General features: G+C 60.6%; 21 protein-coding genes across 46 annotated transcripts; 11 read left to right on the top strand and 10 right to left on the bottom strand.

Annotated features, from left to right (window-relative positions):
• Positions 1-16,419: 16,419 nt before the first annotated feature.
• Positions 16,420-19,260, bottom strand: LOC140902270 (isochorismatase domain-containing protein 2). 3 transcript variants are annotated; one of them, XM_073322188.1, is made up of 6 exons: positions 19,243-19,260; positions 18,676-18,815; positions 17,744-17,956; positions 17,206-17,276; positions 16,786-16,903; positions 16,420-16,584 (listed from the first exon to the last, which is right to left on the bottom strand). In XM_073322188.1, exons 2-6 carry the CDS (start codon positions 18,805-18,807, stop codon positions 16,504-16,506), a joined length of 615 nt encoding a protein of 204 aa, XP_073178289.1. In that variant the 5' UTR covers positions 18,808-18,815; positions 19,243-19,260; the 3' UTR covers positions 16,420-16,503. The 3 variants fall into 3 exon arrangements, with proteins under 3 accessions (XP_073178289.1, XP_073178288.1, XP_073178287.1); XM_073322187.1 differs by lacking the exon at positions 19,243-19,260 and adding an exon at positions 19,174-19,212; XM_073322186.2 differs by lacking the exon at positions 19,243-19,260 and having other exon boundaries at positions 18,676-19,146.
• Positions 19,261-20,944: 1,684 nt separating this feature from the next.
• On the bottom strand, positions 20,945-41,687 carry LOC140902182 (C-Jun-amino-terminal kinase-interacting protein 4). Of its 4 annotated transcripts, XM_073321986.2 has the most exons (27): positions 40,441-41,687; positions 39,598-39,718; positions 38,792-38,862; positions 38,382-38,455; positions 37,975-38,050; positions 37,435-37,558; positions 37,138-37,219; positions 36,478-36,578; positions 36,085-36,136; positions 35,385-35,537; positions 33,745-33,796; positions 32,953-33,083; positions 32,294-32,347; positions 32,044-32,178; positions 31,763-31,892; positions 31,511-31,594; positions 28,262-28,312; positions 27,543-27,699; positions 26,658-26,823; positions 26,188-26,268; positions 25,247-25,314; positions 25,023-25,171; positions 23,984-24,155; positions 23,738-23,848; positions 23,315-23,461; positions 22,796-22,909; positions 20,946-22,440 (listed from the first exon to the last, which is right to left on the bottom strand). In XM_073321986.2, the coding sequence occupies exons 1-27, from the start codon at positions 40,732-40,734 to the stop codon at positions 22,340-22,342; spliced, it is 3,051 nt and encodes a 1,016-aa protein (XP_073178087.1). In that variant the 5' UTR covers positions 40,735-41,687; the 3' UTR covers positions 20,946-22,339. The 4 variants fall into 4 exon arrangements, with proteins under 4 accessions (XP_078706304.1, XP_073178087.1, XP_078706303.1 ...); XM_078850178.1 differs by lacking the exon at positions 35,385-35,537 and having other exon boundaries at positions 20,945-22,440; XM_078850177.1 differs by lacking the exon at positions 23,315-23,461.
• Positions 41,688-43,772: 2,085 nt separating this feature from the next.
• Positions 43,773-57,808, bottom strand: IL11 (interleukin 11). The gene is made up of 5 exons (XM_073322151.2): positions 56,869-57,808; positions 47,009-47,172; positions 46,647-46,733; positions 45,936-46,094; positions 43,773-45,489 (listed from the first exon to the last, which is right to left on the bottom strand). Exons 1-5 carry the CDS (start codon positions 56,873-56,875, stop codon positions 45,325-45,327), a joined length of 582 nt encoding a protein of 193 aa, XP_073178252.1. The 5' UTR covers positions 56,876-57,808; the 3' UTR covers positions 43,773-45,324.
• Positions 57,809-66,890: 9,082 nt separating this feature from the next.
• On the top strand, positions 66,891-85,213 carry LOC144929746 (uncharacterized). Of its 9 annotated transcripts, none has more exons than XR_013634943.1 (5): positions 66,891-66,966; positions 83,619-83,654; positions 83,973-84,098; positions 84,337-84,421; positions 84,973-85,213. XR_013634943.1 is itself a non-coding variant. In XM_078850213.1 (5 exons), exons 1-5 carry the CDS (start codon positions 67,060-67,062, stop codon positions 84,978-84,980), a joined length of 324 nt encoding a protein of 107 aa, XP_078706339.1. In that variant the 5' UTR covers positions 66,982-67,059; the 3' UTR covers positions 84,981-85,213. The 9 variants fall into 9 exon arrangements, 3 of the variants coding, with proteins under 3 accessions (XP_078706339.1, XP_078706338.1, XP_078706337.1); XM_078850213.1 differs by lacking the exon at positions 66,891-66,966 and adding an exon at positions 66,982-67,067 and having other exon boundaries at positions 84,912-85,213; XM_078850212.1 differs by lacking the exon at positions 66,891-66,966 and adding an exon at positions 66,985-67,067.
• On the bottom strand, positions 74,724-76,147 carry LOC144929738 (uncharacterized). Its single transcript, XM_078850200.1, has 2 exons — positions 75,947-76,147; positions 74,724-75,401 (listed from the first exon to the last, which is right to left on the bottom strand). The coding sequence occupies exons 1-2, from the start codon at positions 76,000-76,002 to the stop codon at positions 74,867-74,869; spliced, it is 591 nt and encodes a 196-aa protein (XP_078706326.1). The 5' UTR covers positions 76,003-76,147; the 3' UTR covers positions 74,724-74,866.
• A 353-nt stretch (positions 85,214-85,566) lies between the features above and the next one.
• On the bottom strand, positions 85,567-87,209 carry TMEM238 (transmembrane protein 238). Its single transcript, XM_073322197.1, has 2 exons — positions 86,598-87,209; positions 85,567-85,876 (listed from the first exon to the last, which is right to left on the bottom strand). The coding sequence occupies exon 1, from the start codon at positions 86,969-86,971 to the stop codon at positions 86,600-86,602; it is 372 nt and encodes a 123-aa protein (XP_073178298.1). The 5' UTR covers positions 86,972-87,209; the 3' UTR covers positions 85,567-85,876; positions 86,598-86,599.
• Positions 87,210-94,895: 7,686 nt separating this feature from the next.
• On the top strand, positions 94,896-99,896 carry LOC140902245 (uncharacterized). Its single transcript, XM_073322139.2, has 3 exons — positions 94,896-95,743; positions 99,431-99,480; positions 99,674-99,896. The coding sequence occupies exons 1-2, from the start codon at positions 94,935-94,937 to the stop codon at positions 99,471-99,473; spliced, it is 852 nt and encodes a 283-aa protein (XP_073178240.1). The 5' UTR covers positions 94,896-94,934; the 3' UTR covers positions 99,474-99,480; positions 99,674-99,896.
• A 2,844-nt stretch (positions 99,897-102,740) lies between these two features.
• Positions 102,741-103,639, top strand: COX6B2 (cytochrome c oxidase subunit 6B2). The gene is made up of 3 exons (XM_073322199.1): positions 102,741-102,876; positions 103,074-103,174; positions 103,496-103,639. Exons 1-3 carry the CDS (start codon positions 102,741-102,743, stop codon positions 103,547-103,549), a joined length of 291 nt encoding a protein of 96 aa, XP_073178300.1. The 3' UTR covers positions 103,550-103,639.
• Positions 103,640-104,597: 958 nt separating this feature from the next.
• RASIP1 (Ras interacting protein 1) lies at positions 104,598-115,452 on the top strand. 3 transcript variants are annotated; one of them, XM_073321991.2, is made up of 12 exons: positions 104,598-104,771; positions 107,072-107,226; positions 107,551-108,128; positions 108,727-109,097; positions 109,770-110,390; positions 110,956-110,993; positions 111,459-111,610; positions 111,815-111,930; positions 112,097-112,337; positions 113,722-113,894; positions 114,108-114,255; positions 115,016-115,452. In XM_073321991.2, the coding sequence occupies exons 2-12, from the start codon at positions 107,093-107,095 to the stop codon at positions 115,213-115,215; spliced, it is 2,772 nt and encodes a 923-aa protein (XP_073178092.2). In that variant the 5' UTR covers positions 104,598-104,771; positions 107,072-107,092; the 3' UTR covers positions 115,216-115,452. The 3 variants fall into 3 exon arrangements, with proteins under 3 accessions (XP_073178092.2, XP_073178091.2, XP_073178093.2); XM_073321990.2 differs by having other exon boundaries at positions 111,429-111,610; XM_073321992.2 differs by lacking the exon at positions 114,108-114,255 and having other exon boundaries at positions 111,429-111,610; positions 115,016-115,141.
• A 4,795-nt stretch (positions 115,453-120,247) lies between these two features.
• LOC140901865 (myocardin) lies at positions 120,248-129,989 on the top strand. The gene is made up of 14 exons (XM_078850364.1): positions 120,248-120,422; positions 121,523-121,576; positions 121,792-121,850; positions 122,362-122,437; positions 122,694-122,843; positions 123,266-123,423; positions 123,743-123,856; positions 124,134-124,465; positions 125,582-125,663; positions 126,121-126,156; positions 126,674-127,036; positions 127,446-127,574; positions 127,677-127,731; positions 128,088-129,989. Exons 1-14 carry the CDS (start codon positions 120,368-120,370, stop codon positions 128,501-128,503), a joined length of 2,079 nt encoding a protein of 692 aa, XP_078706490.1. The 5' UTR covers positions 120,248-120,367; the 3' UTR covers positions 128,504-129,989.
• Positions 129,990-130,871: 882 nt separating this feature from the next.
• Positions 130,872-134,940, bottom strand: IZUMO1 (izumo sperm-oocyte fusion 1). The gene is made up of 9 exons (XM_073322133.1): positions 134,706-134,940; positions 134,455-134,529; positions 133,494-133,580; positions 133,240-133,260; positions 132,558-132,638; positions 132,054-132,154; positions 131,453-131,603; positions 131,143-131,314; positions 130,872-130,947 (listed from the first exon to the last, which is right to left on the bottom strand). The coding sequence occupies exons 1-9, from the start codon at positions 134,938-134,940 to the stop codon at positions 130,872-130,874; spliced, it is 999 nt and encodes a 332-aa protein (XP_073178234.1).
• Positions 134,941-136,622: 1,682 nt separating this feature from the next.
• Positions 136,623-168,962, top strand: NTN5 (netrin 5). 2 transcript variants are annotated; one of them, XM_073322024.1, is made up of 7 exons: positions 136,623-136,680; positions 160,937-161,904; positions 162,263-162,451; positions 162,556-162,705; positions 164,208-164,261; positions 165,529-165,609; positions 168,224-168,962. In XM_073322024.1, exons 2-7 carry the CDS (start codon positions 160,968-160,970, stop codon positions 168,550-168,552), a joined length of 1,740 nt encoding a protein of 579 aa, XP_073178125.1. In that variant the 5' UTR covers positions 136,623-136,680; positions 160,937-160,967; the 3' UTR covers positions 168,553-168,962. The 2 variants fall into 2 exon arrangements, with proteins under 2 accessions (XP_073178125.1, XP_073178121.1); XM_073322020.1 differs by having other exon boundaries at positions 164,208-164,291.
• A 5,161-nt stretch (positions 168,963-174,123) lies between these two features.
• On the top strand, positions 174,124-181,242 carry LOC140902227 (sulfotransferase 2B1). 8 transcript variants are annotated; one of them, XR_012156024.1, is made up of 7 exons: positions 174,124-174,204; positions 174,917-175,073; positions 176,079-176,287; positions 176,406-176,532; positions 176,798-176,892; positions 177,531-177,757; positions 180,289-180,369. XR_012156024.1 is itself a non-coding variant. In XM_073322088.1 (7 exons), exons 2-7 carry the CDS (start codon positions 174,929-174,931, stop codon positions 180,300-180,302), a joined length of 771 nt encoding a protein of 256 aa, XP_073178189.1. In that variant the 5' UTR covers positions 174,124-174,204; positions 174,917-174,928; the 3' UTR covers positions 180,303-180,383. The 8 variants fall into 8 exon arrangements, 6 of the variants coding, with proteins under 6 accessions (XP_073178189.1, XP_073178188.1, XP_073178186.1 ...); XR_012156023.1 differs by lacking the exon at positions 180,289-180,369 and adding an exon at positions 177,865-177,947; XM_073322088.1 differs by having other exon boundaries at positions 177,577-177,757; positions 180,289-180,383.
• A 131-nt stretch (positions 181,243-181,373) lies between these two features.
• Positions 181,374-193,558, top strand: DBP (D-box binding PAR bZIP transcription factor). The gene is made up of 4 exons (XM_073322127.2): positions 181,374-182,535; positions 186,682-187,011; positions 189,231-189,451; positions 191,044-193,558. Exons 1-4 carry the CDS (start codon positions 182,373-182,375, stop codon positions 191,257-191,259), a joined length of 930 nt encoding a protein of 309 aa, XP_073178228.1. The 5' UTR covers positions 181,374-182,372; the 3' UTR covers positions 191,260-193,558.
• Positions 193,559-194,353: 795 nt separating this feature from the next.
• SPHK2 (sphingosine kinase 2) lies at positions 194,354-204,029 on the bottom strand. 2 transcript variants are annotated; one of them, XM_073322026.2, is made up of 5 exons: positions 202,857-204,029; positions 198,353-198,502; positions 197,947-198,041; positions 197,108-197,223; positions 194,354-196,732 (listed from the first exon to the last, which is right to left on the bottom strand). In XM_073322026.2, exons 1-5 carry the CDS (start codon positions 203,278-203,280, stop codon positions 195,754-195,756), a joined length of 1,764 nt encoding a protein of 587 aa, XP_073178127.1. In that variant the 5' UTR covers positions 203,281-204,029; the 3' UTR covers positions 194,354-195,753. The 2 variants fall into 2 exon arrangements, with proteins under 2 accessions (XP_073178127.1, XP_073178128.1); XM_073322027.2 differs by having other exon boundaries at positions 194,354-196,729.
• Positions 204,030-205,664: 1,635 nt separating this feature from the next.
• Positions 205,665-210,471, top strand: RPL18 (ribosomal protein L18). The gene is made up of 7 exons (XM_073322191.1): positions 205,665-205,771; positions 206,887-206,973; positions 207,287-207,394; positions 207,757-207,855; positions 207,997-208,120; positions 209,777-209,846; positions 210,347-210,471. The coding sequence occupies exons 1-7, from the start codon at positions 205,769-205,771 to the stop codon at positions 210,420-210,422; spliced, it is 567 nt and encodes a 188-aa protein (XP_073178292.1). The 5' UTR covers positions 205,665-205,768; the 3' UTR covers positions 210,423-210,471.
• A 1,966-nt stretch (positions 210,472-212,437) lies between these two features.
• On the bottom strand, positions 212,438-214,104 carry LOC144929739 (uncharacterized). The gene is made up of 3 exons (XM_078850201.1): positions 214,021-214,104; positions 213,613-213,878; positions 212,438-213,433 (listed from the first exon to the last, which is right to left on the bottom strand). Exons 2-3 carry the CDS (start codon positions 213,829-213,831, stop codon positions 213,083-213,085), a joined length of 570 nt encoding a protein of 189 aa, XP_078706327.1. The 5' UTR covers positions 213,832-213,878; positions 214,021-214,104; the 3' UTR covers positions 212,438-213,082.
• A 6,883-nt stretch (positions 214,105-220,987) lies between these two features.
• Positions 220,988-227,235, top strand: LOC140902235 (sulfotransferase 2B1). 2 transcript variants are annotated; one of them, XM_078850196.1, is made up of 7 exons: positions 220,988-223,415; positions 223,779-223,921; positions 224,122-224,330; positions 224,805-224,931; positions 225,010-225,104; positions 226,036-226,226; positions 226,566-227,235. In XM_078850196.1, exons 1-7 carry the CDS (start codon positions 223,372-223,374, stop codon positions 226,735-226,737), a joined length of 981 nt encoding a protein of 326 aa, XP_078706322.1. In that variant the 5' UTR covers positions 220,988-223,371; the 3' UTR covers positions 226,738-227,235. The 2 variants fall into 2 exon arrangements, with proteins under 2 accessions (XP_078706322.1, XP_073178216.2); XM_073322115.2 differs by having other exon boundaries at positions 220,991-223,415; positions 226,036-226,216; positions 226,566-226,684.
• A 1,466-nt stretch (positions 227,236-228,701) lies between these two features.
• On the bottom strand, positions 228,702-233,654 carry ZNF579 (zinc finger protein 579). The gene is given in 3 exon segments (XM_073322064.2): positions 228,702-228,980; positions 228,982-230,138; positions 233,617-233,654. Coding segments are annotated over 2 exon segments (1,332 nt in total). The 5' UTR covers positions 230,128-230,138; positions 233,617-233,654; the 3' UTR covers positions 228,702-228,794.
• Positions 233,655-243,584: 9,930 nt separating this feature from the next.
• FIZ1 (FLT3 interacting zinc finger 1) lies at positions 243,585-246,273 on the bottom strand. The gene is made up of 2 exons (XM_073322056.1): positions 246,136-246,273; positions 243,585-245,350 (listed from the first exon to the last, which is right to left on the bottom strand). The coding sequence occupies exon 2, from the start codon at positions 245,324-245,326 to the stop codon at positions 243,908-243,910; it is 1,419 nt and encodes a 472-aa protein (XP_073178157.1). The 5' UTR covers positions 245,327-245,350; positions 246,136-246,273; the 3' UTR covers positions 243,585-243,907.
• A 5,333-nt stretch (positions 246,274-251,606) lies between these two features.
• On the top strand, positions 251,607-255,822 carry LOC140902222 (uncharacterized). The gene is made up of 2 exons (XM_073322076.1): positions 251,607-251,917; positions 254,355-255,822. The coding sequence occupies exons 1-2, from the start codon at positions 251,717-251,719 to the stop codon at positions 255,357-255,359; spliced, it is 1,206 nt and encodes a 401-aa protein (XP_073178177.1). The 5' UTR covers positions 251,607-251,716; the 3' UTR covers positions 255,360-255,822.
• The last annotated feature ends 3,772 nt before the right edge of the window (positions 255,823-259,594 follow it).

The raw sequence follows: 259,594 nt of genomic DNA, 5'->3' as shown, positions 1-259,594 counted from the left end.
ACACACAAACTCACTCTCCTGCTGGTAATAGCTTATCAAAAGTGACCACTCTCCCTACAATGTGCATGATAATCAAGGTGGGACATTTCCAGCACAAATCCAGGTTTTCTCACCCCCCCCCCACCCCCATACACACACAAACTCACTCTCCTGCTGGTAATAGCCCATCCAAAGTGACCACTCTCTTCACAATGTGTATGATAATCAAGGTGGGCCATTTCCTGCACAAATCCAGGTTTTCTCACCCCCACACACACACAAACTCACTCTCCTGTTGGTAATAGCTTATCAAAAGTGACCACTCTCCCTACAATGTGCATGATAATCAAGGTGGGACATTTCCAGCACAAATCCAGGTTTTCTCACCCCCCCACCCCCATACACACACAAACTCACTCTCCTGCTGGTAATAGCCCATCCAAAGTGACCACTCTCTTCACAATGTGTATGATAATCAAGGTGGGCCATTTCCTGCACAAATCCAGGTTTTCTCACCCCCACCCCCACCCCCATACACACACAAACTCACTCTCCTGTTGGTAATAGCTTATCCAAAGTGACCACTCTCCCTACAATGTGCAAGGTAATCAAGGTGGGTCATTTCCAACACAGATCCAGGCTTTCTCACTCCCCCCCCCCCGGGGACACACACACACACACATAAACTCACTCTCCTGCTGGCAATAGCTCATCCAAACTGACCACTCTCCAAGTTTAAATCCAAGTTTAACCAGAACGTCTGAGGGGGGGGGGTAGGAAAAAGCAAGGGGAAATAGACTACCTTGCATAATGACTTAGCCACTCCCAGTCTCTATTTAAGCCTAAATTAATAGTATCCAATTTGCAAATGAATTCCAATTCAGCAGTTTCTCGCTGGAGTCTGGATTTGAAGTTTTTTTGTTGTAAGATAGTGACTTTCATGTCGGTGATTGCGTGACCAGAGAGATTGAAGTGTTCTCCGACTGGTTTATGAATGTTATAATTCTTGACATCTGATTTGTGTCCATTTATTCTTTTACGTAGAGACTGTCCAGTTTGACCAATGTAAATGGCAGAGGGGCATTGCTGGCACATGATGGCATATATCACATTGGTGGATGTGCAGGTGAACGAGCCTCTGATAGTGTGGCTGATGTTATTAGGCCCTGTGATGGTGTCCCCTGAATAGATATGTGGGCACAGTTGGCAATGGGCTTTGTTGCAAGGATAGGTTCCTGGGCTAGTGGTTCTGTTGTGTGGTATGTGGTTGTTGGTGAGTATTTGCTTCAGGTTGTGGGGCTGTCTGTAGGCAAGGACTGGCCTGTCTCCCGAGAGATACAAAACCAGCAGCCATATCTCCACCACTACAATGATCAACAGCTTTCAAGAGCCAAGGGTCTTGCACACGCCAGTCACAAAACGTGGTGTCCCCCATCCAGTGGACCAAATGCCCCAGTCACAGCAATGTGGGTGAAGCCAGGCAATCCGATGCTTCACGCAAAATTTGCCTTGGCAAGGAATTGATACCGATGATCTTAAGTGAAGATGGCTAATAGACTAACCTGTCAAAGAAGGACACCCCAACATCACTAGGGTGAGTAAATTAGAGATGGGCATTTGTATGAATATCCGCAGCACCCATCCGGCCCAGGTCAACAAGTAAGGGGGAGATCCAGACCATCAGACTCGTCTGCCATGCCAGGGACGGAGTAGGATGCCCATCTGTTTTGCTACCACCAGCCCCCCAAGAAAGGGTGTGAGTCTATCTAAGGAAAGGTACCAAACAGCAGCGTAATAGTCCATGGCTGCAACATTTTACTGGACAGGGCCGTTGCAGCCACGTTGGTCCCAGGATATTTGAGAGACAAGGCAGGTCTGGCCATATAGTTCACCAGACCAACTTCTGACAGGGAGAGAGATGTGCTTTCACGCTGCCCAGAGCTCTTCTCCGGGTCCAGGAAAGGCCTAGCAAAGTTCGGAAGGGATGCTCCCCAAGTCGCCTTGTGAACGCAGCGGCTGGGTTTCCGGGTAGGACTCAGAGTTGGGAGAAGGGTTCACCCCCAGGAGACATGTTTTTCTCCTAGAATAGCCCAACGTGGTATCGTTTCAGTGTTCCTGCAATTGGCCGGTATCATTTGGGACAGATGCCACCCCCCCCAAATGTTGTCAAGACCCCAAAACTCTGCGTCACCATTGGGCCCCTTATGCTAAGGCTCATAGGCCTCAAACTTGACCATAAAGACTCAAACCACGGGCCTGGGGAGTCCTTGAGTTACCGTTAAATGAAAAGCTAAGTTAGGTCTCTGAGCTACAGTCCCTAGGTACCCCCAGATCTGAGACACCCCTGCATCCCTCTGCTGTATCACAGCCCCTGGGTACCCCCAGATCTCAGACACCCCTGAATCCCCTCCGCTTCATCACAGGCCCTGGTTACACCCAGATCTGAGACACCCCTGCCTGCCCTCTACTGTATCACAGCCCCCAGGTACCCCCAGACCTGAGACACCCCTGCGTCCTCTCTGTTGTATCACATCCCCCACATACCCCCAAACCTGAGACACCCGTGCCTCCCGTCTGCTTTATCAAGCCTCCGGGTGTCCCCAGATGTGAGACACCCCTGCCTCCCCTCTGCTGTATCACAGCACCCGAGTACACCCAGATTTGAGACAGCCCTGTGTCCCCTCTGCTGTATCAAACTCCCCAGGTATCCCCAGACGTGAGACACCCCTGTCTCCCTCTGCTGTATCACAGCTCCTGGAAACCCCCAGATGTGAGAACCCTGGTATTCCTTCTGCTATACCACAGCACCCGGGTACACTGAGATCTGAGACTCCCCTGCCTCCCTCTGCTGTATCACTGCCCCCCAGAACTCCTAGACCTGAGACACCCCTGCATCCCCTCTGCTGTATCACAGCTCCCAGGTATCCCCAGATGTGAGTGTGACGATGTGGGGGGTTTTCTTGGTTTTTCCTTGATTTCCAATGGTTTGCATGCAGAGGGGGTGGGACTCAGTTTCCCTGGGTTTTACTGGTTTAACGGGGTGATGGGAGAGGGAGTTTGTTGTTACAGGGGACCCGCTCGGGAACTTGGGACCCCAGGCAATGGCCTGGAGAATGGAGACCCCAGTGACTGGTGACCGGGAGGCCCAGCTCAGGAGTCACAGCCGGTCCCGCCAGTGGGAGGACAATGGGCTGTGAAGAGAGAACCCTGGTGAATTCCAGCCAGAGGGGGGCCAGCCAGAGGGCAGAAGGGGGGAGAGGGGGCCCAGGTGACCCTGTTTACCTGGAGAGAAGACAATGGACAGAGGCGGGGCTTGGGGCCGGTGAGATCAGATGCCCAGCTGGGAAGGGGGGGGGCGGGGGGCACTCTGGGCTGGAGAGAGGGAGTAGGCAGAGCCCACCTGGATGCAGGGGACACTTGGATGAGCTCTGCTGATGGAGGCCAGGCCTGAGGCCCTGAGAGTGACGCTCAATAAACCCTCCTGTTTTACGCTGGCTGAGAGTCGCTCCGGGCTAGAGATCGGGAGGCATTATTCTATCTGGGAGTGGGGGCCCCGGGGGTCCAGAGTGAGTGGCCTCCCTGAGGGGGCCCACAGCAGAGACAGGTGTGCTAAGGCTCAGAGAGGTGCGGTTCCAGGAGGTGGAGGGGCCTAACCCCCGAGAGAGAGTGGACCCCCGAGAAGGGCTGTCGCACTGAAGGGGGTTCCCCCCAGGGACCGTACGGGCCAAGAGTAGGCACAACCTCGGAGTCCGTGACAATATGAGACACCCTGCCTCCCCTCTGCTGCATCACAACTCCTAGGAACCCCAAAATCTGAGAACCCCTGTGTCCACTCTGCTTTATCATTGCTCCCAAGCAATGTTCCCTCTAATTTTTGACAGGCCGTGGGCGCAAAAAATTTCTTCTGTGCAAATGTTTGTGCGTGCAATGTTTCGCCGTGTGCGCGGGGTTTAGGACGCACGCACACAGCTTAGAGGGAACAGTGCTCCCATGTACTCCCAGATCTGAGATACCCCTGCGTCCCCTCTGCTGTATCACAGCCCCTGGGAACCCCGAGATCTGAGACATCCCATCTCCCTCTGCTGTATCACAGCCCCCAGGAACCCCGAGATTTGAGATACCCCATCTTCCTCTGCTGTATCACAGCCCCCAGGAACCCCCAGATCTGAGACACCCCATCTTCCTCTGCTGTATCACAGCCCCCGGGAACCCCCAGATTTGAGACACCCCATCTTCCTCTGCTGTATCACAGCCCCCAGGAACCCCCAGATCTGAGACACCCCATCTTCCTCTGCTGTATCACAGCCCCCGGGAACCCCCAGATCTGAGACACCCCATCTTCCTCTGCTGTATCACAGCCCCCAGGAACCCCGAGATCTGAGATACCCCATCTTCCTCTGCTGTATCACAGCCCCCGGGAACCCCCAGATCTGAGACACCCCATCTTCCTCTGCTGTATCACAGCCCCCAGGAACCCCGAGATCTGAGATACCCCATCTTCCTCTGCTGTATCACAGCCCCCAGGAACCCCCAGATCTGAGACACCCCATCTTCCTCTGCTGTATCACAGCCCCCGGGAACCCCCAGATCTGAGACACCCCATCTTCCTCTGCTGTATCACAGCCCCCAGGAACCCCGAGATCTGAGATACCCCATCTTCCTCTGCTGTATCACAGCCCCCGGGAACCCCCAGATCTGAGACACCCCATCTTCCTCTGCTGTATCACAGCCCCCAGGAACCCCGATATCTGAGATACCCCATCTTCCTCTGCTGTATTACAGTCCCTGAGTACCCCCAGATCTGAGACACCCCTGCATCCCCTCTGCTGCATCACAAATCCTAGGAACCCCAAGATATGAGACACCCCTGTGTCCCCTCTATCATAGCCCCTAGGAACCCCCAGATCTGAGATACTCCTGCCTCCACTCTGTTGTATCACAGCCCCCAAGAACCCGCATATCTGAGACACCCCTGTGTTCCCTCTGCTGTATCACAGCCCCCGGGTGCCCCCAGATCTGAGACTCCCCTTTGTCCCCTCTGCTGCATCACAACTCCTGGGAACCCCAAGATCTGAAACACCCCTGTCTTCCTCTGCTGTATCATAGACCTCAGGTACCCACAGATCTGAGACACCCCTTTGTCCCTCTCCTGCATCACAGCTCCTGGGAAACCCAAGATCTGAGAAATCGCAGCATCCCCTCTGCTGTATCACAGCCCCCAGGAACCCCCAGATCTGAGACACCTCTGTCTTCCTGTGCTGTATCACAGTCGCTGGGTACCCCTAGATCTGAGACACCCCTGTGTCCCCTCTGCTGTATCACGGCTTCCAGGAACCCCCGGATCTGAGACACCCGTCTCCCCTCTGCTGTATCACATTCCTGGGAACCCCCAGATCTCAGACTCCCCTGTGTTCCCTCCCTGCCCAGTTTGTGACTGTTAGTGGATGTGTGAATCCACAGCAGGGTGTTAGTGAGGGGTGTGTATGTGTGTTCTTGTGTTTGCGTGGCTGGGGCAGTGCATGGGGGGTCGCTAGGTGTGTTTGTGTGTCACTGAGTTTGTGGACCTCTCACCCTGTTGTCAGCACTCACCTTCAGGACATGTGGAGAAGCTCTGAGGGTGAGCGGGAGGGTTATGGAAGCACTGCTGGCTTGGGCCCCCTTTCACTGGCACAAGCAGGGCCCCACTGCAGGGGGGGCCCAGCCACGGCTGCAACACGAGCACCTCAGCTATCCCACAATGCACAGCCACCCATTGGCCATTTACCCATAATCCTCAGCTCCCCTTGCTCCCACAATGCCCCTGCATTGGCCAATTACCCACAAGCCCCCATTGCTCCTGATTCCTGACAGAGCCACTGAGAAAGCGGAGATCCCTGGGAGGGGCAATTACCCACAATCCCCTGCTCCTGGCAGCGTGGCTATGGGACAGGCATTCCCAGAATGCCTCTTGCAGGGGCAATTACCCACAATCCCCTGCTCCTGGCAGCGTGGCTATGGGACAGGCATTCCCAGAATGCCTCTTGCAGGGGCAATTACCCACAATCCCCTGCTCCTGGCAGCGTGGCTATGGGACAGGCATTCCCAGAATGCCCCTCGGAGGAGCAATTGCCCACAATGCCCTGCTCCTGGCAGCGTGGCTATGGGGCAGGCATTTCCAGAATGCCTCTTGCAGGGGCAATTACCCACAATCCCCTGCTCCTGGCAGCGTGGCTATGGGGCAGGCATTCCCAGAATGCCCCTCGGAGGAGCAATTGCCCACAATGCCCTGCTCCCGGCAGCGTGGCTATGGGGCAGGCATTCCCAGAATGCCCCTCGGCGGGGCAATGACCCACAATCCCCTGCTCCTGGCCAGTAGAGGAGGACGGGGCTGGGCGAGAGGAGATGCCCCCCAGCCTAGCTGCTCCAATCGCCCCATGGCTAACTCAGCACAGGGGGCCCTGCTTGTGGCAATGAAAGGGGGCCCAAGCCAGCAGCGCCCGGGCTGCTGCACCCCGGAAACCAGACAGGGTCTGGGGCTCACCGAGCCAGTCGCCCAAGCCCAGGATGCAAAAGCACAGGGGGTGGGTCCTAGATATGTGGGACATGCCCACACCCAAACCACCGTGCAGCTCCCCATGGGTTCTCCATGCCCAGACGGGTTCCCCGGCGCGGCTACCTCGGGAAAGATACGGCACTGGGAAAACCTGGGCAGGTGGTGACCCTCATCCCTGCTCCCCTGTCAGAGCTGGAGAAAGAACCCAGGAGTCCTGGCTCCAAGCCCCCTCCCCCCACACCGCTCTCTAACCATTAGACCCCAGTACCCTCCCAGAGCCAGGGATAGAACCCAGGAGTCCTAGCTCCCAGCCCTCCTTCCCCCCAACCACTAGACCGACCCCTGCCCTCTCAGTATTAGGGAGAGAACCCAGGAGTCCTGAGATGGGCTCCTTGGCCAGGTTGTTCTGTGTGGGTCCCCACTGACACACACATCCCCACACCCAGCAGTGGGGGTGTTCCCTGGGGCCTGCAGATCCCTGAGGATCCTGCCATGGAAACCCCCCCCCCATTCCTCATTCATCCGACAGCTTCCCAAAGCCCAAAGGATCCAGGCAGCCTGTGCTGTTTCCATGGCGACAGCTCCATGGAAACTGCAGGCCCATCCCCCACCTTGTCTCTTCCCCCCCCCATCCCCTTTCCCCCTTCAGAGAGCGTGGGCGTGGGGGGTACACACCCCAGCCCTGCCAAAGCCCCACTGGAGCTAATGGGCTTTCACAGGGCCGTGGCGGGGGGTGATGGGGCTTCAGCAGGGCCCATCAGCCCCACAAGCAGGGGTCCGAGCCAGCTCCTGAGCCCCACAAGTCTGTCAAAAAGAAAAGGAGTACTTGTGGCACTCCTTTTCTTCTTGTGAATACACAGTAACACGGCTGTTACTCTGAAACAAGTCTGTCAGTCCATCCTCCATCCCCACACCTCTGTCTGTGTATCCATCCATCCCCCACCCCACGTCTGTCTGTCTGTCCATCCATCCATTTGGCCATCCATCCCCACCCCCCTCCATCCATCTCTCCGTCTCACCCATGCCCCACACCGGGAGCGATTCCACCCCCCAGGGAAGTCGCCCCCAGCATGTGCGCCATCCCTGGCCCAACTGCCTGGGCGTTAACTAGTCAGCTGCAGGGGGGCAAACACCCATTGACAGCAACAGCGGGACTCGTCCCTGAAGGAGAATTAAGGAGGCTGCAGACTTCCAATACCCGAAGTATGTACACACCTGCACACACACCCTCCCATGCCCGGCCCCACACAACCATTCACGCACACACACCTGTACACACACACCGGTGCACTCACACACGGGCCCACACATGTGTTCCCCAGCACTCCCGGGTGCCTTAACGGACCACATGCAGCCCTCACACATGCACAATCATTGACACACACATGCACACAGACACTCCGCCATGCACAATCATGGACAAATGCACACGACCTCTCGGCCATGCACCATCATTCACACACGCACAGACACACCACCGTGCAGAACCATTGACGCACGCACACACAGCTGCTCAGCCGTGCAGTCCTGGACGCACGGACACTCCGCCATGCGCAATCACGGACACACGCACGCTCAGCCGTGCACACCGGTCCCAATCTCCGACAAGGACTCTGCAACTGACAGTAAGGAGATCACAGGGGAGGCGGGATGACTGTACCCCTCCCTCGGCCCTACACTTCAGCCCTGTATCTCGCCGCCTAAACTTATAACTGGTGCGCAAAGCCACCCATGGCCTACATCTTGGCAGCAGCAGGCCAAAGGATAACAATTCCCTAAACCAGCCGAAGACATTCTTTGTTTGCACATCCTCGGACAGAGATCCCACGTATGGCTCAGCAAGTGTCGCCTATTGTACCGACTCCGTGGCTAAACAACAACTGGCTCACCCGTGTGTTTGGCCTTGTGTTCCCTCCAGGCCCCCTGGAACATGTCCTGGTTCGTACGCAACGGCTGGGTTACCGCTAGCTAAAGGAACTGGTTGACGGCTAAAGGTAACCGTTCTGGAAGCTGTCAGCTGCGTGTGTGTGTAACAACCCATTTAGGGCGTGTTACTGGGAGACTAACTCACACCCTAACAACGTGGGTAGCTGTCACCACCGACAACAGGCCAAAGAAAGCCCCAGTGAGCGAGCATCCCAGGATCCTTTGCAGTTAAGCTAACTTTAAGGAGCAGCATTTTACTGAGCCTTGTGCAGATTTCACCATGGCGGCAAAGCGATGTTATAATGCTAGAATGCAAAGGGGGTGACGGATAACAGCCCCCCTAAAAGGGGGCTAAACATTGAGGTGTTGAGGCTGTTGGACACAAGGCAACGGGAGAATGTTGAAATCAACCAAAGTGCAGATGGAGCCTGCACCAAAAGAAGGAAATGCTATCGTTCCAGGCCTGATCTAAAGAGGAACGAGGATATTTAATACCCTCGGCCGGGATGCAGGCTGGCAGAGAACGACCATCGTCCAGGACTGTCGGTGCAACTCTCTTTGCCAACCGGCAATCAATAAATCCAATCCAGGTGGATTTATCGAACGAATCCCACCTCTAAGCCTAGTGAAATGCCCGGTTATCAATGAATTGGTTATTGATTATCGGCAAGTGACCGATCGTTGATGAGTCGCTCTTAACAGTCGTTGACACACAATACACGTGCATGGGCGCACACCCGGCCACCGGTGTACGTTTCTAGGCACATACACACGGCACCTGTTTCCTTAAAGAGGAATAAACATGTCAAAAGCCCGGAAGATGCGGCAATGAGGGGTTGTTGTTTTTTAAATGGCTCATCAGCTTCGTATGCTCCAGCCAGGAAAATACCAAAGAAGTCATCTCGCATCAGTTTGACTCAGGGTATGTGAGAGAGAGAGAGCATTAGATGGTGAGTGCGCGTTTGTGTCTGTGATAGAAAATGCAAATAGATCCTGCATGGTGTATTTCCTGGAGGTCTTAAGCCAAGAATTACAAAGAGAAAAGCTGGATATATTCAGATGCTTTGGATTCATATTAAAAATAACCATAACACATACACGCAATATGGGACACACACACATCACTTCAGCAATGTCCACATAAATTGTCTCACACACACACACAAAGCGGAAGCCACACACAACACACAACACCCCCACAAAGCACAAATGCTGTGTGTCTCACACGCTGACACAAACTGGAGTGCACACATGGCCACCAGCCATGACACACATGCCCCAAGAGTCATCACAATCACATCACACGCATGCACACGCACACCAGGTCATGCACACAAAAACTAACAGCAGCAGCACACGCGCACCACCCCAAACCTTGACACACAATCAACACAAACTTTCCATGCACACAAGCACAGACAAACCAAAAGCAGTACACACACACACAAACACACACATAGTTAACACAAACCTTGACATATCCCCAACTCACACACACAATCAATAGCAGCACACACAATCAACATAAAGATTGACACACAACTGAACCCTCTCTCATACACACACACTCAGCACAAACCATGCCACACTACTCTCTCTCAATCAACACATCCCTTGACACAAACCCAACTCACACACACAATCAACACAAACCTTCACACACACAACCAGCACAAAGACTGACACACAACTGAACTGTCTCACACACATTCAGCACAACCTTTGACACACATGCACACACACACAAACCAACACAAACTTTGACACACCCAAACACACACACAGACACAACCCAACCCCCAGCTCATACATACAATCAGCACAAACATTGACACACACTGGCTCTCTCTCACACACACACACTCAACAAAACCCTCAGGTTTCAGAGTACGCATCCGATGAAGTGAGCTGTAGCTCACGAAAGCTCATGCTCAAATAAATTGGTTAGTCTCTAAGGTGCCACAAGTCCTCCTTTTCTTTTAACACAACCCTCGACACCCACCCACCAACTCTCTCACACACAGCCCTTGACACACACAACTCACACAAGTGCACAACCCTTGACACACAGCCCAACTCGGTCACAAACACTCAACACAACCCTTGACACCTCCCCCCCCCCCCCAGCTCTCACACAATCAGCACAAACCGTGATGCACACAACGGCATTAGCGCACACACACACAAGCCCCAGTGCTCATGCCAGCCTGCAATCAACGAGAGACTCACACAAACACAAGGCACCCATCCTGTATGACACCCGTCTCTTAGCGGGCCCCCCCTCTTTGCCCGAGAACGGCACCCAAGAACTAAGCCCCCAGAGGCATCAGCTGCTCTGAGAAAACACACACACACACACAGAGAGAGTTACAGCCTCCCTCCGTGCTTAATTTGTAACGAAAGAGGTGCCGGGGCGAGGAACTGCCGAGCCCAGAGGTGCCAGGGCATTGCCCACCATCCCTCCCCTCGCCGTGCCCTCTGGGCTGTGGCTCATGCCGCCCGAACGCGCCCCTCCGCACCCGGCTTCCCTGGAGAAAGGCGCCCAAGTGGGGGGCCAGGCCGTAACCAGCACAGGTGGCAAATGGGGTGGGGTGGTGCCTTGGCGCGGGGGCTCGCTCTTACCTCGACCCGCCAGTAGAAAACCAGCTCCCGTTTACAAAACCCCAAGTGCCTTTACTTCGGCTTGAAAAATATCGCAGTGGCAGATGCAAAAAAAGATTTTTTTTTAAAGATGCGGAGGGGGGGAGGAGGACCAAAGAGCCGGTGCCCAGCGCCCCCACTTCATGCCCGGTGCCCCCTCGTCTAGCCCCGGCTTGGACGGAGGCCAGTGCCCCACCCCTCCCACCCCTCCTTTTCCCTACCCAAAAAAAAAAATAAAATCTTTCCGCACTTTCTATTGACACCCCCCTCCCCCTCCACAAATCCTTGGCTGGGGAGGGGAAGCCAGCGGGTGAATTAGACATTCTGCTGGGGCCATGCCATTGGCTGGCCAGCCGTGGGATAGGGAGGAGGGAGAGGTTTTCCATTGGTTGAGGCCGCCCAATGGGGGGGTAATTACAGCCCCCCCTTTTTCCGAATCCCTGGAAATCCCCCCCACCCTCCGCTCTGCTCTCCACTCCCTCTACCCTAGGAAGGGGGGGAGGGAAGGTTTCATTAACAAAAAGGGTGAACTCCCAGCTTCTGATTGGCTGAGGAGTGGGATGCAGGAGAGCCTGATTGGCCGGGGCGGGTTGTCCGTCTCCATCCTTTTTGCAGCGTTCAGTTAGGAAGGGAGGATTGGGGGGCTGGTGGCTGGTTTAGCTTAAAGGGGTGGGGTTGATCGGGGGGCAGAGAGAGAGAAGGAAACTAGGGTGGGGCTCAATAGGAGAGAGAAGCAAGCAAGCAAGCAAATGGGGATGAAGAGATAGCAAGCCAGTCAGCCAGCCATGACCCTGTAACTTTTGGTGCATCTTGCTAACTCCCCTCCTAAGGCCCTGATGGGACGCCTCACCTGCAGGAGGTGCAGGAGGGCTGGCTCCTCCTCACAAATTAACCCTGGGCCCAAGATTAAAGAAAAAGAAGCCGAGTCACGGCATGCAGAGAAGGGGCCGGACCCCCGAGCCATGGCCGGCCAGCATGGTGGAAAGGGCGTGGGGTGGGGGGCTGAAACTCAGGAGAGCTCGTCAAACTCACTCACTAGCTATTTTGGGGAGATGCCGAGTTTGGCCCATGAAGGCACGACATTTTGATGAAAAGAAAAAAAACCCTAGCCTGCTTGAAAATTACCATGGCCCATGCTCCGTGGACTAAAAACTGGCTAACTGATAGATCTCAGAATATAGCTGCAAACAGGGAATTGTCATGAAGCGGGATGGTTTCCGGGGGGGGGGTCCCTCAAGGCTCAGCCCTGGGCCCTCCACTATTCAACATTTTCATCAATGGCCTGGAAGAAAACGTACGCTCACCACTGATGAGCTTTGCAAAACGATTGGGGAAAATAAACCAATGCAGCGGGTGGGTCGGCAATTCAGAGCGACCGGGCACAAGTAAACAACGGGTGTTTTAATATAGGTAAAGTCCAACATGTCCACCTAGAAGCAAAGGACACCAGTCATGCTTACGGGCTGGGGGACTCGCTCCTGGGCAGGAGCGAATCTGAGAAACATTTGGACACCAATCATCTGACCCTGAACTCCCCACGTGTTGCTGAGGCCACAGGGCTAACACAATCCGGGGATGTGCAAACAGGGGCATCTAGAGTGGGCACAGACAGGCTATTGGGCCTCTGGATTTGGCCTGGGTGTGCCCAGTTCTAGTGCCAACCATTCAAGAAAGATGCTGATAAATTGGAGAGGGTTCACAGAAGAGCGACGAGAACGATTGGAGCGACAGATTTCAGGAGCCCAAGCTAGAGAAGGTTAAGGGGTGACTCGATCCCCATCTTCATGGGGAACAAATATTGAATAATGGGCTCTTCGTCTAGCAGAGTTGGAGTTGAAGCTAGACCACCTGCGCTTGGAAATCAGGTGTAAATGTTGAGCCATGTGAGTAATTAACCATGGGGATACTTTCCCAAGGACTGTGGTGGATTCTCCAGCACAGGGCCATTTTTAAATCAAGATGGGCTGTTTTTCTAAATGCTCTGTGCTGGGAATTATTAGGGGCTGGTCTCTGGCCTGGACACTCCAGGGGGTCGGGATAGTCACAGCAGGTCCCCCATGAAGGAGAAACTGAGGCACAGAGAAAGGAAGCAACTTGCTCAAGGTCACCCAATGGAGAAGTGGGAATAAAACCCAGTGTCTGGAGTGCCAGCCCAGGGCTCTACCTGCTAGCCCACACTGCCTGTAGCCCGAGAAGAACCAGACTTCTTAGGTGCACCCCAGAGATGGGCGCATTTGCCACACAATTTTAACAGCGAAAGGAACACCACGGAAACCTGCGAAAGGACTTGAAAGGGGATCCCCAGCAGGCTGCTGAGTCCCCCAGGAGTTCTTCCTCTTAGAAGGATGACAATCTACTATTGTGAGCCACTCACAGAGTCACTACTTTCCCTCAAGTGAGCAAGATGGCTCTTGTCAGTGCTGGAGGTCCCTGGTTCAAATCCCCCAGGGCCAGGAGATGCTGTAGCCAGAGAGGCCGAGGATAAAAAGGGATTGGAGGGCAAGCTAGGGAGGGGGTGGGGAATCAGAGCTAAGGGGGGGCATTAGGGATTCAGGAAAGGGGGGTCTGGATCTCAGCTCCAGCCAGGCTCCTTATACCTCCTGCAGCCCCCCACAACTCACGCCAGGCCCCCTTCCCTGCCCCAACAGGCCCTTGTTCACACCACCAGATGGGAGGCGTGGACCCCTTCTATTACTGAGCCCAGCTAGGCAGCATCTCCCTGCCCCCGCCCAGCTGCTCCCTGTTCTCATCTCTCTACCCATCCCCAGGCCTGGCACTGGTGCCCCTGGGTTTGCTTACGCTCCCAGCTGGCACTGGGCACCGGGCTGTTGGAGACAGGACATGCTGCTGGCTTGCCCGGGAACGTGACAACATCCAGGGGTGGAGAATGGAGGGATGCACCCTCTAGCCCCAGGCTGGGGAGATGGGGTGCTGGGGGGGGGACAGGATGGGATCAGGTTCCCCCACAAATCCAGCATCCCCCCAACGCTGACACTGACCCAGGCTTCCCTCCATGCAGCTTGGCAAGCTTCTGTGCCCGCCAGGCCTGGATAACCTTTACAGCCCAGCCTACAACGCCTGCGCCCACTCCAGCCCCCAAGGCTGCGTTGGCATAAACAGGCCAGGAGACGCACTTCATGCCAGCGACGCTGTTAACCCTGTGAGAGATCATCCTCACCAGGGCAACGGAACTGGATTCCCCATGGGTGGGAATGCACAGCAGGCTGGTTAGTCTGCATCAGAAACCCCTGCTTAATTCGGTTCAGTTTGTCTACACGGGGACACTTGGGAAGGTTAATCTGGATCAACTCCAGGTCTGAATTCAAAGTGAATTTGTTAAACCTTATTGAGCTCTGGCGTGAATGCGCCCATTCCAAATTCAAGTGTCCCGATTTTGCTTTATCTTCATGCCCTGAAACTGAACTAAACCTGTCCACACAGGGATAAAATGTGGTTTAACTCATCCAAATTAATTCTGAAAGTGGATTAACTGTCCTCGTGACCCCCTTCTTGACAAACTATTAACCCTTTATCACCTTTTTCAATGACTTAGTTGAGCCATTTTAAATCCATGGGCGGATGCACATTAGAATTAAAATGTCCTGAATTTTATTAATTTGAATTTAGTTTTATTCACTTCCAAAGTGAAGTGGCTGCAATGTGGTGCCAGGCAAGGGGTCTCTGTATAACAAGGCCAATGCCCTACCCCAGAGGTGCCGCGTCCTGGCGCCAGGCAAAGGGTCCCTGTATACCCAGCCCCCGTGCTCCACCCCAGAGAGGCCACATACCAGTGCCGGGTCCCCATATACCCAGCTCCCACACCTAACCCCAGAGGGGCCTTGTTCCGGCCCTGGACGAAGGGTCCCTGTATACGCAGCCCCCGTGCCCCACCCCAGAGGGGCCGCATCCAGGTGCGGGGGCTCCTGGGTTGCTCTCGGAGGCTGGGATGCTGGGGGGAGGGGAAGGGGCTGTCGCTGGAATCAGCAAAATGTTGCAATTTGCTCAATTAACCGATGTTCCCGGCGTGGAACATAATCCCGTTGCCCTGGAGACAGCAGCACCACGGTAACCGGCTGGGTCTTTGTTCCAGGCCTGCCCCTGTCGGAGGCTGGTACTAAGAGCAATAGGAGTGGGGGGGGGTGGACATTGGGGGGCTGAGCACAGCTGCCCCCCCCGCAGGGGAACGTGGGAGGGGGATCATAGGGGTGGGAACTGGGGGAGGGACACTGTCTGGGAATGGGAGCGCGCTGGGACTGGGGGCCTGCTGGGGGGCACAAGGCTTTGAGGGTCATAGAATATCAGGGTTGGAAAGGACCTCAGGAGGTCATCTAGTCCAACCCCCTGCTCAAAGCAGGACCAATCCCCAATTAAATCATCCCAGCCAGGGCTTTGTCAAGCCTGACCTTAAACATATCTAAGGAAGGAGATTCCACCACCTCCCTAGGTAACGCATTCCAGTGTTTCACCATCCTCCTCATGAAAAAGTTTTTCCCAATATCCAACCTAAACCTCCCCCACTGCAACTTGAGACCATTACTCCTTGTTCTGTCATCTGCTACCACTGAGAACAGTCTAGAGCCATCCTCTTTGGAACCCCCTTTCAGGGAGTTGAAAGCAACTATCAAATCCCCCCTCATTCTTCTCTTCTGCAGACTAAACATCCCCAGTTCCCTCAGCCTCTCCTCATAACTCATGTGTCCTAGTCCCCTGATCATTTTTGTTGCCCTCCGCTGGACGCTTTCCAATTTTTCCACATCCTTCTTGTAGTGTGGGGCCCAAAACTGGACACAGTACTCCAGATGAAGCCTCACCAGCGTTGAATAGAGGGGAACGATCATGTCCCTTGATCTGCTGGCAATGCCTCTACTTATACATCCCAAAATGCCATTGGCCTTCTTGGCAACAAGGGCACATTGTTGACTCATATCCAGCTTCTTGTCCACTGTAACCCCTAGGTGCTTTTCTGCAAAACTGCTGCCGAGCCGTTCGGTCCCTAGTCTGTCCCCTTCCTTGCTAAGTGCAGGACTCTGCACTTGTCCTTGTTGAACCTCATCAGATTTCTTTTGGCCCAATCCTCTAATTTGTCTAGGGCCCTACCCTCCAGCATATCTACCTCTCCTCCCAGTTTAGTGTCATCAGCAAACTTGCTGAGGGTGCAATCCACACCATCCTCCAGATCATTAATGAAGATATTGAACAAAAGGGTCGATCGACAGCAGACAGGCAAAGACACACACATGCCAGCAGGGGGCAGCATGTCGACACCCACACAGACACCAGCAGGGGGCAGCCCTTCTCTCACACACACACACACACACACACACACACACAGTGCCAGCTGATCACTGAATTGAAGGGTTTATTCCAGCCCTGCCCTGCTCCCATGTGCTTGGGGGGCTGGCCACGGGGTCTGGGGGCCAACAGGGTTAGCTGAAGACGGGGCTCTGTCCCGGGAACAGGGAGAGGAGGCCGCTGTCCGGGGCCGGGTCCTTAATGAACTTCTGGATCTGGAAGGACAGAACAGAGCATGAGACGCCAGACTGACGGACAGGCCCCGGGCCCCACATCCCGCCCTTGCCTCTGGGGTCGCCAACTCCCATCCAACCCCAGTGCAGAGACTGGCTGGCTCAGGGGGTGGGGAACGGGGCCTGGGGCCTCTCCCCTCTAGGGGGCGCCGGCTCCCATTCGGCCCCAGGGCAAGGGGGTACCTGTCGGAAGCGGGGGTCGGCAGCATCTCTGACCAGTTGCAGGATCAGCCCCTCGCTGGTGGTGATGAAGGCACCGCTCTGCCGTAGGCGGGACAGGGCCGCCAGCCGGTCCACTTGGCTGGGGGAGAGAGATGTCACGGTGGCCATGGGTGGGGGGGCAGGGGTCCCCCCTCGCTCCAGTTCCCCACCACAGCCACACTGCCTCCCCCGCATCCCCGCCAGCTAAGGTCCCCACCCCCCCAACTTCCCCCCAGTCCTGTCTGCTGGGAACCCCTGAAGCCAGGCTCATCTCAGCCCCCTCCAGCCCAGGCCGCCCCCAACTCCCACCAAGTCCCATCTGCCAGGAACTCCTCCCCGTGCCCCCAGTTCCTCTACCAGCCAGGACCCCTGTCTGCCACCATCTCAGCCCCACAGCCAGACCTTCTGGAGGAGCATGCATCGGCCACCACGTGAACATCCAGTCCCCGCTCCAGGGCGTCGAGCGCTGTGCTCTGGGGAGAGGGAGATGGGTCAGAGCCCTGGCCCAGCCAGCCTGGACCCCCCATCCCCTCATCACAGCCCTGGCCCAGCCAGCCTGGACCCCCCCTAGGACAGCCAAGGCCCAGCCAGCCTGGACCTCCACTCCCATCCCCCCATCACAGCCCTGGCCCAGCCAGCCCGGACCACCTCTCCCCTCCCGCATCATAGCCAAGGCCCAGCCAGCCCAGACCCCCCTCCTTCCACTCCCTCACCACAGCTCTGCCCCAGCCAGCCCAAACCTCTCCCCCCACCCCCATCACAGCCAAGGCCCAGCCAAGGCCCAGCCAGCCTGGACCCCCTGCCCTTCCCTGGCCCAGACAGTGTTTGTTGGGGGGTACAAGGCTGACTTGGACTCCTGGGTCCTATCCCCAGTGGGTAGCTTCTCACAAGAGCACTGACCCAGACTCCTGGGTCCCCTCCCAGCCCCCCCCCCAGCTACCATGATGCAGGCCTGGGTCTCAATGCCACACAGGAGCACAGAGCGCAGGTGGGGCAGTGCCCCCAGCTCCTGCTCCACCTCCGGGACCAGCATGCTGAAGCAGGTCTTGGGGAACTTCTTCAGCCCCTCAGCCCCCAGCTCAGGGACTGTGGGGCCCAGCCCCTGGGGGTACTGCTCCGTCACCACCACCGGGATCTCCAGCAGCCGTGCCACCTGGGGAGTGGGGGGGCTGGTTAGAGCGGGGGGGGCTGGGAGCCAGGACTCCTGGGTTCTCTTCCTGGGCTCTGGGAGAGGAGTGGGGTCTAGCAGTTAGAGATAAGCTTTATGGGAGGGGGTGAATGCTCAGCATTATCATGAAAGTCTGGTGATTTTTGGAAATGTGAAAAATTAAAAGCTCCCCCCCTACAGGCCCCACCCCTTCAGGGGCAGGTCCCAACACCTCCTAGACCTGCCCCAAAGGGCGGGTCCTGACCCAGGCTGGATAAAACGAAATAACATGGAATTCCCACCAACCCTTCCCGAACTATTATAAATAGTAGAAAATATTTCATGGGGTGCTAATGACCATCAATCCTCCAGGGTTAGGCCGCCATCCAGTGGCCCGCGTCTGCAACTGCCTAATAGTCCTTTGGCCCTTTCTGCCCTGTTTTCATCAGGACACCCAGAAAGCGCAACCTCCCCCCCCCCCCGGGGACATCAGCTGCCTCCTTGAGCGTCACATTTCCAAGGGCTGGACCCCTCACCCGGCGCTGAGACGCAGCCACCTCTGGGGTGGGATGGGCCCACTTTTTGACAGCTGCATAAAACACTGGGGCAACGGGACAGCACCCCTCAGTTGTGCACTGGGGCCAGCCCTGACTGCCAGGGCCCAGCACCCCCTTCTGACCCCCCCACCCAAAACCCAGCACCCCTATACCCCGGGGGCATTTCACCTGCAACATGCGCGCTGCCACGGCCACGATCTGGGGGAAGTGGGCGATGTTGGGCCGGAACTTCTCCTGCATGTCGCACAGGAAGAGGATGCTGGTTTTGGGAAACACCTTCCCGAGCCGGGCCAGCGCCATCTCTGCCCCTGCAGCCAGAAGAAGAGGGGACCGGACGGGGAGCGGATGCCCCCTGAACGGGAGTGGCCCCGGCCCCGTTCCCCGCCCCCCCGGCCGGCCAGTCCCCGCCCTGCGGGGGACTCTGATCTCTCCGGGCTCAGCAGCTCCCGCGGTTTGGGGGCCAGGCAGTGCGGGCTGGCGTGTCAGTGAAATAATTGCTTGTGCCCCAGTTAAGCGCTGGGGGGGGGGGACTCAGCCCGCCTGGTCCGTGGGGCGCGCTGGGCTGCCTGCGCCCCGGTTTCACAGGGTCCCCTGACCAGCCCATGCCCCTGCGGGTGGCTCCCCTGGGCGCCGGCGCCCCCGCCCCGCCCGCTCTGCCCCACTCACCTCTGCGCTTCCCCTAGAACACCCCCACCCCACCAGCTGCTCCCCAAGGTCCTAATTAGCTAAACCCACCCTCGACCAATCAGAGACGCCCAAGCAGGGTAGGCCACGCCCCCACCACCTCCCTCCCCCTCGACTCCCAGCCAATGGGAGCGCGCTGAGAGCTGCCCCAGCTGGCCAAACGGAACGTCCCAAAGACAACGCCCCCTCCTCCAGCCCCGCCATCCAATCAGGGAAGGGAAGGGGGTTGATGTTCGCAGAGGCTGGCCTGACAAAACTTTCCAAAGACCACGCCCCCCCTCCCACCCAATCAGGGAAGGGAAGGGGTATGATGTACACCGAGGCGGGCCTGACACAACGTTCCAAAGACCGCGCCTCCTCCCTTTCTCACCCAATCTGGGAGGAAAGGGAGGGGATGACATAATAAGTCCCGCCTTGCTGAAGGTTTCAAAGACCACGCCCCCGTTAGCTCCTATCCAATCACGCAGGGGAGAGAGGAAGGAGGGCTGACACAACGTTCCAAAGACCACGCCCCACCCAATCAGGGAGTGGGTGACGTTGGAGGTGGCTTCTGAAGGTGGGGGGGCTTTGGGGTTCCCTCATTGGGTGATGTTAGGGGCGTGGGGCTGCCCCATGGGGGTTTCCCAAGGGGCCCCCCAGCACCTGTCACTTTTAGGGGAGATGGGGGGTGCCTCCAGTCTCAGCTACCTGCGCCCCTTGTTTTTTCGGGGGGGTCCTCCAAAGCCGAAGTCCTGGACTGCCGCCCCTAGAGCCCCTGCGTGACTAGCCCTGGCTGTGGGACTCGCGGGGGCAGGGGCGCTGGGACCCCCATCCCCGAGCTCCGCCATGGTCAGACACCCCGGCCCTTCGTGACTAATCAAACCCATCTCAGAGAAACACCCACCTGGTGCCAGTTCAGACGGGAACAGCCTCCTGCAGCTGGGGAAACTGAGGCAGGCTGGGGGCAGAGCCGGGCACAGATCCTGGCGCACTGGGGTCCCTGCCCAGGGCTGTCCCACACCCACTAAGCCACCTGAACCAGGTCTGAGAGCCCCAGAGAGGTTCGGGGGCAGGGGACCAATCTGGCAGCCCAGAAGCACAAGAGCTGGAAGGAGGTAGCCCTGGAGCCAGGCTGGGAGGTACGGGGTGGGGTCTGGGAAAAGCAAGGCAGTGGGGCCTAGTGGGTAGATCACCAGCCAGGGCCTCAGGAAACCTGGGCCTTATTCCCAGTTGTGCCACTGGCCTGCCGGCAGACCCCCTCCCTGCACCTCAGTCTCCCCATCTGTGAAATGGAGACGAGAAGGAAAGCTCAGGGGTAAAAAGCGGGAGATTTTGGACCTTTTTCTCAGGCAGAAAATCCCGAAAGCTCGGGGGGGGGGGGGGCAGCACCAGTTCTTGAAGCTCCCTCCCCCTGCCCAGGCCTGATTTTGGCATGAGAAGGGGGCGCGAAGTGGCGACCCTGGCCCAGAGACGAAGGTCTTGGAACCCGACCCGTCAGCCTTTTGTGTTCGGAAAAGCATTTTGTCAAACCTCCCGCCGCCCCATGGCTCAGCACACCCCGATGTGGGGGGCTGGGGAAGAGCCAGGGGGGCTCCCTGCCCATCCCCCTCTCAGCCTACCACTCCCCCAGCCCCTCAATCCCTGCTACCCTGCACACCAGGGAGCTCCCCCCACTCTAGGGCCAGATTGGGTGCCTCATTCCCCACACCCCTGAGCCAGCCAGTTCCTCCCCTCCTCCCACCATCCAGGGCTGGATGGGAGCCAGTGCCCTGAACCAGCCAGACCCCTGCCCTCAGGCCAGATGGGAGCCCCCCCGGCTCACTGCGTACCACCCTAACAACATTTTAGCCCAGAAAAATAAAGCTTTATTAGAAATTGTCCCACAGAAAGATTCCCAGACACTGCCGGGGGTGGCGTGGCTCAGACAGACTCACAGATGGGACAGAGCCCAACCCTGAGCGTATAGCAGCAATGGGGCACCCCATGCCTGTGCCCCCCACGAGGCAGAGAAGCCCTGGGGAGGGGGCAGCTGGCATAACCCCAGTGAAGAGCTGTGGTAGGGGTAACTCAGTGCAGGGAAAAAGCCCCTTTAGCCTGCCCCCCCTGTGTCTCCAGTGCGGGGGGGCGGGTACAAGGAGACCCCCAACCCCCTGGCTTAAGGTCAGTATGGATTCCATTGGGTGGTTTCAGGGCCAGGCTCCAAGCCCTAAAGCCTCAAGGAAAGGGCCTGGGGATCCACTGCCCCAGTGCACAGAAGGGAAATTGAGGCACAGAGCAGGGGGAGGATCTAGCAGAGTCAGGGAGAGAACCCAAGGGCCAAGGACTCCACCCTACCCCACCCACTTTGCATGTAAAAGGACAAAAGAGGGAGGGGTTCTGAGATGTGGGTGAAGCCTGCCAGGAAGAGCGGAGTCTGTGCAGCCAGAGGGGAGGGATGTAAATTAGGTGGCAGCAGGGGGAGGGGCCCTGAGACATGTATGGGTCCTGGAAGGGAGGGCGGAGCTTGTAAACAATATTTGGCAGCTGCCATCTATACTCCTGAGTGTGACAGTGGCCCCGCCCCCCTTTAAAAGGCACAGAGGAGCTACAGTAGCCAGGCTTGGAGGTGGGGTCCCCCTGCTGCGAGGGAGGGCCAGAAGGTGGGACAGACAGAGCTGTGATGGGGGGGCTTTGTTGGGGGGGGGCATGTGGGGGACAGTCGGGGGGGGACATGGTGAGGAGGGGCTGGTCTAGCAGGGGCAGGGCAAGGTGGGAAGGGGAGTTTGGGAGGGGGTTGGGAAAGGGGGCAGGGCCAGGGGTTCTGGTGAGGTGTGGGGCAGGTGTCAGTGGGGGGCTCAGACTGGCAGGGAACGGGGGTGGGGGCAGCAGCTGCAAAGGGACATGGGGAAGATCCAGTAGATGGATGGGGTGGGGGGCTGGAGGGAGACAGGCCAATTATCCCCCCGCCCCAGCCCCCTCGGCAGCCACTGAACACCAGCAACTCGGGTCACAGCATCATCCTGACCCTGGGCAGCAGGCGGTTAACTCAGCCCCGGAGCTGGAAGATCTACCCCCCAAGCCCAGAGCTGGTATCTGAGTGTGATGGGGTGGACACAGTGGCTCCCCAGGGGGCAGACAGTGCCCCTCACAGGGCAGGCCGGGCCCAGCGCCTGTGACCATCACCCCAGCCTCAGGCCTGGACCTGCCACACAATGAGGTGGCTGCGCACCGAGCGGCGCAGATGGGGGTTGGCCACCAAGAGGTCCCCAAATTGATCGTCCGTGTCATCCCCTGTGAAGGGAGAGAGAGAGAGAAAAAGAGTCACAGCAGCCCCAGGGGCGCCCCACAACGAGCGCTGAGCGTGGCCACCTCTGGGGTGGGGCGTGGGTATACGGGGACCCCTTGCCCGATGCTGGGATGGTGTGCGGGGGCTGGGTATATGGGAACACCTCGCCCAGTGCTGGGACATGGCCACCTCTGAGCTGGGGCGTGGGGGCTGGGTATATGGGGACCCCTTGCCTGGCACTGGGCGTGGCCCCTCTGGGATGGGATGGGGTGGGGTGGGGTGCGGTGCGGTGGGGCGGGGGTTGGGTATCTGGAGACCCTCACAGAAGCGCTGTTTCCCACCACCCCACGAGGCACGTACCAATCCGGAGATTGATATACCCCTCTCCTCCGCTCAGCACCAAAGCTGTGGGCTGCTTCTGCCCAGCCCGCTCCTCCTGGCTATTGCTCCTGGCCAGCGAAGGGTTAAGGCAGCCTTGGGGGGGGGGGAGAAGGAAAGACAAGCTGTTACCCCAGAAACTACCTCTAGGGAGCGCTCCAGGGCTGCAGCTGAGTGAGGAGAGAACCCAGGAATCCTGGCTCCCAGCCCCCCCATCTCCACTAGACCACACTCCCCTCCCAGAGCCAGAGAGAGAACCCTGGCATCCAGGCTCCCAGCCCCGCTGCTTTAACCACTAAACCCCACTCCCCTCCCAGAGCCAGGGAGAGAACCCCGGCCTCCAGGCTCCCAGCCCCCCTGCTTTAACCACTAGACCCCCCCTCCCCTCCCAGAGCCAGGGAGAGAACCCAGGAGTCCTGGTTCCTAGCCCCCCTGCTCTAACAACTAGACCCCACTCCCCTCCCAGAGCCGGGGACAGAACCCAGGCATCCTGGCAGGTACCTGGGATGCAGACGAAGAACCGGACGGCATCACGGTGCCCGTGGTAGGAAGCCTGGGCGCTCTCCATCGCACAGTAGGGGGTGCTGGCAGGCGAGGGGCCTGGCTGGGACCCCGTGGCTGGGGGGGGCTCTGAGTGCCCTGAGAACTCTGAAGAGGGCAGGAGAGATGGGGAGGGTCAGAGCTTTGGGGGTGTGGCCTGCAGAGACCCTGCCCCCAGCAGGCTAACTGAGGACCCTCTTCCCCCCACGCCCCCATCCCAGTTGGGCAGGATACTGGCCCCCTCCTCCCCCCCACTGCCCATGGGATCCCGGAGAAACACACACACCCGCGCCCCTCTCCCCCCCTCACACCAGCAGGGCTGGGCTGGCCGTGGGATCTGAGCCATGCCTAGGAGACCCCCTTCCCCCAAGCACCCCAACTCACCCGGTGCGAAGGGCACGGTCAAGACAGTGCCGCTGGCTGTGCCGATCCACAGCCGCTGGGAGAAGCAGCCCAGGGCCGAGACGTGCAGGGAGAAACCCAGAGTGTTCGGGCCTAGAGAGAGAGTCGGGGGTGATGAGACCCCACCCTGAGCCAGCCAGTCCCTGCCCTGGGGCCGGATGGGAGCTGGCGCCCCCCACAGGGGAAATGCCCCACGCCCCATTCCCCCCACTTCCCCGAGCCACTCACCGAACATGCTGTGGACGAAGGGTGTCAGGTCGATCTCCTGCAGGGGCTGGCCCGTGGCTGCATGGAAGAGGCGCAGGGTGGGGTCCAGCCGCACCGAGACCCAGACTCCGTCGCCCGCCAACACCATGTGCCTCACCTGGCTCTCGGGGTGCCCGGTCACCTCAAAGTACCACTGGGGGGTGGGGGGGAGCAGAGCGAAGGGCTGGAGGCAGGGCTGGCAGATCCCTCACTCCCCTGAATCGGACCCATGAGGGCATGCCGAATCCATCCCCAGCCTAGTTGAGCCAATCGATCTCCCAAGATCCCATTGGAACCCCATGGCAGGAGTGGACCTGCAAGATCACCTGAGATGACCCCCCCATGCTCATCCAAGGGGATCCTACAAGATCCACCAACCTCACCTGAGTTGATCCCACAGGATCCCATGGTTCCCTGAACCCCACCTGAGTGGATCTCACCAGGTCTACTGATACCACCGGGGTTGATCCCATGCAACCCCGTGGATACCCTAATCTCACCGGAGTGGATCCCATGAGATCAGCACGTATATTTACTAATATCACAAGAGTCGATCCCACATGCTCCTGCCCGAGTACCCCACCCCACCAGAGTGGATGCCATGAGATCTACCAGTGTCACCTGAATTGACCCCACAGGACCCCATGGCTCCCCAACCCCATGAGTGGATCCCATAAGACCTACTTCCATCACGTGTCAATTCCCCCAAGATCCCATAGACCCCCCCCAACACAATCTGAGTGGATCCCAGGAGATGTACTGATATCACCCAAGTCGATCCCCGCCCCCCTGAAAGGGTCCCATGAGATCTCCATATAGATCTACTATCACCACAGGAGTTGATCCTGCCGGTGTGCCGCACCCCCACCTGAGTGGATCCCAGGAGATCCCCAGGATCTCCCACTATTTCTAAGTGGGTCCCATGAGATCACCTCTGGATTCCATGATCCCTCGCTCCCTTCTGAGTGAACCCCCCGACCCCCGGCTCCTCAACCTGGCTCCACCCCCCCCTGCACCTCACCTGGGCCCTGGCGCTGCGCGGCTCCACCACGTAGACCCGGTTGCGGTAGCCAACCCAGACCTGGCCCCCCACGGCCAGCGCGCAGCGGATGGACTGGTGGGGGCGCCCCAAGTCCAGCAGCCGGGGGCGCTGAAGGTCCCAGCAGCCAGCTGCAGGGGGCAAGGGAGAGGAGTGAGTGGGGTAGGGGGCTGCGGGGAGCTGGGGATGGGGGGTCTGGTACTTACTGGCGTCCCGGTGGAAGACGACAACGGTCCCGTTCCCCAGTGCAGCCACTGCACGGCCCTGGGCGTGGCTGTAAGAGAGAGAGAGCGCGTGCCAATCGGAGCGGGCGGCCAGGCCACTCACGCCAAGGGCCACACCCCAGCATGCCCTGGGGCGGCCCAAAGTTTGGTGAAGGCCCCCAGCCCGAGGGTACAGCACCTGCAATCACCCGACAGCCTGGCTCACAGCGGTCATGAGTGGCCACGGACCTCCGCCGGCCTGACATGGGGCGGGTCGCCCCGGCCCAACAGGGACCTGGGCCGCATAGGAACCCGTCGCCAGAGGGCTCCTGATGCCTGCCAGGAGCACCCTGCACTGGGCCCTGACAGACGCGAGGGCTGGCCCCACGGGCACGGAGACAAACGTGGCGGGCAATCGCAGGCGCACCCGACTTTTAAGCAGCTGGCAGGATTCCAGAGGCCAAGTCTGGCTAACGCGGCTGGGGAACTAATGAGGGTCCTCTTTGAGGCCATTTCCCGGGCGAGTTTGACGCCCGATGCTGACAAGTCAGGTCACGACCGGTGATCAAGCTGGACATTTCTCAACCTCGATAGAAGGAAATAGTCATCCGAGAGCTGGGTTGGGGGAGGCATTTGCTCGTGTCGGACCCACATCTCTTGATGGCCAATGCTCCCGGATCGTCCTGGAGTCTCCAGGAATTTCACACGAATCTTGAATTCAAGACTGTGTCATGGGATGAAACCTCGAGGAATACGGCCAACGCAACTGGGCCACCCTATTTGGGAAAGCTCCGGAGCGGGTCTCTCTCCCAACGGCAGCTGGCCCAAGACAGGATGTCACCACGCCTGGATTGGCTCTTGCCGACCCGGCCACTGACCCGGCCAATGCAAGAATCATTGGCCGACGCCCCCGTTGTCCCCCCCGGGCCCAGCCCCACACTCACATTACGCTGTGCACGGCGTCCTTCAGCTGCACGGTCCGCAGGCACCGGCGCCAGTCAGAACCAGCTGAATAGATGGAAATGCTGGAGGAAGAGCATGACAGCTTGGGACAGCGCTGAGATGCGGCCACCTCTGGGGTGGGGCAAGGGGGCTGGTTATACAGGGACTCGGCGCTGAGATGTGGCTCCTCCGGGGGTGGGGCGTGGGGGCTGGTTATACAGGGACTCGGCGCTGAGATGTGGCTCCTCCGGGGTGGGGCGCGGGGGCTGGGTACACGGGGACCTGACGCTGGGATGCGGCCCCTCTGGGCGGTGGGAGGGGGAGATGGTTATATAGGGATGCCGCACCCGGTGCTGAGAGGCAGCCACCTCTGGGGTGGGGCGCGGGGGCTGGTTATACAGGGACTCGGTGCTGAGATGCGGCCCCTCTGGGGTGGGGCGCGGGGGCTGGGTATACAGGGGTGTCTCCGTACCTGCCCTCCTGGGTGCCCAGCCAGACAGTGTCCGTGGTGCCAATACCATCACTGTCCGCGTCCAGGGTCCCCATCTCCTCCTCTAGCTCTGGGGGGTCGGGGGCCAGGGGGTCTTCCAGGATCTCGGGTTCCAGCTCCATGCTCTCGGCACTGGGTGGCCGGTGACCTAGGAGGGACAGCCAGGTCCGTGACATGGAAGCTAGGGCCGTATACAACCTGTATAACCTGCGCAGCACAGCATCCTTCTTCCAGGCCGTACAGCCCCCTCCAGCCATCAGTCCTGGAATATACAGCCCCCTCCAGCCACCCCAGTCCATACAGCCCCCATCCCGGTCCATACAGCCCCCTCCAGCCATCTGTCCCGGAATATACAGCCCCCTCCGTCCACCCCAGTCCATACAGCCCCCATCCTGGTCCATATAGCTCCCATCCCGGTCCATACAGCCCCCTCCAGCCATCGGTCCTGGAATATACAGCCCCCTCCAGCCACCCCAGTCCATACAGCCCCCATCCCGGTCCATACAGCCCCCTCCAGCCATCAGTCCTGGAATATACAGCCCCCTCCAGCCACCCCAGTCCATACAGCCCCCATCCCGGTCCATACAGCCCCCTCCAGCCATCTGTCCCGGAATATACAGCCCCCTCCGTCCACCCCAGTCCATACAGCCCCCATCCTGGTCCATATAGCTCCCATCCCAGGCCATACAGCCCCCTCCAGCCATCCGCCTCGGACTATACAGCCCCCTCCATCCACCCCAGTCCATACAGCCCCCATCCCGGTCCATATAGCTCCCTCCATCCACACCAGTCCATACAGCTCCCTCCACCCATTGTGGTCCATACAGCTGCCCCCCACCCCTCCCCAGCCCTATGCCCCACACTCACCGGGCAGCCAGGCGGCACACAGCACATGGGTGTTGGGTAGCACAAACTGGGCCAGGACGAGGTTGGCGCGGGCAGCATCCATCACTGTGACCTCACTGGCCGAGTGTGTCCCAGAGCAGACCCACACCAGGCTCGGTGGGGCAGGCTGGGGTGCCCCCTGGGGGAGACACACAGATGCTCGCACTCTGCAAGGCTGGCTCAGGGATCCAAAAGCCGGGCACCTATTGGGAGGGGGACCCCACACCTCCCCACACTGTCCCCTCCCCTCAGGGGGGCGGGGCTTAGCACTGATTGACAAAGGCTCCCCAAGACCCACTGAACCCCACTGAAAGTCCCCTGGGGATAAAAAGGGGAGGTGCCCTGAAGTACGGCATTAGCTCAAGGGGCAAGGTCTCCCCCTAGATTGAGAAGAAGAGGGCCAGGGCACGCCCCAAAATAGGCCCCCCTGTCTGTGCTCCACACTCAGAGAACAGTGGGGGTTTGGGGAGTCTCCTCTACTTTGGGGGGGACCATCCCAAAGCGAAGGGGCAGGAAGGGTCACCAAATAGGGTTGCCGTGGAGGGGGCAAGTGCCCCACATGCCACCCCCGCAACCAGGGAGACATGGGGTCTCTCCCACATGGGGGGGGAGGGAAGGGGTCCCCGGATCCATCCCTGGCATCAGGGAGCAAAGGAAGGGACCACTGCAGAGATGGGAGGGATTGCGCGCCCGACACTAACCGAGTCCCCGCCGTCTGTCCTAGGCACCCCCATCCCGACGGCACACCACAACTGGGAGGGAGGGAGAGAGCGGGGATGAGATGTCGGACCCAGCCCCACTGCTGGCCCCCCCAAACACTGAGATGCAGCCCCTCTGGGGTGGGGCGCAGGGGCTGGTTATACAGGGACCCCTCGCCCAGCACTGAGATGCAGCCACCTCTGGGGTGGGGCGCAGGGGCTGGTTATACAGGGATCCCTCGCCCAGCACTGAGATGCAGCCACCTCTGGGGTGGGGCGCAGGGGATGGTTACTCTGGTGTTTCAGTACCTGTAGACCTTTGCCAGCTTAGTGCCAGCTTGGGGCAACAGGACCAGCCCTGACCGCCAGGGGAGAGCGTCCCCTGCTGAGCCCCCACCCGCTCCCCGCAGCCCAGCGCCCCCCGCTGAGCCCCCACCCGCTCCCCGCAGCCCAGCGTCCCCCGCTGAGCCCCCACCCCGCTCCCCGCAGCCCAGCGCCCCCCGCTGAGCCCCCACCCCGCTCCCCGCAGCCCAGCGCCCCCCGCTGAGCCCCCACCCGCTCCCCGCAGCCCAGCGCCCCCCGCTGAGCCCCCACCCGCTCCCCGCAGCCCAGCGTCCCCCGCTGAGCCCCCACCCGCTCCCCGCAGCCCAGCGTCCCCCGCTGAGCCCCCACCCCGCTCCCCGCAGCCCAGCGCCCCCCGCTGAGCCCCCACCCGCTCCCTGCAGCCCCAGCGTCCCCCGCTGAGCCCCCACCCGCTCCCCGCAGCCCAGCGCCCCCCGCTGAGCCCCCACCCCGCTCCCCGCAGCCCAGCGCCCCCCGCTGAGCCCCCACCCGCTCCCCGCAGCCCCAGTGCCCCTGCTGAGCCCCCACCCCGCTCCCCGCAGCCCAGCGCCCCCCGCTGAGCCCCCACCCGCTCCCCGCAGCCCAGCGCCCCCCGCTGAGCCCCCACCCCGCTCCCCGCAGCCCAGCGCCCCCCGCTGAGCCCCCACCCGCTCCCCGCAGCCCAGCGCCCCCCGCTGAGCCCCCACCCGCTCCCCGCAGCCCAGCGCCCCCCGCTGAGCCCCCACCCGCTCCCCGCAGCCCAGCGCCCCCCGCTGAGCCCCCACCCGCTCCCCGCAGCCCAGCGCCCCCCGCTGAGCCCCCACCCCGCTCCCCGCAGCCCAGCGCCCCCCGCTGAGCCCCCACCCCGCTCCCCGCAGCCCAGCGCCCCCCGCTGAGCCCCCACCCGCTCCCTGCAGCCCCAGCGTCCCCCGCTGAGCCCCCACCCGCTCCCTGCAGCCCCAGCGTCCCCCGCTGAGCCCCCACCCCGCCCCCCGCTGAGCCCCCGCCCGCTCCCCGCAGCCCAGCGTCCCCCGCTGAGCCCCCGCCCGCTCCCCGCAGCCCAGCGCCCCCCGCTGAGCCCCCGCCCGCTCCCCGCAGCCCAGCGTCCCCTGCTGAGCCCCCGCCCGCTCCCCGCAGCCCAGCGCCCCCTGCTGAGCCCCCACCCCGCTCCCCACAGCACAACACACCCCACCAAGCCCCCCAGCCCCGCTCCCTGCAGCCCAGCATCCCCCGCTGAGCCCCCACCCGCTCCCTGCAGCCCAGCGCCCCCTGCTGAGCCCCCACCCGCTCCCTGCAGCCCAGCGCCCCCTGCTGAGCCCCCACCCGCTCCCTGCAGCCCAGCGCCCCCTGCTGAGCCCCCACCCGCTCCCTGCAGCCCAGCGCCCCCTGCTGAGCCCCCACCCCGCTCCCTGCAGCCCAGCGCCCCCTGCTGAGCCCCCACCCCGCTCCCTGCAGCCTAGCGCCCCTGCTGAGCCCCCCACCCCGCTCCCCACAGCACAACGCACCCCACCAAGCCCCCCAGCCCCACTCCCCGCAGCCCCAGTGCCCCTGCAGCCCCCCACCCCGCTCCCTGCAGCCCAGCGTCCCCTGCTGAGCCCCCACCCGCTCCCTGCAGCCCAGCGCCCCTGCTGAGCCCCCCACCCTGCTCCCCACAGCACAACGCACCCCACCAAGCCCCCCAGCCCCACTCCCCACAGCCCCAGTGCCCCTGCAGCCCCCCACCCCACCAAGCCCCCCGCCCCACTCCCTGCAGCCCCAGTGCCCCTGCAGCCCCCCACCCCACCAAGCCCCCCGCCCCACTCCCCACAGCCCCAGTGCCCCTGCAGCCCCCCACCCCGCTCCCTGCAGCCCAGCGCCCCCCACTGAGCCCCCCACCCCGCTCCCCACAGCACAACGCACCCCACCAAGCCCCCCAGCCCCACTCCCCGCAGCCCCAGTGCCCCTGCAGCCCCCCACCCCGCTCCCTGCAGCCCAGCGCCCCCCACTGAGCCCCCCATCCCGCTCCCCACAGCACAAGGCACCCCACCAAGCCCCCCAGCCCCACTCCCCGCAGCCCCAGTGCCCCTGCAGCCCAGCGCCCCCCACTGAGCCCCCCACCCCGCTCCCCACAGCACAACGCACCCCACCAAGCCCCCCAGCTCCACTCCCCGCAGCCCCAGTGCCCCTGCAGCCCCCCACCCCACCAAGCCCCCCGCCCCACTCCCTGCAGCCCCAGTGCCCCTGCAGCCCCCCGCCCCACAGCCCCAGTGCCCCTGCAGCCCCCCACCCCGCTCCCTGCAGCCCAGCGCCCCCCACTGAGCCCCCCACCCCGCTCCCCACAGCACAACGCACCCCACCAAGCCCCCCAGCCCCACTCCCTGCAGCCCCAGTGCCCCTGCAGCCCTCCACCCCCCGAAGCCCCCCGCCCCACTCCCCGCAGCCCCAGTGCCCCTGCAGCCCCCCACCCCGCTCCCTGCAGCCCAGCGCCCCCCACTGAGCCCCCCACCCCACTCCCCACAGCACAACGCACCCCACCAAGCCCCCCAACCCCACTCCCCGCAGCCCCAGTGCCCCTGCAGCCCCCCACCCCGCTCCCTGCAGCCCTCCACCCCGCCAAGCCCCCCACCCCACTCCCCGCAGCCCCAGTGCCCCTGCAGCCCCCCACCCCGCTCCCTGCAGCCCAGCGCCCCCCACTGAGCCCCCCACCCCGCTCCCCACAGCACAACGCACCCCACCAAGCCCCCCAGCCCCACTCCCCGCAGCCCCAGTGCCCCTGCAGCCCCCCACCCCGCCAAGCCCCCCGCCCCACTCCCCGCAGCCCCCCACCCCGCTCCCTGCAGCCCCCCACCCCGCCAAGCCCCCCGCCCCACTCCCCGCAGCCCCAGTGCCCCCAGCTGAGCCCCTGCCCCGCTCCTTGCAGCCCAGCGCCTCCTGCTGAGCCCCTCACCTCACCTTGGTGCTGGGATCTTTCTGGTCCAGCAGCCGCAGCTGCGCCAGCATGGGCAGGTCCTGGCCCTCAGCCTGCTCCGCCCGAACCTGCAATGAGAGAGGCCTGGGCTCAGCCGCGGGGCCCCTCCGCCCCCCCAAACCTCGTCCTGACCGTTCCATCCCTGGGGATTTAAAGGGACAGTGTGTCCCAATCACTGCCCCTCCTCCACCTCCACCCCCACCCCTCCAGCTCCCGGCACTCTGGGGGGCAATTACCTGGGGGACGGCCGGGGGGCTCCAGCCGTGAACCGGGGCCCGGCCGTGCTGCTTCCAGATGTGGGAGCGGATCTGGCGGTAAAGGTCCCGCTTCTGCTGCTGAGGGGAGAGATTGGGGGGCTCCCCTGTGCTGGGGACAGAGAGACACACAGACACTAGCGGGCATCGCCCTCCGTCTGCCCTCCTCCCGTCACTGCCCCATCTCCCCCGCCTCGCGCTAGGGGGTGCCGTCCTCCACCCCCTCCCCTGTCCGGCGCTTGGGGCCGCCCGTCCATACTCACTCTGTGGGGGAGGCGGGGAGGGGCAGGTACCTCACAGTGGAGGGCGCCCTGCCCCCGTTGCCCCTGTGCTCAGACACCGGGGGCGACACCGGGACCCGCTCAGGGGAGTCGCTGGGGCTGAAGAGCCGGTCGAAGCTACGCAGAGAAAACAAGCAGCTCAGAGACTTCGCGAAGAACGCGGCCCACGCCCAGCGGGGGGAATTGGGGGGGACGGGGGGGGCGGCAGTGGCTGGGGGGGTAATGGACATACAATTTCCAGAAGGACGATTTCTTCATCTGAGCCGCCTGGACCTCCCGAGATGCTCTGAAGGGAGGAAACAAAGTCGTGTGTCAGGGGCCCGCAGGGCCGTGCCAGGGGCTGGGCAGGCCACCGCCCCAGCCTGACATGAGCGGCTTACAAAGGAGTTTAAATAAGGATCCCCGAATACCCAGCTCCTGCCCCCCATCCCAGAGGGGCTGCATTCCGGCGCCGGGCGAGGGGTCCCCGGGTCCCCAGCCCCCGCCCCACCCCAGCAGAGGGGCCGCATCCTGGCGCTGGGCGTGGGGTCCCCGGGTCCCCAGCCCCACCCCAGCAGAGGGGCCGTGTCCCGGTGCCAGGCGAGGGGTCCCCGGGTCCCCGGCCCCACCCCAGCAGAGGGGCTGCGTCCTGGCGCCGGGCGAGGGGTCCCCGGGTCCCCAGCCCCACCCCAGCAGAGGGGCCGCATCCCGGCACCGGGCGTGGGGTCCCCGGGTCCCCAGCCCCACCCGAGCAGAGGAGCCGCGTCCCGGCGCCAGGCGAGGGGTCCCCGGGTCCCCAGCCCCCGCCCCACCCCAGCAGAGGGGCCGTGTCCCGGTGCCAGGCGAGGGGTCCCTGGGTCCCCAGCCCCCGCCCCACCCCAGCAGAGGGGCCCGTCTGTCAGGGTCTCCCACCGGAGCAGCTCCGTGCGCCTCACGGCGTCCTGCAGCTCCATCAGCCGCTCCTTGTAAAGGTTGCGCTCGGTCAGCACCCGCGCCATCTCTGCCCGCGTGAACCGCTTCCGCTGCGAGGCCGGGGCCTCCACCTGCCACAGGAGTCACTGATAACCCCCAGCCCCCCGCCCACCCCGCTGCTAGACCCCACCCCCCTCCCAGAGCCGGGGAGAGAACCCAGGAGTCCTGCCTCCCAGCCCCCCCCTGCTCTAACCACCAGGCCCCACTCCCCTCCCAGAGCCGGGGAGAGAACCCAGGCGTCCGGCTCCCAGCCTCCCCTCTGCTGGCCTGCTCTGACCCACATGCCTCCCAGGGGAGGGTCCCCTTTGCCCACTTTCTGCCTTCCCAGGCGCCCAGCGGGCGGCCGATGACTCTGTGTCTCTCCCTAGCCAGTGGGAGTCACTGGCGCCCCGATTTACAACCCTCCAGCCCCGTCTCCAGGCAGTCTCCCCCCCTGCCCCCGCCCGGCCCGTGGGTCAGCTGCTAGGCCAGAGCAATGGAGAAGTGAGAGGGGAGCTCACTGTTCTCCCCCATAGCTGCCCCCCCTGAGGGTTGCCGCCATGCCTGGGGTAGCAAGGGGATCCTATGCCCACTAGAACCATGGATAGAACCCAGGCATCCTGGCTCCCAGCTCCCCCCCCCACCAACCGCTAGACACGACTCTCCTCCCAGAGCTGGGGAGAGAACCCAGGAATCCTGGCTCCCAGCCCTCCCTGCTCTAACCACTAGACCCCACTCCCCTCCATCTCGTACCTCAGCGTCGTCACTGTTTTGCTTCTTGATTTCCTCCAGCTCCTGCCGAATCCTAAAACGAGGGGAAAGAACAATTTGGGGACAGAGCTGAGAGTGGGGAGCCCGGCGCTGCGGGTCGGGAGTGAGGGGCACCAGCAGAGCTGTGGGGAGCCCAGGGATGGGCTAGCCGGGGCTGCAGGTCAGGATTAAGGGGCAACGGCAGAGCTGGGGGGTGAGGAGCCCAGGGCCGATGTTGTCAAATCCTGGGTTGGGGGGAGGGTTAAGATTATTTTAGGGCCCCCAAACTGGCTTTGGACAATGGGACGAGATCTTGGGTCCTCAAAACCCACCTGTACCCATCACCCCTTTAATGGGGCTCAGACCTCCCCATCCTGGGTCAGGAGGGGTCAGACCCTGGTGTGTACCCCCTGCAGCCGGACGTTGGGGGACTCGGACAAGAGGGGGCCCCAATCCAGGCTGGGCTGGGGGTCCTAGGCCTGCGGGCTCTGGGACACAGAGGGACATGGAGGAAGGCGGTGTCATTGGGGGGGGCCCTGTGACACCCTGTACCCCAAAATGACACCCTGTGCCCACATATTCAGCAGTTCGCCGTGTGTGTCACTGAAATACGACGGGAGTCTGGGAGACGCCCAGACCGGGCTCGCTGGCGACAAAGGACCGATCTAGCCTGCTACGTGCTGATGGCCCACGATCCGCTCGCCCCACAGGCCTGCCCCACAGCATCTCAGCAGGGCCCAGCGACCCCGCGACCCCCGTCTGCGCCGGTACCTCTCTGCGCCCACGGATCGGGGCAGGGGCAGTCGAGAGGCTGCAGGACCAATCCGGACCCCCAGACGCCTTGGAGCCGACCCCAAAATCTTTTGCTTTACTTTTTATAATGACCCTGGGGAGCGGGTATAATAGGCCAGAGGAAGCCACGCCTCCCCGAACCCAGGCTGTGGCCCCGCCCACTCCGCCCCAAGGCCCCGCCCACTCCGCCCCAAGGCCCCGCCCTCGCTTCCCCTGTCCCCCGAAGGCTCGGGCTGTAGCCTGGAGCTCAGAGCCCGGCTGGCGGGCGGTTCAGGTTGGACCGGGGAGGCCAGCGGCCTGGGGCTCAGGGCAGGTGGGGTGAGCGGGCCAGTGCTCGGGGTTAGTTCTGCCTGGGGGCGCTCAGGACGCTGGCGGGTGAGGGGGGCCAGAAGGGACAGTGTCGGGGCGGGGCCTCAGGCAAAAGGGGTGGGGCTGGGGACTAGCCTCCCCAACTGGGGGTTCCCACCCCGCCCACGATAATGATAATTGCGATTGTTTTATTATTTTCTCCGGAATTTGGATTTGGACCAAGAAATTTGGCACCTTGACCACAAAACAATTGACTCCCCCTGGCCTGGGGGTATAAATTGGGGTCCGTGACATCAGCCCAGGGCCTCTCTCCTGCCCCACCCACCCTGAAGGCAACGAGAACACTGGGGGGGCCAAAGACGTTGAGTGGGGGGGGGGGAGGGTGTTCAGCCTGCGTGTGGCTCGTGAGTGGCTTAGCTGGGCGTGTCTCCGCGTGCCACGGAGCCGGGAGGGGTCACCTGCTTGGCACGGCAGGAAGAGAGCCAGCCGGGGGCACCCCACGGGGTCTGTGTCCCCCGGCCCCGCCCCCACCCCAGTCTCACCCGATCAGATCCTGCTCGGTCTCACGCAGACGCCCCTGGCAGCGGCTCAGGGCCTCGGCGGCCCTGTCCCGCTCCCCCCGCAGCGACTCCCGCTCGCCCGTCAGCTCCTCCACCCGGGCAATGAGGTGTCGGCGCGCAGTGTCCAGCACCAGCCTGCAGGGGGCGACAGTGAGCGCCGCCCGGGCCGTCCGCACCCCTTCCTCTCTAGGGGGCGCCAGCTCCCATCCGGCCCCAGGGCGGGGACTGGCTGGCTCAGGGGGGTGGGGAATGGGGCTCGGGGCCTTTGCCTCTCCCATCTGGCCCCAGGACGGGGACTGGCTGGCTCAGGGGGGTGGGGAATGGGGCTCGGGGCCTTTCCCTTCTAGGGGGCACCAGCTCCCATCCAGCCCCAGGGCGGGGTCTGGCTGGCTCAGGGGGGTGGGGAATGGGGCTCGGGGCCTTTGCCTCTCCCATCTGGCCCCAGGACGGGGACTGGCTGGCTCAGGGGGGTGGGGAATGGGGCTCGGGGCCTTTCCCTTCTAGGGGGCACCAGCTCCCATCTGGCCCCAGGGCCTTTCCCCACAACTGTGAATCAAGTTTGTTGGGTCTCCACTCAGATCCCCAGGGATGGGGCTTTCCTCGGGGTCCCCCACACAGTAAGAGCTGGGGAGGTGCGGAGGCTCTAACAGGGCTGGGGTGTGGTGGTTCAGGGGACTCTTACCTGGTATCCCGGAGCTCGGCGTTCTCCATCATCAGGGTCTGCACGGCGTCACCTGCAGACAGGGGGAGTCAATGTGGGGGGGCAGGTTTGACCACCCCAAACCCCCCAGTCCCTAGGGCCCAACGCCTCCCTTTGCTCTGCCACATGGGGGCACCAGGGCTGGATCCTGGGAGTGAGACCCGTGGCCTGGTGCTGCGGGCATGTGGGGGCCATATCCCAGCCTGGGAGTTGGGGACAGTGCCCAAAGGCTGGGCAGGGCAGGACCTGATGCCCAGCTGGGCAGGAAGCAGGTGAGAGAGAGACACTGGTGCAGGGATGGGGAGGGAAAGGGGTCGGGGAAGGGTGGGCACCAGGCCCAGGGTCGGCCCAGGCTGGGGGGGGCGTTGAGCTTACCCTGCAGATCGGCCCCCTCGTCCACGTCCCCCAGCAGCTCGAGGCTCAGGCCTGACACCTCAGCGAACAGCGACTCCATGTTGCGTTGGAGGGTTGGGGGGCTGCGGGGCAGAGACACCCCCAGTCAGAGCCGGGACACACACCCCCCAGATCCTCCCCCGCAGTGGAGACAGTGCGCTGGGGGCCGGATGGATTAGAACCAGAACATGGCAAGGGGAGGATATTTCCCCCAGCCTGTGCCTCAGTTTACCTGCCCGGCTGGGAGGTACGTCTGCGCTGGGGCTGGGGGGCTGGCCACGGGCTGTAAGAGCCGGCCACGCGAAGCCGGGAATCGGACACTGCTCATGCCAGATCCCAACTCCCAAACTCCCCAGACCCGCCCCAGGCTGGATCTTTCCCCTGCTTCACTGCAGCCCCACGAGCCCGATCTGGCTGCCTCCCGTGCTGGGGGGACAGGAGAGGGACAGGCACACACCGGATCGGAGCCATGGAGCGGAGACTGGCACTGGAAAGGGGTCGTGCCCGGAATGGGAGTACCATTGTGGGCATACAGGATGTTCTGGGAACTGGGGGCTCCCCCGGTGCCGGGCTCATGAAGAGAAACAGGGGCTGTGGGGGGGATGTTTCCGGGCCTGCCACAGGGCACATTGGCCCTCTTACCTGGCTGGCAGATCTGGAGTGCGGTCCAACTCCAGGGTGGAGCTCAAGATCTCGGCCAAGTCCTGGCACCTCTGCGGGAAGCCTAGAAACAGACAAGTCAAAACTGCTGGCTCCCCAATCTGCCAGCTACCCCCACACCCCCGAGACAGCCAGCCCCCCCCCCCCGCACCCCGCTGCCCCCGGAAAGGCCCCATTCCCTACCCCCCTGAGCCAGCCAGTCCCTGCCCTGCAGCTGGATGGGAGCCAGCGCCCCCTAGAGGGGAGAGGCCCTGGGCCCCACATACACACTCTCCGTACCGTCTCTGGTGGGCAGGGGCAGCTCCTGAGCCAGCGGGTGGCTGTTCCCGGTGGGGCCTGCCCCGTCCTGCAGGGGGTCAGGGGTCCCCTCCACCGGGGCTGGGCCTGGAACCTCCGCAGCGCCCTATACCCCCCAAAACAGACACAGACGGGGTGAGGAGCAGGCCGAGTCAGGGAGAAGGGACTCCCCTCACTGGATATTGGGGTGCCCCCTCCCCTTGCTCTGGGAGAAGGCCTGGAGCCAGGTCACCCTGGTGAAAGGTGTCAAGCCACCAGCCCCCCATGAACAATGAAGGAGCCCCTACCCACTACAGCAACCCCCTTCTGCCAAGGTACTCCCCAGGGGAACCCCCTAATCCAGGGCAACCCTCCTCCCCCCCCGCAAATGTATCCCCCCAGGAGAATCTCCCCCATAGCTCCCTTCTCTGAACTCCTCCGAGCTCCCCACTGCCCCATAGATACCCCCTCAGGGGGTAGAGGGGTCAGCCCAGCAGCCCATCTCGCCCTCAGCAACTCACTGCACAAATGCGGGGGACCCACCTTGGGGGGTCCGGGGCAGCCAGGGTCCGAGGTGCTGGGGAGAAACAGGGGAGGCCAGTGGGGGTCGGACGCAGCACTGGGGGGAGAAGTCAAAGGTCAGACATTCGCCACGGTACCCCCCCACTCCCTGCCTGAGCCCCCTCCCTGTGGGTCGAGCTGCCCTCCCTCCCTGGTGCCCACCCCCTGAGCTCCCAACACACCCTGGCACCCCCACCGAGCCTTCCCAGCTTCCCAGTCCCCCCCTCCAGAGCCCCCTCCCTATCACACACCGTCCCCCTCTCTCCCCGGCACAGCACTCCCCCCCAGACCCCTCCCGGCTCTCCGCAACCCAGCGCCCCCCTGCTGAGCCCCCCCTCCTCACAGCACAGTGCCCCCCCAGCCCCTTTGCCACCCCCTGTGACTAATACCTGCTGGGCTGGGGGGCCACAGGGGCAGGGGGTGGCATCGTCAGGGCCTTCAGCTCCTTGTAGCTCTGAACCATCTGCCAATGACAAGGGGGTGGGGGCTAGTGCCCCTCATGGACAACACGCTCGCCCTCCCCCCGACCCCACCCCTAACGTGACCCAGTCCTGCGGGGCGACATCCAGCCACAAGGGGGCACCAGGAGGGGCAGTGACGGGGGCGGCTGGGAGGGCCAGCAGGGGCAGGTGTGGGGATCCATGGGGGGCAGGGCTAGCATGGGGCAGCTGGGGGGGAGCAGCCAAGGGTGGGCCATGGGGCGTGGGGCCAGTAGGAGTCATGGGATCCCGGGACCAGCAGGGGGCAGCTGTGGGGATGGGGCCAGCAGGGGGTGGCCGTGGGGGCCGGGGGGTCTCACCTTGCCGTGGGTCTGGGCCAGGGCTGACAGCTCCTTGAGCAAGGCAATTTTCTGTTCCTCCAAGCTGGCCACTGCCGGGGGTGGGGGGGGAGAGAAGCGAGTGACCCCCCCATCCTGAGTCTGCAGGGAGCCAGCCCCCATTGCTGTCCCCTGCCCCAGCCAGCCCCCATGCTGCCACCAACCCTCTCAGAGTAAGGGGGTGGGGCCAGTGAGGGGGCAGGGCCTCACCCTGTGCCTCTTGGCACAGGAACCCCCCCTTTTCTGACACAGCCCACACCCACCCACCACCCCGGTCTTGGGGAGCCGGAAAAACCCGTCGGGGAGACGCCAGGGCCCAAGCTGCTGCTGTTTGATCTCATCTGGTCTCAGTTACCGAGGCTGCTTTGTTATTGTAGGGTCTCCGGGGATCCCCGCTTTGTTACTGTAGGGTTTCTAGGTTGATGCTTAGAGCCCTCCCAAGTTCACACCCACGACACATGCATCACAGACTGTGAAATCTGGTCCCCCTGCGTGAAATCTGGTCTTTTGTCTGCTTTCACCCACAAAATTTATTATTTTAAAAATCCTATGACTGTGAAATTGACCAAAATGGACCGTGAATTTGGTAGGGCCCTAACTATGCTGAGACACCAGTGGGGGGAGCCTCCCCCCAGAGTCCCCCTCCTGTTGACCCCACAGCCCCTTGGATGCCCCCCAGCCCTGGCACTGTCCCCCCCCGGGCTCCCTCACCACCCTCTGTTTCTTCCCTGACCCCCGCTCCAGCCCTGCGACCCCCCAGCGCCTCCGGCCCGCTCTCCGGCCCTCACACTGGTCTGCGTAGCTCCGGGCCTTGTCCTCCAGCCGCCGGCTCTGCCCGTCCAGCCGGCTCAGCGCGGCCCTGTGACCCTTGCGCTCCTGCTCCACCGCGTCCTCCAGCTCCATGTAGCGCTGCAGAGAACAGGCCACTGGCAGCGAACCCAAGAGTCCGGGCGCCAGACTGCATCCCCAGCACAGAGGGCTGCGGGTCGGGAACCAGGGGCGCCGTGCAGGGGCGGGCTGCGGGTCAAGATCCAAGGGCGCTGTACAGGAGGGGGCTGCGGGTCGGGATCCAGGGGTGCCGTGCGGGGGGGGGCTGTGGGTTGGGATCCAGGGGTGCCATGCGGGGGGGGCTGCGGGCCGGGATCCAGGGGTGCCGTGCGGGGGGGGGGCTGCGGGCCGGGATCCAGGGGTGCCGTGTGGGGGGGGACTGCGGGCCGGGATCCAGGGGTGCCGTGTGGGGGGGGACTGCGGGCCGGGATCCAGGGGTGCCGTGCGGGGGGGGGCTGCGGGCCGGGATTGAGGAGCTATGTGGGGGATGGGGTGGAGGGGCTGCAGGTCTGGATCGAGGGGCACCATGCGGGGGATGGGGTGGGGGGTTGTGGGTTGGGACTGGGGAGCACCACACAGGGGGGCTGCGGGTCAGGATTGAGGGGTGCTGGTCAGGAGACGGGGTGGGGGGCTGTGGGTCCAGATCAGGGGGCACCATGCTGTGGGTCAAGATTGAGGGGCGCCATGTGGTGGATGGGGTGGGGGGCTGCGGGTTGGGATCAGGGGGCTGCGGGTCGGGATTGGGGGACGCTGGGCAGGGGATGGGGTGGGGGGCTGTGGGTCCGGCTCAGGGGGCACCTCACCTCCTCGGCTCTCTTGCGCCCGGCCCGCTCCCGCTCGTACTGGCCCAGGAGCCCGAGCTGGTCCTCCCGCAGCAGCTCCAGCGCCTCATCCCGCTCCCGGATCTGCCCACCGGCTCGCTCCAGAGCCTCCAGCACTGAGACCAGCTGGGGCAGCAGCCCGGCCACTGCCCCCCGCCCGTAGGCCCCCACTAGCCGCTCCAGCTCTCCATACAGCCCCGCGGCCAGCCCCGAAACCAGCTCTTCGCAGAGCGCAGGGGAGGCCGACTCCCCTTCCTCCCCGAAAATCTCCTCCATGCCCTGCTCCCCTCCCCTGGAGCCCCCTTCCCCCGTCTTCCAAAGGCAGCCTGCCCTCTTGCACCCCAATCAGGGGATCCAGGCACCACCGCTCTAGCTCTGACCAACGGGGGACCCCTCTGTTTCCCAGGCTCTTAAACACCCCCCCACTGCCCCCAGAAGGGGCCAAAGCCAGAGGTGGGGCACCCGGGGGTGTGAGGGGAGTCCTGGGGTGGGGGGGGTGTGGAAGTGTGATGGGGGGGATCCTGGGGAATGCAGGGTATCTAGGGGAAAACGTTTTTTAAAAGTTTTCACACCCCCCCCAAATTGGGTTATTTTGGGAGGGCCAAAGTTTAAAAAAAAATCAGCGATTTTAAAAAATGAGGGGCAGCGAGGTGGGGGGGTCAGGTTCAGTTAACTGGATGGGGGGGTTCGTGAGAATCAAAGTCACTCACCAGACCTCTTTGAGGGAGCTCAATAGGGGGCAGAATTCCTGATTTCCAGAGGTCTGGGGTTGGGGGGTCCAGGGTGTGTGTGTGGGGGGGTCCCAACTGGATTTCTGAGTGGGAACGTAACGGGGGGGCCTAGCCGCTCCCTCCTGCTCCCTGCCCTCCCACACTTCCCCTTTTGATTCCCAATGCGGGGGAAGGGTTACAGTTGAACTCCCCCCCGCCGGACTGGACAAGGGGGGACGGGACACCCCGACTTTATAAATTCGGGAACCCCTCCACGTGACAACCCCGCCCCCGAAACACGGAAGTTTCCACCTCGGAGATCAGAAGGGGAGAAAAGTTTTCTCTCCCCGCCCCCTGGGAAATGGGGGGTGAATCTGAGGTGTGGGGGGTAGATCCCAGCCGGGGGGGCAGATCTGGGAGACAGTGGATCCCCCCACACCCTCCTCTGCCCCCCACACCCAGCCCCCCAAATGCCGGGGAGCTAAAGCAGATGGGGGTCGCTCCCCAACACAGGAAGAGGTTTAGGGTCAAGGATTCCCGCCCCCCAACCCCCTCCCCGGCGCCCCGCCCCCCCCAGCACCGGGCTCTGTCCGTCGCTCTGTCCAGGCGCCCCCGACCCACGTGGGGGAGCTGCCAACTACCCGGCTCCAGCTGGTCTCAGGGTTCTAGACCCGCCCCGCGGACTCTTGGGGGGTGAGAGGGCGGGGCCCAGAGGGCAACGGGCGTTAGGAGTGGCCAATGGGGATTGGAGGAAGCGCCCCGGAAGGCCAATGAGGAGGGACCAGCTCGGAGGCGGGGGGGGGGATTAACCTTGGATCATATGATGTGGGGATCACATGAGCCTGCGGCTGGGACAACTGGAGCTGCGGGGAGAAGTGGGGCTGGAAGGTCGAATGGGGGGATGGGCGGGGGCAGGTGGGAGGAGGCTCTGGGGGGATGGGCAGGGGGCAGGTGGGGGGCGGCTCTGGGGGATGGGCAAGGGGCAGGTGAGGGAGGCTCTGGGGGGGATGGGCAGGGGGCGGCTCTGGGGGATGGGCAGGGGGCAGGTGAGGGAGGCTCTGGGGGGATGGGCAGGGGGCAGGTGGGGGGCGGCTCTGGGGGGATGGGCAGGGGGCAGGTGGGGGGCGGCTCTGGGGGATGGGCAGGGGGCAGGTGGGGGGCGGCTCTGGGGGGATGGGCAGGGGGCAGGTGGGGGGAGGCTCTGGGGGGATGGGCAGGGGGCAGGTGGGGGGCGGCTCTGGGGGATGGGCAGGGGGCAGGTGGAGGGAGGCTCTGGGGGGATGGGCAGGGGGCAGGTGGGGGGAGGCTCTGGGGGGATGGGCAAGGGGCAGGTGGGGGAGCTGTGGAGGGATGGGCAGGGGGCAGGTGAGGGAGGCTCTGGGGGGATGGGCAGGGGGCAGGTGGGGGGAGGCTCTGGGGGGATGGGCAGGGGGCAGGTGGGGGGAGGCTCTGGGGGATGGGCAAGGGGCAGGTGGGGGAGCTGTGGAGGGATGAGCAGGGGGCAGGTGGAGGGAGGCTCTGGGGAGATGGGGAGGCTCTGGGGGGATGGGCAGGGGGCAGGTGGGGGGCGGCTCTGGGGGGATGGGCAGGGGGCAGGTGAGGGGCGGCTCTGGGGGATGGGCAGGGGGCAGGTGGAGGGAGGCTCTGGGGGGATGGGCAGGGGGCAGGTGGGGGGAGGCTCTGGGGGGATGGGCAAGGGGCAGGTGGGGGAGCTGTGGAGGGATGGGCAGGGGGCAGGTGAGGGAGGCTGTGGGGGGATGGGCAGGGGGCAGGTGAGGGAGGCTGTGGGGGGATGGGCAGGGGGCAGGTGGGGGGAGGCTCTGGGGGGATGGGCAGGGGGCAGGTGGGGGGAGGCTCTGGGGGATGGGCAAGGGGCAGGTGGGGGAGCTGTGGAGGGATGAGCAGGGGGCAGGTGGAGGGAGGCTCTGGGGAGATGGGGAGGCTCTGGGGGGATGGGCAGGGGGCAGGTGGGGGAGCTGTGGAGGGATGGGCAAGGGGCAGGTGAGGGAGGCTCTGGGGGGATGGGCAGGTTGGCGGAGGTCCTGGGGGGGATGGGCAGGGGACAGGTGAGGGAGGCTCTGGGGGGTTGGGTAGGTGGGGGGAGGTTCTGGGAGGATGGGTGGGGTGGGGTTGTGGTTTTTCTCCCTGTCTCCTAGCGGACCCCTCCCAGCTCAGTACCGGATCCGATCCTCCCCCCTGCAGGTCTGCAGACTTTCCAGCCCAGCTCTGGATTTCCCAGCTGTTCCCTGGCTCTGCAGTGGGTCAGAACCAGGCCCGCCCCAGCTCCGCCCTGCCCCACCCAGATCCCTGTCTGTATTCCAGGCCAGACCCAGAACTTCCCTGGCTGAAGCCCCCGATGCTCCGGCAACACCTGATCCCTCCCTATGTACCAGGCTGGAACCAGATCCCCAGGTCCAAAAACTCATTAGCCCGGCTCTAGACCGGGGGGGAGGGGTGTCCCTAGGGCTGCGGAGCAGGAGTCTGTGCCAGCGGTTGCCCCCCCAACCCCCACCCATGAAGATGCAAGAGCCCCCCTTCCCGCCCAATCAAGACACCGGCATTCCTTGTCCATCCGCTTAGGATTTTATTTCAAAACGGTATTTCTTTTCCACGTTCTTTTTCTTTTTAAAGCTTTTTAAAAAAGGAGTAAATCGCTGGCTCAATAAATAAGGTGAACGTGACCCAAATAATAACAATAATTAATAATTAGCCAAACAACCCAATCTTGGCATAGATAATAAATTAAATAATTTAAAACAGCAACGTCCAATGGATTTATAAATAGCGTGAGGGTGGAGTGACCCAAAGCAAGGGCATAAATACAGAGATGGGGGGTCAGTTATATGGAAATACGGCCCAGCTGCGGGATCCGGGATGGTAGGGGGTAAACATCTGTAGGGGAACTTTGTGTCTGGGCAGCGCCCTGGCCTGATGGGACCCTGATCTCAGTGACTTTGTGTCTGGGATCTCCCCTCCCAGAACCAGGGAGAGAACCCAGGAGTCCTGGCTCCCAGCACCCTGCTCTAACCACTGGACACCACTTCCCTCCCACAGCTGGGGAGAGAACCCAGGAGTCCTGGCTCTCTTCTGCTTTTTCGCCATTAACTCTGCAGGGCCAGCAGCATCTGTGACTGTGGTGAACTTCCGGAGCACAGTGCCGCAGGCTTCCCAGGGCCGGCTCAGGCATGAGAGCGGCTCTTGCGCCGTCCTCACCCCGGACAGCAATAAATTCCCCCCCCCCACCCGCCCCCCATCAGGAAATGAAGGATGGGCCGTCTGTAATTACATAGCCCGGGGGTTGCAGTTCAGCAGCACGGCCATTAGGAGTCACTGCTGCCCTAGGAGGAGAGAAAGAAAGGATGATGAAAGAAGAGAATATAGAAAGAAAGAGGGAAAGGATGGGAAAATCAGAGAAGAGAGAGAGAGAAGAAAGAAGGAACGAGTGAACAAAGGAACAAAAGAAGGAAGGCGCAAAAGAGCAAACGAAAGAAGGAGCAAAAAACAAAAGGAACGAAAGAAAGAACAAGCAAATGAAAGAGAGGAGAGAAAGAACAAAAGAGAGAATGAAAGACAGAAGGAGCGAAAGAAAGAAGGAGAGAAAGAACAAGTGAAAGAGAATGAGAAAGAAGGAAAGACAGGAGAGGGGGAAGATGGAAAGGGGGAGAAGCAAACAGAGGAGGGTCCCACAGAAGGAGGGGCTGGGACAGCCCCAGTGCGGTAGGGATAGGAGTGAAATGCGGGGGGGGGGGGATGAGACTCTCCTCCTCTAGCCCTACTTCTCCATTCCTTCGCTTGAAGGGCCTTGATAACCCCCCTCAGATTGAGGGGGGGAGGAGAATTGTAACAAGAAATGAATACAAAAAAAGGAAAAGGCTAACGAGCCCCCTTCCCCCCATCTCCTACTGTAAATAAATAAATAAATAGTGGGTTGCATAAATAAGAGTTTGCTACATCGGGGGGGCTAGCCAACAAGCACCCCCTATTGGTGTGGGGGGGCCCTATGGGTGCCATGGCTGGGGGCAGGGTCCCTGCACCCCCTATTGGTGTGGGGGGGCCCAGTGGGTGCCACAGCTGGGGGGCAGGACCCCTGTGCCCTGGAATGCTGGATGGGGGACCCCAGGTGTCCCCGGGGCAGGGCCCCCCACCGCGCCGGTCGTCACAGCTTGTTGCGGATCAGAACCAGGGCGCGGGCGGCCCAGTCCAGGTAGAGGTGCAGGCTGTGGAAGAGGGCGTGGCCGGCCTGCACCACCGCCCAGTGGGTGCCGTGCGAGGGCAGCACGGGCAGCGGGTCGCTGGGCCGGGGCAAGTTCAGCCTGGACATCTGTGGGGGGGAGGGAGAGAGAGAGAGAGTGGGTGTGTGTCCAGCCCTGCCCCCTGCTGGGGGGGGTGTGTGCATGCACCCAGCCCTGCCCTGCCCCCTGCTGGTGTGTGTGTGTGTGGGGGGTCCAGCCCTGCCCCCTGCTGAGGTGTGTGTGTGTGGGGCGGGGTGTCTAGCCCTGCCCCCTGCTGGGGTGTGTGTGTCCATCTGTCCAGCACTGGCTCCAGCCCTAGAGCCCCCCAGGCCCCGCCCCTTGCTCCCAGCCCTGCCCCCACCACTCAGGCTGGGTGTATTCAGGTGCTGCCCCACCCTGTACCCGCTGCCCCAGGCCCCGCCCCCCATGCTAGGTTTGTCTCCCCAGGCCCCACCCCTTCCCCCAGGCCCCGCCCTGCCCCAGGTACCACAGGCCCCATCCCCCAGGACAGGTGTGTGTCCCCCCCGCCCCGTACCAGGTGCTCCAGGCGCTTGACCAGGCGCTCCAGCCGGGCGTGCAGGGCTCCCAAGTCCTGCTCCAGGGGCCGCAGCACCGGCCCCGCCCGGCGCAGCCACTCCAGGTGCTTCTGGTAGTTCAGCAGGTCCGCGCTGAGCCGCGCCAGGCCCCCGGGCACCTGGGGCAACGAGGGGATGAGCCACGACCACGGAGCCCCCACACTGGGGAGCCCCCGGGGCCTGCCCCGAAGATCTGCCAGGATCCCTGCCCAGCACCTGCTGGGATCCCCCTAGACCTGAGCCTCCCCCCCCTGCCCCCCACACCGCCCCATTACACCCACCAGGATCTCCTACGATCAGTGGCTGAGGCCCCAGTGGGGGAGAGGGGGGTGAAATGCGCATGGCCACTGGGGGCACCGCAGCCCCACTACGTGGCCAAGCATCTTTCCCCCCCCCCCCGCCAGCCCTGGTGGGAGTAGGGCCGGAGAGGTGGGGGGGCCTCAGCCCCTCTATATATAGATGTAAAGGGACATAAGCTGAGGATAGAACCCAGGCGTTCTGGGTCCCAGCCCCCCAACCACTAGACCCGACTCACCTCCCAGATCTGAGGTAGAACCCAGGAGTCCAGGCTCCCAGCCCCCCCTCCCCTCGACCCCCCTCCCCACCTAGATCTGGGATAGAACGCGGGGGTCCAGGCTGCCAACCGCCCCCCACAGGGTGTACCCGCTCACCTGGATGTTGGCCAGTTCCACAGCGCTCATGGACAGCACGGGCAACGTGTCCATCTTGTGCTCCCCCTCGGCTGGGTACCGGGATTTCTGGAGAGAAAGGAGGGGATCGGATCTGGTCCAGGCCGTTCCACCCAGCCCCCTCCCCTGGGAACGGCTGTGGGGCTGGGAGAGCCCTGTGTATTCTCACCACACCAGTCCCTCCCAACACCAGTCCCATAGACTGAAAGGAGATGGCGGGGGCAATACCAGGGTAGATGGACCTGTGGCCTGGGGTGGAGGAGGGAGGCCAGGGTAGCTGTGCCCAGGGTCTGATCCGGGGGCGGGGGCAGGTCCCAGGGTGGCTGGGGGAGACCCGGACGTACAAAGTGGTGGAACAGGTGTTTGGTGTCACTCAGCAGGTTCTTGGCCAGGCTGATGATGGAGTCGAAGTCGGCCCGGGGGTCTGAGGGCTTCAGGCGCGGGGCAGGGAGCCCCCGCAGCCCTTCACACAGACTCAGCAGCGCCACCAGCAGCCGGCACACAATGCCTGTGGGGGGAGAGAGAGAGGGGCTAAGGGGGGGTCTGGGAGCCAGGACTCCTGGGTTCTCTCCCCAGCTGTAGGAAGGGAGTGGGGTCTAGTGGTTAGAGAAGTGGGGGGCTGGGAGCCAGGACTCCTGGGTTCTCTCCCCAGCTGTAGGAAGGGAGTGGGGTCTAGTGGTTAGAGAAGTGGGGGGCTGGGAGCCAGGACTCCTGGGTTCTCTCCCCAGCTGTAGGAAGGGAGTGGGGTCTAGTGGTTAGAGAAGTGGGGGGCTGGGAGCCCGGACTCCTGGGTTCTCTCCCCAGCTGTAGGAAGGGAGTGGGGTCTAGTGGTTAGAGAAGTGGGGGGCTGGGAGCCAGGACTCCTGGGTTCTCTCCCCAGCTGTAGGAAGGGAGTGGGGTCTAGTGGTTAGAGAAGTGGGGGGCTGGGAGCCCGGACTCCTGGGTTCTCTCCCTGGCCAGCTATTAGCACAGCTAATATATTTATGGTGGCTAACCCCCTGCCCCCCTCCACCACCCCAGACATGCGGGGTGTGCATGTCCAACAGGTTGCGCTGCCCCCTGCTGGCCCTGCACACTGGGCTCTGGGGTGGGGTGCTCCGCCGGACCCCACACAGTGCCCCCCCCCTTCCCGGGGGCCGCTGGTTCTCCTCCGGCGGGGGCCGGCCGCATTCCTGGGACCAGACGGGCCGGCCGGATTCCGCGCATTCCCGCCGGCCGGGACCAGCCCATCGCCCACGGCTTCCGGCCCTCGCCTCCCAGCCGGGCCCGCTCCCTCCGCCTCCGGCCTCCTCGCTCTGCCCCTTTCGCCGGGATCTCTCTCTGTCGCTGTTTCGCCGTCGCCCCTCTCGCTTCCTCGCGCTCACCCTCTGTCTCGCCCGAGCCCGGCCCCGGCCCCGGCCCCGGCCCCTTCCGCGGGAACGGGGTGGTGGGCTTGGCTGGATTTTTGTCCTCGCTTTCTGTGTGGACGGGGTCGTTTTGTCCCCTTTTTGTCCTCGCTTTCTGTGTGGACGGGGTCGTTTTGTCCCCGTCGGGCATCGTCTTTTATGGGATGTCAGAGGGATAAAGGTCACGGCTCTCGCTCGTCCTCTCCCTGTTTTCCCAGGACCCCTGCGCCCCGCCCTGCCCCGCGCTGGCTGGCTGGCTGGCTGGCTGGCGGGATTCTCTGGCCCTGACGCGCAGCTGGCAGGGGCTGCCGGAGAAGCCAGCTCAGCTGTGGCCGGAGAGCTGCCTTTATCTCTCGTCTATCTCCTGCCTCCTTCCCTGGCCGCTTCCTGTCTGCTGCTTCCCTCAGCCAGAAGGAATCTGGGCCCTTCCCTTGCGCTATGAAGCTGGGCACGGAGGAGAGGAGACCCTACAATAATCAATTGGCCTGCGCTTACGAAAGACCCTACAATAACCAACCCCACAACAAGAAACCAGCAGGCACTTGTGACAGACCCTGCAATAACAAACCAATCTGTGTGGACAGGAGACCCTACAATAACAAACCAGTCAGTGTTTACGGGAGACCCTACAGTAACAAACCAATCTATGTGGACAGGAGACCCTACAATAACAAACCAGTCAGTGTTTACGGGAGACCCTACAATAACAAACCAGTCAGTGTTTACGGGAGACCCTACAATAACAAACCAATCTATGTGGACAGGAGACCCTACAATAACAAACCAGTCAGTGTTTACGGGAGACCCTACAATAACAAACCAGTCAGTGTTTACGGGAGACCCTACAATAACAAACTGGTGTGCGCTTATGAGAGACCCATGATAACAAGCCGGTGCACCTTCATGAGAGACCCTACAATAACAAACCAGCACGCACAGCCCTGGAGTTCACCAGAGTCCCCCCCAGCCTCATCCATGCCAGTTTGTTATTGTAGGGTCTCTCTGGGAAGGGGCTGTTATGATAGGGTCTTTTGCCCAGTTAACTCGGGACTCCTCCACCAGTTCCAAACCCAATGTGGCTGCCTCCCCCTGCCCCCTCCCCGCCCTACATCCTGCTTGTTGTAACCAAGAGTCACTTGGGGGGGCCACCAGCCCAGAACTGGGTGTGTTTTCACAGAGGCCCTGACACTGGGAGGTGGGGGGGGCAGTCCTGGCCTGTAGAGGGGCAGAAGGGCCAGGAACAACCCTGGACCACCCTTCCTCGAACCCCCAGCTGCATGGAAGAGGCAAATCCCAGGTTCCCAATGGGGCACGAAGGGGTTAAAGTCCCCCGCAGCCATAACTGCCCCAGGCTGGGGTTATTGGCGGTAACCCCCTTGTGTGCCCCTCCTCTATGCAGACCACACAGCTGGGCCATTCTAGTCCCCTCCCTCCCCCCCTCAAACCCCCCTATGCTGGGATCCCCCTTCCCCCTCCAGGCAGTCCCTGCCATGGAGCCGGATGGGAGTCGGTGCCCCCTAGAGGGGAGACACCCCGGGCCCCATTCCCTGCCCCCCTGAGCCAGCCAGTCCCTGCGCTGGGGCCAGAGCAAGTCCGATCAGTGTCCCCTGCAGCCGAGCCCCCAGCTCTTCCCCCCCCCACTTCCCCCGCTATGGTGGGATCAAGTGTCCTGCCTGGAGCCTGGGGGGCTGGTTTAGGTCCCTGCTTTGCTCCTCCAGCTACTTCAACCCTCTGTCCCCACGGCCTCCGGAAAGCAGCTTCCAGGGTCCGAACCCCGCTATGCCTGGATGGGGGCAGGGGGAGGAGGAGGAGGAGGTGGGGGGTGGAGGCAGGGGGGAGGAGGAGGTGGTGGGAGATGGGGGCAGGGGGGATGGGGAGGGGGCAGGAGGTGGGGGATGGGGGCAGGGGGGAATGGGGAAGGGGAGGCGGCAGGGGGATGAGGAGGGTGGATGGGGGCAGGAGAAGGAGGAGGTGGGGGCAGGGGGGAATGGGGAAGGGGAGAGGCCGGCGGGGGGACAGGGAGAGTGCATGGGGACAGGAGGAGGAGGGATGGGGGCAGGGAGAGGATGTGGAGGGGGGATGGGGATAGCTAGAAGGATTTACCAGTACTATAAATGAGGGTGATCCGTCATCCACCCCCCCGTGCATCCCCCCTCCCCTGGCCCCACCCCCTGCCTGCCCAGCCACCCCTATCCATCCATCCATCCCCCCTCCACTGCTCCCCACCCCCTACCTGCCCAGCCACCCCCATCCATCCAGCCATCCCCCCTCCCCTGCCCCCCACCTGCCCAGCCACCTGCCCCCACCCCTGGGAAGCTGACCCAAGGGCCATGCCGGGCCTCACCCCAGCGCCTGCCGGGACCTGCTCCCCCTGAGTCACTGCAGAACACCTGGCCCAGCCCCGGAGGGAGGGAGGGGCAGGGTGGGGCAGGGCCTGCCCGTGGGCTGCAGGGTGGAGGGGGTGGGGCAGGTGGCTGCCCATGGGGTGCAGATGGGACATCAACCGGGGCAAAAGAGGAGCGGGGTGGGCGTAGGGGGAAGAAGGGGAGGGGGTGCAGGAGAGGGGAGGGGGGTAGATTGGGGCACGGGGTGCCTGTGGGATGCAGGGGTGGGCGGGGGAGGGGCATAGTTTGGGGGGAGCCTGGGGGGTGCCGGGGACAGGCGGGGTAGGTGAGTAGGGGTGGGAGGGTGTGGGTGGGGGCAGTAGGAGAAGGGTGGGGTGCCCCATGGGGCAAGATGGGGAGTGCGCAGAAGGGGGGAGGTTTGGGTCCTGGGGGTGAAATGCTCATGGGGTGCAGGGTCTGAGAGGAGACAAGTCAGGGAGTGCTGGACTGAACCCCAGTGCTGCCCCCTCCCGCTGCTTTTCATTGGCCAGAGAGGAGAAGGGAGAGGGAGATATTGTGAGATGGGGGGCTCCCAGCTTGGGTCTCACACCCCAGAGATTGCACCGGGGCGGGGGGGAACCCTCAGAGAAACCCAGGAAATGGGGGGAGGGAATGGAATGGAAAGGAAGGAAAGGCAGGGGGGGGCTGTTAGGGCCTGATGGGGACCCCTCCCGTCAGACTAAGACACCTGCCACCTAGCAACGCAAGTGTTAATGGCAAGGGGCTCCCGCTCCCCAACTTCCAGATACTCCCTCCCCCGTCCTGCGCAAACAACCCTGAATTCCCCCAATCCTGCCTGTATACCCCCGCCCCAACCCCCCTGTATCCCCAAATCCCACCCTGCATCCCCTACCCCCAGGAGCCACCCTGCATCCCAGACCCCCTGCACTCCTCCAGTCCCCCTGCACCTCCACGGTCCCCCTGTGTCCCCACATTTCCCCTGCACCCCCATAATCCCCCTGTGTCCCCACAGTCCCCCTGCACCTTCACAATCCCACTGCAACCCCACAGTCCCTCTGCACCCCCACAGTCCCCCTGCACCTGCACCATCCCCCTGCACCCCCATAGTCCCCCTGTGCTCCCACCATCTCCCTGCACCCCTATTATCCACCATCCTCCTTTACTTCCCAGCTGTCTCTGGTGGGTAACCAGCCCCCAGGCCCTCCGGCTGTGGGAACCCTGCACAGACCCCGCCACCTCCCCAGCATGTGGGGGCTGTTCGGGGCCCCCCACCCCACAGAGCCGGCAGCGCATGGGACCCCAGGCCTGGATCCTCCCGGCAGAGGGGCTTGGTCAGGGTCTGGATTGTAAAGGGATTTGTAGGGTCCACTGGCTGGGGGAGTGCCATGGGATAGGAAAGGGTTAAACACCCACACCCACACACCCACCCCATTTGTGTAAATCAGCACAGCTCCATTGACTTATAGCAACTGTCCCCTCCCCCCACAGGTCTACACACACACACTCACAGGTGTACACAAGACCACACACACAAAGCTCTACACACACTCACACAGATCCCAGATCTACACACAGAGATCCACACACACACTCACAGATCCCAGATCTACACACAGAGATCCACACACACACTCACAGATCCCAGACCTACACACAGAGATCCACACACACACACACAGATCCCAGATCTACACACAGAGATCCACACACACACTCACAGATCCCAGACCTACACACAGAGATCCACACACACACACACAGATCCCAGATCTACACACAGAGATCCACACACACACTCACAGATCTCAGATCTACACACAGAGATCCACACACACACACACAGATCCCAGATCTACACACAGAGATCCACACACACACTCACAGATCCCAGATCTACACACAGAGATCCACACACACACTCACAGATCTCAGATCTACACACAGAGATCCACACACACACACACAGATCCCAGATCTACACACAGAGATCCACACACACACTCACAGATCCCAGATCTACACACAGAGATCCACACACACACACACAGATCCCAGATCTACACACAGAGATCCACACACACACTCACAGATCCCAGATCTACACACAGAGATCCACACACACACTCACAGATCCCAGATCTACACACACCCAATCTAAACAAGAGCATGCAGAGATCTATACACAGACCTACATACTCAGATCTACACACAGAGATCCACACACACACTCACAGATCCCAGATCTACACGCAGAGATACACACACACACTCACAGATCCCAGATCTACACACACCCAATCTAAACAAGAGCATGCAGAGATCTATACACAGACCTACATACTCAGATCTACACACATCTCTAACACACACACGTCCCAAGTACCCATCAGCCCCCAGGCTCTCCCAGCACTGTGGGGGTTACACAAACTCACGCTGCCCCCCCACCCCCCCATCCTTCCCCTTTACGCCCCTCTCTCTTCTGCAGCCCCCCCCCCCGAGCACCCTGCCCCTGGAGGAGCCCAGGCCCTCACCCCCCGCATGTAACACCCCCTCCACCCACAGCTGAGACCCCTCCAAACTTCCTACACATGTCACAGCTATCTGGTGGGGTGGCCACTAGGGGGCACTGGGAGCAATCCGGCCTGGGTCAGCCCTGGGCAGGGGAGGAAATCCAGTCCAGGCAGGCCCTTACTAGCCCCTCCTAAGGCACATAAGGAGACAGAGGCCCCACTCCCCCGCCCCACCCCAAGTCTCCCTCTTCCCCCAGCGCAGGCCCAGAGCCTGGCCCGGCCAGAGGCTACAGATACACCTAGCACAGGGGTGGGCGAATTATGGCCCGTGGGCCGTACTGCCGTTTTAAGCGGGCCCGCGAGCTGCACCACGTGACTTGGCCCCACTCCGGCTCTTACGCGCTCCAACGGGAGCTGCAGGGGTGGTGCCTACGGACGGGGCAGCGCACAGAACCGCCCAGCCGTGCCTCCGCGTAAGAGCTGGAGAGGGGACACGTCACTGCTTCTGGGAGCCGCTTGAGGTAAGTGCCACTCAGAGCCTGCACCCCCTGAGCCTCTCCTGCACCCCAACCCCCTGCCCCAGCCCTGATCCCCCTCCTGCCCTCCGAGCTCCTCGGTCCCAGCCCAGAGCACCCTCCTACACCCTAAACTCCTCATCCCAAGCCCCACCCCAGAGCCCGCACACCCAACCAGAGCCCTCACCCCCTCCCACACCCCAACCCCAATTTCGTGAGCATTCATAGCCCGCCATATGATTTCTATTCCCCAGTGTGGCCCTCGGGCAAAAAGTTTGCCTACCCCTGGCCAAGCATGTCACTCTGGGCACGTCCACACTGCCGGACACAGCCTGCGGCTCCGAGTCGGAGAGCTGGGGGTGTCGGAGCTGGGGCCCCGGCCTGAGCCTGCCCATCTCCACTGCAATCCAGAGCCTGCGAGCCCTGATTCCTGATCTGGGCCAGCCGCAGGGCTTCCATCACAGCATCAAGCCACCTGCCCTGCAGGTTTGCCCCACATCCAAAACAGACAAGATTGTATGTGGTCAGTATGTGGTATCAGCCACACAGGGGCAGGGGGTGTGTGGGGATAGATAGATAGATAGAGAGGGTGGCTGGGGATAGGTAGATAGATAGAGGGGTGGATGGGGTGGGTAGATAGATAGAGAGGGTGGATGAGTACGGATAGGGGGGTGGATGGGGATAGATAGATAGATAGAGGGGGTGGATGGGGATAGATAGGGGGTTGCTGGGGATAGATAGAGGGGTGGCTGGGGATTAATAGATAGATAGATAGATAGATAGATAGATAGATAGATAGATAGATAGATAGATAGATGGGGTAGCTGGGGATAGAGAGAGAGAGAGGTGGCTGGGGATAGATAGATAGATAGATAGATAGATAGATAGATAGATAGATAGATAGATAGATAGATAGATGGGGTAGCTGGGGAGAGGGGGGCAGCTGGGGATAGATAGATAGATAGAGGGGGCAGCTGGGGAGAGAGGGGGGGTAGCTGGGGATAGATAGATAGATAGATAGATAGATAGATAGATAGATAGATAGATAGATAGATAGATGCCGACAGGCGTATGTGGGGACGGATAGATGGAGGAGGTGGCTGGGGATAGCTAGCTAGACGGGGGGTGTCAGGGGACAGATCGATCAATAGGGCTGCACGTATCACTCGAACACAAGCACCTAGTCAGCAAGAAACCCCTCCCCAGAGACAGACCGGGCCAGGTCCCCAGCCGGAGGCACTCGCCGTGGCTTCGTTGGCTCCCTCCGGCCGAGGGACTGGTCCGTTATCCATCCAGCTGTGAGCCGCGTATCTGCCCACCTTGGTACGGCCTGAGCGTTTCCCCAGCCTGCCCCACAGCGCGAGATATGGTCGCAGCAGGCTACTCCATCAACGCGCCACCTGGGGCGTCCAGGGCACAGACATGCCCCTCAGTGAGCCAGCCGCATCTATGGGGCAAGAAACTGACCCACTGCGCGTGACCCATAGATCAGGTCAGATATGTAGGGCATGGGCATGCAGACATACATATACGCAGCCGTCGATAAAGGAGAAGAATCTGTCTACGCATTAAACACACCCTGAACCGTTCAGAGGAACTAGAGACCCACCAGACCCACACAACATGCTGGCAGTAGCATTGCTATAGACCAGGGTGGGCCAACTTTTTGGCCCGAGGGCCACATCTGGGTATGGAAATTGTATGGCGGGCCATGAACGCTCACAGAATTGGGGGTTGGGGTGTGGAAGGGGGTGAGGGTTACAGCTTGGAGTAGGGGCTCTGAGGTGGGGCCAGAAATGAGGAGTTCAGGGTGCGGGAGGGGGCTCCGGGCTGGGGCAGTGAGGTGGGGTGCAGGTGGGGGGGTGAGGGCTCCAGCTGGGGGGTGCAGGAGGGTGGGACTGAGGGATTCGGAGGGCGGGACGGGGATCAGGGCTGGGGCAGGGTGTTGGGGTGCAGGAGCAGGTCAGGGGTGCCGGCTCTGGGTGGCGCTTACCTCATGCAGCTACCGGAAGCAGCGGCACATCCCCGCTCCGGGTCCTATGCAGAGGCGCAGCCAGGAGGCTCTGCGCCCTGCCCCATCCACAGGCACCACCCCTGCAGCTCCCATTGGCCTTGTTTTCTGGCCAACGGGAGCTGCAGGGGCGGTGCTTGGGCCGGGGGCAGCGTGCGGAGCCCCCTGGCTGTCCCTACACATAGGTGCTGGAGTGGGGACGTGCCGCTGCTTCCAGGAGCCGTGCGGAGCCACCCGTGACCCCGCTCCCCGGCAGGAGCTCGAGGGCCAGATTAAAACGTCTGTAGGGCTGGATGCAGCCCCCGGGCCGTAGTTCGCCCACCCCTGGACAGCTGCAACTCGCTGGGCACTGGATATGCACCTAAGTGCAAGCAATAGACGGATTGGAAATGATCAGTATCAGACAGACACAGTATGTAGGTGTCTCTGTAAATATACACGCACACAGAGCAGAGTAAGCTATCTGTACATGCAGTGTATATATACACACACACACTATTATGTGAGCAGCATCTATCTCTGCATTAAATATTCCTAGGCTTGGCAGCTTGCAATTTCTATTTTCATCGTTTCGACAGATAATTCAATGTTGAAGCTCCCCGCCCCCCTTAAATTTGCACGCTTGTGCACAGCAATGGGGCCTAAGCATCTTTTAAATCCGTTTCAATGCTCCCAATTCCCAGGTGGAGGAAACTCCAGGGGGAAGGAGACACTATAGACTTGAAAAGAGAGGCCTGTGGGATCTAAAAAGTGATCACGCAAATTGTCCAGAAAAATAGCCCCAGAAAATACCCTTACATCCAACTCTGATACGTTCCCCAGCCGCAGTTTGCCGACTTTGCTGTCCATTTCAATGGCTGCGAATGGGACCAGTTGTTTGTTAGTTTGTGCCTGGGCAGTGAAATCAACGGCTGGGGCATTTACTGATAACAATCTCATCCTTCCAAGTCTAGGCAGAGACAGACTGCAAATGTAAAGCAACAAACCACAAGGTCCACACATGTCCTGCCTTCAACATACACCGTATGCTGATAATCTGCATCTAGAGAGACAAAAGCATCCATCTGTGCATTAAATATCCACCTACACATTGCAAAGGATCAATACAGCGCCTGCCCCAGACACAGCCTGGGGGCATCAACACACACGCTTCTGCAGAAGCCACGACATCGAGCTGTACAGCAAGACAGAAAGCAACCGTAACCGATCCGCACAACACGTGAAACAGACAAAGTACATGCAGCGTGCAAGTTCTAAATCCACGTGTGCAGGTAACTCTCCATGCACACACAGGGTCCAGTCACACGGCGCGGGCTAGAAAGAAAGAGAATTGCAAAGGAAGAAATTACTTCACGAAGCAGGGGGAAAAAAGAGCAGTAACATTTTTGGAAATTTAGGCAAAAAGGAAAAAAAAAAAGAGCAAAAAATCAGAACTTACTTTTCATGGTTTTAGGGTTGGCCGGGGCTGAGTGGCTCTGAGGCCAAGGTAATTTTGTGGGGTCCCTGAGTTTTAACTCTTTCTTCTCCTGCAATATTTTGTCCTTTCTTCTGGTTTGGATTTTAAAGTTTGTGGGTTGCTTGGCTTGGCTTTTTTTTTTTTGGTCAGTTGCTTTTTGAGTTTGTTTGGACAGTCGGGTGATGGCTTTTTTTTCTCTCTCGCTCGCCCACTTTTGTTGGGTTTTGGGGGGCAAACGTATTTTCTTCGCGGCCACCTGCTTTCCAAAAATCCCTGGGCTTTTTTGGATTACTTTTTTGAGGTAGATGGGGGGCGGGGGGGAAAGTGATCGTTTCCCTAGGCTTTCTCTACCAACACACTCACACTCACACACACACAAAAATCAACACACGCACACTTCCCACCCCGCCCACCCCCCCCGCAGGTGAAAAAAAAAAAGTGCCACACAACCTCTTCACTGTACTTTGTGTGTGTGTGCGTGCATGTCACACCACTACAAATTGCTCTTTATATACCAGGCGCAGGGCCCTCTCTGTAAGTGTGTGAGTGTTTTTTCAAAGGATGACACATCTTGACTCATTCCTTTTCCATTCAGAAAAAAAAAAAGGCAGCGCAAGAGAGAGAGAGAGATCACCACTCGAAAATCTCTTCCTCTGACTTGCCGTGCACGTTTTGAAGTGGGTGGCGTGCAATAGGGCAAGAGATGACACACATCTCTAGAATGCATTGCCAGTCAGTGCGCTCTCCCTTTAAAATTTTCTTGGGGGGAGGGAAAGGGTGATGAAGTCATGCTCTAATCCCACCGCTGCCACCACCACTACCGCTGGTGTCTCTGGGAGAGGCCTCACCCCCCCGCCACACACTCACACACACACACACACACACACACACATACACACACACACACCGGTGACTTTCTTTTCTTCCCCTTCACGCACACACCTGAGAGGAGAGCTGGCTGCTGGGGAGACTTTGGGAAGGGTAAAGGGGTATGAAAAAAGAAGGTGGGGGGGAAAGGTTATTGAGAAGAAAGAAGAAAGAAAGAAAGAAAGAAAGAAAGAAAGAAAGAAAGAAAGAAAGAAAGAAAGAAAGAAAGAAAGAAAGAAAGAAAGAAAGAAAGAAAGATGCAGAGGACCCGCAAGAGAGATGGCTGTCGTGATAGATAGTGACTGACACAACGGAGATCTGGCTGCTCCCCGTTGTTTTAAATCCGGTCTAGTGGGTCCACAGTGGGGATCAGGCCCTGTATCTCTGGCACTCTGGGGAACCGACTGATCCAGTGCCGCTGGGCGCCCATTATTGGCTGGCTGGGAGACGTGCGATGTGCTGGGCTTGCCTGCGGGCATGCTGGGTGCGGTCACTGGAATGCAGTGAGGGTGGGGGGTGAGATAACCTTCCCCATAGCCCCAGAGGGACAGCAGTGAGATCCATGACCCGTGTCCTTGGGGCAGTTCTGCAGCAGGAGCCATCACCCCATCTCCACTGGCAGTGACTGGCCTGTCACTGGGGCACAGTGAGGTCCTTGTGCCGGGGCTCGCACTGCATCACTGGGGCAAAGGAGGATCCCCGTGCCTGGGCTCACACTGCGTCACGGCGGCACAGCGGGATCCCAGTGCTGGGGCTCACACTGCGTCACTGGGGCACAACGGTATCCCAGTGCCAGGGCTCGCACTGCGTCACTGGGGCACAGCGGGATCCCAGTGCTGGGGCTCACACTGCGTCACTGGGGCACAACGGTATCCCAGTGCCAGGGCTCGCACTGTATCACTGGGGCACAGCGGGATCCCCGTGCCTGGGCTCACACTGCGTCACAGCGGGATCCCAGTGCCAGGGCTCGCACTGCGTCACTGCGGCACAGCAGGATCCCAGTGCCAGGGCTCGCACTGTGTCACTGGGGCACAGCGGGATCCCCGTGCCTGGGCTCACACTGCGTCACTGGAGCACAGCGGGATCCCCGTGCCGGGGCTCGCACTGTGGCACAGCGGGATCCCAGTGCCTGGGCTCACACTGCATCACAGCGGGATCCCCATGCCGGGGCTCGCACTGCGTCACTGGGGCACAGCGGGATCCCAGTGCCAGGGCTCGCACTGCATCACTGCAGCACAGCGGGATCCCAGTGCCGGGGCTCGCACTATGTCACTAGGGCACAGCGGGGTCTCTGTGCCGGGGCTCGCACTGCATCACTGGGGCGTGGAAGGGTCCTCATACCGGGACTCGCACTGCATCACTGGGGTGCAGCAGGGTCCCCGTGCCGGGGCTCGCACTGTGTCACTAGGAACCGGAGTTACTTCTCCCCTGGGTCCAGCAGGGCGATTCTGGGGAAATCTCCTTCCTTGTTTGCCTCTTAAGCAAGAGCCAGGCCCAATCGGTCCTCCCACACGTTCGGCTTCCCCTCCCCCCCACCCCCACCCCCCCCGCCGATCTCCCCCCGCCCCCCCCACTCAGGGGATGAACGCAGGACAGCAGCCCGGGCCTGGGGGCACCAAAACGCTTCCGAAGGCTTAGGAGCAACCAATGCAGCCACCTGTGGGTTGGGGCACGGCGGCTGGTCATACAGGGACCCCTCGCTCGGTGCTGAGGTGCGGCCCCTCTGGGGGGGCTGTTTAGGATGCAGCAATGCACTGTGGCATGGGGGCCAGCACTGCCGGCTAGGGGAGAGCCCCTCCCTGCTGAGACCCCCCCCAGCACAGCACCCCCCCTGTAGAGCCACACTGGAAAAAGCACCCCAAGACCTGACTCCCAGCCCACTCTAACCACTAGTCCCCAGGGCCTTCATGGGGGGTCTAGACAATCGGGGGAAATCTCACCCCTAGAGCCCCAGGTGGGGTCACTGCGCTGAACTGAAAGTTGGGCTTTTCAGGGTTAAAAGGATTTTTTGGTTCCTTTGTTTCCCTCATTACATGTGGCAGTCTGGCCCCAAAGCCACCTCGGAAGGGGAGCCAGAACACCTGGGTTCTCCCCAGGTCTTGGAGGGGAGTGGGGTCTAGTGGTTACAGCGGGGAGGCTGGGCGCCAGGACATCTGGGTTCAGACTCAGCCCCACGTAAGAGCCTGAGTTGGGGGGCGCCCCCCAGGTCCCTCCCCAGTGCATTGTGGTCTGGTGGCCGGGAGATGAAAGCTTTGGCCTTCTGCTGGCTGGGGAGACGCTGACTGTGCGGCCCGGGGCCCTGGGTGGATTTCACAAGCCCCCCCCAGCCCAGGTGTGTCCCCCCGCCGGACTGAGAGCTGAGTCAAAGCCATGCTGGTCGGTTCAGAGTCACCCCTGGAGCCGCAGCTGCCGTCAAACTGGGCTTGACACGCTCCGGGCCCCCTGGCTTCCGGCTCCTCTGCGGCTGATGTGTCAGCCGGCCCTCCCCGCTCACAGGCACCATCGCCTGGGGCCCCGACTCAACCACCAGCCCCCACGCTCCTCCCAGAGCCGGGGAGAGAACCCAGGAGTCCTGGCTCCCAGCTACCGCCCCCCCCCCCGCCCCAACCACTAGACACGACTCCCCTTCCAGAGCCAGGGAGAGAACCCAGGCATCCTGGCTGCCACCTCACCCCCCCACCCCCAACCACTAGACCCCACTCCCCTCCCAGAGCTGGGGAGAGAACCCAGGAGTCCTGGCTCCCAGGGTCCTGCTCTAACCACCAGCCCCCACTCCCCTCCCAGAGCCGGGGAGAGAACCCAGGCGTCCGGCTCCCAGCCTCCCCTCTGCTGGCCTGCTCTGACCCACATGCCTCCCAGGGGAGGGTCCCCTTTGCCCACTTTCTGCCTTCCCAGGCGCCCAGCGGGCGGCCGATGACTCTGTGTCTCTCCCTAGCCAGTGGGTGTCACTGGTGCCCCGATTTACAACCCTCCAGCCCCGTCTCCAGGCGGTCTCCCCCCCTGCCCCCGCCCGGCCCGTGGGTCAGCGGCTAGGCCAGAGCAATGGAGAAGTGAGAGGGGCGCTCACTGTTCTCCCCCATAGCTGCCCCCCCTGAGGGTTGCCGCCATGCCTGGGGTAGCAAGGGGATCCTATGCCCACTAGAACCATAGATAGAACCCAGGCATCCTGGCTCCTCCCCGCCCCCAGAGCTGGGGAGATAACCCAGGAGTCCTGGCTCCCAGCCCCTCAGCTCTAACCATTAGACCCCACTCCCCTCCCAGAGCCAGGATTGAACCCAGGAGTCCTGGCTCCCAGCCCCTCAGCTCTAACCATTAGACCCCACTCCCCTCCCAGAGCCAGGATTGAACCCAGGAGTCCTGGCTCCCAGCCCCACCCCTAGCTGTACCCCCTAGACCCCACACTTCTCCCAGAGCCGGGGAGAGAACCCAGGCATCCTGGCTCCCAGCCCCCCGACTCTCTTCTCAGAGCTGGAGAGCGAACCCAGAAGTCCTGGCTCCCAGCCCCCCGACCCCACCCAGCTCTAACCACTAGACCCCACTCCCCTCCCAGAGCCAGACATCCAGCTGGCCAGGTCCGGCCCATCCATGACCCCGCTCTGTGGGAGCCAAGCTCCCAGCCCACAAGCCCCACTGACAACCCAGCAGTATAAGGGCCCCACTTCACAGCTGCTGGGAAGGGGCCCCCCTCGGCCTGCTGGGAAAGCCAGCCTGGGGCCAGGGGGGAATATAGGCCCCATTGTGTCTGGCCCTGACCTCATAGGTCCATGGCCCCCACAGGGCTATCAACTGTGTGTGTGTTTGTTGGGGGGGTGCTCCCGGGTATCCCAGCCCCTCCTTTCCCAGCAGGGGGCACTGTGGGGCACGGGGTGGGGGCTCCAGCTGGGGGGGAGGTTTCCTGGCTACCCCAGCAACTCCTTTCCCAGCAGGGGGTGCTGTGGGGAGTGGGGTGGCGGCACTGGCTGGTGGGGTCCTGGCTACCCCAGCCCCACCTCTGCCAGCAGGGGGCGCTGTGGGGCACAGGGTGGGGGCTCCAGCTGGGGGGTTCCTGGCTACCCCAGCATCTCCTTTCCCAGCAGGGGGTGCTGTGGGGAGTGGGGTGGAGGCGCTGGCTGGTGGGGTCCTGGCTACCCCAGCCTCACCTCTGCCAGCAGGGGGCGCTGTGTGAGCCTGGAGTAGCTGGGAACTGCCCCCCTGCCCCGCTCCCTCCAGCGCCCCCTGGTGGGACAGGCCACCCTTGCAGCTGCTCCGGGGCAGTGGGGGGGGGAATGAGCCTTTTCTGCGTTAAGCAGCAGCGTATCCGGCAGGCCCGCGGCCTGGCCGGCGTGTGAATGGGCCCAGTGTGCGCCGGGCTCGCTGCCAGGTCCCTCGCCATAGAAACCCCCGGCCGCAGCCGTAAACAGGCCATCAGATATTCCCCTCCCGTGCCCAGTGGCGGGGGGGGGGAGGCAGCGCGAGCCAGTGGAGGGAGCGGGGAGAACACGAGGGAGGGTGAGGAAAGGAGCTGCCGGGGGGGGGGCGGCACTGGAGGGGGCCGGGCTGATGGGGGTGGGAGGACGGGGAGATGCCCCCAGAAGCCAGCGACCAGGCTGAGGTTCAGCCTGCAATATCTCAGCCCAGCGCTAGGGGGCGCTGCCCTCCATTCCCTTCCCCCCCCCCCCCGGCCGTGCCCAGCCCCATGCCAGGGGACTGGGGGGGGCGGACATGCTGCTGCCCTCTGCAGGAGGCACTGAGAACTGCCCTGTCAACCCCTCTTTAGCTCTCCGACAAGGTTCCCCAAACCGTGAGGTGCAAAGGAGCGTTCGGGGGGTGGGACACGGCTGGGGCCCAGGCCAGCCCCCATCAGGGATGGGGAGGGAGCACCACCCAGCCCTACCCCCACCCTCAGTCCCTTTACCCCACCCGCGTCTCTCCCCCATGGCGCGGCAGCCCCACTCCCAAGCCCGGCTGCAGGGGGTGGCGGGGAACTCGGATAAGGGTAAGGGCGGGAGTGTGACCCTGAAGAGTCTGGGGACCACTGCGCTAAGAGCTGGGGAGAGATATAGAGAAAACTGTTTTACCAAAGACCGGGAAACTGAGGCACAGAGTAGGGAGGGTGATGGACTAAGGTCACACAGCAAATCAGAGGCAGAGCGACCCCAGGAGCTCCTACGCCCCTGCTCTAGCCACTAGACCCCACTCTCCTCCCAGAGCTGGGGAGAGAACCCAGGAGTCCTGGCTCCCAGCCCCCCACCCCTACATCAGTGTCTCTGGCACAATGGGGTCCCACGCTCACTTGGGGCCAGGAGCTTGTATCGTGATGCACTTCACACGGACATTTAATATCTCAGGAGTGAAAATCTCTCCTGATTACTTGTTTTTATTCTCTCTATTAACCTGGGAACGTTAACAGCAGGAAGGGGCAATATTCTTCTCTGGTATGGAGCCAAGGGCTAAACGACTGGGGTAGATGGGCCCAGGGGCTGATCATGGTGGGGATGGGATGAGGAAAGATACCGGGGTAGATGGGCCCGGGGGCTGATCACGGGGGAGGGATGGGATGAGGCAAGATACCGGGGTAGATGGGCCCGGGGGCTGATCATGGGCGGGGCGATGGGAGGAGGGGGATACCGGGATAGATGGGCCCAGGGGCTGATCACAGGGGAGATGGGAGGAGGCAGGATACCGGGGTAGATGGGCCCTGGGGCTGATCACGGGGGGTATGGGAGGAGGCAGGATAGCAGGGCAGATGGGCACAGGGGCTGATCACAGGGGGGATGGGAGGACAGGAGATACCGGGGTAGATGGGCCCAGGAGCTGGTCATGGGAGGGATGGGAGGAGGCGGGATACCGGGGTCGATGGGCCCGGGGGCTGATCACTGGGGGCGAGGATGGGAATGGGAGGATGGGGGATACCAGGTTAGATTGGCCCAGGGGCTGATCACGGGGATGGGATGGGAGGAGGCAGGATACTAGGGTAGATGGGCCTGGGGGCTGATCATGGGGGGGATGGGAGGATGGGGGACACCAGGGTAGATGGGTCTGGGGGCTGATCATGGGGTGGGGGGGGGCAGGATGGTAGGAGGCAGGATACCGGGGTAGATGGGCCCAGGGGCTGATCACAGGGGGGTTTGGAGGAGGCAGGATACCGGGGCAGATGGGCCTGGAGGCTGATCACAGGGGGAGATGGGAGGAGGCAGGATACCAGGGTAGATGGGCCCGGGACCTGATCATGGGGTCGGGGGGCATGGGGGGAAGTTTCTCAGCTGGTTCCCTGCCAGGGTGATGAAATTCTGTTATTTTCAGGGACAGCCTCTGCCGGTCAGTTCCTGTCCCGTCCCCCCCCCAACCGGTTTGCAAAACAAACACTTGGAAATCCTGACCCACGTCCAAGACAGGAAGGTCAAAGGGGGGGCTGCGGTGGGGGCGGGCTCGGGGCTGCGACTCACGTCAGCACCTCATTGTAATGGAAACCGAGCTGGGCCTGCAACCACCACAGACTACGGTGGAATAACATCCCCCCCCCCGGCCAGTGTCCCCCCCACAGCCACTGCTCCCCCTTCTGGCCTCCCAGCCAATGCCCCCTCCCCTGCCCCACAGTGCCCCCCCATCCCATGGCCAGCACCCCAACTCCATACCCTGGGGGAAAGGGCGGGGGGGTGCGTGTTCAGGGCTGGGATGTGTATCCCAGCTTGGGGGTACAGGGCTGGGGGGGCACGGCATGGGATGTGTTAACCCGCGGGGGAGGGCTGGGGGTGCAGGGCAGGGGAATGTGTATCCTGGCTGGGGGGTACAGGGCTGGGTGGGGGACAGGGCAGGGGATGTGTATCCTAGCTGGGGGGTATGGGGCAGGGCTGGAGGGGCAGGGCAGGGGATGTGTATCCCGGCTGGGGGGTACAGGGCTGGGGGGAGGCAGGGCAAGGCAGGGGGGTATGGGGCTGGGGGGGAAAGGCCGGGGGACGTGTATCTCAGCTGGAGGGTAGGGTTAGGGGGGCAGGGCAGGGGATGTGTATCCCGGCTAGGGGATACGGGGCTCGGGGGCTGAAGGCCGGGGGATGTGCATCCCAGCTGGGGGGGCAAAGCTGGGGGGGAAGGCCGGGGGACGTGGATCCCAGCTGGGGGGCAGGGCTGGGGGGCGAAGGCTGGGGGACATGGATCCCGGCTTGGGGGGCAGGGCTGGGGGGCGAAGGCTGGGGGATGTGTATCCCAGCTAGGGGGGCAGGTCTGGGGGGGAAGGCTGGGGAACATGGATCCTGGCTGGGGGGCAGGGCAGGCTGGGGGAAGGCCGGGGGACATGGATCCCGGCTGGGTGGGGCAGGGCAGGGAAGGGGGGTCTGGGGGGCAGGGCAGGCGGGGGGAAGGCCAGGGGACGTGTATCCCGGCTCGGGGGGTACAGGGCTGGGGGGCTGAAGGCCAGGGGACATGGATCCCGGCTGGGGGGCAGGGCTGTGGGGCGAAGGCTGGGGGACATGGATCCTGGCTGGGGGGCAGGGCAGGCTGGGGGAAGGCCGGGGGACATGGATCCCGGCTGGGTGGGGCAGGGCAGGGAAGGGGGGTCTGAGGCTGGGGGGGCAGGGCAGGGGATGTGGATCCCGTCTGGGGGGTATGGGGCTGGGGGGCTGAAGGGTGGGGGATGTGGATTCTGGCTGGGGGGGCAGGGCTTGGGGGGCTGAAGGGCGGGGGACGTGGATTCTGGCTGGGGGGGCAGGGCTTGGGGGGCTGAAGGGTGGGGGACGTGGATTCTGGCTGGGGGGGCAGGGCTTGGGGGGCTGAAGGGTGGGGGACGTGGATTCTGGCTGGGGGAGCAGGGCAGGGAAGAGGGGTCCGAGGCTGGGGGGGGGCAGGGCAGGGGACGTGGATCCCACCTGGGGGGGCAGGGCAGGGAAGGGGGGTCCGAGGCTGGGGGGGCAGGGCAGGGGACATGGATCCTGGCTGGGGGGCAGGGCAGGTGGGGGGAAGGCCGGGGGACGTGGATCCCGGCTGGGGGGGGCAGGGCAGGGAAGGGGGGTCTGAGGCTGGGGGGGCAGGGCAGGGGACATGGATCCCGGCTGGGGGGTATGGGACTGGGGGGCTGAAGGGTGGTGGACGTGGATCCTGGCTGGGGGGGCAGGGCTTGGGGGGCTGAAGGGTGGGGGACGTGGATTCTGGCTGGGGGGGCAGGGCTTGGGGGGCTGAAGGGCGGGGGACGTGGATTCTGGCTGGGGGGCAGGGCTTGGGGGGAAAGGCTGGGGGACGTGGATCCCAGCTGGGGGGGCAGGGCAGGGAAGGGGGGTCCGAGGCTGGGGGGGGCAGGGCAGGGAAGGGGGGTACAGGGCTGGGGGGGCAGGGCAGGGGACGTGGATCCCGGCTGGGGGGGCAGGGCAGGGAAGGGGGGTACAGGGCGGGGGGGGCAGGGCAGGGGACGTGGATCCCGGCTGGGGAGCAGGGCAGAGAAGGGGGGTACAGGGCTGGGGGGGCAGGGCAGGGGACGTGGATCCCAGCTGGGGGGCAGGGCAGGGAAGGGGGGTACAGGGCTGGGGGGGCAGGGCAGGGGACGTGGATCCCGGCTGGGGGGCAGGGCAGGGAAGGGGGGTACAGGGCTGGGGGGGCAGGGCAGGGGACGTGGATCCCGGCTGGGGGGGCAGGGCAGGGAAGGGGGGTACAGGGCTGGGGGGGCAGGGCAGGGAAGGGGGGTACAGGGCTGGGGGGGGCAGGGCAGGGAAGGGGGGTACAGGGCTGGGGGGGCAGGGCAGGGGACGTGGATCCCGGCTGGGGGGGCAGGGCAGGGAAGGGGGGTACAGGGCTGGGGGGGCAGGGCAGGGAAGGGGGGTACAGGGCTGGGGGGGCAGGGCAGGGGACGTGGATCCCGGCTGGGGGGGCAGGGCAGGGAAGGGGGGTACAGGGCTGGGGGGGCAGGGCAGGGGACGTGGATCCCGGCTGGGGGGGCAGGGCAGGGAAGGGGGGTACAGGGCTGGGGGGGCAGGGCAGGGGACGTGGATCCCGGCAGGGGGGTACAGGGCTGGGGGGGCAGGGCAGGGGACGTGGATCCCGGCTGGGGGGGCAGGGCAGGGAAGGGGGGTACAGGGCTGGGGGGGCAGGGCAGGGGACGTGGATCCCGGCTGGGGGGCAGGGCAGGCTGGGTGTGGTTGTGCTGCCAGAGCCAGGACTGTCCCTCCCTCCCCGTCCACACGCAGACAGACAGACGGACGGTTTCCCTGCGTGACTCAGGACAGACCGACTGTCTCAGCCCCCGCCAAGGTGTGTGGTGGGGGGAGGGGAAGAGGGAATCGGAACGTTGGGATCAGCTGTTCAGTCGTCCGTCCCCCCCCCTCCCCGGGGAGCTCTGAAATCATGGACGGGTCAGTGGAGAAACCCCCTGGCTGGCCTCTGAGGGGCGCTGCTGGTCACTGTCACCGGGCATGGGGACCAGAGGCCCCCGGTGTATCCCTGGGGGAGGGGGCCAGGGATCGGCTGAAGGCAGGGATTGGGGGTCCCCCGTGTATTCCAGGGTGGGGGCAGGGCTGGGTGGGGGGCGAGGATCAGGGTCCCCCTGTGTATCCCAGGTCAGGGCAGTGCTGGGGAGCCAGGGTTCAGGGCCCTCTGTGTATCGCAGGGCGGGGGCAGTCGGGGGGCAGGGATCAGGGCCCCCTGTGTATCCCAGGGTGGGGGCAGGGCTGGGGCGGGTGGGGATTGGGAGCTCCTGTTTATCCCAGGGCAGGGGCAGTTGCGGGGGCAGGGATCGGGTCCCCCTATGTATTGCAGGGTGGGGGCACTCAGGAGGCCAGGGATCGGGTCTCCCTGTGTACTGCAGGGCAGGGACAATCTGGGGGGCAGGGATCGCGTCCCCCTGTGCACCGGGGTTGCTGGGAGGCACCGGGGTGGGGCGGGGCGGGGGGGGCTGCCAGGCTGGGATCTGCCTGCGTGGACAAGTAAAGACAAAGCTGGGGAAGGAATGTGGGGCGGGGGGGTGGGGTGGGGGGGCCTGCGGGTGCCAAGGAAAACAGCCGTTGGAAGGGTAAATATTTAGCTCCAAGGTGACGGGGGAAGCGGCTGGGCCCTGGCTCCCCGCCCGAGGCCCTGTGCAGCCTCACCTGACACCAGGCTGGGGAAGGTGGGAGCATAGCAGCGCCAGGCGGTTCCCCTGCCCCCCAGCGCCCCGGGGCCGACCGCACGCCTGCAGCTGCCCCCGGGCGGGCGGGCAGGGCTGGAGCGGGCAGGGCCTGGAGACTGGGGCACCGGGGACAGGGACGCACGGCTCGGGGGGCTCGCTGAGCAGTTGTGCACCCTGTGCAGTGAAGACGTACACTGCACGGCTGCACACACGGCATAGATGCACTGTAGGGCTACACACACCGCACGCGGCTATAAACACTGCACAGATGCACTGCATCATTTTGCATACTGCATTGTTACATTGCAGGGCTATACATAATGCACACTGCAGGGCTCCGTGCTCCACATAGATACACTGTAGGGCTACACACTGCATAGATACACTACAAGGCTCTGTACACTGCATAGACACACTGCAAGACTAGACACACACCACACACTGCAAGGCTATACACACTGCATAGATTCACTGCAAGGCTACACACACACCATACACTGCAAGGCTATACACACTGCATAGATACACTGCAAGGCTATACACACACCACACACTGCAGAGCTATACACACTGCATAGACACACTGCAAGGCTAAACACACACCACACACTGCAGAGCTATACACACTGCATAGATTCACTGCAAGGTTATACACACCACACACTGCAGAGCTATACACACTGCATAGATACACTGCAAGGCTACACACACACCACACACTGCAAGGCTATACACACTGCATAGATTCACTGCAAGGCTCTGTACACTGCATAGGCACACTGCAAGGCTGTACACACACCACACACTGCAAGGCTATACACACTGCATAGATTCACTGCAAGGCTACACACACACCATACACTGCAGAGCTATACACACTGCATAGATACACTGCAAGGCTACACACACACCACACACTGCAAGGCTATACACACTGCATAGATTCACTGCAAGGCTACACACACACCATACACTGCAAGGCTATACATACTGCATAGATACACTGCAAGGCTACACACACACCATACACTGCAAGGCTATACATACTGCATAGATACACTGCAAGGCTATACACACACCACACACTGCAGAGCTATACACACTGCATAGACACACTGCAAGGCTAAACACACACCACACACTGCAGAGCTATACACACTGCATAGATACACTGCAAGGCTACACACACACCACACACTGCAAGGCTATACACACTGCATAGATTCACTGCAAGGCTCTGTACACTGCATAGGCACACTGCAAGGCTGTACACACACCACACATTGCAAGGCTATACACACTGCATAGATTCACTGCAAGGCTACACACACACCACACACTGCAGAGCTATACACACTGCATAGACACACTGCAAGGCTATACACACACCAGACACTGCAGAGCTATACACACTGCATAGACACACTGCAAGGCTATACACACACCAGACACTGCAGAGCTATACACACTGCATAGACACACTGCAAGGCTACACACACACCACACACTGCAGAGCTATACACACTGCATAGACACACTGCAAGGCTATACACACCACACACTGCAGAGCTATACACTCTGAATAGATATGCTGCAGGGCTATACACACTGCATAAATACACTGCAAGGGTATACATGCCTCACACTGCAGGGCTATACACACTGCACACTTCAGGGTTTTACAAATTGCAAAGATACGCTGCAGGGCTTCGCCCACTGTCACTGCACGGCTCCGCACCCTGCACGGCTCCGCACACTGCACGGCTCCGCACACTGCACATTGCATGGCTCTCTGCACTGCGTAGCTGTGCCGCACACACTGTCCCTGCACATGGCCGGGCTATAGCCCCTGCCCAGTTAACCACACTGCGTATGTGCACTGCACACACTGCCCAGCCCTGCGCACGGCCCGTAGAGACCCTGCTCACTGCCCCCCGCCCCGCACACTGCATGGCTCTGCAGGCTGCTCACTGCAAGGCAGTGGGCAGTGTGTTACCAGGACGTGGTGCACACACACTGCCCACCGCACGGCCTTGCCCGCTGCACCCTGGGGTTCAGTCCGCCTTGGGGTCCTGCCCCAGCAGCGGTCACCTTGTCGGAGGCCACCAAGCTCTTGTCCTCTGGCCCGTCTGCACCAGGGAGCATGAGCCAAATGGCTTGGGATGGGCCGACACAGGGAGGGTGGCTTCCCAGGGAGCCTGTTCAGTGGCGGGGGGGGGTGTGTGTGTGTGTCCTGACACCCTCTGCTGGAGGGGCTGGGCCCTGCTGTGTGTGTGTGTGTGTGTGTGTGTGTCCATGCCGCCCTCTGCTGGTGGGGATGGGAACTGCTGTGTGTGTTTGTGTGTGTGTGTGTCCCTGCTGCCCCCTGCTGGAGGGGCTGGGCCCTGCTGTGTGTGTGTATGTGTGTGTGTGTGTGAGTGTGTGAGTGTGTGTGTGTGTGTCCTGACTCTGCTGGAGGGGATGGGCCCTGCGGTCTGTGTGTGTGTGAGTGTGTGTGTGTGTGTGTCCGTGTCCCTGCCGCCCTCTGCTGGAGGGGATGGGCCCTGCTGTGTGTGTGTGTGTGTGTGTGTGTGTGTGTGTGTGTGTGTGTGTGTAGGCCAGCAGAGGCCGCTCGATTCGTCTGTCCTCCTGTCTTGCACAGGCTGTTACATTTCACCCGCACACGCCTCTGGTGAGTCCAACAGGTGTTTCACTAATGCATCTTCCAGAAAAGCGTCCATCTCCTGGGGCTGTGTATGTGTGTGTGTGTGTGGCTGCATTGCGTGTGTGTGTTGTGTATTATTGTGTGAGTGTAGATGTGTTGTGCATTCTGTTGTGTTGCATGCGTGTTGTGCATGTGTGTATGTGGTGTGAGTTATGATGTGTGTAGCTGGGCTGTGTCTGGTTTGGGTGTATAGGCTGGGTTGTGTGTGTTGCGTGTTGTGTGCCTATTGTGTTGTTGTGTCTGTGTGTAGTTGGGTTGTTGTGTGAGCGTAGCTGGGTTTTGTGTGTGTTGGGTGCGTGGTATTGTGTGTTACGTGCCTATTGTTTTTGGTTGTGTCTGGGTGTAGCTGGTTGCAGGATTGTGTTGGGTGAGTGTTGTATGCCTATTATTGTGTTGTGTCTGTTCGTAGTTGGGTTGTTGTGTGAGTGTAGCAGGGTTGTGTGTGTTGGGTGTGTGTTGTTGCATGTTAGGTGCCTATTGGTGTGTTGTTGTGTCTGTGTATACCTGGGTTGTTGCGTGAGTGTAGCAACAGGGTTGTGTGTGTTGCACACCTGTTGTTGTGTGGTTGTCTGTGTGTAGCTGAGTTGTTGTGTGAGTGTAGCAGGTTGTGTGTGTTGCATGTTGTGTGCCTATTGTGTTTTTGTGTCTGTGTGTAGCTGGATTGTTGTGTGAATGTAGGAGGGCTGTGTTTGTTGTGTGTTGTGTGAGTGTAGCAAGGCTGTGTCTGTTGTTGTGTGTTGTGTGAGTGTAGCAAGGCTGTGTGTGTTATTGGGTTGTTGTGTGAGTGTAGCAGGGCTGTGTGTGTTATTGGGTTGTTGTGTGAGTGTAGCAGGGCTGTGTCTGTTGTTGTGTGTTGTTGAGTTGTGTTCTGTGCTTACTGCCCCCCACCCCAGCTCTGGTATTTTGCCCTCCGGGCCCCTGGTTTTCACAGCACCGGCTGTTTCCTTAGTGACTCCCCCCCCCCCCCCGCCAGCAGCGCCGGGGCTGGGGGGGGCGGGATGATGCTGGGCGGGGGGCAGGGGGGTTGACGCCTTGCAGGAAGCGTGCCCAGCTCTGCCGGCGCCCCTCACTCCCGACCCGCAGCCCCCTGCTCGCCCAGCCCCGGGCTCCCCCCAGCTCTCCCGGTGCCCCTCACGCCCGAGGGGGGCGAGCTGGGGGGTGGCACTTCGCCCCCAGTCCAACCTCGGTGCCATTCGCAACTTGCTGGACAGAGGCACAGACAGAGCCTTTGGGTCAGGGGCTCCCGGGGGGCAGCGTCAGCCTTGGGGCTCTCCCTCCCTCCCCCCCAGCCACACTGCCGGGGGCGCCATCTGCCCCCACCCCGTGTCTCCTGCTCTGCCCCAGAGCAGCTTTCTAACCACCCCAGCCCCCTCCCCAGTGAAGTCTAGAGGGAAACTGAGGCATGCTGCGGCATTACAGGCTTCTGGGTGGGCGTAGGGGGGTGAGGTTGGGGGGAAGTGAGGGAGGGGATGTTGGAGGGTATTGGGGGGAGGGTTATTCAAAGCACAATCAGTTCAGGGTGCTCGTCTCCCCCCTCCCCCACCCCCCCAGCTGACAGAGGCCCCATATGCTTCCACCGGGGCAGGCCAGTGGCGTCCACAACGCCGAGACAAGCCCCCCCCCCCCCCCCCGCCACGGCTCCCTGGGGCGAATCTGGCCCTGTGGGAGGCTGGCCCAGGGCCCGGCTCCAGGATCCGGCCGGCCTCAGGCTGGCACAGTTTGGCTGAGACCACGTCATGGGCCAGGGCACTAGCCAGCCACGTGGCCACAGCCCCCAGCTGCGACTCCATCTCCTGGCCCCCCCCGGGAACAGCCCTTATCCCACCCCTCCCCACCAGCCCCTTTGGGGCTCCGGCCCCAGTCCAGTCCCTGCTCCCAGCGCCCCTCGCTCAGCCCTTCGGGGGACTCCCCGGATCCGTCGCCCGGGGGCTGTTTATTTGCCCGGCGGATTTGAGCTCCTCTCGCTCTGACAAGGCTGCGGAGAATAAGGACCCCTGGCGCTGGTGCCCGCCGGAGACTCGACCTTTCCCGACGGCTCCCCCTTCGCCCCCAAGGCTCCCTGGGCATTTCTCCCAGGGCTTTGAGGCCCCCTCCCCGTTGGTTCTCCATCCCGTTGGCGCCCCCCAGCAGCGGGGCATGGCGGTGATTTCCCGGGGTGCCTCTCTGCCGAGGCATTAGGCCGACACTTCTTTCCTCCACACCTGGGCCCCCCCTCTGCTCTCACCCTCCTGGCTTTACAATCCCCCCTGCAGTGGGGCGCCTTCTGCAGCTGTCCCGCCCTGGGACTGTAACTGGCCTCCCAGCCCCACCTGGACCCCTCCAGGGCCTGTGTGAGTCACCCCGCCCCCCGTCACAGCCAGTTATTCCCCCCAAGCAGCAGGGTGACCCCCCACACCCACCATGTCCCCTGGACAGCTCCAGGAGCAGCGTTCAAGCCTTTGGCACCCACCGGGGAGCCGTGAAAGTGCAGAGGGAAACCGAGGCAAGCACCGGCGCCATCAAAATAGTACAGAAAACTCCCCCTATGTTACAACCCCCCCAGCACCACCCTGGGGCATCAGGGCTGGGACTGACAGCCCAGGAGAGTGCCCCCTGCTGAGCCCCTGCCCCGCTCCTTGCAGCCCAGTGCCCCACTCTGAGCCCCCGCCCTGCTCCCCACAGCCCAGCGGCCCCTGCTGAGCCCCTGCCCCGCTCCTTGCAGCCCAGCGCCCCCCTCTGAGCCCCCCGGCCCGCTCCCCGCGGCCCAGTGCCCCCCGCTGAGCCCCCCGGCCCGCTCCCCGCAGCCCAGTGCCCCCCGCTGAGCCCCCCACCCCACTCCCCACAGCCCAGCGCCCCCCGCTGAGCCCCCCGCCCCACTCCCCGCAGCCCAGTGCCCCCCGAGCCCCCCGCCCCGCTCCCCGCAGCCCAGTGCCCCCCACTGAGCCCCCCGCCCCACTCCCCGCAGCCCAGTGCCCCCCGCTGAGCCCCCCGCCCCGCTCCCTGCAGCCCAGTGCCCCCCACTGAGCCCCCCGCCCCACTCCCCACAGCCCAGTGCCCCCCGCTGAGCCCCCCGCCCCGCTCCCTGCAGCCCAGTACCCCTCTCTGAGCCCCCGCCCCTTCCCTGCAGCCCAGCATATCCCAGTGCCAGCTGAAGGGTTTTTCCCTCTGGAAATTCACGTATGTCGCAAAGGGTTTCTTAATAATCTTTGTTGGCTGAGAAGCCCCAGCTGGGCTCATTGTGCAAGGCAGTGAAAACCAAGCCGAGCTCACAACTGAATCCTGCCAACACAACCAAGTGCAACCGGACGCAAGGCAAGACAAGGGAACCAGGTGCCCCAGAATATCCAGCACCGCTCGGCAACGCCACCCGGCACAGGGCCGCCGACCACAGCAAGAGCAGGACGTGAAACGCCCCGAGACAGGGCAATGGTGCCCGGCGCGACGGGGCGAGACAACCCGCTGCAATCCAATGGGAGAGAGAAACCATGCGATAACACACCACGATACCGAGCAACAACACCCGTGCCCCGCAGCGCCCCAGAGAATCACGTCAAATGCGGCGTCCTATTCCGGACGAGCCCAGGCCGGGAGGGAGTCGGCGGTGCAATGCTGCACCAGGAAAGGACGCGGCCCACTTCTCATGCAACGCAAGCGAAAGTCACGCAATAAAACGTGCGAGAAAACACGACAGTATAAAGCACTATCAGGCGGTAACGCAATGAACCACACGTCGCCGTAGCGCGGGGCAGAACGCACCGTAAGGAAACGCAGGTCGAATCAGGCCACAGATCAGCGCGGAAGAGAGAGGAACGCAAGGAAAAGCAACGCCACCCCAGGCCGTAATGCCACACAATCCAGGGCCGCCCAGAGGATTCAGGGGGCCTGGGGTCTTCGGCGGCGGGGGTCCTTCCGCTCCGGGTCTTCGCCCAAGACCCGGAGCGGAAGAAGCTGCGGCGGGTCCTTCACGCCAGGTGTGTTCAGCGGCACTGAAGGACCCGCTGCCGAAGAGCCGCCAAAAACTCTCCTGGGGCAAATTGCCCCATTTGCCCCCCCTCTGGGAGGCCCTGGCACAATCTAATGCAGGGGTTCTCAAACTGGGGGTTGGGACCCCTCAGGGGGTGACGAGGTTATTACATGGGGGGTCGCGAGCTGTCAGCCTCCACCCCAAACCCCGCTTTGCCTCTAGCATTTATAATGGAGTTACATATAAACAAAGGGGGTTTTAATGTACCGGGGGGTCGCACTCAAAGGCTGGCTGTGTGAAAGGGGTTGCCAGGACAAACGTTTGAGAACCAGTGAAATGCCACAGAATATAATGCGAGCAACAACAAGACAATCAAATGTCACGGAACAGAATCCGCCATCTATAAAACTCCCAAAACGAGAGTGAAATACAGTGGGAGAGAAGCCACTGCCGAGCCGGAGAACGGGATCTGGTAGGACGCCGTGCGGTAGAAGCCGCTGCCCCGGAGAACGGGATCCGGTAGGACGCCGTGCAGTAGAACCTGCTGCCGGTCCGGAGAACGGGATCCGGTAGGACGCCGTGCGGTAGAAGCCGCTGCCCCGGAGAACGGGATCCGGTAGGACGCCGTGCGGTAGAAGCCGCTGTCCCGGAGAACGGGATCCGGTAGGACGCCGTGCGGTAGAAGCCGCTGCCCCGGAGAACGGGATCCGGTAGGACGCCGTGCGGTAGAAGCCGCTGCCCCGGAGAACGGGATCCGGTAGGACGCCGTGCGGTAGAAGCCGCTGCCCCGGAGAACGGGATCCGGTAGGACGCCGTGCGGTAGAAGCCGCTGCCCCGGAGAACGGGATCCGGTAGGACGCCGTGCGGTAGAAGCCTCTGCCCCGGAGAACGGGATCCGGTAGGACGCCGTGCGGTAGAAGCAGTTGAATAAAGTGCTGCGCGATGCAACACAACGTCACCCAGGGCAATAATGCAGGAGAACACAACGCAATCCCACCACACAATACAGGCCACAATGCAGCCGAATGGGATGCTGTACAAGGCACCAACACAATATTATCACTACAATACACCCCACCCTGCCCCAGTGACATCACCCCTGCCGCACGGGAACCTTGCACGGGCCGTGCACAAGCCCCCTGGACTCAGGTTCCCCCGCCGCACAAATCCAGGACCCTCCCACACGGTGCAGGGCCCAAGATTTCACGCACACCAAGAGAGCAGGGCCCAGCCCCTCCAGCAGGGGGCGGCAGGGACCCCCCCCCCCCGCACCCTCCCAACCCCCCCCCACACACATATGGGTCGGGGCTGCAAGGACCCGGTCCCCGGCTATGCTGGGTTGGGGGAGGCTGCTCCTCGCCCGGGATGCGGGGGGGGGGCGGGCTGGCTCCGCTGATGCAAGGGATGAAATGCAGGAGTCCCAGGCCGGCTTGTGGTGGGGGGGGTTCAGTCTTGCACCACCCCCCAGGGGGACAATTACCAGGAAGCGGCTGCAGGTGCAGGCGACTGGCCCAGCCGGGTCTGGCTTAGAGGCATGAGTCAGACGGGCCTCTGGCAGGCAACCCAACCCCTCACTCCCGACCCCCAGCCCCGGCTAGCCCGGCCCTGGGCTCCCCCCCACAGCTCTGCCTGTGCCCCTCACTCCCGACCCGTAGCCCCCTACTAGCCCGGTCCTGGGCTCCCCCCCACAGCTCTGCCCGTGCCCCTCACTCCCGACCCGTAGCCCCCTACTAGCCCGGCCCTGGGCTCCCCCCCACAGCTCTGCCTGTGCCCCTCACTCCCGACCCGCAGCCCCCTACTAGCCCAGCCCTGGGCTCCCCCCCGCCCCCCACAGCTCTGCCGGTGCCCCTCACTCCTGACCCCCAGCCCTGGCTAGCCCGGCCCTGGGCTACCCCAACAGCTCTGCCCGTGCCCCTCACTCCTGACCCCCAGCCCCCGGCTAGCCCAGCCCTGCACCCCCAGCTCTGCCAGTGCCCCCTCACTCCCGACCCACAGCCCCTGCTAGCCCGGCCTTGGGCTCCCCCCACCCAGCTCTGCCGGTGCCCCTCACTCCCGACCCGCAGCCCCTGCTAGCCCGGCCCCCCCAACCGCCCCCAGCTCAAATGACAAAGGAGTCGGGTCTGCCCTGACACACAGATTCCTGGGACAGCTGCAGGCCTGCGCTGGGGCTTAGACAAACACATGGCTCATATCCTCACCCCCCGCCCGTCTGCACCCGCTCGCACCCCCCACATACCCCCCCCCCCGCTGAGTACACAGGAAGCCGGGGTCCCCCTGCGTGGGGCCAGCCTGTGACGCAAACGTCCCGTGTCACGGCAGGCCCAGGCGGCCGCAGTGCGGTGGGGCTGGCACCGGGCCCGGGCCGCGGTCTGGCCGGGTGCACGGGCAGCCGGAGAGGGGGGGGGCGGGGGGGGAGTGCGTCCGCACAGACAGAGGGGGCAGTGATCCACACGGAGACACTGACACACACACGCAGCACGGCAGCCTGGGAGCCAGGGGCACAGATACACGCCACGTGTGTGTGTGTGTGTGTCCCTGCTGCCTCCTACTGGAGGGGCTGGGCCAGGGGTGGGCACAACATGGCTCGGCCCCCCTCCGGCTCCTACGCGCTCCAGTGGCCACCTCTGGTGCTCCAATGGGAGCTTTGGGGGGGGGTACCTGCGGACGGGGCAGGGTGCAGAGACGCCTGGCCGCGCCTCCGCCTAGGAGCCGGAGGAGGGACATGTCGCTGCTTCCGGGAGCTGCTTGAGGTAAGCGCTGCTCAGAGCCTGCACCCCTCAGCCTAACCCCACGCCCCAACCCCCTGCCCCAGCCCTGATCCCTCCCTCCCTCCAAACCCCTCAGTCCCAGCCCAGAGCACCCTCCTGGACCCCCAAACAGAGCACTCACTGCTTCCCCACCCCAACCCCAATTTTGGGAGCATTCATGGCCCGCCGTACAATTTCTATTCCCTGATGTGGCCCTCAGGCCAAAAAGTTTGCCCACCCCTGGGCTGGGCCCTGTTCTGTGTGTGTGTGTGTGTGTGTGTCCCTGCTGGAGGGGCTGGGCCCTGCCCTGTGTGTCAGTCACATGGGTCCTGTGCCCTAGTGGGCCAAGCACCGGCCTGGGCCTCAGGACACCTGGGTTCTGTCCCAGCTCCAGTTGGTGACCTTGGCCAGGTCCCTTCCTTGCTGGGTGCCTCAGTTTCCCCACATGTGTGCAAGGGGGATGGTGCCCAAACCCCTCCCTTTGGCGAGCCTGGCGAGCTGTCGGGCAGTGAGCGCCAGGGATTGTGGGCATTGGAGGGGTTGAGGGGAACCCTAGGGCAGATCCCAGCGGGGGGATCCCCGAAACAGACGGGGGCCCAGGCAGCTTCTCTTTTTTCAACCACTGCATCAGCGAACCCTGCCTCAGCTTGGCATCTGTCTGGCAGGGGTCATGGGTCATGGGGAGGGCAGGGGTCACGTACATCTGCACTATAGGCTCAGGGACATAATGGGGGGTTGGGGGAGTCACTATGGGGGTCAGAGTTCACAATGGGGCCTATCCACTTACTGCTATAGGCCCAGAGGTAGGGGTCACAGTGAGGGGTCAGGGGACACTATGGGGTCAGGGTTCATGGTATAGGTTAAAGGTCATGTGGAAGTCAAGGGTCATGCACTCTAGGCCCAAAGTCTGGGGGTCACTGGGGGGGTCAGAGGTCACTGTTCTCTAGTGGAGGACTCCTCCCAGAATCCTTTGCAAGAAGTGGCCAAGGCCTTTCCTTGCAGGGGCTTCTGCAAAGGATTCTGGGTGATGGGCTTGATCCGCCTCCCTCCACACCCCCATTGCTTTGGGGTCACCTCGTACTGAGCAGCACCCCATAGATCCCGGCTGCTGGGCCCCATCCCTGCCCAGCACAAGCCAGCTTGGGTCGGGGGGGGGGGAGGGGAATGACTGGAACTGCCCCAGCCACCCCCCAGACAAAGCAGATTCGGGGCTTGGGTGCAGTGGTGGGTAAAAGGGGGCAGTGGGGGGAGGGGGAGGGAATACCCCGATCGCACGGCCACTGAGCCAGACGGCTAGGGATCCCCCAGCCCTGGGGTGCCCTGTTTCCCTGTGACACCCCCAAGCGCCGCGTCTGATCTCCCCCCCCCCCGCCCCTCAACTCCTGCCTTGGGACTGGGGGCAGGACAGCAGGATCGATTGGAGGCCATAAAGTGAGAGAGAGAGAGAAGGGTGGGTGTAGATGGATCGATGGATGGGGTGGGGGTTGCGTGGGGATGGCTGGCGGGGCAGTTGTCTATGAAAGGGGGCTGTACGGGGTGGGAGCTATATAGGGTGGGGTCTGTACGGGGTGGGGTGATGGGGCAGGGGGCTGAATGGGTTGGGGGTTGTATGGGGTGGGGTGATGGGATGGGGGCTATATGGGGTGGGGGCTGTACAGGGAGGGGGGTGCCCAGGGGGCGGTTGGTCGCTCCGGGCGGGGGTGCCTGGCACACGAGGCAGCAAGCCGGGGCAAGGCTGGGGATCGGGCCCCCGTGGCAGCCCCAGGCCCCCGTGGCTCCAGCCCCGGCCGGGGCCGGGGGATCCCAGACAGGCTGGGGGAAGCCGGCAGCAGCTGGCAGGCAGGGGCAGGGGCAGGGCGGGCGCTGCCCTCCTGGCTCCGATGACTCGTTCTGGCTGCGCTGGGTCATTTCACGCTGGGATCTGTTGGCTGGGAAAGATTGGACGCAGGTGGGGAAACTGAGCAGATAGCCAGGGAGAGAACCCAGGAGTCCTGCCCCATCCTGGACCTGCAGGAGTGTGGAAACGCGGCTGAACTGTACCCGACAACTCCCCCCGCCCGCCCCCACCGTCCCACAGCGCCCCCTGCTGGGAGAGGTGGGGCTGTGGGAGCCAGGAGCCCCCCCCCCCCCCTCCAGCCAGCCGGCCCCCCCCCCACCCGCCGGCTGACCCTGCCAGGGCTTTGTGGCTGCCTCTCCCCCCTTGGTGGCCCTGGCTGCCCTGCCCTGGCGGGTTTGTGGCCAGCCTGAGACATGACGCCGAGGCCACCCCAAAGCCCTGGGCTCCCCCCGCCAGCCCCACGCTGCCCCACCGCAGGGAGGGCCGGATGCCAGATGAGCTCAGAGCCTGGGGAGCAAGGGGGGATCTGGGGCATTTGGATCCTCAGCCCCCCCATCCCAAAATACACTGGGGGGATCCCAGACACTGAATCAGCTCTGGGGGTGCCCCCCCACTCCAACCCCCCCCAGACTCCTGGGATCCATATGAGCCCAGAGACCCCAAGTGGCCCCGATTACCCTGGGGGGCTGTTCGGCCATGGGGGGCATGGAGGTCACGTGCTCCTGACTGGCGGGGGCTGAGTCACCCCCCTAGGCTATGTCCCCCCTTTCTGGGGCTCAGCTTCCCCTGGGGTTGGGGATCCCGCATAGCACCCTCCACAGGCCTCTTGGGGCCAGTGCCCCCCCCCACAGAAAGGCTCCCCCCCATTTCACTGCTGGAACCATTCTGAGGTTCAGAGAGGAGCTGGGGGGGGCGCTGGGCAGAGCTACAGACACACAATGCAACACAACACAGCGCTGCATGCAACACAATGCAACACAATGCTGCATGGAACACAATGCAACACAACACAATGCTGCATGGAACACAGTGCGACTCAATACAGCGCTGCACAGTGAGAAACAACACAGCACAGCAACGCAATGCAACACAATTCAACACAACGCTGCACAATGCAACACATCACAGCACTGCACAGTGAGAAACAACACAACACAGCGCTGCATGCAATGAAACATAATGCACCAGAACACAGCGCTGCACAATGCAACACAACACAACACAGCACAGAACAGACCATAATGCAACTCAACACAGCACTGCCCACTGGGAAACAACACAATCCAATGTCACATAACACAGGGTAGGAGAAGACCACATACTGTCCCACAACCAAATGTGCCACACTGAAATACAGTGTAACGTGGTGTGATACAAGGGAACCCAAGACACAACACAACAGCTCAGTGGAACACAAAACAATGCTGCCCAGTACACACAGTACAGCCAGTGTTATGAAAGGTTACACAACTCAGCACAATGGCATTCAACACACTGCAGCAACACAATGCAACACAACGCAGGACAACATACAGATGCAACACAACCCAGAGGCATAACACAAAGCAAGACAACAACACATGGATGTAACTGCAATGCAACAGAATACAATAGAGGGTGCAACACAAAGCAAGACAACACAACATCATGCACAATGCAAGACAACCCAGCCAGCACCACACACAATACAACAGAAGGTGATACAGGACGTCTCAACACAACAACAGCGCAACCCGGGACCGATGCAAGCCACCGTACCCCTGGTGAAGAGGCCGCTCACCAGCCACACAGCACCACATGGGACAACTTCAGGTCAAACACAACACCAACCACAAGACAACACAACTCGGCTTGGGGTCAGGGCTTTCCACCCACGCACAGCGCTTTAGCAGGGATCCAGACAACACAACACAACACAAATTGGTGTTGTGCAGGCTCTTCCCTGCTCACTGACCCTCCCCTTCCAAAATACCCTTCACAAACTGCACACAACACAACTCAACACAACAGGGCTTGGTCTACGGTCCCGCCCTGAGAAGCGAGCCGGGCTGGATCGCGGATTGCAAAGGAGACGGCTTTCGCCCCCTGGGGGTGCAGAAGGTGGGTGTTGTGTTGTGTTGTGTTGTGTTGTGTTGTCTGCTTCGGCCGCGGAGCTGCTGGGAAAAAGGAGCAAGCGGCGCCCTCTGGTGGCTGCAACCTGGAGCCGCAGCCCGCGCGAGAGGACCGGGGGCTGGTTCGGGGTTGGTTTCTTGGGGCGCGGGGGGGGGGGGGGGGGGCGAGGCGGCAGCGTCCGTGCTGGGGAGGGACGGACGGATAGACAGACAGCCGGGACACGCGTTTGGTTTGTTAGCGTAGGGCCCCAGGTAAACCCCTGGAAAGAGGCCAAAATATCCCGGTCTGTGAGTGGTGTGGGGAGGCCAGGCTGGGCTAGCAGGGGGCTGCCGGGGGGGAGTGAGAGGCACCAGCAGGGCTGCGGGGGTGCCGGGGGGCTGGAGGATCTGGGTCAGGAGTGAGGGGCGCCAGCGGGGCTGGGGGGGGTGCCAGAGGGGCTGCGGGCAGGGGGATGGGAGTGAGGGGCACTGCGGGGCTGGAGGGCACCGGAGGGTGGCTGGGGGTCAGGAGTGAGGGGCACCAGCGGGGCTGGGGGGGTGCCAGAGGGGCTGGAGGATCTGGGTCAGGAGTGAGGGGCGCCAGCGGGGCTGGGGGGGGGTGCCGGGGGGCTGGAGGATCTGGGTCAGGAGTGTGGGGCGCCAGCGGGGCTGGGGGGGTGCCAGAGGGGCTGCGGGCAGGGGGATGGGAGTGAGGGGCACTGCGGGGCTGGAGGGCGCCGGAGGGTGGCTGGGGGTCAGGAGTGAGGGGCACCAGCAGAGCTGGGGGGGGTGCCAGGGGGGTTGGGAGTGAGGGGCGCTGGGGGGGGGTGCCAGGGGGCTGTGGGTCAGGAGTGAGGCACACTGGCGGGGCTGGGGGGGTGCCAGGGGGGCTGGAGGCTCTGGGTCAGGAGTGAGGGGCACCAGCGGGGCTGGGGGGGTGCCAGGGGGGCTGGAGGCTCTGGGTCAGGAGTGAGGGGTACCAGCGGGGCTGGGAGGGGTGCCAGGGGGGCTGGAGGATCTGGGTCAGGAGTGAGGGGCACCAGCGGGGCTGGGGGGGTGCCAGAGGGGCTGGGGGCAGGGGTATGGGAGTGAGGGGCACTGCGGGGCTAGGGGGGGCTGGGGGTCAGGATTGAGGGCACCAGCAGGGCGAGGGGGGTGCCAGGGGGGTTGGGAGTTAGGGGCGCTGGGGGGGGTGCCAGGGGGCCTGAGGGTCATGAGTGAAGCGCACTGCCAGTGCTGGGGGGGTGCCAGGGGGGCTGGGGGCAGGGGTATGGGAGTGAGGGGCACTGCGGGGCTGGAGGGCGCCAGGGGAGGCTGGGGGGTCAGGATTGAGGGGCACCAGCAGGGCGAGGGGGGTGCCAGGGGGGTTGGGAGTTAGGGGCGCTGGGGGGGGTGTGCCAGGGGGCCTGGGGGCTGAGGGTCAGGAGTGAAGCGCACTGGCAGTGCTGGGGGGGTACCAGGGGGGCTGGAGGCTCTGGGTCAGGAGTGAGGGGCACCAGCGGGGCTGGGGGGTGTGTCAGGGGGGCAGGAGTGAGGGGCGCCGGCGGGTCTGCGTCCGGGATCCCTTTCAGCAGTTGCAGGTTCCCAGAAATCCTGTGAGTTCATCACCTGAGACGCGGCAGCTCTGGGTTGGGGGGGGGGCAGTTAATGGCCCCAAATGTCCCCGAGGCTGAGAAAGGGGCGAAGGCCGGACACTGCCCCCAGCATCTCCCCTGGGAGGGGAGCGGGGGTCTGGCTGGCTCAGGGGGGCAGGGAATGAGACACGGGGCCTTTCCCCTCTAGGGGGCGCCAGCTCCCATCTGCCCCCAGGTCTGTGAGCTGCTTCCCCCCAGCCCCCCCAGCGCCCCTCACTCTCGACCTGCAGCCCCCTGCCAGCCCAGCCCCCCACGCCCAGGCCCTGGTCTCCTGGGGGCTCTAGAACGCCTGGGTTCTGTGAGGTGGGTTCCAGAACAGTGGAGCCGGCCCGGGGTCTGTCCAGGCCCCTGGCCCTGCCCCGCCTCCTGGCGCCCCCTGGTGCCCCCTGGTGCCCGCAGCCTGACCGCCTGGCGCTGAGGGTCTTTGCCGTGTGCTCCCTGCAGGGGGCGCTCCTGGCACGGGAAGGGAGCTGCCCCCGCCCTCGTCCCTGCCCCGCCCGCGAAGGGCTTGGAATGAAGACGGGCTCTGGCCCCCACCCGCCCCTGCCTCTGCTCTGCCTCCTGCTGGCGCTGAGTGTCGGGGGGGCTGGTGAGTGGGGGGCTGGCCCCTAGGGATGGGACCCAGGTGTCCGGGATGGCAGCATGAGGCCCTGGTCCCTGCAGGACCCCGCAGCTCCCAGCCTGGGGGCCAGTATGGGAGGGGGGAGGCAGCCGGGGAACCTGTGCAGGGCGGCCCCCAGCCCCAAAGGGGAGAGCGGGGAAGGGACGAGCGAGAGGGGATGGGGGGACCGAGGCGGCCGAAAAGGATCGGGGCCAGTCTCAACTCTGCCCCTCCCCCTAACAGGTGCCACAGGGATAGGCAGCTTCTTCAGACCCCTGAGTAAGTAACTGCCCCTCCCCGCCACCTCATCCCCTCCCTCCCTGCTGCCCCACAGGCCCACCCCCACATTTACTGCCCACAACTCCCATCTGCTTCCCTTCCCTACTCCTCAGCCCCACTGAATCCCCCCCTTGTGCCCCCCCTCCCCCGGCCGCCCCACATCCCCTGCTCTGGGCTAGAGCAGACTGAGGGTGCCCCCTGGGGGGGAACACAAAGAATGACCTGGACCTCAAAGTGGGCCAGGGGAGGGACAAGGGGCCTGGGAGGATGGGGGGGGGGGCGGGAGGCAGCTGGCACTAACAGGGGTGTCCCCCCCAGCCTGCACTCAGCCCCCCTCCCTGCGGAAGCCCTGCGGCGGCAACCCCGAGAGGTTCTACCCCAGCCAGTGTCTGGAGAGGAGATGCTGCCATGCCAACGGCACCTGCTACCACCGTGCCACCGATGGTGAGCGCCCCCCAGAGCCGGTCACCCCACCCCCCAGCCGGCCGCCTTCCCCGCGCCCCACCCCAGAGCCGGCCGCATCCCCGCCTGGGGCTCGGTGCCCCCAGGGCACCCCTCAGTGCCAGGCAAAGGGTCCCCCTATAGCCAGCCACCGTGTGCCCTACCCGAGAGCCAGCCGCAGCCCTGCCCCAGAGGCGGCTGGTGGATGCCGAGCTGCCCCAACCCTCCCTTTCCTTGGCAGCGCCCCGCCAGCGCCGGAATGCCGGGATCCTGGGGGGGATCTGCGTGGGGGCCGCCGGGCTGTTCCTTTGCGTCTGCGTCGCCTGGTAGGTACCGGCTGGAGCAGAACCACCCCGGGCTCCATGTCCCCAGCAGGGAGGGGGAGGAAACCGGAGCCCTGCAGTCAGGTGGCTGGAGCGTCCCATGAGCACACTCTGCCCGGACTCCTGGGTCCTCCAGCCTCAGCGCTGGAAGCGAGCCAGCTTTCCCCACACCCCAGTCTTGGCTGAGAGCTCAATGGCTGAGCCCAGCAAAGGACCTGGGGCCTGTCCCCTCTAGGGGGCACCAGTTCCCATCCAGCCCCAGGGCAAGGACTGGCTGGCTCAGGGGGATGGGGAATGGGACATGGGGCCTTTCCCATTTGGGTCACTAGATACTCCAAACCACTTCCCTCCCATGTGAGAACCCAGTTGTCTCTCCCCCGCCCCCCCAGCTCTAACCACTAGGCCCCACTCTCCTCCCATAGCTGGGAGAAAACCCAGGTGTCTGGCTCACCCCCCTGAGCTCTAACCACTAGGCCCCACTCTCTTCCCATAGCCAGGGAGAAAACCCAGGTGTCCTGGCTCCCAGCCGCCCATTGTCTCTCTGCTCCCCACAGCAGGCTGAAGGGCAGCCGGGCGGCAGGGAAGGAGGCGGGGGAACCAAAGTCAAAGTCGGATGCAGAGTTGGCTGATTATCTGATGAAGCTGCTGGAGGAGAGTGACCAGGAGGAAGAGGAGAGGATGGAGCCTAGGGAGGAAGAGCCAAAAGAAGTGGGGGAGTAGGGACAGGCTGGGGGGCAGCTGACCCACCCCCACCTGGACTGCTGCACCCCTCACACAATAAAGGGTTAATTTTTTCCACTTCTTTCCAAATCAGCTGGGGGGCACATGCTGCCCCCACGTTCTCTTCCCCCATCCAGATCCCTGAAAACACAGCCCCTGTGCTCCACCCCAGAATGGGGGCAGGGAATGGGGCATGGGGCCTTTCCCCTCTAGAGGGTGCCGGCTCCCATCAGGCCCCAGAGTGGAGACTGGCTGGCTCAGGGCAGAGGTATGGGACACAGGGCCTTTCCCCTCTAACCACTAGCCCCCACTCCCCTCCCAGAGCTGGGGAGAGAACCAGGAGTCCTGGCTCCCAGCCCCCCGCTCTAACCACTAGACCCCACTCCGCAGCGTGTGACGTAGGACAAGGAAGCACAGAACAGAGGGCCTGAGACACAAAGTGATTTAAATACAAATGAAACTTCCCTGCGATGGACAGACAGATGGACAGATGCACCTCTGCCAGGTCAGGAGAGCCAGCACCCCACCAAGCTCTGCCGTCCCAGTGCCGGGCAAGGGGTCCCCAGATACGCGGCCCCCAAGCGCAGGGGCTGGGTGTCTCTGTCCTCGGGCCAGTTCAGTCCATCTGTCTCGCAGCCCTGTGAGTGCTCTCGGATCGGTGAGGGGGTGGGGGGTGTTGGTCCCAGACGGATCCCCCATCTGACTTGCCCCCCCACAGGGCTCCGTCCCAAGAGGCATCTGGAAGAGACAGACAGTTGGTCATAAGCTGCGGGGGGGGCGGGTGCTTGAGTTGGGTGGGGGGAACATGGCACTAGGGGACGCTGTGCTGGTGGGGGAGGGGAGGTTGGTGTTCCTTCTCAGCCCTTTCGCAGGGGGCAGGGTTTGGGGAGTAGGGCAATGTGGACAGGGTCGGGGGCAGGGTTTGGAGGGGCCCGAGGGACAGGGCAGAGCTTGGGGGGCACAAGGGTGCAAGATTTGGAGTCAGGGTTTGGGGGCACAGGGGGCAGGGAGTGCAAGGTTTGGAGGCAGGGCTTGGGGGAACAGGGGGCAGGGCTTGGGGGCATATGGGATCCAAGGTTTGGAGGCAGGGCTTGGGTGCACAGGGGTCGGGGACAGGGCTTGGGGGGCACAGGGGATCCAAGGATTGGAGGCAGGGCTTGGGGGGCAGAGCGGCAGGGAGAGGATTTGGGGGCCACAGGGGGCAGGGCTTGGGGGGCACAGCAGAGAGGACAGGGTTTGGGGGTACAGGGGGTGCAAGGATTGGAGGCAGGGCTTAGGGACACAGGGAGCAGGGTGGTGGGGACAGGATTTGGGGGGCACAGGGGGCAGGGCTTGGGGGGCACAGCAGAGAGGACAGGGTTTGGGGGTACAGGGGGTGCAAGGATTGGAGGCAGGGCTTAGGGACACAGGGAGCAGGGCGGTGGGGACAGGATTTGGGGGGCACAGGGGGCAGGGTTACCTCTAGATCGTCTCCCGGGTCGGGGGCCCCTGGCTCCCGCGCACGGGGCCCAGGGCCAGCGGGCCGGGCTGGCGCCGGGACCAGCGGCGGGAGAGCTTGCGGGCGAGGCGGGCCAGGGTGCCCCCCTTGGCGGCGTAGTCGCGCCCCAGCTCCTCGGGCGCCAGCTCCAGGTTGCCCGTGTACCAGAGCACCCAGCCCAGCAGGCTCAGGAAGACCAGCACCGCCCCCGAGTAGATCAGCAGGTCCCCGAAGTCCTGGCCCCGCACCCGCAGCCGGGCGAAGATGCCCGTCAGCAGCGCCCCCATGCCCGCCCCGTCCAGCAGCAGCGCCAGGCCCAGCGCCAGGCGGCACCGGCCCAGCCCCCCCGAGGCCATGGCGGGGGGGGCAGCTCCCGAGGGGGTGAGGGGTCCGGCGTGGGGGGCACAGACCCAGCAAGGCCCCGGGCTGGGAGGCCGCAGTCAGGTGCGCTGAGAACAGGGCAGGGCGGGACCCAGCAGGTGCCGCTCCCTGCCCGGGGTTAACCCTTCCCTGCCGGCCACAGGCTGATGGGCGCGGCTGGGACGTCCCGCCTAGCTGGAGAGAGAACCCAGGAGTCCTGGCTTCCAGCACCCTGCCCCTTCTAACCACTAGACCCCACTCCCCTCCCAGAGCCGGGGAGAGAACCCAGGAGTCCTGACTCCCCCCCAACCTCTAGACCCCACTCCCCTCCCAGAGCCGGGGAGAGAACCCAGGAGTCCTGACTCCCCCCCAACCTCTAGACCCCACTCCCCTCCCAGAGCCTGGGGAGAGAACCCAGGCGTCCTGGCTCCCAGCCCTCCCCCCACACAAACACAATAGAGGGCGGGGCCTGGCTCAGTCACCCGGGTCACTCAGATTCATTCTACCTGCCGAGATCAAAGGAGACCCTGCCTACCCCTAAACCCCGCCCCCAGGTGTGCTTATCCAATCAGATGTGCGGAACGCCCCCCACTTCCTGCTCACCTTTACCTGTCCGGCCAATGAGAGCCCAGACTCTGGGGAAGGCCCGGTGGAGGTTGCTTTTAACCCATTCCTAACAGGTACGGGCTGCTCAATGTTATAAACCCAGCATGGGTGAAACCCCCCCCCCCGGAGACAACCCGGGAGTCCTGGCTGTCCCCCACCCCCCATCCCAATTCCCTCCCCTCCCCGAGCTGGGGGGAGAACCCAGGAGTCCTGGCTCCCAGCCCCTCCCCCCGCTCTAACTACTAGATCCCACTCCCCTCCCAGAGCCAGGGGGAGAATCCAGGAGTCCTGGCTCCCAGCCCCACCACCTTCTAACCATTAATCCCCACTCCCCTCCCAGAGCTGGGGAGAGAACCCAGGTGTCCTGGCTCCCAGCCCAGAGGGAGGGCTACCCCTGTTTTTCTGGACACTAACTTGGGCCATGGGACACCACCAGACTGAATTCCCTGCCCAGCCAGGCTGGTCACTTAGCCTGTCTGGGCCTCAGTTTCCCCATTCCTACAATTGGTAAAGCAGCCCTGCCCTGCCTTGTGGGTGGTGGTGGGTAAATAGCCTGCAGCTTGTGAGGCACCCAGAGGCCATGGTGATGGGGGCCCAAGGAGGCCCTGCGGCGGGGAGGAGCCTGCTGATATCACAATGCCAGGCCCCGGGTCAGAGGTTCCGGGCCGGCCCAGAGCAGCATGGGGCAGTGATGCTGGGAGCACCCTGCACTGGGGCCATGGGCCCCTGGGTGCTGGCAGCCACAGGCCCCTGCTGCTGCTGTGACATGCCCCATGGTCTCGGCCTCCTGGGACCCCCAGCCTCGACAAGCCAGCCCTGACCCAGCTAGCTGGCCATGCTGATGTATCCACCAGGTGGGCTGAGGATGGGGACTGGTGTGTAAGGGGGCCAGGACTCCTGGGTTCTCTCCCTGGCTCTGGGAGACGAGTGCGATCTAGTAGTTAGAGCAGGGGTGCTGAGAGCCAGGATGCCTGATTTCTATCCCTGGCTCTGGGAGGGGAGTGGGGTCTAATGGTCAGAGTTGGGGTGGGGAGGCTGGGAGCCAGGATGCCTGGTTTTCTCCCTGGCTCTGGGAGCGGAGTGGTGTCCAGTGGTTAGAGCGGGGGGGGGGGCTGAGAGCCAGGACTCCTGGGTTCTCCTCTCGCTGACTCCCCCACCCAGGCATCGTGCGGAGGAGTCCGCGCCCCTTCCCCGAATGCATCAGCGACTTCGCCTTCGCTGGCTGGATCCCGATCATCGGGGAGCTGCAGAGATTGCTGGGGCGGGGGGAGTACAACCCCTTGCAGCCCACCCCCCTCTTCGAGAGCAACTTCCTGCAGGTGAATGCTGCCCCCTGCTGGGGGGGGGGAAAGCAGGGCAGCTCCCGGGCGCCCTCTCTCAGCTGCTCCTTGCCCAGCAACTGCAATCCCCTCCCTGCACCTTGGCTGGGCTCCGTCAGGCCCACGGCCAAGGCCTCTCCCTGGTGGGACCGGGAGCCATGGGTTCTAGTCCTGCTGCCTGGGGAAAGGGGTGTGTGCTCCAGCTGGGGGGCTGGTGCCTGGCACCCCCCACTAATCCCCACCCCCGCCCCCTGCCTTGCAGGTGACCAAGCGGGGCGAGCTGGTGGATCTGCACAACCGTGCCAGCCTGGTCACCCTGGGCATCGCCGCCACCAGCCCCGCCCTGCTCCTGCCCGACGTTATGATTATCGCCCGCCCCATGGAGAGGCCCCAGGGGGAGCCTTTGGGCCCCAGGACAGCACACGCCCCACCAGAGCTGGAGCTGACCCGGTGAGTGCCAGCAGGGGGCACCCTTCCCAGCAGTCAGGGCTCAATGCCCCAGGGTGGTGCTAGGGGGCACCGTGCTATAGGGCTCTGTCTAGCAGCCAGGCCAAAAAAGCTGCAGGGGCCTGGTTTGTGACTCAGGGGCAGAAAAAGCCCTGGCGGCCCACCCCAGAGGTGGCTGCATCTCAGTGCTGTGTGAACAGATTCCGGGCCTACCTGCTCTAACCACTAGACCCCACTCCCCTTCCAGAGCCAGGTAAAGAACCCAGGAATCCTGGCTCCCAGCCCCCCCCAGCTCTAACCACTAGGCCCCCTCCCCGAATGGGGCTGGAACCCAGGCCTCCAGCTGACCCGCCGCCCCTGGCAGGCTGATCCCACTGGAGCTGGTGAGCCTCTACCTGCACGACATGGGGGAGCAGCGGCTGAAGCTGCGTCTGGCCACGGGGCGCGTCTACTACCTGAAGCTCTGCGCCCCCCGTGGGGAGGAGCGCCCGCTCTTTGCACGCTGGCTGCGGCTCATCTACCTGCTGAGGGCCCCCCCGGACAGCTGGGCCAGCATCCCCTCCTGGCACACCTCCAACCTGCGTGGGCGCAGTGCCAAGGTCAGCTGGGGGCAGCGGGGGGGGCACAGGCCGGGGCAGGGCAGAATGGGCATGGGGCGGGCGTGAGGTGTATGGGCTGGAGGGGGCAGAGGATGGGGGGATGTTGGACACCAGGGGGACCTGGCTGGGCAGCGTGGGGGGTGAGGGGCATGGCATCAGTGGCTGGGGAGTGGGTAGGGGCCAGTGTCTGGAGTGCAGGGCAGAATGGGGGCACAGAGTGGGGGGCAGATCCTGTTCTGCTGGGCTGACCCCATTTCTCCATCGCTGCTCCCCCATCTCTCCAGCCACCCCATAGCCAGCAGCTGCGGCCCATCCAGGAGGAGGAGGAGCCCAGGGCCCTGATACCCCAACTTGGGGAGCCCCCGGGCAGTGGGAGCCGGACCCCCAGCCAGGGGCAGCTGAGAGGAAGGCAGCGTCCGGCCAGCCCCACCACGGGGCAGCAACCCTCCACGTAGGTACTGCTGGGCCAGCCAGAGGCTGTGGGGTGCGGGGGCTGGGAGCCAGGATTCCTGGGTTCTCTCCCCAGCTCTGGGAGGGGAAGTGGGGGCTAGTGATGACAGCAGGGAGGTCTTTCCAGCTGATAGATCCCCTATGTCTCTCTTTCAGGGAATGGGGTGCAGGGAAGCATGGAGGGGCAGGGGCTGGGATGCAGGGGGACCCCATTCCCTGAAGATCAGGGAGGTTTTGCGGGGACTCTGTAGGTGGATCCCACCTGGCCTAGGGGGCTGTCCCTGCCGTCCCTCCTCCCCCATGGGCTGGGCGGTTCTGATCTGGGCTCTCTCTCTGCAGGCGGAGAGTAGGGGGACAGGGGCCCACATGCTCCACATCGCCCAGCATAGGTAGGTACTGCACAGGCTGCCACAGGAATCAGGACGCTCCCACAGCGCCCCCTACTGGCAGAGGTGGGGCTGGGGCAGCCAGGAGCCCTCCTGGCTCCCAGCCCCTCACTCCCATCCTGTTTCCCAGCAGCCCTGGTGAGACGCTCCCCCAAACTCCTTGATGGACTTTCTGGGTCCCGGGCAGAGGTCACCAGCCCCTGGACACAGGTGAGGGCTGACAGGTGGGGGTGGCAACCCTTAACCTAGGGGGCTGAGGGGGGCTGTGCCTTGGGCAGCGGACCCACGTCTCTCGGGAACGGGGGGCACGCTGGGAAAGGGTATCTCCCCCAACCAGACCCCCCCATCACTAACCCAGAGGGGTTCCCCGTCTGCCCTGCTCTTCATGGGGCCTAGGGGGCGTTGCTGAGCAAGGGGTGATGCAGCCGCTGTCTGCAGGACAGGTGTCCGTGCAGTCTAGTGGTTAGAGCAGGGGGGCAGGGAGCCAGGACGCCTGGGTTCTCTCCCTGATTCTGGGATGGGAGGGGGCTCTGGTGGTTAGAGCTGCCGTTACTCCAGGGTCCTTCCCCAGCAGGGCCCAATGTCCAGGGAGCTGAGCGCAGAGAGGAACCGTGGCCAGCTGAGCCTGGCCATCCCCTCTGGTTCCCGAAGCCCGGCAGGAAACCCGAGCCAGCGTGGATCTAGTGCCGGGTCTAGAGCCACCATGGCTCCTGGCTCCCCTGAGCGATCCAGAGCCTCCGTGGGCATGGGGCGCTCGGCTGTGGGCACCGCCTCCGTAGGCGTGGGGCGCTCGGCGGTGGCCATGGTGTCGGCGGCAGCGGGTCCATCCTGGCCAGCCAGCGCCCAGCCCTCGGAGATGGGCGGAGAGATGGAGCCGGGCGAGAGATGCAGGGAGCCCAGCACGGAGACGAGACAAGCCCAGTCGGGCTGCGCCAGCCCCTCCACGGAGCAGGGCAGGTCCTGTTCCCAGAGCCAGGGTGGATCTAATGCAGCATCCAGAGCCGCTGTGGCTCCCGGGTCCCCTGAGCGATCCAGAGCCTCCGTGGGTGTGGGGCGCTCGGCGGTGGGCACCACCTCCGTGGGTGTGGGGCGCTCGGCGGTGGGCACCACCTCCGTGGGTGTGGGGCGCTCGGCGGTGGGCACCGCCTCCATGAGCGTGGGGCGCTCGGCGGTGGCCACGGTTTCGGCGGCAGCGGGTCCGTCCAGGCCGACCAGCGCCCGGCCCTCGGGGATGGGCAGAGAGATGGAGCCAGGCGAGAGATGCAGGGAGCCCAGCATGGAGACGAGACAAGCCCAGTCGGGCTGCGCCAGCCCCTCCACGGAGCAGGGCAGGTCCTGTTCCCAGAGCCAGCGTGGATCTAATGCAGCATCCAGAGCCGCCATGGCTCCCAGCTCCCCCGAGCGATCCAAAGCCTCCGTGGGCGTGGGGCGCTCAGCGGGGGGCACCGCCTCCGTGGGCGTGGGGCGCTCTCTACCGTCCACTGCTTCAGTGGCAGCGGGTCCTTCCAAGCTGGCCAGCACCCAGCTCTCGGGGATGGAGCCGGACAGGAGATCTGGGGAGAGGAGCCAAGCCCAGCTGGGCCACACCAGCCCCTCCACGGAGCAGGGCCGTTCCTGTTCCCGGAGCCAGCATGGATCTAGTGCAGCACCCGGGCCAACCAGAGCCACCGTGACCTCCAGCTCCCATGGGCAGCCTAGTAGCTCCAGAGCTCCCAGTTTTCCGGAGCCAGCCAGCTCGCCCATGGCTGCTGCTGCACCTCCGGAGAGATCTCAACTTTCTGGGGGCATGGGGCCTTCGGAGGTCGCCACAGCAGCCCTGGCCATGGACCCCTCTGGGCAGAAAAGCCGGAACAGCTCCGGGTTGCATCGAGCCGAGAGACAGGGCAGGAGATCCAGGGAGACAGTCGGAGAAAGCAGCAAAGGCAAAGCCCGGTCCAGCTCCGGCAGCCCCAGCCACAAGAGGCCGTCCAAGTAGGTGGGGTATCGGTTAAATACATCACCAGCCTCCGGGCCCCGCCCCAGAGGGGCCGCATCCCAGTGCCGGGTGAGGGATCCCCGTATGACCAGCCCTGATGCCCCACCCCAGAGAGGCCACATCCCAGGCTCAGATGAGGGGTCCCCGTATGACCATCTCCTGTGCCCCACCCCAGAGGGGCAGCATCCCAACGCTGGGTGAGGGGTCCCTGTATGATCAGCCCTGATGCCCCACCCTAGAGAGGCCACATCCCAGGCCCAGATGAGGGGTCCCCGTATGACCATCTCCTGTGCCCCACCCCAGAGGGGCCGCGTCTCAGCACTGGGTGAAATGATCTCCTATACTCCATATAATCGATTTGGTTAAGGAGCTTTGGGATCCTTATTATGTAATGAAACCTGCTCTGTGTGTGCATGTGTGTATCCCTGTCACCCCCGGCTGGAGAGGAAGAGTCTTGCTCCATGTGTGTGCGTGAGCCCAAGCAAACTATCTGCCCTCTGCTGGCCGCGGTTGGATCTCTCTGACGCCGTATCCTATGCACCATACTGCTCCATGATTATCTATTTACCTAAAGGGTAGGGGCTGGAGCTTTACAAATAGGAGGCAGTGGCCCATATCCCTATGGGCCGGAGGAGCAGGACGTGGGAGGGGGATGGTACCGTCACCCCCACCCGAGATCCTAATGTGAATATCTCAGGATATTTGGGCTCCCAGGTCACCAGAAGTTGAACTGTGGATCTTCCTCCGCAGGGAGAAGAGAGTGGAGTCGAAGGGGAAGTTGAAATCAGCCCTGGGTTCAGGTACGGAGGTAATTCTCCTTCCCACAGCAAGGGAATTTCCCACCCCGTGCCCCACAGTACTCCCTGCTCAGGTAGCCAGAAGCCCCCCCCTCCAGCCAGTACCCCTGCCCCGTGCCCCACAGCACCCCATGTGGCTGCCCTGTGTGTCTCATTGCTCTGTCAACCCCTCAGCCAGGCACAGGAGCAGCCTCACATTCGTGACCATCTACAGTGTCCTGTCGAACTCCCTGGACAAGCTGACGGGCAGGAAGCTGAGACAGGTAGGGGGCGCTGGTGGGCCGGGGTGCAATGGGCGGGGGACAGGTGAGGACGGGTGGGAGGAGGCGGGGGGCTAGGATGGGTGGGGGAATGCAGGGGCTCCCTTGGATGGGAGGCAGGATGGGGGACTCAGCCAGGTGAATCACACATGGGATCCACCCCCTTTCCATTCATTCTCCTTCAGTGTGACGACTTTGCAGGCCCTTGGTCCCTGGGGCTGAATCCCCGTCCACAGGCACCACCCAATTCCCCCGGGGAATGGCCAGGCAGGCCACGGAGCCTGAGCCCATATCTGCCTCCAGCATAGGGCCCCCGGGGCAAGGGGACTGTGTGAGCTGGGGGGGGACTAGCACCATTCCCATCCCCCATAATCCCCTGCAGCGCTCGTGCTCACTCCCATGGCACCCTGTGCCCTCCCCCCCACGGCATCCACTGCCCTGAGCCCCGTCTGATTCTCTGTGACTTCCCTCCCCAAAGAGAAGGAGCCAGGAAGATGCCAAGACGCAGCTGTCTTCGAAGCCCTCCAAGCGGGTCACCATCTCGGGCGTGGTGGAGCTGTCGGTCCCGGGCAGCCAGGAGACCAGCTCCGTGGCACCCTCAGCTATCGAGAGCACCAGGGTGCAGGGCCCGGCTGGCTCCGGGGCAGCTCCGCAGCGGGAAAGCGGCCCACTGCCCAAGGTGCAGTCTGGGAGATCAAGAGCCGCCACAGTTCCCAGCCCCCCTGAGCAATCCAGAGCCTCCGTGGGCGTGGGGCACTCAGCAGTGGCCACGGCCTCCGTGGGTGTGGGGCGTTCGGCGGTAGCCACAGCATCGGCAGCAGTGGGTCCTTCCAGGCTGGGCAGTGCCCGGACCTCGGGGATGGGCGGAGAGAAGGACCCGGGCAGGAGATCCAGGGAGCTGAGTGTGGAGAGGAGCCGAGCCCAGCAGGGCCACGCCAGCCCCTCCACGGAGCAGGGTAGGTCCCGTTCCCGGAGCCCCATGGGGAGGCCAAGCGAGCCAGGATCCAGTGCCGTGTCTGGAGATTCTGGAGCAGCCAGGCTTTCAGAGCGATCCAGAGTCTCAGTGGCCGCCGGCCCTTCAGAGAGATCCAGAGTCTCAGTGGCTGCTGGCCCTTCGGAGATGGCTACGGTGTCGGTGGCCGTGGGTCCATCCGAGCTGGAGCCATGGAGCAGCGCCTGGCTCTCAGGGAGGGACCAACTGAGCCTGCCAGGCAGGGGATCTAGAGAGTGCAGCAAGGCGGGGAGCTCCACGAGAAAAGCTGGGACCCCCGGTGCCGTGGCTGCCCTAGGGATGGAGGGTGATGATGTATCTAGAGAGACATCCAAGAAGTCCAGAGCCTCTGTGGTTCTAAGCTCTCCAGAAAGATCGAGACCTGTGGCTCTAGATTCTGCGGAAAAATCAAGAGCGTCGGTAGCTCCAGGTTCTCCAAAGCGATTCAGTGTCTCGGTGGCCTCTGGCCCATCAGAAAGATCCAAAGCATCCGTGGCTGCTGGCCCTTCGGAGATGGCTACGGTGTCGGTGGCCGTGGGACGGTCTGAGCCAGGGTCTCTCAGCAGCTCCTGGACCCCGGGGACAGATGCTCAGAGGGCTCCCAACGCGGGGAAGAGCCGGCTTAGCTCCCCATGCTCCGGGGCTCCTCTGGGGACGGAGGCCAGCCACGCATCCCCGGGCAGTGCCAACCTGGGGAGATCCGGGGAGCAGAGCCGAAGCCTGGCCAGGGAGGAAGGAGAGGCCCGTTCCCAGAGTCCCTCGAGCCAGGCGCCCCATGCGAGAGCTGCAGTCTCGGGGCCCAGAAGCACCTGGCCCTCGGAGCTGGACAGACAGGGGGAGCCCAGCTGGGGATCCAGCCGTCCCAGTGCGACGAGGAGCCGGAGCAAAGGCCGGAAGGAAGACAAGCAGGACCCCTCTGTTGGGCACCCTGCCAGCAAGTATGTGGGGCTGGGGCACGTCATGTCAGCTGCATGCGTTCAGCAGAGGCCATTTCCGCAGGACTCCTGGGTTCTCTCCCTGGCTCTGGGAGGGGAGTGCGGTCTAGTGGTTAGAGCCGGGGAGGGGGCAGGACTCCTGGGTTCCATACCCAGCTCGGGCTAGCTGGACCAGCCTTCCATTCCATGAAACAGGTCATTTTGAGATTTGCTTCCCTTGTGACACTGAACAGAGATGAGGCCCTTTGAATGCATTCCCTAGCCAGCTGGGACCCGGGGGCGCTCTCCTGGCGTGGCCACCTGCCCACCATCAGGGCACAGCCCTGTCATGTGATGCCTCTGCTCTGCGCCATTTGGGTGAGCGACCTGAGCCAGGGCATGGCACTGGCCAGGGGCTACCCAGGGCTGTGATGGCCCCTGTTGCCCTGAGTGCTCTGCGGGGAGATCTGCTCCCCAACTCCACAGGCAAAGCAAGCCGCCGCCAGACCTATGCAGGGCAGCCCTACAGGCACACCCCAACACTCGAGGGTCCCCCTGCAGCCTCCAGGCCCTGGGTGCCCCAGTTTACCAGCCCCCCTCCACTCCCTGCGCTGCATTAACCTCCAGCGTTTGGCCCTACGTCTCGTGAGCCACAATCCAGGCAGGTTTCGCCACACTAGACTCAAGCAGTCTCGGTCCTCTTGCCCCAGGCCTGCCTCTGCAGCCAGCCGGTCTGGGATCCCCCTTTCATGAGACAGGCCCGCGAAGGATCCTGGTGGGGCATCTCCACCGGGTCAAGCTCCTGCACCTGGCCTGGGTCAACTGGCCTGGACCGCCAGGCTAGAAAATCGCAGCGGAGTCATTTGGGCCTGGGTTCTGGGACCTTCCCCCTCACGGCCGTTTCTTTTCCCCTCTTAATCATAGAATATCAGGGTTGGAAGGGACCTCAGGAGGTCATCTAGTCCAACCCCCTGCTCAAAGCAGGATCAATCCCCAATTAAATCATCCCAGCCAGGGCTTTGTCAAGCCTGACCTTAAAAACTTCTAAGGAAGGAGATTCTATCACCTCCCTAGGTAATGCATTCCAGTGTTTCACCACCCTCCTAGTGAAGAAGTTTTTCCTAATATCCAACCTAAACCTCCCCCACTGCAACTTGAGACCATTACTCCTTGTCCTGTCCTCTTCTACCACTGAGAATAGTCTAGAAACATCCTCTCTGGAACCACCTCTCAGGTAGTTGAAAGCAGCTATCAAATCCCCCCTCATTCTTCTCTTCTGCAGACTAAACAATCCCAGTTCCCTCAGCCTCTCCTCATAAGTCATGTGTTCCAGACCCCTAATCATTTTTGTTGCCCTTCGCTGGACTCTCTCCAATTTATCCACATCCTTCTTTTAGTGCGGGGCCCAAAACTGGACACAGTACTCCAGATGAGGCCTCACCAATGTTCACGTTCTCTTTACGTTTTCAGGCCAGTTCCCTTCCCCCTTGCTGTGCATTTCAGCAGTTTCTGGCAAAAATGTTTTGTTCAGACAATATTTTGTTTGTTTCTTGCCAATTTTTGGTCAAAATTAGGGCTGTTGATTAATCGCAGTTAACTCACGCGATTAACTCCAAAAATGAACCGTGATTAAAAAAATCAGTCGCCGTTTGAATCGTATTGTTAAACAATCAAATGCCAACTGAAATGTATTAACTGTTTTTGGATGGTTTTCTACATTTTCAAAATATATTTGTTTCAATGACAACACAGAACACAAAGTGCACAGTGCTGACTTTATATTATTATTTTTATTACAGATATTTCCACTGTAAAAATTATAAAAAAAATTAGGATTTTTCAATTCGCCTCATACAAGTACCGTGATGCAATCTCTTTATCCAGAAAGTGAAACTTACAAATGTAGATTTTTGTTTGTTTGTTACATAACTGCACTCAAAACCAAAACAATGTAAAACTTTAGAGCCTACAAGTCCACTCAGTCCTACTTCTTGTTCAGCCAATTGCTCAGACAAACAAGTCTGTTTATGTTTACAGGAGATAATGCTGCTGGCTTCTTATTTAAATCTCACCTGAAAGTCAGAACAGGCGTTTGCATGGCACTTTTGTAGCCAGCGGTACAAGGTATTTACGTCCCAGATATTCTAAAGTAACATTTGTATGCCCCTTCATGCTTCGGCTACCATTCCAGAGGACATGCTTCCATGCTGATGATGCTTGTTAAAAAATAATGCATTAATTAAATTTGTGACTGAACTCCTTGGGGGAGAATTGTATGTCCCCTGCTCTGTTTTCCCCGCATTCTGCCATATATTTCATGTTATAGCAGTCTTGGATGAAGACCCAGCACATGCTGTTCGTTTTAAGAACACTTTCATTGCAGATTTCACAAAACGCAAAGAAGGTACCAATGTGAGATTTCTAAAGGTAGCTACAGCACTAGACCCAAGGTTTAAGAATCTGAAGTGTCTTCCAAAATCTGATCAGGACGGGGTGTGGAGCATGCTTTCAGAAGGCTTAAAAGAGCAACACTCCAATGCGGAAACTACAGAACCCAAACCACCAAAAAAGAAAATCAACCTTCTGCTGGTGGCATCTGACTCAGATGATGAAAATGAACACGCGTCGAGCTGCTCTGCTTTGGATCGTTATCGAGCAGAACCCGTCATCAGCATGGACGCATGTCCCCTGGAATGGTGGTTGAAGCACGAAAGGACATATGAATCTTTAGAGTATCTGGCACGTAAAAAACTTGCAACACCGGCTACAACAGTGCCATGCGAACGCCTGTTCTGACTTTCAGGTGACATTGTAAACAAGAAACTGGCAGCATTATCTCCTGCAAATGTAAGGAAACTTGTTTGTCTGAATGATTGGCTGAACAGGAAGTAGGACTGAGTGGACTTGTAGGCTCTAAAGTTTTACCTTGTTTTATTTTTGAACGCAGTTTTTTGTGTGTGCATAATTCTACATTTGTAAGTTCAACTGTCATGATAAAGAGATTGCACTACAGTACTTGTCTTAGGTGAATTGAAAAATACTATTTCTTTTGTTTTTTACTGTGCAAATATTTTTGTAATAAAAAATAAATATAAAGTGAGCACTGTACACTTTGTATTTTGTGTTGTCATTTAAATCAATATATTTGAAAATGTAGAAAACATCCAAAAATATGTCAATAAATTGTATTCTATTATTGGTTAACAGTGCGATTAATTGTGATTAATTTTTCTAATGGTGCGATTAATCGCGATTAATTTTTTTTAATTGCTTGACAGCCCTAGTCAAAATTTGTTTAATTTTTCAGCCATTTCTTGGGGAGGGGGGACGGTTGGCCAATTTTTATAGCCCAAATTTGGTCGATTATTTTCAACTAACCCTTTTCTTAGCCACTTGTTTTGCAGCTGTTTGTATTATCTGGCAATTTTTTCATGATTTTCCAGTTTCCTGGGTGATTTTTTTAGCCAAAGTCAAAATTTAGATGGAAATGGAAAATCACTGGGCCGGTTGTGATTTGCTATGGAAAATCCGCCCCATTTTCCGATCAACTTTAACCAGAGAGTTCTGCTTAATAGCTTCTCTTGACTTGCCTTTCTGCGGAGCAGGGCAGTTGGGGGGCTACTTACTCTTGTGCAGAATCAGGTGTTTTGATCATGACATTGGGGCCAGGACGGTCCCAGCTGATCACGGTGTGGGCGTTTGTCTCCACAGAGGCGGCAGTGAGCGGGCTGCAGACAGAATGAAATCCCAGTAGAGGTCAGGTAAGCGCAGGCATAGCTCCATCTCTGTGAGCTTGGATGTGGTGCATCAACACGCTGAGATCAGGGCCCCGGTCGTGCCGGGCGCTGTACAGACCGAGTGCAATCCCTGCACCCCACAGCGTCCCATGCTGCGGGGTGCAGTGGCCAGCAGTACGTTCTCTGCCCTACATGACGACGGTTTCTCTTCCCGCAGGCCGGACACAGCCCGAGCTGGAGGGGAGGATTCGTCGCTGGCCCCCGGGAGTCTCTCAGGGACAGGACGGCTGGAGGGCCCAGGCCAGGGGATCGGGGCAGGGAACAGCTAGGACGCCCCACAGCGGCCGGCCGGCCAGGGGCACAGGGCAGCGAGTGTCGCGCCTTTCCCAGCTTTGCCTATTAAACTTTGCAGTGAACGTTGGGTCAGGGTTGTGTGTGCAACTGTCCCTCCGCTGCGGCAGCCAGTGACCACCAAGGCTCAAGGCTGGACCCCTGCCCTAGGGCGGCGCTAGGGGGCTTGGGCTGCAGGGAGGGGGCTGAGTGCGGGGGGGGTTCGGGGGAGGTGTCAGAGGACGCAGGGGGGAGGGGACTATGGGGGGGCATTCAGGAGGGTGATGGGGGAGCAGGATGAGGAGGATGGGATCCGGGGGGGGCGTTCAGGGGGGTGGGGAGAGCAGCACGGGAGGGTTCTGTGGGGGGGCATGTGGGGGGTGGGCTCTGTGGGGGACACACGCTCGGGGGCTTGGCATTCGGGGGGTGGGGTGGGCGGAATCAGGACCATGGAACCCCACGCTCTTATTGGCTGAAAGGCCTCCCCTCCCCGCACATTTCTAGAAGGTTCCGTGGCAGTTGCTCCTAACTGACATGCGGTGGGGAGCGGCCAGGCCCCACCCTTTGCTCCCATTGGCCAGAGCCTTCCATGGCGGGGAAGGTTCCAGCCAATAGGAACTCAGGGGACACTAAGTCCCCTGCCCTCTCAGAGTCTGTGGGGAGCAGTTCCAACCCATGGTCACACTGTATGGGGGGGCGGCGAGGGGAGCGCAGGCTGGGGCGGGGGGGTTGGGGAAGGATCCTGGCGGCTGGGGGGGCGTTGGGGAAAGATGCTGGCGGCTGCGGGCGGTGAGGGGAGCGCAGGCTGGGGGGATCAGGGCGGGATTCTGGCAGCAGGTAGGGGGGCAGCGAGGGGGGCGCAGGCTGGGGGGGTCAGGGCGGGATTCTGGCAGCAGGTAGGGGGGCAGCGAGGGGGGCGCAGGCTGGGGGGGTCAGGGCGGGATTCTGGCAGCAGGTAGGGGGGCTGCGAGGGGGGCGCAGGCTGGGGGGGGTCAGGGAGGGATTCTGGCAGCAGGTAGGGGGGCAGCGAGGGGGGCGCAGGCTGGGGGGGTCAGGGCGGGATTCTGGCAGCAGGTAGGGGGGCAGCGAGGGGGGCGCAGGCTGGGGGGGGTCAGGGCGGGATTCTGGCAGCAGGTAGGGGGGCTGCGAGGGGGGCGCAGGCTGGGGGGGTCAGGGCGGGATTCTGGCAGCAGGTAGGGGAGCTGCGAGGGGGGCGCAGGCTGGGGGGGTCAGGGCAGGATTCTGGCAGCAGGTAGGGGGGCAGCGAGGGGGGCGCAGGCTGGGGGGGGTCAGGGCGGGATTCTGGCAGCAGGTAGGGGGGCAGCGAGGGGGGCGCAGGCTGGGGGGGGTCAGGGCGGGATTCTGGCAGCAGGTAGGGGGGCTGCGAGGGGAGCGCAGGCTGGGGGGGTCAGGGCGGGATTCTGGCAGCAGGTAGGGGGGCAGCGAGGGGAGCGCAGGCTGGGGGGGGGGTCAGGGCGGGATTCTGGCAGCAGGTAGGGGGGCTGCGAGGGGGGCGCAGGCTGGGGGGGTCAGGGCGGGATTCTGGCAGCAGGTAGGGGGGCTGCGAGGGGGGCGCAGGCTGGGGGGGTCAGGGCGGGATTCTGGCAGCAGGTAGGGGGGCTGCGAGGGGAGCGCAGGCTGGGGGGGTCAGGGCGGGATTCTGGCAGCAGGTAGGGGGGCTGCGAGGGGGGCGCAGGCTGGGGGGGGTCAGGGAGGGATTCTGGCAGCAGGTAGGGGGGCAGCGAGGGGGGCGCAGGCTGGGGGGGTCAGGGAGGGATTCTGGCAGCAGGTAGGGGGGCGGCGAGGGGGGCGCAGGCTGGGGGGGTCAGGGCAGGATTCTGGCAGCAGGTAGGGGAGCTGCGAGGGAAGCGCAGGCTGGGGGGGTTGGGGTAGGATGCTGAGGGGGTTGGGGAAGGATGCTGGCGGCTGGGGGGGCGAGGGGAATGTAGGCTGGCGGGGGGGTCAGGGAGGGATTCTGGCAGCAGGTGGGGGGCTGCGAGGGGAGCACAGGCTGGGAGGGTCAGGGCGGGATTCTGGCAGCAGGTAGGGGGGTGACGAGGGGAGTGCAGGCTGGGGGGGTTGGGGTAGGATGCTGAGGGGGTTGGGGAAGGATGCTGGCGGCTGGGGGGGCGAGGGGAATGTAGGCTGGCGGGGGGGTCAGGGAGGGATTCTGGCAGCAGGTAGGGGGGCTGCGAGGGGAGTGCATGCTGGGGGGGTTGGGGTAGGATGCTGAGGGGGTTGGGGAAGGATGCTGGCGGCTGGGGGGGCGAGGGGAATGTAGGCTGGCGGGGGGGTCAGGGCGGGATTCTGGCAGCAGGTGGGGGGCTGCGAGGGGAGTGCAGGCTGGGGGTTCAGGGAAGGATCCCGGCAGCGGGGGGGCGGCACAGGGAGCCCAGCAGCAGGGGGTGGGGCAGCGAGGGGAGCGCAGGCTGGGGGTGGGGAGTGCAGGCCAGGGACTAGTCGTGGGGGGATCCTGACAGCTGGGGAGTCAGGGAGGGATCCAGCAGTGGGGGGGCACACGCCGGAGTGGTCAGGGACAGATCTCAGGAGCACCCCTGGGGGCAGAGGGAAAGGTCACCCCCCCATTTTATTCTTTCTCCCTTTAGAAGTGCAAAGCAACTGAATTTACTAGCTTGGGGCATTGGGGGTGAGACACAGGTGAGCCGCAGCTTTGGGAGGGGAGTGGGGGCCAGCAGCCAGAGCTCGGGGAGCAGGGCTGGGAGCCAGGACTCCTGGGTTCTCTCCCGGCTCGGGGAGGGGAGGGGAAGGGAGGGAGGGTCTAGTGGTTAGAGCAGGGGGGCTGGGAGCCAGGACTCCTGGGTTCTCTTTCTGGCTCTGGGAGGGGAGTGGGATCTAGTAGTTAGACCGGGGGGGCCAGGAGCCAGGACTCCTGGGTTCTACCTGGCTCTGAGAGGGGAGTGAGTCTCCACTTTCACATGCCTACTTTTTCAGGAATGCAAAGCTCTTATGGAGCTGGCAGGGGGGAGAAGGGCGCCCCCCAGGGGTCCCGGGGGTATTACCGCACTGCCCCCTTCGACCCCCGCTTCCCCAACACCAACCAGACCCGCAACTGCTACCAGAACTACCTGGGTGAGTGGCAGAGGGCCCTCGGGAGGAGGGGGGGAAAACTAGGAGCCAGGATTCCTGGGTTCTCTCCCTGGCTCTGGGAGGGGAGTGGGGTCTAGTAGTTGGGGGCAGGAGTTTGGCTGTGAGGGGAAGGGTGGCAGGGTTGGGTCACTGGTGCCTCCTTGTGGTGGCAGAGGGTAATGCGTGCTGTCTTCCTGCAGACTATTACCGCTGCCTGAAGACACTGGGGGCGAAGGGAAAAGACATCAAGCCATGCCAGTGGTACTACCGGGTCTACAAGTCCCTGTGCCCCATCTCCTGGGTATGTGGGGTGCCAGGACCCCGGGGGTACCCCCCCACTCTGCACTCAGTGGGAGAGGAGGGGAAAAGGTCGCATGCCCTATTCCCTACCCTCCTGAGCCAGCCAGTGCCCTGCCCTGGGGCTGGATGGGAGCCGGTACCTCCCAGGGGAAAGCCCCCCTGCCTCATTCCCCACCCCCTGCTGGGAGGGGGGCTGGGCCCTGCTCTGTGCGTGGGGGTGGGGGGCCCTGCTGCCCCCTGCTGGGAGGGCTGAGACCTGCTCTGTGTGGAGCTGCCCCTCTGGATGTGGCCCCCACCCCTAACCCCGTTTCCCTCCCCCCAGGTGAAGCGCTGGGATGAGCAGCGGGACGACGGCACCTTCGCTGGCAGGATCTAGGCCCAGCTCTTGCTGGGGGGGAGGCAGACCCACAAGCCCTGCCCCATGGCGTGGTCCTGCCCACTGCAGCACACCCCGTAGTGACTCTCCCCGCTGGCATCTCAGAGCCCCACAATAAACCTGCTTGTTCCATAACTTGGCCCTGGAGTCCAAGTGTTCTAGTCCCCATAGCGCTCCCTCCAAGGAGATCCCCCGCTAGCTCTGGGTTTGGGCCCAGAAAGCCCTAGTGGGCACGCGGGGCAGTGCAGGCTGGGCCAGTCCCAGTGCACCCCCTCCCTGCCCCCTCACACTGCGTCCCTCTCCATACACACACACTGCCCTCACCCTTCCTGCTCCCCCTTTCACCCCCCACTGTCCCCCCACTGCACCCCTTCCCCCACTGCGCTGTGCCCCAGACACTGCCCTCTCCCTCCCACCCACTACCCCCACATCCTGTGTCCTCCCCTCCCACCTCATGCCCCTCCCCCACACCCACTACCCCCCAACGGTGCCCCTTCCCCATTCACTGCTCCCCATATCATACCCCTGCCCCCCACTGTGCTTCCCAGTGCCCCATCCCCCATAGACTCACTGCCCCCTCCCCCACACCACACTCCCTCCCCCACTCACGGTCCCCTCATTGTACCCCTTCCCACTCATGCCTCCCCACCCCCTCACACATTGCATCCCCCCTCGTGCCCCTGCCCCCACTCTACCTCTTGCCGCCCCCTCGCATCCCCTGCCCCAGCATACAGTGCTCCCCCACTCACAGCCCCCCACATTGTGCCCCTCCCCCACTCATGCCTCCCCATCGCACCCCCTCCCCCCATGCTGCCCCCAGAAATCCCGCCCCTCCCCCACTCACTGCCTCCACATCCCGCCCTCTTGCCCCCCACTTTGCACCCTTTCCCCCCCACCGCTCCCTCTCGCTTGTGGCCCCGCCCCCCCTTTGCTCTGCCCCTCCCCGCCCCCCAGCTCCGTGTCCCCCGCCCCGTCGGAGGGGCCCCGCTTCCTGGCCCGGCTCCTTTTCCTGCCCCCCCCGCTCCAGCCGGGCGGGGGCCGGGGAAATCTGCGCTCAGTGACTCCAGCCCCGACTGGCAGCGGGCTGGCCGCAGAGCTGGGGCTGGGCTGGGGGTCGCGCCCCACCGAGGGGCCATGGGGCGGGCGGGGCAGCCCCCAGGCTGGAGCTGAGCGCGGGAGCGGAGCCCGGGAGAGGAGACGTCCGGCCCCCCGACGGGACTGGGTAAACCCCCCCCCGCTTTTCTCTGGTGCAGCGCAGCTGGGGGGGAGAGGGGTGATTGGGGGGCAGCCGGGGGGGGGCAGAGTGAGGTGATCGGGGGCCAGTCAGCGGGGGGTGGGGAGTGGGATGATCGGGGACCACCGTGGGGGGGGGAGTGGGGAGATCAGGAGCAGCCAGCCGGGGTGGGAAGTGGGGTGATTGGGGGCAGCCATCTGGGGGGGAGTGGGGTGATAGGGGGCAGCCTCCCCCCCCGCTGTAATTACTAGCCCCCACTCCCCAACCAGAGGGGGGGACAGAACCCAGGTAGCCCAGCCAGGCTCCTTACGGCTTTGGGGTAGGGGTGAAGTGGGGGTAATTCGGGAGGGCAGCCCAGGGGGGAAGGAGAAATTGGGGTGATTGGGGGGCAGCCAGCTAGCCAGGGGGAGGGGCAAAGTGGAGGTAATTGTGGGCTCCAGAGCTCAGATAGAACCCAGGAGTCCTGGCCCTCAGCCCCTGCCCCCGCTCTAACCACTAGCTCCCACCCCCTCCCAGACTGCGGGACAGAACCCAGGAGTCCTGGTATCCCAGCCAGGCTCCTTACAGCTTTGGGGCATCGGGGTCTCCCCGATGTGGCGCCTTTGTCCCCTCTGAATCTCACCCTGGGGAGGGGGAAGCATTTGAACCAATAAAGGGCCTCGAAAGACAGCCCAGGATGGCCCTGGGGTCCCTCCACCTCCATGGATCCCCCGCCCCGATGCAGCTGGCTCCGGGGCGGAGTGGAAGGGGGGCTTGCAGCTTGATCTAACTCGGTGGAAGCCACTAGCTGTGCACTGGCAGGACCAGACCTGGCCCCCAACATCCCGGCCCCCAACCTACCCCCCAACCCCGACTCACCCCAACACCGCATCTCCCACTCACCCCAACCTCCCAGCCCCTAACCCACCCCCATCTCTGACTCACCCCAACACTCCATCCCCTAACCTACCCCCATCCCCTGCTCACCCCAACATCCCAGCCCCTCACCCACCCCCATCCCTGACTCACCCCAACACCCCATCCCCCACTCACCCCAGCATCCCAGCCCCAACCTACCCCCATCCCCCTTCACCCCAACATCCTGGCCCCCAACCTAACCCCATCCCTCACTTGCCCCAACATCCCGGCCCACAACCTACCCTCATCCCCCACTCACCCCAACATCCCGACCCCCAATGTACCCCCATCCCTCTTCACCCCAACATCCTGGCCCCCAACCTACCCCCATCCCCACTCACCCCAACATCCTGGCCCCCATCCTACCCTCATCCCCCACTCACCCCAACATCCCGACCCCCAATGTACCCCCATCCCCCTTCACCCCAACATCCCGACCCCCAATCTTCCTCCCATCCCCCACTCACCCCAACATCCCGGCCTCCAACCCACCCCCAACCCCCACTCACTGCAACATCCTGGCCCCCAACCTACCACCATCCCCTGCTCACCCCAACATCCTGGCACCCAACGTACCCCCATCCCCCTTCACCCCAACATCCTGGCCCCCAACCTAACCCCATCCCCCACTCGCCCCAACATCCTGACCCCAATGTACCCCCATCCCCCACTCACCCCAACATCCCGTCCCTCAGCACACACCCAATCCCCCCTCACCCCAACATCCTAGCCCCCAACCTACCTCCCATCCCCCACCCACCCCAACATCCCGACCCCCATCCTACCCCCCATCCCACACTCACCCCAGCATCCTGGCACTCAACATACCCCCATTCCCCAGTCACTGCAACATCCTGCCCCCAACCCACCCCAACATCCCCCTTCACCCCAACATCCCGGCCCCCAACCTACCCCCATCCCCCACTTGCCCCAACATCCCGTCCCTCAGCACTCACCCAATCCCCCCTCACCCCAACATCCCAACCCCAACCTACCCCCATCCACCCCAACGTCTCAGGTCCCAACCCACCCCTTGCCCCCACTCACCCCAACATCCTGGCCCCCATCCTACCTTCCCCCGCAGCCTGCAACCTCCTGGCCCCCAACCTACCCCAATCTCCCACTCACCCCAACATCCCAGCCCCCAATCTACCCCCGTCCCCCACTTGCCCCAGCATCCCAGCCCCCAACCTCCCTCCATCCCCCACTCACCCCAACATCCCAGCCCCCAACCTCTTCCCCCCTCCCCCCGCATCCTGCAACCTCCTGGCCCCTCACCAGCGCCCTCTGCCGGGTCTGGCTGCCGGCTCCCACCCTGTCTGGCTGAGCCCCTGCCCCTGGCACGACTGCCCCACTCCCGCCAGCGCTCTGCCATGGCCGTGTCCCCCCAGGTGCCCGGTGCCCCCGGCACCATGTTCTCAGAGGAGCGGAAGGAGGGCAGCCCCCGCTTTGGGAAACTCCACTTCCCCGTCGGGCTGTGGATCAACTCGCCCAAGAAACACTTCGTCAAGATGAGCCGCCGCTGGCCCAGCGTGGGCTCTGTCAGGTACCGGTCCCCTGCCTCCTGCCCCCTGGAGCGCCTCACAGCCCTGCTACCCCAATATTCTGCCCCCCGGATCAGACCCACGGGCCCGTCTGCCCTGGTATCCCGCACCCTCCTGCCCCAAGATCAGACCCACAGGCCCATCTATCTCAATATCTTGCCTCCTTCCTCTCCCCCAGTCAGTCCATGGCCCCATCTCCCCCAGTATCGCCCCCTCCCTGCTACCGAGGCCAGCCCCACGGACCCCTCCAGCCCACACTCCCGGCCTCCCCTCTCCTCTCAGAGCAACAGGCCCATCTAGCCTGGCCTCCTGCCTTCCCTCCCCAGGTCCACCTCCTCGGACACGGCCAGCCGGGGCAGCGAGACGGTGGAGCTGCGACCCCCCAGCAAGGCGAAGGCGGGCCGCCACAAGCGCCTCTCCAACCTGTTCCACCGCAGCCCCAGCAGTGGAGCGGGCGTGGGGGGCGGGCGCTGGGGCAGCGAGAAGAAGCTGGCGGATCTCATCGACCCGGTGCCCGAGGACCTGGTGGAGCTGTCCAGCCAGCCCCAGCTTCCAGGCATCCTGAAGATCTTCGGGGGAGCCATCTCCCGGGGGGCCAACTACAAGAGCGTGCTGGCCACGCCACGCTCCACGGCGCGCCAGCTGGTGCGGGAGGCATTGGAGCGCTATGGGGTGGCGCCGGAGGAGGGGAGCGGGGGCTACGTGCTGTGTGACGTGGTGGGTCGCTTCGAGGGGCCCGGCGGGGCCTGGCAGGCCGAGCACCTGCGCCCCGTGGGTGACACCGAGCGGCCCCTGGTGCTGCAGGACGTGTGGAAGCCCAAGGCTGGCCTGTCGCGGCGCTTCGAGGTGCGGCGCCGGTGTGAGGTGGAGCGGGTTGGCGAGGCCGAGGATAACGAGACGGCAGGTGAGGATGCAGGGGGGCTGCCCCCGTCCCCTGGGTCGTCCCAGGCCGGGAGCCACGGGACCCCCAGGTCATCCCAGGCCGGGAGTCACAGGACCCCTGGGCATGCCAGGCCGGGAGCCACGGGACCCCCTGGGCATGCCAGGCCGGGAGTCACAGGACCCCTGGGCATGCCAGGCCGGGAGCCACGGGACCCCCAGGTCATCCCAGGCCGGGAGCCACGGGACCCCCAGGTCATCCCAGGCTGGGAGCCACGGGACCCCTGGGCATGCCAGGCTGGGAGTCACGGGACCAACGGGTCATCCCAGGCCAGGAGCCACAGGACCCCTGGTCATCTCCCAGCCAGAAGCTATGGGGTTCCCCAGTCATCTCATGGCTCGGAGACGTGCCCTCCCCCATATTCCTGCACCCAGGAGCCACGGGACCCTCTGTTGTCCCCAAATTCGGAGCCATGGGGCCCCCCAGTTAAGTCCTGGCTTGGAGCTGCAGGGGGAGAATCCCTGAAACCCCCAGGGCAGGGAACCGGGCTGCGGGTCTCTGAAACTCCCGGATTGGAGAACCAGCCAGCCCCCTCTGAGGCCCCCCCTTCCTCGCACTCCAGGCATCAACGCCCAGGCGCGGCGGCTGCAGAAGAGCCGCTCACGGGCGGCCTCAGGGGGCCCAGCACCCAAGGAGCGGGCCGACAACCTGTCCCTACGCCGCAGCATCAGCGACATGAACCTGAGTGCCCGCAAGCGGCGCGAGCGCAAGGCCGTGCTGAGTGTGGCGGGCGCCGAGGTGGGGCCAGCCAGCGAGGAGCAGGACAGGGAGGTGTCTCCGGCGCAGGAGGCAGAGCCGGCGGACGGGGGCGCCAAGTCCGGGGAGGCCGAGGACTTGGCAGACGGGGCCAACCTGGAGCAGCTGTCCCAGTGCCTGATCCAGCCCCCCACCCAGCACCCTTACTTCCTGCTGCTGCTCGGCTGCGACAAGCAGGTCAGGCAGGGGGCTCTGTGGGATGCTGGGCTGCAGGGAGCGGGGGCTCAGCAGGGGGCGCTGTGCTGCGGGGAGCAGAGTGGGGGTCAGTAGGGGGCACTGGGCTGCAGGGAATGTCTCAGTAGGGGGCGCTGTGCTGTGGGGCGAGGTCAGTAGGGGGTGCTGTGACTCCAGCCCCCAGGACCATTTGCTCCTCACTGTTGTCCAGCAGAGAGCATGCTGGGAGCACAGGTTTCCCATAATGCTTTGCACCCTCCGGGTTGGCCGTGGGGGAGGGAAGGGATGGTGGGAGCACCTCAGGAGATGGGGGGCGGGGGGTGCAGTAATGGAAGAGCCCATTTTAACATAGAAAATAGAGGGGATTCTTGGGAGATTCACCCCCAAGAGTGGTGGGGTGCCACAGTGGGAGAGAGCCCATTGCCCCCCAGAGGGCAGGATGGCATGGCGGGTGTGGCATGGTGGGAGAGCCCATTCCCCCCCAGAGGGCAGGGATGGTGCAGTGGGAGAGCCCATTCTCCCCCCAGAGAGTGGGGGTGGTGTAGCAGGAAAGCCCATTCCCTCCCAGAAGGCAGGGGTGATATGGCGGGAGAGCCCATTCCCCCCAGAGGGCGGGGCAGGCCCACTTTCGATGCCATTCCCGTTTTTACACCATTTTCTCCCCTCATCCCCCAGGATTTTGTGATCTACGTGATGACCCGGCGCCGGCACGTCTTCGGGCGCCGCCTCCAGCCCGACAAGGGGGGCTACGTGGACACCTTCCTCTGTGCCCCGGACATCCTGCCCCGTCACTGCTGCGTGCAGGAGGCCGAGCCGGCCCCGGGGCTGGCCCTGGTGCGGCCCTTCCGGGGAGCAGCCGTCACCCTCAACGGGGGGGCCCTGGTGCGCGAGGCCGAGCTGCACCCCGGGGACCTGCTGGGGCTGGGCCAGCACTTCCTCTTCATGTACAAAGACCCCCGGACCCCCCAACCTCGGCCGGCTTGGCTGCCCCGGCCCTGGGCCTCACCCGGACTGGCGGGCGCCTTCTCATGCCAGGCCTGCGGGCGCTCCCTCCAGGAGAGGCAGGACGCCTTCCAGGCCTACGTGGAGAGCCGGGAGCCCGAGCTGCGCTACCGGCCCCAGGAGGAGGAGGCGCTGCTGAGGGAGATCGTCCGGCTCCAGGGGGCCACTGCCTTCAACCTGGCCCCGGCTTTCCTCCTGGGCCTGTGCCTGGAGCACTCCACCCGCGTGCTGGAGCCCGGCCACTTCCCCCGCCTGGTGGCCAGGATGGCCCAGCTGGTCAAGGAGGCCGTCTGGGTAACGAGAGGGGGGATGGGACGGGGGCTCGGGGCTGGGGATCAGCAGTGGCGGATTAGCCACTGGGCCAATGGGGGCCTGTGCCCAGGACCCCGGCCAATTGGGGGGGCCCGGAAAAATGGGTGCCCTGACTCTCTCTGCCCACCCAGCTCCTGCGAGGGGCGTGGGGGCTTGGAGTGCCAGGCAGGGGGCGGGGCAAGCCCCCTGCCTTGACCCCATGTACCCGGCAGCAGAGCACGGGGGGGCAGGGGCAGACGGACTGCAGGTGGACAGGGTGGGGAATGGGCCCCCACTTGGTCTGGCCCAGGTTCCTATAAAACCCCAATCTGCCCCTGGGGGTCAGGGACCCCTCCGAGAGTGGGGAAGGGCTGAGGGAAGAATGGCTGGAGACAGGGGCTGCTGTGTATCCCAGGGTTGGGGCAGGGCTCGGCATGGGGGCCCTTGTGTATCCCAGGGTAGGGGCAGGGATTGGGGAGGGGTTCCCCTGTGTATCAGGGGTCAGGGCTGGGGGAATGTGACAGCAGCCCCATGGCCCGTTCCAGATCCGTTCTCTCTTCCCTGCCAGGAGAAGATCAAGGAAGTCGGGGACCGGCAGCCGGAGAAGTGAGTGAGAACCCGGGACCCCAACCACACCTCACCCTGGGTGTGGGGGCTCCCTGTCACGCCCTCCTCTGCGGCAGCAGGCAGGGTAGGGGGTGCTCTGTCCTCAGACTCCAGCCCCATGCCAGAGGGGTTGCATCTTAGCGCCGGGCGAGGGGACCCCAGATACCCAGTCCCTGTGCCCCACCCCAGAGGGGCCGTGTCCCAGCACCGGGCAAGGGGTCCCCATATACGCAGGCCCCACACCCCACCCCAGAGGGGCCGCGTCCCAGTGTCGGGCGAGGGGTCCCCGGATACCCACCCCCGCATCCACCCCAGAGGGGCCGTTAACCCATTCACGGCTAAGTATGTCTCAATGGAAGCTGCTAAGAACTGCATGGGGTCCCAAAGGGCCCGGGGTGGGGGGAGGGTGTCCCGGCAGCTCCGATGATCCCCCAGTTGCTCCCCCCACCCCTCTCTTCTCTCCAGCCAGCAGGACAAGGGCCAGGTGGGGGCGCTCAGCATCGAAGAGGTGGCAGCTGACTTGCGCCCCCTGATGCTCTGGATGGCCAACGCAATGGAGCTGCTCAACCTGGTCCAGAAGAAAGTGCTGGACATGGAGAAAGAACTCGACCTGGAGGGTGAGCAGGACTCCTGGGTTCTCTCCCCGGCTCTGGGAGGGGAGTAGGGGCTACTAGTGGTTAGAGCAGGGGGCTGGGAGCCAGGACGCCTGGGTTCTCTCCCCAGTAGGGGATGGTGGGGTGAATCCCAGAGGGATGGGATGAGCTCAGCAGGGAGCCCGGCTCACAGAGAGCCCCACAGCTGGCCCCCTTTGTCTTCTCCAGGAAGTTCCCATGATGCTTTGCTGTCCAGCGACCTGGAGACCTGCGACGAGGCCATGGCGGTGCTGGACGAGGTCATCATGTCCACGTTCCAGCAGTCGGTGTATTACCTGACCAAGGTGAGCTCAGCCCCCTTGCAGCCCAGCGCCCCCTAGGGCCAGCCCTGCCTGCCTGGGGAGAGCACCCGCTGCTGAACCCCCCACTCCCTGCAGCCCAGCGCCCCCTAAAGCCCTGTTGGCTTATTGCAGCCCCTACCTGGCGTTTAACCCTTTCCTTTCTGGGCAGACGCTGTACTCTGCCCTGCCCGCCCTGCTGGACAGTAACCCCTTCACTGCCGCAGCGGACCTGTCCCATGCCCAGGAGCTGAGCACCATGCCTGAGGGCATCCGTGGCACCCTGGCCATCTACCAGGCCACGCTGGAGCTGACCCGGGAGTGTGAGCTGCACCCCGACCTGGTATCCCAGACCTTCGGCTACCTCTTCTTCTTCTCTAACGCCTCCCTCTTCAACACCCTCATGGAGAGAGGTGAGTGGCTAGGGTCCGGGACTCCTGGGTTCTCTCCTGCTCTGGGAGGGGAGTGGGGGCGAGTGGTAAGAGCAGGGAGTTGGGAGCCAGGATGCCTGGGTTCTCTCCCTGGCTCTGGGAGGGGAGTGGGGGCTAGTGGATAGAGCGAGGGTGGGGAGGCTGGCAGCCAGGACTCCTGGGTTCTCTCCCCAGCTCTGACAGAGTCACCATTCTCATGAGCCAGACTCAGTGAATCACAGGCAGCCCGAAATCCCAGCCACCCTCCCCCGTTTCCTCCCATTGTCCCATCCCGGGATCAGCAGGAAGGCAGCTCCTTCCTGCCCATGGGCCCCGGGGCAGGGCAGGAAACGGGTCCTCCCCACCCCCACCGAGCCAGGAACCAAGGCTGGAGGGGAGGGCCATGAGAGGCAGGGATGTGTGGGGAGTCGGGAGGGAGGGCTCAGTCAGTGGGGCCCAGGAACCATTGTGGGGTTGGGAAGGCTTGATCCCGGAGGGGGAATGGGGGGGTCGCTGGGGCTACCCCAAATCCAGACTCTGAGGCAGGGCTCCCAGCCGTGTGTCTTGCCCCCTTCCCCCAGTCTCAACCCCTGGCTCCCTGCCCCCCAACTCTCCCCCCCCACCTCATGGCCTCCCCCACAGCGACCAGCACACCCCCACACATCACAGTCTGCTTCACCCCTCCTCCCCCCTCATATTCATCATGTCTCCTGGTGGGTGAGTAGTCAGGACAAGAGGCTGGGCAGGGGTGGATGGAAGGGGTAGGGGGTTGGGAAGGTAGGTGGATGAATGGGAGGGAAGGCGGGGGGATGGCCAGGAGGGGAGGTGGGGGACAGGTGGGAGGAAAGGCGGGGGGATGGCCTGGGGAGGGAAGGCAGGGGGATGGGGGGAGGGAAGGCAGGGGGATGGCTGGGGGGAAGGCGGGGGTGAAGGATGGGAGGGAAGAGAGAGGGACCGCTGGCGCGGGGGGGGGGGTGGATGGGAGAGAAAGCGGCAGGATGGCTGGGAGATGGGTGAGAGGGAAGGCAGGGGGATGGGTGGGGGGGGGGGGAAGGTGACCGGACGGCCAGGAGATGGGTGAGAGGGAAGGCATGGGGAGGGCCAGGAGAAAGGCAGGGGGGAGGGGAGGCGGGGGGATGGCCAGGGGGACAGACGGGAGGGAAGGCAGAAGGATGGCCGGAGGGGAAGGCAGGGGGGAGTCAGGGGGGACGGATGGGAGGGAAGCTGGGGGGACAGCCGGGAGTTAAGGTGCACGGATGGACGGACGGGTGGGTTGGAGGGTGGGTGGCTGGATCCTGCCCCAGCGCGGGGTCGAGGCCCAGCTGCCCCGGGGGTCCCATCCAGCCCCACCCTGCTGTGACTGTGGGTCTCCTGCTCCCGACGGCAGGCACCGGGGGGCCCTTCTACCAGTGGGCCAAGGCCGTGCAGATCCGCACCAACCTGGACCTGGTGCTGGACTGGCTGCAGGGCGTGGGGCTGGGCGACATTGCTGCCGAGTTTTTCCGCAAGCTCTCCACCACCGCCAACCTGCTCTGCGTGCCCAAGACCAGCCTGGTCAAGGTGAGGGGCAGCCTGCAGGGGGCACCGCGGCCACAGCGCCGCTGGGGGAATGGGGCAGGGGGCCTTTCCCCTCCAGGGGGCGCTGGCTCCCATCCGGGGCGGCGACTGGCTGGCTCAGAGCGGCGGAGAGGGGGACGGGGGGATCTTTCCCCTCTAGGGGGCGCCAGCCTCCTGCAGCTCCCCGGGATCTCAGCGTCTCTCGGCTCCCCCCAGGCGACCTGGTCCCGGCTGCGCAGCGAGTACCCGGCCCTGACGCCCGCCCAGCTCCACCACGTGCTGAGCAACTACCACCTGGGGCTGGGGCGCCCATACCCCGAGGGCTGGAGCCCCCCGCCGCAGGAGAGGGAGGAGATGGCGAACAGTGAGTGCCGGCCCCCCTCGCTCCCGCCCCCGCAGCCCCTGGCAGCTCAGCCCTGCCCCCCCAGCCCCGCCGGCGCCCCTCACTCCTGACCCATAGTCCTGCCCCCCCAGCCCCGCCGGCGCCCCTCACTCATGACCCATAGTCCTGCCCACTGCAGCCCCGCCGGGCCCCTCACTCCCGCCCCGCAGCCCCGCCCCCCCCAGCCCCGCCGGCGCCCCTCACTCATGACCCATAGTCCTGCCCCCTGCAGCCTCGCCGGGCCCCTCACTCCCGACCTGCAGCCCTGCCCCCCCTAGCCCTGCCGGCACCCCTCACTCCCGCCCCGCAGCCCCCTGCCAGACCAGCCCTGCCGGCGCCCCTCACTCCCGCCCCACAGCCCCCTGCCAGACCTGCCCTGCCCCCCCCAGCCCCGCCGGCGCCCCTCACTCCCACCCCGCAGCCCCGCCCCCCCAGCTCCCCTCACCCCCGACCCGCAGCCCCTGACAGCTCAGCCCTGCCCCCCCCAGCCCCGCCGGCGCCCCACACTCCCACCCCGCCCCCCCAGCCTCCCTCACTCCCGCCCCGCAGCCCCGCCCCCCCCCAGCCCTGTCGGCGCCCCTCACTCCCGACCCGCAGCCCCCTACCAGCCCAGCCCTGCCCCCCCCAGCCCTGCCGGCGCCCCTCACTCCTGACCCGCAGTCCTGCCCCCCGCAGCCCCGCCGGCGCCCCTCACTCCCAATCCACAGCCCCTGCCAGCTCTCACCCCTCTCCCCTCCCCCAGGTGAGATCTTCGAGAGTTTCTCTGACCACCCGCCCCTGATCCTGCCCAACGAGGGGTTCCGGCTCTGCCCCACGGCCCCGGTGACGGACGACGCCCTCCACCGCCAGTTGTGCGGCCTACGCCGTTTCCTCTGGGACCTGGAGCAGGCCTCGCTGCCAGCCAACCAGCGGGCAGCCCATGGGCTGGAGGGCGGCCAGTGACCGCGGCTGGCACCAAGGGCACCGAGCACCTGCCGACACCCGACCCACCTACCCGGGCTCCCCAGCGTGGGGGGACAGACATCACAGGGCCTGGACAGTGGGGGGCTTCACCCCAATAGTCCCCCAAAGTGCCTCCCCTCTGCGAGAGCTGGGACCCCGATGGGGTTCCCGTAGCCCCTGGGCTTGGACGAACTGTGTATTCCACTGTGTGTAGCAATAAACCCTGTCTCTGTGTCAGCGCCCATCTCTGCCAGCAGGAGGTGCTGGGGGCCTCTCCCAGCAGCGGGGTCTGAGTGTGTGTGAGACAGAGACCAGTGCTGCCCCTGCTGGTGTGTTTGTGGTGGGGGTGGGGAGAGCCAGGACTCCTGGGTTCTCTCCCTAGCTCTGGGTGGAGAGTAGGGCCCAGTGGTTAAAGCATGGGGGGGCTGGAAGCCAGGCCTCCTGGGTACAGTCCCTGGCTGGGGAAGGGGAGTGGTATCTAGTGGTCAGAGCAGAGCTGTCCCGGCTGGGTCTATATTTATCAATGGCGTCAATCCCGGGCGTGATTTAATCCTGGAAACTTTAGCTGGGGAAAGACGCATGAGCTCATCGCGCCCGGCTGCAGCCGCCACCCCCCTCCCCGCCCCCCCCCCAGGGTCCCTTCACAGCTACAGCACCCAGCCCTGCTCCCCAACCACCCCTCAGGCACCCAGAGACAGGGATCAGTCCCCACAGAGGCGAAGGAAAAGAACCCTGGAGTCCTGATTCCCAGCCCCCATGCTCTACACATTAGACACCACTCCCCCCTCCAGAGTTGGAGATGGAACCCAGGAATCCTGTCTGCCCTTCAGCAGCCCACACTCCAGTAGGGGGCAGAGCCCATCTCACCCCCGCCTGGGTTTTCCCTGCAGGTGCTTTTGGTTTGGCCGTTTGTCTGGCTCAGCATCAGCACGGAGCTGGGGCTGGAGGGGGGAACATGGGGGTACAGGGCCAGGCAGAGGTGGGGCCTGGGTGCGGGGTGGGAGGGACCGTGGCGGGGGGCAGGGTGGGCATCAGGTCGGCTCTAAATACCCACAGCTGAAACTGATCCGCAGTGTCAGTGAAATCCAGCTCAGGCCAGACGGCCAGAGACAGGTGCCACCTGTCGCGGGATCCCCCAGTGCCCCGCTGCAGCCGCCGGCAAAGGGCACCCGGCGCGCCGGTCCCTGGCTCGCCCTGGGCCCCGCAACTGCCCTCGGCACAGCCCCACAGCGCAGCCCCAGCTCCCAACACATGTGTCCAGGCCACACCTAGTGCGACGGGGCCCTGATCTCGGTGACTGTGTCTGGGCAGCGCCCGGCCCGACGGTGCCCCCATCTCGGTGACTCTGTGTCTGGGCTGCGCCCGGCCCGACGGTGCCCCGATCTCGGTGACTCTGTGTCTGGGCAGTGCCTGGCACAACGGGGCCCCCATCTCGGTGACTGTGTCTGGACAGCGCCCGGCCCGACGGGGCCCCCATCTCGGTGACTCTGTGTCTGGGCTGCGCCCGGCCCGACGGTGCCCCGATCTCGGTGACTCTGTGTCTGGGCAGCGCCTGGCATGACGGGGCCCCCATCTCGGTGACTGTGTCTGGACAGCGCCCGGCCCGACGGGGCCCCCATCTCGGTGACTGTGTCTGGGCAGCGCCCGGCCCGACGGGGCCCCGATCTCGGTGACTGTGTCTGGGCAGCGCCCAGCGCGACGGGGCCCCGATCTCGGTGACTGTGTCTGGGCTGCGCCCGGCCCGACGGGCCCCCGATCTCGGCGACTCTGTCTGGACAGCGCCCGGCACGACAGGGCCCCCGATCTCGGTGACTGTGTCTGGACAGCGCCCGGCCCGACGGGGCCCCCGATCTCGGCGACTCTGTCTGGACAGCGCCCGGCCCGACGGGGTCCCGATCTCAGAGACTGTGTTTGGGCAGCGCCCAGCGCGACGGGGCCCCAATCTTGGTGACAGTGTCTGGGCAGCGCCGGCCCGACGGGGCCCCGATCTCAGTGACTGTGTTTGGGCAGCGCCCGGCCCGACGGGGCCCCAATCTCAGAGACTGTGTTTGGGCAGCGCCTGGCGCGACGGGGCCCCGATCTCAGTGACTGTCTGGGCAGCGCCCGGCCCGACGGGGCCCCGATCTCGGTGACTGTGTCTGGGCAGCGCCTGGCACGACGGGGTCCCGATCTCAGTGACTGTGTCTGGGCAGCGCCCGGCCCGACGGGGCCCCGATCTCGGTGACTGTGTCTGGGCAGCGCCTGGCACGACGGGGCCCTGATCTCGCTGACTCTGTGTCTGAGGAGTGAGGAGTTCGGGTGCTGAGCCAGAAAAAGGACCCAGGAGTCCTGACTCTCACACACGCCCCCTCCCCCGTACTAACTCCTGAAGGCGCAAGAGTCACATCCCCCTCTCCTGGTCAAACCCAGGACTCCTGGGTTCTCCCCAGCTCTGGGAGCGGGGTGGGGACTAATGGTTAGAGAGGGGGTAGGGAGCAGGACGCCTGGGTTCTCCCCGGCTCTGGGAGGGGGGTGGGGTCTAGGGTCAGCCCAGGGGCGGGTCCCTGCTGAGCCAGCAGCGCGAGTGGCGGTGTCGGGTGACCGGCAGGTGGGGGCTTTTCACACGTGGGGGGGGGGATCGCAGCTGCTGCCCCCCCTCTTTATCGGGGCAGCTGTGACATCACCGGCCCGCGGTCCCCCCCCGCAAGCCTGCAGAGCCCGCCCGTGACCGGCCCCAGCGCCCCCCACGCAGCCGGGCCGGGACCTGCGGGGAGAGACCGACCGAGCCGGGCCGGACAGCGACCGGGACAGTCACCGCGCGGCGCTGGTGGGTGGGACCCCGATCCCCGAACCTGCCCCCTGGGGCCTCCCGATCCCCCAGCCCTTCCCCTGGGAGCCCCAATCCCCCCAACCTGCCCCCTGGTAGCCCCCCAACCTGCCCCCCGATCCCCAACCTTCCCCCTGGTGCCCTCCGTTCCCCCCAACCTGCCCCCTGGATGCCCGATCCCCCAGCCCGCCCCCGGAGCTCCCCCGATGCACCCAACATGCCCCCTGGGGCCCCCGATCCCCCAACCGGGCCCCTGATACTCCAAACCCGCCCCCTGGGCCCCATGATCCCCCCCAACCTGCCCCTTGGGGCCCCAATCCCCTCAACCCACCCCCTCAGGCCCCGATCCCCCAACCTGCCCCCCGGTCCCTCCAACCCACCTCCTGGGACCCCCAATAACCCCAACCTCACCCTATGATCCCCCCAACCTGCCCCCTGGGCCCCCCTGATCTCCCAACATCCCCCCTGGGGCCCCCCAATCCCCCAACCTGCTCCGTGGGTACCCTAATACTCTCTACACACCCCCTGGGCCCTGTGATCCCCCAACCTGCTTTCTGGGGCCCTGTACTCCCCCCAACCTGCCCCTCGGTCCCTCCAACCTGCCCCCTGGGGCCTTCTGATCCCCCTAAACCACCCCTGGGCCCCCCAACCTGCTCTCTGGGGCCCTGTGATCCCCCCAGCCCACCCCCTGGGGCACCAGATACCCCCAACTTCCCCCATGAAGCCCCCAATCCCCCAGCCTGCCCCCTGGAGCCTCCAACCTTCCCCCCTTGAGACCCGATCCCCCCAGCCTGCCCTCTAGGGCCCCTGATATCTGGAATCCCCTTAACCTGTTCTCTGGGGTCCCATGATCCCCCCAGCCTGCCCCTTGGGGCCCCTAATCCTCACAATGCAACCCCTGGAGCCTCCCTCCAACCTGCCCCCTTGAGACCCGATCCCCCCAACTCACCCCCTGGGGCCCCCAATCCCTCTGACCTGCCTCCCGATACCCCCAACCCACCCCCTGGGGGCCTCCAACTTGCCTTCTGGAGCCCCACAATCCCCCCAACCCACTCTCTGGAGCCCTGTGATCTCCCCAGCCTGTCCCTTGGGGCCCCCGATCCCCCCAACCTGCCCTCTGGAGCCCCAATCCCCCAAAGTGCCCCTGACCCCCCTATCTGCCTCCTGGGGCCCGAACCTGCTCCCTGGAGCTCCCAATCCCCACTACCCACCCCCTGGAATTCCCCAATCCCGCAAATTGGCCTCCTGTACCCCCTGATCTCCCAACCTGCTCCTTGGGGCCACCTGATCCCCCACCTGCTCCCTAGAGCCTCCAACCCATAACTCAGCCCCTAGATCCCCCAACTGGATCCCCCCAAACCTGACCGCTCTCCCCAATCCTGACCCCCAGTCGATTTCCCTTCACCCAGTCCTGCCCCAGCCCCCCCAAATCTGCCCCCCAAGACATCCCTGCCCTCAAACCTGCCCCCAATCCCTTTCCCACAAAATCTGATCTCCCAAATCTGTCCCCCTATAGCCCCCCTGAAATCTGCCCTCTGGATCTTCATGTCCCAGAATGTGCCCCACCAGGTCCCCCTGCTGTCTGACCCTGCCTCCCAATCTCCCCCCCCCAGATATGCCTTTCTCTAAACTGTCCCATCCTGTCCCCCAAGCTCCCTAGATCGGCCCCCAGATCTCCTCTCCCCTCTCCCCTTTGTTCTCTCCCCCTCCACACAGAGCCCCCTAGATCTGCCCTTCACCCCCGCCCGCGCCCCCATCCCAGCCTCCCCCCTCAGCAAGGAGCTGGGATGTGTGTCTAGGATTAAAATGACCCCCTATGCAGGAAAAAATCTCTGTCCCAACAGGATTAGAACTGAGGGAGGGGTGTGCTGGGAACCAGGACTCCTGGGTCCTTTCCTGGCTTGGGGTGCGGTGGGGAGGGGAGGGGAGAGGTGGTTAGAGCAGGGGGGCTGGGAGCCAGGACTCCTGGGTTCTATCCCTGGCTCTGGGAGGGGTGTGGCATCTAGTGGTTAGCGCAGTGGGGCACTGGAAGTCAGGACTCCTGGGTTCTTTCCCAGCTCTGGGAGGGGAGTGGGGGCTAGTGGTTAGAACAGGGGGGCTGGGAGCCACTGAGTGAGAGTTTCTGAGTGTTCCCTGCATGCCATTATCCACCCCGGGACATTTCAATCTCCCTCAATTTATGGGGGCCCCTTTCTTGGGGGAGGGGTTATTCAGTCACAAGCTCTATCTGTGACCCCCACATTCTCCTTCTGTCTCTCCTCCCTGCTGGATTGTTTTGGGATCCCCCCAGCCCAGGGCAGCCAGCCAGGTGCCCCCCATTCGCGCTCGATACCCCCAGCCCTGACCATGACCCTGCTGGCCTCCGAGCGCTCCATGCTGATCCGCAGCAAGTTCCGATCCGGTGAGTGGGGCCGGGAAACGGGCCCCCCGCTCCCCTGTCCTGCATGCCAGGGTCCCCAAGGCCTCATTCTGGCCCACCTGAGGTCCCGCCTCTGCCCGGATGCCTGGGTCCCAGAGCTGAAGGGATTCCTCTGCTGGGGGGAGGGGGGTGTCTGTGAACAAAACAACCCTGCCCCCTCCTGGCCGGGGCAAAACCCAGGCCCTGGTTTAGCCCCAAAGGGCGGGGGGGGCTGAGTGGCACCAGTGGCGGAAAGGGGGCAGGGTGATCCCCCAACCCCCATGGCCATCACCATCCCCCTCCCAAGCTGGGGTCTGGAGCTCTGCGCTGCAGGGCCCCCGCCAGCCTGCTCTGCCGGGAGATAGTAGGCAGCCCTGTGGGGGTTAATGAATCAGGATCCCCCCCCGGAAATGAGCTTCTCCTTCACTTCCTGTCCTAAATCTCCTCTTGGCTGCCTGTTCAACAGCCCCGCAGCCACCCCAGAGCCAGCCGCAGCCCACAGTCTCAGAGCCAGAGTCTGCAGCCCAGCGCCCCCTGCTGAGCCCCCGCAGCCCAGCGCCCCCGCTGAGCCCCCGTCCCTCCCTGCAGCACAGGGCCCCCCGCTGAGCCCCCAGGGGTATTTCATGGGTGGGGGTTATATGGGGTGGGGAGAGGGTGGTCCTGTGGGGGATGGGGTGTCTCATGTTACTGGCTCCCGGAATAGCTCTCGGTCCCCTCACCCCAGCTGCCACCCGCCGGACACCTGCTAGGGGGGCGGGGGGAGGATAAGAATAGAAGGGAGCGCCATGCCCCTCCCCCCTCCTCTGCTGCTCCCCTCCCATGCCCCACCCCTTCCCCCACCTGCCCCTCGCTGGCCCCTCCTTCTCCCCCTCCGGTCCTCTGCTGCCCCACCCCATGCACCCCAATCCCATGCTCCTCTCCCCTGCCCCCCTTTTCCTCCCGGGTGGGAACTGAGAGGCAGCAGGGGCTGGGGGGGTTGCCCAGGATTGTGGGGCTGCATGCAGAGCTCTGGGGGGGACCCTGGGATGGGGGGGAAAAGGGGATTCCTGGGGGGAGGGGCTGGTGGTCCCACCCCCCCTGACTGTTTTCTCCCCCCCCCCCAGTGCTGCAGCTGAGGATGCAGCATCGCAGATCCCAGGAGCAGCATCTCCTGACACGTGAGTGGGACCAAGGGGTTGGAATGGGGCAGGGCTGTTAAGGAGTAGGTCCATGGGGGAGGGGGAGGGGGCAGGGGGCCGGGGGCCCTGGAGGTGTTGGGTAACCAACCACAGCATGTCTGTGATGGAGCCCAACCTCGCAGCCCTCCTTGGTTTCCAGGGACGCCTCTCCTACTGAGGGTGGAGGGCTCTAATCTTCTCATCTCTCCCCACAGCTCTGACCAAGCCTGTCCCGACCTACCTGGAGGTGAACGGGACCCCAGAGCAGAGCCGGGTGAGCAAGCAGGATGGCCTGGGGGCAGGAGAGACTTGTGTGGCTATGTTGCTGCTGCAAGGCAGGCTGGGTAATGGAATATGCAAACGACCCCCCCACCCACTGGAGGGGCTGATTGTGCTGGAGACGCATTCAGGTGGAAGGGAGTCAAATTCCCATTGGACAGTGGGGGAAACTGAGCCACAGAGAGGGGAAGGGACTCGCAGGGGAGAGAATCCAGGAGTCCTGGTTCCAATACCCCCCCCCGCAACCAGTAGACCCCACTCCCCTCCCAGAGCCAGGAGAGAACCCAGGTGTCCTGGTTCCCAGCCCCCACCCCCTCTAACCACTAGACGCCACAACCCTCCTAGAGCTGGGGAGAGAACAGGAGCCCTGGATCCCAGTCCCCACTGCTCTAACCACTAGACCCCACTCCCACCCCTCGGCAACCAGTGCTCCTGCCCTGCTCCCCCCCAGCACCCCAATACCCCCCTTTGTTGTTCCAGGCTGTTCTGACCCCCACCCCTTACAGGCCAACGAGACCCTGAAGGTGAAAGTCCAGACGAGAACCCACAAACCAGGAGCTGCCAAGGGCCAGTTCACAGAAGGTAGGTGCTGCCCGGACACCTGGGTCCCCAATCCCACACTCCGGCTCATCTGGGGTCCCCCCCACCAGGACATCTGGGTCCCCAATCCTTTGCCCCAGCCCATCTAGGGCTCACCTGCCTGGCTGCCTGGGGTCCTGGTTCCTTCTCCCAGATGTCTGGGTCCCGTGACTGGCACAGCCAGATCAGTGCATGGCACTTGGGCTTCTCGCACCCATGACCTGTGCCCTCCCCACTCATGCTGTGCCCCCCCCGGCAGAGTCTGGGGGGGACCCCTCAGAGCGGAAGGAGAAGAAGACGCGTCTGGCCGAGGATCTGAAGGAGAAACTCCTGCAACGGCCGGGGCCGCTGGAACTCGTGACGAAAAACATCCTTTCCCTGGACGCCAGCCTCAAAGATGCTGTGAAAGGTAGGGCAGGCCCCAGGACTCCTGGGTTCTCTCCCCGGATCTGGGAGGGGAGTGGGCTCTAGTGGGTAGATCGGGGGGGGGGGCTGAGATCCAGGACTCCTGGGTTCTCTCCCCAGCTCTGGGAGGGGAGTGGCGTCTAGTGGGTAGAGCGGGGGGGGGGGCTGAGATCCAGGACTCCTGGGTTCTCTCCTCGGATCTGGGAGGGGAGTGGCGTCTAGTGGGTAGAGCGGGGGGGGGGGGGCTGAGATCCAGGACTCCTGGGTTTTCTCCCCGGATCTGGGAGGGGAGTGGGGTCTAGTGGGTAGAGCGGGGGGGGGGGACTGGGGATAGGGGGGATGCGTTCTGGGGATGGGGGGCCGGCTGGCTCAGGGGAGCAGGTGAAATTTTCGAGACATCTCTAATTCCCTCCCCCCCCCCAGCAGCTGATCCAGCCCCTGCTGCCTCTGGGACCTTCCTATTAGAGGAGGATCTCAGCACCTCTTCATCGTCCTCCTCCTCTTCTTCCCCGTGCTTCACCCCCTGCCTGGGGGGGCCCCCCGGCAACCCATCCCCCCCCTCGGCCTCAGCGGCCGCTGTCCAGGTGAGATACATGGGGGAGCCCAGAGCTGGGGACAGGAGGGGGCTGCGGGTCGGGAGTGAGGGGCACTGGCTGAGCTGGGGGGTGCCCTTGGTCTCTGCTGCCATCTGGTGTCTGGATTTTTCCACTGCAGTTACCACGGCGGGGGGGGGGGTGTGGGGCGGGGGTGCTGCAAGCCAGGACTCCTGGGTTCTATCCCCGGCTCTGGAAGAGGAGTGGGGTCTAGTGGTTAGAGTTGGGGGGGAGGAGGGGTCTGCCCAGGACTCCTGGGTTCTATCCCTGCTCTGTGACTCCTTGGCTTTCTGGGCCCCTGTCCCTGCAGCCGGAGCTGCTGTCGATCCTGGAGTCCCTGCCCCCCTCGGTGCCTGCCCCGGACCCCAATTCCCAGACTCCTGCGGGCAGCCCCCCGGCTAAGGCCCCGGCCTCGCTGCCCAAGGTCTGTGCCAGGCTGGGATGGGACCAGGGGTGGGGGGGCTGTGGGACGGGTCCCCAGCAGGAACTGGGAGGGGTTTGTAGGGGGGCTGGAGCTGGGGTGTCCCATCCAGGGGGTGGGTGTTGGGGGTCCCATCCAGGGGGTGGGTACTAGGGGGTCCGAGCAGGGGGTGGGTACTAGGGGGTCCCAGCAGGGGGATGGGGAAGCGGGGCCAGCATTGAGATGCCCCAGCTGGGAAGTGGGGGGGCCAGAATTGGGGTGTTCCAGTGGGGGATGTGAGGCTGGAGTTGGGGTGATCCCAGTAGTGGGGTGGGGAGGGGGCCCCACTTGGTGGGTCCCAGCCAGATTCTCCCCCCTTCCCCAGGCCCCCCCACGCCCCAAGAAGGCAAAGGACCCCAAGCCCAAGGTGAGGAAGTTGAAGTACCACCAGTACGTGCCCCCCGCGGCCCGGCCCCCCCGGGCCCCGGCCCCCCTGGACGCCGCCTACGCCCGCCTGCTCCAGCAGCAGCAGCTCTTCCTCCAGCTCCAGATCCTGCAGCGACAGCAGCCGCCGGCCCCCCCGGGACCCCCCACAGCGCTGTGCGTGCCAGCCCTGCACCCCCTGAGTGCCAGGTACCCCCAACTATCCCTGCACCCCCTGAGTGCCAGGTACCCCCCAACTCCCCCTGCACCCCCTCAGTGCCAGGTACCCCCCTGCACCCTCTGCACCCCCTCAGTGCCAGGTACCGCCCAACTATCCCTGCACCCCCTGAGTGCCAGGTACCCCCCAACTATCCCTGCACCCCCTCAGTGCCAGGTACCCCCTGCACCCCCTCAGTGCCAGATACCCCCAACTATCCCTGCACCCCCTGAGTGCCAGGTACCCCTGCACCCCCTGAGTGCCAGGTACCCCCCAACTCCCCCTGCACCCCCTCAGTGCCAGGTACCCCCCTGCACCCCCTGAGTGCCAGGTACCGCCCAACTATCCCTGCACCCCCTCAGTGCCAGGTACCCCCCTGCACCCCCTGAGTGCCAGGTACCCCCCAACTATCCCTGCACCCCCTCAGTGCCAGGTACCCCCTGCACCCCCTCAGTGCCAGGTACCCCCCAACTCCCCCTGCACCCCCTCAGTGCCAGGTACCCCCCTGCACCCCCTGAGTGCCAGGTACCGCCCAACTATCCCTGCACCCCCTCAGTGCCAGGTACCCCCCTGCACCCCCTGAGTGCCAGGTACCCCCCAACTATCCCTGCACCCCCTCAGTGCCAGGTACCCCCTGCACCCCCTCAGTGCCAGGTACCCCCCAACTCCCCCTGCACCCCCTGAGCACCAGGTACCCCCCTGCACCTCCCTGAACCCCCTGAGTGCCAGGTACCCCCCAACTATCCCTGCACCTCCTGAGTGCCAGGTACCCCCCTGCACCTCCCTGAACCCAGAGTGCCAGGTACCCCCCAACTCCCCCTGCACCCCCTCAGTGCCAGGTACCCCCCTGCACCTCCCTGCACCCCCTGAGTTCCAGGTACCCCCCAACTATCCCTGCACCCCCTCAGTGCCAGGTACCCCCCTGCACTCCTGAGTGCCAGGTACCCCCCAACTTCCCCTGCACCCCCGAGTGCCAGGTACCCCCCTGCACCTCCGAGTGCTAGGTACCCCCCAACTGTCCCTGCACCCTCTGAGTGCCAGGTACCCCCCCACGTACCCCCCTGTACTCCCTGAGTGCCAGGTACCCCCCAACTCCCCCTGCGCACCAGGTACCCCCTGCACCCCCTCAGTGCCAGGTACCCCCTGCACCCCCTGAGCGCCAGGTACCCCCCTGTACTCCCTCAGTGCCAGGTACCCCCCCTGCACCTCCCTGCACCCCCTGAGTTCCAGGTACCCCCCCAACTATCCCTGCACCCCCTCAGTGTCAGGTACCCCCCTGCACTCCTGAGTGCCAGGTACCCCCCAACTTCCCCTGCACCTCCGAGTGCTAGGTACCCCCCCGCACCTCCGAGTGCTAGGTACCCCCCCAACTATCCCTGCACCCTCTGAGTGCCAGGTATCCCCCAACTCCCCCTGCACCCCCTCAGTGCCAGGTACCCCCCTGAACTCCCTGTGCCCCCTGAGCACCAGTTACCCCCAACCCCCACTGAACCCTCTCAATCCCCCCTAACTGAATCTGCCCCCTCTAACTCCTCCTCTCTCTCTGCCCCCCCCCAGTATTTCCCCAGATCCGGTGATCACCTTCGCGGCCCCCCAAATCACCCTGGCAGCCCCGCCCACACCCCTCACCCCTCCTGTGCCCCCCAAGCCTGAGCTGCTGCCTGCCAACCTGGATGACCTGACAGTGAGTGTGTCTGTGAGGGGGCAAAGCTGGGGAGGACCCTGATCTTTCTCCTGCTCCCCCATGGGGGCAGACTGGCGGGGGGGCTGCCAGGGTGGAGGAGGAGGAAATGGGGAGTGGGGATTTGGGGGTTGTGAGGGAATGGGGGAGGGTCATGGGCGTGGGGGGGTTGTGACGGGGTGGGGAGGGGTTATTGGAAGGGTGGGGGTGGGGCTGTGAAGGGGTGGGGAGGGGAGTTATTGGAGGGGTGGGGGGATTATGAGGGGACGGGGAGGGGTTATTGGAAGGGTGGGGGTGGGGCTGTGAAGGGGTGGGGAGGGGAGTTATTGGAGGGGTGGGCGGATTATGAGGGGGCGGGGAGGAGTTATTGGAAGGGTGGGGGGGATTATAGGGATAGGGAGCTTGGGAGGGGCTAGAGGATTGGAGGGGCTCCCTCCTCTGCCAAGAAGACATCCTTGGGGGGGTGGAACGGGGGCGTCCGTCTGTGCCCCCCCCCCACTGACACCCCCCTCACCCCCAGGTGTCAGAGCTCCGCCAGCAGCTGCGCCAGCGCGGGCAGCCGGTGTCGGGCACCAAGCCGGCCCTGCTGGAGCGGCTGAAGCCCTTCCAGGTGCGGGGGGCCCCGGGGCCGCCCCCCCCGGCCCTGCCCCCCGCCGACCGGGCGCTGAGGGAGAAGCAGCGGCTCATTGAGAGCCTGACCTGGGAGCTGCGGCGGGAGCAGCAGGAGGCCGACGACCTGCGGGAGGAGCTGCAGCTGCGCAAGTGCCGGCGAGGCCGCCCGGAGGGGGAGCCCCGGCCCCCCTCGCCCCTGGCCAGCCCCGGCCCCCAGCCCCCCGCCGGGGAGACCGCCGAGGGCACGGCCCCTGGGAGAGAGGGCTTCCTGGTGAGAGCTGGGGGCGGGGCTTGTGTGCCGGGGGCGGGGCATGATCGGGGTGAGGGCGGGTGTGCCGGGGGCGGGGCTTGTGTGCCAGGGGGCGGGGCATGATCGGGGTGGGAGCATGCGTGTTGGGGCCGGGGCATGATCAGGGGCGGGGAGGATGGGCCAAATTGCCGGGCGCATGGCAGTGGGTGTGGCCGTACCATAATTGGAGTGGGCGGAGCAATCAGAGAGGGTGGGGCATCCCAGGTAAGCGGGGAGTGGCTGAGGGGGCGGGGTCATGACCAGCTGGTAGGGGAGGGGCACTCAGAGGGAGGCGGGGCCTAGCCAAGGAGGGAGGGGCAAAGGGCTGTGTGGGGAGCAGGGGATGAGCTGGGGGACTCTCAAATTTACCCCCGTGTCCCTCCCCCCTCAGGTTTTCTGCCCCCCTTCCTGTGAACCAATCGGGGAGGACCTAGAACTGCCCCTGCAGATCACGGCCAGCCCCGCCCCGGCCCCCCGCTCCCTGGAGGAGGAGCTGCAGGAGGCCATCCAGAAAGCCCAGGTACTGGGGGGGGTCCCCATATACCCAGCCCCCGTGCTCCACCCCAGAGGGGCCGTGCCCCAGTCTCTGCCCTTCACTCCCTTTCTCCCTCCCCGTCCACAGCTGGTCCCAAGTCAGTCGATTGAAGACATCCTGGAGGAGCCGCTGGGGTGTGCAGGTGAGAGCCAGGTACCCCCCCCCGCCCTCAGCACTCGCCCCCCTGCCCCAGCCTGGTGTATGGGGTGCCATGGTGCAGGGGGCTCGGCCAGGGGCCCTGGGCTGTGGGGAGCTGGGCAGGGGGCTCCCCGGAGGAGGGGGATTCAGCGGGGGCCGTTGGGCTGCAGGGAGCGGCATGGGGGGCTCAGCGGGGGGCACTGGGCTGCGGGGAGCGGCATGGGGGACTCAGTGGGGGGCATTGGGCTGCAGAAAGCAGGGGAGGAGGGCTCAGCGGGGGGCGCTGGGCTGCGGGGAGCAGCATGGGGAGTTCCATTCAGCATCCCATGTCTATCTAACCCCCCAACACCCCCTCTCCAGGTGACCTGCTCCCCACGGATGCCCCCTTGCTGCTCCCCACGGAGCCACGCAGGCCCCCCTCGCCCCTCAGCCAGCAGGGGGCACCCAGCAAGAAGCCCCGTCGCAGCCCGTCGGCAGCGGCCATCTTGGATTTCCCTGGCCACTATGACTTCCTCACCCCTCCCTCCTCCTCCTCCTCGTCCCCCTCGGACTCCCTGCGCGGGGTCTTCTCCCCGGAGCCCCCGGAGGGGCCCCCATCGCCCGGCCCCCGGCCCGCCTTCGACCCCGTCGATTGGCTGGAGGCCTTGACGGCTGGCCCGGCCTCAGGGATGGGGCCCGGTGCCCCTGGCGGCAGCAGCATCTTCTCCACTGACTTCTTTGACTCGCCCGAACTGAGCGTCAACCACATGTTTGACCTGATGGTGGAGCAGTGGTAGGGGGTGCGGGCCTCCCTGGCCCGGCCATGGGGAGCCCCCCACCGCCACCCCAGAGATGCCAACCAATCACACCAATGCGGGCGCCATCTTGGATGGGCGACGTCAACTCTGGGCACCATCTTGCATGACTGGACCCATTGTTCGGAGTGATGTCAATCCGGGCGCCATGTTGGATGGGTGGAACCATTGTTCAGGGTGACATCAACTCCAGGCACCATCTTGGATGGGTAGAAGCATTATTCTCAGTGACGTCAACTCCCGGCACCATCTTGGATAGGTTGAACCCTTATTTGGCATGACCTCAATTGCAGGTGTGATCTTGGATATTTGGAACCATTACTCCAGGTGACATCAACTCTGGGTGCCATCTTGGACGGGTGAAACCATTGTTTGCAGTGACGTCAACTCTAGGTGCCATTTTGGATGGTGATATCAATTCCAGATGCCATCTTGGATGGGTGAAACCATTGTTTGGGGTTGACATCAGCTCGGGATACCACCATTGATTGGTGAAGCCAACTGGATGCTATGTTGGATGGATGAAATCATTGCTTGGGGATGATGCCAACTCCAGACACCATCTTGGATGGTGAAACCATTTTACTGGGTGACGTCAACACTGGATGCCATCTTGGATGGATTAAACCATTGCTGTTTTGGTTGTCAGCCCTAAGGGGCATCTTGGAAGGATCAAACTGTTGGTGTTCAGAGTGATACGGTGCGTGGCTGCCATCTTATGTAAGTGATACCATAAGTGTTCAGGGTCACATCAGCTCCAGCTGTCATCTTGAATGGTTAAGCCATTGTTTGGGGGTGATGCCAGCTTCCACCACCATCTTAAATGGATCAGACCACTGGTGTTTGAGTCACGTCAGCTCCAAGTGCCATCTTGGATTGGTCCAGTCATTGGTGCTTGGGGTGATGCCAAGTCCAAATGCCCTCTTTATTTGGGCCGTACCATTTAATTGGACCTGAGTGTTTCATTGGCAGGTGGAAGGCAACTCCACCTGTGGGATGCCATCTTGTTTGGGACATACCACCTTTGACTCCAGTGTCTTACTGACCAGACGGGAGGCTGTGGAAACCATCTTAGTTTGGATTGTACCATCTTTGGACCTAGCTGGGTTGGGAGTGGAGTGGCCAACTCTAGACACCATCTTGGACGGATTGTACCATTTTTTTAACCTCTTGTTTTACTGGCAGAGGGAGGTGGGAAATGGTGACTGTAGACGCCATCTTGGTTGGACTGTACCATCTCTGAGCCTAGTGTTCTATTGGGGGCTGCCCCACTCCCGGTGCCGCCCCCGGCCCTTTTCACTCTCCCCGCACTGGGACCGGGTCCTCCCCTCCTCCCAGAGCCCTTCACCTCCCTCCTCCCACCCAGGCTGCCCCCCAGCTCCTGGCCTCCTCCCATTTATACCCCGTCCCCCCCACCCCCACTGTGCCCTGCCTGATAATTAAGGGGTGGGGAGTCTCTGACCACTGGTGAGGGGGCAGCTCCCTAAGGGGGCTGAACTAGTGGGGGAGGTGTCGTAGCACGGGGGGCGGGGCGGGAGCTGACAGTGGCCAAAGGCTACTGAGAAATTTGGACTGATTGGGTGATAGGGCACTGCTCTGGGGAAGCTCGTAGCACCCCCCAGGCACTGCTGTGGGGAAGCTCGCAACCCCTTTGGGGCACTGCCGTGGGGAAGCTCACAACAGCGGAGCTCAACTCCTGTTTGCTCCCCAGAGTGGGGGTAGGGGCTCGTTATCACACACATCACTGTGGGGGGGCAGTGGAGGCTCTGGCCTCCCATGAGCCCCGATTCGCAGGGGACTGAGTAGAAACCCCCACTTATATCCAACCCCCCCAATACACCTGGAACTGCCTAGCCTCGTTCAAACCCCCGCCCCAGCTCCACAGTTCTGATGGCTCCGCCCACATGGATTGGGAGGCCCTTCCCCCAAGTGCTGGCTGGGGGAGGGGTCAGTCGAGGGGGGACTTCTGGAAGCCAAGCTGCTCCCCCCACACAATAAAGCCCCTTCCCACTGCACCGGCTGCCTCTGTGGTTTTTAACTCCAGCTGGGCAGGGCGGGGTCAGCTGAGGGGTTGTCCATAGGGAGGGAAACTGAGGCACAATGAGTTTGGCATAGAACCTAGGTGTCCTGGCTCCCAGCTCCCCCCTCCACCCTGCTCCAACCACTAGACACTGCTCCCTTCCCCAAAGCGGGGACAGAACCCAGGAGTCCGGGACGACAGTGCGTTGGCAATAAAATCCCATCTATTTCAACGTAGCGGGGGGAGGGGGTCCAGTACCCCCCTCGCCTCGGAGGTGGGAGGAACCAGTGCTGGGCTGGCGGGGGGGTTGGTTCCGGGGGTGGGGGCAGGTCATGTCTTCAGCTGCCCCCCCTGGCTGCCACCGTCCTCCTCGGGCACCTTCCCCTGGCGGCGATAGACGCAGGCGCTGTAGGGTGGGGAAGGCGGGTTAGGGAAGGAGAGTGGGGGAGCTGTTGGTGGGGGGGGAGACAGAGGCAGCATCTGCCCCCCACCCTGGCACAGGCCTTTCCCCCCATCCTCCCCCAGACATGCAGACCCTGGCACATGGGGGCCCTGCCCCCCTGGGGGAAGGGGTGGGGGGGACCCCGGTATCTGGACTCACCAGCCCCCGAGGAGCAGTAGGACCAGCCCGGCGCTGCTCCCGATGATGACCCAGACGGTCCAGTCTCCAGGCCCCCCCAGGAGGGTCGGGCTCCGTGGTGGGGGGGGCAGCGTCAGGGGCCCCAGCAGGGGCGGCAAAGGCGGTGAGGTGCTATTCCCCAGCAGGGGAGTCACTGCAATGGGGAGGGGACAGGTGTTAGAGAGGGGGGGGGGCTGGCTCCTCTCCCAGCTCTGGGAGGGGAGTAGGGGCTAGTGGTTAGAACTGGGGGGAAGGGCTGGGGGCCAGGACTCCTGGGTTCTGTCCGCCTCACCTGTCACCTGGAAGCGCAGCTTGGAGCAGACCCAGCCCTGGGTGTTCAGCATCTCGCAGCGATAGTGCCCCGAGTCCTTCACTGTCGCCTCCTTCTTCACGAGGAAGGCGTCGGGGCCCGTGACTATGACCTGCTCCACGCCCCCCACCACCTGCCGGAGAGACACAGGGATCAGGCAGGCTGGGGGTCGGGAGTGAGGGGCACCGGCAGAGCTGGGGGGAGCCCAGGGCCAGGCTAGCCGGGGCTGGGGGTTGGGAGTGAGGGGCACCGGCAGAGCTGGGGGGTAGCTCAGGGCCAGGCTAGCAGGGGCTGCAGGTCAGGAGTGAGGGTCACCGACAAAGTTGGGGGGGAGCTCAGGGCTGGGCTGGCAGGGGCTGCGGGTCGGGAGTGAGGGTCACCGGCAGAGCTGGGGGGGGGAGCTCAGGGCTGGGCTTGCAGGGGCTGCGGGTCGGGAGCGAGGGGCACCGGCAGAGCTGGGGGGGGAGCTCAGGGCTGTGCTGGCAGGGGCTGTGGGTTGGGAGTGAGGGTCACCGGCAGAGCTGGGGGGGAGCTCAGGGCTGGGCTGACAGGGGCTGTGGGTCGGGAGTGAGGGGCCCTGTACCCGGTAGAAGCGGTAGCTCTTGGCCCCGTAGCTGGCACGGTGCCAGGTCAAGGCACAGTCCAGGATCAGGTCGTCCTCCTGCTGGACCTGCAGCCTCCGCTCTGCCAGAGACCCAGAGATCAGAGCTCATAACCGCCCCCCCCCCGACCATCATCCACCCCAGTAACATCCCCCACATCGACCCCAGCAGTGTGCCCTGGATCACAGCAATTGGCCCATCCCTCCCTGTACCCCCCCCGGGTCAGAGCAATGGGCCCATCCAGTCCAGCTTCTGACAGTGGCCAAAGTCAGATAGAGGGGACCCCATCGTTACCCACAATACACCTCACCATGTGGTGGGGAGGGGATTTTCCTTCCTGACCCTGCAGGAGGAGTCAGGCCCTGGAGCCTGAGAGTGAAACCCCAAAACAGGCTGGAGGCCTCTAGACCCTCCCCGAATCCCTTCACAGTCGACCCCCCCACATTGTCTGACTCCTCCATCCCTCCCTGGCACCCCCCGCTCACCCCCACAGCGCAGGTCCCGGTTGCAGGAGTAGATCTCGGTGCCACAGGCCCGACAGTCGATGAACTGGTGAACCATGCGCCCTGCGAAGAGGCGGGGGTCAGAGCCCAGTGGGGAGGTCAGAGCCGGGGGGCTGTCAGGGCCTAAGGGGTGGTCAGAGCCAGGGGTGGGGGGTCAGAGCCCTACAGAGAGGTGGTGGTCAGGGCCCGGGGGGGTGGGGGGGTGCCAGAGCCCTGCAGAGAGGCAGGGATCAGGGCCAAGAGGGGTGTCAGGGATGGTAGGGGTCAGAGCCCAGGGGGTGTCAGGGTTAGGGCCCTGCAGAGAGGCAGGGGTCAGAGCCCAGGGGGGAATCAGAGCCCCAGAAGCTGGGGTGGGGGGATGGCCCCTCGGGGAGTAAGGTTGGTGCCAATGTCCTGGGGGTCAGAACCTGACTTGCTGGGGGAATTGGACCCAGGCATTCAAGGGCTGGCGGGAGGTGAGGGATTACTGGGGGTCAGCAGGGAGGCCCTGAACAGCTGCAGGGGGGTTAGCATTAGGAGGTCAGGGCGCCCTGGCCTGGAGTGCAGTCAAGGATAGGACCCTCCCAGCACGGAGATCCCTGACCCCCCCCCAGGGAATCAGAGATGGGGTCCCTGGAACCCCCCAGGATCTGTCCCTGCCCCCCCTCCTCCAGCTCCCACTCACCACACTTATTCGGGCAAAAAACTGCAAAACAAGAAGGAAGAAGAAGGGTGAGAAATGGGGCCCATCCCCCCCCAATCCCCTGGGGGACAGGGCTGTGGGTCGGGAGTGAGGGGCCCCGGCCAGGCTTGGGGGGAACAGGGCTGGGCTAGCAGGGGGCTGCGGGTCAGGAGTGAGGGGCACCAGCAGAGGTTGGGGGGAACACGGCTGGGCTAGCAGGGGGCTGTGGGTCAGGAGTGAGGAGCACCTTCCCTCACCCTCTCTCTGGAATCGGGCCATGAGGCTTGTGAAGGTCTCTCTCAGCTCCTGCAGACTCCACATCACCTCGTTGAAAAGCTGCCCATCTGCAGAGCAACCAGAGTGCTGTGAACACCACACAGGACAGTGCCACGGCCCCACACAACTGGGCAGCCATGTGAGCGTGGCTCCCGTCTAGCCACACCCATAGCCCTCAGCCACCCCAGCCCCACCCCTCAGATCCTCACCATGTGACTCAGCAGCTCAGGTCCTGCCCTGCCCCATCATTAGGTTCAAGAGGCAACAGGGGAATTTAACTGAAAACCAGACACCCCTCCCCGACACCAAAGCGGAGCCCCTCCCCCCATATCCCACCACCCACATACAGAGCAAACACCCCCACCCCCCGCGAAAATCCCTCTCCTAGAATCGACCCACGTCGTCTAAGCGGTTCAGGGTTCAAATGGTTAATCGAGCTGCAAAACCGCAGAGCAGCCAGCAGAGGGCGCTGCCTCAATGGCAATTGGAAGGGGGAGCCCAGGGCTGGGCTAGCAGGGGGCTGCGGGTCGGGAGTGAAGGTCACCGGTGGGGCCGGGCTAGCAGGGGGCTGCGGGTCGGGAGTGAAGGTCACCGGTGGGGCCGGGCTAGCAGGGGGCTGCGGGTCGGGAGTGAAGGTCACCGGTGGGGCCGGGCTAGCAGGGGGCTGCGGGTCGGGAGTGAAGGTCACCGGTGGGGCCGGGCTAGCAGGGGGCTGCGGGTCGGGAGTGAAGGTCACCGGTGGGGCCGGTCTAGCAGGGGGCTGCGGGTCGGGAGCAAGGGGCACGGGCAGGGCCGGGCTAGCAGGGGGCTGCGGGTCGGGAGTGAGGGGCACGGGCAGGGCCGGGCTAGCAGGGGGCTGCGGGTTGGGAGTGAGGGGCACGGGCAGGGCCGGGCTAGCAGGGGGCTGCGGGTTGGGAGTGAGGGGCACCCCAGGCCTGGTACCTTTGAAGTCATTCTCCATGATTCGGGTCACGGCCCGTCTGAAGTGGGCGGCGGCTTCTCCCATCGTCTTCTCATCTGGGGGGGGGGTGATGTGTTAGTGGGGGGGCAGCAAAGGGGATGAGACCCAACGCTCTGGATTGCTGCCCCCCCCAGACAGCCCCTCCTCTCCTAACATCCCCCCAACTCCCTCTCCCCCCTCCCTCCGGGCTGTATTGGGGTGGCAGAGGCAGGGGGTAGGGGCCCCTGCGCACCGATGACCCCCATGTATGTCTGGGGCCCGATGGGCAGCTCCGCCAGCCCCTGGAGGCTGCGCTCGAGCAGGGCCTCCAGCCGCGCCCGCAGGTCCGGGTCCCCCCGCAGCTGCCTGACCAGGTAGGGCCCCTTCAGCTCCCGCAGCAGCCGCATGGAGCCGGGGTCGCAGCGCAGGCAGCCCCGGCCCCCTGGACCCCCCAGCACCCACAGCGCCAGCCACACCGCCCAGGCCATGGCCGGCCACCAGGGGGTGACCTCGCACCACCCCGCCCCCCTGCCTTGCGGCCAATCACCTTCGGCACCCACCCCCGACATCACAATGGCCTGGCCAATCACATGGTAAGATTCAACCCTTCACACCCTGATCTGGGCGAAGGGTCCCTGTATACTCAGCCCCTGCCCCACCCCAGAGGGACCACGTCCTGGCGCGGGGCAAGGGGTCCCTGTATACCCAACCCCTGCCCCACACCAGAGGGGCCACGTCCCAGTGCCGTGCAAGGGGTCCCTGTATACCCAGCCTCTGCCCCACACCAGAGGGGCCACGTCCCAGTGCCGTGCAAGGGGTCCCTGTATACCCAGCCCCTGCCCCATACCAGAGGGGCCACGTCCCAGTGCCGTGCAAGGGGTCCCTGTATACCCAACCCCTGCCCCACACCAGAGGGGCCACGTCCCAGTGCCATGCAAGGGGTCCCTGTATACCCAGCCCCTGCCCCACCCCAGAGGGGCTGCATCCCGACGCTGGGCATATGAAATCCGAGCTCCTTTAGGGTGACAGGCATCTCTGATTCAGGGTTAATCCCACCTGCCTTTCCCTTCCCCCTCCAAGCTGAGTCCCAAATGGTTGCTGTGTCCCCACAGCCCCGCACTGAGTCCCCGGCCCCCTGGCAGGGCCGGGGCCCTGTTGGTCTTTCATAGCAGCTTGTGTGTCAGGGCTGGGACCACCTGCCCGGGCGGGGGTCAGAATAACTCTGGACACGGTCTGCTTCGGATTAATTAACCTTTGATCCAAATGGGCAACCCGGGGTGGGGGGCGGAGGGGGGTCATAAAACCAGCATCGAGATTGATGGCTGCTTTCATCAAGTGAAGGACAGAGTTGGCCAGCTGGGAATGGGAGGTGGGGCTGCAGGTCGGGAGTGAGGGGCACCGGCAGAGCTTTGGGGGGAGCCCAGGGCTGGGCTAACAGGGGGCTGCGAGTTGGGAGTGAGGGGCAGAGCTGGGGCCCTGCCCAGGGCTGGGCTAACAGGGGGCTGCGAGTTGGGAGTGAGGGGCAGAGCTGGGGCCGGGCCCTGGGCTGGGCTGGCAGAGGGCTACAGGTTGGGAGTGAGGGGCACCGTGAGAGCTGTGGGGGAATCAAGGTCCCTATTGTGCCGGGTGCTGCACAGACCTAGAGATCGTCCCTGCCCCATGGAGCTCCCACTCTAACTAGACCCCAAGAGAATCATTCTCCCCACTTTACAGCCGTGGGGCAGCTGAGAATAAAAACAGATTCCTCTGACCCTCGTGCCCCATTCTCCACCCCCATGAACCAGCTGGATGGGAGCCAGTGCCCCCTAGAGGGGAAAGGCCCCCTGCCCCATTCCCCGCCCCCCTGAACCAGCCAGTCCTTTCCCTGGGGCTGGATGGGAGCCAGCGCCCCCTTGAGGGGAAAGGCCCCGTGCCCCATTCCCTGCCCCCCTGAGCCAGCCAGTCCCTGCCCTGGGGCCGGATGGGAGCCAGCGCCCCCTAGAGGGGAAGGTTTGAACCCAGCCACGACCCAAGCGCTGGTCTGGGTCCCTCCATCCAGTGGTTCTCCACCAGGGATACGTGTATCCCCAGGGATACGCCGAGGTCTCCCAGGGGGTCTATCAACTCATCCAGATATTTGCCTGGTTTTACAGCAGGCGACAGAAAACGCGCCTGCAAAGTCAGGACAAGGGAACATTTCATCCAGGCGGTGACGGGTTCGGACGGCTCCGTGTATGATCCCCTGGGAGGTAAGGACAGGATTTCTATCCCGGTTGGTTCACCTGATATGGGGACAAGGCGAGGGGAAGCAGGTTTTCAGTAACATTGTGTCTGGGGCACTGTCGTATTTGGTGGGTTGATTTTGGAAGCAGGTCGTTTTTCAGGGAGGTGAAACTCGGGGGAACGCAAGACGCGTTGGCCTCCTGCAAGGGGTACAATCGCCCGGGAAGGCTGAGAGCCAGCACCTTCCTCTCTGCTGATTCCTTCCTTCGCTCCCTCTCCCCGTCCCGCCCCCGCTTCTCCTTTTCCCAGCCCCACACGCCTCTCCCCACAGCCGGCCCCTCTGGAGCTCCAAGCCCTCAGCAGCTGGGACGGGCTGGAGGGCTCAGTGGGGAACGCCAGGTGACCCCAGCCCTTGCCCTATGAGGGCAGCACCCAACTCGGTGTTCCTGTCCCTCCTTGGAGAATCCGGGGTGTCTGGCTCGTCTTTCGGGGGGCGACCGTCTCCCCTGCGGCACGGTGAGTCCGAACGAGACCAGGGTCCGCCCCAGCTGTATCGGTTTCTCAACACCCCCCCCATGCACCCCAAATCGGAGTGGGATCTAAGAGGTGCCCATGTGGGTCCATAGTGAGACATGTGTGAATCTGAGTCCCTGATGGGCGTCCTGGGGACACTCCCCACCCCAAGGAGAGAACCTAACTCCTAGCTCCCAGCCCCACTTCTCTAACCACTAGACGCCATTCCCCTCCTATAGTCAGAGAGAGAATCCAGGAGTCCTGGCTCCCAGATCCCCCCCCCCCGCAACCACTAGCCCCCACTTCCCTCCCAGAGCCGGGGCTAGGACTTCTGGGTCCCATAAATGGGGCGCGGAGGGGTAAGATCCAGAAGCCCCAACACACAGTTCGGGGCTGGCCACTCGGGGTGAGTTGGGCATCAACTCCCGGTGGGTGCAGAGCGCAGGATGAAGGAGAAATGGAAGGTGAGTTTCTCTGGGAAATGTGCGTGTGAATGAGAGAAAGAACGAATGAAGAAATGAGGAAAGACATGAAACTATGAAAAGAAAGAAAGAAGGCTGTAAAAGGAGAAAAGAAAGAATGAAAAACAGGAAAGAGAATGAATCAATTAATTAGCGAAAAGTGAATGAAGAATGAACAAGTGAAAAGACGATTGAAACCGAGAAGAAAGATTGAGAGGGAGATTGAAATGAAAAATAGCTAAGAATGAATGTTTGAAAAAGCGAAAATGGGTTGAAAAGTGCGAATGAATCAAAAAATCAAAAAGAATGAAAATAGCAAATGAAAAAATAAATTAGCGAATGGATGGAGAGAAAGAAGGTGTTAGGAAGGCAAAGAGTGGGGAAAAGAACAGGAAGAATAGAAAAGAATTAATGAAAAAAATGGATTAGTGAAAAAAGAGAACGAATCAAAACTAGAAAAGAAAGAATGAATGAAAGAAAAAAGAATGAATGAAAGAAAAAAGAATGAATGAAAAATTGAAAAGAAATATCGTCTGAATAAGAAAAAGAAAAAGGAGGAAATTTACTAGACAACAGAGAATGAATAAAAAAAGAAAGGGAAACATAGAAAAGACTGGAAAAGAAAAATGAATGAAAAAGAAAGAATTGAAAATAGAAAAGAAAGAAAGAGCAAATGGATGAAAGAAAAAAGAACTAATGAAAAATAGCAAAGATAAAGAATGAAAAAGAAAAATGAAAAACTTAACTAGAGAATGAATGATAAAGAGAATGAAAAACAGAAAAGAAGGACTGAAAGAAAGAGAGAATGAATGGAAATTTGAAAAGAAATGGTGGATGAATGGATGAAAAAAGAAAAATGAAGAAATGAATGAGAAATTAGAAAATGAAAAAGAAAAATTGAAAATAGGAAAGAAAGAATGAAAGCAAAAGAGAGTGAATGAAACAGAACTGAAAAGAAATATCGAATGAATGAATGAAACAGACACTAACTGGAGATTAATGCAAATCAGAAAAGAATTAATGGAAAAGAGAAAGAGAACAAATGACCCAAGGAAGATAGAATGGAAAATTGAAAAGAGAGGATGAAAAGGGACAATGAATGAATGAACGAGAGACGAGAGGGAACGAAAGAATGAAAAAGGAAAGAACTAATGCAGTAAACAGAAAAGGGGGGAAGAGAGAGGATGAAAAATAGAACATTTTGAATGAGAAAGAAGAAGAGAATGAGTGGGAAATGGAAACGAAAGAAAGAAAGAAAGAAAGAAAGAAAGAAAGAAAGAAAGAAAGAAAGAAAGAAAGAAAGAAAGAAAGAAAGAAAGAAAGAAAGAAAGAAAGAAAGGTGTTCCTGTGCTGGGGGGTGGGTATTACAGTATAAGCCTCCCCTACACACACACGTGGTGTCTCTGCCAGCTGCCGGGGCCGGGGGGGGACACCATTAGCTCATATTTTAGCACCAGAGGGTTGCAAGTTTTGTTGCTTGTCGGCTCAGCTCACTGCATCCCCCCAGACTCTGTGCACCCCCAAGCCCCTGGGGGCCACCCTCCTGGCCCCCGCATTTGAGGGACTTCCCTGCACCCCCTATCTGCTCCCGCTCATGCCAGGGGCTCTGTGTCCCCTCCCTCCATGCCAGGGCTCTGGGTGCCCATCCCTTGCGCCAGGACCCCCCATTCTCCTCCCTATGCCTGGGGCTCAGTGTGTACCCATCCTTTGGTATCAGCTGCATTAGGCTGAGGGATTAGCTCCATCCAGGCATCAGGCTCAGGATGTTAGTACCAGTGCTGGGGCATTAACTGCAACATACTTGGGATTTTACCATCAATATTGGGGCATTAGCTCTAGGAGGTTCAGGGTGTTAGTATCGATACTGGGGTATTAGCTGGACCAGGCTCAGGGTGCCAGTATCAATGCTGGGGTATTAGCTGGAGCAGGCCCTGGGTGATAGTATCAATACTGGGGTATTAGCTGCAACAGGCTATGGGTGATAGTATCAATAGTGGGGTATTCGCTGCAACAGCCTATGGGTGTCAGTATCAATACTAGGGTATTAGCTGCAACAGGCTAGGGGTGTTAGTATCAATACTAGGGTATTAGCTGCAACAGCCTAGGGGTGTTAGTATCAATACTGGGGTATTAGCTGCAACAGGCTAGGGGTGTTAGTATCAATACTGGGGTATTAGCTGCAACAGGCTAGGGGTGTTAGTATCAACACTACGGTAGTAGCTGCAACAGGCTAGGGGTGTTAGTATCAACACTAGGGTATTAGCTGCAACAGGCTAGGGGTGTTAGTATCAATACTGGGGTATTAGCTGCAACAGGCTAGGGGTGTTAGTATCAATACTAGGGTAGTAGCTGCAACAGGCTAGGGGTGTTAGTATCAATACTGGGGTATTAGCTGCAACAGTTTATGGGTGTTAGTATCAATACTGGGGTATTAGCTGCAACAGGCTATGGGTGTTAGTATCAATACTAGGGTATTAGCTGCAACAGCCTATGGGTGTTAGTATCAATACTGGGGTATTAGCTGCAACAGGCTAGGGGTGTTAGTATCAATACTGGGGTATTAGCTGCAACAGTTTATGGGTGTTAGTATCAATACTGGGGTATTAGCTGCAACAGGCTAGGGGTGTTAGTATCAATACTGGGGTATTAGCTGCAACAGGCTAGGGGTGTTAGTACCAATACTAGGGTATTAGCTGCAACAGGCTATGAGTGTTAGTATCAATACTGGGGTATTAGCTGCAACAGGCTATGGGTGTTAGTATCAATACTAGGGTATTAGCTAGGGCGGGCCCAGGGTGGGTTGGGGTGTGTGGGACCCGGAGACGTGTGGGTAGGGGCGGGGTAGGAAGGGAGAAGATATTCACGGCTGGAGGAAATGAGACGAGTGGGAGCCGTGGGCACCTGTGCTCCGAGCAGGGCCGAAGGTGAGAAATCAAAGGGCTGTGAATGTTTTTCGCTAATGCTGTAGGAAGGGGTTAAAAAGTATGTGATCCTTTGGTCTAACTCCTAGACCCCGCTACCCTTCTAAAGCCAGGGATAGAACCCAGGTGTCCTGGCTCCCAGTCCCCTCTGCTGTAACCACTCCCCTCCCAGAACTGGGGATAGAACCCAGGAGTCCTGGCTGCCCCCCACCCTCCCTGCTCTAACCAAAGGGAGTGGGGTCTAGTGGTTAGAGTGGGGGATGGCTGGGAGCCAGGACTCCTGGGTTCTATCCCCAGTTGTGGGAGGGGAGTGGGAGCTAATGGTTACTGCAGGGGGGAGTGGGAGCCAGGACGCCTGGGTTCTCTCCGTGGCTCTGGGAGGGGACTGGGGTCTAGTGGTGAGAGTAGGGGCGGGCTCTTTAGAAAACAACATCCAATTTCACAGTTCACCCGGCCGTTTCCCCTTCTCCCGTCGGAGGTTGAACAAATCGGAGCCGCGCGGAGGTAATAAAGCTTTGATTTCAGCTGGGCCGTCAGCTCGCGTGGAAGCCGAGACCCCAGGGCTTGTAAACTGGGCAAAGAGGCGGGATGGTGGGGTCTTGTAAACCTAGGATCTAACTGAAAGCAAACAAACCCTGGGTGATCCGAGGGCTGCGAAATCTGGGCCCTGGGGGAACAGGCCCCAGGCGCTGGCCAGTTGGGGAGCACATGGAGAGGGGAGACGCTGGCGTGGATGAGTTTGGGGGGCAGGAGGGGGGCGTGCTGAGACTTTTCGGGGCTGGAGTGAAGCAGGAAGAGAGGCGGGAGGCAGCGGTGCTGGGGGGCCCCTGGCTTGCTGTGGTTTCCATCCTATCCAGGGTTTACAGTTTGGTTCAATGGCTCTCAGCACCCCGGTGGGGGAAAGGATGGAGGCTTGCGGTGAGCGGGCAGCTGGGGACAGCGTAGCATGACCGACCGCGGGCCGAGCTAGGTGCACTGTGGACAGAATCCGGGTTTAAGAGCCTTTGCCGGGGGGGAAGCCAATGGCCTGGAACGGCTCGTAAGAGCGACCCAGGAGCGTGGCGAAAGGAGAATAAATCAGCAGGGTCTAGAGGTGGGAATATTAACAAACAGTAACACAGAGTAGCCGAGATTCGTTAATAATGATACTAAATAGCAATTTAACATTCTTAATGGCAGAAAGCTTAACAGCTTGGAATGAGCGTGAATATAATTAATCCTGTTAAAAAACTCTATACGGGCTAACAAGAGTGATCATCCTCCGAGCCGAGTTTTACTAACACCTGAGAAATGTATATTAATAATGACAAAGGCCGATAATGTGTCATAATAACAGTATAAGAAAACCTAAGTTAAAGTGAATAATATTAAATAACCTAGAATTGTTCAGAATAGTGATTATTATTATTAGACTAATAGTAATAACTGATACACATTAGAGAACACATAATATGAATAATAAATAGCCTAAAATTGTTACTAAGAATTATTATCATTAGTATTAAACTGGAATTCATAATAATAATTAATCAATAGTCTTGAATTGTTAATAGGAATTCTTACGGTTACACTAGCATTCAGAACAAGTAATTAATTAATTAATACCCCAGAATTGTTCAGAAGAATCATTATTGCTAGGCTAGAATTCATAATAATTGAGCAATAGTTTAGGTTTGTTAATAAGAATTATTATAAGGCTAGAATTAATAATAAATTCATTCATAGCTTAGAATCATCGATAATCAGATTGATGATGATCAGTCTAGAATTATTATTTCTACTTTTATTTAATGAATATCACAGCAATGCTAATGTTAATAATAAATTAGCTAGAATTATTAACAGTATTATTTATTAATAAACTACAATGATTAAGTACTTATTGTTATTTAGTGATATATTATTATTACATTTGTATTGTACTAATCTAAAATTAGTAGTAAGTACATATTCTTTAATACTAATGTAGAATGATTATTAATAAGTAATTGACAGCATGTACTTGTTAATAACAAATAATTGCCCATGATGGTTAATACATAATTAATAGAGTAAAATATAATACATTTATAAATATTTGTTAACAGCATAGAACTATTATTAATAATAAAAAATAGGTTAGAATCGTTCGTAATAATCAACGATCACTTTAGATATTTAATAATAATTAATAATTATAGAAGAAGAAATGCCTGTGACGGTTGTTAAAAATTTGAAATAAACAGTAATGTGAGGTTGGAACAGAACCAATAATTAATAATCCATTTGACTAGGAATAACAAGAATTTATTGTACTTTAAGATTTTTATTAATAAATTATATTTTAGAATGTTTAATAAGCTTAATAAAAGAGTAGCCTAAGCTAACTGGTAGTAGAAATAATGAATTATAATAAATAATTAGCTTATGATGTTTAGTAATAACATCAATGCATAATAAGTGATTATAAAAATATTAGGAATAATAAATAATTAGCCTATGATTTTTAGTAATAATACTAATAATTAATCAGTCTAGAGGGTTGGAAACAAATAGTGGTGTATGATTGTTTATAAGAATAAACAGCTTTTGACGGTAGGTAAAAATATTAATGCATAAAAACTGAACATAAGTAAGAAACTATAGCTTATATTTATTAATAAAGAGCTAATAATTAATAATTAGTAATAGGCACTGGTAAGTCATAGAATATTCAACTGTAATTATTTAAGATTGTTAGTGATATAAATTATATCTTAGAGTTGTTACTAAGAATATATTAAAATTAGTTAATAATTATAAGTGATAATAAATTACCTCTGATAGTTCATAAATCAAACATTTAATATATAATAATTTACATTTCTTAATAATAAAAGTAATACATTATCGCTTATAGTTGATAATAATACAGTAATAATTAGTTATAATAAATAGCCTCTGATAGTTCATAAATATTATAATAATTTAAGCTAGCTAGTAATATTAATAAACTATAGTGTATACTTGTTGATAAATTAATAATTCATGTATAATAGTAATTAGCAAGTAGTTACTGATAGTTCATAAAATATTACTCTATAATGTAAGATTATTAATACTATTAATTAATTATCTTTTAGCATTTTTAATATTAATTAATAAATAACCCCTGGTAGTTCATAAAATAATAATCTATAATAATGTGACTGTTAGTAATAATATTAACAAACTATAGGTTAGAGTTGTTAATAATAAAAACTAGTTCTAATAATTAATAAATGTCCTCTATGATATCATTAAATATTAATCTACAATAACTAAATATTGTTAGTGATAATGTTAATAAATTATAGCTTAAAATTGTTAATAGTAACGTTAATAGTTAGTTAATAATTAATTAGTTAATGAGTATTTATACATTGATGATCATATTACTTACGATTGCCCGTGCTAACACTCAAGCAATAGCTTATTTCGTTTAGCCAGATGACTACAAATTGCTTGGAATTGCTAACTGCAGTAATTACACATCCTGGCCTGTAGGGGCTAGAAATAATTTCCTTGTTTCGTAGGCCCAGAACCTCACAACTGTGGGGGGGCCTAACAGCCATGGGCCCTGTCAACTCCAATGGGGCAACAACCAATTTACCCCAGCTGGGGATCTCCCCCCGACCCCATCCCATGTGTCCAGTCCTATGGGAATTAGGCACCTAAACCCATTTGACTATCTGGGCTATAGAGTCTAAGTATCTACTCTGCCCTGTTCAGCAGAGAATTTCCCCCAAATGCCCCACAACCCAGGGTGGGGGCAGAAACACTGGGCCGCGGGCACGAAGCAAGAGAGACGGTCATCGCGCCAAAAGAACAGGGAGAGATTGCTTGTAGAACCAGTGCTGGCTACCCACTGAAAACGGGGCTCATGAATGTCTCGTGTCATTATATTATGTTGACATTGTCATCAGTGTTACAGGCAATACATCATGACACGATTCCTCGCTGTTGTTATTTTCTGTTCTTACGTGGCATCTCCCTTACTGGAGGTTTGCAGCCACAGCGGGGTCTGTTCTGTGCCATCCTCTGCTCATCTCTTTGGGGATGACAGGTGCTTGGAGCCACCACGTCATGAATCCAACGTCTTCTTTTTCTGCCTCGTGTTCTTCTGCCATCAATTCCCAGGGCCTGTAAACACGCCGTGCCCGCCGAACCTCTTAAACTGGGCCCGGCGAAGCAAATCTTTCTTTCGCTAAGATTCTTTCTGCTAGCGTTTGCCGAGTCCCGGTCTTGTTCGTTGGTTACGCCGTCCGCCCCTAATATTTGCAGAATTCGCCAATAGCACTAGAATGGTCGTCTGGTTGTGATTGCTTTGGGGTCATTTATTTGAATGTCCCCATGTCGCAGCCGGGATTTCAGTTAGACCAGATTTCAAAGGCAGGTTATTTTTATATTCAGTGTTTCATATGAGCAGCAATTATTTTATATAATGTATCATTTAATTTAAATTGATAATATAGACAATACACAATTCCTTATCATTCTTCATGATTCTTTTATTATTTTATATTACTGATAACTACTTTATATAATTTATTATTTAACGTATTTCTATTATTAAACTATTATTGGTCATACAAATGATACGTAATTGCTAATGATGCATTTTTATTTATGGTATCAATACTTAATATTATTTTATGTACTTTATTATTCATTTGCATTATTATTGAATTAAAATAGATGGTGGCAGGTGCTCTGCATAATTGTTTTTAAATATCCTAAAATCAAACTCTACTGAGTTCTCCAGAAATATTTTTCTCACTTTGTTTCTGTGCGACGGGGCCCCGATTTCGGTGACTCTGTTTCTGGGCAGCGCCTGGCATGACGGGGCCCCGATCTCGGTGACTGTGTCTGGGCAGCGCCCGGCGCGACGGGGCCCCAATCTCGGTGACTCTGTGTCTGGGCAGCGCCCGGCGTGACGGGGCCCTGATCTCGGTGACTGTGTCTGGGCAGCGCCCGGCGCGACGGGGCCCCAATCTCGGTGACTCTGTGTCTGGGCAGCGCCCGGCGCGATGGGGCCCCGATCTCGGTGACTGTGTCTGGGCAGCACCCGGTGCGACGGGGCCCCGATCTCGGTGACTCTGTGTCTGGGCAACGCCCGGCGCGACGGGGCCCCGATCTCGGTGACTGTGTCTGGGCAACGCCTGGCGCGACGGGGCCCCGATTTCGGTGACTCTGTGTCTGGGCAGCGCCTGGCATGACAGGGCCCCGATCTTGGTGACTCTGTGTCTGGGCAACGCCCGGCGCGACGGGGCCCCGATCTCGGTGACTGTGTCTGGGCAGTGCCCGGTGCGACAGGGCCTCAAATCCGATCTCAGTGAGTCTTCATTCTATGTGCTAATCTGGAGCAGGCACTAATAATCATCAGAGCGCGGCCACTAGCGAGTTACCACGATACGGTCCCCAGAGAGTTCAGGGTAGCGCAGAACAATGTTTATCTTTCCCTCAGCAGGGATAAAATTATCACTGGAGAGCTGGGAAATGTGACCCCAGTAGCTCGTGGAGCAGGGAAAGACCAGTCAGTGCTTTGAAGATTTAAAGCGTTAGGAGACCAGACGCGCAGCTAGTGTCTCTCGGCCGGAGCTCCACGGGGTCACTGGGGCTGATTTACCCCACCTCAGGGTCTGTGATAAAGCTGTTCTTTAGAGAACAACTGGGGCACAGTCCCTGTTCTCTGCTGAATGTCTCTGGTCCTCACAGCGGTACCAGGGCTCAGCCAGGTTGGAGTGGGCAGCGGGGCACAGAAGAAATCCAGGATCCGTGACCCCAGCTTTCTCCCCCACTTGAAGTCCGCCCCTCAGGAGCTGGGTAATGAACTATTGGACTTAATGTATCAGTCAGTGCTGGTCATTTGTTACCTAGCAGCGGTTTCATTTTTCCTCTTATGTATTTACCTGACTTAGTCAGTCAATCTATCTATCTATCCTTGTCCACCCCCTGTCTATCTATCTGTCTCCATCCACCCCCTCTATCTATCTATCTATCCTCATCCACCCCCTCTATCTATCTATCTATCTATCTATCTATCTATCTATCTATCTATCTATTCCCATTCAGGGAGAAGGGGGGGGGCAAGCGGGAGGCAGGGGGGAGGCACAGTTTTGGTGCCATGGAAACAATTTGTGCATTTGTGTCAATTTCATTCAATTCTTCCGGTCCAAGAAAAAAATGAAAAAAAAAATCCTCCCCCCAAAATGTTTCGTTTAGACATGTTCTAACCAAATCATTTTGCTTTTTCAATTGAAAGCGTCTCTTCCTTCAGAAATCGCCTTGTGTTTTTAAAAATGCTCAGCTTTGAAGGGAGACGTTTCCTTCAACCCTGAGTCACAAACAATTCCAACTTTTGGGTGCAATGAAAAATGTCACCAAAAAAAAAAATTTTTTTAACTAAAAATGCATCCGCCCCCCCCCCCCCCGATTTATCAGAAGAACCAGAAAGTCTCTTTGTCACCCAAATCATGAGAGGAACAAATTCAAAAGGTCCTATCTCAGTTATTCTCAACCAGGAGTACGAATACCCCTGGGGGTACCCAGAGGTCTTCCAGGGGGTCCATGAACTCATCCAGATATTTGCCTAGTTTTACAACAGGTGACATAAAAAGCACTAGCGAAGTCAGGACAAACCAAAATTTCCTACAGACAATGACTTCTTTATACAGCTCTAGGTACTCTCCACAGATATGTAAGTACAATATTTATATTCCTGTCCAGTAAGTACAATATTTATAACAATATGGTAAAAACGAGAAAGTCAGCTGGTTTCCAGGAATCGTGTGGCTGGGACGCTTTTGTATTCTTAGTTCTGATTTTGGAAGCAAGTCGTTTCTGAGTGAAGTGAAACTTTGGGGGCACGCAGGACAAATCAGGCTCCTGAAAGTCCCATCGTCTGGAAAGGCTGCGAGCCTCTGGCCTAGCTCATGGGATTTTCTGTAGGCAAGGGTGTGATCTTCTGCAAAGTTGAATCTTAACGAAGAGAAGGCTAAGATGTGACTTGATCCTAGTCTAGAAGTACCAATGTGGGGAACAAAGATTGGATAACGGGCTTGTCGATCAAGCAAAGGTCTAATGTGGCTGGAAGCGGAAGCTGGACAAATTCCGACTGGAAATAAGGTGGAACAAGGAGGGTGACTAGCCATTGCAATTGGAACAGTTCCCCCTGGGTCGTGGTGGATTCTCCGTCACCGACAATTTTTCAGTCAAGACGGGATGTTTTTCTAAATGCTCCTCTCTAGGGGATGTTCTCGGCCCTGCGTTATCCAGGAGGTCAGAGCTCATCACAGTGGTCCCTTGGAGTCTATGAAGTTTTTTTGGTCGGAGGGCATTGGGGGACTGTTTTTAAAATGATTTATGTTCCCCGTCACTCTGCCCTACAGGGGTGCCTCAGAACATCTGGCTCGGGGCGAGGGGGAATATTTCGGTGTTGATGCGTGAAATGGAAAGGCACCAGGGGAGCTGATGTGAAATTTGCTCCTTCCTCTGGACTCATCTTTCTTTCTAGGCACCAGGCCATTCGTTAGCAATGCACTTGCCGATTCCTTCTAGGCCCAGGATCGAAGTAGAGGCGGGTTGAGTGGTTAGGAGTCTGCTCTCACTAACTCCGGGATTTCTGGCAGTGTAAATGAGAACAGAATTGGGCCCAAAGGAAACCAGTTGCAAAGGTCCTCGGCTGGTGGAAACATATCATTTCATGCCTGGAGAAAGTTTATCTGGAATGGGGGAAATGGGCCAATTCTTTAGCTGACAATTCTTTAGCTTTTTTTTCCCTCGTGAAAGTTAGCGGATCTACGTCGATTTAGACACGGCTGATGATTTGGCCCGGTCTTGGTCACCGAGAGGAGAAATAGATTTAACTCAGCCATCTGTTGTGGTTCTCGTGTGTTAATTGTAACACCGGCAGGTACAGCAGAGGGGGTGGGAGGGGATTTTGTCTCTGTGAAATACAAGAGGCCTGTTGCTTTAAAAAAAACCAAAAGATGGCAAACTTAAAAAAAGGCATCATCCCATTTTGTGGCTCAATGAACATGATTTATGGGGGCGATTTTCAGAAGTGGAGATTGAGTGTCTAGCTGCTGGTCGCACCTGCGATAACCCTCTTCTTTGGCCTCTGCTGTTCGGAGCCGTTTGATCGACACAGCTGAAGATCCGATTCTTTTTAAACGACTTTAGCTGCAACAATCATTCTTCACTCCGTTGCATGGCAGTCTGATTGCCAGGGCTGGTGGGGAACAGGACTTTCTGTTATGTCGGAAATTCTGACATCTGGGGGAGGGCGGGGGAGCCTGTTCAGAGTCCGAACCAAAAGCTGAAATTTCCCACAAAACACAAATTCTGAAAAATGTCAATTCCAGGCCCAGCCAAATGATTTGTTTTGAAAATATTGAAACTTTTGATTTTTGATAAGGTTAAAACATTCCATATTGACTGGATTGTTTTGATTCATTTTGTTTGGACTTTAGTATTTATATTCAGTCTTAAATATATATTCTGGAGATTACATCTTAAATATATACATATTCTATATATTACTTTAGATCTTATATATATATAACATTTTAGAGCTTAAAATAGCTATAATTTTAGAGTTTTACTATATTTATTTTTATATATAATCAGATCTTAAATATGTATATACTATACATTAGAGCTTAAATTTATATATAATATATCTTATATATGTTCTATAGATTATATTTAATATTATATGTTAAATATGTTACATTAAATATATAAAATATAATATTAAAATAAAGAGAAGACTGAGAGGGGACATGATCACAGCGTGCAAGTACATGAAAGGGAGAGGGAGAGAAATTGTTCTCGTTAACCTCTGAGGACAGGACCAGAAGCAATGGGCTTAAATTGCAGCAAGGGTGATTTAGGTTGGACATTAGGGAAAATTTCCTGTCAGGGTGGTTAAACACTGGAATAAATTGCCCAGGGAAGTTGTGGAATCTCCATCACTGAAGATGAGAGCAGGTTGGACAAACACCTCTCAGGGATGGTCTAGTTAATATTTAGTCCTGCCATGAGTGCAAAGGACTGGACTAGATGACCTCTCGAGGTCCCCTCCAGTCCTATGATTGTATGATTCTATGAATAATACAGTATTATATAAACATAATAATAATATAATATAAAAGCTAAAACAAAATGCACCAAAATAATAAACTCAGAACGTTTCAACTTTGTCAGAGCATAATGAGAAAGTTGAAACAATTCACTTGGGCATCTCCCTGTCTAAAATTTCCTTGAAATTGACACATCCCCCCACAATAATTTTGATTTCCACAACATTGGAATTTCCAATAGAAAACAGATCTGGTGGAAAATATTTTTGACCCTTTCTAACAGCAAGTTTGTGTTGTTCCAGTAACAAAAGTGAAGACTCACGCGTGTGTTTCATTTCTTAAAGGATCCATTCTTTAATTTAATTCTATCATGTAAACAAATGAAGAGATGGAAGTGGCGCTCCTCAGGAAATCCATCCTTTCGTCATGGGGAAGCACTGACGGTTGGAGGAGGGGGCGTTATATTTTTCCTACATAGCAAAGAGCTTGAATCTGCACTTTGAGGGCACTATTGAAGCTCATCTTTTACCCTGGAGCTGACTTGTGCTTGCGTTGTAGCAAAAATATATTTTATTCCTCCGCCTCACACAATTCCTGTCATTGTAAGTGAGACTTGCCATGAAAACAGGTGCAAAAAAAGGTCAAAACTAATGCCGTGATTGAGTGGCAGGTGTTTTTGTAAAATCCAAGATGCCTGTTGCTAAACAAACGATGGCAAATTTCAAAAATTCTCTTGCAGTTTGTGCAGTCTGGGTTGATGCCTTACCGCTGATGTTTTAGAAGGAGTTCACTGATTTGCCCTCATTCACCACAGCTGAGGGGCTGGTCCTGCAGACTAGAAAAAAACATACATTTAACTTTAAATTCTGAAATGGGACAGCAAGTCCCAAGAAAATTCAGAGAGAAGAATCTTTGCTGAGTGAATCCCTGACCCTAAAAACTGATCACAAATTTGGGCACAGTATTTCAAAGCACCTGTTTGGTTGGTTGGTTTTTTAGAAGCACGGGTTTGGGGATTTAGGTCTTTTTGAAACCCCCTACAAATAAAAACCTCGCCTTCCCGTTCTGAATCCCTGAATGTTATTCAGACTCTGATATTTTGGGATAGTTTTTAACAGAAGGCCATCCCAGTTTTCTTTCGCTTGAATTCTATATACAAGGCAGTGTCATGTTATTTGAAAAATATCTCACTGCCTACAGGAGGTTCTTCTTAACAGCCTTCAGTGATGGCAGATGGTGAAACAGAAGGAAAATCTGGTGTGATGATGGGGGGAGGTGAAGGTTACGGGAGGAGTGGAAAATCGAATTTGGAAAGTTCCAATCATTAGGGAGGAATCAGAGGGAAAGAGAGGAGGTTTTTGGGGGGAGGGGTTACTTTTATTTTTTTAAGGAGGAGGGTTTTAAGAGAGAAGAAGACAAGATGAATGAAAGATGAGGGGGGAAATCCTAACTGAATGAAGAAAAGTTTAAATAAACTGAAAGAGGTCTTTTCAGGTTGTAAAAGAAACTTCACCAGGGCCTGGTTCTCAGCGAGTGGGAATCCAAGGAAGCGACGTTGGTTGATCCGGTGACACCTTCATCAGGTGGTGCAGTTCTGGTTGAGTCCCAGTGGATTTTTTAGAAAGATAGCAGGGCAATATTTTCAAAAGCACTTCAGTTCATTTGGAGCCTTCAATCCCACCAAAAGTCAGAGGGACCAATTTTCAAAGGTGTTTAGGTGACTTTGGAAAACTTGAATCCCAACTTTGATTTTAAACTCCCCTCACGCGTGTTTTGACATGGTTGTTTCTAGTCTATGCTGGTGTTTGAGTGAGAAGAGTCAGATCTCCCCTCCCTCTGCATCTTTGACGCTCTCTGTTTGGCCCCTACCTCTCTGGACAGTGAAAATAATTGAGTCGGTTTCACCTGGGCATCTTGTCAATTTCACACACACACACATACACCCCCTTTGTTCTGGTCAGTTTCCCTCTGTGGGTTTTTCTAGGCTACAGGTTTTTCTGGCCTACAGCCCGAGAAGGTTTCTGATTTCAGGGAAATAATATGCCTTGGTTTATTAATCACTCTGATGGCTACGTGGCCGCGGATCCTGATGGGACTAACTCAGAGCTCAGCATGGGAGTTCGTGGGAGTGGGCCTCTGCCCTGGGCCTGATCAGATGTGCGTGTTTCTCGGCCTTCATCTGAAGCAGTGACGGGCTCAACCTGCAGCTCGCGAGCTGCCAGTGGCTCTTTAACATGTCTCCTGTGGCTCTCTGCAGCACATCGTATTAAAACACTGTCTGATTTCATTTTTAACTAATCTAAGTTATTTACCCATCTGGATGCTTTTACTGTGTTCTTAACCAGTGAAGTTACCAACTTGCACTAAGTTATTAACTCATTTGCAGCGAGAATTATAGCTCTCGTTGTATAAACTTACATATTTCCTCATCAGACTGTTTAAATATGAATAGTACTGTAGTAAATGAAACAATGAGTTCACACTGCTATGGCTCTTTCAGGTAATGCTGATCACTGATTCAGCTCCTGAATCCCTGAGGTCTGAGTGTCACTGATAAGAACCATCAGCTCTGGCCATGGTCAGGGATGGGACACTGGGCTAGACAGGCCTCGTTTGTGATCCAGACTCAGTTCTGACTCGCGCTGCCTATTCCTAGGGTTCCCTTTTGACTCATCCTGGCGTAGACTGGCTGGGGATCGGGTCCCATTGAGTCCAGTGGAGCTATGGCTGATTGACGCTGGCTGGGAATCTCGCCCAGAAGTAGCTGGCTGCTGATCTAGCGGGTCACAGGGTCGGGCCCCTCGTCCCCACCTGCCTCCCGGCTGTAGAGCTGACAGTGCTGGCGAGGAGCGTGCAGATCAGAGACGTTAGCCACAGAGACAGGACGCTGAGCAGCTGATCTCAAGGGGAGTCCAGATTTTGCTGTATGTGTCTGTCTGTTTCCTCCTAGGCTTACCTCTTTGTCTGCACCCTGGGAGGGGCGGAATCTGATCACGAGCTGTGGTAATATCCGTCGGTTACTTAGCTGTGTTAGCGCAGGGTCCACAAGGCGTGGCCGAGATCGGGGAAGCCTGGGTCCCTGGGCACCTGGCACAAGCATCTCACAGGGCCGCGGCGCAGCATTTCTGCCCTCGCTTGGCCAGCGCTGGCTCTGAGCCACGTGGTGTCCGGGGGTGGGGGGGAAGTTTCAGGATAGGCAGGTGCTTCAGGTGTTTGGCTCAGGTGGGTGGGTTTCCTCTTTGTTTAAAAGAAAGAGCCCTCCAAAAAAGTTTTCTTTCGGGGGAGGGGGGGTTGTTTTGTTTTTGCTTGGGTGTTGTTGTTGGTGTGCTGGGTGGTTGTTGTGTGTAGATTCGTGTGTGAGTGTGTTTTTGCTTGGATGTAGGGGTTTTTTTTGGGAGGGGAGGTGTTGGTTCTAGCTGTCTGTTTGCTTTTTTTGTGAGGGGTGTTTGTCCTGTGTAGGTTTGTGTGTGCAGTATGTGTGGTGTGTTTTGTGTGTACTTTTTTTTTGGGGGGGGGGTGTTGTTTTTTGCTGTCTAGTTGCTTAGGGAGGGTTGTCATGTGTAGGTTTGCAGGGGGCTGTATGGTTCTTTTTGCTTGTGTGTATTTTTTGGTGGGTGGGTGTGTCTGTGACTTGTTTTTTGCATCTGTGCGTGTGTGCTGATTTGCATCCTTCCGGAGTTGTGAGATACCACAACCTCACCAGTGTCTCTGGGCCCGTCCTTTTCTTCCACCTCTCGGGAAGGACGGTGCGGACTGGAAAGATTTATTGAGCAGCTAATCTAATGAGGGCAGCTCCCCTGCGCGGTTCATTAGTGCAGACAACACGCTGCTGGTCATTTATTGGCCAGTCGGCGAACATGGGGGTGCGGATTGAAATGGGGAGCCGGGGGTTGGAGAAAATGCCACCGCTGAACAGAAGAGCAAAAACCGTGGGAGTTCCTGATCTGGAGCCCTCAATGTTCCCTGGCCCCATTCCGGCACGCTGGATTCAGAGATTCAGACAAAAGTGTTTCAGTGGATAGTTTATAGAGCAGTATAAACAAGTCATTGTATGAAATGTTAGTTTGTACTCACTTTGCTGGTGCTTTTTCTGTCACCTGTTGCAAAACTAGGCAAATATCTGGATGAGTTGATGTTGATGTACCCCCTGGAAGACCTCTGCATGCCCCCAGGGATACATGTATCCCTGGTTGAGAACCACTGCTTCATCAGATCCCCCAACCATCTGTATAACCCAGATGATTCAGTGTCACCCACTTCCCCCCTGTGTCTCTCTCTCCCCCACAGTCCCTCAGCACCACGTTGCAATCTGTAACATTATTGTGAAGGGGTTATTAGGCACGCAGGAACAGCTTTTAAAGATTTGTAACTAATGAAGAGCAAGGCTAGATTTTCCTAGCGATCCATAATGGCTTCTTTGCACAAAGGATTGCTAAGATGAATAGCGTTTAAAAGTTAGTTATGAGTAAAGATCAGGGCTAACTGCCTAATAAAAATAATCGCAGACATGATTACAGATCCTAATAGATTTCAGATATTAGTTATTAACAAACTGCAACGCTAGGTTTTAATAATGAGTCACAATTATTGCTCTACACAAATGATTGCAAATAGGAATAGAATGCACAGATTAGTTAGTAATAAAGATCAGGGATCAATTTGAATAATACTTAATAATTACACACATGATTACAAATCTGAATAGATTTTCAATAGTAGTAATTAATAGAAGGCAAGGATAGGTTCTGATAAGGATTAATAACGGCTGTCACACATGAACAATTGCTGGCCTCATGAATATCTTTTCAGTATTCACAGTAAAGAGCAATGATAGGTTCTAATAATAAATAATGGCTACTCATTACACACCAATTATTACTGTCAGTAATAGAGTTTGAATATTAGTAAGGTAGCTTTTAATAATGATTTTGACATTGGTTATACACAATTATTAATAATATGAATTGCTTTTAAATATTACTAACAGAAGTTAGTGGTTACTAAAAGCAACACCAGGTTTTAATAGCAATTAATAATTACTGTCACTTGTACGTACATTACTGTCAGTAATAGGTGTCACATTTAATAATGACTACTGAATGTGACATTGTTAATAACGTCCGTTTTATGGTGTTAATATTAATTTCCATTATTTTTTGTTTTGTCCTTCATACTAATTAGTGCATATGTATTAACAATGGCTAATAGCACCACTTTACTGATATTTGCTCATTGACATTTGATTATGTAGTTGCTGCCATTCAGTTTATTAATTAATATTATTATAGTTAATTGTAGACAATCAGTAATTGTCTTCAATTATTTGTTACTATTCGTTATTAATCAAATATTGGCTACTTATAGCTCATTTATAGCATCACCATTTACCACGTGCGACTCATTATTTGTTAATATTTAGTAATAGTAATATAATATATTATATATATAATATAATATAATATAATATAACTACATGTAACTTATAATAAGTAAGTATTATTATGTAATTAATTCCCAGTAACTGTGTTAGGTTCTTTATTAATAACAATAATTGATTGTTTATTAAACATCAATATTTATTAACTGTTATTAATTGCAAAGTATTTGTTATCAAGTAGTAATTGTCATGAAATATTCATTAGTCATGATAGATAATTGCTAGTAATTGATTGCTAATTATTAGACGTTAGTTGTCATTATTTATTGGTAAGTATTGTCATTAACTATTAGCAATTGTCTATTGCTAGTTAACTGTAAGTAATTATTAATTATTGCTAATTATTTGTTAGCAAGTATTGTCACATTCATTAGCAATTATGAATTATTACCAGTAATTATTACTGATTGTTTAATTTTTTGTTAGCAGTTAGTTCTAATTATTTATTAGAAAGTATTAATTGCCACTAATTAAATATTTGGCAATTGTCTATTGCTAATTATGTGTTAGTAATTATTATTGATTGCTAGTTATTGGTGATTATTCATTTTTTATTTGTTAGCAATTACTACTTGTCACTAAATATTAATTGCCAATTATACATAATTATTAAGTATTAACTAACCATGTTAGTATATATCTCATTATGGATGGCCATGTGTTATCAACACTGATGCATAATTATTAATAAATATATGTTGGCTAGTAATAGCACTCATGCTTTTAGCCATTAACAACTGATGCTAATAATCAATTCATTTTTAATAATCATTAATGATTAGATAGCCATTATTAACCACAGCCCTTTAGCCCCCAGGACTAATGAATGACTTTCCATCCTGACCCGCTTGTTGAATGCAGCGATTTCCCAACCAGGGCTAATGCTGGGCCCCAGATCCACCCTCCACCCCCACCCCCAACAGCTCCCCAAAAAACTAATGCCGACAGCTTCCCCCACACCCCGATCTCCCCCAGCCCAGTATAAGCTGCTCGCTGCTGGTGGCCTCCTGCTCTTCTCCACTGGCCTCCTCGTCTTTCCCTCCTTCCGTCGCTTTATTCTTCCCTCTTTTCTTCATTTCCTTCCATCTTTCTTTGATTCTTTTGGCTTTATGTCTTTTGTCATTCATTCCTCAGCTCTTTCCTCATCCATCCATCCATCCATCCATCCATCCATCCATCCTTCCCTTCTTTGTGTCTCCTTCATTCTTCCTTCTCCCGTCAGTTCCCATTTGTTCACTCTCTCTTTAATTCTTTCCTTCCTTCCTTCTTTTCTTTGCTTCTTCTGTTCGTCCATTCATTCTTTCCTATATGTTTCCCTCACTCTTTTTCCTTCATTCATTCTTTCCTTCAGTCGTCTGCCACACTTTTGGGTGCAGTTTCTTTCCTTCATCCATTGGTTCTGTCCTTTATTTCTTTCCTTCATTCTTGCGTTTATTCTTTCACTCACACTTTCCTACATCCAAATCTTTCTTTCTTTCTTTCTTTCTTTCTTTCTTTCTTTCTTTCTTTCTTTCTTTCTTTCTTTGAACCTGAAATCAAATACAGGCGAAAAACTGCAAAAGTTCCAGGACCGCTCCCACCAAGAGGGAGCTGAGAGACCTGTTAAACCCTTTGCTTAGCTCATCCCTCACCCGCTGGGTGCCTCTATTGGCCACCTGTCACAGCCCATCCGATGCCTAGGTCCACTCGAATGACGGTGTCTAGGCAGCACCCGGCACGACAAGCGCTGATCTTAGCAACTCTGTCTGGGCAGCGTCTGGCGGAACTCAGCCCCGATCTCGGCGACTTTGTGTCTGGGAAGCACCCAGCCCGACGGGGCCCCAATCTCGGTGACTCTGTGTCTGGGCAGCGCCCGGCCCGACGGGGCCCCGATCTCGCTGACTCTGTGTCTGGGCAGCGCCCGGCCCGACGGGGCCCCGATCTCGGTGACTCTGTGTCTGGGCAGCGCCCAGCCCGACGGGGCCCCGATCTCGCTGACTCTGTGTCTGGGCAGCGCCCGGCCCGACGGGGCCCCGATCTCGCTGACTCTGTGTCTGGGCAGCGCCCGGCCCGACGGGGCCCCGATCTCGCTGACTCTGTGTCTGGGCAGCGCCCGGCCCGACGGGGCCCCGATCTCAGTGACTGTGTCTGGGCAGCTCATAATAATCGTTATCAGTGTGCAGCCAGCATGTCCCAAACTGAGAAACGATTGGGTGATGTTTGCGTTCAGAGTGGTCACTGGGATTTTAGGAGGAAGGTTCAGGGACATGAGGGTGAGTTTAGGGGGAAGGTTCAGGGGGAGGCTGAGAGCGAGTTTCAGTGGGCCAGGGGAGATAGGGTGCTTAGAAAGGGTCCCATCCTTCCCCCTCTGCCCTCCCATGCTCCTGCGCCATGTCCCATTATTATTGTAGGTCCTACCCAATGACAGTATCCACTCCCTGGCAACCCAGGTGCTCCTGGACCTGGCCTGGCTGAGGCCTCTGATCCAGGGCCAGTAACCCCCAACCCAGAGGGGCTGGGGTCTGGTGCTCGGGGTGGGATGGGCCCCAGGAGAGCGAAGACAGGGACCTCCCAGCCCTGCAGGAATGTTAACAATTAGAGCTGGCCTCAGCAATTAGCAATCAGGGAAATCAGAGCTGGGCACAGACTTATGGCTCCCAGCACGTCTGCCCCACCTGGGGGGCTTCTCAATAGCTCCCACTGCCCTCCCAGTGCAAAGGGAGAGAACCCAGGCATCCTGACTCCCCACCCCCACATCCTCGCTCTAACCATTGGCTCCCATTCCCACACTCCCCCGGGGTGATAAATAGCTGGAAGAAGCAGTGGGATGGGCCCGAGTGTAAAATCCCAGCTGCCATGAATCAAACAGAAGAGCCTGCCAGACATGAGAGGGGCTGTGCTGGGGGGCGTGGGGAGCTGGGCCCAGCGCTGGAGGATGCTGGCAGCCGCAAGATCTTGAGATAGAGAGAGGATCGGGCAGGAGGATGTGCAGGGCACTGCTGCGGGGAAGCTCACAGCACTGGAGTCCCTGGCTGGGGCAGTGCTGTGGGGAAGCTCGCAGCTCAGAGAAGAGCGCTCTCGATTGGGAGTGGTTCCTGGCAGTTTGTATATTTTCTTGCCCTGGAGGGGCGGGAGCTGAGTTGGGGGGTGGGGGGCCCAGATGGGGGCGAAGGTGTTTACTTAACATGGCGCGCAGGAACGCAGCGAAAATCAAGAATTTGCGACGACCTAATCCCAGACTTAGCACCCCTGAGTCATCGATCAGTGTCCAAGAGACACAGGGAGGCAGAGACAGGTGTCTGGCCGGGCTAATGCAGAATAAGAGAATTTCCTTCTGGTCACAATCAGGCACCCGTCGTGCCGAGACCTGCCCAGACACAGAGTCACTGAGATTGGGGCCCCATCGCACCGGGCGCTGCCCAGACACAGAGTCACTGAGATCGGGGCCCCATCGCACCGGGCGCTGCCCAGACACAGAGTCACTGAGATCGGGGCCCCATCGCACTGGGCACTGCCCAGACAGAGTCACTGAGATTGGGGCCCCGTCGTGCCGGGCACAGATACAGAGTCACTGAGATCGGGGCCCCGTCGTGCCGGGCACAGACACAGAGTCACTGAGATTGGGGCCCCGTCGTGCCGGGCACAGACACAGAGGCACTGAGATCGGGGCCCCGTTGTGCCGGGTGCTGCCCAGACACAGAGTCGCCGAGATCGGGGCCCCACCAGAGTTTTACACGTGGACACAGAGGATCCAAGTGGGAAACAGAACCCAGGGGTCCTCACTATTTTATCCCTGCAAAATTGTGGCTGCATCAGAACCAGTTCTCTGTGTGAAGTGAAAGGCCCCGTGCCCCATTCCCCACCCCTGAGCCAGCTGGTGCCCTGCCCTGGGGCCAGATAGCAGCCGGCACCCCCTAGAGGGGAAAGGCCCTGTGTCCCATCCCTGGTCTCCTGAGCCAGCTGTTCCCACTGGGGATCATTTGGGGCTCTCCGTGCGGTGGCTGGCTGGGTGGGTGTCCTTTACCCCTCCTATCTCAACCCAGAGGCCTCCTTAATCCTGGATTGACTCCAGCTGCCAGCGGACCCTCTCTCAGATCCACCCCTTCCCCATCAGCACCCCCAGGGAAGAGGGAAGGGGGCTTGGGTGGGTTGGAGGGGGAGCGGGAATCAGGACAGAAACAAGCCGATGAGCCCTTAATAACCGTGAGAGTCTGGATTTAAAGGGCCTCTTCTCACAGCAGTCACGCACCCGGATTAGCACCGAGCTGGGGCTGCCGGGGTGGGGCCCTGTTAACCTTTTCCAGACTGGCCGCAGCCAGGACCAGGGCAGGTTGGAGCAAGCCTGGGGCATGCAGATGCCTAGATCCTAGGGGGACCAGTGGCCGGTCAGTTCCACCCGGTCCCTTACCCCTCCGGGACGCCTGGAGATTGGCGTGAGATCAAAGCGACCTCCTGGGCCAGGGGCCGAAAACGGGTGTGTCCCACAGTGGCAGAGGCTGGTTCAGGTGAGACAGCCCCAAATTCCGGCTTCCCCAGGCGGGCGAAAGGACCAGTCAGGGGAGGAACAGCTGAGATGGGTGCGCAGGATTATCCCTGCTGAGGGGGGAAGGGGGATGTATCCCAGCTCAAGGGGGGCGTAAAGAGGTCAGGGATCAGCTGGGCTCCATGTGGGACAGAGACGGGCTGCGATCTGTTCCCGGCAAGGGAGATCTAGGGTGGATATTAAGAGGGGGCTCACAGGGGCCGGAGCAGGGCACCGGCATTGGGCATGGGGCCCTATTATGATTGTAGGACCAGGTTGGACAAACCCTCGTTGGGGAGGGCTCAGTCACCACGGGTCTGGTTGAGCGCAGGTGGGGATGGACTGGCCGCGCTCCCCAGACCCCTGCCGGCCTGCCGCTGCAGTGAGCCCAGCTGTATGACCCTTTCCCCCCCAACCCACAGAATTCCTAGCCTAGCTGAGCTGGGGGAGAAATTCATTCCTGCCCTGCTCACCCAAAATCTGCTGATCATTTAGACCCTGCATGTAACACCCCAAGCAGGAAGCTACAAAGATAATTCTCTGAGCACCAGTCCAAGCCCAGCTCTGGGAGAGGAGTGGGGGCTAATGGTTAGAACTGGGGGCTGGGAGCCGGGACTCCTGGGTTTTATCCCTGGCTCTGGGAGGGGAGTGGAGTCTAGTGGTTATGGGGAGGGGCTGGGAGTCAGGACTCCTGGGTTCTATGGGAGGCCGCATGGTGGTGTATGTAACACACTGGCTACGTATGTTCTGTAGCCCTTTTGTGTCTGGTTTAGCTCGAGGGTAACAGCCTACTACAGCTGACTGGAGCTGGCAAATGGAGCTACTCCACTAGGTCATTGAGAATCATAGAATCATAGAATCATAGAATATCAGGGTTGGAAGGGACCCCAGAAGGTCATCTAGTCCAACCCCCTGCTCAAAGCAGGACCAATTCCCAGTTAAATCATCCCAGCCAGGGCTTTGGTGCATAAGCATCCCAGCCAGGGCTTTGGTGAGCATAAGCTCTGGCTTTGGTGTCCCAGAAGCAGCAGTCTGCCCTGGGTGGGGAAGGTGTTAGTTGGAGCAAGTGGGTCAGAGACGGTCCCCTGGGCCCCACCTGCTTCAGGGCAGAACACGTGGGGCACGACAGCGAAGGAGATCCAGCCTGCTGAGCGGTTAGCCTGTGGAACTCACCGCCACTGGATATGGCTGCGGCAGAGTCCTGCTGTGTGACAGCTGTTTCTGTGATCCACCACAGCTATCCCTAGAGTGGGGAAGGAATGAGAAGGCACCTGCTTTTTGGCAAGCGGGTGGGCCTGGGGCTGGCTCCTGCAGGCCGTCTTCTGCCCACCCTGCCCCTCACCCTCTCCTGTCTTTGTCTCTCCAGGTGATGCCGTCCCGGCACTGACCACCTGGCCATGCCTGGCGTCTGGCGGGGCCTGGGAGTGCTGCTCTCGCTCCAGCTGGCCCTGCTGGGCCTGACCTCCGACCCCTGCTACGATGCCGCCCGGCGGCCCCGCTACTGCCTCCCGGAGCCGGCCGACCTGGCCGCCGGGCGCCCTGTCCAGGCCTCCGCCACCTGCGGCCGCCCCCCACAGCGCCTGTGCGTCTTCCGCCACCCGGGCGATGCCTCGTCCCGCCGGTGCCGCCTCTGCGACGGGGCCGACCCTGCCACCGCCCACCCCGCCGCCCACCTGACCGACGCGGGCGGCGAGGCCACCTGCTGGCAGTCGGGGCCAGTGGCCAACGCCAGCCTGACCCTGGCCCTGGGGGGCCGCTTCGAGCTGCTCTACGTGGCCCTCCGCTTCTGCTCCCCCCGCCCCCACTCCCTGGCCCTCTACAAATCCACAGACCACGGCCACTCCTGGACCCCTTTCCAGTTCTTTTCCGCCCGCTGCCCCCAGGCCTACGGGCTGCCCCCGGCCTCCGCCGTCAGCAAGGCCTTGGAACATGAGGCCATCTGCACCGCCGCCCAGACGGACCCCACGCCGCTGGTGGGGGGGCTGGTAGCCTTCATGCCCCTAGCCGGCCGCCCCTGGGCCCAGGCCTTCGAGTACAGCCCAGTGCTCCAGGACTGGGTGACGGCCACTGACCTGCGGGTGGCCTTGGATCGCAGGCACCGGGGGCTGGGGCTGCGGGGCCGGGAAGCCTCCTACGGGGTGTCGGAGCTGCAGGTTGGGGGCCGGTGCCGGTGCAATGGGCACGCTGCCCGGTGCGGGGCCACTGGGCCCAGCGGCGCCCCCCAGTGCCATTGCCGCCACAACACGGCCGGCCCTGAGTGCGAGACTTGCAGGGCCTTCTACTGCGACCGGCCCTGGCAGCGGGCCACGCCCAGCGAGGCTCACGAGTGCGTGGGTGAGTGACGGGGGGTGCGCGGCTGCCAAGGGCTGGGCACTTGGGCAGCTCAAGGGTCCTTCTCAGCACAGAGACCCCTAGCGGGGATGGCGGGTAGCTCAGGCCGGGGCAGGGTCCCTCTGAGCCCAGAGACCCCACAGGCTGGGAGAGCTGGCAGGAGGCTGTGGCTCAGGACTGAGGGGCCCTGACAGAGCTTGCGGGGCGCCCAGGGCTGGGAGAGCAGTGTCGGAGGAGGCTGCGGGTCGGGACTGAGGGGCACCGAGCAAAGGATGGGCGGGGTTGGCTGGTGGTTGAGGCGCCCCCTGCTGGGTGTCCCTGGAATGACGACTCCCCCACCTCTGCCCCACTGTCTCCACAGCCTGCGAATGCAACCGCCACGCGCACCGGTGCCGCTTCAACATGGAGCTGTACAAGCTTTCGGGGCGCAAGAGCGGGGGCGTCTGCCTGAACTGCCGGCACCACACGGCTGGGCGGCACTGTCACTACTGCCAGCCGGGTTTCAAACGTGACCTGGGCCGGCCCATCACCAGCCGCAGGGCCTGCAAGGGTGAGCCACCCAGGGCACTGCTGTGGGGAAGCTTGCAGCATGTCCCCACCCCTTGTGAGGCCTGCTGCTGGGACAGACATTAACCCTGCCTGTCTCCTTCCCAGCCTGCCAGTGTCACCCCATCGGAGCAGTCGGCACCATGTGCAACCAGACCACAGGGCAGTGCCAGTGCAAGATGGGTGTCACCGGGCTCACCTGCAACCGCTGCGCCCAGGGCTTTCAGCAGAGCCGCACTGCCCACGCCCCCTGCCTCCGTAAGTCGGCCCCTTAGGTTTACTGGCTGAGTATAATCCCACAGACAGAGCTCATGTAGGCTGCTCAATACGGTAACCAGGAAGGGCCCATATATTCTGCTCAATACGGTAACCAGGGAGGGCCCATATATTCTGCTCAATACGGTAACCAGGCTGGGCCCATATATTCTGCTCAACAGGGTAACCAGCCTGGGCCCATATATTCTGCTCAATATGGTAACCAGGAAGGGCCCATATATTCTGCTCAACAGGGTAACCAGCCTGGGCCCATATATTCTGCTCAATACGGTAACCAGTCAGTCCCTTTATACTCTCTTCAGTACAGAGTGACCAGACTGTCCTAATATTAGGGGCTTTGTCTCATATAGGCAACTGAAACACACACAGACACAAAGAAAGTGCCTCTGTTTGTCACACTTGCTATCTGGCCACCCTAGTTAGGTGCAGTAAACAAATTGGGACTTGTATTCTGTTCACTAAAGTAACCAGGAGGGGCTGCATATTCGTTCAATATGGTAATTAATCAGCGCCCATATATTCTGTTCAATATGGTAACTAGGCAAGGCTTGGCCACCAGGTAGGTCCTGTATATTGTGTGCTGGACGGTAAGCAGTCTGGGCCCATATATTCCATTCAGTTTGGTAATTGGGTTGGGCCCATATATACTGCTCAGTACGGTAGCCAGGCTGGGCCTGTGTATTCTATTGAATGTGGTAACTGCAGAGCCTTTATTTTCTATTCAATACCGTAAGGAGGTGGGGTCCTATATTCTGTTCAATAAGGTAACCATTTGTAACATAGAAGCCCTGCCCACCAATTAATCCACGCATCAGATCCTGCTCAGGAAGCCCCACCTCCTGGGAGTTTTGCGGGGCAGGGGCGGGAGAGAGATGCTAATTCAGGAAGTGAGGTCATATCTCTGGATCTGAGCTCTGGTTCAGGGCACTTCAGGAAGTCCTGCCTGTGTGGGAGGAGCTCAGTCAAGAAATGACCTCAGAGCTCTCCAGGGGTGTGGCGTGTGGTGTTATGCACTCCAGGAAGGCCCACCCCAAACTGAGCCTGGGCGGCGGGCATTGTTAATTCTGGAAGTGACACCATGGATCTGGCACTGTGGCCTGGCGTTTGGCACTTTGGGAAGTCTAGCGCTCCAGGATGTCCCACCTCCGATGGTGGAAGGGGGAGAGAGAGAGAGAGAGAGAGAGAGAGAGAGAGTGTCATTCAGGAAGTGACATCATAACTCTAGAAGTGAGTCATCCATCCATCCAGGAAGTGCAGACACTAATTCAGGAAGTGATATCATAGCTCATGACTTCAATCTGTCCTGGCAAACAGTCAAGAAACACACCTGGAACACACTTAGTGGCAGCCTCTCTTGCATGTTCCATGAGCGAACCTTGCTCTCTACACGCATGAGACAGGGAGGGGGTGGCAGGATCATGCTTATTAAATCCACACATCTCTCTCTTTCTCCCTCTCTTCTTCCCTCCATCCTTCTCTCCCAGGCATTCAAGAAGTGATGACCACCACGGCTGCCTACCCCTTGGAGTGGAACACAGGTGCCTGGGGCAGGATGAGAGGGATCAAAGGTTGGGCATCATAATCCCCACTCCCATTTCCCAGCCTCAGGATGGAGCAGTCACCCCCACCAGTGTCATTCCACCCAGTGCAAGGCTCTGTAGGGAGGATGACTGCCTACTACTGCTGCCAGCTAGGGAAAGCCGCACCTTTAGCGTGACTAACAGAGAGCCATGGCTTTGGGGGGAGGGTTCAAATCTTGCTGGTAAGACACGGTGGAGGCTGTGCTGCAATGCAGTGTGGGTCGCAGAGCCGGCGGGTTCATGGCATGAACCAACCCAATATGCCTGCTCTGGTGGAGGGGAAGTTGGGAGGGTGCCGAGGAAGGGGGGCACCTAGCAGATGGGGATGGAAGCGGGGCAGGCAGGAGAGGTCAGAAGAAGGAAATGGGGGGAAGAGGACAATGGGAAGAGGAGAGGAATATTAGGAGGGGGCATATGGCTGATCACATTTGTTGGGATACCTATAAAGAAGACCCTCCCCCAATGGAGTTTCAAGGTTCCAGGGGCTGTAGGCGGGAAGTGATGTTATAGCTAGTACGCCATGATGTACAGCATGCCAGGAAGTGGGAAATGTAATTCATAGACCTGGAACTGTGACACAGTGTAGGACAATCCAGGCAGTCCCGCCTCCAAAGTGGGGGAAATGCTTATTGAGGAAGTGACATCGTAGCCCTGGAGCTGTGCTGTAGGGTAAGACATTCCAGGGAATCCTTCTCAAAGGTGGATGGTGAACACAAATTCAGGAAGTGACATCATAAGCCCAGAATTATGTCCTCTACCTTGCATTCCAGGAAGTCCTGCCTCCAAGGAGGGAGGCATGCTAGTTCAGGAAGTGACATCATAGCTCCAGAAGTGTGCAGTACTAGGAAGTTCTGCCTCTGGGGAGGAGGGGGAAACGTTATTTCGGGAAGTGACATCATGCCTCTGGAGCTGTGTTATAGGTCCTGCCTCCAGGGGGGAGGGACACATGTAAATTCAGGAAGTGATGTGATAGCCTAACAACTGTACCATGGAATTTTGGCACTGCAGGAAATCCCACCTCCAAGGAAGCAGGAATGATAATTCAGGAAGTGACTTCATAACTCTGGAGCTGGAGGTCCTGCCTCCAGGACTGGAGTCGCAGTTGTGGGAATCAAAGGCATGATTTGGGACAGATCCCGGTTCATGAGAAGCAGGAAGGAGTGGGGAGCCAGGGTCAGGCTAACCCCACTGTACCCATGTTCCCCCATCTGTGCTTTCCCCTCAGGCACTGAATGCCAGACTCACTGCAACCCCTCCCACGGCCGCATCCACATGAACCTGCGAAAATACTGCAAGAAGGATTACGGTATCATTGACCTGACATCATTATCATCTATCTATCTAGCCATCTCCATATACTCCCTCTATCTATTCATCTATCTACCGCAGCCACCTATCTGTCTCTCTCTCTCTGTCTCTCTCTCCCCATACATGTCCATCCTGAAGCTGGGAAATTTTATATTATTAGTAGAAAGAAAGAAAGAAAGAAAGAAAGAAAGAAAGAAAGAAAGAAAGAAAGAAAGAAAGAAAGAAAGAAAGAAAGAAAGAAGTGCTATGGGGATAGATAGCTAGATAGATGTGTACGGAGAAGGATGAATATGATTTATTCCCAAGCAATGCTCTGTTCGGGATCTGGTCCATGCTCACCGCCCTCACTGTGGCAATTGGCCCGCATGAAATTCTCCCGCACTGCGGGGTTGACCCTGAGCCGGAGGCCGGGGCTCAAGGCACAAAGGGCATTAGGAGTTTATTTGGTTTTTCTCCCAGGGATTAGGAGGGGATTATCAGGATGGACCGCCCACTGCCCCTGGCCCCAGCTCCTGTGAGCAGCTAAAGGGCGACGCACACTCTGCACAAAGGACAGTGAGAGACCAGCCTGCCCCACTCTCTGCTTCCACCCCCCAACCTGTGTGTCCACCCCCCCACAACCATCTCTGTGTCCATTCCCCTTCCTCCACCACCCTTCCTCGCTGGCTGTCTCAGTATGATTCCCTGAGTGCCAGAGCCAAATTATCATTCCCTGAGTGCCAGAGCCAAAATACCTGGGCGAGTCCGGGCGGCCAAGTCCCTGGGCATGATCAGGCACCATTCCTGGGAGAGTGGGGCTTTCTCTGGGGTGGTTACAATTTCTGAGCATGGCAGGGTCTGATTGCTGTCCCTGGGTAGGAGCTGGGGCCACTTGAGGGTTTTATGTCATATATCACTGGGTATTAATCAGCATCAGTTGGTATCTGTGGACATCACTGGGTGTTACTGGGTATCAATAGATATCACCGGCTAGCACTGCATATTGTTTGGGTATCAATGAGTATTGTTGGGTATCACTGGTTATCATGGTTTGTTGGGTTTCAATGGGTATCGATGGATATCACTGGGTATTGTTGGTTTCAGTGAGTATTGCTGGATATCACTGGGTATTGTTGGGGTTCAATGGGTATTGTCGGGTATCACGGGATATCACTGGGTATTGTTGGGGTTCAGTGGGTATTGCTGGGTATCACTGGATATTGCTGAGTATTGTTGGTGTTCAATGGCTATTGTAGGGTATCACTGGATATTGGGGTTCAATGGCTATTATTGGGTATCACTCGGTATTGTTGTTTTCAGTGGATATTGCTAGTTATCACTGGATACAGTTGGGTTTCAGTGGGTATTGCTGGCAGAGTTGGATATTGGTGGGTATCACTGGACATTGGTAGGCACTCTTTGGTGTCACTAGGCATCTTCAGTATCGGTGGGCATTGCTGGGCACTGCTCGATATTGGTGAGCATTGGGCATGATAGGCAGTATTGGTGGGTAAGTTTCACTGGGTACTGAAGTGCACTTCAGTTCATCGATGAGTAACGTTGGGTATTGTTGAGTATCGTTGGTTGTTGGTAGACACTGTTGGGCACCATTTGGGGTCACTGAGTTTTGATGGGTATCACTAAGTATTGGTGGGCATCAGTGAGTATTGATGGGCATTGGCATTATTTGGTAATGTTGGATGTTGATAAGTATCATTGGATATGGGTGAGTGTTCGTATCATTGGGGAACGTTTGACATCAATGAATAATGTTGCATATTGGGTCTCATTGGATATTGGTGGGCACTGTTGGGCATCACTGGGTATCGGTGGATATTGGTATCAGCATCATTGCCTAATGTTGGGTAACACTGAGTACTGTAGGATATTGGTATCATTGTCTATGGTTGAGTATCATTGCGCATCTTTAGGTATTGTAGGGTATTAGTATCCTTGTCTATTGTTGAATATCATTGGGTATTGTTGGGTATTGATATCATTATCTACTGTTCGGTATCATTGGGTATTCTTGAGTACTGGTATGGTCTAATGCTGAGTATCACTGATTATGGTTGGGTGTTGGTATCATTGGCTAATGGTGAATATTGCTGAGTATCGTTGAGTATTATTGGGAATTGGTATCAATGGCTGAGTATTGTTGAATAACATTGAGTATTGCTGGGTGTTGGTATCATTGGCTAATGTCGATTATCATTGAGTATCCATGGGGAAAGGTGAGGTTTCGTATCACTGGATAATGTTGAGTATTACTGTGTATTGTTGGGTATTGCGATCTATGGCTAATGTCAATTATCATTGAGTATCGTTGCGTAATGGTGAGGTTTGCTATCGTTGGCTAATGTTGAGTATCATTACATGTTGTTGGGTATTGCTATAACTGACTAATGTTGAGCATCGTTGAGTATCATTGGGTATTGTTGTGTATTGTTATCATCTTCTAATGGGTATTGTTGAATATCAGTGGGGATTGGAATCACTGGCTAACACTGAGCATCGTTGTATATCATTGGCTGATGAGCATTACTGGCTATCATTGGGGACTAGCATCACTGGCTAATGTTGGGGATTGGGGAGTATCCTGCCCCTTCCTGACCTCTGACCTCCTCCTGCAGTGCTGCATGCCCAGCTGCTGGCCATGGTGGAGTCGGGCGAGTGGTGGCAATTCACGACCTCGGTGCTGGCAGTCTATCGGCAGCGCCAGGTGCCCATCCGCCGGGGTGAGCAACCGCTCTGGGTGCCCCGGCAGGACCTGGCCTGCGGCTGCCTGCGCCTCCAAATTGGCAAGGCCTACCTGGTGATCGGGAACGACGCAGAGTCGCCCGACCCGGCGCGCCTGGTGCTGGACAGGAACAGCCTGGCGCTGCCCTGGCGTGATGTCTGGGCCCACAAGCTCCGTCGCTTCCAGCAGCAGAACCGGCGGGGCAACTGCCGGAGCCCCTGAAACCCAAGGAGGTGGGATGGAAATGCCAGGGACACTAAGGCCAGGGGAGGGGGTGCGCCAGGCACCCCAAGACCCGGGGCAGGATCTGTAACGCCTGGCGCCGCTCCTCCAGGGGCTGAGATCCCCCATTGGCCCCTGAAACTGGGCCCAATCCCCTCCTCAATCCCCTGGATTCCCCCATATTGAGACCCTACCCCCCCATGCAGGGCCCAATCCTACCTCCCCTCATCCAGCCTTGAGGGAGGGCCCGTCCCCACCCAGCTTCCCACTCCCCCCCCCCCACATTTTTGCAATCAGGTTGGGGGGAGACAGAGGAAAGACCAAAGATGACCTTTGACCCCTGACCTATGGCCTGCTCTGCTCTTGCACTTGTAAAAAAGATAAATGGAATAAAATGAGAAATTATTTTACTCTCAGGAGAGTCTGTTTATTGGGAGGGGAGTGGGGTCCTGGTTAACGTATGCGGGGGGAAGGGAATGGTGGCTAGGGCCTCTCCCCTCTAGGGGGCGCCGGCTCCCATCCAGCCCCCGGACCAGGACTGGCTGGTTCAGGGGGCAGGGAATGGGGCGCGGGGCCTTTGATGTGCTGGTTCCCAGCTGCCCTTGTCAGCACTGGGAGGGTGTAGGGGGGGAACACACGTCCTGCTTGAACCCAGCCTTGTTGCCATTGACCGGAACCAATTGTTGGGCGCGGGCGTGAAATCGGCATCTGTGCCAGAGGGTCCTGTTACTGCGGGGGCGGGGGGGGGAGGGGCTGTGCATATCCACCCCCCACCCCCTGCCACTTCACACCTTCCTGCCCATTCACTCTGCCTGCCAGCCCCGCTCAGCCTCTGACTCTGTGGGGCCCTGCCCCGTGTCCAATTCCCCAGCCCCCTCTCCCCAGAGCCCTGAGCACCCTGGCTCCAGAGGGACCCCCAGGACCCAAAACCCCCACGCCCCCAATCTGAACACCAGAGATGGACACTCACAGCCCCATCTGGCCAGCTGGCTGGGATTGTCTGACCCACTGGGTCTGGTGCAAACACCCACCTCCAACCCCTCTACCTGTCTGTTCCTCCATCTCCCTCACCCCTGTCTCTCCATCCATCCCCCCACACCTCCCATCTACCCATCCCTCCATCCCCCTCACCCTGTCTATCCATCCAACCTCCATCTATCCATCCCCCTCATACATCCATCCTGCCATCCACCCCAACTATATCTATCCCCATCCACCCCATCTATCTATCTATCTATCGATCTATCCCCATACAGCCTCTCTCTCTCTATCTTCCCATATATACTGCTCTATCTTTATCCATGCGATTGGCGGTGGGGTACCAGGGTAGATGGGCCCCAGGGGCTGATCCTGGGGTAGGGGCACTAGGATACCATAGTCGGTGGACCCGGGGCATGATCCGGGGGGCAGGCAGGAGGTGGGATACTGGGGTATGTGGGCCCGGGGGCTGAAACGGGGGAGGCAGGAGGTGGGATACTGGGGTAGATGGGCCTGGGGCAGGGCCGGACTGCCGCCCCTGGAATTGTGCCACCCCTGGATGTACATGCTTCCTTTGCTGGTGCCTAGAGCCGGTGCTGGCCTGGGGGGGCTGAAACAGGGGGAGGCAGGAGGCAGGATACTGGGGTAGATGGGCCCCAGGGGGCTGATCCAGGGGACAGGCAGGGGGTGGGATACCAGTGTAGATGGGCCCCAGGGGCTAATCCAGAGGCAGGGAGGTAGGAAGGACGTTGGGTTAGTCACCCCCAGCTAATCCCCCCCAACCCCTTACAGCGCTGGGAGGGGGAGGGGTGCGGGCAGCTGCTGGGGGCTCAGGCAGGTGGGGAGGGGGGCAGGGCTCTGACCCCAGATGGGGGAGGCAGGAATCGGGGAGGGGGGCTGAGTGGGATGCTCTGTGGGTAGCTGGGGGGCACCATGGGGCTGGGGAAGGGGTGCCCCTGGTGAAGCCTGGCACAAACCCTCTGTATGGGGCACAACGCCCCCGAGGGGCCTCAGAGGCAGCCCGCCCCCCTCCAGCCCCCTAAGAGAGGCCCATTGCCAGGCACAGCCTGCCCCCACCCCTTCCATTTCTGGAGCCGCTTCTCCCCCTGGTGGCCGTTCCCCGCACAGCAGCCGCAGGCTCCGGCGCTGGGTTATTTGCTAGTGACAGGCGGCGAGTCTGCAGGCGATACGGGGTTAATCCAGGGGAGGGGAGTTGGGCCTGGTTCCACAGAAAGGGAAACTGAGGCACCGACGCTGATGAACCAAATGGCTGGAGCATGACAGAGGCCAGTAAGGACTCCTGGGTTCTCTCCCCAGCTCTGGGAGGGGAGTGGGGTCCAGTGGTTAGGGCGGGGTGGTGGTGGCTGAGAGCCAGGACTCCTGGGTTCTCTCCCCAATTTGGGGAGGTGAGTGGGGATCAGGGGACTGGACTGGAACTGGTGCCCCTCACTGCCAACCTGCAGCCCCCTGCTAGCTCAGCTCGGGGTCTGTGCCCCAGCCCCTTAACCTTTGGGTGGTGTCTTTCCAGGGCATCTGTGTTGTCCCAGACCCATGGCCCCGCCCCGCCCCGCCCCCCCCCCTCCATGTGGGAACCTATCTGCCAGCCACTGGTACAAGGGGTGTGAACCTGGCCGGGACCACAAGGAAAGTCCAAAGCAGACTGAGGCGCTACAAAGGGATCCCGCAACACTGGGCGACTGGGCCACAAAATGGCAGATGAAATGCAATGCTGAGAAATGCAAAGCAACGCCCATTGGGAAAACATAATCCCGACTATTCATACAGAATTAGCTGGTACCCCGAGAGAGAGAGATCTTGGCGTCATTGTGGAGAGTTCTCTGAAAACATTCACTCAATGTGCAGCGGCCGTCAAAGAAGCAAACAGAATGTTGGGACTCATTAGGAAAGGGATGGATAATAAGACAGAAAATATCCTAATGCCACTACATAAATCCATGGTGCACCCACATCTTGAATATTGCGTCCAGATCTGGTCACCCCAGCTCCCAAAAGATACAGTGGAATTGGAAAAGCTGCAGAGAAGGGCAACAAAAATGATCAGGGGGCTGGAACAGCTGCTGTACGAGGAGAGATTAATAAAACTGGGACTTTTCAGCTTGGAAAATAGATGACCAAGAGGGGATACGATGGAGGTCTAATAAATCCTGACTGGTGTGGAGGAACATGAGAACTAGTAGTCACTCAATGAAATTACTAGGCAGCAAGTTTAAAACAAACAGAAGGAAGTATTTCTTCACCCAACGCCCCATCAATCTGTGGAACTCCTTGCCAGGAGATGTTGTAAGGCAAAAAGTATAACAGGGGTCCAAAAAGAACGAGATAAGTTCCTGGAGGACAGGTCCATCAATGGCTCCTAGCCAAGCTGGTCAGGGATGCAACCCCATGCTCTGGGTGTCCCTAAGCCTCTGACTGCCAGGAGCTGGGACTGGATGACAGTGGATGGATCACTCGTTAATTGCCCTGTTCTGTTCATTCCCTCTGAAGCCCCTGGCCCCAGCCACTGTCAGACGACAGGACACTGGGCTAGATGGACCATTGGTGTGACCCAGTGCGGCCATTCTGTACATTCAAGTCATTGCTCACTATGAGGCAGGAGGGGGACAGGCCAAGGGGCTGGGTGTGTGGATCCCCCCTCTACCCCACAGTGCAGCCCCAGAACCCTTCGGCCGAGAGTAGACCCCAGGGCTGGGCAGTGCCCTCTATAGAGGGGATTCTGCATGAAGGCTGCCCCGGCCTGCAGCACCTGACGTCCCCTGACAAGGGTGTGCAGAGCCAGGGTGCGTGGGGCCATTCAAACCCCGCTAGTAGCTCACACAAGAACAGCACCGAGCATCTGCCAATGTTCCTTCCAGCCCCTCCATGTGCCCCTGCTGGGCTCGTCCACACCCGACGCAGGGGCTGCTCCCATCCACCTCCCCAAGGGCAGGGATAATTCCCGTTGGCTGAGTATAGGGGCACTGAGGTTTGCTTAACTGTGCCGCTCGGGGCTGGACTTTTCCCACCCCGAGCGAGGTAATTTTCTAGCGTAGCCCCAGGCAAATCCCCTGCTTGGAAGGATTTCATTTTTATTGGGAAAGGTAGTTTCCCTGCACGCCTCTGAGCCCAGGGAGGAAGATTTCCCTGGATAATAATCGACACCTGCTCAAGAAGCTGTTAGGGGCTGATTTATGGCTATTTCCCTAGGGCGGGGCGGGGGGGGGTTGACCTGCTGACAATTTGTGTTTTAACTTAGCTGTTGGAGAGAGACCTTGGAGTCATTGGCCACACCTTGAATACTGGGTGGAGGTGTGGTCCCACCCATCTCGAAAAAGATACATTGGAATTGAAAAAGGTTCCGAAAAGGGCAACAAAAATTATTAGGGGTCTGGAACGGCTTCTGTATGAGGAGAGATTAATAAAACAGGGGCTTTTCAACTTGGAAAAGAGACGACTACGGTGGGATACAATAGATGGCTATAAAATCATGACTGATGTGGAGAAAATAGATAGATAGATAGATAGAGTATCTGGGGATGGATAGATGGATATTTAAAAGAACTTCCCATACTCCTATGCAGGCTTGGAAGGTTTGAGTTTTTATGGGTCAATGTCAATAAACGTCAATTTCACACGGACACAGGGAAAATTATTTCCATTGATATAAAACCATGACTGGTGCGGAGAAAGTAAATCGGGAAGTGTTGTTTACTCCTTTTCATAATACAAGAACTAGGGGTCACCCAATGAAATGAATAGGCAGCAGGTTTAAACCAAACAAAAGGAAGTATTTCTTCACCCAACGCACAGTCAACCTGGGGAACTCCTTGCCAGAGGATGTTGTGAAGGCTAAGACTATAACAGGGTTAAAAAAAGAACTTGATAAATCCATGGGGGATAGGTCCATCAATGGCTGTTAGCCAGGACGGGCAGGGATGGTGTCCCGAGCCTCTGTTTGCTGGGAGGACGACAGGGGATGGATCACTCGCTGATTCCCTGGTCTGTCCATTCCCGCTGGGGCACCTGGCACTGGCCACTGTCGCAGACAGGACGCTGGGCGAGATGGACATTTGGTCCGACCCAGTCTGGCCGTTCTTATGTTCTTAACCTCCTGCATCTCCCCATCTGCTGTCCTCTCATAATTATCATCTGACCCCCCCCCCATTCTGGGCATCTCTCAATATTTCAGTGGATAAAAATAGAGAAAAATGCTGAACCCGGGTTATGTTGTGCCCTTCTGGCCCTTTCCCTCAACACACCTCTCTTCCCGGGCCTGGAGCCCCCGAGCTGGCCCCTCTCCAGAGGGGGCCGGGGACAGGCCCCAAATCAACCCAGCTGCGCCCTGGGGGGGTCTGGGGCAGGAAGCCAGGCGCTGCCGGCGCCCAGGGGCCTGGAAAGGCCCGGCTGGCCACTGGGCGGGCTCCCGCGGGAGGCACCAGCTGTTCCCACCGGACCCCCGAGTGGGGCAGCCCCCCCGCGGGACCCCCCCGCCACGTCACTGCGCAGCGCGGGGCCCGGCTCCGGCTCCGGCTCCGGCTGGGGCTGCCCTGGGGGAGGGGGATCCCCCCAGCAGTGACCCGGATTCACACACAGCACCATTGTGCGGGGCTGGCAGATGGGGCGGGGCCGTGGGAACCCGGGACACAGACAGAGCCCTGGAGAGACCCCGGCCGCAGGGTAAGGGGGTGGGGTGCAGCCCTCCAGCCCTGCCGGTGCCCCTCACTCCGACCCGCAGTCCCCCCCAGCCCCCCTCACTCCCGACCCGCAGCCCCCCGCCAGCCCCCCCAGCGCCCCTCACTCCCGACCCGCAGCCCCCCCCAGCCCCCCTCACTCCGACCCGCAGCCCCCCGCCAGCTCCCCCCCAGCGCCCCTCACTCCGACCCGCAGCCCCCCGCCAGCTCCCCGCCAGCGCCCCTCACTCCGACCCGCAGCCCCCCCAGCCCCCCCAGCGCCCCTCACTCCCGACCCGCAGCCCCCCGCCAGCGCCCCTCACTCCCGACCCTCAGACCCCCGCCAGCCCAGCCCCCCACCTCCAGCCCTGCCGGTGCCCCTCACTCCCGACCCGCAGCCCCCTGCCAGCCCCCCCCCAGCGCCCCTCACGCCCGACCCGCAGCCCCCTGCTAGCCCAGCCCTGCCGATGCCCCTCTCTTCTCCCTAACTTCAACTCTACAACTCCAGACTGTCCAGCCCCTCCCCCCTCCTGCACTGCCCCAGTGGGTCCCTAGAGGGCGATCCCTGCCCGGGGTGGCGGTTGGGAATTGGGGGGCTGGAGGGGGAGGGGCTCAGAGGTGGGGATGGCGACACAGCAGGGGGATTAATGGGGAGGGGGGGACCCAATAACACAGGGCTGGTGCTGCCCATTGCTGAAGGTCCCCCCGTGTCCCCGCAGCCCCCCAGCTCCATGGCCGCCCCCGGCCCGCACTCGGTGCTGTACAAGGGGCTGATGCTCCCGGCCCTGGTGCACAGCACCGAGAGCCTGAGATACGCTCAGCTCGGCTTCCAGGTGCGAGACAGAGACATCTTCAGTGTCACATACCCCAAATCAGGTGAGAGACTCCCCAGTACCTACCTCTGTACCCCCGCCCCTACACTTCCCCCACACCAGGTGAGAGACCCCCCATGCCCCTCTCCACCCCATATCCTCCTTACCTGCCCTGCACCCCCAGAGCCCCCCTCTGCCTGCCATACCTCCCCTGTACCCCTTTATAGCCCCTGACAGTCCCTGAGCCCCACCCCAGTGCGCCCCTACCCTAAATCACAGGAGAGGCCCCCAGAGCCCCCCTCTGCCTGCCATACCTCCCCTGCACCCCCACACCTACCCACAAAATTATGTTAGATCCCCCTAGACCCCCTGAATACCCTCACCCCCCACTGCACCCTCACACCTAACCCAAAGCAGATGAGACCCCCCCCAATTCCTGGGATCCTCCTATTCCTCCCCATCCCCTGGTGCCCCCCCCACATTTTCCCCCCATCTTTCCCCCCACATGCCTCCATGTACTGCCGTCCCATCCCTAGCTCAGGCTACTAACCCCCCTCCTGAGTCTGCAGGACCGCCCCCTCCACCCCCAGCCCCTGGGATCCCCCATAGCCTCCCCCAGGATCCCCACTGCACCCCCTGAACCCCAACATCTGCATCTCCCTAAACTCCACTTGCCTCCTCTGAACCCTGGGACAGCCTTTGAGCGCCCGGCCATTCCCCATAGCCCCTGGGTCTCCCCACCTCCTCCACACCCTAACTCCCCCTCCTTTTCCCCTCCCCCCCTCTGACCCCCAGGATCCTAGCTTCCTACCCTATCCCCCAGGGTGTCCCTCCTTCATACCCCATTCCTCTGACACTCCGGAAGCCACCCTGAACTCCAGGATCCCCCTACACCCTGACATCCCCCTGACCCCTGTGAACTCTCCTCCACCTCCCTCCCGCAGCCCCATCTTCTCCCCACATTCCCCCCCATGCTTCCCCCCCACACCTGGCTCTAACCACCCCCTGGGGCCCGCTCCCCCGATATCTACCCAGCCCCCCAGCTCCATCATTCTCCCCCCACAACCAGGCACCACCTGGATGCAAGAGCTGCTGACCCTCATCCACAGCGACGGAGACCCCCAGCTGGCACAGTCGGTGCCCTCCTGGGAGCGGGTGCCCTGGGTTGAGCAGACCACGGCAGCTGGGTTCCTGGAGAACCGGCCCTGTCCGCGGCTCATCTCATCCCACCTGCCCTGCGGCCTCTTTCCGACCTCCCTCCACGGCTCCAACGCCAAGGTGAGGGGCTGCGGGTCGGGAGTGTGGGGCACCGGCAGGGCTGGGGGGAGCCTGGGGCTAGCAGGGGGCTGCGGGTCGGGAGTGAGGGGCACCGTCTCAGTCCCTGTCCTTGTCCCAGGTGATCTATACTGTGAGGAACCCCAAGGACGTCTGTGTCTCTCTCTATTATTACTCTAAAATGGCCTCGTTCCTGGAGTTCCCGGAAGATTTTGGGGAATTTGTGGAGCTCTTCAGCGCAGGCAAAGGTACCAGGCAGCGCGGTGCAGTGGTTGGGGGGGGGCTGAGAGCCAAGACTCCTGGGTTCTCTCCCTGGCTCCGGGAGAGGAGTGGGGGCTAGTGGTTAGAGCAGGGGGGGCAGAGGGGGTGGGAGCCAGGACTCCGGGCTGGGGAGCTGCGTGTGGCCCAGCTTTTATACCAAAAGGATCTTCAAGCCCAGCCTCTGGGTCCCTCTGTTCGTTTGATGCATGAGTTGGCATTTTACCTCCCTCCCTAATCCCGCCTTGCTTCCAGTGCTGTTTGGCTCCTGGTTCCAGCACGTCAAGGGCTGGCTGGGCCTTAGGGACCGGCTCAACTTCCTCCTCCTGACCTATGAGGAAATGCATCAGGTGAGAGACTAGCACCAGACAGAGAAAGGGAAAGACCCCAACCCCACATCCTGGGTCACACCCCTGGGCCCATCTACCCCAGTATCCTGCCCCCTCCCTGCTCCCTGAGTCAGAGCCCAGCTGGGCCCGTCTACCTCGGTATCCCACCCCCTCCCTGCCCCCAGATCAGCCCCCCGGGCCCATCCACCCCAGTGTCCTGCCCCCTCCCTGCCCCCAGATCAGCCCCCCAGCCCATCCACCCTGGTATCCCACCCCTCCCTGCCCCCAGATCAGCCCCCCGGGCCCATCTACCCCAGTGTCCTGCCCCCTCCCTGCCCCAGATCAGCCCCCCGGGCCCATCCACCCCAGTGTCCTGCCCCCTCCCTGCCCCCAGATCAGCCCCCTGGGCCCATCCACCCTGGTATCCCACCCCCTCCCTGCCCCCATATCAGCCCCCCGGGCCCATCCACCCCAGTGTCCTGCCCCCTCCCTGCCCCCAGATCAGGCCCCCGGGCCCATCCACCCTGGTATCCCACCCCCTCCCTGCCCCCAGATCAGCCCCCCGGGCCCATCTACCCCAGTGTCCTGCCCCCTCCCTGCCCCCAGATCGGCCCCCCAGGCCCATCTACCCCAGTGTCCTGCCCCCTCCCTGCCCCCAGATCAGCCCCCCGGGCCCATCCACCCCAGTGTCCCGCCCTGTGACAGGACCTGCGGGGCAGCGTGGAGCGGATCTGCCAGTTCCTGGGCAAGCCGCTGGAGGCGCGGGCGCTGGATGGGGTGGTGGAGAACGCCTCCTTCCAGGCCATGAAGCAGAACAGGATGTGTAACTACAGCCTGGTGCCGGAGAACATCATGGACCAACGGATCAGCCCCTTCCTGAGGAAAGGTGGGCGAGGGGCTGGGCGGGGGCTCCCAGCTACCCCGGCCTGGCCTCTCCCAGCAGGGGCCCTTGGGGAAGACTCCCTGAACCCCTCCATTCTCTGCTTCCCACAGGGGTCCCGGGCGACTGGAAGGGGCATTTCACGGTGGCGCAGAGCCAGGCATTTGACCGGCTCTACCAGGAGCAAATGCAGGACGTGGGCATCCGATTCCCATGGGATGAGGCTTGAGGGGTCACCGCCCCCCCTCCTCCAGACAGCTACAGTCTGTAGGGACCCCTAGATCCGTGTGTGTGGGCACTTGAAGAGTGCACCTCCCACCCCCACCCTGCTCTAACCACTGGACCCCATCCCCTCTCCCAGAGCCAGGGATAGAACCCAGGAGTCCTGGATTCTGTTCCTGGCCTCTGTCACTCTACAGCCATTTGGGCTTATCAGCGTCTGTGCCTCAGTTTCCCTCTTTGTGGGACGGGGCTGAACCCCCCTCCCCTGGATTAACCCCATATGGCCTGCAGAGCCATGGCGTGTCACTAACAAACAACCCCAGCACCAGAGGGTGCGGCCACCGTGCAGGGAACCGGCCACCAGGGGGAGAAGCGGCTCCAGAAATGGAGGGGGCGGGACAAGCGTTCTCTGATACTGAGTCCTGCTTAGGGGACTGGAGTGTGTGTGGGGGGGGGGGGGCTGCCTCTGAGGCCCCTTGTGGGTACTGTGCCCCATACAGAGGGTTTGTGCCAGGACTTGCCAGCAGCTCCCCTCCCCCAGCCCCATGGCACCCCCCCAAGTACCCACAGAGCATCCCACTCAGCCCCCTCCCCCCGATTCCTGCCTCCCCCATCTGGGATCAGAGCCCTGCCCCCCTCCCGAACTGCCTGAGCCCCCAGCACCTGCCCACAGCCCTCCCCCTCCCAGCGCTGTAAGGGGTTGGGGGGGTTAGCTGGGGCTTGGGGTGACTAACCCAACGTCCTTCCATCTCTGGCAGGGGCTGCAGCCTGGAGTCCCCTTCCCCCATCCCTGCCCCTGGATCAGTCCCCAGGGCCCATTTACCCAGTATCCCACCTCCTGCCTACCCTGCGGATCAGCCACCCAGGCCCATCTACCCCGGTATCCCACCTCCTGCCCTCCCCCCAGAACAGGCCCCGGGGCCCATCTATCCCGGCATCCCGTCCCTTCCTGCCTGCCTCCCGGATCAGCCCCCGGGGCCCATCTACCCCAGTATCCCACCCCCTCCCTGTCCCCCAGCTCAGCCCCCACAGCCCATCTACCCCGATACCCCACTGTGACCCTTTCATGGTTCTCCGGGGGTTCAGGGTGAATCAGCAGCACCAGGCCACCTTGTCTGTCCTCACCGGGGGAAACGGCCAAACCTTCTGGCTGGTGGCTATGCGAGCGCCCCACTCTGGGCCCCACCAGCCTGTCCCAGCCTGGGGCATTGGGGTTTGCCTATGCTGGCCCTTAGGGTCCTGGAGTGGGTCCTTGGGGCAGAGCTAATTTCAGGCTAAATCTACCGAGATAGTTACCCGCCCTGCAACTGCCCCGAGGTCTGCTCTGTCCCTGGGGCACCACCCCCTCCAGCCTGACTGTGCCCAGCCCCTCAACTGCTGGGGACCTGCTTTGCGCTCAGATCGGCTGTCTCCGTGGGAGCCCCTCCGCCCCCCTTAACCGCTGTCCCCTCAGTCCAGCCCTCTGCTAAGCACCCGGCCCGGGGTCATGTCTGCAGCAAAACCTAGAGTCAAACAGGAGCAAGTTTAAGGCTTGGAAACACATACAAGAAGAATATCAACCATGGGGTAGGGTCCGCGCTTATTCCTAGTTAAACTGGCTAGAACCCATAGTTATTACCAGTTAATAACCAGTCAGGAACCTGTAGTAATTACCAGTTAATAAACTGGTTAGAGTCATAAACACAGTCTAGAGCCTGAATTTATTCCCAATTTCCTTTCCTGGTACTTTCTCCCCCGCTGGTCCACCCATCCATCGTTTGTCCCATGGGAAAGCCAGGATCCACTTCTCACGAGAGGCTTACGCTGGCAGGGTGTTTTCTCCATAAGAGACCCCAACTTGGGGCCCACACCACCACCCCCCCCCACATGGTTCCCCCCCTTTTCTCTCTGGTTGCACAGAGGCATTTTGTTAATTCACTTTGCCCCAATGGGTCCCCCATGCAAAGCCTTTCTCTCAGGCATCTTGTCTAGGGCGTCCGCACGTGGCTGGGCCGGACCCCAGCTGTCCTCTCTTCTGGGTGAGTTAGCACCCAGAGCCACCGGCCCAGGGCCCATTCCCCCTCCCAGAGCCTGGAGAGAACCCAGGAGTCCTGGCTCCCAGTGCCCCCCATCACTAGACCCCACTCCCCTGCCAGAGTCAAGAAAGAACCCAGGAGTCCTGGCTGGAGGGTGGGGGGTCCCCAAATGTGTCCAGTGTCTGAATCCCAGCACCAACTCCCCTCCGTCTCCGGCAGGGAGCAGCCCAAGAGGGTTCTGTTGCATTGGGGGAGGGTCTTTTCATAACCCTCCCCCTCATTTTCCTCCTTCTCTTACAGTGGCTGGCACCTAGGGCCCCCCGGACACCAGTCAGCAGGCCCACAGCTCCAGCCTCCCCACGGACCAAGCTCCAGGACCCCCACCCATGGGGGGCCGGGGCTGGGGGCATTCCCCCCTCATTCAGGGGAATCCCTCTTCACAAGAAAGTTGCAGCATTCCACATTTCCCATGGATGGATCACTTGGGGTGGGAGTGGAGATAGTTTGGGGTATGCCCTGCAGGCCCCCTCAATCTCTCCTCTGAGGGGCTGTACCCCAAGATTCCTGCAGCCCTGCACAGACAGCCCCTCTCTCCAGATTGCTGCACCCCAAGATTGGGGAGAGAGATCCATACCCCAAGAATTCCATCTAGATGGATTTGGGGGACCCCTTAGCTGTCTGCTCCGCACGTCCCAAATCCTCCCCTACCTCCTGGAAGAGGGAGCCCCCTTAGTTGGTCCCAGACCAAAGGATGGGACCCCAAATTTCATTTGGGGATTAGACACAGGGCCTCTACCCCAAGATCTGTAAATGGGGAGGATGCTGGGAACCCCTAAACTGTACCCAGAGGCCAGTTCATGCCGTTACAGGGTGCCCTGTGCTGTGGATGTAGTGGGGGGGGGGCTTGGGGTGACAGCAGCCCTACCCCAATCCAGGATCTGGGCTCCCACAAACAAGTACCCAGCCCCCTCATTTGTAAATAGCCCCAGCAGAGGTGGGAAGTCCCTGGGGGGGCTGCTGGAATGAGAACCCTGGAGCCCCTGCTCAGAACAGAGCCACAGAGAGGATCAAAAACCCTGAGTCGGTCTCCGTCCTGGGTGAGGGGTCCCCACACCCCCAGCCCCCTTCCCCACCCCAAAGGGGTCGCATCCCAGAGCAGGGCGAGGGGTCCCCGTATACCCAGTCCCGCGCCCCACCCCAGAGGCAGCTGGGTAAATAATCCGGGGGCGGGGGGCAGAGCAACAGCTGCAAAAACCTGCATCCCTCTCTGTGCGGTCGCGCAGGGCCAAAGCCCCGGGGGGCGCTGCGCCCCGCTCTGAGGGAAATCCGGCCGCGGAGGGGAAGGGGGCTCCAGTGGTGGGGGTGGGGCTGGGAGTCAGGACTCCTGGGTTCTCTCCCCGGCTCTCGGAGGGGAGCCGGGACTTCTGGGATCAGCAGCGGGCCCTGACGGAGCAGTGAGGTGATAGCGAGTGCCCCGTGGCCAGGTGGAGGGTCCTGCCCCACACACTCTAGTACCCCCCCAGGGGGGTCAGGGCTCTGCTTCCCCCCCCCCGGCGCGGTGCCTTTAAGAACTCAGCCGACCCGCTCTGTCTTCCCCCCCCGCCGACACGTGCCGCCCCATGTGCTGCCAGCCCCCCAGGCCTCTCCCCCTGCCGCCTCCCCGATTGGCTAAAAGTGGGTCAGGCTCCTCCCACCCTCCGGCTTCCTATTGGCCAAATCTAGGTCAGTGCTCCCCTCCCCCCGCCCATCGCCTCCCCCCCCCATGGCCCGGACACATGACCGGGCCGGGCGCACGAGTCTGGGCCTTGGCAAACATTCCCAGCCCGCCGATTGGCTCGGCCGGAGGCAGCTCGGGTTCAGGCCCCGCCCACTTCTTCAAGCCCCGCCCCGTTTTCCCAAAGCAGGGAGTCGGGCAAAAAAAGAGATTAAAAAAAAAACCACCCAGCAGCCACCGACAGCTGCGAGGCGCTGGCGGAGATCGGGGGGCCGCTGAGCTGGGATCGGGGGGGCCAAACTTCCCAGCAACGCTGCACCCCAAAACCTTGGGGGTGCCCCCAACAGGAGAGGCCGGGGTGCTGGGGGGAGGAAGGAATCTCTGGCTCCTGCCCTGCGGACCCCCCGCCCTCCGGGCCACTGTGACACTGGCAGGCGTGAGAAGTTTTTTTGCTGCGGCAGAGAAGTGGGTGCCGGGGAGCTGCCCGGCTAAGGGGGGAGCCGGCTGTTTTGGGGAGCTGGGATTTTTTTTCTCAGGGTCTCCACAGCAGGGATCTGCTGGAGCGTGTTGCCAGACCAGATCCTTTCAGCTGCGAGGGATCAGCCGGGAAGCTCTCCTCGCCCTTGGGATCCCCAGCTCCTGTGGGCACAGCGGGGATCCCTGACGGGCCATGGCCAGGCCAGCGGCCCAGCTGGGCGCCACGGAGCGGCTGCCAAACCCTTTGCTCTCCTCCCCACCGCTGGGGGTGCCCGGGGCCGGCATGGTCAGCCTGAAGAGCCTCCTGCAGGGGCCCATCAAGAGCCCGGAGCGCAGGCCCAAGGACCTGACCACCTGTAAGTGCCCTGGCGGCCGTGCATCTGTCCGGTCCTGCGCGGGTCCGTCAGGCTGGTGATCGCCATCCCTACGCCACCGGCCAGCCAGCCAGCCCTATGTGCACCCCGCCATCTGTCTGTCCCCCCTTCCCCATAGGAACCCCACCATCCATCCAGCTGTCCATCCATCCATCCATCCCCATAGGAACACTGCCATCCATTCATCCATCTGTCCATCCCCATAGGAACCCTACAATCCATCCATCCATCGATCCCCATAGAAACCCATCCATCCATCCGTCCATCCATCCATCCCTCCCCATAGGAACCCTACCAGCCACCCAGCCAGCCACCCATCTATCCCCATAGGAACCCCCCATCCATCCATCCATCCATCCACCCGTTTGTCCATCCATCTGTCCATCTCCATAGGAACCCCCCATCCATCCATTCAATTGTCATCCATCCATCATTCTCATAGGAACCCCACCATCGACCCATCCATCTAGCCGTTTGTCCATCCATCTGTCCATCCCCATAGGAATCCCCCATCCATCCATCCCCATGCAAACCTTGTCATCTCTCCAACCATGAACCGCGCCATCCATCGCTTCCCCTAGCCCCCCTATCTAATCTTGGTAGTCTCTCTCCATACTGCCCTCCCATCCATCCTGCCCTCCCTGTCGGCAAACTGCCCAGCACGGTCATATTGATATGGAAATACACCCCGGAAAGGGCCCTTGGTGCCCCTCAGCAGCCCGCCTAGCACATCCTTTGGCTGCTTTCAGCCCTTATTTGTCTGTCCAGTGGTGCCCACCCTCTCCCCCAGCTGGCTGTCATCTGGGGCAGGATTTGCACTCTGGGCTGGAAAGGGGCAGCCGAGAGGGAGGGAAAAGTGTGAGGAATTGTACCGGGACCCAAGCTCAGGGGGCCCCCAAAGGTCTGTGTAAATGCAGTGAAATGGGAGGGGTCCCAGTGAACACGAGGTGCCCAGACCCCAAATTCCTCTGGGCCGGCCTGGCCATGGGGACCCCGCTGGGCAGCAGCCCTGGCTGCAGCTGGGCCCAGGCATGGACTCCTGGGCCACCAGGAGCACTGACTTGTGAGTGGGAGAGAGACAGAGGCAGAGTGTGTGTGTATTTGTGTGGTTTTGTGTACAAGACAGACAGACAGAAGTGGAGCAAGTGTGTGTGTTTATTAATGTGTGTTTGTGACAGACAGAGAGCATACGTATTTGTGTGAGAGAGAAGGACAGACAGAGGCAGTGTCTGTGTATTAGTGTGTATTTGTGTGTGTTTTTCTGTGTGAAAGAGATGGACAGACAGAAGCCGTGTGTGTGTGTATTAATGTGTGGTTGTAAGACAAGCAGAGTGTGTGTGTGTGTGTGAGAGAGAGAGAGACAGACTGATAGAGGCAGAGTGTGTGTGTACTGGTGTGGTTTTGTGAGAGAGAGAGACAGACGGACAGAACCCGAGTGTGTGTGTGTATCTGTGTGTTTGTGACAGGCCCGGACCAGGCAGAGCATGTGTGTGCGTCCTCCTGTATATATGTGTTTGTGTGTTTGCAGGAATGGCCCTGGTTTTCCACCGGCCCCATCTGCTCCCACTGGGAAGTTCAGAAAAGTCCCGAGGCGCTGGGGAAGGTCTGGGGGGCAGGGTCTGTGCAGGTTCACTGTCTAATTGCGTGACACACACACACACAGAGAGCTCTAAATCCCCACAGCCAGCACACAGCCGGGACACGGGATGTGACAGGAGGCAGAGAAACGTGCACTGAGGGATGTTTTTTATTTTTTTTATTTTTTGCCTAAGGAAATGTTGGTAAAAAGCTGCCAAGCGCCTGCGCCCATGTGGACCCAGGGCAGGGGGTGGGTTCGGCTTTGACAGATGGGTGAGTCCCACATCAGGCCAGGATGTGGCCTCCGGGGTCAAGCCGCGGCACCCCCCGGTGGGGAAGCTCTGACAAGGATCTCGCTAGCCACAGGGTAGCCCCCTCCCATTCCATCCCGAACTCAGCCTCCCTGGCACATACTCCCTGAAGAAGGCCCCAAGTTGCTCCAGGTCAGGAGTGAGGGGCATTGGCAGAGCTGGGGGGGGAGCCCAGGGCTGGGCTAGCAGGGGCTGCGGGTCGGGAGTGAGGGGCACCTGCAGGAGTGGGGACGTGATTGAGGGGCACTAGCAGGCTTGTGCGGGGGAAGCACCCCCCCCCAGGGATGAGCAGCCCCTCCTCCCATATGTGCCAGGGGAGGGGGCCCCTTGGGCAGTGACTCAGCCCTGCTCTCGGGGCGCTGCCCCGCTGGGCATGGGAGAAACTCAGCGCAGGGCGTGACCCGGGGCTGTCACCTGGCTTCCTCCACACATGGGCCGGGGAGTCAGGCCCCAGGAATGGGGTGTTGCCCGGGCATCCCGCCTGCTCCAGCCCCGTGCCAGCCGGCAGGCAGGGGGAGGGGCAGCCTGGAGTCGAGGCTGGACGGGGCTGGGAGATGTGGGGTGCCCACCCGGCCCATAGCCGCTTGTCAGCGCTGTCTTCACAGGGCGTCCCAGCAGCCTTTGCTCCATTCCCCGCTCGTTTCTTCCCAGAACGCTTTGCGCCATTCCTCAGTCTCCTTGGGGCATCCCAGAATCCTTTGCAATGCTCCCCACTCTTCTTGGGGCATCCCAGAATGCTTTGCTCCCTGATCCCTTCCCGCCTTGACACCAGGCGTTGGGGGGGCGGAGGTTGCTTTTGAAGCCAGAGGCTAAAGCCAGACACACTGAACCCAAGGTGTTTTGGGGGGACAGGGGAGTCGGGGATCACAGGAGGACTTGTGATGCAGTCAGCTGACCATGAGAAACCAGGACTCCAGGGTTCTCTCCCTGGCTCTGGGAGGGGAGTGGGGTCTAGTGGTTAGAGCCAGGGGGGCGAGGAGCCAGGACTCCTAGGTGCTCTCCCTGGGTGACTTTGAGGCTCTGGTGCAACAGTGATGCGTGTGGGAGGCAGGAGAAGAAGGGGCTCTCCTCCCCTGGGGGCCAGGCCGCTCCCCCCACCAGGCTGGAACCCGCAGCCGCTGGGCCACACACAGGGGGGCGGGGGGAGAGCCTGAGCTGCGCACGCTGCAGTGAGCCGAGCCGGGGTCGCCCGAGGTGAGCCAGGCCTCACGTGTGCAGGGAGCGGGCGGGCGGCACGTGCAGGGAGCCAGCCCGGCTGCGGCTGAGGCTGGGGAGCAGCTGGGGCCTGGGGACAGGGCAGTGTCTGGCTGGCGCCGTGCAGGCCCTGACTGTCCATCCACCCCACCCATCTGTCCCCACATCCCCACTCTGCCTATCTCAGTCTCACTCGGCTTTCTCTCTCTTCACCATGATATCTCGCTCCTTGAGTTCAATACACCCCCCGCCCACAGGGTCTCGGTGCTCTGGGGGGCTCTGCCATGCTCAGGGCGGAGGGCCCGGCTGGGCTCCAGTCAGTTTCTCCTCCTGGGTCTCTGGCGAACGCACCCAGCTGGGGACTCGTGCCCCCTGCCCCCATTTGTGCTCGCAGATCCACGCACTTGGGCACTTCCTGGGGCACGCACCCCCACCCCCGTGTGCACACACTCACTCATGTGGGCACAACGACAGGCCCGCACTCGCGGACTCCGATCCCTGGCGCTCCCCCGCGCTCGCTAGGGCATCCTCCCCATGCCCGGCCGCTTGCTCCCGCATTCCTGGGTGTGGTGCCGCACCGTGCCTGCCGCTCACACCCCCAGCCCACCCCCCACACGTGCGCCTGCTTGTGCTCTCCCCCGTGCGTGCAGCCAGCGAGCTGTGCAGGATTGCACTTCCAGCGCCCCACGTGAGCACAGGCCGGCTGCCACTGGGAGCCGAGACTCGGTCGCTTGGGAACGCGTCCGCGAAATCCCGCAGCTCCCACACTCACACGGATTTGAACACCCTGTGGACTCTCACAGCAGGGCCTTCGGCAGACACACAAAGTGCAGGACTCATCTCTGCCAGCAGGGGCACACTTCCAGCCCCCCTTCACCCCACCCCCTAGCTCTAACCAGTAGACCCCACTCCCCTCTCAGAGCCAGGGAGAGAATCCAGGAGTCCTGGATCCCCCCCGCCCCAAGCTCTAACCACTCACCCCCACTCCTCAACCAGAGCCAGGGATGGAACCCAGGCGTCCTGACCCCCCTCTCTCCCCCTCCAGGCCTGGCCAAGGAGAAGGAGCGGAAGATAGAGGAAGAGCTGGGGGGCGCACGGGCGGGACAGTGTGCCTACCTGGGCTCCCTGCTGTGGGAGCGCACCCTGCCCTACAGCGAGATCGAGTACGTGGACCTGGACGAGTTCCTGCTGGAGAACGGGCTCCCCCCCAGCCCGGCCCAGCCGCCCTTCTCCCCGGCCAGCCAGGCCACCAGCTCGCCCTCCAGGGGCATCGCCGTCGACCTCAGCCGCCCGGCCTCCTGCACCTCCTCTGCCTGCTCCTCGCCCGCCGAGTGCCCGGGCAGCAGCGACGGGGACCAGTGCTGTGCCCCTGCAGGTAGCCGGGGGGCAGTGGGGCCAGGGGGCACTAGTAGGGAGCAGTGCTGGGAGGGTGGAAGGGAGCACGGGGGGGGGGGGGCAGCAGGGAGGTGGAGCTGCGGGGGGCAGTGCCCAGGGGAGCTAGGGGGCCCAGCAGCTTAGGGGGGCTGTGTCTGGGCGTGGGGTCTCTGCTGAGTCACGGCCTCTCTGTCTCTGACACGTGGAGGGGGCAGACCCCTGGGCCTGCCCCACTTACAGCCCCACAAGCCTCCCAGGGAGCCTGCACATGGCCCCATGCCAGGGAATTGCTCCCAGGGACGCTCCCATACCAGGGAATCCCCAGCCCCCCTACCCATAACGGGGAATCCCCCCACCACTGAGTTATCCCCCCACCACTGAGTTATCCCCCAACCCCCCCCATAACGGGGAATCCCCCCCACCACTGAGTTATCCCCCAACCCCCCCCATAACGGGGAATCCCGCCACCACGGGGTTACCCCCCCCCCTTGGACTCTGGATGTCGCCGGCCCTTCCCACCCCGCCGTGTTCTCCTCTGGGCCCCCCCAGCTGGATCCCCCCTCTCGCCCCCCCTTCACACTCCGGCCCACGTGCGCCCGCCCGGCCCCTCACACGCGGGGGCGGAGGCTGCGGAACGTGACGCGGGGCGGGGGGGTTCGTGCGGGGACACGAGACCGCGGATTAGACACGGGATTCCCCCGCGCGGCGCCCTGCGCCCCCCCTCGCCGGGCCTGCAACCTTGCCCGCCCCCGTGCCCCCCCCGACCTGCAACACCCCCCCGCGCGGCGCCCCGCGCCCCCCCGGCCTGCCCGCCCCTCCCCCCTTGCCTGCAACGTCCCCCCGCCCTGCTCGCTCCCTGCCCTGCAAGCTTCCCCTCCCCCAGCCTTGCAACCTGCCGCCCCCCTCTCTCCCTGCTTCCCCCTCCCTCCAGCCTCCTCCCGGCGCTCGCTCCCTGCTCCCCCCGGCCCTGCAATTTCCTCCCCCCGCGCGGCGCCCCCCCCCCGCTCTGCAACCACCCCAGTCTTGCAACGCCCCCACTCGCTCCCTGCCCCCACCTGCAATCCCCTTCTCCTCCCCCACACTCACTCCCTGCTGCTCTGGCCCTGCAACCTCCCCCCTGCCCACGCTGCAACCTGCTCCCCCCGCCCTGCACTCCTGCCCCCGAGCCCTGCCCCCCCCCCCGACCTTGCACCGCCCCACCTCCAACCTCTTGCCGTGCAACCCTCCTTGCTCACTTCAGGACCCCTCCCTGGTCCTGCAACCCCGCCCCCCTTGCTCCCTGTCCCCCCCAGCCCCGCAATTCCCCTGCCACATGCTTCCTGCCCCAGTCCCTCTGCCCTCCAAACCACTGTGACCCCGTGCTCTGTGCTCCCCTGCCCAGAGTCCCCACCCTCTGCCCAGCAACCGCCTCTCTGCCCCCTGCTCCCACCTTCATCCCTGGCCCCCACACCCTGTCCTGCACCCACTCCCTGCATCTCCCTGCCCCCCCCCACCTGGCACCCTGCCTCCTGCCTGCTTTCCTTCCCCTGCTTCCCAGCCTGCACCCTGCCTGCAGCCCCCACCCCGTATGCACCCTACACCTGCTGTGCACAAACACCCTCCCCCCCCATTTGGAAAGGAATACCAGCCCCCTCCCCCCACACACAAGCACACACAGATACAGGGACCGGTCTGGGAGCCAGGACTCCTGGGTTCTATTTCCTGTTCTGTGACTTTGTCCAAGTCCCTTCCCCGCACCGTGCGGGTGGCAGTTTCCTCCCAGGGGAACCGCCCCGGCAGGTGTTTATGGGTCCCGGGCGGTGCTGGGATCTCTCCCAGCCAGGCTGCCCAGTACCTGGCTGATCCCCGCGAGCAGCAAGGTCCTGCTGGCTGTAAACCCGCCTCTAATCCCCTCCTGGCACCAGAGCTCCCCGAAGGGTGAGGGTGCCCTCACAGCTGCCCCACGCCTGATCCCTGCAGAGCTCCTGCTAAGCAGGGTCACAGCAGGTCAGGGCTTGCATGAGGCACCCGCCTAGGAAATGCCAGCTGCTGGGGGGGGGCTCAGCAGGGGGCGCTCTCCCCTGGCTGTCAGTGCTGGGCCCCTTACACCGGGGTGGTGCTGTGCTGAGGGGGGCTAAGGGGGACAGCTGGATAGCTTGGTGCTGCCATCTGATGGTGCGACGTGGGAATGCCCCTTGCTCTGACCTTTTCCTGTCCGGCCCCGTCCCATCCCGTTCCCAGGCCCGGTGACCCCCGCCTCCCGGCACACGCCCAGCCCGGTGGACCCCGAGGCAGTGGAGGTGCTGATGAACTTTGATCCTGACCCCGCGGATCTGGCACTATCCAGCGTCCCGGGGCATGAGACCTTCGACCCCCGGAAGCACCGGTTCTCAGATGAGGAGCTCAAACCGCAGCCGATCATGAAAAAGGCGCGGAAAATCCAAGTGCCAGACGAGCAAAAGGTGAGTCCCAGCTCTGGGGGGGCCGTGGGGCAGGGGGCCTGTCCCCTCTAGGGGGCGCTGGCTCTCATCTGCCCCCAGGGTGGGGTCTGGCTGGCTCGGGGGGCAGGGAATGGGACACGGGGCCTGTCCCCTCTAGGGGGCGCTGGCTCCCATCTGCCCCCAGGGTGGGGTCTGGCTGGCTCGGGGGGCAGGGAATGGGACACGGGGCCTGTCCCCTCTAGGGGGCGCTGGCTCCCATCTGCCCCCAGGGCAGGGATTGGCTGGCTCAGGGGGGCAGGGAATGGGACATGGGGCCTTTCCCCTCTAGGGGGCGCCGGCTCTCATCTGGCCCCAGGGCGGGGTCTGGCTGGCTCAGGGGGGCAGGGAATGGGACATGGGGCCTTTCCTCTCTAGGGGGCGCCGGCTCTCATCTGCCCCCAGGGCAGGGATTGGCTGGCTCAGGGGGGCAGGGAATGGGACATGGGGCCTTTCCCCTCTAGGGGGCGCCGGCTCTCATCTGCCCCCAGGGCAGGGATTGGCTGGCTCAGGGGGGCAGGGAATTGGACATGGGGCCTTTCCCCTCTGGGGGGCGCCGGCTCTCATCTGCCCCCAGGGCAGGGATTGGCTGGCTCAGGGGGGCAGGGAATGGGACATGGGGCCTTTCCCCTCTAGGGGGCGCCGGCTCTCATCTGGCCCCAGGGCGGGGTCTGGCTGGCTCAGGGGGGCAGGGAATGGGACACGGGGCCTGTCTCCTCTAGGGGGCGCCGGCTCCTATCTGGTTGCAGGGCAGGGACTGGCTGGCTCAGGGGGGCAGGGAATGGGACACGGGGCCTGTCTCCTCTAGGAGGCGCTGGCTCCCATCTGCCCCCAGGGCAGGGACTTTGGCTGGCTCAGGGGGGCAGGGAATGGGACACGGGGCCTGTCTCCTCTAGGGGGCGCTGGCTCCCATCTGCCCCCAGGGCAGGGACTGGCTGGCTCAGGGGGGCAGAGAATGGGACACGGGGCCTGTCCCCTCTAGGGGGCGCCGGCTCTCATCTGCCCCCAGGGCAGGGACTGGCTGGCTCAGGGGGGCAGAGAATGGGACACGGGGCCTGTCCCCTCTAGGGGGCGCCGGCTCTCATCTGCCCCCAGGGCAGGGACTGGCTGGCTCAGGGGGGCAGGGAATGGGACACGGGGCCTGTCTCCTCTAGGGGGCGCCGGCTCTCATCTGCCCCCAGGGCAGGGACTTTGGCTGGCTCAGGGGGGCAGGGAATGGGACACGGGGCCTGTCTCCTCTAGGGGGCGCTGGCTCCCATCTGCCCCCAGGGCAGGGACTGGCTGGCTCAGGGGGGCAGGGAATGGGACACGGGGCCTGTCCCCTCTAGGGGGCGCCGGCTCTCATCTGCCCCCAGGGCAGGGACTGGCTGGCTCAGGGGGGCAGAGAATGGGACACGGGGCCTGTCCCCTCTAGGGGGCGCCGGCTCTCATCTGCCCCCAGGGCAGGGACTGGCTGGCTCAGGGGGGCAGAGAATGGGACACGGGGCCTGTCTCCTCTAGGGGGCGCCGGCTGTTCTCAAGTCTCTTTCTCGTTCGTTTTCTCTCCCTCTGCCCCACGGCCCCCCCCCCCCCCCCAGGATGAGAAGTACTGGAACCGGCGCTACAAGAACAATGAGGCGGCCAAGCGCTCGCGGGACGCCCGGCGCCTCAAGGAGAACCAGATCACGGTGCGGGCCGCCTTCCTGGAGAAGGAGAACGCCGTCCTGCGGCAGGAGGTGGCCAGCATCCGCCAGGAGCTCTCCCGCTACCGCACCATCCTCACCAAGTACGAGTCTCAGCACGGCACCTTGTAGGACGCCGGCCGCCTGCTCCGCCACACGCCCCGGCCCCCCCGCGGACGGTGGGGGGGGCTGCTTCCCCGCAGCAAGGGGGCGCCCTCTTTCCCCCTTCCCCCGCTCCTGGGCTCTCCCCGCGCGGGGGCGTGTGGGCTCCAGCCAGCTCCCGCGGGTGGAGGTGACTGTCCAGGACCAGGAGCAAGGAGAGACATTGGCTCGGACCCGGACCCCGCTCCCCGTTCCCGGGCGGAAGTGGGGAGCCCGGCTGACTCTTTCCCGGGGAGCGGGCCGGAGTCGGGGGGGGGGTCTGAACTGGTGATGTGCCCCCCCCCCCAGCCCTGCAGCAGGATGAAGCAGGGGTTTAGGCGGCCATGCGCACACACGCGCCCCGCCCCACTGAATGGAAGAGGTGGGTGGGAGGCACAGAGCCAGTGGGTGGCAGGGTTATCTGATGAGGGGGGCTGGGAGCCAGGACTCCTGGGTTCTATCCCCCACTCTGGGAGGGGAGTGGGGTCTAGTGGGTTAGAGTCGGGGGGCTGGCAGCCAGGACTCCTGGGTTCTATCCCCCACTCTGGGAGGGGAGTGGGGTCTAGTGGGTTAGAGTCGGGGGGTTGGCAGCCAGGACTCCTGGGTTCTATCCCCCGCTCTGGGAGGGGAGTGGGGTCTAGTGGGTTAGAGTCGGGGGGTTGGCAGCCAGGACTCCTGGGTTCTATCCCCCACTCTGGGAGGGGAGCGGGGGCCAGTGGTTAGAGGAAGGGGCTCTGGCCTCCCAGAGCTGAGGGTAGAAATGAGGAGTCCTGACTCCCAACTCTTTACCCCCGGGGCTGGAAAAGAGACCAAGGGCTGTTACTTTGCCAGCTCGTGTGCGCCACCTAGTGGCGGCGAGTAGTAATAGGAACCTGTGGCTTCTATCAGTCACAGCCAGGGACTGAGTAGGGGGGTGGGCTGGGGCTGGGACAGTCCTCTGGGGCCTGGGGGTCCTTCACCCTAGTGCCCCACACCCCCGCTCTCCCTTCTTGCTTCAAACTGCTTTTCAGCCGTCAGATTTCAGAGCAAGCAAGGCCAGTAACTTCGCTGGGGGGTTGGAATCCCAGGACTCCTGGGTTCTCTCCCCAACTGTAGGAGGGGAGTGGGGTTAAGTGGTGGAGGTGCAGGGGGGAACCTCTGACCTCTCAGGGCAGGGATAGAACCCAGGAGTCCTGACTCCCAGCTCTCCACTGTTCCAACTACCAGAGCTCCACCCCCCGCCGATCCTGGGGATCGAACCCGATCGAACCCAGGAGCCCTGGCTCCTGAGCTAACCACCAAACCCCACCCTCTGCCCAGAGCCAGGGATGGAACCCAGGAGTCCTGGCTCCCAGCCCTGATCCTTTAACCCTTTGCACTCTGAGCACTTTTGAGGCACCGGTGTTGCTGGTTGGGGGGACGTGCGGCGCGTCCCCCCTCGAACACTCCACGGGTTTGCACAGGGGCTCAGGGCAGGGTGGGAGAGTTCTTCTTAACTGTTATTATTATTATTCTAACGATTCGCTCTATATTTTGTTAAGTGCGGCCGGCCTGTCTGGGCCCTGCGCCTTGTGGCTCCCGCCCGGCCTCTACCCCAGCCCCTTCCGCTCCCTGTCGCCGGCTAGCATTTTCCAGGGGGTTTCTGTCTTTCCGGGTGTTTTTATGAAGCCGGGGCCCCAGGCACTGCCCCACGGACCCTGGGCGTTTACCGGCACGCCAGATCCTCGCCCGCGGGCTGCTTTTCTCGGGGAGCGGGCGAGGCAGCGTGACAGAGCCCCCCCGGCCGCTAGGCCATTTGGGGGAGAAGACCGCCACCCGGCCCAGCCAGCGCCGCCCGTGGGAGAGCTCCGCTTTCGGAGCAGGGCTAGACGGCCAGCCAGAGGCGGCACTTCCAAAGCGGCATGTGAATCTATTTTTCCGGGGGGGGAGACAGACAGACAGACACAGCTACTGCAGCTCAGCAGAAGAGAGAACTTTTCTGGGGGGAGAAGAACTATTCCAGAGCAGCGCGGGATCTGCGTGGGGGGGCAGTTGGCCGGCCGCAGCGATCCCAGGCCGGCGCGCGACACTGTTTTATATTTTTATGGAGGGGAAGGAAACTTATTTCATACAGAAAGAAAAAAAATATATAAGGGGGGGTCTGAGATGCAGGGCTCCGTTTCAATGCCTGGTTGGGGGGAGGTTCTGGATGGTTTATTTTTTCCCTTGCCGAATGCTCAAGGAGGAACGCAGAAGGGCAGCCGGCCACGGCCGCCAGCTGGTGCCGATTGTACCAGGGTAATAAAAGAGCCAAGAAAGCGATGAACAGAGAGCTTGGGGGTGGGAGTGTTCTTTGAATAGGGGGTGGGAGGGTGCACCCCTGCGGGGGCTGCCCCCTGCTCTGTGGGGGGAGGGTGTATGATGCAGGGCTATGTTGGAGGAGGGTCAGCCCCTGGGTTTAACGCCCCACCCCTGCCTCGTGGGCATGGGTCACCAGCAGGTTTTATTACCGCAGGCCCTAATATATATCAGCACAGTTGTGTGTGTCACCGCAGCATGCAGGCACCCCAGCTGGCTCGGGGGCCGGGTCAGAGCCACCCCACAGAGGCCAGCGCCCCCTAGAGGGAAAGACCCTGGACCCCGTTCCCTACCCCCAAGCCAGCCAGGTCCCATGCCCCCTAGAGAGGAAAGGGCCTGGGCCCCATTCCCGAGCCAGCCAGTCCCCACCCTAGGGCCAGCGGCCCCTGGAGGGGAAAGGCCCCATTCCCTAGTAGGTGATGGGGCCTTGTTTATTTTCACCTGACACTTACGGTGTGCTGCCCCCTAGTGGTCAAACTGCGCCTTCATTTCACCTCTAGCTTTGCAACTCACAAGGGTCCTCCCCCCTTTAACTAATGGGGGATCCAGAGCACTGGACTCCCCCCTGCCCAGTGCTCCTCATTCCTGACCCACAGCCCCGGCTAGCCCGACCCTGGGCTCTCCCCTGCTCCCGCCCCTCACTCCTGACCCGCAGCCCCTTCCTAGCCTGGCCCTGGGCTCCCCCCAGCTCTGCCAGTACCCCTCACTCCCGACCCGCAGCCCCCTGCTGGCCCGGCCCAGTGACTGAATGAAGGGCACGGCCCAGAGGCCTCATGCTCTTGCTTTATTGCATAGGTCTAAATCACTTCAACACAGGGATGAGACGTGGGAACAGCGATGGCAGCTGCAGCGCACACGGGATTAACAGAGGGCCTGACACCAGCTGCCCCCCCCCTTCGCAAGGCACCCCGGGGGGAGTCAGAGCTGCCCCCCCACACACACACACCACTGCATTGCTGGACAGCAGGGAAAATTAGTTAATGGAGCTGATAGGGAAAAAGGTCAGATACTGGGGTAGATGGGCCCATGGGCATGGGGCAGATAAACAGAGGGTCAGATACTCAGGTAGAGGGGCCCACAAGGCTGATCTGGCCCAGGAGGGACAGGGCAGGGGGGATACCAGGGTAGATGGGCCCAGGGATCTGATCACTTTCAGCTCATTCTAGTTTCCTGCTCACATCAAAGTTATGGGTGGGGGGGGGGGGAAAGCTGTTAGAAGGACACACAGGACAGACAGATAGGCTCCCCTCCAGCGGCACAGGAGGCCTGGCTGTCCCCATTCACAGAACACAGAGGTTTTAGTGCAAAGAAAGCTCCAGGCTGCGTCTTGGCAGGGCCCTGCCGGGCTCCAGTGCGCCTGGCCCACCACTGCCCTCACCCACTAGACTTCACTCCCCCCCAGCATCAGGGGAAGAACCCAGGAGTCTTGACTCCCCCCCCCCACACACACACTAACCCAGTAGACCCCACTCCCATCCCAAAGTTTTAACTACTGCTCGGGTAGGGGAGTGGGGTCTAGTGGTCAGAGCCAGGGGGGGAGGGGCTGGGAGCCACAACTCATGGGTTCTATCCTGGTTTTGCAGCAACTGGTCTGCAAAGCCACTTCCCCCCACTGCCCTGGGTGTACTGGGAATGTCTTGCCTGCAGCCCCACCTCCAGCCCCTAGGGGGAGACATGGGGTACTGCACACACTCCGACATCTGCCAGCCCATCCCACTCCCCCCTGGTGGTTGGAAGCACCAGCCGCATGGCTCTCCCCCACAGGTACCGCCTCCCCCCAGTGGCAGGCGGTGGGAACGCGCCCCGGTTCTGACGCCCTAGCGCCCCCTGGCTACATGATAGGATGGGAATGAAAAAGGACCATGCTCAGCACCTCCCATTCCCGTTCCTTTCTCTCCTGTGACCCCCACATGGTAGGAAACACCCCCGCCCCTGCCCCGGGGAGGGTCACGCCTCTGCGTTACATTCATTCAGTGGATGATACCAGGATCAAAGGAATAAATAGGCAGCTTTAGACAGGAGCCAGGCAGGGGCAACAGCTTGGCACCCGCTGCACCCCCTGACCCCAGGAGGGAGGGCAGCACCCCGCCAGCCATCTCCTGCTACCTCCTGAAACAAGCCGGCCGGAGAGGAGGCTGGGGCCCCTCTCTCCGCGCCCAGCCAGGGGCATTAGCCGCTGGCGATCTTGAGGCGATTGACGCCGGTGATGAGTCTGGCGAGGCCCTGGTGCACCTGGCCCTGGATGGGGCCATACTCCACCCGCTCACCGTCCACGGTCAGGATGCCCTTGCGGGTGAGGGGCTCCAGGCGGAAGGCCCGGACGGGCACGTGGACGAGGTGGGGACACTCCTGCTCAAAGTGGCTGCCCTTCTCCATGGCCAGGAAGAGGCGGATCAGGGCGGCGCGGGAGATGCCGGCTTTGATGAAGCAGAGGTGGATGAGCCCGTCGTCGAAGCGGGCAAAGGGGGCGGTGAAGAGGTCAGCCCCCAGGTGGCTCTGGTAAATGGCCAGCACCAGCACAAAGTTGTCCTCCACTGTCATCCAGGAGCCGGGCACCGGCTGCCCCAGCGGCACCAGCAGCTCGTCTGGGGGGCCGCCCACCCGGGCCTCGCCTGCCCCGCCGGCCAGCAGCTCCCCTGGCCCAGGTTCGAAGGAGAAGCTGGGCGGGGGCAGGACGGAGGCGGAGGAGGGGGGCGGGGAGCCGGGCGAGGGGCAGGGCACGGGGGCTGGCTCGGCCCCCCGGAAGGCGTGGCGCTCCTCGCACAGCCCCATGTCGGACAGGGCACGATGCAGGGGCAGGCGCTGCAGGGGCAGGTGGCCGTTGGGGGCCACGGTGATGCTGCGGGAGATGGGCCGGTGGGCGGTGGCATCGGTGGCAGGCAGGTAGGAGAGGCGCCCGCGGTAGGTGTGCATGGAGGCCAGGCGCACCAGGGTGCCCAGCGTGAACCGGGCGGCACCCATGTGCCGGTACTTCTCACTCTCGATGTCCACGTCCGAGACGAAGCCCCAGGCCACGCTGAGGCAGGAGAAGCAGCGGGCGCCCGAGGCCATGGTGATGGCCACCAGGTCCAGTGGAGCCACGGCTGCATGGCACAGCAGCAGGGTGCAGTTCAGCAGCAGCTCCAGGCCCAGTACCTGCTCCAGCCTGCTGGGGGGCAGGGTTGGGGGTGAGCCGCCCAGCCAGGGGATGCAGTCCTCCAGCAAAGCACACCCCCCCCACACCGCCCCTTGCTAGGGGAGGGAGCCGCTCACCCCCAGCCCCCATGGGAAGAGCAGGTTGGGCAGGAAGTGCGGGATAGGAGTCTCCCCCCCACTCTCCACAACCCGCATCTGCTCCCCATGCACCCCCCCATCCCACCCACATACACACACCCCGGCCCCCACTCCCTTTCCTGACCTGGGTATAGAACCCAGGAGTCCTGGCTCTCACCCCCCGACCACTAGACCCGCCCTCCCAACCCAGAGCCAGGGAGAGAACCCAGGCATCCTGGTTCCCAGTCCCCCCCGCTAGCACTGCCTTTACCCTGCGTTACAGTTGATGGCTCCAGCTAAGGCGTTCCCCGAACCACTCGGTAAAATCCCAACTGGCATCTTGATCGCCTCCTCCCAGTCATGGCGCTCCATCAGCCCATTGAGAACCTGCCCGGCAGAGAGGTGAACTGCTGTGGAGGCTAGTGGTGAGAGCAGGTCAGGCTGGCAGCCAAGACTCCTGGGTTCTCCCCCTGGCTCTGGGAGGGGAGCAGGGTCTAGTACAGAGGTGGGCAAACTACGGCCTGCAGGCAACATCTGGCCCGCAGGACCGTCCTGCCCAGCCCCTGAGCTCCTGGCCCAGGAGGCTTGCCCCCAGCCCCTCCCCTGCTTTGCCCCCTTCCGTGCGGGCAGCGCTCTGGACAGCTGGGCTGCGCGCTCATGCAGGGTAGTGCATTTGGCTCCAGCCAGGAGGCGCAGCTCCCAGACATGTTGCTCTGAGCGGCATGGTAAGGGGGCCAGGGCTGGGGGTCTGGATAAGGAGCAAGGGGTCCTGGGGGACAGTCAGGGGATGGGGAGCAAGGGGGGGTTGGACAAGGGGTGGAGGTCCCAGGAGGGGGCGGTCAGGGGGCAGGAATGGGAGGGGGCGGATAAGGGGTGGGGGCCAGGCCATTTCTGGAGGCACGGCCTTCCCTACCCGGCCCTCCATACAGTTTCACACCCCAATGTGGCCCTCAGGCCAAAAAGTTTGCCCACCCCGGTCTAATAGAGCAGGGTCCTGGGAGCCAGGACTCCTGGGTTCTCTCCTTGTCTCTGGGAGGGGAGTGGGGTCAGATCTGCAGCAGGGGAGGGTGCCAGGGATGTTGAGGCCGTTGGGGGGGGCGGGGGTGTTACCTCATATAGGAGCCCATCCCCCGAGATGGCGACGATCCCATCCCATTCTGCCAGGTTGATGCCCTTCACCAGCTCCCGGGCGTGGTTAGGCCTCTCTGGGAGCAGAGGAGAGACGGGGCACCAGACATGCAGCCCTCCCCCACCAACCCGTCTCCCTGCCCCTTCCCCCTGCCAGCCCTTCCCCCTCCCCCCCAGGCCCTTCCCCCTCCCCCCCATCCCATTGCCCTACCCCCCAGGCCCTTCCCCTCCCCCACCCCCATACCATCTCCCTGCCCCCATACTGTCTCCCCTCCCCCCCCCAACTCATCTCCCCTGCCCCCCAGACCGCAGGCCCTTCCCTAACTCATTGCCCCTGCCCCCTCAGGCTGCAGGCCCTTCTCTCTCCCACCCCCGGTCCCCCCCTCACCTGTCTGGATCAAGTTAAAGCTGATGTCCGCCTCCGTGATCATGGGCAGCACGTGGGTCTGGCACCACTGGAGGGCCAGGCCCCTGCCCCCGAACGGGTTCAGCAGCAGAAGCAGCCGGCGCGGGCGCGGCAGGAGGCTGGGAGCGATCTCTGAAAGGAGAGAGCGGGGACAGCAGGTCAGTGGAACCCTGCCTGGCACCGCAATGCGGCTGCCTCTGGGGTGGGGCGCGGGAGCTGGGTATGTCTTACGGACTCCCAAGTCGTGCTCACTCGTGGCCCTGTGCAGTCCCTGAGGGGAACCCCTTTCAGTGCGACAGCCCTTCTCGGGGGTCCACTCTCTCGGGGGTTAGGCCCCTCCACCTCCTGGAACTGCACCTCTCCGAGCCTTAGCACGCCTGTCTGACCCCCGGGGCCTCCACTCCCAGAGGGAATAATGCCCCCCTGTTCCCTAGCCCGGAGCGACTCTCAGCCAGCGTAACAGGAGGGTTTATTGAGCGTCTGAACCCAGCATAGGAAACTCTCATATGGGGAGTCCTCATCCGGCGCTGAGATGCGGCTGCCTCTGGGGTGGGGCGCGGGGGCTGGGATTACAGGGCTGCTAATGGAATGCTGAACTGCTGAGCCACCAGATGCCCACGGGTATCACACACCTCGCCGGAACTAACCTCCCCCCTGGCAGCACATTAAAGGCTGACAGAAGATCCAGCCGGGCGAGGGAAGCCCTGTACTCTGTCCAGATCTGATACGGACGCCTGCCGTGCTAGCAGCCCCGCCGCTTCCTGTACACAGGGTACACGCGCCGGGCTGCCAAGAGCGAGCCAGAGGGGGGACATGGAAACACCAAAGTAATAAATGCTGCAGCCAGGAAGCATTTAAAAAAAACCAACACACTTACACACACAGAGGCCACAGGCTCCAATCACCCGGTCTCACCTCAAAGCCCCTGAATCTCTCATCTTCGCTAGCCCACCCATTGGCAAAGCTCCCCAAGGAGAGGGGCAATCTGCAAGGTGCTCCTTCCGTTCCGAGCCAATCAGTACATGCTTTGACTTCCCTGAAGCCTGTTGCTAGGCTGACCAGATAAGGGTGCTGCCGATTTTTGGGGCCTACTTTATGCCGCGGAGAACCGTGCCTTATGGAACAGCAGGTGTCCAGCAGAGAGCTCAAGGAGCAGGGGGAAAGGCTGTCGGCTTCAGAAGAGCTCTGCATGCATTGGCTGGCAACTTGAAAACACCAGAGCCAGACTGGGCGTTGGGTGCATGGCAGTTACAATTAAAGCCAGACTTAACTTTGTTCAAACAGCAAACCCCAGCAATGGGGAGGGTAGCTGGCCAAACCTGAAAAACCAGAAACCAGCTTAGCAGCTGTTTGGACATGGCAGGACAAATCGTTGCCATGAAACCTTGGAGGCAAGGAGAGAAATCTCCCAGGTGAAAGGGTCAAACTCCAAACGCCAAAGCCTGACAGCCTAAACGCACAAGTTGCGGAAAATTCATATCCCAAGAGACGACACACTTCCAGCCCAAGGCACATGCTTTAATAAATGCATAAAATATGGACATTTTGCAGCAGTTTGCCACACCCACGTGGTCTGAGCAGGGACTCGTATGATAGACGATCCAGATGAGACATCGTTCTGGGATTGATCACGTGTGATGCCAAAGAGCCTGCCTGGAGAGCAAAACTGAACATTCGTGGCAAGACTTACAATCGCCTTTGACCCCAACCAGAGCCTAAGTCACCTCACGCAGTCGTGACTTGCCCTGGAGGGCAGCCCGGGCCGGCTCATCGCAGAACCGACTTACGGAGACGACAGCTTTGCGTTCAGAGCGCACAGGATCAAAGACCTTCTCGGTCACAGCCACAACAGGAAGAACATGGAGGATTTGACATTAGATGTTGGAAAGGAGATCCGGTAGAAAACAACAGGCCACAATTCACCGCAGCGGGATTTCAGTCATTTTGGTCACATCACCAGTAGCCCACCTTTCTTGCAAGCAAATGGAGAGGCTGAGGAAATCAGAGAGCCAAGAAAAATCCCACAGCAGGGAAGACCCATCCTTCGCTCTTCTGACTTACAGATCGACACCGATAGTGGCTCCCGGCCACAGTCCTGCACAGCTCCGGATGGCACGACAACTCAGAGCTCCGGATCCGGCTTTGGAAAAGAATCTATGAAGGGAGTCGGCCAAGTCGGACACAAAGGCTGAAAGAGCCTATGGACACTTCTAGGCCAGACGTCACTCAGTCAGAGAGCCGCCAAGTCTAGAACCGGGCGATCACATTCGCAACGGAGAAAAAGGATGGCAAACTCCAGCTGTCGAGCACCCTGACCACACGCAATCAACACGTCTCCAGTGCGTTCATCGGGAGGAACGAGCCACAGAGCAAACCCCCACAGGTGGCGGACACAAAGCGAGGCACCAACCGCTGAAGGACGCCAGGCCGACCACAGCCAGGCGGTGCGGCTAACGGCCAGCCAGGCAGCCGAGCTGCAACACGGTCGGGTCATGTAATGAGAAACCCAGGACGATTCAGAGACACAGACTGATCCGCCCTGAGCTTCCGAGCCAGCGTGACAGTGGCAGGAGGGTGGAATGTGGCAGCTCGTTATACAGGGACCCATTGCGCAGCACTGGGATGCGACCCCTCTGGGGTGGGACACAGGGGCTGGTTATACATGGACCCCTCGCCTGGCACGGAGATGCAGCCCCTCTGGCATGGGGCACAGGAAGAGTGCCCTCTACTGAGCCGCCGACCCCACTCCAGGCTGCATAGCTGGGGCCAGCACAGACTGCCAAGGGAGAGTGCCCAGCCCTATTCCATGCAGCCAGGGCACCCCTTCCCTTACCACAAGGCCCGGCAGGGTGAGGGAAGTAGATAATGAAGCCCAGAGGATGTGCAGGGAGGAAAGATTAACCCAGAACCACCACCACACATACTGCAGAAGGAATGCTGGGGCATGCAAACACTCATCTATTTCCTAGCATCTGCCAACTGGGGGCTGGGAGCCAGGACTCCTGGGTTCTCTCCCTGGCTCTGGGAGGGGAGTGTGATCTAGTGGTTGGAAGCAGGTGGATGCTCCTCACTCCAAGTCAAAAGTTCCCCAGACGGAGACGGCTGCACTTTACACCCAGGGCTGATAGTGTGGCAGGTTCTGCAAGGTCCCTGGCCCAGAGAGGCAGAGCTGATATCCCCACATACACCCAATGCCCGCATGCCCCACAACCAACCAGCCCCACTCACACACTTCCCCCCCCTCCGCTGCACCCATGCACACCCATGCCCCAGCCCCCCCACTCCATCCCTAGGCACCCCCTGGAGCCAACCACCATGCCAGCAAGCCCCCATCCATGGCATCTGCCCTCCCCCAGCCCAGATCTGCCTTCAGGCCTCCCCAATCCCTCAGCAGGTGCAGAGAGGTGGGGAGCCACTGCCCAAGGCAACCCTGAGCCCCCGCAGGAGGGATCCTGACCCCCGGGGTTCGGGAGGCTTCTTGAGGGCCCCTGATGTGGTAGGGGTTAGACCAAAGGTGGGGGGGGAAGAAATTGGGGTCCCAAGGGGAGCCTGTGGGGGGCGGAGAACAAAGAATCCGACAGCCCCACCTTCAAGACAATCCATCGATCTTTGGCCAGGCTGCCGGAGACAAATAAGTCCAGCCTGGCCCTGCCCCTGGATCCCGGCCCAGGACAAGGAAAGGATGGGGCCGCGCCCAGCCTTAGATCCCTGAACCTAGGCGTCACAATCCAGGCCCCAAGCACTGGGTCCCCAGCCCCACCTGCGGGCACAAACAATCCAGATAGCCTGTCTCCCAGCTGCCCCATACTCTAGGGGCTGGACCCCTCTCCCAGGGCCGGGGAGAGAACCCAGGCATCCTGCTGCCCAGCTCTCCGCCTCTCCCCGCTCTAACCACCAGACCCTCCCTTCCCTCCCAGGGCCAGGGAGAGAACCCAGACGTCCGGGCCCCCATCCTGGTGCCTGTAACCCCCCCCTCACCCCCACAGGCTGTTCCGCAGGCAAAGCCAGAAGGGGCTGGCAGAGCAGGGGGCCCCTCTTCACTGGGTCTGGTTTCAGGGATCTCCAGCAGCTGAGATCACGGAGCCATCGCTGGCTGCAGCCTCCTGTCCCGGGCACACATTCAGGGCCGGGGCAGTGAAACATCTAAGGGGGGGCTGACGTCCTATCTCTGGGCGCCGGACGGAACCATCCCTGGGTCTCCGCAACAGCATCTGTTTTGTTATTGTTACGGCGGGTCAAACTGGAGAGAACTTAGTCTCGGGTTCCGGGACGCCTGGGTTCTCTCCCCAGCTCTGGGAGGGGAGTGGGGTGTAGTGGCTAGAGCAGGGGGGGCCTGGGAGCCAGGACTCCTGGGTTCTATTTATAGCTCTGGGAGTGCGGTCTAGTGGGTTAGGGCAACAGGGGTGGGGACTGGGAGCCAGGACGCCTGGGTTCTCACCCCAGCTCTGGGAGGGAAGCAGGGCAGACAGCATAGGGGCAGCCTTACCTGTTTCGCTGGAGACGGGGATGCCCAGCACCAGGCACTTGATGGCAGCCGCCCATTTCTCCGCCACCGCTTGGTTCCTCTCATAGTCGTCAGCCCCATCCACCTGGAAGGTCCGTGCCGCCCTCTGCCGCCCGCGCCCCAACCCCACTGCCACCTTCCTCTTCTTCAGCGGGTAGGCATAGACCGAGAAGTATGCCGCCCGGTCGGTCGGCGCCCGACTGCGCAGCGTGTGGCAGCCCACCACCTCGGCCAGGGGCACCACAGTGCGCTGGTCCGTCTCTGGCTTGGGCACCAGCCGCTGGATGTGCAGTGCCATCTGGGTCAGGCTGAGGGCGTAGCGGGAGCCCTTGGAAGGGTACGCCCCAAACTCCCCGTGCAGCAGCGTCTCCACGCCCTCGCCATAGGGGCCCAGGGCGAGGTTCATCTTCCCGGCGGTGTCGTGGCCCACCTGGCCTAAGCTGCACCTCAGGTGGGTCCTTCCAGCACCATCAACTCTCCTCTAGGTCCCTACCCCACCCCGTCCCACCTAAACCCAAACCAAACAGCCACTAGAACATGGGTGGGGTGGATTGGCACCAGGCCAGGGAACAACTAACCCACCAGGAGAAATTTCCAGACCCGAACCCCAGTCTGTTCTGCTGCCTCTGGCCCGCCTGGACTCCAGCGGGATCTTCACGCCCTGTGACGCCCCATCCCCAAGGGGAGCACCCCGGGGCAGGAATCTTGGGGAATCTCAAGCAGCCAAGGAATGAGAGCCAGCCTGACTAAGCGGCTCAGCAGGGGGAAGGGCCCGCAGGGATCCAGAAGCCGGCTTTAGCCTTTCCCCTCCCCAGGGGCCAAGCAGGGAGGGGGGAGCTGAGTTGGGTCCAGCCCTCTCCCCCCTCCCCGATGTCTGCGTTCACCCGGGGGTGGGGAGCCCAGCTAGGCAGGAGGAAGCCAGGAGTCGCTGGGATTTTCAAAGACACTTCAAAAGTTTCTTGCCACCCCCGCCCAGGAATAGGGCCTGGGGAAATGGGGGGGTTGGAACCGATCCAGACCCTGCTCGGACCCCCCAGCTAGGGACGCAGGCAGGGAGCAGCCTGGCCGGGAAATGGGTCCCCCGGCAAGGCTGCCACCTGCCACCATCCCCCTGCCCCCGGCAGCAGGTGCTGGTGCTGGTGCTTCCCCTTCCCCTTGCCCCTCTTCCCTCTGTGCCCCCTGCCCCCGGACTCTGCCTCCCTCCCTCCCTCCAGGAAGTGCTTCCAGCAGGCGCTAGCCGGCCCCATAAATGGAGGGAGGGGCTGGATCCAGCCAATCACAGAACTGTCCCCTTCCCGTCCCACCAATCAGGACGTTCGACCCCCACCCCCCACCCCCGGGCCAGGCGGCGGCCATCTTTGTGGTGGGCAGCACCAGCCCCACAGGATTCGCCTTCCCTCCGAAAGCTCTTGTGACGGCCATCTTTGTTGTGGGCGGAAAGAACTCGCTCCACCCTCCTCCCTGCGATTCAATGGCATGTGACGGCCATTTTGAGTGTGGGCAAGGGAGATAGCGTCCCTCTCTGTATGAACGGACGGAGTGGGGCTGCCATCTTTGTTCTGGGAACTAGGCCCTGCCTTTATTCCCAGCCCTCCCATAGAAATCAGACGGGCAAGACGGCCATCTTGGATGTGGGCAAAGGAAATTGCTTCACCCTCCATAACAGCTAACGCATATGGCGGCCATATTTAGTAGGGGAAATGCAGAGCTGGACTCCCATTGTGCTAGGCGCTGCACATTATTTATTAGGGGTATTGTGGTAACACCTAGGACCCTCTTGTGCGAGGCACTGTACATTATTATTTCTACCAGGTGTTAATAGAGTGCCACCCAAGAGCTCACAATCTAAGCACCCACAGCGGTTTAAGTTTATTATAAGTAACAAATTAATAATGATTCTATTCTTATTGATTATTTGCATTTGCTAATACTTAAATGCTTCAATCAGACTCTATTTATTATTTTTAATAATGAGACACACACTCTTCTTCTAGGTTTCAGAGTAGCAGCTGTGTTAATCTGTATTCTTTCCATATTGGTAGATAGATTTTTTGTCCCACTTGTGTGGTAACCAATTCCTCCCCTCCTCCTACCCCCCCAGATTCAAATGTACAAGTAACTGCGTATTAATGGCAACTAGGGAGACTTGAAAATGAACGGACGGAAGAAGGTTTCCATTGGAAAATGCTGATCTGGTAACATCAAAATGCAGGCATGTGTCAATGTCTTCAGCAGCAAGCGTTTCCTTTCAATATGGGCCAAAGGTTTCCTTTCGGCTGCTTCCTTTGGACTTTGATGCTCTCCGTGATAAGGCAACACAATAGAAAGTTTTAAAGGTGTCCATGAGGCCGAAAGGAAGCAACTTGAATTATTTCGCCCAAACAGGTGAGATTTCCACTTGAGGGAGGAAACGAAATTGCAACACATCAGAATTCCCCGTGGATCTGAGACACAGTCACTCTGGTCTAGCCTAGTGTCCAAACTAGTCTAGTCCGGCTAGTCTAGTCTGTCCAGTCACCAAATTCGGATCCGTTCTGCTCTATTCCAGTCCAGTGACCATGTTATATTGTGCTCCAGTTAACTCCAGTAGCCAATTCTGTTCTGCTCCAGTCTCCCCTGCCTAGTCTAGCCCCCATCTCTGTGAGAACTCCTCCTCCCTCACCCGACCCGACCCGACCCGACCCGCGGGCTGGACTCCATAAACTCTATCAGCTGCTCTCTCATAACTCGGAGTCCTCCAGCACCATTGAGCCCGCCGGCCGGAGCGTCGCACGTCTGGCCGCGGTGGGGCTCTGCCTGCCGCCGCGCTGCCATAGAGTGGAGCGCCCGCTCCCATCAGCCCCCGCGCAGCCCCGCCTCCTTCCTTCCCGGGCCGAGCCGCCGCTGACGCCGTCATGGTAAGACCCGGGGCCGCGGGGGAATCCGCTGCCATCCGCCGGGAGGGGGGCGCCGAGCCCGGGCCTGGGCCTGCGGGGGGCTGAGGCGGGGCCCCGGAGGGCCGGATCGCCCTGAATGGACGGGGGGGGGGCCTCCGTCGGCGGGGCCTCCCCGCGCACATGCCGGGGGGCAGAAAGCTGGGGGGGCTCCTGGCTGGGGGGGCATGTGAGATGGGGGGGTACCCTGTGCGGGGAGGGAGACGGGGGGCACTCAGTGGGGGGGGGGAGGGATAGCTCAGTGGTTTGAGCATTGGCCTGCTAAACCCAGGGTTGTGAGTTCAATCCTTGAGGGAGCCATTTAGGGATATGGGGCAAAAATTGGGGATCGGTCCTGCTTTGAGCAGGGGGTTGGACTAGAGACCTCCCGAGGTCCCTTCCAAGCCTGATATTCTGTTCTATGATTGGGGGGTGGAGGAGGATATGTGGGGCAGCCAGCACGGGTGGGGGGCTCCCAGTGGGGGGGGGGGGGTGGAGGAGGGTCTGCAGGGCACCTAGCAGGGGTGGGGGGCACCCTGTGCAGAGGCTGGGAAGGGAGGCACCCCATAAGGGGAGATGAGGGACGTGGGGCACCAAGTGGGGGTTGGGGGACCCGTGGAGCAGAAGGCATGAGGGTTACTGGGTGTGGGGGGGAGCACCCAGTGTGGGAGCAGGGCACCCAGTGGGGAAGGATACAGAGCACCCAGAGATTGAGGGCAGGGGTGACATGTAATGGTGAGGGCACGCTGGTGGGGGGTACTGTGGGGTATGTGGTCTGAGAAGGGGGTGGCACAGGTGGGTGGGCTGTTTGAGGGTAACCCTGTAAGGGGCAGGGTGAGGAGGGGAGGACCTGGGGATTGGGGGGGGCATGAGGAGCTTGGGGAGACGGGCTATGGGGGGGCTGCTGTGCACACCCTGGGTGCAGGGGGTTCTAATTTGCCTGGGAGCCGTGGCCATTGGGGTAGCAGCAGCAGGGGATGGGGTGACTTACGGGGTACTAGGTGTGTGGGAGAGTCAGGGCACGCCTCAGACCCATAGCTTGGGGTGTCCGGCGGGGAGGACACCGAGGCAGGGGCCCTGACAGCGTCTGTCCCCCCCAGGGTGTCGATATCCGACACAACAAGGACCGCAAGGTTCGCCGCACGGAGCCCAAGAGCCAGGATATCTACCTGCGCCTGCTGGTCAAGGTAACGCCCCCCTGGGGGTCTGCAGGGGGCCAGGACACCTGGGTTCTCTCCACAGCTCAGGGAGGGGAGTGGGGGCTAGTGGGGGGAGGAGCTGGGAGTGAGGACTCCTGGGTTCTATCCCCAGTTCTGCAGGGGAGGGGCTGGGAGTGAGGACTCCTGAGAGGCAGGACACCTGGGTTCTGGGACTGGCTGCTGCTGTCTAACGTGACCTGTGTAAGCACAGCCAGGAGAGCCTGTCACTGCCTCAGTTTCCCCATGGTGTCCATTGGGGGGGGGCGGCAAGGGCTCCCCCTGATGGCCGTGTCCCCCCCAGCTGTACCGCTTCCTGGCGCGCCGCACCAGCTCCCGCTTCAACAAGGTCGTCCTGAAACGCCTCTTCATGAGCCGCACCAACCGCCCGCCACTCGCCCTCTCCCGCATGGTAAGTGGGGACGGGGGGACCCACGGCCCCTGCTCGCCCGGCCCTACCTGTGCCCCTCAACCCTACCCACAGCCCCCGCTAGACCAGCCCTACCTGTGCCCCACAGCCACCTGCTCGCCCAGCCCTGGGCTCTCCTCGGGCCCCTCATCCCAGCCCTGGGGCCACGCCCCAGCTCTGCCCGACCCGCAGTGCCCCTGTGCTGTTCCATTTGACTTGACACGTGGACTCATGGGTTCTCCTCCTGCCTGTGTCCCTGTACCCTGGAGACACTGACAGCGTGTCCTGGGAGGGCCATGTTCTGGGGTGCTGCGCTGCCCAGAGTCGGGGGATCTCACTGATCCTCTGTCCCCTTCCTCCCCCAGATCCGCAAGATGAAGCTCCCAGGGCGGGATAACAAGACGGCCGTGGTGGTGGGAACCATCACCGACGACATCCGCATCCACAACATCCCTAAGCTGAAGGTGAAGCCGGGTGCTGCGGGGTCCCCACCCCAACGGGTTGGGAGCCAGGACTCCTGGGTTCTCTCCGGGCTCTGGAGGGGAGTGGGGGCTAGTGGGGGGGGGGCAGCACCGGGGCCGTCACTGACCCATCTCTCCTGGCAGGTCTGTGCCCTGCGGGTGACCCAAGGAGCCCGCAGTCGCATCCTGAAGGCGGGGGGTCAGATCATGACCTTTGACCAGCTAGCCATGGCAGCCCCCAAGGGCCAGGGCACTGTGCTGCTCTCAGGTGAGTCCCCCCACGCCCTCTGCTGGGCCGGGCACTGGCCCTGCCCCACACAACCTGCAACAGGCAGCTGGGGCCAGCTGGGCTGCAGGGATGGGACTCAGCAGGGGGCGCTGTCCCCGGGCAGCCAGTTTGAACAAGGTGGGGGCATTGGGGCCAGCGCTGTTAGTGCTGTTGAAATTGACCTGCCCCACCCCGGGGGGGCCACGTCCCAGCACTGGGCGAGGGGTCCCTGTATACCCAGCCCTCATGCCCCACCCCGGGGGGGCCGCGTCCCAGCACTGGGCGAGGGGTCTCTCTGTGACCAGCACCCACGCCCCACCCCAGAGCTGGCCACCCCAGCCGAAGGGCTCTACACAGAATTGGAAGGGACCTCGAGAGGGCGTCTAGTCCAGTCCCCTACATGCATGGCAGGACTAAGGATTATCTAGACCATCCCTGACAGGGGTTTGTCTGACCTGCTCTTAAAAATCCCCAGTGATGGAGATTCCACAACCTCCCTGGGCAACTTATTCTAGTGCTTAACCACTGACGGGAAGTTTTCCCTGCTGTCCAACCTAAACCGCCCTTGTTTCAATTTAAGCCCATTGCTTCTGGTCCTGTCCTCCGAGGTTAACGAGAACAATTTCTCTCCCTCTTCCTTGTAACCACCTTTTATGAACTTGAAAACTGTTATCACGTCCCCTCTGTCTTCTCTTCTCCAGACTAAACCCAATTGCTTCAATCTTCCCTCGCAGCTCATGTTTTCTAGACCTTTATTTTTGTTGCTCTTCTCCGGACTTTCTCCAGTTTCTCCACATCTTGCCTGGAATGTGGTGCCCAGAACTGGACACCATGCTCCAGCTGAGACCTAATCAGCATGGAGCAGAGCGCAAGAATCACTTCTCGTGTCTTGCTCACAACACTCCTGCTAATACAGCCCAGAAAGACGTTTGCTGTTTTTGCAACAGCGTTAGTGTTGACTCATATTTAGCTTGTGATCCACTCTGACCCCCAGATCCCTTTCCGCGGTACTCCTTCCGAGGCCGTCCTTTCCCATTCTGTATGTGTGCCACTGATGGGTCCTTCCTAAGTGGAGCGCTTTGCATTTGTCCTGATTGAATTTCATCCTGTTTACTTCAGACCATTTCTCCCGTTTGTCCAGATCATTTTGAATTTTAATCCTATCCTCCGAAGCAGCTTGGTATTGTCCACAAACTTTAGAAGTTTCCCCTCTAGGCTATTTAAATTCTTGATGAAGATAACTGAACAGAACCGGACCCAGAACTGATCCCTGCAGGACCCCACTCGTTAGGCCCTTCCAGCCTGACTGAACCACTGATAACTACTCTCTGGGGAGGGTTTTCCAACCAGTTAGGCCCCCACCTCAGGATTTCCCTAGTTTGTTGATGAGAAGGTCTGCAAGACAGTATCAAAAGCCTCACTAAAGTCGAGATATACCCTGCCCAGCCTCGGGCACAGCTGTGTGGGGGATCCTGGCGCAGAACAGGGCCCTGACCACCTGGCACATGGAGCTGCTGGCCCTGGAGCTCTGCAAAGGGCCCAGGCTGCCCCTGTGGGCTGGTGCCTGGAGAAGCCCTCCCTGCGCTGTCTCTGAGCCGGGGGGTCTGCACCCCTATGTGAGGTTGTCACTGTTGATGTAACACTGTCTCCCCCCAGGGCCCAGGAAGGGACGCGAGGTGTACCGGCACTTTGGCAAGGCCCCCGGCACCCCCCACAGTCACACCAAGTGAGTGCAAACCCCCTCCCGCTCCACTGAGCCACTGCTCTGGGTCCCGCTTCCTGGGGGTGCCTGGCCCAGCTAGGCTGAGCATGAGCCCTGGGTGGGGAGAAGTTCAGGTAATAGAAGGATATCCCCAGAGTGGATCATGTTCCTGTGTCTTGTGGGGGTCAGGCCTCCTGGGTTCTGTCCCTAGCTATGTGGGGTGGGGGTCTGGTGGTTGGGGGCCAGGACCCCCAGAGACACTAGAGCCCTGTGACCAGCCCCACTAATGTGTTGGGTCGTGTTTCAAAACAACCTGCCCCTGGAGCCGTCACTGGCTGTGTCCAGCTCCTGCGGGCACCTCGCTGTAGGGTGCTCCCTGGGCCTTCCGCCCCTGGAGAGCAGGTGGGGGTCAGCCTGTGAACTGGGCCTGAGCAGAGGGGGGGAATCCCTGGCATGGGAGGAAGCTGGGTTGGGGGAGCAGCACCCGTGGGCATCCCGCTAACCCCTCTCTCCCCTCCCCACAGGCCCTACGTGCGCTCCAAGGGGCGGAAGTTCGAGCGGGCCCGGGGCCGCCGCGCCAGCCGGGGCTACAAGAACTAACTGCGCCGGCCTGCAGCTGCCTGGGTCCAATAAAGGGGTCAGAACCATGGGCTGGTGTCTGCTCTGTTCGCTTCCGGGGCGGTGCCCTTCCTCCTGACTATCCAGAGGGCCACGTCCCAGTGCGGGGCGAGGGGCCCCCGAATACTCGGTCCCCGTGCCCCACCCCACAGGGACTGCATCTCAGCACCAGGCGAGGGGTCCCTGGATATGTAGCCCCTGAGCCGCCCCAGGTTGTAATGGGGTCTGTATTAGCTCCTGTCAGTCTCCCACAGGCAGCAGCTGTGATGGTGGCAAGGGTAGGTTTTGGGGGCACCTGCCCTTCCAGGGGGCCTCAGGCTCCCTCCAAGGGCTGCCCCCTGACCTGGCTCCTCCTTGGGGCTGTGTAGGGTGAGCCCCATTATCCACATGGAGCAGTAGTGTGTCCCCCTGTCATTCCCCCCCTCCCCTGCTGAATAGGGTCTCTGAGTCAGTGGGGCAGAGGGGAGCCCAGCAATTGGGTCACTCATGCTGGGAGTGGCCAGTGCCCTGCCCCTTCAGCCAACCTCCCACCCCAGGGAAGAGCTGGGGACAGGCCATGGAGAGCCTGCCCCACCCCTGCTCTCACTCCCTAGAGCCCACTCCCAGGAGTCGTCATCCCCCCCCTGCTAAACCAACACTCCCAGAGTGAGGGGCCCAGGGCTTTCTCCATGGCAGGCTGTGGCTGTGGGGCAGGGCTGTGCCCACAGGGAGAGGGGGAGGGCTCACCTTGGGTTGCAATACCCTCTGTCCATGCCCCAGACGGGTTTTGGAGGGTGCCTTGCTCACGGATCTCTCCTCATAGTCATTACCAGGAACAAAGGGTTTATTTCCAACCAAAAAGGCGGGGGGGGGGGGTAGTACAAATAATCCAGGAACCCACCTGCATTGAGAACAACAGGGCTGTGGCCCTGCAGGCCTCCCCCCCCCCCCCCGTTTGGCAAAGGTGGGGAATTGCCTCCCCTTCCCAGCTACCCCCCACCCCCTCAAAACGGCTAGAGCCAGGAGCAGCTGGGCAGAAGGGGGAGAAAACAAAGCCGGAAACTGAGGCAGAAAAGGTGATGCTAGAACCCAGCAGTCCCGGCTCCCAGTTTCTCTTTCTCCCTAACCCCGCCCTCCCCCTGACTGGGAGGGGAGTGTGACTAGTGGTTGGGGGCGGGCTGGGAGCTAGGACTCCTGGGTTCTATCCTTGGCGGAGCATGGTCTTTCTGTGCCTCAGTTTACCCTCGCCTGTGTGGAAGGGGGAATGATACAGCTCCAGCTGCTTCCAGTACCCAGTTACCATCCCATCGCCCTGCCTTCATGGGCTGGAATCAATGGGGGGCTTGGCCCCTCCCAGGGCTCGGGCCCACAGAGGCCAAATGTGACCAGTCTCCTTCCTCCTAGGAGCAGGATTCATCCCTCCGCCAACCATAGCCCCCTTCCTGTGCAGAGACACCCCCAGGAGGGGGCACCGTGGGGCCAAATGCTCTATCCAGGCTGCCACGCAGATCAGCTACAGCTGTGAGCAGGACCCCCTGCCCACCCCCAGTGAGCCTCCTCAGGTGCTGCACCCCCAGATCTCCCCACCAGCCACTGGCGTGGGGGGGAGAATCCAGGCCCCTATCACAGCCCTACACCTGCCAGCCACTGGGGAAGGGGGGAATCCCCAAAGCCCCACCTCCCTCACCTATGCCAGCCCCATGGGCTCATGTAGCAGGCAGGCCAGGTAGCAGCAGATGGCCCAGGCCCGCCCCGGCTGGACCCCGTGCAGGAAGCGGAAGCACAGGGCCTTGTCAGCCAGGCTGGCCAGGCTGAGCACCTGCAGGCAGGCCTCCCCCTGCTGGGCGCTGAGGGCCACGGGCCGTCCCACAGGAAGGGGGGCAACCCCGGCCCTGTTCCCCCCCTCCCCGCCCGGCAGGGCGGCACTGCAGCAGAAGGCCAGGAAGCCACTGGGGGCGGCCAGGGCACAGCCCTGCAGGGCATAGAGCTGCCGGCCCCAGCCCTCGAAGCGGAGCTGGGCGCAGTCCAGCACCACCCACGGGACGCCCCCGACCCGGGACGCCCGCTGCGGCTCAAAGCGCTCCACGCGGGCTGCACCACACCGGCACCTGGGGAGAGGGGGATGGGAGTGTCAGGCCCTGCCCTGGGGGGCGGGGGGCCCTCTGTGCCACCCCCATTCTCATGTGTGGGGACCAGCCCCTCCAGGCCACACCCCCTTCCCAGGTGGGGGGGACCACACCTCCCCCCCATTTGGGGGGCCTACCTATCCCTCTGGGCAACCCCTGCCCCTTGGGGGGGTGGGACTACCCCTCCAAGCCACGCCTCCTCTCCATGTGAGGGGTGGACCAGTCCCTCCACTATTCCGCATGCAGATACCCAGGTAGGGATAGGGGGGTTCTCCCCTGCTCCCCTCTAGGGGGCGCCAGCTCCCATCTGGTCCCAGGGCAGGGACTGACTGGCTCGGGGGCCGGGAATGAGGTACGGGGCCTTTTCCCTCTGGGGGGGCTGGCCCCCTGGGGGGGCTCACCTGGGCCAGCCCGGTCTCCATGAGCTGGGTCCAGCTGAGCCAGTAGCGGGAGACGGTGGCCTCGGAGAGCTGGAAGCGAAAGGCCAGATCCTGCAGGAGCAGCCCCAGCCGCACCAGCACCAGGAAGAGCTGGGGCTCAGGGCGCTGGAGGGGCCCGGTTCGGCCCCCCGCTGCGGCTCCCCCTCAGACAGGAAGGCCAGGAATGCGGCCAGGCGCTGGGCGCTGCCGAAGCCAGTGTAGAACCGCAGCCACTTGCTGTCGTCCTGGACGCTGGCCAGGCAGGCCCAGCCCGGCCCCCCTGCTCCTTCAGCTTCTGGCCGACGTGCAGCATCGAGCTGCGGCTCCACTCCAGCTCCTCCCGCAGCCCCCGTGTCCGGCTCTCCAGCTGGTCCCGCTCGCACCGCAGGTTCCGGTTCTCCGCCTCCAGCGCCGCGATCCGTTGGCCCAGCTCCGACGCCAGCACCCAGCACTCGCTCTCCGACCTCTCCTGCGGCACGCAGAGCCGGAGATGCAGCTGACTCTGGGGTGGGGCTGGGTATCCGGGACCCCCTCGCCCAGCGCTGGGATACAGCTGACTCTGGGATGGGGTACGGGAAGGGTGCTCCCCGCAATGATCCCCCTGCCCCCTCCTTGCAGCACAGTGCCCCCTACTGCCTCACCCCTCACCTGCAGCTCCTGGCAGTGCTCCTGGCTGGCAGCCAGGGCCTCCTGCGAGCTCTGCAGCAGCTGGCTCTGCCGATGCACCATCTCCTGCAGCTCCCGCACCATGCGGCCCAGTGCGGCCGGCTCCTGTGGGATGCCGTAGGCCGCCTGGTCGTGCTGCATGGCCGGCTGGGTCCCGCCCCAGTGCTGGGCATAGCAGGGGGATGCTCCCGTCACCTCCATCAGCTCGGCTGCCAGAACCAGGTCCCCAATGCCAGACGGGCCTTCCACTGCAGGGACAGGGCGTGGGGTCACTGGGGGAGAGAACCCAGGAGTCCTGGCTCCCAGCTCCCTGCTCTAACCACCAGACCCCACTCCTCTCCCAGAGCCAGGGAGAGAACCCAGGAGTCCTGCCCCTCTGCGGGATGGTACCTTTGTCCTCAGGTGTCTCTCCTGGCAGCCAGCAGCCCGGACGGATTCTCCTTCTTTGGGGCTCCAGCAGGCTCCTCTGGGCGCCTCGCCGAGCTCTGCCAGGCGCCTCATCCCGCACTTCATGTTCCGGCCCGTAGTGGGCGCCAGAGAGGCTGTACGGGGAGATCTTGGCAAACCAGTAAAGTGCCTGAATCACTAACGTTTGCTGCTAACAGCAGCCTCGTCAGCTGCCCATAGAGAGGCCACGCAGCGGCCTTCGCTTAACCAAGGCAGGAGGGGAGCAGGTTCCGGGGTCCTGCTACGAACATGGAAATCGCTGATATGTGTATTTTAGAAAAATAGGAATGGATCTATCAGGGCATCGAGGCACATTCATGCTAAAACCACATTTGGTTAAATTAATGATCAGAAGGAAACCTCTTGCCTGACCTTTAAAAATTGCTCGCTTAGCAAGTGTTCTTTAAGTGACATGTCATCGTATTAGTAACGTGTAAATAAGGGGGGAAAGTCTGAGTTTGTCATCGTATTACTAACGTGTAAATAAGGGGGGAAAGTTTGTTCGGGGGAGTTTCTTCAGGGACACTCCCTCTGGACGCATCTCAGGGTCCAGACAGAAGTTTGGCCGGCGGAAGCCTGTCACAGCGCCACTCGAGGGCCACACTCAGCTTCGGTAATTATCAAGGGTTGAGGGTGTTTCACTAACCTGTTGTGTAAGTGCCTGACACTAAGTAAAGTTTAGCTTTAAGTGAAAGCACTCTTGTGTTGTCCTGTTTGTGCCAGCCATCGATCGGCCGCGTCTCCCCTGACACCACCTTGCACAGAGGAAAAGTTACCAAGAACTTTGGGTTGAAAGAACGCCGGGGACAACATGGCTGGGTTCATGATACTCCTGGAGAAATTGGGGGCAATGGGGGATAGATTCACCAAGGGCAAGTCATGCCTGACCAACCTGATTGCCTTCTATGCTGAGATAACTGGCTCTGTGGATATGGGGAAAGCAGTGGACGTGATACATCTTGACTTTAACAAAGCTTTTGATGTGGTCTCACACAGTATTCTTGCCAGCAAGTTAAAGAAGTATGGGCTGGATGAATGGACGATAAGGTGGATAGAAACCTGGCTGGATCGTCCGGCTCAACAGGTAGTAATCAACGGCTCAATGTCTAGTTGGCAGCTGGTATCAAGCGGAGTGCCCCAGGGGGTCAGTTTTGGGGCTGGTTTTGTTCAACATCTTTATTGATGATCTGGATGATGGGATGAATTGCACCCTCAGCAAGTTCGTGGGTAACACTGAGGGGAGAGGTAGATAGGCTGGAGGGTAGGGATAGGATACAGAGGGACCTAGACAAATTAGAAGATTGGTCCAAAAGAAATCTGATGAGGTTCAGCGAGGACAAGTGCAGAGTCCTACACTTAGGACGGAAGAATCCCATCCACCGCTACAGACTAGGGACCGAAGAGCTTGGCAGCCGTTCTACAGAAAAGGACCTAGGGGTTATAGTGGACGAGAAGCTGGATATGAGTCAGCAGCATGCCCTTGTTGCCAAGAAGGCCAACGGCATATTGGGCTGTATTAGTAGGAGCATTGCCAGCAGATCGAGGGACGTGATTATTCCCCCTATTCGGCATTGGTGAGGCCACATCCAGTTTTGGGACCCCACTACAGAAGGGATGTGGACAAATTGGAGACAGTCCAGCGGAGGGCAACGAAAATGATCAGGGGTCTGGGGCACATGACTTACGAGGAGAGGCTGAGGGAACTGGGGTTATTTAGTCTGCAGCAGAGAAGAGCGAGGGGGAATTTGCTTGAAGCCTTCAACTCCCTGAAGGGGGGCTCCAAAGAGGATGGAGCTCGGCTGTTCTCAGTGGTGGCAGATGACAGAACAAGGAACGATGGTCTCAGGTTGCAGTGGGGGAGGTTTAGGTTGGATATTAGGGAAACCTATTTCACTAGGAGGGTGGTGAAGCACTGGAATGGGTTTCCGAGGGAGGTGGTGGAATCTCCTTCCTTCGCGGTTTTTAAGGCCCAGCTTGACAAAGCCCTGGTTGGGATGATTTAGTTGGGGTTGGTCCTGCTTTGAGCAGGGGGTTGGACTAGAACCTCCTGAGGCCTCTTACAACCCTGATCTTTTGTGATTCAATAGACCAGAGATCCCTGTCCCCGGCTGAGGGCGCTGCTATTCCCCCATTCCTCCAGCCCTGAATTTACCCACAATCCCTCCTACCTCTCCCCACCTTCCCTTTGCAGCCATCCCAGCTGGAGCAGGATAACAACCTACTACTGCTGCCAGCTCACGGAGCCAATTCTTCAGGGGCTCCGGGTGGGTGTTAGGGGGCTCTGGTCCAGGGCCTGAGGAACCCAACTTCTGTTGCCTGCCCTGGAACAGCCCCTGGAAAAGGAGCATCCGCTGGGTTTCTGTGCCTCTGGTTCCCTCTCTGTAGGAGGGGATAATGCGCCCCGACCTCTCTGCCAGGGGGCGTCAGGAGGGTACAATCACGATGAGACGCTCAGGGGCGAGACAGACCAGGACTCCTGGGTTCCACTCCCAGGTCCATTTTCCTGCCCAGTGTGGAGAGGCGATTGTGGGTCGGGAGTGAGGGGCACCGGCAGAGACGGGGGGGGGCTGCCGGTCGGGAGTGAGGGGCGCCGGCCGAGCCGGCGGGCGGGGGGGCTGCGGGTCGGGAGCGAGGGGCGCCGGCAGGGGGGGGGGCTGCGGGTCGGGAGCGAGGGGCGCCGGCGGGGGGGGGGGCTGCGGGTCGGGAGCGAGGGGCGCCGGCGGGGGGGGGGGGCTGCGGGTCGGGAGCGAGGGGCGCCGGCGGGGGGGGGGGGGCTGCGGGTCGGGAGCGAGGGGCGCCGGCGGGGGGGGGGCTGCGGGTCGGGAGCGAGGGGCGCCGGCGGGGGGGGGGGGGGGCTGCGGGTCGGGAGCGAGGGGCGCCGGCCGAGCCGGGGGGGGGCTGCGGGTCGGGAGCGAGGGGCGCCGGCGGGGGGGGGGGGGGGCTGCGGGTCGGGAGCGAGGGGCGCCGGCGGGGGGGGGCTGCGGGTCGGGAGCGAGGGGCGCCGGCGGGGGGGGGGCTGCGGGTCGGGAGCGAGGGGCGCCGGCGGGGGGGGGGGGCTGCGGGTCGGGAGTGAGGGGCACCGGCAGAGACGGGGGGGGGCTGCGGGTCGGGAGCGAGGGCCGCCCCCAAGGCTGGTACCTGCAGCACTGGAGGGGGGCTGGGCTGCAACAGTCTGGCCCCTCAGCCTCGCTCTGGCTCGAAGATGGCGGCTGATCTGAGCCTGCCCTATTCGGGCCCAACGGGGGCGGGCGCATCTGCCAGGGACAAAGATGGCGGCGGCCATGTGTGAAGCCCGGGGCGGAGCTTGACTTCCGCCAGAAGCTGGATCTTATCGCAGGGAGGGGAGAGAGATAGGACAAAGGGGGCAGAGCTCTTCCCCTGCCAGAGCTGGGGAGAGAACCCAGGAGTCCTGGCTCGCTGCCCCTCCCCCCACTCTAAGCACTAGCCCCCACTCCCCTCCCAGTCAGGAGAGAACCCGGGAGTCCTGGCTCCCAGCTCTCACTCGCTGCTCTAACCACTAGACACCACTCCCCTTTCAGACACGGGGCTGGAACCCAGGAGTCCTGGCTGCCGACCCCTCCCCAGCTCTGCCCCTACAGCTGTCAGGAATGCTGCCCTGGGCAATTCACGCCCTGCGGAGCTCAGGCCCGTGTGGGGCAGAGGCCAGGCATCTGCCAGGGAATTGGGAGCTGCTTGCAGTGTCTGGGGCTTTGTCATTAGCTTCTGTGCAGGGAGCATCCTGACATTGCCTGGCGGGGGGCTGGGAGCCGGGACTCTTGGGTTCTCTTCCCAGCTCTGGGAGGGGAGTGGGGCTGATGGTTAGAGCAGGGAGGCTGGGAGTTATCCAAACAGCTGTGTCAATGACTCTCTCTGATCCACTCACGCCGTTTACACCACCTTTAGCTTTTTGTGCCTTTGTGGCCAGAATTTGGCGCCGGCCCCCACGAAAGTCCCGGCGGGTTCAACGGGAGCCAACTTTCTCCTGAGTTTTCCCAGAACTGCAGCCACTCGGGGCTCTATGCAGAACACCCCAAACCCTGCCAATTAGCAACGCCGCAGATTTGGCTCTAACAGGTGCACTGGTGGCAGCTTCTCTTCCAAATGGGAACCCAGGCATCCCGGTGGGAGATGCCGCTTGCCCACTTATTACTCTAATCACAGGGCTGCCAGCAGCTGAGCAAGCTCGTTAAGAAGGTGTGTTTTCCTCCCAGCTTTCCTGGCTCTGGGCCAGGCGGCCAGGCCTGGTAGCAGGTGACGGGCGCGGGAGGGCAGGAAGTGTTAGCAAAGCCAGCGCTCTTGAGACGGGCTTGGAGCTCGGCAGCATCACTCGTTTGGATCTTTATGTGGGGTGAGATTGACCCCAGGGAGCTGAGATCAGAAGCCGGCCCTCCCTACCCCCAGTGCAGTCAGGGGTGACTCCGGATTGACCCCGGGGGAGCCGAGATCAAGGGTGACTCTGGATTGATCCCGGGGAGCTGAGATCAGAACCCAGCCCTCTCTGCCCCCAGTGCAGTGAGGGGTGACTCCGGATCCAGCCCAGAGGTGGGTGGCTCTGTCCCATGGTGGAGGGTGTTTCTCATTCATGTGCCATGGGGTGCTCTGAGCCAGCCTCCCGCAGTTGCTGTGTAGGCGGTTCCCAGCCCCAGGGCTCAGGGCGCTGGCTCGATGCCTTAGACCCAGGGGATCCCCGCATCACTGCGACAGCTGCTGAGCCAGCCAGGTGCTGCCTCCCGCCCTAGGGCAGGTAAGAGAGGGGGCTCCCTCTGCGGGGGGTTCTCCCTGCACACAGCCCGGCTGGGGATGGAGGGCTAGGGGCTTGGCCTGGGGGGGCCCCCAACGGCTCTGTGCTGGCTCCCTCCTTCACTCCGAGCAGCTCCAGTGTCTGGTTCTTCCTTTGCCCATGGGCCCCTTGCCTGGGGCAGCCCCGGTGCCAGCCAGCAGCAGCAGGGCAGAGCTAGCCAGGGGGAGTGCGGCCGGGGGATGACAAAATGTACACAGGTAGGGATGGAGAGAAGTTGTGTGGGAGGGTGGAGCGGGTGTGGGGTTGGAGGGCTTCCTGTGGGGCTGGGTAGAGGAGTGCGGGGGATGGAGGAGGTGTGGGGGTGGAGGGGTTCCTGTGGGGCTGAGTAGAGGAGTGGGGGGGTTGGGTGGAGGGGTTTCCATGGGGCTGGGTAGAGGAGTGGGGGGTGTGGTGGAGGGGTTCCCATGGGGCTGGGTAGAGGAGTAGGGGGTGTGGTGGAGGGGTTCCCGTGAGGCTGGGTAGGGGTGTGGGGTGGAGGGGTTTCCGTGGGGCTGGGTAGAGGAGTGGGGGGGTTGGGTGGAGGGGTTTCTGTGGGGCTGGGTAGAGGAGTGGGGGGGTTGGGTAGAGGAGGGGGGATGGAAGGGGTGTGGGGGTGGAGGGGTTCCCCTGGGGGCCGCCCCACACATCAGGCTCAGGCTGCAGCTGAGGACACGTGGCTCCTGGCTCTGCTTGTGGCCAGCTGCGTGACTCTGGCCACGTCCCTGATCTCACGGGGCCTCAGTTTCCCCATCTTTACAATCGTTCAGCCTGCCAGCTGCACAGGGCAGCACGGTTTCCCTGCGTGTGAGCAGCACCTGGCCCAATGTGGCCTCGCTCTCGGCCCCTGGGCAGCCGTGGGGTCCCACCCTCCATTAGGTTACTGACAAGAGCCTCTAAGACACATAAGAATAACGTGAACAATCGGAGGCGAAGAAACGAACTCAGGCACTGTGATTTCCCCTGGCATTACCCCATCTCTCAGACACAGCTCACTGGGGACACCACGTTTTCAACTACCCCCGAGGCTAGAACAGCAGTAAATAGACTCAGCTTGTTTACTTTGATAGCTGCAGTTGCATTCAAATTGTGTAAGACTTTTCACAAGCTGGGACCAGGGAGCTCTGCCCGGCCTCTCCAACGCTACAATAACACTGATAATCGTTCAGAACATCTGTCTGTTTATATTGCAGCATTAAAATACATGCACATGTGCACACGCGATGTTATGAGGGAGGGCCTTGATGGTTACCATGAATCATGATAAAGCTGAAGGGTGTAATCTGTTGGGTTACCTAGAAGGAGCAATTAAGCTGATGGTATGTAATGAGAGTGGGAAATGACAGAAGCCACCACCCAAGGCATGGTGCCAAAAGGCAAGGCCTGTGCAAAAACAACAAAAAGCTAACCCAGGGAGATGAAGAGGGGTTTTCCCAGGATGCTGGAACTAGGGTAGAGGACATTTGGTTTCTACTCCTGCCTCTGCACCTAGGCAGCTCCAAGTCACATTGATCGCTCTAGGCCTCCTCTTCAACATGAGGATAACGTTCCTGACCCCATCTGTTTACACGTCATGGGGGTGGCTTAGCCAGAGACACAGTGGCCATGGAAGAAAGCAGCGAGACAAAGCTTTTTGGGGCACAGGACTGTCTGAATGCAGGCCTGGATTTCTGAACAAGGAACCGCCCTGCTGCTGCTTGATCCTAGTGCACTGAGGGAACTAGGCCTTTGCATCCATTCTTGGTCACCCCAGATCACACAGGACTCCTACCAGCCATTTCTCCTCCAAGTGATCGGACACTGACGGACTGCGCCAGCTGAATTGGGCAGCAACATTATGCATCAGTCAGTAGCTTTGGGCGGTGGCAGAAGATGAGCCATCATCAGTTATTCATCCCACTGCCCCTCCGTGGCTGGATTCCAGCCTTGCCACAGACCTGGGCATGAAACAGCAGCTGGGCAAAACTTTCCAGACGAAAGTTTTCATTTGCTGGGGGTGGCTCCAGGCATTGGGTGACCGAGACCTTGCACAAACTTGTGGCGATTTTGACACATTTTTTTGGGTCGGGGAAAAAGCGATTTGCGAAAAGTCCAACGGTTTGATTTTTAGGGGCAGGGGATTCATGCTGCTCTGCCGCTAGGAACTTCCACCCATTTTATTTGATCTTTTTAAAGGCAAAAGTGTATTTAAAACCCCGCTTGCCACTGGGCCGAAACAAAAATGTCTGATTTGCCAAAAACTCTAAAACAGAAAAAAAAATCCATGTTTTGCCCCATGTGTAGGTTCATCAATTCTAAAGCCAGAGGGGACCCTAGTCTGCCCTCCTGTCTAGCACTGGCCAGAGAACAGCCCCGCAATAACTGAGCAGATCTGTTACAAAACCAGCCGATCTTCATTTAAAAATGGGTGAATTGTCCCCCTGGTTTGTTACTCTGACTGTTCCAGATGTAGTCCTCGTTTCCAGGCTGAATGCATCTTGCTTCGACTTCCCGCCATCAGATGGTGTTTAACCTTCTTTTACTAGACTGAAGAGCCCGTTATGAAATCGCTGTTCCCCATGGATAGACTGGGATCAAGTCACCCCGAGCCTCCTCATCAAGCTAAATAGACTGAGTCGCTCACTCTCGGTGGGTTTTCTCACTCTTGAACCATTCTCCTGGCTCTTCTCTGGCCCCTCTCTGATTGATCGCTGTCCTTCCTGAACGGCGCACACCAGAGCTAGACACAGGCTCCCAGCAGTGGTCGCACCAAATCTAGAGGTCAAACAGCCTCTGCTCCATCTTAAGATTCCCCTGTTGACATGCCCCAGGCTCGCACAGGGAGCTCACCTTCAGCCGTATATCCGCCACGTCCTCCCAGGTTTCTGCAGGGTCCCGGCTTCCCACAAGAGAGTCCCCTGGCCTGGAAACACGGCCAGCGTCCTTTAATCCCAGGTGGCTACGGTGATGTTTAGCCGTGGATTTGTGACCTTTCTCTATCGGAAACCTCCTGCACATCCGAGGTTCGTACGTCTCCCCGACAAGCAACTAAGGCCGTCCTCCTCCCCTCGACTTCACACAGAACCGTGGGTCAAGTTCAGCGCTTTGCTCTTGTCTCCCTGGCCAGGTCAGAGCGGCTCGAAAAGAATCTGTAGCTGCATGCCAGGCCCAGGTGGGACGCTCTATACTAAAGACACCACATCTATACTAAAGACAAGACATCGGCAGGACAGGGCTTCATCCGGAGCTGGGTACCCCAAGCCCCAACCTTCCAGCCTCCCCGCCTCCAGGCGAGTTTCACCATCGACACAGAGCGACCTGCGTGTTCCACATCAGTCCTACCAGAACAAGCCACTCCACCCCTGGGCGAGGCGGAGGAAACAAGCGATTCATGACAGTCTTCACGTTGGGGACGGCAGACAGGAAGAGCTCGGGGCACCACAGCGAGAGGCGTGGGAATGTCCTAGATTATGGCTGCTGCAAATTGAAAAGCCATCGATACCCGGCCACGTGAGGCTGGAAGGGGCCTTGAGGGGGCGTCCGGCCCAGCCCCCTGTGCCGAGGCAGGACCAAATCTACCTAGATCGTCCCTGGCAAGGGTTTGTCCGATGTGGTCTTACAAATGCCCATGGATGGGGAGCCCACAGCTGTTCTGGGGAGCCGGGTCCATAGTTGAATTCTCCTCCCCATTCGAACATTTCCCCTGATTGCTCACCAGGATCTCCGTCGCCAGCAACTCAACGATCGATCCCCAGCCTCCTTAGACCAGCCTGGTACGCCTCTGTAGGCCGCTATCGGCCCTCCTCAGCCAGCTCCTCTCTGGCTGGACCAGGCCTGGTTCTTCCGCCTTTTCCCCCTTGGCTGGGTTTTCTAATCCTCCCACTCATTTGGCTCCTCTCCTCTAGACTCTTTCCAAATGTGGCCAAATCTCTCTGAAAGTGCAGCACCCCAGAATGGAGCTTCCCCCCTACCCGGACAAGCAAGCCTTCCTGTGGCTCACACTCGACCCTCCTGTGCACAGGGCACAAGTGATCCAGTTTGTGATCCACTAGACACCCCTCCGTGTGCTGTTTTGCGGCACCCCTGCCTAGCCAGCTATTTCCACCTCACTGGGCCACTGATTTTCCCTTCCCAGCGCCGTTCTCTGCGCTGGTCTGTTGCGAAGGCCTTCTTGCTGATTTCAGCCCCATTCGCCAATTTTTCAGACCCCTCCCAGTGTGGGCCCATCCGCAGGTATCCCAGGCAGGGCGGGAAGGAGTCGGGTTTGAAGTGCTCAGGGTCAATTTCTCAACCATCCGCAGACTATGGCCGTAACCCTGGAAACTCAGTGAGAGGCTGAGTCAGGAAACCGCTGCTCGTGCACAATCAGACTTTCGCTGGGTCTCTTCCTGCGGGCGCTTGGGGCCCGTTCGGATTTTAAGGAGGAGCGAGCGTTAACTCTCGGACTCCTGGTGTCTGTCCTCACTGGATAATTAGTGACTAATTGTCTGATTTCCCCCTCCCCTCTTCCGCCATCCTAGTTCTGCACCGATGTGAACATGGAAATCGGCAAATCTCAAGAAAGTGTTAAAGTGAAGGCCAGGTTTGCGATCCGAATCCGCTGGCACGGGGCCTGGTGCTGAGCATTGGCTCCAGTCCGGTAGCCAGTGCAGGCAGCCCCGGGGGGACGGGCGGCCGTGGGGAACAGAGCCAGGATCCCTATACAGGAGAGTCAACCCGGCTCGTGGCCTGAGGCTGGAGCAGCCTCATGAATCGCTGGGTGGCCTGGCCACCACTGTGGGGGAGGGTGTCATGTGACGCACGCCATGGGCATGACTCAAATGCACACACAGAGCAGGGCCCAGCCCCTCCAGCAGGGGGCAACACACACAGAGAGCAGGGGATGAGGGGTAACTCTGAGGGCTCCTGCCCTGTCTAATGACCCTCATGCCTCCCCCATTGCCAGCCCCAGGATGTTCAAGGAATATTTCCAGTACAAGGGGATCAGCTTCCCCAGGCTGATCTACTCGGAGCAGGGGCTGCGGGAGGTGGAGAACGAATTCCAAGTCCAGGATGATGACGTCTTTAACGTCACCTACCAGAAATCAGGTACCGTGGGGCCCTGGAGCCAGGGCTAGAGCTCTGGAAGTGGGGTCGAGTGGTTAGAGCAGGGGGCTGGGAGCCAGGACTCCTGGGTTCTCTCCTCGCTCTGGGTGGGGGCTAGGGATTCTGAGGACCGCACAGCACTGGGGGGAAGGGGGTGGTTCCCCGTTGTCCATAGCAACGCTCACCACAGGCTGTCGCCATAGGGACCGTCTGGATGCTGGAGATCCTGAGCCTCATCCACAGCAATGGGGACCCCAGCTGGTGCCGCACGGTCCCTAACTGGGACCGGGGGCCCTGGTATGAGACTGTCTTGGGCCTCCAGAAGGCACGGAGCAACCAGGCACCCCGGCTCATCAGCTCCCACCTGCCCGTCCAGCTCTTCGCCAAGTCCTTCTTCCAGTCCAAGGCCAAGGTGCAGGAGCTGGCTCTGGGGCCGGGGCGGGGTGGTGGTGGTGGGGGATGTAAGGCAAAGCCTTGGCTCTGGGTTAAAATAAAATTCAGTTTCTAGCTCCTTTGGTTGTGGAGAAAAGCCCCCAAAATACAACTCTGCCAGAGTTTGCAGAGAGCCTGAGCCCACTGATCTCCCCCAGCCCCTTTCCCAGCATGCACCCAGGGGCCCAGTCCCCCAGCCCCTTCTGCAGCATGTACCCCAGGGGCCCAGTCCTCCACTGCAGCCTCTCGTCCAGCATGCACTCCTGCGGCCCAGCCCCTCCCCCAGTATGCACCCCAGGGACCCAAGCCCCCCAGCTCCTTTCCCAGCATGCACCCCGGGGCCCAGTCCCTCAGCCCCTCCTGCAGCATGTACCCCGGGGCCCAGCCCCAGCCGTTCCCCCAGCATGCACCCAAGGGCCCAGTCCCGCCCCCACTCACCCCGTGTCCCCCCCAGGTGCTGTACACATTGCGGAACCCCAAGGACGTCTTTGTCTCCCTCTACCACTTCGCCCAGATCTTCCGCCCCTACAAGGAGCCGGGGCAGCTGGACCAGTTCCTGGAGCAGTTCCTGGAGGGAGACGGTGAGTGCCATGCGGTGGGCGGGAGGCTTCCCCCCCCCCCCGAGATGCCCCCCATGACCGCCTCCTTTGCACTTTCAGTGCCCTTCGGCTCCTGGTTCGACCACGTCAAGGGCTGGATGGGCCTGCGGGACCAAGAGAACTTCTTCTGGATCACCTACGAGGAGCTGCAGCAGGTGGGGGAGGGGGCCCTGGGATGGGGGGAGGCGCGGATCCCAGCAGAGGGGAGGGAAGATGGGGGAGGCATGGGGTTGGGGCTGGAGTAGCTCCAGGTGGAGAGGATCTGAGGGGGGAACCCTGAGGGCAGAGGGTTGGGGGCTGGGCTCGCCCAGGCAGGGGGAGTTAGAGCTCACTGTTACCCCTCCTGCAGTTACCCCACCCCACCAGCTGAGGGCGCTGTTGCCCCCCTCCCCACTACCCTGTAACCATGGACATGGGGGGCCTGTGGGTCAGCTCCCCCTGGAGCAGAAATCAGGGGCTCTAGGTCCGGCCTTAGCTCAGCCACGGTGCCCCCAGCCCCGGATGCAAGGTGACAGGAGCTGGTGCCGGCAGAAGGGTCACAAAATGCAGCAGTGACACGGGACCCCCGCCCCCCGCAAGAGTGTGAGGGACCAAACCCAGGCACTGCGCCACGTGGGGTCCTGCTTCCTTGCGCCACCCAGACATGGAGTCACCGAGATCGGGGCCCCATCGTGCCAGGCACTGTCTCGGAGAGCTCCAAGTGTAAATCGACAGACAGTGAGAGGGTAAACTGAGGCACAGCAGAAGGCCCATGACTTGTCCAGGGTCACCCAGCGGTTCAGTGACAGAGCCGAGCCGAGACCCCAGGAGTCCCCCAGTCCATCTCCAGCCTCCTCCATCCCAGCCAGGACTCCAGGGACCCATCTCTGAACCGTGCCAGGGACTCCCGTCCCTGCTTCTGTCTCCCCCGGGGCTGGCCCGAGGCAGGATGGGGAGGTCCCCTCAGTCGGAGAGTCCCCCTGAGTTAGATCCACCCCGTTCTGAGGTTCTCCAGCGCGGCCCGAGGCCTTCCTGCCTCGGTTTCCCCAAGCCTGGTGCGCCCCTGAGGGAGGCCTTGACACTGACCCCCTCCCCTCCTGCCCGCAGGACCTGCGGGGCAGCGTGGAGCGGATCTGCCAGTTCCTGGGCAAGCCGTTGGAGGCGCGGGCGCTGGACGGGGTGGTGGAGAACGCCTCCTTCCAGGCCATGAAGCAGAACAAGATGTGCAACTTCAGCCTGGCCCCCGGGTTCCTCCTGGACCAGACCCAGAGCTCGTTCCTGCGGAAAGGTGGGGCTGGGTGGGGGGGGGCTACGGGAGGCGAACAAGGTCCCATAAGCTGAGTCCTGGATGAAAAGAGATGTAGACCCTGGCTCAGCTCCGAATGACGGGGCTGTGGGTCGGGATTGAGGGGCACCAGCAAATCTGGGGGGAGCCCAGGTCCAGGCTAGTAGGGGGCTGTGGGTTGGGAGTGAGGGGCACCGGCAGAGCTGGGGGGAGCCCAGGGCCGGCCTAGTAGGGGGCTGTGGGTTGGGAGTGAGGGGCACCGGCAGAGCTGGGGGAGCCCAGGGCTGGGGTAGTTGGGGGGGGTGATGTGGTGGCCACTCCCATAATGCTCTCTGCTCTCTCTTTGTCACAGGGATTGCCGGGGACTGAAGAACCAGCTCACCGCAGCCCAGAGTGAGAATTTCGACCGGATTTACCGGGAGCAGATGCAGGGGCTTGATCTGAGCTTCCCCTGGGACGAGCCGAGCCCCCAGCCCTCCCCACCCTCTACCAACTGCTCAGGCCCCTCACCGGGCGGCAGCTGAGACAGGAGGGAGTGCAGTGCACTGGTTAGAGCAGCGGGGCTGGGAGCCAGGACTCCTGGGCTTCAGGTTTAATAATCGAAAACAGGACTCCCAAGGGCGGGGATAGGGGTGTCCTTGGGCAGTGGGGTGCATGTTGGGTGCTGGGGGTCAGGTGTCCAGGAGGGATAGGATGGGCCCAGGACTCTGTGTTCCCAGTGGCTCCCCGTGGGGCAGGTGGAGCTCAGTAGTTGCGCTAACCACTAGACCCCACTCCCTGCACCCTGTGAGGCCATGTTAGTGGCCCCTCTGGGAGGTCTGTTGGGAGAGGATGGAGCTCCCCCCCGCCCCCGGCAGGATCCCTGCCCCATTCAGCCCCCACAAGGTGCAGAGGGAGTGGGAGGGGGGTTAGTTCAGTGTGTGTGTGTGGGGGGGGGGGTCAAGGGTCCCCCAGGATCTGGCCTCCTCTTAACCTGAGATCTGTAGTAAACACAGAACAATAAAACTCATTTCTTGCTGGGTACCTAATGTGGCCACTCGGGGGGAGGGAGGTTGGTTGTCTGGGGATCCCTCACCCAGTGTTGGGCCAGGGCCCTCTGGGTGGGGAGCGGGGGCTGGGTATACAGGGACGCCTTGCAGCCCCTCAGGGGTGGGGCACGGGACTGGTTATCTGAGGACCCCTCGCTTGGTCACACTCAGGGCAGGTCCGGCCCTCTCTCGGCGATGGGCTCAGGCTCTCAGCACACTCAGGCAGGGTCTGTCCCCCTCCAGTCACATTTCCAGACTTTTCTTTGCAGCGTGAGGCCTAGAAACGCCCTGTTCCTTCTGCCCGGCACCTGGCACCATGCCCAGGCTGGCTTTCGCTCCCCCCACTCCAGCAGCTGAAAGCAGAACCCGAGTTGTGGCCCCATCACTTTTATTGTTGCGGGTCGCTGGACAGAACTGTCAACAGCCAGTCCTAGCACGTCTCCATCCGTGCACAGGGGGCGTGACTGATCCCCCCCGCCATCAACCCCCCCGGGGCCATACAGTGCCCCTGTCTGACACCTCCCCCCCACCCCAGACTGCACCACCCTGACCCGGAGGGTCCCGACCGCAGAAAACCCAGCAGCTCTGAGTCCAGTGTGAACCCCAGGGTCCCTGCAGGAAGCCAGCTGCATGCTGGGGGGTCCTGGCACCCTAATACCCCTGGGAGCTGAGATACAGAGCACCCCTCCCCCTGTCTCAATGGGAACCAATTTCCCATCCCTCAGGGATCACAGCAGGGTCAGGCAGTGGGGCAGGGACGGGTGGGACTCTTAGACCCACAGTTCTACATCCTGACATCCCCCCCCCCAAAAAAAATGGCATGGTCCAGCTAGGGAAACCCCTTCCCCCTGTTCCAGAACACGGCATGACCCATCTAGGGACACCCCTTCCCCCCCATCCCAGAACATGGCATGACCCATCTAGGGACACCCCCTCCCCCCATCCCAGAACATGGCATGACCCATCTAGGGACACCCCCTCCCCCCATCCCAGAACATGGCATGACCCATCTAGGGGTACCCCTTTCCCTCATCCCAGAACATGGTGTGATTCCTCCCCCCCCCCCCGCCCCATCGGACCCATAGGCCCATCTAGCCCAGCATCTAACCCTAGAGGGGACGGGCCTCATGCCCTGTCCCGCCCCTACCCAAGGCCAGCGTGTCCCTGCCCTGGGGCCAGTGCCCCCTAGAGGGAGGGGCCCGGGTGCCATTCCCCACTTTGTCCTTCCATCTCCAGTGCAGGCTGGACTGCTCCTCAGTTCACCCTTCCCTGGGCCACTATTCACGAGCCCCCCCCCCACTGCCCCTCCTCCTCGTCTCACCCTCTCACAGGGTCTGTTCCCTTTGACCCCCCCGCCCTCTCCTCTGCCCCCCCTGCCCCCCAATATATCTCCATGCACCCCCCCCAAACTCCAGGTGTATATTTCAAGGACTGGTTCAGGAGGTTGGTGGGGGGCCTTGGACCCCTTCCCTGCAACTCTGATCCAGGGGTCCCCCCCACCAGGCCCCAGGAATTCCCCTCTCTGACCCCCCCAAATCCAGCCTCTTGGCGTGTCATGAGCCCTCCCCGGAGCCGCCGGCCGCGCCCCCTTCCTCCTCCTCCTCCTCCTCCTCCGGGGGGCAGAAGGCCGAGTGGTCCTGGCTGTCGAAGCAGGAGCTGCTGAGGAAGGCCGCGGGGAGGGTGCTGGCCAGGGGCTCGGGCCGGTGCCCGCGTTGGTGCCGCAGGAGGCTGTAGGCGCGGGGAGAAGAACTTGTGGCAGACCCCGCACTGGTGGGGCTTGTCCCCCTGGTGGACCTGCCGGTGGCGGGCCAGGTCGGCCAGCCGCTTGAACTCCTTCTGGCAGAGCACGCACTGGAAGGGCCGGGCGCCCGTGTGGGTGACCTGGTGCTGCTTGAGGTGGGAGAGGCGCCGGAAGCGTTTGCCACACTGGCCGCAGGGGTAGGGCAGCTCGCCCGTGTGGATCAGGAAGTGGGTGGCCAGGTCGTACTTGCTCTTGAAGGCTTTCCCGCAGACGCTGCACTCGGTGCCCTTGGGGGGCTGCTCCGGCCCCGGGGCGGCTGCCCCGTGCGCCCGCCGGTGGCTGGCCAGCTCGCCCGCCTTGCGGAAGCGCTGGCGGCAGAGCGGGCAGGCGAAGGGCAGCCCCGCCCCGGAGCCGTGGGTCCGGCTGTGCTGCTTGAGGTAGGAGGAGAGGCGGAAGGCCATGCCGCAGTCGGGGCAGGCAAAGGGCTTCTCGCCCGTGTGCACCCGGCGGTGGCGCGACAGGGACCAGGGCCGGGCGAAGAATTTGTGGCACTCGCTGCACTGGTGCCGCTGGGCGCCGCCTGGCCCGGCCTGGCCCCGGGTCTTGAAGCACTTGTGCGCCTTCAGCTCGCCCTTGGTCTCGAAGGCCTCCTGGCAGGCCAGGCAGAGCAACGTCCAGTCCTCCTGCAGCAGCACCTGCTTCTCCTCGGCTTCCTCGCCCGGGGGCCCGGCCTGCTGGCGCGGGGCCGGCTCCGGGAGGCGCTGGCGGGCGTGGGTGCGCTGATGGCGGGCCAAGTGGGCCGGGCGGCGGAAGGCCTTGCGGCACACCGGGCACTGGAACGGCCTCTGCCCGCCGTGGGTCAGGCCGTGCCGCGCCAGGTAGTAGGGGAATTTGAACTGCTTCCCGCACACCCGGCACCGGTGCCCATGCTTGGCACCAGAGCGGCACCGGTGGGATTCGCCGCCGGCCGGGCTCTGGGCGGGCGGGTCGCGGGGACGGCACCGGTGCTGCCGGAGGCCGTGGGCCTGGGCGAAGCGGCGCTGGCAAGAGCCGCACTGGTGGGGCAGCCGGCGTGGGGGCCTGCCGGGCGGCTCCTCCTGGGGGGAGTCAGGGGAGGGAGAGGACTCGGGCAGCTCAGTCTCCATTGTGGGGAGCCCTGGATGGGAAGGAAAACATGGGGGGTGGGTCAGGCAGGGAGCGGTAATGATGGGAAATGTCCCCCAACCTGGCACTGCTGGGGCATCGGGGCTGGAACTGACGCCAGGGAGCGCCCCCTACTGACCCCCTGCACTGACCCCCACAGCACAGCGCCCTCGCTTACCTCCCCGCCCAGCACCCCACAGCCCAGCACCCCCTACTGACCCCTTGCACGGTGCCCCCATCTGACCCCCCCCAGCTCCCCACAGCCCAGCACCCCCATCTGACCCCCCCACCCAGCTCCCCACAGCCCAGCGCCCCCTACTGACCCCCTGCACTGCCCCCCGCAGCATAGCGCCCCCCATCTGACACCCAGCTCCCCACAGCCCAGCGCCCCCTACTGACCCCCTGCACTGCCCCCCGCAGCATAGCGCCCCCATCTGACCCCTTGCACTGCCCCCACAGCACAGCGCCCCCACTGACCTCCCCAGCCAGCTCCCCACAGCACAGTGCCCCCACTGACCCCCTGCACTGCCCTCCGCAGCACAGTGCCCCCATCTGACCCCCCCACCAGCTCCCCACAGCGCAGCGCCCCCAACCTACCCCCCACCCAGCTCCCCACAGCCCAGCGCCCCCTACTGACCCCCTGCACTGACCCCACAGCACAGTGCCCTCGCTTACCTCCCCGCCCAGCTCCCCACAGCCCAGCACCCCCTACTGACCCCTTGCACTGACCCCGCAGCACGGTGCCCCCGGTGACCCCCGAATCACCCTCCGCAGCCCAGCGCCCCCTACTGACCCCCTGCACTGCCCCCCGCAGCACAGTGCCCCCATCTGACCACCCCATCCAGCTCCCCACAGCCCAGCACCCCCTACTGACCCCCTGCACTGACTCCCACAGCACAGTGCCCCCATCTGACCCCCTGCACTGCCCCCCACAGCACAGCATCCCCACTGACCTCCCCAGCCAGCTCCCCACAGCACAGCGCCCCCGCTGACCCCCTGCACTGCCCTCCGCAGCACAGTGCCCCCATCTGACCCCCCCACCCAGCTCCCCACAGCGCAGCGCCCCCAACCTACCCCCCCCCAGCTCCCCACAGCCTAGCGCCCCCTACTGACCCCCTGCACTGCCCCCCGCAGCACAGTGCCCCTATCTGACCCCCCCATCTGACCCCCCCCATCCAGCTCCCCACAGCCCAGCGCCCCCTACTGACCCCCTGCACTGACTCCCACAGCACAGTACCCCCATCTGACCCCCTGCACTGCCCCCCACAGCACAGCATCCCCACTGACCTCCCCAGCCAGCTCCCCACAGCACAGCGCCCCTGCTGACCCCCTGCACTGCCCTCCGCAGCACAGTGCCCCCATCTGACCCCCCCACCCAGCTCCCCACAGCGCAGCGCCCCCAACCTACCCCCCCACCCAGCTCCCCACAGCCCAGCGCCCCCTACTGACCCTCTGCACTGCCCCCCGCAGCACAATGCCCCCATCTGACCCCCCCATCCAGCTCCCCACAGCCCAGCACCCCCTACTGACCCCCTGCACTGCCCCCCACAGCACAGCACCCCCTACTGACCCCCTGCACTGCCCCCACACACAGCGCCCCCGCTGACCTCCCCGCCCAGCTCCCCACAGCACAGCGCCCCCGCTGACCCCCTGCACTGCCCCCCGCAGCCTAGCGCCCCCTACTGACCCCCCCAACCAGCTCCCCACCTGACCCCCCCAGCCAGCTCCCCACAGCACAGTGCCCCCACTGACCTCCCCAGCCAGCTCCCCACAGCACAGTGCCCCCACTGACCCCCTGCACTGCCCCCCCGCAGCACAGTGCCCCCATCTGACCCCCCCATCCAGCTCCCCACAGCCCAGTGCCCCCATCTGACCCCCCCACCCAGCTCCCCACAGCCCAGCACCCCCTACTGACCCCTTGCACTGACCCCCACAGCACAGTGCCCTCGCTTACCTCCCCGCCCAGCTCCCCACAGCACAGCACCCCCTACTGACCCCCTGCACTGACTCCCACAGCACAGTGCCCCCATCTGACCCCCCCACCCAGCTCCCCACAGCGCAGCGCCCCCAACCTACCCCCCCACCCAGCTCCCCACAGCCCAGCGCCCCCTACTGACCCCCTGCACTGACCCCCACAGCACAGTGCCCCCATCTGACCCCCCCACCCAGCTCCCCACAGCCCAGCACCCCCTACTGACCCCTTGCACTGACCCCCACAGCACGGTGCCCCCATCTGACCCCCCCACCCAGCTCCCCACAGCCCAGCGCCCCCATCTGACCCCCTGCACTGCCCCCCACAGCACAGTGCCCCCACTGACCTCCTCAGCCAGCTCCCCACAGCACAGTGCCCCCACTGACCCCCTGCACTGCCCCCCGCAGCACAGTGCCCCCATCTGACCCCCCCATCCAGCTCCCCACAGCCCAGTGCCCCCATCTGACCCCCCCACCCAGCTCCCCACAGCCCAGCACCCCCTACTGACCCCTTGCACTGACCCCCACAGCACAGTGCCCTCGCTTACCTCCCCGCCCAGCTCCCCACAGCACAGCACCCCCTACTGACCCCCTGCACTGACTCCCACAGCACAGTGCCCCCATCTGACCCCCCCACCCAGCTCCCCACAGCGCAGCGCCCCCAACCTACCCCCCCACCCAGCTCCCCACAGCCCAGCGCCCCCTACTGACCCCCTGCACTGACCCCCACAGCACAGTGCCCCCATCTGACCCCCCCACCCAGCTCCCCACAGCCCAGCACCCCCTACTGACCCCTTGCACTGACCCCCACAGCACGGTGCCCCCATCTGACCCCCCCACCCAGCTCCCCACAGCCCAGCGCCCCCATCTGACCCCCTGCACTGCCCCCCACAGCACAGTGCCCCCACTGACCTCCCCAGCCAGCTCCCCACGGCACAGTGCCCCCACTGACCCCCTGCACTGCCCCCCGCAGCACAGTGCCCCCATCTGACCCCCACACCCAGCTCCCCACAGCCCAGCGCCCCCATCTGACCCCCCCACCCAGCTCCCCACAGCCCAGCGCCCCCTACTGACCCCCTGCACTGACCCCCACAGCACAGTGCCCTCGCTTACCTCCCCGCCCAGCTCCCCACAGCACAGCACCCCCTACTGACCCCCCCACCCAGCTCCCCACAGCACAGTGCCCTCGCTTACCTCCCCGCCCAGCTGTGCCCCTGCCCCCGCCCGGCAGCCCAGCGCCCCCTAGCGCCGCCCTGGATCGGGAATGGGGGGGCAGACTGGCCCCCAGCCCCGCCCCGTCAGTGTCACTAGTACCCGGCTCACTCTCTACCCACCTCTCTAAGGGTTAACCCGCCCCCCACCCCAAGCTCTCTGCAAACCGGCTGCCCCTCCCATGCGGGGAGGGGGGGGCTGCACTTCCAGTCCCTCCCCCGCATGCAGCACTGCTCGCCTGCATCGTCCCCCCCATGCAGCATCCCCGGGCCAGGGCCCCACCCCGCTAGGGCTCGCCCGGGTGTTACCTCTGCTGCCAGCTGCAGGCTCCGTGCGGGGGGGGGGGGCGGGCGCAGGGGGGCGATGAGTGTCTGTGTCGCAGCCAATCTCGTCCCCCCCAGAAACGCACACTGGTGCTCGCACACTCTAGTGCCAATGCAGAGCCAGCAGGCAGAGACCAGGACGCCTGGGTCTATCCCCAGCTCTGGGAGGGGAGTGGGGGCTAGTGGGTAGAGCAGGGGGGCTGGGAGCCAGGACGCCTGGGTCTGTCCCCAGCTCTGGGAGGGGAGTGGGGGCTAGTGGGTAGAGCAGGGGGGCTGGGAGCCAGGACGCCTGGGTCTGTCCCCAGCTCTGGGAGGGGAGTGGGGGCTAGTGGGTAGAGCAGGGGGGCTGGGAGCCAGGACGCCTGGGTCTGTCCCCAGCTCTGGGAGGGGAGTGGGGGCTAGTGGGTAGAGCAGGGGGGCTGGGAGCCAGGACGCCTGGGTCTATCCCCAGCTCTGGGAGGGGAGTGGGGGCTAGTGGGTAGAGCAGGGGGGCTGGGAGCCAGGACGCCTGGGTCTGTCCCCAGCTCTGGGAGGGGAGTGGGGGCTAGTGGGTAGAGCAGGGGGGCTGGGAGCCAGGACGCCTGGGTCTGTCCCCAGCTCTGGGAGGGGAGTGGGGGCTAGTGGGTAGAGCAGGGGGGCTGGGAGCCAGGACGCCTGGGTCTATCCCCAGCTCTGGGAGGGGAGTGGGGGCTAGTGGGTAGAGCAGGGGGGCTGGGAGCCAGGACGCCTGGGTCTGTCCCCAGCTCTGGGAGGGGAGTGGGGGCTAGTGGGTAGAGCAGGGGGGCTGGGAGCCAGGACGCCTGGGTCTATCCCCAGCTCTGGGAGGGGAGTGGGGGCTAGTGGGTAGAGCAGGGGGGCTGGGAGCCAGGACGCCTGGGTCTGTCCCCAGCTCTGGGAGGGGAGTGGGGGCTAGTGGGTAGAGCAGGGGGGGCTGGGAGCCAGGACGCCTGGGTCTGTCCCCAGCTCTGGGAGGGGAGTGGGGGCTAGTGGGTAGAGCAGGGGGGCTGGGAGCCAGGACGCCTGGGTCTATCCCCAGCTCTGGGAGGGGAGTGGGGGCTAGTGGGTAGAGCAGGGGGGCTGGGAGCCAGGACGCCTGGGTCTGTCCCCAGCTCTGGGAGGGGAGTGGGGGCTAGTGGGTAGAGCAGGGGGGCTGGGAGCCAGGACGCCTGGGTCTGTCCCCAGCTCTGGGAGGGGAGTGGGGGCTAGTGGGTAGAGCAGGGGGGGCTGGGAGCCAGGACGCCTGGGTCTGTCCCCAGCTCTGGGAGGGGAGTGGAGGTCTGGTAACTAGCAAGAGAAATACGAAAGGGGGGGGCTTGAAGACCTTGTGTTGAAAAAGGGCCCTTGGGCTCGGTGATTTTGTGTCTGGGCAGCGCCTGGTGCGACGGGCTCCCAATCTCAGCTTGATCCTCTATGCGCCACTACAAACCACCTAATGAACAGTAGCTGGTTTCCAAAGCAGCCTGGGGAATTTAAATCCAACTGCAAAATCTGTCCCTGTGAATTAAGCCCTAGAAACGTTTCAGTTACTAACAGCTTCCTGATCTTATTGACAATGAAGCCACCCAGTCCCGAGCTCAGTTGGTTCAGTGATTCAGTCTCCGCCCTGTTAATATTCTGCACCTTATTTCTAGCCTGAATGTATCTCCCTTCGCCACCCAGCCACTCTATCTTTTGCTGCTCAGTGAAAGCCACCTACACCCAGAAATCTCTTCCCCACGGAGCCTGTGATCCCATCGCCTCATGGAGAAACTAGCTGGAGGTCATTCGAGGCCGTCTCCCAGCCGGCGTCAGACCTTGGCTTGGAAGTATTTGGGTAAATGCCATCCCGCTAAAGGTCAATGTCACCGCCCACGCACAAACCGCTGACAAAAGCTTTCATCCATAATGATCAAACTGTACAGCCAAGCAAAGGAGGCAAAATCCGTTGGGCTCCGCCAAATTCACCGTCCACTTTGGCCAAAGTCAGGGTCATAGGATTTCAAAAATCGTAAATTTCATGATTACAGCTCTTTAAATCTGAAATGTCAAGGTGTTGGAACTGCGGGGGTCCAGACCCAAAAAGGAGGGGGGGGAGGTCAAAAGTTATGGGGGGTATCACCACCCCTACTTCTGCGCCGCTACTGGCAGGGGGCGCCTCAGAGCTGGGTACCCAGCCAACAACTCTGCTCTCCGGCCACCAGCCGCTGCTCTCCAGCTGCCCAGCTCTGAAGGCAGCACAGAAGTAAGGGTGGCAATCCTGCGACCCCCTACAATAACCTTGTGACCCCCCTGCAACTCCCACGTGGGTCAGAACCCCCAATTTGAGAAACACTGGTTTCCCCCATGAAATCTGTACAGTACAGGGTAAAAGCACACAAAAGACCAGATTTCACAGGACAGAGACCAGATTGCATGGTCCGTGACGCGTGTTTCATGGCTGTGAATTTGGTAGGGCCCTAAATACACGGCTTGATTTAAGGCTGTTTGGTTTGTACATTTTCACAGGTGCAGTTGACCATTTGTGTTTTAACGGTTCTAAAGTTTTAACGTGATGACTCTCAACGTCGTCTGGCATTAAGTAATTAGAGCCTGACCCGCCCCCATAAGTTCCTGCAACTGTGAACATGTAGAAATCAGTAAAAATAAAATAAAAATGGCTTCAAAATAGACAGTGATGCTTTCCACCAAAATTATAAAAAAATAAAAATCAAATTCCACCCAGGCTCATTCTACCAGCAGTCGGACCAGTCCCTCGGTCCTTAGTACCTTTGAATTTAAATAGATTGTGCTCTGTAAGTCATTCTTTCGAAGGCAGGTTTCCCAGACCTTCAATCCTTGTTGAAGCTCATTTCTGAACCCTGTCCAACCCGGGCAGCATTCGCAGTGTTGTTCAAGCTGGCTGGGTCCCAGGATATTGACGAGAGAAGGTGGGTGAGTTCAGATCTTGCATTGGACCAACTTCTGTTGGCGAGAGAGACGAGCGTTCGAGCTCTCAGAGCTCGTCTTCTTTGAGATCTATCAGTTAACCAGTTTTTAACCCATTTGGTGTTGATTTCAGACAGCGCTCACTGGTTGTTAAGCAGCGCGGCAGATAGTATTAAATCAGACAGCTGCCTAAGTGTATTACGTCCGCACTGCTACTGTACCAACCAAACCTGTATTATTTTGGAATACCTGGGCCTACAGATTTCCCCTCATTGAGAGCTCAGTTGTGAAAAGTCTGTGACGGTTCACTAGATGCCACAATAACCTCTACTAACAAAGGCAGATGGGGAAAGGTAGGAAAGGGAAGGGAAAGACAGAATTAGTTCAAACCAAAAGGCCACCTGCTATAACTCAGGGACTGTGTTAACATCATGCTTGGCAAACAGAAGTGTGGGATGAGAAATCAGTGGTGTGTCAGGAACAAGGCCTAACCGGTGGACAAAATACTATGGGGATGGGCTGTTCCAGCCATCACTCCCATTTGGGGTCCTTATAGAAAGAAATTGGGGATGGGGAAGAAAAATTGACAACTGGAGCAAGCTTCACCATTATGGCTGACCCCACTCAACCCCCCAGACTCCTGGGACCCCAGACCTTCTTCGTCTTGATTCTGAGAGCTGTCCCGACTGAACTAGGCCAGAGAGAGAGAAATCCAGCTGACACCTCCACCAGTTCTAGTTGAACCCCCAACCCCGCCTGGGATGAAACAGGGTTGGACTTTAGCAAGCCCAGCTGAGCTCACTTCTCTTTCCTTGCAAAAGGCCGTTACCACGGTCAGACGAGGCAGCTTCTCCTTCTCCAGGCTCTGTCTGGCCACAAGGAACGAAGGAGGTTGTGCAGATGGAAGCCTCGTTTAACGCTTGACATTTCAATCTGTCTCTCCTTCGTTCCTGGTGCTTTCAATCAAAGGGTAAAAGGATTTTGAATGGGGTGTTGGCCAGGGCTGAGGGCTCTGGCTACCAAACCTCGTTTAACACTTGTGGCTGGGACATGTCAACCCCCATGTAGACAGCGCTACTGCTTCTCGGGGAACTGGATTCACGACTTCCCTAAACCCACTGTGGCTGACGTCAATTGGGACAGGCAGCGTGGCCTAGCGGACGAGACGCTGGATTGGGACTCAGCAGATCTCGGCTCTGCCACTGGCTGGCTGGGTGACCTTGGCCAGGTCACGATCCCCCTCACTCTGCCTCAGTTTCCCCATCTGTAAAATGGAGATGATAATGCTGACCTCCTTGGTTAAGCGCTTTGAGATCTGCTGATTGGAAAGTGCTCTACACGAGCTAGGCTCTTAGCGTCTCTCTGCTGACCATGTCCCATATTGGCCTCCCCATGATTTTGCCCAGGATCAATATCAAGCTAACCAGCCTACAAGTACCTGGTTCATTCCATTCACTCCATTTCAAATATTGGCACAACATTTGCTTGTTTCCAGTCCTCAGGGACTTCCGCAGGTTTGTTAATGGTTCAGAGAGCACCTTGGCCAATTCTTTGCACACTCTTGGGTGCAAGTTGTCTGGGCCTGCTAATTGCAAATGGGTTGACTTTACTAGTTGTCATTTAACATCCTAGTTACTGAGGGAATAGCAAACATTTCCCTAGCACTGTCACATGTGAATTTGTCATCCAGCTTCTTTCCAAACGCAGAATAGGAATATGTATAGACAGATGAAGGCAGATAAGAGATTCATAGTTTAAAGCTAGAAGGGACCATCTGTCACACCTCCTGTATAGCACAAAGCATTAAATATCACCCAGTTGGCTTTTGAGACCAATAACTTATGTGTTCTTCCCCAAAACACGCCCCCAGCTCTCTCTGGTTCTTGCAATAATTTCCTCCCTGGCTTGAGAACTGACAAAAAGATCCTCATTTACTGGGTCTTTTACAGAGCTCAACACTCTTCTTTAGCCCCTCAGTTCTAGCCCTCCTAATGGGGTGTCTTTGGGGTTTTCTGGGCTGAGATCAGGAGCCCCGCCCCCGGCCTCCTTTTGACACTGCTTCCTTTCCCCCTCGTCCTAGACCCTTGCCTATATTGTTACTGTGAGACAGAGAAAGTTGAGATCTCTGGGCAGGTCAATCCCGCTGCAAAGTGTTCCCAAGAGACACTGAGACAGATGGCAGCGTGCGGCACCCCCGTGCCACCTCTCCACGGGTGCATTGCACCAGGCTTGGGCTCCTGGTGCATACCCTCAGCACTGACGCCAGCAGCCGAGCGCCCGAGCAGTATGCAATCATTGGCTGTACACTGCTGGACCGGGAGCGTTGGCCAAAGCCTGTAGCGTAGACGTGGCCACGGACCCTGACAACAGAGAGGCTTTGGAGGCGGAAAAGCGAGACAGCCAAGCAGCTGCCCTTGAGCACGGTGCAGGATGTGGGAAAAGCTAGAGAGCACGCTTAGAAACCACTCTTGTTCGTGGTCCTCCCTGGGTTCAGAGAAGCAGGACTTTGTAAATAAACAAGATGGCAGCAAACTCCATCAATTTCTGCTTCCACAGGAATGTGCCCTATGCCCTGAACTTTGACCAGCAGCTCAGGTCCAAAAGGGGTAAGGAATCAGAATTTCTTCAGCCATGCCATGGAACAGGGATTGGCTGAGCCCCAGATCCCTTTAAAGGGCACACACCACCCCGTTACACAGGTATTTTTTCCTCTCAGAAAGTAACCGTAACCAAATCACCACTCGATCTTCTTTTCGGTAAGCTAACCAGCAAGATGGCTGGTGGACTCACAACTAGATCATAATCAAGGGTAAAAAACAACCGTATATCAAATGTTGTATCTAACTGCTGCGATTTCAGCTGAGGAGCTGCTGTTCCAACTGAAGTTTGTTCGGAAAACCCACACGCTGATCGGGCGACAGGAGAGCTGATCTTAGCAGCAGAGACTGAAAGAGCTCGGCGTGTTTAGCCTAAACTGCCAGATGTCACCACCGGGCAGGGAGAAGAGCATGCGAAGCTGCAGGACAGAGTAGGCTCAAAGCAAATGGGCTGTGGGTAAATTTCAAAGGCAGTTTTTAACCAGGAACTGAGTGAGGTTCTGGAGCAGCCTTCCCATGGGAGAAGCAGGGGGCAAACAGCCTCTCTGGCTTGAAGATGGGTTTTGATCAGTTTCTGAAGGGTGTGATCTGACAAGGGGTGAGCTGACTGGATTTGCTGACCCGAAGAACAAGGAGCAGACGCCCCAGGGAGTCCTGCCCAATCTCGGGGCCTGTACGTGTCCCCCACACCCTCCCATCCAGGTTTTGGCGTCCGGAAGAAATAAAAGCCACGACTTGGTCAGGAGGGGGAAAGAGGTTTTTTTATTTCCTGGTTTTTCAGCGTCGAGCTTCTCAGCGGGGAAGTCCGGGGGAATTTTTACAAACAAAGGGAGAAAATAAAACAACACTAAACTATTTTAAACCAAAAAAAGATTCTTTAAAACGGGGATCTGGCTCTTGGGAACTAGAGTTGGCGCCACAGCAGGATATCACATGCAGGGATTCCCTGTTCAGCCACGGGGAGGCCCAGTCAATCCAAAATCTGAGATTCACTCTCTTCCCACCTCTGGCTCCAGCGTCTGTCTCCCCTCCCCTCAAAACCAGCGCCGTGTTCCTTCTGCAGCTGACGAAAGCGTCCACAGATCTCCATTCCTGGGAGACCCCACAATAACAAGCTGATGTGTGTGGCCCAGTGTTGAGGAGACCCTACAATAACAAGCCCTAGTGGCTGCAGCCTAGTGTCCAGCAGAGATCTCACACCTGCAAACCAGCGTGGGCAACCATGTGTTTTTGAGAGCCCCAACAATAACAAAGCAGTGTGTGCAGCCCCAGCACTCCTGAGACAATCTATAACAACAAGCATGACCTTGCGAATTTCTTAGAGACCCTACCACAACCGAAGGGTCTGGAGCACACAACCGAGAGACCCTACAATAACACACCAGCGTGCAATGGGAGAGAAGCATCTTTTCGAGGATGTAGCTGGGTGAGAGGGCATGTGGAAGGTTGGGGGAGGGGTGCCCGAGTGACACCCCCACATCCTGCAGTGGTTTCTGGTTCCATTTCAATTACTAGTGCATCCGCGCTCAAGGCTTAGCAGAGACGAGCAGGGCTAGAGCCAAGCTCACAGGCTTGCTGGTTCTCCAGTCGCCAGCGCGGACCAGGATGTGCATGCATGTGAAGGGATCTTGGCCATCACTCAGGATTTGGGATTAGAGGTGGGATCCAAGCTGATGCCTCCACACAGGCTGGATGGCAGCGTGGCAGCTCAGGCTGCCTGGGTCAGCGTCGCACGGACTGCGGTGCAGGGAAGAATCTGGAGGTTCCTTCTGGTCCAACTGGGTCTGAGTCTGTATTGTAAAGGCCCAGCCTAGTCTCTGGGGCAGCCTTCAGCCACAGCCCTAAAATTCCCCAATATTCTGCTCTCCCTAGACGATAGATTCATAAACTGGAATAAATTGGACGTAGCTCCATTGAGTCAATGGGGCCAGACCCCCAGCTGGTGTCAGTGGGCCATAGCTCCATTGAGTCAATGGAGCCAGACTTTCAGCTGGGGTCAATGGCCATAGCTCCACTGAGTCCATGGGGCCAGACCCCCAGCTGGTGTGAACTGATGAGAGATGGTCCCTGACAGGGGGTCACAGGGGAAAGATGGGGGCACACAGGACAAAACCACTGAGCAGAGCAATGCAGGAAGGGATAGTGTCCAGGAGACACTATGGCCCTGGATGTACAGAGACCCCTAGGGGGGATGCCGGGCAGCGCAGGCTGGGGCAGTGCCAGGGTCCCTCTGGGCCCAGAGACCCCTAGTGAGGATGCCAGGCAGTGCAGGCCAGGGGAGTCAGTAGTCTCAGTGCAGAATCCCTGGGTATATTCAGTCTAAGTGACGGCTGGGTCTTCTGTCCCTTGGAGGCAAGGGCAGGGCTGAAGCCAACCCCCTGATAACTAGCCTATGGCGCACAGCTGGCTGAGCACTTTCAAAAGACCCCGCAATAACAGACTGGCCCGCACAGTCCCAGCGCCCTCTAACAGCAATTCTCTGTGCAGTGCCAAGCTTACGAGGGACTGGACAATGATGAGCCAGCATATGTAGTGAGACCCTACAATAACAAACCAGCGTGTACAACCCAGCACTAATGAGTGATCCTGCAATAACAAACTGGCTTGCGCTCATGAGTAACTCTACAGCAATAAGAAAAGGAGGACTTGTGGCCTTATTGGGATCCAGGAAGTGCTGCTAAAGGATCCCCCCCCAGCCTAAGGGGGAGATCCACAGGACCTGGGAAACCAAATAATTACGGGGGACAACTAATGACTTGTGGCACCTTAGAGACTAACAAATTTATCTGAGCATAAGCTTTCGTGAGCTACAGCTCACTTCATCGGATGCATTCAGTGGAAAATACAGTGCGGAGATTTATATCCATAGAGAACATGAAACAATGGGTGTTACCATACACGATTACAGACATGAAAGTTGCGATATTACAACAGAAAAACTTCAAATCCAGACTCCAGCCGGAGACTGCTGAATTGGAATTCATTTGCAAATTGGATACAATTAACTTAGGCTTGAATAGAGACTGGGAGTGGCTAAGTCATTATGCAAGGTAACCTATTTACCCTTGTTTTCCTAACCCCCCTTCCTCCCCCCCCCAGACATTCTTGTTAAACCCTGGATTTGTGCTGGAAATGGCCCACCTTGATTATCATACACATTGTAAGGAGAGTGATCACTTTAGATAAGCTATTACCAACAGGAGAGCGGGTTTGTTTGGGGAGGGGTTGGGGGGGAGAAAACCTGGATTTGTGCTGGAAATGGCCCACCTTGATTATCATACACATTGTAAGGAGAGTGATCACTTTACATAAGCTATTACCAGCAGGAGAGTGGGGTGGAGGGATAGAAAACCTTTTGTAATGATAAACACCCATTTTTTCATGATTTGTGTGTATAAAAACAAACATCTTCTGTATTTTCCACAGTATGCATCCGATGAAGTGAGCTGTAGCTCACGAAAGCTTATGCTCAAATAAATTGGTTAGTCTCTAAGGTGCGACAAGTACTCCTTTTCTTTTTGCGAATACAGACTAACACGGCTGTTACTCTGAAAACTGTAATGAGAGTGATCACTTAAGATGAGCTATTACCAGCAGGAGGGGGGGGAACTTTTTGTAGTGATGATCAAGGTGGGCCATTTCCAGCAGTTGACAAGAACTTCTGAGGAACAGTGAGGGGTGGAAGGGGGGAATAAACATGGGGAAACAGGTTTCAGAGTAACAGCCGTGTTAGTCCGTATTCACAAAAAGAAAAGGAGTACTTGTGTCACCTTAGAGTTTAACCAATTTATTTGAGCATAAGCTTCCGTGAGCTACAGCTCACTTCATCGGATGCATACTGTGGAAACTGTAGAAGACATTATATACACAGAGACCATGAAGGTGGGAGGAGGTATTGTTTCATGATCTCTGTGTGTATATAAAGTCTGCTGCAGTTTCCACGGTATGCATCCGATGAAGTGAGCTGTAGCTCACGAAAGCTTATGCTCAAATAAATTGGTTAGTCTCTAAGGTGCCACAAGTCCTCCTTTTCTTCATGGGGAAACAGTTTACTTCCCCATGTTTGCAAACTGGATACAATTAACTTAGTCTTGAATAGAGACTGGTGGTGGATGGGTCATTACACAAAGTAAACTATTTCCCCATGTTTATTCCCCCCCTCCACCCCCCACTGTTCCTCAGACATTCTTGTCAACTGCTGGAAATGGCCCACCTTGATTATCACTACAAAAGGTTCCCCTCTCCCCGCGGTAATAGCTCACTTTAAGTGATCACTCTTGTTACAGTGTGTATGGTAACACCCATTGTTTCATGTTCTCTATGGATATAAATCTCCCCACTGTATTTTCCACTGAATGCATCCGATGAAGTGAGCTGTAGCTCACGAAAGCTTATGCTCAAATAAATTTGTTAGTCTCTAAGGTGCCACAAGTACTCCTTTTCTTTTTGCGAATACAGACTATCATGGCTGCTACTCTGAAACCTGTCTACAGCAATAGATTGCCATTTGTAATTAGACCCTACAAAAACAAACTGGCATGTGCTGAGAGACCCTGCAATAACAGACCGATCTGTGCAGCCCAGCGCTCATGAGTGACCCTAAATAACAAACCAACACATGCCAGAGATCCTACAAAAACAAACCGGTGTGCAGAGCCCAGCACCAAGAGGGCACACGAGCAGAACATGCCGGCCCGTGGCCAAGCCAACAGGGAGAGCCAGAGGTGGGAGGCAGGACGCGCAGGCCGGCTGGGGCTGCCAGGGGTCCCACTCGGCTAGTCAATACCGCGGTGCAGTTTGAGGTGGCGGGAGAGGTTGCTGAAGGTGATGAAACCCTTGTGGCAGACGCTGCACTGGAAGGGGCGCTCCCCGCTGTGGAGCAGCCGGTGCCGTTTCAGGTAGCACTCGTGCCGGAAGAACTTGCCACACTCGGTGCACTGGTAGGGTTTCTCGCCCGTGTGCACCAGCACGTGCCGGTCCAGGTCCCGCGGGCTGCGGAAGAACTTCTCGCACTCCGTGCACTTGTAGAGCTTCTTGCCGGGCCGGGCGGGGAAAGCCCGTAGCTCCAGCCGCGGCAGTAGGTGGCGCTCCAGCTCCCCGCCTGTTGGTGGCACAGGCCCCGCCGCCACCGGCTGGGGGGCGCCCTCCGGGGGCAGCAGCATGGCGTGGCTCAGCTGGTGGGCCTCCAGGGGCGGCAGGGCCCCAAAGCTCATGCCACAGATGCCGCAGGCGAAGGAGGCCTCGCCCGTGTGGGCCGCCAGGTGGGCGGCCAGGGCGCCAGCGTTGGCAAAGAAGGTGCCACACTCGCACTGGTACAGGCTGTCCAGAGGGCGGGTGTCCTGGGGCTTGCAGGCCGGGCAGCCCAGCCCCTGCGGCTCCTGCTGCCCCGGGACCCCCTTGCCCGCGCAGCCTTGGCATGGCAGGAGCAGTGGCCGGTCCTTGGCATGGGTGAGTTTGTGGCGCTCCAGCAGGGAGGGGGCATTAAAGTCCCGCTCGCAGTCGGGGCACTTGAAGGGCTTGATGTCGGTGTGGGCCAGCCAGTGCTTCCCCAGCTCGGGCGCCAGCCGGAAGCGACGCCCACAGGCCCCGCAGCCATAGGGGGCCGCCCGCCCCTGGCCGCACAGGCGCTCCAGGCAGCGGGTGGTGCCGGGCGGCTCGGGGGCGCCCCCTCCGGGGGACGGACGGTGCTGGCGCTTGAGGTGGCGGCCCAGACTGCTGCGGGAGGAGAAGCGGAGCTCGCAGACGTGGCAGCAGTAGGGTTTCTCGCCCGTGTGCACCACCTGGTGGTGGAGCAGGCCGGTGGAGTCGCGGAAGCCCTTGGGACAGACGGTGCAGCGGTAGGGGCGTTCGCCGGTGTGGCTGCGGATGTGGTTGACCAGGTTGAAGGAATGCTTGAAGCTCTTGCTGCAGTGCGGGCACTGGAAGGGTTTGAGCTCCGTGTGCCGGGCAAAGTGGCGCCGCAGGTCCGAGCGGTACCGGAAGCTCTTGTCGCACTCGGAGCAGTGGAAGGGCACCCGGGCGCCCGCCCCATTGTCTGTCAGAGGGGTTGGCGCTGGCCCGTCGGGGCCGTCCTCTGGGTCCGAGCATGGCACCATGCGCTCAATGGTGCCAGGCGCCCGGCCAGGGAGCTCTCCGGGCTCCTCTGCCCAGCCGGTGCCCAGTCCCTCAGGCAGATCAGTGCCAAAGCACTCCATCACCGCTGGGTCCCACAGACGCCTCTGGGAATCGCAAACAGGAGCCGAGTCAGTGATACTCCCTCTAGGGGGCGCTGGCCCTGATCCAGCCCCAGAGTGAGGACTGGCTGGCTCAAGGGAGCAGGGAATGGGGCACGGGGCTTGTCCCCTCTAGGGGGCGCCGGCTCCCATCCGGCCCAAGGGTGGGGACAGCCTGGCTCAAGCGACTGGTAATTACCCGCAGGCCGTTATACACCCGCCGGCCTCGTTAAACTCCTGATCCCTGTTGCCCGGTTCTCAGCGCCCTGAGCGGAGGAAGCAGATTAATTCCAAAGCCCTGGCTCTGCCGCTCTATTTATAACCGCTCGGGCCACCAGCCAGTGGAAACCTCCTGTGACTGCCGGGGGCAGGGCAGGACTCCTGGGTTCTCTCCCCAGCTCTGGCAGGGGAGTGGGGGCGAGGGGTTAGAGCAGAGGGACTGGGAGCCAGGACTCCTGGGTTCTCTCCCCAGCTCTGGCAGGGGAGTGGGGGCGAGTGGTTAGAGCACGGGGCAGGGCAGGACTCCTGGGTTCTCTCCCCAGCTCTGGCAGGGGAGTGGGGGCGAGTGGTTAGAGCAGGGGGCAGGGCAGGACTCCTGGGTTCTCTCCCCAGCTCTGGCAGGGGAGTGGGGGCGAGTGGTTAGAGCAGGGGGCTGGGAGCCACGAGACCCCACAGCCCTGCCAGAGGCGGGGGTTTCCCTCCCTCCAGCCCCACTCCTGGTCCTTTGGGCTCCCCCAGTCCTCGGTGGGGGGGGCGCCCCCCGCGGGGGTTCCCGCCCCCCCAGTACTTACAGCTCCCTCTGGGCGCCGACATTTTGGCAGCCAGGGCTCGTCACTTCCGCCCCGGGCGGGGGGGTCGCGGCTGCCGGCCCCACGGGAAGATGGGGGGGGTGGTAGGCTGTGCCCCTCCTCGTCCCGTTCCCCCAATGCCCGCCCCCAGCTCCCTGATTGGACACAGACGGACCCAATGGGCCCTTCGCTCCCCCCCCCGATATCTCCACTTCCTGCCGAGGCCCAGCCCCCTACCCCCATCTTGGCTGTGGGCAAAGGGGTGGGTACTGGGACAGACGCCATCTTGACTGTGGGCAGGTAGGAGAACACAGTCAGAGAGGCGCCATCTTGTCTGTGGGCAAGAAGAGGAACACAGTCAGAGAGGCGCCATCTTGACTAGGGGCAGGGACGGTTGTAGTCAGAGAGGCGCTATCTTGATTGTGGGCAGGGAGAGGTGTAGTCAGAGAAGAGCCATACTGACTGTGGGCAGGGAAGGGAACACAGTCAGAGAGGCGCCATATTGACTGTGGGCAGGGAGAGGCGTAATCAGAGAGGTGCCATCTTGCGTGTGGGCAACGGGGCGTCATGGAGGGCAAGGAACCATCTTTACTGTGGGCAAAAGGGGGCAGAGGGGAGGCAATATCTTTACTGCTGGCAGGGAAGTAAAACATTCCAAGAGGCTCCCTCTGGTGGACCACAGAAGGGGCAGACAGAGAGAAGCCATCTTGACTGTGGGCAAAGAGGGGCGAGGCCCCATGCCCCCGTCTCCGCCCCCCTGAGCCAGCCAGTCCCTGCCCTGGGGCTGGATGGGAGCCTGCATCCCCTAGAGGGGAAAGGCCCTGATCCCCATTCCCCACCCCCTGAGCCAACAGCCCCCTTCCCCCCATCGTATGAAGAAGACAGGCACAGACATTGTATTCTCATCTCGTTTATCTGGCGAGGGGCTGGGGTGTTCGGGGAGGGGTGGGTCCCCGTCCGTGCACAGGCAAGCCACTAAGTTCTGTGCAAAAAGAAAAGGAGTACTTGTGGCACCTTAGAGACTAACAAATTTACAGCTACAGCTCACGTCATCGGTTGCATGTAGTGGAAAATACAGTGGGGAGATTTTATATACACAAAGAACATGAAACAATGGGTGTTACTGCCCGACAGGGGCCACCTGGGGTAAACTTTTCAAAATGCAAAAGTGGGACACATGCAGGAATCCCACCCCCTCTGTGGCCCCGCCCCCTGGCCAGGCTGGAAGCCAGAGCCGGGCAGTGGTAAGAGCCGCTTATGGAGCCCAGGCCACCATGGGGAGCTCCAGACCCTCCACCTGCCCAGAATGAGGAGCCTGGGTGCCCAAGAGCAGCTGCCAGCTTGTGTCCCAGCCCCCCACCCGGGGCGTGCTGCCCTAGGGGTCAGAGGCCACCTCCACCAGGGGTCACAGATTGCCTTCCCCTAGGGGTCAGAGGTCACTCTGGGGGTCAGAGGCCACCTCCCCTTGGGGGCTCGTGGATTCCGTCCCTCAGGTCTCCCTGGGAGTCTGTGGAGCAGGCAGGGGCTCGGCTCGGGCCCCTGGGTGTGGGGAAGCTGGTGGCTCTGCAGGCAGCACAGCTGGGCGTAGGCCTTGTGGCAGAGCGGGCAGCCATGCACCTGCTGGAGGCGCAGCGGGTCACTGGGCTCGCAGAAAGTCTTCCCGCAGGCCGCGCTGCTCCCCGGTGCGGATCCGCTGATGCCACTCCAGGCGCGCCAGCTGCCAGAAGCTCTTGCTGCACAGGTGGCAGCCGAAGGGCCAGTGCCCAGTGCGGATCAGATGGCAGCGCCATAGGCCCGAGACCCGGGAGAAGGGCTTGGCACAGACACTTCGCTCCAGCACCTCCTGGCGCCCAGCTTTCTGTGGCAGTGCCAGGCAGCAGTGCCCTGCCTGAACTGTGACCGTGTGCGGGGGAGGATTCTCTTCAACCTCCCTAAATACCCCCTGTGCTTTCAGCTGGATTCTCTGTCACTTCCTCTCCCAAATACTTGGGGTGTTTCCTTGTGCTGTTAAACAGCCCCCGCGCCCCACCCCAGAGGGACCATGTCTCAGCACCAGCCAAGGGGTCCCAGACAGTGACGCTCTGAGCTGGCCACTAATAATCAAAGATCAATAGATAATACAGTGCTATTAATCATTTTTATAATCGACCAGTAAAGGTATTGATTAGTCACCAAATTGATGAATTGCTAATAATAAACCACTGATGAATATATAGATATTAAACATAATAAACAAAACATTGCTACTGATAAGGACAATAAATGATACATTGCTATTAGTCAATATTATTATTGATTAATAAAGGTATTGATTAGTTGCTAATTACTTACCATCAATTCTATCTGTATTAACCATTATTATAACTTATAGCAAACTGATTAGTTACTAATAATTAACAAGATAGCTTTATTGTTCCCTAACGTAACCAATCAATGAAGGTATACATTAGTGACAAATAATTAACCATTAATACAACTTTTTCAATCACTGTTGCAACTGATTGATGAAGGTATTTCATTATTACAACACATGTACAGCTTGTGGGCCATTGTCCTAGCGCTACCATAATACACGTAATAAATAATGTACAGCACCTAGCACTATGGAGCCACGGCTGGGGCTCCCAGATGCTACCGTAATACACCTAATAAATAACAACAATAATAGATTTGTGCTGAACTTTAAGCCTGAACAGCCTGATTGAGTTTGGTGACTTCACTCACCAGCTTAAAGCTGGGCATCTAGGGAAGGGAAGACAGTATCCGTGCCTTTGGACTGGGTTTCTTTATGCAATCTGTCTCAACTGAGAAATCGTTTCAGGCTCAGTTATTTTTTTCATGAATCCATCGTATTATTGGGCAACATGCCAGCGAGAGAGGCATGAAACCTGCACTTTCCACGCCATGATACGGAAAGAATTGGCGTGTGCGAGGGTTGGTGACTGATCGTTCTGTTTGGGGCAGTGCCGTGTGACTGGAGCTCAGCTATGTTGTAGCCCAGGTATGTTTCAGAAAGGTGGAAAAAGTGACCCGGTCAGTTGCAGGCCTGTTAGTCTGATGTCAGTTGGAGCCAAGGCTTTAGAACAAAATGTGAAGCCAAGAATGATCAAATTCCTGGAGGTAGATGGAAGAGGGAATGTAAACCCAAGGGGGATCGTGCCAGACTCGCCAGACTTCCTGCTTTGAGACAATAACTGATGCTTTAGAGAAGAGAAGTGCAGTAGATCGGATATCCTTGGACTTCAGGGCAGCAGTTGACACGATGCCGCATGGGGAAATCGTAGTTAAATGAGAGAAGACGGGGAACTGGGAGCCGGGTGAGGAACTCGGGGGTGGGGAGATGGCAGCAGGCCATGCTGGAAGGTGAATTATCGGACTGGAGTTGGCTACAGGTGGAAGTCCTCTTGGGACCAATCTTACTGGAGATCTTCATACCTGGCTTTGGCCCAAAAGGCCCCTAGCGGTGTGCTAACAGAATCTACCTGTGAGACAAAGCTGGGAAACACTGGAAGATTAGACAGGAAGATTTGGTCGGCCCTGAAGGCTGGAGTGAGAGAAGAAATGGGATTGCAACCCTGCCCATCCAGGCTAATAGCCATTGGTGGACCGATCCTCCAGGAACTTATCCAGGTCTTTTTTGAACCCAGTTTTACGTTTGGCCTCCACAACATCCCCTGGCAATGAGTTCCACAGGTTGACTCTGCGGTGGGTGAAGAAATACTTCATTGTATTTGTTTTAAACCTGATGCCTGTTAATGTCATTGGCTGATCCCTAGTTCTTGTGTTATGGGAAGGGGTAAATAACACTTCTCTATTCACTTTATCCGAAACAGTCATGATTTTATAGACCTCAATTATATCCCCCCTCAGTCCGGCTGAGCCCTCACGGCTGCTGTACCAGGCTGCTCCCCCATGTCCAAGAAAGATGAATTCAGACAGGACCAGGGGCAGGGAAGAACTCATGGGGATGCCCAGCCAGGGGCACCAGAACGGGGGGGCAGAGGACCATGGCCCCATCACTTTTTACTGGCCCCGATCTTGGTGACTCTGTGTCTGGGCAGCGCCCGGCCCGATGGGGCCCCGATCTCGGTGACTCTGTGTCTGGGCAGCGCCCGGGCGACGGGGCCCCGATCTCGGTAACTCTGTGTCTGGGCAGCGCCCGGCCGACGGGGCCCCGATCTCGGTGACTCTGTGTCTGGGCAGCGCCCGGCCCGACGGGACCCCGATCTCCGTGACTCTGTGTCTGGGCAGCGCCCGGCCCGACGGGGCCCCGATCTCGGTGACTCTGTGTCTGGGCAGCGCCCGGCCTGACGGGGCCCCGATCTCGGTGATTCTGTCTGGGCAGCGCCCGGCCCGACGGGGCCCCAATCTCGGTGACTCTGTGTCTGGGCAGTGCCTGGCACGACAGGGCCCCGATCTCGGTGACTCTGTGTCTGGGCAGTGCCCGGCCGACAGGGCCCCGATCTCGGTGACTCTGTGTCTGGGCAGCGCCCGGCCCGACAGGGCCCCGATCTCGGTGACTCTGTGTGTGGGCTGCGCCCGGCCCGACGGGGCCCCGATCTCGGTGACTCTGTCTGGGCAGCGCCCGGCCCGACGGGGCCCCAATCTCGGTGACTCTGTGTCTGGGCAGTGCCTGGCACGACAGGGCCCCGATCTCGGTGACTCTGTCTGGGCAGCGCCTGGCCCAACGGGGCCCCGATCTCGGTGACTCTGTGTCTGGGCAGCGCCCGGCCGACGGGGCCCCGATCTCGGTGACTCTGTCTGGGCAGCGCTCGGCCCGACGGGGCCCCAATCTCGGTGACTCTGTGTCTGGGCAGTGCCTGGCACGACAGGGCCCCGATCTCGGTGACTCTGTCTGGGCAGCGCCCGGCCGACAGGGCCCCGATCTCGGTGACTCTGTGTCTGGGCAGCGCCCGGCCGACAGGGCCCCGATCTCGGTGACTCTGTGTCTGGGCAGCGCCCGGCCCGACAGGGCCCCGATCTCGGTGACTCTGTGTGTGGGCTGCGCCCGGCCCGACGGGGCCCCGATCTCGGTGACTCTGTCTGGGCAGCGCCCGGCCTGACGGGGCCCCGATCTCGGTGACTCTGTCTGGGCAGCGCCCGGCCCGACGGGGCCCCAATCTCGGTGACTCTGTGTCTGGGCAGTGCCTGGCACGACAGGGCCCCGATCTCGGTGACTCTGTCTGGGCAGCGCCCGGCCCGACGGGGCCCCGATCTCGGTGACTCTGTGTCTGGGCAGCGCCCGGCCGACAGGGCCCCGATCTCGGTGACTCTGTGTCTGGGCAGCGCCTGGCCGACGGGGCCCCGGTCTCAGTGACTGTGTCTGGGCAGCGCCCGGCCCGACGGGGCCCCAATCTCGGTGACTCTGTGTCTGGGCAGTGCCTGGCACGACAGGGCCCCGATCTCGGTGACTCTGTCTGGGCAGCGCCTGGCCCGACGGGGCCCCGATCTCGGTGACTCTGTGTCTGGGCAGCGCCCGGCCGACGGGGCCCCGATCTCGGTGACTCTGTGTCTGGGCAGCGCCCAGCCCGACGGGGCCCCGATCTCGGTGACTCTGTGCCCGGGGCGGGGGGCCCTTGGTGCCATGGTCCGGCCGGGCACTGGGACCCAGCAGACTCCGGAGCCGGGGCTGGGCTCCTGCTCCCGGCCGGGGGCTCTGCTGGGTCCCGGTGCCCCGGCCCGGGCCGGCTGTCGGGAGCGGGCCTGGCAGCGCCGTTCCCTGCCGGCCGCAGAGCGCAGCGCGCCCGCCCCTTGCGCCCAGCTGCGGGATGAGAGCGAGAAGCAGGTACCGACTCGCCCGCCCCGCGCCGCCGCCAGCGCCCAGGGCAGCAGCGGGCTCCGGCTCCGGCATGGCGAGCCGCACGGGCTAACGGGCTCCGAGCGCCCCGCACCGCCGGCCGGCACCGCAGCGGCCTGCCCGGGGGGAGACGAATGTCAGGGGGAGGGTCTGGGGCAGCCTGGGGAGGGGGGTCTGGGCTGTGCCTGAGGACGGAAGGGGGACAGACACCGGGACAGACGGACACAGGGGCGCACACAGAGACAGACGCAGGGCACACAGACAGACAGACATGACAGGGATACACAGACAGACACTGGGATGCACAGACAGATGAACACAGGGACACACAGACAAACAGACACAGGATGCACCGACAGACACCGGGACACACAGACAGACACTGGGATGCACTGACAGACACAGGGATGTACAGGCGGACACAGAACACACAGACAGATAGACACAAGGATGCACTGACAGAGAGACACAGGGACGCACTGACAGAGAGAGGGACACACAGACAGACGGACACAGGGGCGCACAGATGGACACAGGGATGCACAGATGGACACAGGGACGCGCAGACGGACAGACACAAGGACGCACAGACCGGGAGACACAGGCACACACAGACAGACACAGGAACACGCAGACAGACATGGGGACACACAGACAGTCAGACACAGATGCACAGACAGAGGACACAGAGGCAGACAGACACCAAGATGCACAGACAGACACAGGGACACGCAGACAGACACAGGGACGCACAGACAGACACAGGGACACACAGACAGAGGACACAGAGACAGACAGACACAGGGACACACAGACAGACACAGGGATGCACAGACAGACGTAGACAGAGGACACACAGGACACACCGACAGACACAGGGACGCACAGACAGACACACCCATGCCCATTCCATCTCCGCCCCCTCCCCGTCTGTCAGGCGGGCAGGGCCCTGGCTCTGATGCCCTACACCTGCTGCTCTCCCTCCGCCTGATATAGCTGTCTCAGAAGCTGCCTGTGTCCAGCCCTGCTGCCAAGGGAGAGGCACCTCTCCTGGCCCCTGGCAGGGTGGCGTGGCATGTCGGGAGGTGCAAGGTGCTGCACATTCCTGATCACCTTCCTAGGCACAGGCAGTGGGCACTGGCTAGGGACAAGGGGCATAGCTGTGCCCTGGAGGGACGGGCACCCAGAGGGAGCAGTCCAGGGAACGGAGAGAGCTGGGGAGTGCAGGTGTAGGGGGCACTGTTAGGGAGAGGGGAGAAGGGGGAATTGGAGGGGTCTGGAGGGGTGAAGGAGGGATTAGAAGGAGGAGAAGGAAGGTGGATTGGGGGACAGGAGCAGGAAGCTGCTGGGAGTGGGACTCAGGACTCCTGGGTTCTCTCCCCTGCTCTGGGAGGGGAGTGGGGTAGGTTCTACTGGTTACAGCAGGGGGGCTGGGAGCCAGGACTCCTGGGTTCTATCTCCAGCTTTGCAAGGGGAGTGGTTGCTAAAGGTAATAATACCAATGTAATATACTTAGAATTCTGCAAGTTATTTGACTTGGTACTGCACAACATTTTGATTAAGAAACTAGAACGATACCAAATGAACCATATTTGAAAAAGTAGAAAAACACCCACAGATACTTATAATAAATTTCAGTTGGTATTCTATTATTGTTTAACAGTGCGATTAAAACGGCAATTAATTTTTGTAATCGTTTGACAGCCCTACTTTTAATATGGCTAAATGCCAATGTATCCAGCTAGGAATAGAGATATCGGCCATGTGTATGGGCTGGGGGACCCTCTCCTGGGGAGCAGCGACTCTGCGGAGCAGCAACTCTGACAAAGATTTGGGGGTGGAGGGGGGATAATCAGCAGAACAGGAGCTCCCGTTGCCACTCTGTGACCAAAAGACCTAATATGATCATGGAAAATGGGGGAATCTCGAGTAAGTGCAGCGAGGTTATTTTACCCCTGGGATCCTGTGTCCTGTTCTGGTGCCCACCATTCAGGAAGGACGGTGATCAATCGGGGAGGGGTCAGAGAAGAGCTAGGAGAATGGTTGAAGGGTGAGAAAACCCATCTGAGAGGGAGAGACTCCAGGAGCTCGATCTCATTAGCTTCACAGAGAGAAGGTTCAGGGGTGACTTGTTCCCCGGCTATCAGGACCTCCCTGGGGAACAAATATATAATAACCGTCTCTTCAGTCCAGCACAGGAAGGTCTAACACCATCCAATGGCTGGAAGCTAAAGCTAGACAAATTCCGCCCGGAAACGAGACATCCCTTTTTAACGGTCAGAGTAATTAACCACTGGTGGAGTCTCCATCACTGACAGTGTCTATCGGGTGGGGAGTAGATGACAGGACGATCCCGCTCTGGCTCCAGAGTGGATGGGACCCGCTGGGGCGTCTCTGGCTCTCACCCTGTCCCCTTGCCCCGCAGCGATGGCCGGGTAGGCGACCAGAGTGCCGACACAGCCGCCGGATGGAGCCAGCCCAGCGGAGGGAGTGGGACGCCGCACAGCGGGGCAGCCCGCCCTCGAAGACGGCAGAGGGTGGCGAGGGCCATCCGGGCAGCCAGGCCTGGCAGGACCTGGAGGTGACGGGGATCTGGCCAGCCAGTGCCCGCTACGCCCAGCCCATGCCCAAGTGGGGTGAGGCTGCAGCCCGGGGCAGGCGGCCAGAGGGCCCGGGGGTGTCGCGGGCCCAGCCGGAGCCCCCCAAGCCAGGCCCGAGGGCAACGTGGGGTCCCAAGCTGCACTCGGCCCTGACGGGGTGGCCCCGGGGTGGGGACCCCCCGCAAACCCCGCCCCCGAAACCACGGGGCCCCTACCGCAGCCGGCTGGCCGGCCCCGGCTGGCTCCTCCCACCGGAAGCGGCGGGAGCGGGCGTCTCCCCGTCGCCCCCCGAGGGCTCACTGGAGGACAACCTGCTGCTGATCGATGCCCAGGGCGTGCCCTACACGGTGTCCCGGCGGGACCTGGAAGCGGGGCCGGCCCCGGCCCCCCGGCGGGCGCACTGCTGCCCCGTGTGCCGGCGGGCCTTCCTGTACCTCTCGGACCTGGAGCGGCACCGCATCAGCCACTCGGAGCACAAGCCCCACCTGTGCCGGGCCTGCGGCAAGGCCTTCAAGCGGGCCTCCCACCTGCAGCGGCACCGGAACATCCACACCGGCGAGCGCCCCTTCCGCTGCGCCGTCTGCCAGAAGGGCTTCCGGGAGTCGGGCGAGCTGCTGCGGCACCAGCGGGTGCACACGGGCGAGAAGCCCTACCAGTGCCCGCTCTGCCGCCTGCGCTTCACCGAGCGCAACACCCTCCGGCGGCACGCCAAGCGCAAGCACGCCCGCGAGGCCTGCTGCCAGGGCGCCGGGCTGGGCGCCTGGGCCGGCGGGGCCGAGGGCCGGCCCGGCTGGGCAGGGGAGAGTGGCCAGGAGGTGGGACCCCCCTGACAGCACCGGCAGCGAGGGGGGATGGAACGAGGCTGAGGGTCAGCCCCCTCAAGTGCTCCGGGATCCCTGGGGATGAGGGGCATTGGGGATGGAATGAAATTGGGGGTCTCTGGGAGATGGGCTCCCTGGGGAGCGAGACTGGGGGTCAGCCTCCCCCTCCCCCCAGCTGCACTGGGATCCCAGGGAGATGGGGGCAGGGACCCCTGGATCGTGCCGGGTCCCTGGGGGTGGAGTGAGGCTCGGGGCCAGGGCTGCTGCCGCTACTGACTGCCCTGTGTGATGCCATGACCCCTGGGGATTCAGTGGGTGGGGGAAGGAGCCACCTCCCCCCGCCAGGCACTATCCCTCCAGGGATGGGGGGGAGGGAACAACTGCGTCTGGGGGGAGGCACATGAAGGGAACGATTGTCTGGGGGGGGTGCACACTGTCCAGGCGCTCCCCCAGCGGACTCAATAAAGATGTTGGCTCTGTATGGCTGTCTGCGAACTCCTTGGAGGGGGGGCCCATTTGGCGGGGTGAGCAGGATACCAGGGTAGATGGGCCCATGGGTCTGATCCGAGGGGCAGGGAGGGGGCGGGATAACAGGGTAGATGGACCCATGGGTCTGATCTGAGAGGCAGGGAGGGGGTGGGATACCAGGGTAGATGGGCCAGTGGGTCTGATCAGGAGGGCGGGGAGGGGTAATAAGAGAAGGCAGGAGAATGATGGTTCATTGTGGGGGGGAGTATGTGGTAGGGGGAGGTGTGCTGTGTGGTTGGGGGTGGTGGGGTGACTCATCCAGCTGTGGCCCCACTTCTGGAAATGCACCGAGGGATCAAGCTCCAGGGAACACAAAGCTGACCATGAAACCTGCCCCCAGTTAGCCCCATTGTGCAATCTGGGGACACTGGGAGCCCCCAGGAAAGATTGGAAGAGACCCTCACCCCAGGGCGGGGCTGAGATCTCACCCAACTCACGGAACATGGTAGATCCCATGGCAAGGACCCAACCCACAGCAAGGCTGAGACCCCTCACCCCAATTCATTACACATGGTACATCCCAGGGAGAGACGCAAGAAGCAAGGAAATTCCCAAACAAAAAAGTTTGTGAAGTTGATTTGTGGGCATAAACCGTTTAATTAATTAATTAATTAAGGAAATTCCCAGATCAAAAAAATACTTCTTTAACATAGAATTGAGGTTCTAACAAAAGAAAATCTCAAAAATAAAATATTTTATAAGTACAGGACAGTAAAATTAAACTAAAAATGAAAGTAAGATTTAAGATTTAAAATGTTAATATTTTAAAACTAAATTAAACTAGACACAACAAAACATTACAATGAAATATGATTGAAAGTTTAACCTTTTAATAACTGTAAAGTAAATTAAAATTGAATAAAATAAAACCATTAATGTTAAAATAAAATCAGATTTAAAATTTTAATAAATCTAAAGTAAATGATCTAAATTATAAAATAAAATAAGATTTACAGTTTTAATAATTTTAAAAGCAAATGAAAATGAAAAATGGAAATCAAATAAGATTTAAAATTGTAATGTTTAAATTAAAAATAAATAACAAATGAAAATAAAATAAAATTTAAAATTGTAACCATTTTAAATATAACATAAAAGTGAAAATAAAAGATTGAAAATTTAAAATTTTAACATTTTTAAAGTAAATTAAAATAATATGATTTAAAATATTAGTCATTTTAAAGTGAATGAAATAAAATTAAAAATATAATTTAAATTGAATATTTTTAATTTAAAAATTGAGATTTAGTTCTCTTTTTTAAAGACAAGGTATTAGAAGCCGGTAGGTCAGACCCCAGAAATCTGAGAATTATTAAACAGAAAAGAAAAGAGAAATAAAGATCTAAGATCCAACCCACAACCCTCATGCTGACCCCTTCAGCTTCATGTCTTACAGTGTACTCTCTTCAGAGCACTCTGGCCTAATGGGTAGAGCACTGGGCAGGGCTGCAGCAAACCTGAGTTCTGTAGTGCCTCAGTTTCTCCCTGTGCCAAATTCTCTTTTGTGAAGTGCTTTGCAATCTACTGGTGCTATACAATAATTATTATTGTTTTCAGCTCGTTGCCACATTATCTTGCTTTATTGAGTCTCCAAAATGTTCAGATAAATTCTTTTCTGTGTAAAACTGACAATTTTTACAAATGGAAAAATTGTGGACAAAAAAAAAAATCTCTTCAGGGCAGGGTTATTTATTCATTTATTCCCTCTCATTGCCAGTTCCGATGGGCCAGTCTGGTCCCAGGGAGGCGCTGGTCCAAAAATGTAAAGATCGTTTTCTAAAAAAAGTAAAATAAACATAACATTTTTATTTTCCAAAATTACAACTTTTGGTAAAGAAACATTTAAAAAAAAAAGAGAGTTCACAGTGGTTATATTTTCTTCTATTGGCAGTTTGAAGTTGGTCAGTTTAATGTCTCTGTGGCATTTGTTCCATATTTATAATAAAATCACTTGCTATTAGAAAACCCCATTTTGAAAAATTACAATTTTTTGCACTTCCAAAGTTTTTTATTTAAAAGAAATCAGCCCAAGGGTTTTGTTTGTTGTTTTTTGTTGTTTCCTCATTGCCACGTTGGATTGGTCAGTTTTGTCACCTGGTGGCCCATTTCCGCCCCCAAAACTCGGTCCAACATTTTTAAATAGCTAATTTTCCAATTTGTGAAATTTACATTTTTGGCAAACACAAGATTTTTGATTTTTAAAAAATCTCTTCAAGGTTTTTATTGTTTTTTTCCCCCTTTCTTCTCACTGCCACTTTGGATTGCTCAGTTTGGACACATAGGTCCTAACTCCATGGATGGCATTTGAATTTGTCCAACATTATAAAAAAATAATTTTCTATGTGAAGATCTCATTTAAAATACAAACAAAAATGTATGTTTGCTTTTTAAAAGAAAATCAGTGGAAAATGGGGGGTATGGGGGGGTGAATAGGGTCCAATTCGAAAACCAAAGCAACAAACCGACCTTCTACATTTTTACCATTTACCATTAAACATTTAATTTTCTGCGGGCTCTGGTAATGGGGCCTGCACTCCAGGCTTTTCTGTTAAATCTGGAAGGAGAGCCAACTTCTCTTTCTTTTGACATAGGAAAAGTTTTAAATAAATTTTGCTCTTTATTTTAGATAGATAGAGGGATGTATCATGTATGGGGATGCATAGATAGATGAATTAGATGGAGTGGATGGGGGGGATAGATAGATAGATAGATAGATAGATAGATAGATAGATAGATAGATAGATAGATAGATAGATAGATAGATAGATAGATGGGGTAGCTGGGGATAGATAGATAGATAGATAGATAGATAGATAGATAGATAGATTAGATAGATAGATGGGGTGGATGGGGTGGATGGGGATAGATAGATTAGATGGGGGGGATGTATGGGGATGCATAGGTGGATAGATAAGAACATAAGAACAGCAGCACTGGGTCACACCAATGGTCCACCTAGCCCAGGAGTTCTCAAACTGGGGGTTGGGACCCCTCAGGGGGTGACGAGGTTATTACACGGGGGGTCGTGAGTTATCAGTCTCTACCCCAAACCCCGCTTTGCCTCCAGCATTTATAATGGGGTTAAATATATTTTAAAAGTGTTTTAATTGATAAGGCGGGTCACACTCAGAGGCTTGCTGTGTGAAAGGGGTCACCAGTACAAAACTTTGAGAACCACTGATCTAGCCCAATATCCTGTTGTCTGACAGTGCCTGGGGCCAGGGGCTTCAGAGGGAATGAACAGAACAGGGCAATTAATGAGTGATTCAGCCCCTGACGTCCAATCGCAGCTCCTGGCAGTCAGAGATTTAGGGACATCCCGAGCATGGGGTTGCATCACTGACCGGCTTGGCTAATAGTCACCTGATGGACCTATCCTCCAAGAACTTACCTTGTTCTTTTTGGAACCCTGATATACTTTTGGCCTCACAACATCCCCTGGCAAGGAGTTCCACAGATTGAAGGGGCGTTGGGTGAAGAAATACTTCCTGTTGTTTGTTTTAAACCTGCTGCCTATTAATTTGATTGGGTGACCCCTAGTTCTTGTGTTATGTGAAGGGGTAAATAACTCTTCCTTATTCAATTATTCAATAATTCAATTATTGTGATTGGACTACATCCACCCTGATCGAATTGGCTCTGTCAACACTGGTTCTCCACTTGTGAGGTAACTCCCTTCTTCTCTTCATGTGTCTGTATATAATGCCTGCATCTGT

This window comes from Lepidochelys kempii, chromosome 23 (genome assembly GCF_965140285.1).
Source record: "Lepidochelys kempii isolate rLepKem1 chromosome 23, rLepKem1.hap1, whole genome shotgun sequence".
NCBI classification, from domain to species: Eukaryota; Metazoa; Chordata; order Testudines; family Cheloniidae; genus Lepidochelys; species Lepidochelys kempii.
This window is presented reverse-complemented; position numbering and strand designations above follow the sequence as displayed.

Coding starts and splice junctions, on each gene's coding strand:
- LOC140902182 (XM_073321986.2), bottom strand. CDS start 40,734: ATGGAGGAGATTTTCGGGGAGGAAGGGGAGTCGGCCTCCCCTGCGCTC. Junction 26,824..27,542: donor GTGTGCCGCCTGGCTGCCCG/GTGAGTGTGGGG, acceptor TGTCCCTCCTAG/GTCACCGGCCACCCAGTGCC. Junction 23,849..23,983: donor CTTCGTCCACAGCATGTTCG/GTGAGTGGCTCG, acceptor CTCTCTCTCTAG/GCCCGAACACTCTGGGTTTC.
- FIZ1 (XM_073322056.1), bottom strand. CDS start 245,326: ATGGAGTGCTTTGGCACTGATCTGCCTGAGGGACTGGGCACCGGCTGG.
- LOC144929739 (XM_078850201.1), bottom strand. CDS start 213,831: ATGGAGGTGACGGGAGCATCCCCCTGCTATGCCCAGCACTGGGGCGGG. Junction 213,434..213,612: donor AGCACTGCCAGGAGCTGCAG/GTGAGGGGTGAG, acceptor TGCGTGCCGCAG/GAGAGGTCGGAGAGCGAGTG.
- IL11 (XM_073322151.2), bottom strand. Junction 46,734..47,008: donor AACACCTGTTCCACCACTTT/GTACGTCCGGGT, acceptor CTTTCTCTCCAG/AAATCCCGGTACCCAGCCGA. Junction 46,095..46,646: donor TGGAACTGGCCAACATCCAG/GTGAGCGGGTAC, acceptor TCGTTGCCCCAG/GTGCCCGGGGGCCTGGCGCG.
- IZUMO1 (XM_073322133.1), bottom strand. CDS start 134,940: ATGGCCTGGGCGGTGTGGCTGGCGCTGTGGGTGCTGGGGGGTCCAGGG. Junction 134,530..134,705: donor GACATACATGGGGGTCATCG/GTGCGCAGGGGC, acceptor CCCCCCCCCCAG/ATGAGAAGACGATGGGAGAA. Junction 131,315..131,452: donor GCTGCGCTTCCAGGTGACAG/GTGAGGCGGACA, acceptor TCCCCATTGCAG/TGACTCCCCTGCTGGGGAAT.
- LOC140902270 (XM_073322188.1), bottom strand. CDS start 18,807: ATGGCGCTGGCCCGGCTCGGGAAGGTGTTTCCCAAAACCAGCATCCTC. Junction 17,277..17,743: donor AGACCCAGGCCTGCATCATG/GTAGCTGGGGGG, acceptor CCCTCTCCCCAG/AGCACAGCGCTCGACGCCCT. Junction 16,585..16,785: donor CCGACCCCCGCTTCCGACAG/GTACCCCCTTGC, acceptor CTGTCCTTCCAG/ATCCAGAAGTTCATTAAGGA.
- SPHK2 (XM_073322026.2), bottom strand. CDS start 203,280: ATGAACCTCGCCCTGGGCCCCTATGGCGAGGGCGTGGAGACGCTGCTG. Junction 198,503..202,856: donor CCCCGTCTCCAGCGAAACAG/GTAAGGCTGCCC, acceptor CTCTCCTTTCAG/AGATCGCTCCCAGCCTCCTG. Junction 196,733..197,107: donor GCCATCAACTGTAACGCAGG/GTAAAGGCAGTG, acceptor CCTGCCCCCCAG/CAGGCTGGAGCAGGTACTGG.
- COX6B2 (XM_073322199.1), top strand. CDS start 102,741: ATGCAAAGCTCTTATGGAGCTGGCAGGGGGGAGAAGGGCGCCCCCCAG. Junction 102,877..103,073: donor CTGCTACCAGAACTACCTGG/GTGAGTGGCAGA, acceptor GTCTTCCTGCAG/ACTATTACCGCTGCCTGAAG. Junction 103,175..103,495: donor CCCTGTGCCCCATCTCCTGG/GTATGTGGGGTG, acceptor CCCTCCCCCCAG/GTGAAGCGCTGGGATGAGCA.
- LOC140901865 (XM_078850364.1), top strand. CDS start 120,368: ATGACCCTGCTGGCCTCCGAGCGCTCCATGCTGATCCGCAGCAAGTTC. Junction 120,423..121,522: donor CCGCAGCAAGTTCCGATCCG/GTGAGTGGGGCC, acceptor CCCCCCCCCCAG/TGCTGCAGCTGAGGATGCAG. Junction 127,037..127,445: donor CTGGGAGAGAGGGCTTCCTG/GTGAGAGCTGGG, acceptor CTCCCCCCTCAG/GTTTTCTGCCCCCCTTCCTG.
- RASIP1 (XM_073321990.2), top strand. CDS start 107,093: ATGTTCTCAGAGGAGCGGAAGGAGGGCAGCCCCCGCTTTGGGAAACTC. Junction 108,129..108,726: donor CGAGGATAACGAGACGGCAG/GTGAGGATGCAG, acceptor CTCGCACTCCAG/GCATCAACGCCCAGGCGCGG. Junction 112,338..113,721: donor CAACACCCTCATGGAGAGAG/GTGAGTGGCTAG, acceptor TCCCGACGGCAG/GCACCGGGGGGCCCTTCTAC.
- NTN5 (XM_073322020.1), top strand. CDS start 160,968: ATGCCTGGCGTCTGGCGGGGCCTGGGAGTGCTGCTCTCGCTCCAGCTG. Junction 162,452..162,555: donor CAGCCGCAGGGCCTGCAAGG/GTGAGCCACCCA, acceptor TCTCCTTCCCAG/CCTGCCAGTGTCACCCCATC. Junction 162,706..164,207: donor TGCCCACGCCCCCTGCCTCC/GTAAGTCGGCCC, acceptor CTTCTCTCCCAG/GCATTCAAGAAGTGATGACC.
- LOC144929746 (XM_078850211.1), top strand. Junction 83,655..83,972: donor CAGCTTCTTCAGACCCCTGA/GTAAGTAACTGC, acceptor TGTCCCCCCCAG/CCTGCACTCAGCCCCCCTCC. Junction 84,099..84,972: donor CTACCACCGTGCCACCGATG/GTGAGCGCCCCC, acceptor TGCTCCCCACAG/CAGGCTGAAGGGCAGCCGGG.
- DBP (XM_073322127.2), top strand. CDS start 182,373: ATGGCCAGGCCAGCGGCCCAGCTGGGCGCCACGGAGCGGCTGCCAAAC. Junction 182,536..186,681: donor GCCCAAGGACCTGACCACCT/GTAAGTGCCCTG, acceptor CTCCCCCTCCAG/GCCTGGCCAAGGAGAAGGAG. Junction 189,452..191,043: donor AAGTGCCAGACGAGCAAAAG/GTGAGTCCCAGC, acceptor CCCCCCCCCCAG/GATGAGAAGTACTGGAACCG.
- TMEM238 (XM_073322197.1), bottom strand. CDS start 86,971: ATGGCCTCGGGGGGGCTGGGCCGGTGCCGCCTGGCGCTGGGCCTGGCG.
- LOC140902245 (XM_073322139.2), top strand. CDS start 94,935: ATGGCTACGGTGTCGGTGGCCGTGGGTCCATCCGAGCTGGAGCCATGG. Junction 95,744..99,430: donor GTTGGGCACCCTGCCAGCAA/GTATGTGGGGCT, acceptor TTGTCTCCACAG/AGGCGGCAGTGAGCGGGCTG.
- LOC140902227 (XM_073322085.1), top strand. CDS start 174,929: ATGGCCGCCCCCGGCCCGCACTCGGTGCTGTACAAGGGGCTGATGCTC. Junction 176,288..176,405: donor TCCACGGCTCCAACGCCAAG/GTGAGGGGCTGC, acceptor TCCTTGTCCCAG/GTGATCTATACTGTGAGGAA. Junction 176,893..180,288: donor CCTATGAGGAAATGCATCAG/GTGAGAGACTAG, acceptor CTTCTCTTACAG/TGGCTGGCACCTAGGGCCCC.
- LOC140902235 (XM_078850196.1), top strand. CDS start 223,372: ATGGAAATCGGCAAATCTCAAGAAAGTGTTAAAGTGAAGGCCAG. Junction 224,331..224,804: donor TCTTCCAGTCCAAGGCCAAG/GTGCAGGAGCTG, acceptor TGTCCCCCCCAG/GTGCTGTACACATTGCGGAA. Junction 226,227..226,565: donor CTGCGGAAAGGTGGGGCTGG/GTGGGGGGGGGC, acceptor TCTTTGTCACAG/GGATTGCCGGGGACTGAAGA.
- LOC144929738 (XM_078850200.1), bottom strand. CDS start 76,002: ATGCCTCTAAGCCAGACCCGGCTGGGCCAGTCGCCTGCACCTGCAGCC. Junction 75,402..75,946: donor GCACCTGCAGCCGCTTCCTG/GTAATTGTCCCC, acceptor TGCATCGCGCAG/CACTTTATTCAACTGCTTCT.
- LOC140902222 (XM_073322076.1), top strand. CDS start 251,717: ATGGTCCGGCCGGGCACTGGGACCCAGCAGACTCCGGAGCCGGGGCTG. Junction 251,918..254,354: donor GGGATGAGAGCGAGAAGCAG/GTACCGACTCGC, acceptor CTTGCCCCGCAG/CGATGGCCGGGTAGGCGACC.
- RPL18 (XM_073322191.1), top strand. Junction 208,121..209,776: donor GGGCACTGTGCTGCTCTCAG/GTGAGTCCCCCC, acceptor GTCTCCCCCCAG/GGCCCAGGAAGGGACGCGAG. Junction 209,847..210,346: donor ACCCCCCACAGTCACACCAA/GTGAGTGCAAAC, acceptor CCCTCCCCACAG/GCCCTACGTGCGCTCCAAGG.